This window comes from Strix uralensis, chromosome 2, assembly GCF_047716275.1.
Source record: "Strix uralensis isolate ZFMK-TIS-50842 chromosome 2, bStrUra1, whole genome shotgun sequence".
NCBI lineage: Eukaryota > Metazoa > Chordata > Aves > Strigiformes > Strigidae > Strix > Strix uralensis.
The window spans coordinates 70,878,450-71,166,807 of NC_133973.1; the positions used below are offsets into that span (position 1 = coordinate 70,878,450).

Sequence of the window (288,358 nt, forward strand, 5' to 3'; positions counted from 1 at the left end):
CTTCCAGGGCTACATGGATGTAGTATTTGACTTGATTTCTGCAAGTTTTTATTGATTTTTTTCTAAACTTCTGTTGGGTTTGAAAGCCACAACATTATTTTTTTCCTTCAGTACTCTACTTTGCTCTGGTTTTGGCTGTAGTCTCCAGCAAAGCCTGTTCAAACACAGCAACACCACACCTCTCTTAGTTTCAAACAGCTCCAGACAAAAAGCACTACCTAGTTTTTAAGAAATTGTAGCTATTTTGAAAAAGTTCCAGAAGTAATACACAACCAGCCTCTCATGTGAGGAGCCAAAGCAGTAACTGTTAAGTCTTCAACATATAATCATGTAATGAGTTTTGCCCGAGCAAAAGATACTTGCAACAATATACCCAAAGATTTCTCTGTTAACTTTACTTTGATCTCCATAACATCAGTCATCAATGAATTCCAAAATTTAATGATGTGCTGCATGAAAAAGTGCTTTTGTTTAAAGTACCTTCCTGAAATTTTTCTGGGTGCCCCAGTTTGCCTTTTGTGAAGCTGTGGAAAAAAAAAAAACAAACCACAAACCAGGAAATAAACACTCTATTCACCTCCCCAAGCCATTCATGACTATACAGACTTCTACTGTAGGTGATATTATGTCCCTTCCAATTCCCTTTTTTCCAGACAGAAAATTTCCTATACTAATTAGTTTCTGTTTGTACAAAAGCAACCCCATACCTCTGACTGCCTTCGCCATGCCTCTGCGTACCCTAATTCTACTCAAACAAAGCAAACAAAACTGGACATGGTACTCAAGAAGTAGGCACAGCAGAGATTACACAGTGACATAAGGATTTTGTTGTTCTCTGTTTCCCTCTCAGCAGTCTGTAATGCTCTGTTTGCCTTTCGGACCAACACTGAGTGCTGAGTGAGCTGCTGCTGTTTTCAGGGAACTACCCATAATCGGTCAAGATCTCTTACTGAGGGTAACAGCTAGCTTAGGGAACACTGCTGTCTTTTCTCACGTATCAATCTGTACAATTAATTTCACTTTCTCTACTGATTGTTTACTTATCATCACCAATAAATATATCCTTCAACTGTTTGCATTCAGCATTGAATTTTACTATTTTGAATAATTCCGCATATTTGCAAATTTTGTCTTTCCACGCTTCCTTTCCATTTCCAGCTCATTTAGAGGATTATGTTGAATAGCTGAAACTCCCATAGAAATCCCTTCTTTACTCCACCAGTAACTCTCCTCCACCCACAGAAAACTGACCACCTAAATTCATTAAAAAACACGAAACTGAGAGTTGCTTAACAATCCACAAGAGGGCTTCCATTTTAACCCATAGGAGCTTAGTTTCTCTAACAGTCTGAGAGTACCTGCAGTGGAAGAAATACTATTTATAGAATATAAAGTAGGACTACAAGAAATAAAAACACATACAGGTTTTCCTACCACTTTGCATAGGCCCTACCACATCACTTGCTGAGAAGGGAATGGACAGAGCATATGGACAGTTATGCCCGTGCAGCTGAATCCTCTATCAAACATCCCATATTGCTTTCCAGCGATCATGTGGTCAACATCAGGCAGGCAAGTCAGCCACACTCTCTTCTGGATGGTCCCAGCATCACATGCCACAAAAGTCTATAGACTGTGTAAACAATGAAGCTATAGGCATCCACGTCATCACCATTGCTCTAAGACACTGCAGACGTAGCCAGAAAGACTTACCTAAACTGTGCTCCTGCAGAGCGGGAAGAGACTCATGAAAGTCACCTTCAATAACCTAGGTCCTCACAGGTCCTACAAAAAACTTCTAAGTACACCCGCTGCACAAGAGCAATACTGATCCCCAGCCTTAAATAAAAGGGGAAAGAAAGGGGACACAGGACAGTTGATACGAAAGGTCCAAACAGAAAATGCATTTTTAACATTTCAACCTCCTCCTGGCACCAGTTCTTCCTTCATGAAGCAAAGGGATTTTTCCCTTTTATTTTTCTGAATGACTGAGTTCTCTTGGTAATCAGCCCAGTTAGGCTTTATTATGTAAAGCATCTGGGATTTGAAACTGGGATTCATAAGCAGAGATGGCAGTATTCTGTTTTTGGCAACACCTCACTCTTTCACAAGGAGAAAATTGTTCCTAGATTCACAATCTCAAGGAATACAAAGAACTTTGCATTGTACAAGTCATTACCCTGCAAATACATGCAGGAAGGAAAAAAAATAACAAACAGTAAAAGTATTTTCTTCTTAAAAACTTGACACTCAAACACTCATACAAAGCCAGAGTATGGGCAAGGTTCATGCAGGAACACAGACTAAAGAAGCCTTCAGATGTACAGGAGCATTTAATAGAGGAACTCCACCCAAACTATGCCTTGTTTACTAATCCATTAATTTACTGAATCTCTATCGAGCCCTCAGTGTCAGACCAACCTCAATAATATTTTCCTTTGAGAAACTAAGTGCCATCCAGAAAAAAGGCCTAGTAGCTGCTCTCCACACTCCCTTGTCTGGGATGTCTGTTGGCCACACACAGGGACTAGGCCGAGGTGGTACCCGGACCAAGTACTCAGCAGTAGGGGAAAAGCTTCACACTCACCCTCTTTCTACATAGGTGCTCCCCTTTCTTTCCGATATTGCTCAAGCCCATGGATGAGAAGTAGTAGAAGATGGATGAAATGCAACATACTCATTTCTATTTGGTGGTCTTTTCCCCAGTTCACCCCAATCTTGCTCCACTCCAGCTCCCAGTATTTTCAGTCTTCTTCCCTAAACATCTTTCTTTCCCCCTTATCAATTGCAATTTAGCCTCTCCTTTGAAAAAAAAAAAAAAAAAACCAACTAAAACTCAAAATTAGTTCTTAAAGCTTAGCTTAGCCACTAACTCTTCTATAATTTATTTCTTTCATATCCTGTATTTCAGTTTTGTACTAGAGCAGCAGTCCTCATAATTCTGTAAAGTGTTGTAGTTAGATTCTTCAGCCTGAATGAACTCAAAATGATTGACCAGATCAAGGGTTTCAGTACTTCCAAGCATAACAGGCAGGGTCGTCTTTTCCCCCAACCTCCCTTGCTTATATGAAGTAAATTAATGAAGCATCATCTGAATCTCTTTCACTGATCTTCTGTGTTCCTAAAGAGTGCCAAGTTTCCCAGTAACTGCTTCATTCAGTTTTCTTCTTTATTGTCCTCTTTTGCCACAGGGGATTAAGTAAACACTGTAGAGCCAACAGCCTTGAAACACCTCCAACTGTCCATGCTCAGCTAAGAGCTGCTCCAGCCCTGTATCCCTCTCCAGTCTGAGGAGCTAAACTACCCAGATGTGCCAGCAGCTGCACTCCTCTAAAAGCAGCCATGGCAATGAGTGAATGTTCCCTTTTCGCCAGTGCAGTGCCAAGTAAGACCCTACCTTTCCAAGTTTACTGAGATACCTTTCTTTATAGATGAAGGAAGCACTTTCTATGGGAAGTTAGGAAGACCAAAGATAGGAAGCATACAGGTGAGCAGGGAAAAAAAACTTGCTGCAAATAGAAGTAATATGGAAAAAAATGGAGTATCACTGTTATTTTCTTCCTTGAGGCATCTCCATGGGTATGTATAATTCAAGGAAAGGCCACACAAGGGAAACTACTCCAATCCCTAAAAAAGTGAAACCACTGTACTTTAAACATAGAAAAAGGTGGAAATTGGGGAGGTCTTGTTTTAGAAGAGCAGATATTGAAAAGTACCATGGTAATTAAATAGGTGGTAAAGTCTGGATGCAGAGATGTCATAGTCATATTCTCCCCCAGAGTTAGTATTCTGTATTTAAAGGCAGAAAATAAATTGATCCAGAAAACATGTATCTTTTGTCTTCGCTTGTCATGGTGGTTTTCATTTCAAAAGAATGTAGGATGAGGAGTTGTAAAGCTAGTTTCTCCCCCCCAAAAAAGTCTGTCCAGCATTTTTTAAAGCTCAAACATTTGAGGACTCCTGAAAAGTATTAAGACTAAATCAGTTCCTTTTTGTGTATGTTCAGATTTAGAGTATTAAAAGTCCAAATTTTATTACATGCCCCACTTTGTAAAAACCACTATTTCAAAAGAAGTGGCCATACACATAGAAGTTTAGCAGGTCTACCATTCAACAGTCAGAGCCGATTTAAAACATTGTCAGGAAAGCAGTCTGTAACAAAATGTGATATTTAACTGTCACTTGTAATTGTTAATTTTACGTACATTCAGCAATATAAAAAGTATTCAGAATAAAAAAAGTAGGGGACTTTCAGGACCATTCAGTTTGATTGCACAGAATAAAACTGAAGTGCTTACCCCCTGAGGAAGAGGCTGACAAGTTTTATCACAGACAAAGAACAGAGTAGAAGGATGTCAACTTTAATTCAGAACTTTTTTTTAACGGGATTTTTCTGTCCTTTTTCACTTGTACATGTTTTAAAATGTAGTATTTACTGGAGCTTTACAGTGACAAAAAGCTTTTTCCCTTTTCAAAAAAGAAAAGAGTGCAACACTCAGGGAACACGCTGAGGACATGGGAAAATGCAGTTTGTGATTGGTCTGGCTGACCTGCCCACCTCTGGCAGATGTGGGCCCCCCCCCCGGCTACTTACTATTCTGCCCTGGGTGCTGGCCTCCCTCCTGGACTGCACTGCAAGCACTGTTAAAGGACTTGGTTTTATCTTGATGCAGAACAGGAAAATTTAAGAAGTCTTAAGAAACATCCAGGGATACGAAAATCATTTCCAGCAACCACATGGGTATTTAGCCTGCAGCCAAAGAGGCCAAACCACGAACAAGACCTCAGTCTTGCTGCAGAACACTTGCCCTCACCGCAGGTCCTTCAATAGTGCCTTTGTGTCTTTCACAACAGAGCTTGAAAACTTCTTTGTGTATGTTTCTTTAACAGGCCAATTCCCCCATCTATTTTATGGCATACACTCCTCAGTAAATAAGATAGCATTATTTTCTTAGTCTGGTTATTTGTGTTGATGGATGCTTAATACAGGAGAGAAAGACCAGGGCAGATCTCATCAAAAGTGGCAGAAGGTTCCAGGTAGGGGAAAAAAAAAATGCCTCTGAAAAAAAAGGCTTTTGTAGACAATTACAACTTTTTCATTTCTTGACAAGCAAAAATCACAGTTCATGGTGATTTGGGATTTTTTTAATTAGAATATGAAATAGTGGATTTTCAGATCCCATAATTATTTTTTCATTTAATATTCTTCACAGAAGTTGCTACTTCCCAAACCAGACAAAATAAATTGATCTTTCCTGGGAGTTGATCTGCACAAAACCTCAGTATATAAGGGAAAACGACTGCACTTCAGCTTATAGTTTCTCTGCCTTCATTACAGTAAAGCTGTCAAAGAAAAATGCCATCTAGGCTTCTTTACATTGTAAGCCACATCCGAACCACCATTTCATGCTTTCTTGAAACAGAAAGACTGAATTTTTACTTTAATAGGCTTCTGACAGTATTGTTGTTGGTTTTCTTGAAGGACCACAGTCTGGAATAGTTACTGCTTTTGAAAGAAAAATGTAAGCATGCTTCTATACGTTTCCTTGTTATTTTGATTATGTACTGCTGTTGTTTTTTCTTATTTTCCCTACTTCACTCTTACAGCTATTTCCAATCCATAACATGGATTCTTTTGTCAGTGACAAGCTTAATGCAATGCTGTTTATTTTCACTTTCTTTGCCTTTAAAATGCAGTAAAAAGAAGTGCTTTTTGACAAACCATTTACACATTAGAGGTTGCACGGGCTTCAATCTCAAATAATTTTTTAAGCTTTATAACATCTGGATACTTTAAAAAACATCTTTTGAGTTGAGCTGATCGCAACAGCAACCAAGAGCTGGTTCCATAAATCCACAAAGATTAAAGGCTCACAGAGAGACTCATCTCCAGAGCATAGTACACCATTTCTTGTTCCAACTCACGAGACATGTTTGTTTCTAACCCTATTCAGTGCTGTCAGGTCAGTTGCAGAGTTATTTGTAACTAATAACCTCCCAGATGTACCAACTGATGCACCAAAATATCTTCAACACTGGTATTCTCAACAGTTGCTTTGTAATCATGCTGTTCTTGTACTGTATTCTGTGTCCACTGAATCATGTCATGTTTTATGACACCTAAACAAAGTTTGAACTGAGATTTCCACAAAATTCCAAGTTCTGTGTTATAGCCATTTCTCAAGTTCTTCAAGTTTCTTTTTGCAGTTTTGCTCTCAGAGTTCTTCTCTTTATGAGAACAGTTTCAACAGGCTGAAAATGACTCGCTCCTTCAGTTGCCAGCTCCCCCCAGGGACTCAGCAGAACATCAGTGCCATCCTGTACACTTACCCATCTGCATTTACTCATCAGATGTAACTACCACATCAAGCCTAAAGGGTGGCACAGTTTCCTCAAAAGCTCAGTAGCTGAATGCCTCCTGAAACACAGTTCTACAGCTTGGATGTGCTGATTCAAAGGACGTATCCACAATGCCACTTTTGGTTCAGTTCCAGTCAGATGTTATTTATGACTACATAGAAAAAATATTATGACTTAATAACAAAATCCAGAAGTACATAAAAGTTTCCAAGAAAATAAAGGAAAAATACATGAATGTGTCAGACAAAAAACACAGCATATCACACTATTTCATTGTATATGATCATATATTTGCCATAGCATACAACGCTTCTGCATGATTACTGTCAGGATGTTAGGCCTGGAAAGGACTTCAAGGAAAGAATTATGATACCATTTGTCCCTTTCCAGGACAGCAGGTCTATAATGGACCAGTCTCCAATCACATTCCTGTATACTTCATGGCAACACCTGGATCTCTGAAGGAGAACATTTTGATCCTCTTCAGCATTCCCATCTCTGATGTGAGTATTTTCAGAGACAAATACTGTTAATGTATCAGCAGAGCACAGAAAAACAGCAGGGAGAACAGGAAGGCTAGAATTATGAAAATAATATAAAAGCTGCGATTCCAAAGGGCAGCATATAGAGGAGGCTTGAGGATGTCAGATACCATGCACTGGAAGGCCTGACTTGAAACTTTAGCTATACCACACCAACACACACGAGAGAAAAAGTCTCTTTGGTCCTTAGAGACCAATCTGCATTAGCATCCCCGCTAAGATCCATTTACTTCCTTCAAGATCTGGACCAACCCTTTAGAGAAACAGACAGGCATTAAGGAAATGGTCTGCTTTGCATCTTTGGTTATTAGTACAGTTGGATCTGCCACTGCTAGGATCACCTGCTACAAAAGCAAAAATCACTAAGTCACTTTGGCTGGAAGGTTCTACTGGGTAAAAGCAAAGAAATGCATCAAAATAAAACAACCTAGCAAATAATGTTTGAAAATATGTTATCAAATACAGAAGTCAGATAGCCTTTATCCAAAAGCTTTCTATAACACAGTGTTACCTGTAAAAACTGAATGGCTTGGGTTGGAAGGGACCTTAAAGATCACCTAGTTCCAACCCCCCTGCAATGGGCAGGGACACCTTCCACTAGACCAGGTTGCTCAAAGCCTCATCCAACCTGGCCTTGAAATCCTACTTCATCTTTCTAAGTATCATATTTCTCTTCACTGTCACAGGTATGTGCGAATGGGATGCTTTGTAGAGTAATTAGCAGTGGTGTGGTAATAGATTGCAGGCAAACAGCTCTCAAATTAGTAGTAGTTATGTTATTAGATGGTTTAATTTTATTGCTTTCATGGGATTAGGCAGCATGCTGTTCAAGGAACTGCACTGTTTGCTTTACAATAGAATGAATATTTTTGTATTAATCTTCTAGGTTTTTAAATGTGTAGAGGCAACAAGGAGGGGTAGGATAGGATTCAGAAGATAGATGATGAGTAACAGCTGACATACAAATAATTCTTTCACACTACTTTTACCCCTTTCCTTCCTCTCCCCCTGATATTTGCAAGAGTATTTAAATTTAAAACTAAAGACTAGTTTCTCATGGAAAAGACAGTATCTGCCTGCTCTCCCCACCTCCTCAATCCCCAAATAGGCTCAGTTTGTACACACAGAGCACATGGACCATTCTAATGTAGTTCTAATGTAATAAACGCAGTAACTTAGAGCACCCAATAGTAATAACAGAAAGTCCATGAAAACTTCAAGTCCTTTCTATAGAGAGACCTCTTAAAAAGATATACTTCAGCAATGACAGGCAACATTATCCATGGGGGGAACACAGTAAGGTCTTAGATTCAAAGGTTGTTTAATACTCATGAATAAAACCCCAAATGCAAAGGGCCTAAGTGACTAAACTTATATATAAATTCATGTGAACAGCTGCCTCCTTTTAGAGAGAAAAAGGAGTTTATGAAACATTTTAAAGTTCATTTTAGCAATCCCACCATGGAATCACTGCCAGATGCCTCTATAATATCTGACAAGCTACAGTCAGTGTTTTGTCAACATGTGTTAAGTGTTTTTCTATACAGCATAGTCTTCTCAGTACTATATGTTATTTTTCCAACATATATGGGAAAAGGTTCTACTAACAGGACAGTCACAAATGTGTCTTCTACCTCATGTACTTGTGACCCAGGTACGTACATGAACCTATGTTAAACATACCTGCTGAAAATCTAATTCTTATGCAATACTTGCTTAACAGACCTTTTCTTTCTCAAAGTACAATAATGCAAGTAAGTTCTAAATTAATTCTTGCTGATATAATTACACAACCACGTTGTTGCACAGATTTGGTTTTGGCTTGAACAGCTGAAGCTAATCACGAGCATCACTAAAATCTTCTAACACAATATATGAAATCATACTCCTCTCACAGCCAGAACAAAAATACTAATCTGTGAGAACACATACATGTATCCCATATTGAATTACTTAAATAAACTACAAATAAAACCAATATCCTGCCAAAATCCTATTATGAGGCAAATGTACCAGCAATTCCTTTCAGAGCTCTCTGATCTCCAACTCCAAAAACCAGCTAAGACTGCAACAATATGCAAACAATAGCACTGAGCTTTAAAAGGCAAGACTTTAAAAATAAGAGTTCAGAAAACTAAATGCTGTAAGTAAATATATACACACACACACACACAGTGTCCACATTTAGGCTTGCAAATACCAACCTTTCTTGTTGTTCTGTCCAAAATCCAATGCATGTCGCACATCTCCTTTGATCAGGTGTTTTACGTGAGAACAGCATAAATGACACAGCATTTGAGAAATAAATGTAGTAAAAACGTCCAAGTGTGCACATTAAACTCTTCTCAAATACAGTAAAATTGACAGGCTCAGAGCAGTGTATTTAGCTTTTGCAGTGAATTTGTTTCCAAGGAAACCGAGAACTGCAGATGTTTTCCCATAAAACAGGGAAAGAAAATTCATCAGTGAGATTACTTGTTTACTCAATATTTAATTCACACAGTTTTTCTGATCAATAACGAACTATTCCTCAAACTCTGTTAGAAGACCGCACTGCATTAAAAAATAATCTAGAAAAAGCTTCCTCCCCACATAACCTTACTGAACAGGTGCTGCTAAAGGAAGCACCGCCACCTTTAAATGTCTTCCTCTTTATCCTTTTTCAGTCTCCTCTCCCAAAATGACCTGCCTCACCTGCTGTGTAGCCTTTAATAAAAGCACGTAAAACCCACCCTGCATCACGGGTTTTCATCCTAAAAGGTGTTCCAACGACTTGGCAAGGCCCCAGCTTCCAAGGAACTATGTTGACTTGGAGAGGCTACAGGAATGCCTATTCTTACCATATGGCATAGCTTTGCAAAATTGTATTGTGCTATAGAGCTATAACCATGACCGACATGATTTATGCTTCTTCGGATGAGAGAACAAAATATAAATATTTAGTAAAACCATAATGGGGATGCAAGGTAGAAAATACACCTTCCCTGCAGTTCTTCCCCAGGACATTAAACCTATAACTCAAAGTTACACACACAATGCCTACTTCTCATTTATGCTGCAGATTCTCAAGCCAATATATATAAATGGGCGCTGCATATTTTATTTTTTTTAATTAGACCTCCTTCCTTTGGATAAGATACTGGAACATTTACCATACCTTCTGAGCTCTGAAAGCTTTGTTTCACTTGTCCTCTTGCAGTGTTATTGATTCAACAGCATCATCTACTGGGCATGGAAGGGCAAGATTCAATTTCTTAAAAGAGATTAAAGGGCCAAGCACAGTAGCAGAAAATACTTACAGCATCTATCTCTGGATATTTTTGCATTCCAGTCACTGCAAAGCCAGAAGTGAAAGGAACAAAACTTTCAAATATGAATTTGCTCTCTACTCTTCCTCCAAAAGGAAAACAAACCCAACAATAAGATGGATAAAAGACTAGCAGTGACTTTCGGTTGCCATTTGGAGACAACATATTTATATCTTTTAGAAATATTGGGCTAAACTAAAACACTGAGCTTAAAGAACTAGTTGACTGGAATTCTGCCAGTAAAAGTATTCAACCAATCTTCAAGTTCATGCAATGAAGAGGTTTACTATATACCTTTTTTCTCGCTAAGTCTATTTTGTTAAACAATTATACAGATTAAAAACCCAAAAACAAACAAAAGCAGCCCCCAACAGCATTGACTAATAACCAGCCAGATCACACCAAGCAGAAGTTCTTCAAAACTTCACGAAGAGCAAGATGATCACATGTGGACCTATTAAATGCTAAGAACAAGGACCCCAAAGGACTTTGGTAAGATGACACCGAGCATTTGCCTTCCATGATAGAACCCACTGGGGTCTAAATTCCCTAAGTGGAGCACAAGAAGAATAGAGGCCTTGTGAGAGGGACACAGGACAATTCACATTTCTTGCAGGCTCAATCTAAGCAAGCCAAAGAAAATGACAGAGGGGCAGCTCAGCTTCATCCCTTTCTGCCCTTCTGCAGAAACTGGTGTTTCATCTGCCAGCTGAAAGACACACATCTTGATCAGGGGTCACAATCACAGCCCTTGCCCGGCTTTCAACATCTACGCGATTCCTTCTTTTAAAATGCAATCAGATGAGAACAGGATCCCTACTCCAAGTACTGCTTATGCACCATGTATCAAACGATTACTTATTAGAGGTATAAATGCTACTGGAAACCAAGTGCAAAACTCAAGACTCCCATTTTACAAGTTAGAGCCTCACTCAGTTGGCAGAGAACCAGGTTTCCCTTTACCACTGCCCGCTCTGGTGTAGTGAATCTTGACTCCTTCATGACAGCTTCTTAACCCAGGAGGAGCCCAGCAGCCAGTTAGCTGAGCATCAACCCAGCCCTCTAGGCTGAGGATGAAACTGAAGAGTGCTCTCTTTTTCTGGGCAAGTGCTCCAATCACTTCGCTATGACATATGTCAGGAATCCCAACACTTCTGCATCCAGCCTGCATGAAGCTGACCATCCTACCTTTTGAGAAGCTCAGCAAGGTGTATACTGGGCACACGTAGCAGCTCAAGAGCACGGCACACACCAAACTGCAGACAATCTTCTCAAGAAGGCAGCAGCTCTGGTCAAAGTCAAGGGGACCCACCAACCCCAGGTAGCTCAATCCTCACCAGAAAAACTACTGAAGGAATTACGAGGAGAATAAAGGACACCCTCTTGGACTTAAACACCTAAATACTACCAAAGTCCCACGAACACTGGCACTGTTCTCTCCTGCACACATGCTGCTGGTGAGTCTCTTCCTTTGCAGTGCAGTGAACAAAAGCAAGCCCAGCAGCCCCACTAGTTGGTAAAATGGGAAAACAACCCAGTTGCTCCCTTTGGGACTGGTCCTGGCTGCACAAATGTATGCCACTGTGATACCTTCTAGAATCTCATTTATAGCCCTCCTATGTAAACATGTTTTGCAACAGTGACAAGGGCAGGCACAGATGATTTCTGTGGAATGAAACATGCCAAGGTATGCAATACACCACATCGTACTATTGCTGAAAATTACACTGAAGTTATACAAAAGCACACTACAGCACACAGATGGAACAGCAAACTTCAATACACAGTTTGGTTCTAGAACATATATATATAGCATATGTTCTAAGATGAGAGATGTTTCACAAAATAAGCAATAGGGAGGGGAGAAAAAAGTGAAACAGCTTCCTTAACATGTGTAATGGGGCATTTTTGAAGTATTGCGCCCCCCCCCCCCCCCCTCGACTGCAAGTCCTGCCTCTGTGGAAAAAGAAACTTCTAGCATTTCTCCTGAAAAAACCCTCTCCTCAACAGAGTGCTAATGAAGAGGCCTGCTGGCAGCATTAAGAGAACTGACTCTTCTAGGCCCATGTCCTGGTTTCAGTTGGGACAGAGCTAATTGTTTGTTTCTTTTCCTTCCTTCTTAGCAGTTAGAATAGTGTTGTGTTTTGGATTCAGTATGGGATTTGACATGAGAAGAATGTTGATAATGTACTGATGTTTTTAGTTGTTGCTAAGAAAATAAAGGACTTTTCAACTTCCCATGTCCTGCTAGCGCACAGGTACAGAAGCAGCTGGATGGGGGCAGGGGGGTGGGGGGGTGGGGGTGGCATAGCACAGCCAAAGAAATGGACCCAAATTGGCCCATGGAACATTCTATATCATCTAATGTCATGCTCCATATACAGTTCATCAGGAGGCTCCACTTGGGTTTTTAGGATGGTGGTTTCAGGATTGTCTCTTCTCTGGGATCACTAGACTGGGCATCAGTCTGTGGGTAGGGAGCAATCACATTGTGCATTACCTGTTTGTATTTTCTATTATTGCTATTATTATCATTATTTTTTAATTTTATTTATATTATTAAATTGTTTTTATCTCAACCTACAAGTCTCCTTACCCTTATCCCTCCAACTCCATCCCCCAATCCCCAGGGGTGGGGGACTGTGACCAAGTGGCTGCGTGGTCTTTGGCTGCCAGCTGGGTTTAAACTGCAACAGCCCACCAGCCTTGTTCCGACTGGATTTTTTGGCGAGTCCTGACAGCATTACAGAGGCCCCCAATACCTTCTCTGCACATACACAACCTCATACATGTATCCATGCACCTTACTAGAAACAGAAGCTGCTGGCAAAACTGCTTGGTTTTTCAAGGACCTGCTCCCAACCTCACAATGTTGATGTGGTTTCCCTGGAACCTTCACCTTTTGGACAGGTCTTCTTGGCAGTAGTTAATCCCAGGCACCTTATTTTCCACTCAGTCCACCATTTCAGTGTAGCTGGTTTTCCCCAAGACGATTCTTGGATGGAAGTCACATGTGCCACAGGGATACCACAGAACCTTCCCACCCTCCATCCACACACTTAGTAATTAGCAAAAGTACATTTCCCCAGGTAAGCCTTTTCAAAACAGGTCACAGAAATTTGACAGCAGAAAGCTTAAACACAGACTCCAGATGCAGTATCACACTTATTTCTCTCCTCTAGTGTAGTAATGGTCAATAGAAAATATATTAATCTGTTCAATAATTAGATGACATTTTAAGACTACAAGCAATAATCTAATTATGTGCAACACAATTCTAAAGAATCACAATTTTTCTAATGTACCTTATGATCAACAAATAGGCTTAAGCAGATCTGATAAGCTGAGCTGAGAAAACAAAACTGCTCACTAAGTAACTTAAATTGCATGTCCAAATTAAATAAACTCTCTTTAGCCTCTAGCAATTAAAATAAACACAATATATTTAGCTGGAGGAAAAGGTTTTCCTTTGACAGCTGGCCATTTAACTAATTCTAGTCAACTCTAAAACAGCACAATTTTCAACAGCAAAGAAACCCAGCCATATCAGTATGCATCTAAGTCTGCAGTTTGTATCTGACAATAATGAACGAAAGGAGTTCCTAGATAGCTGTCTATTTTAAGTGGTAGGAAGATTTCTATGCATTTCCCTTGTGGACATGAACACTTGTAGCTACAGCAAAATGCAAAAATAGACTTAAAAAAACACTTAAATAATTTATTTTATTATTTTCCAATATTTGTTATCAAAACTCCCTCCTCCTATGTAGTGAAGTTTGACTTTCTAAACACTCAGAGTGCATTGATTAACTCCAGCAAATCTGTGCATTTCCATGAAACAGCCCTGAGTAATTCCTCAGTGCCAGAGGCAACAACTGAACACAACATCTAATCTGGGTATTGGCTAGAACAGAGGCAAAGTAATTCATTACCATGACAAATAGTCCAGTTGGAAGCCAGTGAGTCAATCTAACTCACCACTTTCTACCCTACAGATGTGTATGTGACACTGAAATGATACTAAGGCAGCATGTGAAAGAAACATTGTAGCTCAGATGGTTTCTGTTGCACCTATGCAAGACCTCATGTTCACATTCCCAACTTTTCCATGTTCACGGGTTTAGGAGCGAGTGCCTAATCCAGCAAGCAGTCTGCTGTTACAGAAGCAGAGGCAGCAACAAGCAAGGAGGAACTCCAAACTTGCCATGCAACTGCTTTTCATTACATGGGGGGGCACATCGGAGGCATGAGATATCTAAGGTCATGCACTACCCCGTCAGAAGAATAAGCCAGTATCTATAATAGAGCTTGTTTCTTCCTGTTTAGATATTATAATCAAGCAGATTTACAAAGATATCCACTGCCTACAGATGCAGAAGAATGGGATTTACAGAATGCCTGAACAGGTTAGACATGTAACCTCTGCTGAATTTCAATTATGCTGCTGCTTAGGCACTTTTCCAATTTCTTTGGAGCCACCTGAGGACCAAAAGCACAAAGGTACTCATGTCAGGAACTAAACAGAATTGACAAAGCTTTCCTACTTTAGTTTCAGCAAGTATCTAATGTTTCATACTGCATGGGGAATATCTGAAAAGTGAAGCATGATTTAAATCAGAAGAGAACAATTCTTTATATTCAGAGGTATCACAAAAGCTATCAATTGTCATAATAAATGGCATTGCTTTCTCTTCTGATTAAAAGGCTATATATTTCAAGTAGATTATAAACAAAAAGACATATATAACTACATAATATTAAAATACATACACCCAATAAAGTTGGGTTAAGTTTTACTAGCTTGATGTTGCTAGAGAATAATTTCATACCTCCCAACACAACATAAAAATGCCACTATTTGAGGAAACTCCAAATTTCAGTTTACATGCATCACATCTGACCATGAAAGTGTTCTGAACACCACGCAGAACAAGGCAGGTATACCTTCCCCCTAACTTAATCTTAAAAAGTCCTTGCTTCTTTGTACAGATTATGGGTGTTTGACTTTCCCTTGGCAAGGAGCTCTCCAAGCACAGAACAGGCAGCAAAATGAAGGCAGACAGGCTGGCAGAGCTCCAGCTATACCTCCCAGGTTCATGTGATCTCACAGCTAACAAGAAACCCCAGCCAAACTCTTTCTGAAAAGCAAAAGACTCTCTAGGAAATAGAAGAATTGAAAGGGGAAAGTAACTATGCTGTGGCTGGGCTGCCTATTACAACAGAAAACAACAGGGAAAAAGTAGAAGGAAATACTTCTGCTGCATTGCTGCGCTTCCAATACACTCAATACAGCATTAAAAGTTGCGATGGATCAGTATAAGCCATTCCAGCACACAGTGCTTTCCCAATTGGGTTCAGGGAACTTTGAAGAAAAACTAAAAATGCTTCCATGCTTTCACTATAGCTGCACATGGTACCATAGGTGCTTCAACTTTATCTTAGTGGCCAGGCCACTAAGATAAAAGAAAAAAAAGATGACTAACAGTTAGTAAAGGCTAAGAGTAATTTCAGGCAGCACCTTTTCCTGAAAATCTCTTTTTTTTTTTTTTTTAAAGCTGCGTTCCTCTCTGTTACTGTATGAAGTACCCACACAGGCAGGAAAGCAAACAGCAGTTGAGCTGAAAATTCATCAAGTGTGGCACCAAATTAGAGACATATATATGCACACGTACATACACACACACACTCTGAATTTTACTGTTGACATTGCTGAAATACCTCTCCATAGCTCATTTTTAGCTGGCAGTGCCTTTTTACATTAATGGAGCTTTTCTGCTCTAACTTCTTGAACAAGAAGTTATTTTTATATATTCCATATTTGCTGTAATTCCCTGGAAAGAAGGAATTAGAGTAAGATGTTTAATATTAATTTCATTTAAGAGGCTGGTTAACCTTCATAGCTTAAAAGTCTTAAGATGAAAATCCTGACAAGACTCCTACTGATTATAATCAGGTTTGGATTTCATTGCTCTATTACTTGAAAGAGCAACACAATACAGATGAGGTTTATCATGCAAAGGTTCTCCTTTATTTGTTGTTAGATAGATTATTCCAATTAGATTTAAAAATGTCTCATTTTGATGAGTTAAACTTGTAAGAATTTGCCAAATTCCTTCAGTAGAAATTCAGTTTTAATAAAAAGCAGCTCTTAACTGACACATAAAAACATTGGCTCATAAACACGTGCTGAGACTGATACCAGTCCTACACTCGCCAGTAAATGAGTAGGCCTGTAAAGACATTTATTTATAAAATTGAGTTCCACTGTAAGCAAATTGCCTCAAACACTAAGAAATGCTAGCTGTGCACCCATAATATCTGCTATATCTTGGACATGCACTTCAAATGAATCAAGCTACTAGTACCAAACAAAAAGTTCAGCATAGATACACTTAAAAGCTCCCACAGTAAAATCCAGCCAGTCCTTTAGGGACAACCCACTGTCACTAAGCAGACAAAGAGAAGCGTACAGCAAAACAAATACTTTTCTCTGCCAACAGTTATGGTGATCCCAGTTCTACGTACATAAAAAAGAAAATTAATCCCCTCCTTGAGCATTATGACAGATGCCACCAAGAACAGCAATAGGTCCCAGCTATGTGCTGGACTAGGTATCACTACGTGGATTGCTTAGGGACTCCTGCCCTAGTTGTTTTTTTTTTTAAAGGCCTTTTTTGGTCATGAGCTATTTAGCATCTACATGGACAGGCTGAAAAGTCTATAATGCCATTTTCATTCCACAGAAGATGTACCAACGTTAATCAGATGACAGCATGCTGTCATCTGAGTGACAATGTCACTCCCATGAAAAAAGCGGTCTTGCTGCATATGGAACTCTAACACAGAAGAAATCTCCAACTGCATCACAAATTTTGGTCTTAACTTGACATTTTAATCATTGTTTTTTTTCTGAGTATGCAAACCACCTCATCAAAAATACTTGGTATGATATTCATAGCCTCATTTTCTACATACATCTGCTAGCTGTATTAATCTAGTTTATAAGTAATCCCTTGAAAAAAAGCTTTTCATCAAGTTGTTACTTGAGATATGCTGTAATGTACACAGCTTTGTAAACTAAAATTAAAGTTCTAGTGAGATATTGAGTATGATAAATCTTCTCAAATATAAAAAAGCTCCAAGAATCAAGGAACTTTCCAAATATATTGCATACATGAAGGACTTCTCCCCAGAAACATACTGGCACTCTTTTAGCTACCAATAAAAGCAGCTTCTAAGGGATCACTAAGTTTCTTATTTTTTAGTTAAGATTTTTAAAAGGTTATATTTGTAGACATCAAGGAATAGAATGGACTTGATCCAAACAGCATTAGCTATCGTTTTTCTGAAAAGTCACTTAATTTGAAACAGTATAATTATTATAACAATGAATGCCTACAATGTTTCCCTCATACATTACTACTGGAATCTGTATTTATACAGTTGTGACTGGTGGAAGCAAGGGGCTAATGAGTATAACTGAAGTTATACTCTGGGTTCAGAGTATAACTGGAGTTACCAGGACATACAAGTGTTTAAGAGATAGCATGTTGTTGGTTTTTTTCTCCCTCTGATGCAGGTGACAAGTCATCAGTGGTCTTGATAATGTAACCTGACCACGCTGTTCTAGACACTAATGTTGTAGCAGGTATACAATTGAAAGCTGTCAGCTTCAGTAATGCCACTGAGTAGTGCCTAAAAGGGTTTATGTATGGAAACCAATGCAATTTAACATTTTGAGATGATACCAAGCACATTTCTCTCCAAGAGCACGTGAATGTAACAGATAAGCATTTCAAGCGCCTGCAAGTGCAACAGCTGATGAGAGTGTTCTGCAGCACTTACAAGTGTTAGAATTGGCACACCACAGTCACTCAGCTGCCTTTTAATTTCTCTTGCAAAAATCCTAACAATCATTTAAAATGGTAAAAAGACACCCATTTTATAATTTTAAATGGTTAAAAAAAAATTCTATTCCTGAAGTATGTCTTCTCAGGTAAGTTTGGACCAGGGAGACATCAGACTTCAGTCAGCAGTCACCTATATCCTTCTATTCCTCAAAACCTGAGCAGCCATGATAGTCCCCCTACTTTTGTAAAAGCTTTAACTGTAGCACCCTCATGGCTGTTTGCTGCATCACCAGCAATTACAGTTTCCAAGATGTCACACTAGCAAGCCTTGATACCAGAAAAGGTTACCTCTGCTTCCCTATCGCTTTAGCATCATGGCAGGAAGCTAAAAAATCAAACCTGTGTGAAAAGATCATATTCCAAACAGATCTGAACTGAAGAAATAAAATCAAACAAAGAAAAGGTGTCAACCGTTTGGAGAGGACTGTCTCCAGCACAGAAAAGCCCCATTCAAAAAGAAAACATTTGTAGACAGGCCTTCAAGCACAGCAATCCTGAAGTTCAACCCCAAACAGGTAGAACAACATAACAGGCACAGAGAAATTATAGAAATACTGGATTTTTAAAATGCTTTTAAAGACTCATGAATGTCTTTCACACCTCCATCCTTTCTCCACGATCCATCCATTTTCCAGCCTCTTTTGAAGACAAGAGGGGGAAGGATGTATTACACACACACGCTGGTAGGACGTTATCATGCTTCCATCTCAGTTGTGCTCTGCCTCAAGCTGAATTTTGCTTCCTTCTTCATCTGTCACTTTCAAGCTAGACTTTTAAACCTTCCAAGATGCAACATGTTCTCTTTGTGTGTACACTCAAACACAATGATGATCTGATCTTAATTATAACTTCTAGGAAAACACTGCAGTAAAAATACTGCTATTAATATAGTATCAATAGCATAGCAGATGAGTTCCTGGGGAGGGGGAGGGAACAGAGGCGTTAAAACTTCAGCAACATATGGTTTAACTAAGAAGAGCAGCAAGATGCTCTCCATCCTACAGTACTATTAGTCTGCATGAGAGACTAAGACCCTTCACATTTGCTTACAGAAGTCAAAAATAGAGAAAGGAAAAAGACTCCAACAACATTGCTGGAGTTTATTTTCCGCAGCAGCATTTCTCTTGCTGCCTTTTTCCACCAGAAAACAAGGTTTAGCTTCACAGAACAAGGCACTATGGTTTTCCTTACCAACCACAAAAATACTTGCTTCTTTTCCTTAAATAAGTATTTGAACAAGTATTAGAACTAGAGCGAAACAACTGCTCATTCCACCACATACCAAACATACAAATTGCCCATTTTAAATATTCACCATGTTATGATGCTGTAGTTTTAAGAGCAGATTCTTTTTAGCAGTCCCTTGATAAAGTCAGAAAATATTAACATGCAGATTGCATCAATTAAGAGCAATAATTTGTTAAAAAAATCAAAACCCAATAAAATGGCGACAAACACAATGATTCATTCAATCCCCAATACTAGCAACAGTATTAGTTATGACATGGAAATAATTTTCATATTGAATTTGGTCTTAAAGTTCAATAACTTTACCAGAAAGTTATCTGCAACTAAGTTTCTCATGCCTAGCTCTGGGAAAGCTCCTTTCCCAGTCTACATGCTGTTCTCCAAGTTGAAAGAAAACAAACATACATTTCTTTGAAAACTACGTCCCACTTTTTCCAGGCATAAAGAGTATGATCAGGTGCTTTTCAGTTTTGATTAATGGGTTGGAATTCAGCTGTCGAGTCAGGCATGGATATAATCCTCAGTGAAAAGTTTGCTACATCTCCAGCCAGGAAACTTTGTCTAGAACTTCTTTCACTAAACCTCATATTCCTCTCACATGCACTTCAGTGATAGAAGGACAGCAGCCACAGCTAGAAGGTGAAACTAGCATAGCCAAGTGCAGGTTATATAGGCAGTCCCATGTCTATGAAATATGTATATACACTCCGTTCCTGGTCCACCTTCACTGCTTTCATTCTGATCTGTGCAGCTTCCTAAGTCTCCTCTGTAGGTCAACCAGTCAACCATTGAGTCACTGTTACACCAACAAAGAATACACACGCACCTTAGTCTGAACCTAACACAACACTCTCCTGAAATTCTGGAGAGGAGGAGTAGCGATTTCCCATTTAAAATCCTCCAGATGACATAAGACAGAACCACTTTTCCCTCTCACTTCACACTCCAGGCCTGCCTTCCCAGGACTTGTTTGATTCTTCTTTCACCACAGAAGCACTGTACTAAAAAAAAAAATCTTCTTGGAATCTCTTAGCCTAGCTTAAAGGACTGAGATGGAATCAAGTACACCTAGCTCACCTCCAGCAGTGGTTTGTTTCACTAGAGATTTCATTAAGATCAGGCTAGAGACTGTGCAAACTCTTTAGTCTAACAACCCCCATAATTAGGTCTAAATCTTCTCTGCAGAAATCAAGTTCCCATTTTCTTGTTCTTATTTTATTAGATATGGATAACAAGAAAAATAAAACAAGCAGATGTCCACCTTCTTCTATAACTTAGAAAGATCTCCACTAGAAAGTCAGAATATGTGTGCTCTCCCTTCTGTTTTCTCTTGTAGTCTAGATACACCCTCCTTATTTCCACAGAAGTAATTTTTTTGTAACCCTCTGACCAATCCTGACATCCTCCTCTGGAATTTCTGCACAGTTTTTTTGCATCTTTCGTTGTTGCCCTCAAAAGAAATCTCATATTCTGGCTGAGACCTCACTAGTACACAAATAAAATTATTACTTTCTAATAACTACTTCCTGTTAAGCCAGAGCAGAATATGAATCATTCTGTAGTAGCACCAACATCTTTAGCTCATCCAGGCTGAAAGAATGAGCTTTTTTTCTTTTATGACAAAGGAATCATACCCTACCTTGTAATTGTACATTAAATGCAAAACTTCATTTTAGCAAATTTCACCATTCTAGTTTTGGGTTGTCTTTCCAGCTGAGAGACGTTTGCATGAATATGTGTAGATATTTTTTTAATTACCAAGAAGGTTTTTTTAAAAATGTATTTAGCAAAATGAAACGAAGATGTGATAATAAAGATCAGTTGCTATCAGATGCAACTGCTAATCAAATTATAGAATTATAGTCTATCTGCACTAGTACCAAGGCAAAGGTCACATATTTCATATATATGAATGCAACAACTTCCTGCACGGGTAAATATAAGATCAGATGGTACAGGTAAAAAATGCATTCTTAATTCCTGTAACTATAAACCAGCACTTACTACAGTTTTCTGGATATGGACCACAGCAACAAAAGCAATGTGATAAGGTGCAGAGGTATTTTGTACTTGCTTCTCAGCAGTTTCTCTAGAGTATGATTTTAAAACTGTAGGAAGGTAGGTCAGGTTTCTCCGGGATGACTATTTTTTGCTAATCAATTAATTTATGGAATTATATTAATTTCTTATAACAAGCATCAGTCCTCCTGAGTAAAGGTCTTCACTCTTCACTGGCTGCTACTAAACGTTTGTTTTTGTGGTGACATCACCCTCCTCCAACTCAGCTATTCCTTTAGCTGGGCTCTCTGCCCTACTCTCATTGCTAGTGATGAGACACCACTGCTAAAATTCTTAAAGCCATCAGTTCTCTCCTTAACAGTTTGGCAGCCAGTTGGACAATTTTCAAGATATACTATATTTTTCTCACCTGCTGTGCTTTCTGGCACCTCCTGCTTATCTCGCACAAGCTGCATGATATCTGACACCACAACCTGATGGTTTGTATCTTCTTCTTTCTCTTCATTAGACTGGCTGGCTGTTGCAAAACAGTTGCAGCTTCCAGTGTCTTTGCACGGGATCAACCTCCAATACCAGTAGTCAGACATGAAAATGCTGTAAGTTAATTTCTGAAATTGAAAAACAAAGAGAAAATCATTTTCTGCAAGAAGTAAGAAAAAAGCCTAGCTACTTGAAAGAAAAGGCTCAAATAATATTAAGACTGACAGTTACATACAGATTATCATATCTTTGATTTAAAGAAAAAATATGCAGTTTATAATAGCCATTTATTTATGCTATCATTGGCAGTTTATAATAACCATCCATGGTATTGTACCCGAAATAAAAATTTCAAGAGTCCCTTGTAGTTTCTCAAAATGCTTGTATCACATAGGCCAAGGAGCTAATCACAAAAAAACACCCAAACAATATACAAATATCAAATTACATATGATCTTAATAACAACTGTATAAAGTTTCAGCAGAACAAGTCAATATTTATCTTAAAAGTACCTTCAGAAATCCAGTTTAACTAGGTGAAAGAACACCCCAGAACATGGACTGTCAAAAAGTAAACTAACATAAGAATAGAATAATAATTATTAAAAAAAAAGATTGCGATACTATGCATCCCATGATATGGGGGACTGAAATTACAGTTCAAAATTTTCATAAACAGATTAGCTGAAGGAAACCTTTACATTGGAAACACGGCAGGAGAAGGGTGACACAATGCCCAGGTCCTTTGGGGCTGCCCTCTTCCTGAGTAGAAGAAAGGGGCAACAATTCCATTAGCCTAGACACAGCTAATTACCAGGCTGATTTGTGCTTACAGGTAGGAGAGCAAGCATGGACTTAAACACCTGCAGGTTTCTCAATTTACGTATACAAATGTTTTTACTCTTTTACATGAACAAAAATCACCCCTTTCTTGAAATTACAACTAAATCATCATTAACTGTAAAATACTTCTTCCACATGAGGAAACAGCTTGAGCTTTCCAAATACTTACAGTTGCTAAAAGGTATACGGAAATTCTGCAAAGAGCTAGCAAGGTGTCATTTCTTCAGGAAATTACACCACATTCAGGGATGGGTTTGTTCCCACTCTTCTCCAGAGGGCATGTGGGCAACAAAAAAAAAGCCCAAACCTTCAAGCACAAGGGACCTGAACAAGCTTTTCCAAGTCTATCTGGAAAACCTCAAAAGCAGGGAAGATGTGCATCTCTCAGGGTAAATTTAATGCTCTTTGGATAAGGAAGAGGTGTATGATCTCCATTAGTCCTACAAGCATCTAAACCTGAGTGTTCCTCTGTTTCTAGCTGGTGATTAGCTTGAGTAAAAGCTTCACTCCAGACAACAGGTATTAACAATGATACATGTAGGGATTCTCTACATTACATTTGAAGGTGGCAGTCTTACAGACCTGAAGAAAGTAAACTCCATTTAAAAAGCCTTCTTAATATAAAAGGGTTATCTGATTAAAAAGAAACAGGCAAAAAAAAAAAGATCCCTGCAATATTTAGTGCCAGATCTCCCAGGAATCACCCATGAAGGATAAAGTACTCTCTGTCACTTACTACATTACTTCAATAGAAGAGAGGATTTCCAGATAAAACACTCTTCTTCAAATATTACTGCAAGGTACATATTCTTCCCAGTTTAAAGACAGCAATTTTGTTTTATTTTAGCCAACACACTGCCAGTTTCCTCAGTTCTCCCTTTGCCTGTTTCCAGACTTTTAGGCTTTGCAACATCTGCCAGAGGATTGGTCACGCAGTTACAAGCAAATCACTCAACTTTTTCTAAAGCTGCCAAACCTGATGGGTTCAGTGCACACATCCTCCTTGTCACACGGATAGCGGCAAATAGTTACAGCTTTACTAAAGCACATGCTGCTTGTAAATAACGTGTGTAGTACATGGTAGGTACTTGTAAGCTGCACCTGCAACTGACACACCGTGTGCAACGACAGGCACAAGAGTGCACGTGCAGGTACTCAAGCAGCACATGCACGAGGGTTTTAATGAAAGAAGCATTTCATAGCATTTCAATGTTTTTTTACTTCTGTGGGAGCAGGGGGGGTTCTTTCAATTACCCTTACACTTGAGACGTTAAATAGATTTTACTTCTTAAAGCCACTTAGGAAAGTTTAAAGATTTTCCGTCCAGAACTTCTCCTTTTCATGCCAAGAATTGGGGCAGAGATGGAGAAGTCCCCTCTGAACGAGACAAAAATCCCAGAAACTTCCAGCAGTTTTTCCCCAATCTCATGCAAAGTGAACTGCAAAGCAGTTGGATCTATGCTTCAGTAGTCAGCAAAGTAGAAATAAATTTTTAATTTATTGCCTTTCCTTAAGAATGGAAACTCCTGAAGATAACCAGAAATAATTATATCCAAACATGCAGTTAGAGACACACATTTATGACCTTAATCCTACTTTAATTAGTTTTCTGACCCACTCAACATCTTTATTTTGATTTTAAGAGCAGTAACGTGAACTTAGTTTTTAAGCCAACAGCACAGGGACTCAGAGGACAAAGAAGTTGGTAAAAAAAAACATGGGAGGGCTGAGACATAATCATTACATATGTTTTTCATACTTTCATGGAGAAGCAGCTTGCAGAGATATACACAAAACTGACTTGACCAAGAAAGGAAAACATAAGAAAGGCAGGGGAAAAACTCACAAAACCCCAACTTACTCTTCTGTCTTAATAGCCAATGTAAAATGTTCCAAATAGTCACAGAATCCCTGACAGACATATGTCCACTTGGATCACTGCAATGATACTACAGACACAAGTAGTTTTTCTTATGATTTCAAAGCATTGTCCAAAAATAAACTAAGCATAAAACAACAAGCATAAAAACTAGGCTGATGTACCAAGAAAAAAAAAAAACAACAAACCCAAGAATGAAACCTCCGTTTGACATTTACAGGTCCAAACAACTGCTCCTGAATCTCAGTTTTGAATGCTAAAACCAATATTGCATGTAGGTTTGGGTTTTCCCAGTTTGTTTTAAACCAGATCGGATCCATTTCTCAGGGCCTGAAGGCACTGATAGACTTCACTGGTCCTGACCAGCCCCAGCCAGGACCTCTACCCATGGGCCCAAGACCTGCAATGTCAGCCCAAGGCCTTCAGTCCCTACTTAAGCTATGCCATTGGCACGCCCACCTACAGCCCCGTCCCCTGGGCAGGCCTGCATCGCAGCCCTGCTTTAAGTCCTGGCTCTGTACCCTTCCACTCCTGACTGGACTCCCTGGAGGGACCAGGTTCACAACTCGCTGGGTCAGGGTACGGCTGGTAGAGCCTGTTACCAGTGCCCAGTTGTGGCGTTCAGACCCTGCGAGCAGCGCCCTGGTCGGTGAGTCTGTGCTGTGGCCACCCACAGCTCCTGCCTCGGCCCTACTTGAGCAGCAGCCCTGCACTTCTTGATATGCAATATTAAGAATATGTAATATTATGTAGCACCCCACTTCTTAATTAAGGTGCAAAGACTTTCTGAACCATTGTTTATGAAATTCAGACAAAAGAGCAGGTTTTGAAAGCAAGAGTCCTTCTATTTCAATCACTCTGCACACACACTTGACTGAATTTACTTCCCATCCAAAATCCCCCTTTAAGTCGAGAGTAGCACTGCAAAGGAAGAAGTTAATAATTATCTTCAAGTGTAACCAGATTATATAAGGCATCCGGTTACCTCACAAACTTAAATCGATATTCTGCAACCACTTCGCCGTGGCAGTTAAGCCTGATTCTAGGGTCCCCATTGCTTTGAGTTGATACACTATTACTGGATCTCTGTTGCTGCCACACAGTGCAATTTCTTCAGCTGTTTCTCTGGTTATTTAGGCAGGGCATTATTTCTAGTCAAGTGTAACATGAACATTTAAAAGTATCTCACTTCTAAGACCATTTGTCTGGTATTTTCAGATTGTCCTGTGACTTACCTCACTCAGCATTTAATCATTGCAGTGTTTTACCACGCTTTCATCATTGCTCCATTTAAATCACCAGGAAAAAAATGTATTTATGTGAGGAAAACTGGTCCTAATTTAGCACCTAAGATTTCACACCCTTATTTTCCATATACACAATGACATTTTATTCCAATGTTCTTAAAGAAAACCTGTTTAGCATGTAATCTGGTCTGAACAGGCAGGCTTAAATTTAGTAATTTACCAAGCTCAATACACCCATATCAACACAGAGTCCAGCTGCCGAAGAGCTCCTCCGTGTACCTCACAGGTCTCTGCAGAAGAAATGGACTGAACTGGACACCAATGTCTGTACAGAACTAATTAACATTTCCTTATTTTAGAATGGATTAAAATACACTGAATTGTATTTAAACCCATCAATATTGTTCTGATGAGAATGTCATTTTAAGTGCATGTATCTGGGCTGCAGCACTCTTTCCAATTTTTATCCTTTGCAATACTGGCCCGTCATTCTTCCCATTGCACAGTACACCAGGAAAGTGCAAAATACGTTACTTTATAGCCCAGGTTCCTCCCACCTAAACTGAGACATTAAACTGAGAGGTCTAAGTTAAGAACCTACTTGACCCATGTGCCTTCAGCATTCACTGGACTAGAAGAGATGCACATCTCCTGAGGCTCACTGGCCCCTCACATTGACTCAAGAGAGCCCAAGGCAACTGTGGATGAACCTGAGTTTGTATGAAGAAAAGTCCCACTTTCGTACACATTACCAACAGAGAGCTACAAAGAATGAGTCATCTAATAAAAACAATAAAGCATTTTAGGATTTTAGTAAAGCCTATTAAACTACTCAAGTTCTGCCTATGGAGATATTGTATTTCTACTCTTGCCCCTCCCCCAGTCCTTCTACAATTTGTTCAGAAAGATGGAGGAAAAAAAGCCGCAACAAAGCCCCAGACATTCTCATCTCTCTAGGGCATGTAGAACACACTTACATGTTTTGAACCAAAATCAATTTGAAGACCAAGTTTTTTCTCATTTGAAGATTTACTGGGATCAACATTTAACCTGAGTACTAAGTAGTCCTTCTAGATAAATGGTCTCATTTTTTATTTAAAAGCCTTTCATAAAGCATTAGAAATCATCAACAGACCTACGTAGGAAATACTAATTTCAAAGAAATTGCAAGACTATTTAGCAAGAGCTAAACTGAGACCTCCTCAAAGGAAGCAAAATAAAAAATAAAAAAAAAAAAATCAAATGCGTTTCATATGAGAAATGCTTTCTCATTTATTCAACTTTTCATCTTATAGGTAGCCACTTTTATTTTGAGGAACACTTACAAGCTTAAATAAGTGCCTCAGCTGTGTTCCTTCCTCCTTCTGCCACACGAGAAAAGTTTATCTTTTGTTAGTTAACCCTGAATCATGCACCATATTTTAAAACATCTAACAAAAAGAATTAAAAGGTAAACATGCACACATCACAGAGGGCAGTCGAGTTCTCCCAAGACTGGAGCAACCTTCCCTACTGCCTGCCTACACCAGTCTGCATTACATGGCACAGGAATAGCTTCAAGCACACAGTCACATTCTCTCTCCCTTTTCAGAGCCACAGGCCCAGTGCACACCGAGCTGCCCACAGACCATTGTAGCAGAGCACAAGGGCAAGGGAACAGCTTCTTGGAGGTATGAAATGAAGTATGGACAAAGCCAGAAGTTCCTCCTCCTCCCCCACCAGTTGCAAGCATCCTAACCTGAGCTGCATCTCAAGTCCTTCAGAAATCTGGACCTTACACACACACTATTTCTACTCTGGATGCACCACAAGAAGAAACAGAGGCCCTCAACTTTAATATGGTGCTGGATTTGTAAAAAGGCTTGCTGTCCATTTTGTACAAACTTCACGTCTAATGGTGGGTGAAAGATCTTCCCTATCTTCAGTGAATATAACCAAAGAACATCAGAGTCTGAGGAGTGTTAATGTAAATGTGAGAAAAGCACCATATTATAGAAATCTAGTTGCCTTAGAGATCATTATTAGCAAAAGCATAATTTCCTTAGTCTTTAAAACTCCCACCAAACCACCTACATTCCTAAAAACTGAGCTTTTGGAATTAGGTATCTAAACTTCTCCTCCTGCCCCCTCATACTGCCCCCGCACACCAAAGTTTTCTTTCCCACTCATTTCTACTTCTATCCATGTGAAATCAAATAATCATACTGCCTTGAATGCGGTGTCCTCTAAAATGGCATGGAGAGCAGTTTACATACCTTTAAAACTGTTCACAGTCTGTATCTGTTTCCATTCAGATCACATTTCAGCAATTTTTCTCAAGACCCCAGAGAATGGCAAGCTAGGTTTCATTTTTAAATTAAGCCTGAAACCCAATAGAAGCTGATAGCGCTATGCAGCATTCTGTGGAGAATGAGGTGGTTATGTGCTTGATCCCTTATTTTAAAGGGCTGATAAATCTCCCCTTATTAAAGTTGCTCTCATGATAAACCCAAACTCCCTTCTCACCAATGCGTTACTATCACACACGCAAAGCCGTGACAAACACAAGACACTGCCACCAGCGTGAAGACACTATGCAAATACCATTTGTTTAACTCGGAGGTACCCGTGGCCAAGCATGCAAATCCTAACTCCTAGACTAATTCAGTTGAAAGAAGAAAAATATATGCTACTTTCTGAAGATCAGAAAACACACGGCATGTTCTGTTTATCTTTGATTTATTTGTCACAGAAACAAGCATTAGAATATTAGCAGTTTCTCTTGAAATCAGAACTTGGAATGTCAAAGACCTTTCTCTGGAGAAAGCTCCTAGGACAGCGTCTTTGTTCAGTGACCATATAACAGGAGTACATGCTTTCCCCAGCTTAGAGGACACAGGTCTCTCAGAGATCACTTGGGTCACTTCATCCCACCAATTTGCTGACAAACATATAATAGGTGTCCAGTTTCAAAGGGCTCACAGAACATCTACTCCGCAAGTCCCTTCTCCTCCTCCTCCCTCCTGATTCCAGCTTATTGCAGATCAAAAGCATTTTGCAATAACCCATAAAAAAATCCTCAAGACTTGTAGCTTCAGCATTCAGCCTTTTACCATAACACACACAGAGGGGGAATAAAAAAGGCATGGCTGAGGTTTCCTAAGGCTCAAGAAACCTTCCCTACTGCCTGTCTACAGAAATGGAGAGCACTGCCGATGTCCTGTGCCTGCAGAATTTGTTGAATAGAAGTACAAGGTAAATGAGATCCTTTAGGAAAGAAGATGCAAGTTCTCTTCTGATCTATTCGGGATTTAATTTTCTGTTAAGTAACCATTTCCTAATGAAGCTATTATAGATTTACTCAGCAGGGTAATTTTGTTAGAAATAGCAATTGACAACAACTTTCATCTTGAAACGAGAACTGTATTAGAAGTTTCAAGTAGATGTACCTTTTAAGATGATTAAACCTGGTATCTATTTTGAAGCTCCTGCAAAGCCTCAACAGTGCACACAGGTGATTGCCTTCAAGACTGATTTTACAGACATCTTTTGTCATTAAAAAAAAGCCTTTCCATGCAACTTGTGTAATTACTTTTGTATAGTGCAGTCCCGAATCAGAGAAGATTATCACTTCTGGAAGCCATCTGAAACACAAGAATTTCAAAGTTCAACAGAAAAAAATCACGTGGATGCAGCCCTAATCTCCCTGCAGAAGGGATGACAGAAAAGAGGGTTGTGTGGTAGCAGCCAGGCCCAAAACTCAAGAAATGGCAGACAACATGAAGTATGAAAACAATGTTCAATTCTCTACCCTACGACTGTGCCTTTATTAGTCATGTGCTCTAGCACCTTCTTGAATTAGGGTCCAAATCAAATTTTTTCCTCTCCCCTCCTACTTAAACGACAAGATGTGTACTTTTATTTAGAATGGTATTCTTTATTTTCCAATATGCTAACCAAACTTGCACTGGGTAAGTACATTTAATAAACACAGACCCTGCTACTGAACATTATTTCGACTGTTCCGCTCCCCAAGCCAGAAAGACTGTATGTGTACTAATAAACTCTGAAAAGCATTTGAAGATTGTCATAAAAAAAGCAACCCATAGGAGATCTTTTAGAAATGAAATTTGGGTTTCTTTTTATTTGTTTTCTGAGCCTTTACTATTCACACACTCAGTCATTCTGAGATCACTAAATCAGACTGGCTGTAAAAATGAAATAAAGGGTTTGCAAGAACGGATCTATTGCCAAGTCTATCAAGATAAAGTTTTACATTCTTTTTCAAGGTTTTCAGCTAAAAATATCTTGCTTTCTGGCTTTTAGATTGCAAACACTTAAGTCTCCTTCCTTTTGTAGATACAAAAAGAAACAGAAGTAAAAAAAACCCACAACAAAACTACAGACAACACAGCTGGCTAATTTATTTTAATAGTCCAGCCCCAGCGAAATACAAAAAGTAAATAAACACCACAAGCGGCAGAAACATCCTATTTTACGGTCCGTGTGATTAACTATTGCAGGTAACACCAGCCAACAAAACCCCACATCTAACACATCCTCTTCATACCCGGGGACCGCTTTGTTTCTGCAATTCCAGGATGCTTAATTAATCTACTACATACCCACCAGCACAAGCCCTGCTCACACCACCACAGCGGGCTGCGGCGGGGCAGCTCTAGCCCCCCACCCCCCCCGTGGAGAAGGGGGCATCCCGCGGCGCCCACCGCATTTGGTTTTTTTATTCGTTCGTTTTCAGGCAGGTTACCGTGCTTGCCTTTGTTTCGTCTCCTGCCCCAGCCCGGACCTATCGCCACCGAAACTGAGGGGGGCAAAAAAGAGAGAAAGAAAGAGAAACACACACACACACCCCTCGACAAAACCCCCACCCAGCAGTCCCGGTGACCAGCACTGAAGTCCCACGGCCGGTGCCCGGTGAGGGGAGCCCGGCGGCGCGGGGCGCGCCCCCACCCCCACGGCCCAGCCCAGCCCAGCCCGGCCCAGCCCGGCCGCTCCCCGTCCCGGGGGCTCCCCCAGCCTCTGCCCGCGGGGGAGCGCTGCCCCCGGGCAAGATGGTGGCGCTCCCCGGGGGGCGAGCGGAGGCCGGCCGGGCGGGCGGGCGGTGCGGTGCGGTGCTGCCCGCGGGCCATGAGGCGCCCGCCTCCACTCACCTCGGCGCCCTGCCCGGAGGACCAGGTGGCCGCCGCTGCCGCCGGCGCTCAGCAGCTCGCCCGGGCGAGTGGGGCAGCGCCTCCCCCCGGCGCCGGCGGGATGGCTGGCAGCGGCGGGGGAGGTGCCGCGGGGCCCCGCCCGCAGCCGGGGCGGGGGACAGGGGCTGCCTTTTGTCAGGGCCCCGCTCCTCTCCCCAGCACCGGCGCTCCCCGCTCCCCTCACCCCTCACCCCCCACCCCACCCCACCCCACCCCGTGCGTGCTCCTGGGGGAGGCGGCCAGAGGCCCTTTGTGTAGCGGGGCGGGGCAGCGGAGCGGAGCGGCGTGCTCCTCCCGGCCCGGGCCCGCCGGCCGCGCTGCCCTCGAGCACCTGTAACGCCTTCCCGCCACAACCCCGGCTGCCCAGGCAGGAGCGGGGCCACCCGCGAGGGCTCCCGCCTCACCGGGCCCCTGCTCGGGGCCCTCGCGGCCGTTGGGACCCCGCTGAGGCGGGGCCGGGCAGCGCCTCGCCTCGCGCCACACCCAGCCCCGGTCCGTTAACGGCTTTTTTTTTAGAGGGAGGGAGTAAACCTGAGGGCTGAATCGCGCTTGTTCTTCACGGGCACCGACAGGTACGTGAGGCGGCTGGGCGGGCTTTCCCGTGAGGAGCTGTAGGGCGCCCGTGGCAACTACCCGGCGGCAAAAGGCGAGTGAGGCACCGCCGCCGAGCAGCGACGAGCCCGGGTTGCAAAGGGCAGCTGTTCCCCAGGTGGGAAGAAGTGTTGGAGTTAGGGTCTTCGCGTGCCTCTTTCTAGGAAAGCGGCGATTTCCAGGAAAGCGGTTACTACCTGTAGGAGTATCGCCTCAGCTTTTGGGAAACTGCGGTAACGGCACAGAGGTGCGACCTGGCTGTGCCGCGCAAAGTGTTGCAGCCTTGATTCTGGTGTTTCCTGGTATTCCAGTGTTTGGCTTTCAGCAGTTTATTTTGCGTTTATCATAATGTGTCTATGAAGATAACAGCGCTTTTTGTGTTTATAACTTGGTCGTTCAATTGAACAGCTGGAAGTGGATTCGTTTTTCCATTATTAAAAAAAAAAAAAAAAAATAAAGGGCAACAAACCAACCAACAACACATACTTGCTTTCTTATTCAGGTATCCCCAAACAGTAAAAGCTTTGCCGATAAGCAAAGCAGTGCACAGCATGTGCTTTCGTGTGCTGGATGTATAAACACATGGAAAATGGGTGCTGCAGGGAAGGCGTGTGCCTCAGGGGAAGCACCCAAGATGTGTGCATAACTCCGACCACACAGACTTTTCCAATCCCTTCTCCTCACAGGCAGTCAGCAGTGTTTCACAGTGCTCTCTACATACCTCCTGCAACAGTGGTTGCATGATAACAGAACCACAGATTTCAGGAACTAAATTTTTCACGAAGAATATTCCAGGACCGCGGACAAAGTGGGGTTACCACATATTTCTTGCGCTTTCTCTTTCTTGAGTGAGAGGCATCTGATTTTTAGAAATGTATCAGATGTCAGAGATACGCTGTGTACACTTGTCTTCTTAATAACCTGAAATACTCTTAAAGCCTGGTGACCCAAGGTGGTGTCAGGAAATGGCTTACAGAAACAAGGTTTCTGTATCTAGCAGCTTCTTAAAGCAGCTTAACCCAAAAGGTGGATCAAACAGAACCCAAGATGCAAGTAGGTAATCAAGTGGCCTTAGCAGCAACCATGCTTTGATCTCCATGAGATACCCGTGCTGCAGGATGCCATGGGAAAGAGTGACCCTGCAACGCTTCACTGCAAAACAGGGAACTCTGCAGAGAGAAAGTGCAGATTCAGATAAATCACTGTTTTTAAAATATTTTCTTTTTCCCTACCTCACATTTTCAGCATTGGTTGAAGAGATCTGGTTGGCTGTCCAGGGAAAAGGGCCAATTAATGGTGACATGAAAGAGCACAGAGGACACCTTCATTTGGAGATACTGTCAAAAATAGCTTTGAAAGAAGAGTCTGTGAAGCACAAGGGAAACATTGATAAAACGTACAGTTTAGCTGTCAGTTCTGTGTTGTGTTGCAGTCACTGATCTCCATCCCTATAGCTACCCCTACAGCAGTAAACTAAACAGGGCTAGGGTTCAGGCTTAAACTGTGGCATGTGGTCATCCTCCGTACTGTTCCCTTGGTGGCGGTGTCCCCAGCATGGTTGTGTCCTAGCAAACTAGCAGGCTCTGAAGCAATTCCCAGCACAGCTGGTGGGTCAGTGTGGGCCAGGGGCCATTCCCAGCAGATCATCTGCATGCAGCTGACCTATTTCGGGAGATAGGAGAGTTTAGTTGTGCCAGCTGGTTCCCATGGCAAAGGACAGTTCCTGACCTGCTTTATTTGCTAGTAGAAACATGAGGTTTTTGATTTTTGCGATCCCCACTGTGTTCTGTGTCAAACCAGAACCTTAGGCACTGGCTGGTTTCAAGCAATGAGAAATCAGACAAGAAGATCTGAGCATTTTTTGATCGAGCAGGATTTCTGCATAGATCTTTGCTCAAAAGAAGATACAGTTGTGTTGGCTAGTAGTATCAGAATTTATGGAAGAAACCAGCCTTTTGTTTCCTCACAAATGTTATTTTTTCTGCATTAGATAAAATATATTCATGAATATAACATTGGCTTTGAGAAGAATGCTGTATTCTATGGAAAGTACTCTTTTGTTCTGAGTATGCCAACAAGCTGGGGTGAACTTCAGCAGGGAAGCAGTTAAGTTTCAAGCAAATATCAAGAACAGATGGCATTTAGAAGTTCTGAAGAAATTAATAAAGAAAGTAAGGAAGCCAATAAAGCAAATGAGTGCTTTTTTACGTTAAAACAGCTGAAGGTAAAAGTGGGTTGGAATGAGGTTGAGATATCTTAAGATACCCATCCTAAATAGGAGGAGTAGGGTGGGATTCCTAGGAGTTGTAAGCCAACAAAGTATTATGGCTCTGGCAAAAATTGTACTACGGAGCACCTCCTTCAAATGCATGTACGTTGTATTTCTGGTGCCCTGTCAGTGTGAAAGTGCTATAAATAAAAATGGGGGTAGTTTGGCTGATTTTTATGTTTTTTAAAAACTTTTCAGGTCAAACAAAACCTGGGATGAGAAAGCCCGGAAGGATCTAACAAATGCTGAGGTGCTGGACCTGCTCATCTATTGCACCAACATGGCAGACTATGAATGAACAAGCTCTGCAAGGTGTTTGAGACTTGCTGGCGTAGCTGTGCTGTGGCAGTCAGGTTGGGAGGACAGGCGACAGTATTTTCAGCGAAGGGCCTTTAGTTCAGGAGTTAACTTCTCCCGATCTAGTGCCCTGTGCCTGTTGCCAAATATTTTCCAGAAGAACACTCTAGAATACATGTTTACTTAAAATTGTAAGGAGTAGGAAGAGGTGTACAAAGGTATCTAAATAGGGAATCATTATTTTGTGTCCTCTGCAGTCTGGTGTGATTCTACATGCTAGTATTCCAAGCGAGAGCAGAACTAACTACGGTGCTATAGGAAGAAGTTATCTTAGTATGAGCTGTACCTGTTTCTGCCAGTTATGAAGTCTGGAGGGGCTACAAAATGACAACAGGTAGGCTTTCAGGCAGAGATTACATGAATTGCGTCAATCAAATATCTGAGACCTTTCTTTGTTGAGCAACTGATCTAAGCCATGTCTTGTACAGAATCAGAAACAGAAAATACGCAGAAAATTAAGCCTCAAAGCTGTTATTTGGAGAAGTTCTCCAGGGTATGTTAGGAAGATGTTTGAAACATTCTGAAAGTAAAATAGTAATGATTGTCCACAGGGAAGAGGAAATTCAAAATTATTATTTTTTTTGTAATAGACTGACAATGATTCCCTTTTTTATAATCATGGCAATAATTAGTGAATAATGTAAACCAATATTGATAAAAACAAAGGCGGTCTGAAAAAAAAACCAGAGCAATTGAGATATGTGTAATAAAGCACTGGGCTGAAAGATTTATTAGTGGCAAATAGAACAGAAATGTGATAAACTGGGAAAAGGAAGAGCCCCGACTTTAGAGAATCCCATTAGTAGGCTGCACAATTCCATGTTTTTGCAAGATGTGAGCAAAATATGTTACCAGAAAACCTAGCCTGGCTTATTACAGCATGAACATTAACAAACGTGACTCATAGGCTCAGGGGACACTGTGCAATCATACTCTGCTTTCTGATGGTATAAAGTATCTCCAGAAATTCTTCCTCCTCTGGTATGAAATATTTACCTTAATACAAATCCTGAGAACTCACTAAAAATAACAGCAGTGTCTCCATAAATAATAGAAAGACTCTTGATTTCAGGGTCATTCTATGGCTGAGAACTCAAGCTAAATGTGCTAGAAATATCACGTAGCCCATAGCAGTCCTTTTAGCCTATAGTAAGTTAGATCTTATCAAAAGGGTGCCGCTGAAGATTCAGCACGTTGTGGCTGGATGATCCTTTTGTGCCCACCAGAGTTCTTGATGAAGCACAGGACGATTACCATAACAAATGGGATTGCGTGGAAAGGAACTGGCTTGGGGAAGAATCAAATGGACAAGGCACTCAAGTATACGCATTGAGTAGGAAGAAAGATAATTAGCTACAAGGGAAAAGAAATGTGCACACCAACTGCTCTTTGATGCCCTTCCTGAACTCATTTTGATCAAAAAGCAGTGTACAGGCTTGGGCTTTAAAGACCAGATGGTAGAATGGGAGACTTCTTCAGCATTGTCACAAAGGGTTCTGGAGATGAAGTCACTCATTGTACGTCTTTACCATTTATTGCCGCAATTTCCTGAGCTACTCACTGGAATAAAAGTGAAGATACACCCCAGTCTTGTTAGAGGAATGAATAAACCAGAAAGAACATTATGTCCATGGATTCAGCTGATAAAGGGGAATCCTTTGGTGGGACCTTCCTGTTGGAAGGTGCTAGGAAATTGTAGCAACAGGAGCAGGGACTAAGGGAAACTGTAGCTAATGTGGAGGAAGACTCTTCATTTATATTGCTCTAAAAAGGCAGGTTAAAAACTGTGAACTCTTCTGAAATCCAGAAACGGTTTTTCTGCACTTTTTAATTCTAATTGAACTACCACCGTGTGGAAAGCACTAGCAGCAAAAGCAGGCAGTGTTTGTGCAGCTGATGCCTGCCATAGCTACCCTGCATAGCAGAGCTTCCAGAAAGGGCCTGGAAGAGCTGGGTACGGCTCTCCCTGAGCAGCGCAATCTCCAATGCCTGTCACAAGACAGAAGGCGCTTTGCTACAGGTGCGGGGAAATCACAGGGCAAGCATCTCCTTGTACGCTGATTTAGCAAATATGTGAGATTTCTAGCAAATTTGTGCTGGAAGTGGCCGTGGAAAATCTGTCCTGTTGTTTACCTCAGTGGTTGGCACAAAATCAGACTCTTCCAACTTCTGGTGCCTGTAAAGCATATGCAATGTGTGGAGCATATGATTCTCTTTCCTCTCCTCCCTTCCTTCCTTTCAGCATTGTAAGAGTCAGGCCAGGCCTCTCATTAGCCGTTAAAGGTGTTGGGAGGACTGGGAGATCTGCCTGTAACCCTGAGTGTGTAATACATCTAAATGGAAAGAGGAAGATTCCCTGGCTAGAGATCTGGAACTCTAAAGATGTTTGGGTCCTACAAAACCCCACAGCTTCAGGCTGCAAGGTCCAGACCTTGCCAGCTAAATAAGATTAGTTCTAATCTGTGTATTGGGGACACAGCCAGAAGCAACAAAAATCATGTGAGAGAACGAAGCTGTAAGTCCATCCTGCTAATGGCTTGTGCAAGAGCCCCAAATTCTACCTTCGCTATTCATGTTTCAAATTTTGTGTGTCTCTGTCTACGTTGTCATAGTGACAGAAGGCACTGAGAATATTTTCCCTTTTTTTTTCTTGGACATGGATGTGAAACATCCTTCACCATGTATGTTTTCTTTCCCTCCTAGTTAAGGGAGTTCATGATGCTTATATTCTGTATTGTTAGACAGTAAATACATTTTTGATGTCTGACAAAAAATACAATACATACTAAAGGACTTGGGCTGAATGTCATGATTAAAAGTATGTTGTAGGTACTATTTGTTCTTATTCTCGGTGAACCATCCAACAGAGAATCTTCTGCTGGCTGTAATGGGAGCTCAGACACCTGCATTGCACACACACAGCTGTCAGTGCCTGAACCTGACCCTCATGCTTGGCTTCTTGGATCATATTTTGATGTCGAGTTGTTCAAATACACAGTTCCTACTTAATTCCTGCCTTGGCTTATGCAGAGAAGAGGCAGAGAGGGAGAGGAGAGTGGAAAAGTTCCTGGGACTAGAAACATGGCGGTGTGCTTTGGTCTGCAGTGTGTAAGGAAGGGATTTCAAAGTCGTACATGCTGCTGTCTTGTTCTGCAGGAAAACAAACTGCAGATCAGAATTTTGGGCCATGCACCATGAAACAGCTGAAACATAATGAGACAGACTAATAGTTAAGGAAAGAAATTGTTTGGGACTGGACAAAAACATGGACTTTCTTTAAAAATATTAGTAAGGAAGAGTGTGTTAAGTTTTGACTACATCCAGTGTGGTGGTAGAGAATAAATGGATTTGCAACCCAGGAACCCTATTAGAAGAGTGGTGTAACGTGGCAGCAAGATTAAATGTCTATGAAACAGTCATGTAAAAGATGAGTTGCAGGCAAATGTTCAAAATGGACATTCATCAGACTGACAGGTCAATCCATGTGAGAGGATGCCTGAACTCTACTGTGGATCAGGGAGATTTATTTTTATGCTACTCCAATGCTTTCCTAACTCCTAAGCCAACATATTGTAATATAACATCTGTAGTGTCTGCATATAGATGAGAAGGCAGATCAGTGACAAGAATATTGTGGGATCTATAGTGCCTGGCAGCAGTAGTCTTGGTTTTTTGCACAACATGCACTTTCCTCCCTAAATCAATAGAATTCCAAACATACCTCTTGGCTCAATACCTGCATGTAAAATTAATGATGATAAATCAGAATTGGTAAGTTTACATTCCCTTTAGATTTTGCAACTGAAGTGGTTAAAAAAGTTAATAGAGTGGTTGTATATTAACCTTGTGAAAAACACAGGTACTTCCAGAACCCAATTATTTACTGTTCTAAAATAGCAACAGCTCTTAAACAATGAGTAAGGGTGGAGAGTTTTCAAATGAGCAGATTAGTTGCCAGTGAAATTAAGATGACCTCCCAACTTTCTGTATTTCAATGTTCATACTTATGTGGAAATAAAGAGTTGGCAGATGGTTCTCATGAACTACATCTGGAAATAGAAGATGCCGAAGTTGAGTGCATGAGTATTATTCAGATAGCTATGATGGAAAGATCCATGGGCTCAGGATAGTGGCATATTGCCCAAAGTTAGTTGAAGGATATAATCACGATTGATACAGAACCAGATCAGTATGAGGGAAATGTATCTTTCAGATATGGATAAGAATTTCCTTGGTGGGGGGAGGGGGTGTTAGAATTTAAATAGCCATTCCCTTTCTATGTTACCTTCAAATCTTTGGGTATATATGAAAATGGACCTTTTCTTTTGTTTAATAACTACTATCACTCAAAAAAATTCTCCCTGGAGACCCTCAAACATGTGAGTGGTCAGGTAATGTGTCACTCAAGCCAAAATTGTAGGATACTGGTAGTTTGCAATAAACTCAATGGGTTAAAAGTTCCTTTCTTCCAACACCTTCAAATCACAACTTTTATAAGAAAAAAAAAAAACCCAAACGGAAAAAGTCCCGTGAGCAACCAACATAAATGGACTCAATAAGGACGGGGTTAATTTCCAAAAGATGCACAATTTTAGTAGAGAAAAGAATGGAGGAGCTTATTTTGAGTCTTCATTTGTTTAGAAAGAGACCTGGGAAAAACAAGAGAGCTGTATGCAGGAGGAAGGTACCAGAGAGATTATCTCCCACACTGGGTGGAGGGGGGGGGGCGGGGGGGAAGTAGTTTGTGGTGTTTGTGTGCACATGTTCAAATACTTCTTGTCTAGAAGCCCCCGAAGCAGTAACCATTGTGGTGGTGACCATATTGCTTCAGAGCTGCTGGTTTGCCTGCTGAATGCTCCTGCACTGGCAATAGATCTCTCTTGTTACCACATATGGGACTATGTTTTGCTCAAGTGTGGAAGGATTGGTTTCTTTCTTTCAGAAAGAAGCATGGAGTGCTAAAATAGACTTCTGAGGGAAAGGAAGGTACCCCAGCATGTCAGGTACTAGGTAAGAGGCAAGAAAGGGGAGATGTGAACATCTTTATCCCAATTCCTATAGGGAGAGAAAGAGTTGAGCAAGCATTAAAGTTTGAAACCCTAGTCAAACTCTTTAGAGGGGCAATTCTCAACTTCATACAGCCTTTTTTTTTGCATGTGCACATTTTTTACTTACCCAAATACTTATCCTCTCAACCGTGTATTTTCACTTCCTGATGGCTGATTAAAGCAGTTGCTCTGCTCCAAATTTCCTCGCTGTTTGTTACCCTTCAGTCAGCACATCAGCCTGCATACAGTGCAGCACTGGTGTGCCTCCCCTCAAGTACTGCGTGCAGTTTTGGGCCTCACAATGTAAGATGTGAAAACATTAGAATGTGTCCAAAGGAGGGCAACAAAGATGGTGGGAGGACTAGACGACAGGACTTCTGAGGAGCATCTGGGGATACTTGGTTCTTCAGCTTAGAGGAGCCTGAGAAGTGGCCTCATTGCTGTCTACAACTACCTCATTGGGGGCAATGGAGAAGGAGGTGCTGAGCTCATCTCCTCGGTGTCTGGTGACAGAACAGCTTAAAGCTGCATCAGGGGAAGTTCAGATTGGACATCAGAAAAAGTTCTTCATGGAGAGGGTGGTCAAGCACTGGAACAAGCTCCGCAGGGAAGCGGTCATGGCTCCAGGCTTCTTGTCATTCAAGGAGAATTTGGACAATGCTCTTAGATACATGGTTTAACTTTTAAGTTACCCTGGCTGGAGTCAGGAGTCAGACTTGGTAATTCTTGTAGGTACATTCCAACTCAGGATATTCTATGATTCCATGAGTAGCTCATGTTTTACATGAGAAGGACTGGGAGTCACCTTTTATTTAGTTTTATGTCAAGGAAACAAGATCAGAGACCTCAAAAAAAAAAAAAAGACGACCTCAATATTCTTGAAATGGCTGTAGTGGGACTTACTAAATTTAGGTCAGCTGATTTAGCCAGCAGTGATACTATGATTTGCAGAATCTTTTTAATTGCTGCATATTAAAAGATCTTTGCTGCAATACCATGAATTCAGCTTTTCTGTGCAGATGGCAGCAAAAGACTGTAAATTGTATACAATTACAAAGATTTCAACTAAATAATCAGCTTTAGGAGTAAAATCTCATTTTAAGAAAAGTGTTCTCCAGAGGTTTACCTTATGGTTTTTCAGAGCATTTTAGCTGCTAATAAAAGTTCTTGATATGATGTGTAACTAGAAGACCAAGATAATTTTAAGACAATGAGCAATGTGGCAGGGGGTGAAGCTGATCAGCTTTACTCTCACTGTAGTGTAAAGTGGTAGTGCTGTAGATTTTTGTTTCCTTGTTTTGCTGTTTTCAGAATGGAAAACATAAGTAGCTGAAGAGAATACTTGTTTAGAAAAATAAAATCTCTTATTTCTAGGCTGGGAACAAATATGTAAACTTAGACATCACCCCACCCGAAAAAGTAGATTTTAAATGAAGTCCCAGAATTATCTGCAACAGCTAAGTGTTTGCAGTAAGCACCTGCTATATTATACATAGACCAGTACTACCCAGGAGTAAGATCATCTTGGACTCCAACCTGGTCCCTTCCAACCCAAACCATTCTATGATTCTATGAAACGTTGCTGTGGACATGCCCTGCAATGGATGAAGTACACTTTCTGTGCAGCTGCTCTAATAAACACCGAGCAAGATTAGAGGGTATTGGATAGGTGGGCAGTTCCTCTTAAGCATGCAGAGGTCCAGGGCCTCCAAGGAAGGTGGATTCCAAATCATCTGCTGGGGGCCTTATCCAAGAGGATGGAGAGAAGCCTGACTCGTGTTGCAGAGTCCACTACAGTGAAGGATCTGCAGCTTTTTTCCATCTGGACCAGTTCTTTTCAGCACAATGATGCACCAACACTACTTTTGAGCTAAACTAATACAGAATTTGGACCTTCTAAGAAGAGTCACTTAAAAGCCAAGTGAATCCCAAGTGTTACTAAGCTGTATCATGCATCAGTGTTAAGCTTTGTGGTCTTGTGCCTGAAATCCCTTAGGAAGTGAGGTCTTTCTGGACTATAATTTTATCAGAATAAAAGGGAACACAGTACCTCTTCATAGCTGGGAATAAACAATTAAGACTTCAACCCAATTAATATTGACAACTTTGTCTAGCTATGCAGTTTATAATCATCTTAGAAGCAAGCTGCTCAGCACTTCCTAGAAGAATACTCTTCTAGGCTAGCTACTTGGAAGTATTTTCTGAAATAAAAGTTGCCATACCACTTGATGGTCTTGAACCTTGGACCAGGATTTGTTTTCCTTCTTTTCTAAAAGTCAGTGTTTAATAGATTGCAAGATCAAGCTTTCAAATTTGGTTAACATTTCAGTGTGAAGTATCTTTACAAAATATGTTTAAAATCTCAAGATAAGTGTTTTTTGAACAACTATTAACATCGCTTTCCTTGTTAGGTACAAGAAGCACATCAGTTTTTCACACATTAAGTAGAGAGACTGGACATCAACAGTTTTTCCTGATACAATCTGAACAGGGAGCCTCTGAACCTAGCAGGACACTGCATCTTATGTATTTTTAAAAGCTTAATGCACCATGAGGTTTCTTAACCGAAATGAATAATAGAAAACAACAAACTTTTTTGTGGTTTAAAATTGAATACTACTCCTATGTGTCTCCTTTAAATGGAAAATAAACACTTAACTTATTAAGAGTCACCACTATTAATTTACTGCAGAGTCGCCAGTTAAAAAAGCACTTACTACACACTAATTTTTTTGATAAACACATCTAAACCTACATGGGGGACATTAGGCATCTGATAAACTCTTCGGTACAATGAAATGAATCAATGGCTGTATTTGTTTCTCTCCCTGTCCTATCACTTCACAGTAAAAACGAAACCTTTGAATGGCTATGATTTTTGCTTTAGCATTTGAATTAAATTAAAAGACCTGTAAGTATGCGTAATGGAAACACACAACAACAAAGCTTTATTAGAATGCTCAAATACTGGTTTTAAATTCCTGTAGAGTATCACCTCAGGAAATGGGAATATGCAGAAAACAAAACCCAAGAAACTTCAGTCTGTCTCCAACCTATCTCACTTCGTATCAAAATAACCTTCCGAAAAGATTTTATCCAGCAGTATTGCGTATATTGCAGAAAAAAATGTAGTCTCATTGTAGACTACTACACTACTACATTTTCCATTAATTCTACAATGTAACTTACTAACAGAGCATAATTTAAAGAGCTAAAGGAAAACATAAGGTCTTTCTTCAATTTAGAATACTGTTCAGAAACCACTTTCTATCCTTTTTTCCTTTAAACTAAACATATTTTTACATGCACAATAAGAAGTTGTCTACTTATGAAGTAATTTTTTCCTCTTGCTGTGTTCCTCCTGAAATCCAGATGTATCATCACCTTATTTTTTTCAAAAAGTTTCAATTTAATGTTTCTATCTAATTGCATTTTATGCATTTTTTTCCATTGCATGAATAAAGGGAAAAACATCTTCCATATTTACCTTTTCCCCTCAAACTACCTTCTCCAGAAGCTCATTCAGTAGCAACACAAAATTTCTTGATGTACAAAAGGGAGATGGGCACAATATGCTTGTATTGTTTGGATAAAAAGTTCATATACATACAAAACCATTACACTGCACTCTCTATTATGGGAAGTGCAAAATCAATATACAAAGTGCCTAAGCATTCTACATCGCCTCAGCGTGGAAGGGGCAGGCAGTAACCTGACGCTCTGAATTGCTGTGTGGAGGCTGTCTAGGGTCCCTTCCAGCTGACTGCTTCAATGCACTGTACGGGCTGGAATGGTTTTGAAACTACAGAAAGTCCCATAACATTGTAACACCAAATGAAAGAAAATGATGGTATTTCTGGGCACTCAGCCTCCTTTGTAAGAAGCTGTGAACACTGCTACCAGCTGAAATGGCAAAGCACATTGTTTTCGCCTTTAATTCAGTTTCTTTGAATTGCCAACACTGCAAAAGAAAGGAGAAATAGCTCTGGGTACCCCACAGAGCAGAACCATACAGAAACACAGATCTTCCCATGTGTAGCTTACAAGTTTAGTTTGGAAAGAACTTTAGCACTTACCCAGTTGTGTGCAGGAGGAACAAAGCTCTCCTGGACAGGTTCCCATTTCTACTAGCTTTGCAACAAACGCCACACACCACTCATGTTCCAGCTTTCTCTGAATTTCCCTTTTTGTTATCTTTTTTTAGCTGGCTAAATATACTGTCTGAAAATAAATCTGACTACAAGTGTATTCAATAACAGAATCAAACACTCACTACATTTTCCATTATCTACTTACATTTTATTACAGACTAATATGAAAACATCTCATATTCATACTAGAATTATTTTAATTACTCGTGAGTGAACTTAAACCAGTCTTGAATGTTTATATTTATTGCAAGCAGATTCATGTCTCCTGCTTATATATTCTACATAAGGATCCAAAATGTGACTGAATATAAACAAGTTATATTTGGTTATCTACAGAAATAAAAGTTAAAAATAGCACTGAAAATAAACTTTACAGTAATGTATTCACACACTGACTCTTCAAATCAAATAAACGAAGTGGTCTAGGATAATCTAAACATTAGATTTGAAGGCTGATTTATTTTCAAATAAATGCACCTATAATTGTACAATTAAAAATAAGTGTCAGTATTTGGTGCTGATGACTACAGACATCTTTAATGTTTAATGCACAGATAACTACCCCCACAGCCCCCATACAGCAACTTTCGCAGATTCTACTTTACATTAGATCGTGAAAGAACATTTAAAATGCAATGTGTACATAGCACAGAATTTGTGTCAGATACAATGCAGATTAAAATTCTGTAAATTTTCATAAGGTAAAAAATTAAAGCTATATAAACTGATTTTTAGACTATTTTGCAAAGTAGAATCATGTACTCTTTCACTTTCGTAATACTTTCACAAATTTCCATTAAAGCTTTTTTAACAGAGACAGTAGCATGAGCACAATGATCCCACTGGCTTCCAAAAGAAAAGTAGTGCAGTTGCTCAATTAAGCTATTTTTTCCTTTTATATTTGCAAGCCAGTTGGGTCAAGACAAACAGGCTAATGCAAGCAAGAAAGTAAACTGTAAGCTTTTACATTAAATGGCTGAACAAACAATTATTGTACATGGTAAAGCAAAAACGATCTTTTGCCACAAGCCACTGCAGGAATATATGAACTTCAGTGGCCAAAAAGCTTGAAATACTTTCTAAGTCTTCACATACATTTGGTTAGTGCTTACCAGTTTCAAGACATTTATAGAAGCAGTTATGGAGACACTATGCTGTTAAAGCTGCAACAATTTAAACAAGGCAAGTTAGGAAGTTATATAGATTTGTATACTTTTCCCCTTTAATTCTTGTCTTTTTTGATACATAAAAATCTGTCTCCTTTCAGTGTCCCATCCATAGTAAAACATTCTAATGCATTCTGATCTAACTTCTACTTCTTCATCTTTGTATCACCTGACCCATTTACAGTGAAACTCCGAGTTAACACCTGCTGCAGTGGACTAGGTTTGCATGGCAATAGTAACAGGGACTGAAGCAAAAGCACATCAAGTGAAACCAAGTTATGTTTTTTCCATTAAGCGGTCTACTTAAACAAACAAACAGTACCAACTTTTAAAGGTAAAAGTATTGCTAAATCAAACCAGAAACTTCCACTTAAATTCAAGCATTCTTTCTCCTCCAAAAAATGACATGTTTAACTAAAATTTCCCAAGCACTTGTTTCAGCCTGAATAATACTGTCAATAATTTTGAAGTGCAGGGCTACATGAAGTTTGCAATGAACTGCTGTGTTAGTAGGCAGAACAGGAATGCAGCATTTTCAAAAACATCAAGCAAAAATCTCCTTATTTAAGGCTAAAAGATGGAACTCAGAAAAGTAAAAAAGCAGGAGGCTTTATAGAGTAAAAAAGCTAGCAGAAATAGTATAGCACTGAAAGTACAGCGCTCTGAATTGCCGCTATCACAAATACCAACAAAACGTCAATAGTTTGGGTGAGACTAACAGAGCAATAGACCTATATTTCTAATTTGACATTCATTAGAATTTTAACATTCAGCCACAACTCCACTCTAAGCTAAATTTAAGTGGCCAAAACTCATAGGTATAAAAAAAGCCTTCAAAACATATACTTAAAAAAAATAGAAATGGTGTGTTAACAAATGTATGCGTAAAACAGATTTATAAATAGCTACAGTATGAAAAATATTTCAGTGCAAAGGCAATTTTAAGATTTCTAAAAAATACATTACAAATAATTTGTTAACTACACACAAGAAATTTGTCACTGCTACTGGTATAAAATTTATACCCATATTAACTTTTTAAAAAATATATACACCAGTGTTTTATGTAGGGGACGGTTCTAACTGACCAACATTCAAGTCTGCAATGGCAAGTTTATGTACACACACCCACACACACATGTATGTATTTCAGAATGTTACTGCTATGAGGACATTCTTTGAAACTTAAAAGTGCTACATGTTAAATGGTAAAAATACCTTCATCTGTGGTGCTCACCATTACACTTTTTAAAAATCTCTTATCTTTGGTATACTGAAAACTTCACAACTCACTTTACAATCTCTGCTTGTCCCAGAGCATTTTAATAATATTTCTGTTTAATGTGAAAATCACTCGAAATATTGTGAGGAACATTTCCTAGTAAGCTGATTTTTCTTTTATTAAAAAGTAAATTAGTAAGTAAACTATTTTTCCTCTCTCTTTTTTTTTTGTTTTTTTGGGTTTTTTTTAACACAAAAAGGGAAATAATTTTTCTCTGCCACTCTAGTCCATTCAAAAGACAAGAAACAATGTCTTGGCCAGGTCTTCCAATAAAGGCTGCAGCTCCAATTACAAATATTTTGGTTTCACACTGAAATAAATTTTTAGCTAATGTCCTCCCAGAGGTATTTAATGACTATGGTTAACCAGTTCTAACCACCAGGCTGAAATTGACTGAAATCAGATTATTCCTTCAGGTATTTTTGCACCCCAAAATAAAACACTGGACTAAAGAAATAAGACAAGGGCATAGCTAATAGTTGAATTAGTGCAAGGTAACATAAACGTAGCAGAGAAAACAGAAGTACAAGTTGGCTGTCATTCTTGAAGTAATTCAGACAGAATACCTGCAGTCAAACTAGTTTCTGTATCATAACTATAGTGCAACTGTTAGTAAACAGCCATGTGCCACCTCGTGGTTTGCTTGCAAAAGTCAACATTTGTGTTCTTTGTAAGACATCTACCAAGCCAATCAGCCAGTGTTTAACCATACCCACACACACACAATCAAAATTAAGAGGATGAATCTAGATAGTAAAAGATGCTTGTTTAGAAAAACAGCCTTTCACCTTTTAAGGAAAAAATGTCAAAAAAAGCTTAATGTATAATACTTTCTGCTATGCATATTCTACAATCATGGGAATAGGAAATGGGAACACCAGGTAATCTGCATCTTTGACAAATTCACAAAGATCTTTTAGGCAAAATACTCATATCCAGTTTTTGAATAGATATCAACACTGATGATATTTACCTTATTAACAGCCAACTTGACTTCATACAGTGTGTGCATCTCTACACAAGGATTGTTTTGGCTATCTTTCTACGGGAGAAAACTAACTGAAAACCAGACATAGCCCTGATTTGGCCACTTACAAGGAAGTGAACATTAGAGAGTGTTTCTTGAAAGCAGATTTGCACAGAGGAAACACCAGTTTGTTCTACAGAAAGAGCAAAGAAAGAAAAAGGACAGAGGAAAATCAGAAACAGCACTTGTTAAATATGCTTTAGGAGACTTTCATTGGAGATAACTGAGGTCATTGCTTCTGGCTGAAAATTAAAACTGTTGATCTCAAAATGTAGGTCACTGACTGAAACTATACACTTCAAGTAACAAAGAAAATGACTAAAGATGACAGAAGCAGTAAAAGCACAAAAGTCTTGACATAGGATGAAGAGAATTTCTAGTGCTACCAGTCTCACAGTACCAGACTGTGCAGATTGTTCATTGCTCCATAGTTCAAAACATAAAAAGAGGCCTATTGGCCTGGAAGGGTTCATACTTCTAGCTCTTGATCCTGTTTGTCTGAACACTACCTCAGACAGCAAAAGCCACATATAGTTTTTAATATATTTCTGTGACGTTTGTTTTCTGAAAAAAGAAATAAACAAAAATACAGTTTTTAAAGGCTTGACTTGGTGTTCTGTCATACAGACGTTTCCAAACCTGACCCACTGTAGCGGTAGCCTGCACTGGAACGGCAATGCTTATTTGAATAGCCAAAGACAGATGGAAGTACTGAATAATCAATGCCTCTCCAGTGCGTAAACATCATTTTTTTAGAATGAGAATTAGACCTTCTTGCTGGGGAATTGCTGCAGTCACTGCTCCTGTATCTTGGGCTTTTCAGACAGGCAAGAGGTGTGAATTCCGAGATGTGCTCCCGACAGTGCCTCGATGCGTTCTGTTAAAGGAAAAAAACCCCAAATACACAGTGAATAGATGATTTTGGAGCAAGTAGTCTACAATCCTTTCATAAGGCTGCTGTGTCCTTGGTATAACAATGCCTTTCACTAGATCACCACTCTGGCTATTTGTTTCATATAAAGGTATAACCCCTTATGTTGTTGAGCAATCAACCACTTTCAACAGGATTAGTTTTATATTAAGACCTACAGAACCAGGCATAATTTTACATGTAATCTCTAAACCTGAGGGCTCTTTATAAAGAACAGATGAAGACACAGAGGACTGCTTTCAAGTTGAATTGTTTTAAAGCAGGTTTATACTTCTTTTTGCAATCTCTCCTGCTACATCTTTTTGTCTCTGAACTTCTTTAGTCAGGACGTCTTACAGGGAATTTTAAGACAGAACAGATTCAAGTACTTTGCCCTGTACTTCCAAAGAAAGGGAATTCTTTAGAGTTAGTTTGGGCTAATGGGTAAAATTTGAGAAGTTTAATGCACTTGCTTTGTACTTCTAAGCCGTATCTGATCTTAGACTTGCTTAGGTTACAGGTAGCATCTATACAGGCAATTTATACTACACATCACAATACTATATTGGTCTAATTGTCCATTAAAATTTATCTGTACCACATAATCACTCCATAATCTGGCAGAATCGGCACTTCCACTCAGGAAATACTCAGGACTACAGTAACACCATGGCGGCATGACAAGATCCTGGAACATGTGCACAAACTAAAAGAAAATTAGCACAGCACTCTCCCCGTTGAGTTTATCCAATTCTTCCCACTAAATGCACCTATAATTTCCAGGTATAGGCATATGAAGGTTATGTGATGGTATTTAAGATATAAATGCATTATAAGCATTCCTCAAATCAGTGTTGTCAATCACACTCTCCATGAATACTATATAAGCCAGTTGATCCTCTATTCTTAATCATCCCCTTCCTCCTCCTCTGTTAACAGCAACACAGTAGCAAAAGTGACAAAATCACAAATAAATATTAAGGAAGTAGCTTACAGAAGTTTGGCTGAGATTTAATATTACAGTTTTAATGCCAGTCACAAGCTTGAACATTACTCTCACATAACCAGGAGCAATCAGAAAGCTGTCTTACAACAGTTATTCTTAGAACAGTCACCAAACTACACCAAACTGCTCATTAGCAGTGAAGCCTAGGTTCTTTTAAACACACATATAGACCAAATGCCAACATTAATCCAGAAAAACATAAATAATCAGGTAACAGATTAGCACACTTTGTTGTAGAAATGTCGGCAGGAGTAGTCATACACTGCATAGTAACTATTTTTCCTATTCTTCCAGCTAGGAAGTGAAGCATTTTAGTTACCATACGTATTTTTAAAAATAAAATGTTTTTCCTACACATAGCTCCAAGGCAATCGCTTTCAATCTGCCATGCCTGAAGCTACTCAAGAAAGCTGGGGTTTTCTACTACTACTTGTCTAGCAGTCATTAAGTAAATCAAAAGCACCCTTCAACTATCTTGAAGGCCTACAGCTCACACCAGCACATTACATTGCATTTGTCCTCTTCACATATTGGTACTTTGCACCTTCACTTAACTCCTCATGTGCTGCTTCTGGGGTCAGGAGAGCATGAACGGACTGGAACACATACAGCACCCAGATGGGAATGTCTCAGAGTAAAAAGTGTACCTTCTTACTTACACTTGTTTGTGTAATCAGTGGTGTGGCAAGGAGATGATGTAATCAGAGAACTTCATTCTGCTGCCCTAATGTTTGGAGGATTTAGGAGCTCACCACTCATGCTGCTGTCTCAGGTATTTGGCAAGACTGCCACGCTCCTCTCGATCCGAGGCAGCAACGCACTGGTCTATACAGAACACACTGCTGTGGTAGATACTGTCAGATATACAGCCCCAGTCTCCTGACCCAAGGTCCTATTCACAAGTAACTCACTTTTGTATGGTTATCTTCGTGGTTTACTATCTGCATTTGGTCTATATATGTATTCAAGAGTGTAAGAGGATGGATAAACTGCTCAGGTGTGAGAATTACTTCTGACTTTATGTATTCTACACCATGGTGTAATGTGAGTACACTCTGCAATAAAGACTGCAGTTCTTAGAGAAAAAATGTCACACAACACCTATACATAACACAATTTATTTATAGGAATTTAATATGGGTATATTGACTCATTGTTTTGCCTTAAGTGTCTGAGACAAAAAGATCTTACCTGTGGCATTGAACACCTCTTGCAAAAACTAGGCTCTCCATGTGAAACATAATGCTTTTGTATCAATATTGATAAAGTACATCAAAAACTCTGGAGGAAATAGTTGATTTGTAAATAGTACAGTTCACCCATAGAAATTAATCCGAACTGGCAACACGTACAGTGCTGTTACCTAGCTTTGATCTAATTATGGCTCGGAAGCTGAAAGATTTCCTTCAAGAAGTGGCCCATCGCTGTTCGCCAGTGCATTTAGGGCTGTTTTATGTCTCATACTCTTCTGCAAGGATGAGGAAAAACAGTGAGACTTGCTGAATACAAGAGGGAAACACGAATGAATTGTACCATCTGGTACAAATGTAACTACTGTAGCAAAGTCCTGTACAAGTGACAGATTTCAAAAGGAAAGGTTATCAGTGTAAAACAAGGTTTCTATTTCTTGATCCTGAGGTTAATCCTTTGAGCCACGCTGAGGATGTTTTTAGTTATATTTCAAACTCTATTAAAAGTACTTAATTACTCTCAAAAGCACTTAACTGTACCATGACTAAGTACTGTGGGCTGTGTGTCCTGCTGCTCTGACAACAACCTGTACTGAATGGAAGAGGTCCCTGTGATACAGTGAGGCCAAATTAATTCCAAATTAAGGAGCAGATGTCCCGCTTCACCACTCCCCAGAACAACTGGTACACTGATGGGAAGGCTACACATGGAGGTGACAGGGCCAGTGCTCATGAAGGCTGACTTACAGCTTAGCCACCATTACACCACTGGGAGAGAGGGCAGGGGAGTTACCAAAGTAACGTCTTCCACGGGATTCAAATTATTGCAACAGCAAGATCCATTTCTTTGTTCTCCACAGAAGAGCAGCCCAACACATGACAAAGACAACAGTTTGCTGGTGACCAGGTTTCTAAGAGTGCTGTGCAGTTGTTCAACAGCAGCTAAGCCCATTGAGGAACAGAATGATGAATCCCCTGAGAGGCTTCCCCAGGCAAAAGTACCACTTTGGGTTTCCCCAAGCACAGCAAAGGGCAGAGACCTCATAACGAGTCTCATGGGCCGATCTTGTGACTGAAGTGAAAGTGAAGTAAAAAAACATCAGTCAGAAGCAAAGAGAAAAAGAAAAATATGTCTTAAAGGCATGAAAGCACAGAAGTTATTTACAGCTCAGAATCAAAATACCTGGCATTTCAGCTACAGAATATTTGGGATTGCTGAAACATTGTCAATCAAAGTGACAATCATAAAAATGAAAAGAGGTTAAAGTTAATTTATATTTTCCATAACAGAGCTGCTGAGCTTCTGCTATTAATGAAAAGAAGAATAAAGAAAAAGGAAATATAATCAATTAATGTAGATTGGATATACTAAAAAAACCACCCTACTGCTTTTTAAAAGTAAAGGCTGAAAGAAATCTCACAGCTGCACAATTTCCAGTTAAAGCACGAAATTCAGCTTGTTTCATTGAGCCAAAGGAGTCACTGGAACATGTATGAGACATGAGCAGATTTTGACTGAAATTACCAAGACAACAGATTCCTCCAAAGCTTTTGCAGAATTAATGTTTTAGCCCAAGAAAGACAACAGTTCATATGTGTGTATATATATAAATATACATGCACATATACATACATATACACATACTTGTATGTACATATATGTATGCGTATACACACATATGTGTATGTCTGTGTGTGTACATATATCTCTCTCACTGGAAATCTCTCTCAGAAAAACCTAGAACTATATCTAGAATGTTTAAAAAACTCTGAATGATAATGATGGAAAACAATCACCCACCACACACTGGAGTGACTCAAATAATTGAAAAATTTAGAAGCTAAGTATTGCTTCAAAGGCTTTATGCAATCTTACTGCCTGAAAACTAATTTAGTAACCTGAGAGGTGGCTGCTAGTCCTATGTTGATCTTTTCAACTGTTCCAGAAGCCCGTTTATTACAAAGAAAGCAATGTAACTTATAGGAATGCAGTAAGTTTAAAAATAATTGTTTAGACATTCAGTTCAAACCAATCATAAGGCACTTAAAAGCCAATTTTAGCCGGAATTTTCAATAGTCAAAAAAACTTCATGTAATTACAGTCAATTTTATTGACTATGCATTTTTGAAGAGGGAAAGAAGGAGGAAATGTATTTTTTATCTTAACCAGTTCAGAAATAAAGATATAAGATCTGCAATGGAAACCAACAGTCTCCTAGTATTACGTCAAAAATAGTTTTCTTGCAGACTATAGGGCAACCAAGATTTACTAGCATTTCTTCTACTTTTATATTATATTAAATGTCATATACTTCTGGATCTTGAGCTGTTTTCTTTCTAGAAAGAGCACGGAATTTCATAAAATGGAATATAAGGAAAGCTCAGTTTCAAATGCATGTTGGAGATAACTTATTAATGAAAAATTTGTATTTTCTTCTATCACAGCAGAGCAGATATACTAATATATTCCAAAAATCGCTTAAATGGCTTCCAGTACATTTTCTGTATGACTCTAGTAACACCAGCATAATCAGAATTATCACTTCTTTGTGTGGCAACTATTCCATTTACTCAGGTACAATGCAAACATGACATGCATTCACCTACAGATAGACCAATGATTAAAATGGGGATCTAAGAATCCTAATTCTTGAGGCAGAAACATTATGTAAAATTCAGTAACAACAGTGACAAAAATGATCGTGACGGATTGTGACAATGATACATAGAATCTCTGAGATAAACAGGAGGAAAAAACTATACGAAAAAGTATTCTTCAAAATATAGTTGATGTGAATCAGAAATGGAGATAATGAGTACGGTAAATAACTTCTGATGACAAACTTTTTACTGTCCTTTGAATGAAATGGCCAAGCATGCAGAAAGGCAGAAAAAAGTCACCTTTTGTTCCATTAGAAACTTAGACTGCTTGAAGTCTGAGAAAGCATAAAGATGGTGGACTGCTCAACAGAAAGGCACTGATGTTTAGTCTGATTTCCCCAGAAGATTGTAGGAAGTAACCGTGCACATCATTTATGTTTAAAGCAAGGTAGCAGTTATTTAGACAAAGCGGATTGGAAGACAGGAAGACACAAAGAGAGGGAAGAAGAAACACAAGGGACATATCTGGTTAAAAGTCAAAGATTTTCAACTAAATAGTAAAAAATTAATATGGCCAGTGTTAAGCCCAAAGTCTGCTTTATAATTGATTCACTTTCCAGCACTAATATACAGTGTCTGTAAGAAATGCTGTAATACCTTTGTTTGGGGGTTTTGTTTGCTAGCTTGTTCCTCTGCATTAACCCATCCTTATTGTCCCTCTTTAGACTTTTAAATTAAACATGCAGAACCTATCCTGAGATCAACTTCTTCCACAAGTGGCATATACGGCAGAGACATCTATTAAAGATATCAAAATAGAAAAACACTAAATGCTGATCTGCCTGGGAAAGTTTTCAGCTATTCTTTATTCTTTCCTGTCCTCCTGAAGTGGGACATTTTCACAACTGTACATTCAAAGAATACAAAACAATGCAAGGGGTTTTACTTTGCAGATATGAGAGAAGATTTTTTTTTTTTAACCTTTGCCAAAGGGGAAATTTTACTTTCCTTGGAAGTAAAATTCCTTTATTCCTTTCCTCTTAATGCAAAGTATCTTCTCAAATATACATCAAAGTGCTAACTAATCCCTACACACACAGCTGCTGGTAACTCATTATTTTAACCTACCAGTGGCAGTTGAACGGCTGAAAAGGGCAAGGGCAGTAACATTACGTTTTAGGTTCAACACCTCTACTATCCTTTACCTTCTAACATATGAAAGTTTATTGGGGTCAAAAATACAGGTAATTTTCTATTGAGGTTGGTTTGATGGCACCAGAACAGCACCATGCTTCCCACAGAACCTGGCTTCCCTTTCAGCCTCAGCAGAGCAAGCCTGTATTTACAGAGTAGTTTCTACTTTGGGGCTGATCAGAAGAAAGGAGACAACAGATTTTAAAATAAGTCATCCCATTGGCACAGCAAGGTGTGTTTATGTAGGAAAAAAAATAATAAATGTATTGGAACAGGCAAAATGTAAGTTGAAATATAAAAGAGAAAAAATTAATAGAATAAGTTTTAATACACGTGTTTTTGTAACAGGCACAGCATCAGTATAAAATAGTTTGCTAAGAAAGTATTTATATTGCACAGATCATGCAATATGAATGTTGGCATGAGTTTACTACATATTCCTTACCAACATACTATATATTAATCACATTTATCTTAAGTGTATAAATTCTAGATTTGTTTGACATTAAACACACATGCAGGTGTGGAGTCCCTTGGTATAGAATTGCAACTGCTTGTGCAAATCCCCACTTCAAATGGGATTTCAATAAAATCACATGCTCCCTTCCTACCAGTTTTGAGCTTAGCTTATTTTATCTGGTTTTCCATTTTAGATAACTACACTCAGCTTGCATGGTAAATGCTAAAATGTCCACATTAGAGTTTCATTTATGCAGTAAAATGACTTGGTATGAAAGATAATTACTTCAATTCAGGGGTGTGGGCAGTGCCTCTGAACACTCCACAACAGCAGGAAGAACTGCTGTCCAGGCCCATGTAAGTGCCTCCTACCTACCCACACAGAGATCTCAATCCCCTGGGCCTTGTCTCCTCAAATCAGGAATCATGTTGAGCCATGTACCTGTCTCCCACCATCCTCATCAGCTGGTTTCCCTATGGTTACTGGTATGGAGACATAGAGGTTGCCCCAGGATTCAGGTAAATACCACCATGTAAATAACAGGCAGCGTCTTTCACCATATCGCTCAGAAGTGGTTGGTATATTCAGCCAGTGATATACACCACAGATGGGGAACCTCTGTTCTAATCTTGTCTCTAACTTTGAAAGAGGTCTAATTATTAGAGACTTGTGATACAAAAAACTAACTTCACAATAAAAAAATATTTTACCTGGATTCTTTCTGTTGCTGTAGGCCACAACTGTCTGCATAAGACCTTCTTGAGAACATCTGGAAGAAGGCTGACAGTTATGAGCAGAATTATACCCAGCCACGCAGGACCACTAGATAGCATTTGCATGAACACATAATACATCCTCTGATAATTGAGAAATGGCCTAGTAGGAAAAAGATTAAATACATATTACACTTCAATACACAAAAGAAAGACTGGCAATGTTAAATACAAAAATTATTACAGTGATTAAATACTTCAGGTTCAACTTCCCAGTTTGTGGAAGGTTCATCCATCCCAGTATTCTCAAAAGGAGATCTAAATATGCACTGACTAGAGATAACTACCCTCCTCTTGTCTTTCAGGCTGCAGGAAATACCATACTGTCCTCCCTCCCATGCTGCCTCTCCCTTGCAAAGATAAGTTACATTCTTATCCTGTTTATGCTCTTTCATCTACTTCTTATCTTGCCCCAGGTATCTTCTACCTTTCTTCTCAGTGTCCCACCCCTCACTTCCCTCCTCTTTCCCAACGCACGCTTGTTTGTATGTATCCTCAGAATAAGGCTCGTTGACCATACCTTTTTTCACACTTTTCAAGCTCCCCATAGCATCTCTGATGTTTCATGTTATGCTCCCTAACCTATTCACCACATTTTAGCTGTCCCTCACTTTCACTACCTTCACTTCTGTGTTTCCCTGTATCTCCATGGCAGTTGTGTGGTCATTAAAATGCCATCACTGTATGGTAATGGGAATCAGAGGCCATGTTTACTGAGAGAAAAGATCAACAGACAGTCTGTAGCAAGACTGCAGTGTAAAGCCCTCCTATCACCAGGGAAGCTTCCTGCTAGTTTCCAAATTTTGATAGAAGTCTTTGCATTTTGAAAAGATAATCAAGTTAAAATACATTGCTGCATGTAAATGGTCACATCTCTAATACACAGCAAGGATGGCTGGAAAACATTATCAGGGAAAATGTCACACTTCTGCAAACTCTTTTCATTTTGATGCTGAAGAAACTGAGATCTGATCTTACTGAAAAACAAAGAGGCTACTGAATATCCAAGGAGTTGACAGGTAGTTACTCATTTGCAAAGAATACGTTGAAATCTAAATCCTTACTCCAAATTAAATAGTACCTTAAACACCAGGCAACAGTTAGCCTCTGCTTTCTCTCTGGTTCCTCAAAATGTTTACTTATGTATACAAAGTAGAACAGCTCCAGCAGAAGAGGTTAGAAGAGATAACCTCATAACTGGGCACTCTACAGGTGAGAAACACAACTTCAAGTTCCTGATGGCAATCAGGCATAGCAAGAACTTGAACATGTTTCAACTTGATCTCCTTCCCAAAATTTTCAGTTTCAAGGACACAGAATTTTTTAATAGAAAAAACAAACCAAAACACTTTCAATCAACTATGTACAAAAGTTATACTAATTCTTAAAAAGCTTCTTACCAACAGTAGAACAAGTAGGTGCTCAGACATCTACAGTAAATCTACTTTGATAACTAAGGAGGCAAATAATGAGCTCAGACATAGGACTCCTAGTCATCCACAGAGCTTCAACGTGAATTCACTCCCTGGCTCTAGATTATATTGCTACAGCTAGTTCCCTCCAAGACAAGCCCAGTAGGTGGGTGGCTAACCGCAGGCTGCATAGACATGACCTATTCTGTGACACTTTGCCTCAGATAGGCAGCCTCAGCTCCTTGAACCAACCCTTGGACTGCTTTTGACTAACACTACTGAGATAGCCCCAGTGGCAGTCTGAGGTCTGGTATTCTTCTCATATTCTTCTTTAAGAATATTTTAACAGACATTCAGTGAAAAAAGAGCTGAGCATTCTCTAATTGCCACTTCTGATGTGTTTAAAATGTGATTGTTATGTGGAGTTCTGCAATATAGAAAAGCTAAATTTAATTCTGTTTGGGACAAAAAGGTGAAACATGTAACAACTTTGCGTTTCTCAAACAACTTTTGCAATGCAATTTATATTAGGGTTCATACCAAATAATTCCTCCCCAGAGCAGAGAAAAGATAATGTAGAATACCAGTGATCCCCAGATCATAAAGTGATTTATCCATGTCCAATAGTGTGTATCTAGTGCAAGCTGGAAAAAAAAAAACAAATGAGATTATATGGTGTTAATACTATCTAGAAGAAACAGAATAGTCAGCAGGAGATGAAATAAAATGACACCCTTTGAAAAAAGGGAAGGATTCTACACAAAATTAGCTAAAAAAAATTTGCAACTTTAAGCACAATAAGAAAGCACAGATAGCAAAATGTGTATTTAATTTAAGTCTGTATTTAAACTAATTTAAACTAATACGACAATGTATGGTTGTAGAGAGAAACTGATACAAGTAAGCAGGAATTCGAAAACAAGCTCTAAGAAAGTTTCAATGGATAAAATCCAGCATACCTTACCTTCAGTGTAACCGTGAATACAAGCACAGTAAACACCAGTGTTCCAAAGGTCCAGTTTCCAAACATCTATAAAAAATGGCCCAAAGCAGTTATAGGTCATATTGTCCACTACTCTCTAAATTGTCCAGAATAAACCTCTTAGTTATGTATTGCTTTGTGTCAGGAACTGACACTTAAGCAAAACCACTGAATGCTTACATGACCTAGCCAGTGCAAAGTGTTTTGGTTTCTTGTCCTGGTATGTACACACCTCAGATTTCATACAGACAGGAAAAAACACAATCAATGTACTCAACCTGAAGTTGATATCTTTCTTAATAAAAATCAAGTGTAGCACAGTTAACAAATCACTGAGATTTACAAACAAACTGCAGTAATTTCATCAGTCTTCTTGGACATCATCTTCTCTCCGATCTCCCTTCTCTGCTGTCCTTGGTATTCCACAATTTCTTGGAGGTTCAACAGCATGTTATACAGACAAGTAACAGTACAAGAAAGAATGTGATAGCCATCAAAGCCACATAAGTACATAAATGTTCTACATACATTTTAAGATAAAACACTTTTGAATTGTGGTTGATTTTCTCCCACCCTGCATAATGAAGTAAAAACACTTCAGCTTTCCAAGTGGGCAGAAATGATCATTAATGCCAACGGAGGGAAGAACTGGTGACGAATATGGTCACAGATGATTCTCTGGACTACAGCAGCTATGAGATGACAAGGTTCAGGATCCAGAGAAATGTTGGAAAAGTAAGCAACAGAGTTCGACACTGTATTTTAGGAGAAGAGACTTTAATTCAGGGTATTGCACCCATGAAAGAGAAGGCTGCCCAAGAGAGCTGAATGAGTTGGAAGTGACAGCTGCTGAGATCTCAGGAACTCTCTTCTGCAGGAAGACATGGAATTTCAGCAGAAGACCCAGTTGGCCAAGCAGGAAGTTTCCCAATGAACACAAAGACAAAATGGGAGAATACATGAGATGACAATATGGCCAGGCAGAAAACAGATAGCATAAACCATTACTTGGGTGCGGAGGAACAAAATCACAGATGAAGCCCAGCTCAAACTAAGATTAGTGAGGGGTGTTGAGGGTGACAAACAGGATATTTACAGCTATCCTTGTTTCAAAGGGAAAACATAAGTCCACTGATGGAGTAGTAAGACAACCTACTGGAAGGTGTTAAGAAAATGCTTAAGTATTCAACAGTCTGGATATTAGTCTTCACAAGCAAAGCTTGCTCCTTGCATTTAACAGCAAAGCTTGGGAAGGAAAGGAGCAGCCAACAGTGTAGGAGCAACAGGTTAAGGAGCTGTTAAGGAGGACGAGCAGTGAATGCAATCTATTTTGAATTTAAGAGAGGCATTTGACACTTGACTCAGCATTCTCATTTGGAAGATAAGGAAACAGGGGCTGGGTAAACAGACTACTACTTGAGTTGAAACCTGGCTAAACCACTGGACTCAAAAATGTCCTTGATGTTTGGCTGGCTGCTGGTAATGAGTGAACCACTCTAGGGACTGATATAGGGGCTGATATTGTTGAATATGTCAGTGGCCTGGATGGTGACACATGGAGCATCATGAGCAAATTACCAGGTGATACAAAAATAGAGAATAGCTGACATAACAAATGGCAGGGTGTCAGTCCAGAGGGACCTCCACTGATTTGAGAAGTACACTAACAGATATCTTATGAAATTAATAAGGAAAAGTGCAAAGTTTTACACCTATGGAGGAGTAACACCATATATTGGAACTGACTAGCTGAACCATGGCCCTGCTGAAAAGGAGACTGCAGTGGACTCCAGGTTGAATACAAGCCTATACTGTGCTGGGCCACTCAGTTCAGGAGGAATGTGAAAAAAATTAGGAAGGATCAAGTGGCAGGCAACCAAGCTGGTCAGCAGTCTATAGCTCTCCTGGGAAGGGAGGTTGCAGGACTTCTTTAGTCTGGTGGAGGGGATGTTAAGGAACAATCTAGTAGCTACCCACAAATATTTGAAGAACAACTATAAAGATGAAAAACTGGAACAGACCTCTCTTCAGCAACAAGAATTTAGGTATTAAGAGAAATTTTTTCACTGTGAAGGCAAAAAACATTGGAACAGGTTGCCCAGGAAGGTTATGGAATCTCCATCGTCAGGGATATTCAATACTTGAAAAAGACTAGACAAAGTCTTAAGCAACTTAGCCCTGCACAAAGCAGGGAGTTGAACTGGATCACCTCCAGGGTCCCTTCCCATCTACTTTATTTTATGTGAGCTCGCCCAATATTAGCTGACAGGGGACCCATGGGCAAGTGATCACACAAATGTGCAGCCACGGGAAAAACTCTGGAGACCACTGCCAGCCACAAGACAGAAATCTACAGGAAACAAGGCTGAGAGAATCTGATCAATTGGGAACAGAAAATAATTTAAAAAATAAACAACTGGCTGAAAGATTCATTATTCTGAGTAACCATTTCATTATTTTAGAATTACTCAATGTGTGACCAAGCGTACAGAACACCAGATGAAGTGCAAAAAAAGTTCAGCATTTTGACCTTTTACTTTGATATGTAATATAATAATTTTATAGAGTCATGTCATCGGCACAATATTTTGTGTGCCCTAAAAAAAAAAAAATCATTGCAATTAAAACTGGACAGGAATCTGGTTCAGGAACTTCAAATTCTTGCAGTTAAATTTTACAATACTCGTGTCATACCTGGCATCTCTCAGAGAGCCTAGTGTCAGTCAAAGTTTCTGCATACTGAACAGATGTGTTGGTATTTCCAATAAAAGCTGCTAGATTAAACAAAAAAGTTGAAAGAACCTTCCCCTGTCTCTGTTCGTCAGGCTAGGTAGAAAGCATCAGGCTGCAACCAAACCCTTCACCTACCCATCCTTTTGGCTCAGAAAACGAGGTCATAGCACCAGACTCCATAAGGCTGCTGATTTGGCACAGAGAAAGGCAAGCAGTGCAATATGGGATGGTGTGAGTTACAAAAACTCACAATGTATTTTCAGCACTGAATATCTCAAGATACTACTCATGTCTTCAGGATGTGAATCATTCTTTTGTAAGTCAGTTTGTTAACATCTAGTTTGTTAACAAATATTTTTCTGCTCTCTGCTCCCAGCTTATCCAAGACTTTCCCTCCTCCTTCTGTGACTGTATTTGTTATCCAATGTACCAATTCATCATTCTACTCATCTCTCTTCCTTCCTGCTGTTTTGTACTTCCAATTCTGTTATTCCTTTTAACTTAGTTTCTCCTACCTTTGTACCCAACTTAACAATTATATTTAATCCACTCTGTATCAAATGCTAAAATAAAAAAATCACACAGGAAATACATTTGGTTATATGAGTAAACTAAGATGACATTTACAATCTGCAATTTCTTCTACGGTGCCTTCTTTTCTTCTTACCTTCCTCATGTAGTTGGTCTCTGACTATATGTTTTTACAACACCAAACATGATGTCATATCCAAAGTGGAACACCATACACAAAGCAGTATCACAAAGTAATAACAATTAATAAGAGATAAATCTTCAGCATCTTAGTTTTACTTACCAGAGAACGACTAAAGTGGGCATTTATAAAGTAAATCTTAATGATTAAAGGTACACTTTTCCATTATTTTAGTAATATCACTCCACAGCATGCAAACAGTTTCAAACAAATTTCTAAATACTGAGAAACATCTTGGGGAGGATTATGTTTGGAAGCAAGCTTAATGGTATGCAAATTTTAGTTTGACACAGGTATCAAAGTGAAAGACATCAAATTTCTTCACTTTTTAATAGTTTTGCACAATGGTAATTAGTTCATTTCTGCAGGGAAAGAAGAACTCAAAATTTTTGTTTCAGCACCCGTTTTAAGAATTTGGAACCTAACTTGAATCATCTTACATTATTTATGGTGTTACCTTCAGCTGTTTTATTCCCTTTCCTGCTTTCTACTTTTTCCCTGCTCCATAATAACATACTGTTGCAGTAAACCTTTCAAATATTCAAACCTTTCATTGACTTTTTCCAGATGTGAGCATAATTGCATAATTTAAATACTTGGAAATAAACATCAACACCAACTAGCATTCATGTATGTATGAACTCCCATATGTGTATCTGATTATTCCTGAACACTAACATTTTTAAGTCTTTAAATCTAAAATTGCAACTCAATAGCCTCTAAGTTTTACACATACATGTGGGAGTGTCAGCTCTGTGCAGCTGTGGGAGATTCAATATGTTATGAGTCAAATCATGTGTTACTGGTAAATGATTAAGAGGCAAGTCGGCATTATCCTGTTAGCCCTGCACAGCTGTGGGAGATTCAATACTTAAGAGTCAAATAGACATTGGCCGGTCAGCTCAGTGAAGCTTCAGCTCTTGGGGAGCTCAGTCAGAGAGCTCAGCGAGAGAGGTCAGCTTCAGGGAGCTCGGTGAAGGTGGAGAGCTCTGCCTAGGGAAGCTCTGCTAAGGTGGAGAGATCTGCTCAGGAGCTCTGTCCTGTGCTGGCTTGGAGAAGCGCTAGCTCTGCATAGGCCGGGAGAGGCCTGGAGAAGCAGCAAGGCTTGGAGGAGAAACAGGCCTCTGAAGAGAGATACCAGGCTGTGCTAGTGTGGTGAAGAAAATGGCAGCACCGAGACTGCCTGTGTGGTATGGAACTGTTTGTGGGATAAGAGTATTGATGACTGTCTAGTTGCTGATTTGCTTAGTATGAGGTAAGAGCTTGGATGAGAGCAAAAGTATGTATTATTGTATGAGTATGTATTAATGTAAGAAGAGAGAATAAGAGATATTAAAGAAAATAAATAGCCCCTGCCCTGCAGAAAGAAAGAAGAACATTGTGATGTGTGAATTATTTTGGCCGCTACAACTTAATACAATTTAGTACAATTTTAAGCAACTTATTAAAATTTAATACACATACACACAGGCATGCATGCTGAATAATGATGAATTTTCTAACCCACTCTGACACTCAAGAGTCAGAGCGTCTCAAACAACACCGAATATTAACATGAGTATCTAGTTGTACATATAAACATTCAAAATTTGGAAATCAGGCACTAGTCTGGCTTTAGAGCTTTATGAAGAAGAATTTGATTGAATGTGTGCCAGAGAAGTAGACTAAAATTTCAAAAACGAACCCAGTCAGAATATTTGCAATACAAACCATTTACAAAATGCGTACAGGTATGAGAAGTCTAATTTTCAGGACTATAAATACAAGCTGATGCAGAACTTTGAACATCTAACAGAGAGCATAATGGTACCAGGAATAGACGTGCTGCAGTGTACAGTTATGTCTAATGGAAATTCATCCTGTCCTTAGAAAAGCTCTAACAAGTGTTCTCTCACACACAAAAAGTTCATTTCCCTGATAGATGTCACACAGATGGTATTTAATGATAACTGAGTATTGCATTTCTAGCAAACACGTACGTTACATATAGGCAACTAAATTGTGCACAGTTTATTTTCTCTCTTGCTTTTAAGGTCTTTTCTAAAGCTATTCAAGCACTTTACAGCATAAACTGTAATAAATTTTCCGTAGCAAAGAGAGTCAGCAACAAAATGTAGGTTACAGAAAAGCATAGAACAAAGTAACAAAATGCAAGAAAGCAAAAAGCCTAGTTGTTTTTTAAAGTTCATGGCACTTTACCACACCTCATATACCTTAATATACCTTATACTCTATAAAAGTTCTTATTTTTAAGTACTTATAAAGTAGCAATAAAGAACGTTTCTATCTATAGGTTTAAGTGATATTTTGAAATAATTATAGGAAATATTTAACTGCTCTTTAACAGTTTAATTAAAGAACAGTGAAAGATGAAATGGATATCATGACAAATCCACAATAGTCTTACCATGTGAGTGCTGGTTGTCATTAGCTGAGGATAGGAAGAGAAGCAAGTAGCAAAAAGAAAAAAAGCACACAAATAAAATAGACCAAAATATCAATGGGTAAAATAAATAAAATGCAAAAGTTCTTAAAATTTGCATTCATGTGACTGCAAAGCAAGTAGATAGATTATTTTAAGCTGCCATATGTCAAAAATAATTAAAATATTAAAAAGCTTGTTATATTTAAGCTCTTTTATGATCATTCATAACTACTCTAACAAGAGTCTTTTGATATGTTAATCAGATATTCACCAGATGCATGTTAAGCACAAAACAGAAAAGTTACTATGAAATTCTGAAGGGATACTTGGATTTTACAATATCTATTTCTCCTATATTGCATCTAATCCTATGCCTCTGTTTACTGATACACAGAATTCCTATTGCATAGTTCAGGCTTTGCTAAACAGATGACCCATCTATCTCACCATAACTCATAAAACAGTTATCATCTGTGCTGGAATTCTTGGAAAAAAACAAAACAAAACCACCCCACATTTAAAACTATGTTCACAGCACAATCAACATTAAAAAAATTACCTTTGATTGACTGATCAAATCCAATACTAACCTGTCCATTGCTGGTCACAATTGTGTTGTCAAACAAGAAATAGGCACCAAAGAAAAATACCACAGCATCAAACACTCCTAGGAATGTCCAATAAATAAATGCACGCCAGCGCAGCAAAGCATTCTTGGCAACATCTCTGTGTAAAGTAAGATATATGCACCCATTATCAGCATGTTCAAACATCTTAGACAAATGATGTCACGCATATTGTTTTTTGAAGGAAAAACAATTAAGAGATTGCATGCAAAACCACCACACTTCCATGTGACAACTGTCTATCACTACCTCCAAGTCCTTCCTGAATGTCTCCTCTTTACTCTTCTTCATTTAATTTTTACCAAACCCTTTTACCTGCTGTCTGTAATTCTACTTATTTCAACTGTATGATAAATTCCCCTGTGCTGCACCCATTGACTTTTCAATCCTTTTACAGAAGGTATCTGTTTTCCAGTATTTGCTCTGCATGTGATGATTCACTGTAGATTTTAAATGGTAACACTAGAGGTCTCTGGAGACTTTGCTTTATTTCCCATGGGGTACTTTTATACAGAATATTGTAACGAAACAGAATATTAATTTTACGTGGAACACGCGAAACAAGGATTTTGCAAGTGAGTTGAAGCTTCAGGTCAATTTGGATTTCTTGAATGTCTTCCCATGTAAAAAATACAGCGATTGGTCAAGGGTAGAACTGTTCACTAGCATGCATTTTCTTATTACAGAAAAATTTAAATATTACAACTTTAGTTCTTGCACACAGAATGAGTTTATATCAACTTGGCATATATCACAAAACACAGAGTACATCAGAACATTGTTAAATGAAAACCTCGAATTACAGAAACATTTACTACTAACCAATAATTTTACCACATGCACTTTAAAGACTGTCTGATGACCATATGAAGTAATTTCTCCCTGCAGATTACCAATATACAGTGCAAAACCATATGTCACTAACAATAGCTTCATCTGGCCCAGAACAGCTGCACTATTGTCCAAAACATCTCAGTGATCGACTCTGATATCAAAATGTAAATGTTTTTGACCAAACAACCTCTGCCTGCTTTCAAAACCCAAAAAGATCTTCTGAGTGACCATTTCTAAACTGAAAACATTTAAAATATAGAAGAAAAATTAAAAATGGGTGGGTGGGCATTTGGGTTTCAACAGTAATATTTTATATTTCTCTTCAATTTCATAGGTAAAAACAGCACTGCATTGATTAACCTTTGGACATCTAGTATTACCTCTCAGAAAATGTTTTCCCTCTGATTATCTACTGTTACCACTCTCTAAAGTGTACTGGTTTTGCAGCTACAAGAATCAGTCCTCTTTTCTTTCAGACTAAAACATATGTATAGAAGAAACACTATGTTTTCTCTTTCTAAAATATTTCTGTTCCCCATGGCTGGAGGAAATAGAGTGTACTAAAATATTTTGATTTGTAGAACAGTAATTTCTATTTTGTTCTCAACTCACTAATGTAGCAAATGAATAGCGTGGATTGCAGTAAGTAAACATACATGTAAAAATACATGTGTATCTATTGTAGTTTATAGACTGTGCATGTGGTCTTGCAGTGTATCTGATGTTCTACTGCAACCTTGTACAGAAATCCTGAGGACTTTGGTTATAAGAGATAGATTCCACAATTGAACAGTCAAATCTTGGAGCATAACATATTCATTTTACCTGTATAGGGAAGGCTCTCTCTTGAGTGTGTCTGCACTGACATGTTGTTCCATTAGACCATACAAGAGGATAGGAAGAGAAGTGAAGCTGATATTGTACAGTGTTAGATACGCAGTATCGTATAAAGTCTGTGGATGGAAAAGAATTACATCAGCTAGTTTTATTTTTAAAACACAATCCACTGCATGACACTTGATTTAAAATGAATGAGTCAACTTCTTTGGAAAAAACAAAACTATATCCCTTCAAAATGGAGGCAAATATCCTTGAACAGCTGCTAACTGATATAAGACACAACTCTGCCCTTGCACCCCATTCATCTGGAGGGCAAAAGGTCAACTAAAAGATCAGTTTAATAGTCTGGTCCGCATATCTGCCCCTCCTATTGTTTCAACTGTAAGACTAACTCCAAACTACCCAAACCGAATCACAGTAGATTCCTGTAGAGGCAGAAATTCCTCTCTGGTAGACCCACCCCCTCCTTTTATCTCCTTCATGCCTACACAACATGGACACATGCAGGGAGGAAGGGGGAGTACTGCAGAGGTTCTTCAGCTGTGCATGACTGCAATGCACTGTATGAACAAACACCCCGACATGCCTTCAGTTCTTCTTCCTGATGAACTACTTTTCCATGCATGTATCATCATTGTAACTAGCCCTCAAACTTACCACATCATCCTATAAAAAGAGTCGTTTATTTCCCAAAACCTATTTGGTGATCATATATACCATAAAAATTGCTGTCAAAATCCCCTTTTTGATTCATAATTATATTTAGCACTTAAAAAGAACAGGAAATTAAACTAAATTTTCATCAACACATACTTTCATATCTAAATCCTAATAAAGGAAGAAAGAAGAGGTAGATTTTTATGCACAAATTAGACAAGAGCAAAGGGGAAAAGCAAATAAACAAAAATTTAGAAAGGAGAATACTGGATCGTCTCCTGAATGATGTCACTTTTCTGTTGAGCAGCAGTTCACTTCTCCTCTATCTTTCCGTGTTTATTTTTCCTTTTCAACTAATTGAATGCTGCTATTTGTCAGAAGTTTGCAACTCATACCTGCACACCCCGGAGTAGACTAGTTTCTTCTCCCATTTTCATTCTGAATTCTAAAAATGAACAACTAGTTCAATTACTTATCTTTTGGGATTGCCTCTGGCCATGTTCAATAAGCTTAAACCTAACAGACATTTCACTTTGCACTGCCATTTCCAAATTCTGGCTTCTTGTATTCTTTGACTTTGAAAATAACATTACTTTTATGATAATTCATTTCTGTAACTTAAGTGCAATTGCCACCCCAAACCGTATGAACCAAAAATGATGCTGTTCTTTTTGCAATGTGTAAACTAACCTAGAAATTTTCTCAGCTGAACAGGTACAGTGTTAAGGGTTCAATTTTTTTAAAAATAACGCCAAGAGAAAATGTGGCAGTGAGGGAGAAAGAACAACTAACCTGTTGTGAAAACCCACAGAAGAACTGATATAAAAACTGAGGAAAAATGAAGCAGACATTCTGAAAGACAAAGTGACACACTCATCAAGTGAAATACAAGGACTAATTTATATGTACAATGCTATAGCTATGTATATCATAGTTTTATAACACTAGTAATGGTAAACATTGCAAGAACAGTAGAAAGAGCTGCATACATTAAACATCAACATTCTCATCTTACAGTAGCACTGTTACGAAAAATACTTTAAAATATTTTGAAAGCAAACTTATAAGGCTACAGTTTCAAAATTCAAGGGCAATGAAATTTGTGATCCAGGAGCACAGCTCAGTTAAGGCAAGGCAAATAAGGAGCAAACCACAGTAGGACGCAAAATGTGATAAGCAAGCATGGATACGCTGGTTAGCATGGTTCCCAGCAAAGTAATTTAAAGATGTTTCTAGCTGTGGCCCCAAACTCCATCCTCTCCTAACTAACTATACTTATAGTCAAACACTAAGACCTTGTGAAAAACACTAAGATCTTCTGAAGGTTCCTTTCTATATTCTTACATTACTTACTGAAAGAACTTTGATTGGATCCCAACATTTAGACATAACAAAACTGTCTAAAGAGGGAGATGCACATTATAAACTTTCTCCACCTACGCTATCCTAACGAATTTAGAAACTAATGTAAATTAAGTTATGATAAGTTCTCAAATACTATTTCCATCTTGATTTAAAAGGCCACTGGAGAAAGAACCCAGAAAGTACTGAAAATAAGTAGGACAGTTGTGTTGGAATTTGTAAGAGAAAAAACAAAGAGACAAGGCGAATTTTGCTTTCAAACATACCATAGATTACAGAATACATCTATATAAAAGCTATTTCACTTCACGGTCTGGATAAAAACAATAATCCCATTCCAGCTTTGCATCTGGCACTCAACAAAGTCTCTTTATAGAATTACTTCTTTTTTTTACCATTGACTGCACAAACTGTATATAGTTACCATGTAAGTTTTTGAGATTTATGTAATTAGAATAAGCATTCTCCTACCTTATAAAAGAAGTATTGCACAAGTTCAGATATCCTAACATAATAAAAATGCCCATGAACAAGCAACATTTTTTTCAAATGTTTAAATTTAGGTATTGCATAGTCACTGTTTCTTGCTGCTTGACGACCTTCTTTGCCAATGATTCCTTTAAAAAAAAAAAGTGGTGAAGCTGTTTAATAACTGAAGAACTATTTCAAAGATACAATTATTTGAAAAATTATATAATAATGCTATGAGATTGATCTAATAAGAGATCACCACTGTATCTCATAAAATTCCTGGGGTAAATTCACTAAAAGTTGACTATAAAACGTATAACCTGATTCTTTGAGACTGCCTGTTTTAAGGAAGTAAATGTTTATCATTTCACTTGAGTTAATGTTCTAAAAAGCACACTTACCTATACCAACATGTGCTTCTAGAATCATACTGACATCATTTGCTCCATCACCAATTGCTAATGTGATAGGATGCTCCTTTGATAACTTAATCAATTTTACAATCTGGAAAAAAATAGTGTTAAAAACTCTTCTTTGTAATGGTTTGCTTATTTTGCAGCAGTGTATGATTAATTAAAAATAACCAATATAGTTATGTAAGAAATTCTGTGAAGGGACACAAAACCAGTATTACCCAATGCAACTACTATGCATAATGATTACAGTAGTTTCTTCATATTAAAAGTATTTGTTCCAAATATAAAATAACATTTTTCAAATACATCCAAATTATTTTGAGAGACAGACAGGAGGAAGGAAGAGCAGAATAAAGGATGCTGTTGTTGAGATTGCTTAATACTGTATAAGTACACTAATAAATTAAAAGGGTTCCTGAGACAGAGCATACAATTTCAAAGAAAACTTGAAACCAAAGACTGAAAGATTCTGTTTTCTTAACTGTGCTGAAATTTTTTCTTACTATTCAAAAAAGATAATAGGGCTCTGTATATATCTAAACACTATTGACACAGAAACTGTCCAAAAACTTGACTTGAAATCTCTACATTTTAAATTAGCACCTCTGTAAATTTGGTACCGAGTCAGCTGCAACTAAAAACTTCTACAAACTTCCAGACAGTTAAAAAGGCTGGCTAAATAAGTATGTTAAAATGCATAAGAGCTACATACACTGTACCTGAGCACTAAGAAAAAGACATGACTGAAAAGAAAAAAGAAGTGTATATTCCAATGTTTGTTTCCTTTAAAAGGAAGCTATACCAGATGTTCCAGTAATGGAAGGATATGTTTTTATGTCATATAAACTAGTACACAACAGTCAAGAAGTACTTAAAAATGCTAATGCACACATTTTTCTGTCTGAATTCTTCTTTCTTGGCTTCCCACTTATGTTGAAAATAGAGAAGAAATATTACTCTACAGTAATAAATAATGCAGGTTCTTGTAGTATCAACAGATAGCAAACTATTCAAAGCTTGTTAGGTTAAAAAGGAAGCAATTAGTTCAGTTCATTAAATATGTTCATTTATCAGCATGTACCAACCATAAAATTTGCACAATATGTACATAAATCAAATTCAGGTGCACAGCTGGGTGCCATTTTAGCATACCATTATCTAAATTGCTTGACAGTAGAAATTCTCCCCCTTCCCTTTTTTTTTGCTTTTTCCATTGTAGAAGATACAAAAGTGAATGGTAATATTTTAAGTTATTATGATAAGTCATACAGAGTATTAACTTTCAGTATTTACATATATGCACAGCTAACAAGCAACTATGAAATTAAATACAAACCTGTGCTTTTTGCAGAGGTGCCATTCGACAGCATAACACTGCACTGCAGTTCCTACAAATTTCAAGAAAGAGCTCTCTGTAGTTACCAGAGCTCCCGTCTTGTCTTGGTTTCATTATTAATGACAACGCTGCTCCATCAATAATTAAACCGTAATCTTGCATATCAGTTGAAAGTCTGTTCAGGGATAAAACATAAACCAAGAGTCACTGTAAAATTCTTAGACATATTCTAAATTTGGCAATAGCTCTTTTGTGAAAATTAATTAATGAAAAAATAATGAGTATGGAATACTGCAAAATTAATATACTTCTAAAGGAAATTCCTTGTATAGGACTGCTATTTATGACATTTTAAAACTCTAGATTATGCTGAAAATATTCAATGCTTCACCAGTTCAAAGACAGAAATCTGATACCTCAATGACTTCCCCAGTGAGTATGAGTGTATAATTAATGACCTTTCAGTTTGGTTTAAAAGGGCTCCAAGAACTGCAGCAAGGTAAACTGAGTTGCAGGAATAAAGTTAATTTTGTGGCACATACCATAATATAGAGAAAAAAAGTTAAATGAAACACCTTTGGCACTCTGAAATCTACTTTGATAAGGAAAATAATCTTTTTTTTCCAAGGGTCTACATCTAAGGAAGTAAACCATGCTTTGAAATAAATGCTTAAAAGAGACTTACTGGCCTGGAGAGATAAGGCCACTGTCTACTTTTACAGTATGCATACTTTGTATTTAATGCGGTGGCTAAGTCTGATACAGGTATACCTGTAAGCATAATATTAAAATATAATAATTATATATGTTATCTATATTATCACAACATATTATTATACATATTAATCTATTAGCGGTATACCTCTAATAATTTGGGCATTGTTAGAAGTGTAACCATGGTTGCATGAAGCACAGTTTACCACAATAACGTATGCTGAACAATGGGGGAATATAGTCCGCACTACAAGAGCAGTTTTCTGTGGCATCCAAACTAGTTATTTCAGAGCATCCTTGCATTCACCTGCATTACACAGCAGCCTCAGGCTCCAGCTCAGCAATCAGTGTTGTATAAACATACATTGAGGTTTATCTGTGCTCTAGTTTCAGTGCTCCAAGGTTATACTACTGTGCATGGGTTTTCAACAAACATGGTTTCACCAGGACCAATGTTTGTGAGGAAAACACCATATTTATTAATGTATTTTAAGCATCTCCATCTTCACTACTAGAACTCAAGCTACTTTTGACAAATACTGTAAACTATATTTAATAACAGTTCACATATTTTCAGTACTTTATTACCACTGGCACAAACAGGGCAACACCATGAGTATACATTTATATCAACCAAAAATGTGTTATCACAAAGTTCAGGCAGTGTACTGAATGTTTGATGTATTACAGTGAAAGATTTTCAGTCCGAATTTGAACATCCAGGCAGAATCCTGCTATTACTATCTTAGCACATTCTCCAACTCTGGAGCCAAAGACAAAAAATTCTGATGAGTCTTTAATGTCTAGAAAATTGGCATTGCACAAAAAGTTAAAGAAACATGTTTAAACACACTTTGTAAGACCGGTGGGACTTAAGCTAAATGTGGTACAGATGACAGAGAAATATTATTTAACTGTATATACAAATGTTCTTGATTACACCAATGGGGTTTAAAGTGTAAGGAGAACTAAGAAAAATGCTCTGGCCCAGAGTTTCAAGCTGTAAGGCTAAGAGTTACAGAAACTCTCTGCTGAAATATCATCACAAGTGCTTGTTAGTTTGTTGTTCTTTTACTACAAACTTATTACAAATGCATATAAGATGTACTTGCTCCCTGGTTCCACATTAAGAAGAAAAACAAATCAGATATGCGCCATTATGTCCAGAATACCAGTAACTTCTTTCCTAAACATCTTAAGATGATAAAAATCTTTTAGAATCCAATTCTTAGGTTTTTACAGTGGAAGAAAAGAGCAAGTAATATGTACCAGCTACGATGCTTCAAACAAGTAGCCCAATTTATTACCTGTATGGGCATTATTTACATTATACCTGTTTTTTGCTTTTTAATGCCATTTTCTATCTTACTCCATGTTACGTTACACTTCTGTATACATGATACCTATCCTTCTATACAGATATTCAGAATACACTGCAGTCAATGATTTCTTTATAATTTAGGGCACTTTAAGTATTTTTTATGCACACCAGAAGATTTGGTATTACGCTGTTGCCTGTCACCTGTCTGTAAATGTAGCATAACATTCCCTAGAAAGAGGGCCTTGGTCTTACCAAACATCACATCCTAACTCTGATTAGAGGAATATATCATATCTGCTTCCTTTTTAAAAGTTAGAAACTGTATTTTGCTTTACAAACATTTTTTCCAATAATAAACATTTATGCAGTGAAAAATATGTAATTACAATGTCAGTTGTGATTCTTCTTTTAAGAGTTAAATAGTACCAAAAATGAGATAAAGAACCATGAGTGTGAAAATTTAAACTTATGTGGAACAAACTTACACTTAATTGTCATACAATAGCTCACACTTTAACAACAGAAACATAGTATGTTCCTGTTCTTAAGGTAATCTATCAATCATTTAATTGTTTATGAAATGCACAGAAGCCCATTCCTGGCTTGAAAGTTCAACTTTTTCCTTACCCTGAGAAAGTATCCCTGGTTAAGCTGCCATTGTGTCTTAGGACAGTTTTGCTTAGGTCAAAAAGCACATCATGTAAACTCTGTTCCTCTATTTTCTTTGTGGTTAGCTCAAGTATTTGTGTATTTCTCCGGAAGAGTTTGCAAGCATAGCAAGTAGCTGCAGCAGTCTCCATTTTGTCTCCTGTCAGAACCCAAACTTTAATTCCAGCTTTCTGGAGTGCTTCAATAGTGTCAGCAGCTTTTTCTTGTAGTCTGTGGAAGTCAATTGACAACATACATTGATAGATTGCTTGAACATGAGAAATTCAGAAGTCTTTATTGAAAGGTTTCCATAATCAAATAAAAAATTTCAGTAAAAGTTATCAGACCTAAGAATTTTCGCCAAGGTGTGAATCTAAAAATGTTTAGGGCAGTAGTACATTATAAATAATTAGTTTTGACACTTTCAAAGTGCTCAGTTTCACCTTTCATTTATATAGCCCAAGAGACCAGATGCTTCATTCCCCAGAGAAGTACTTCAGTTAAAACATTTTCAGTGCTTTCAGCTAATGACATCAAACAGTGAAGTACTACTGAGTTAAAGTTACTTCCCAGTTTTAACAGAAAGTTTTTGAATTTAAGACCTAAAAATTCTCCCTTCATTTCCTCAATACCCACTTTGTAGTTCTTTCCTCCAAAACTTTTCCTTACAATTTGTTTGATAAGGTACTACATGAACTGCATGCAAATGAATATACCGATTTTTGTACACTTAACTCTTGTTACTAGCTTACTAAACTATAAAGTTACCATGTGTAACTTTAGTAAGCTAAGGATATGGAATTGATTCAAATAAAGGGTTTTTCAAATAAATCTCTAATCCACAAAAAGAGTTACAAGAGTCTTCAACTACTTTGGTAACATCACAAAACATAAGAAAATAAGAAATCTACTAACCGATCTTCAACAGCTGTAGCACCAAGTAAAATAAAATCTCTTTCTATCTTCTCATACACTTCTGCCAATTTCTTTTCCCGGTCCTGGAGGGCCAACTTTGCATTCTGAAGCAGCTTCTGGGCATTGCTATATTCTTCTGCTGTGAGCTTTTTATACGCCACGCACAATGTTCGCAGTCCCTCCTAAAGAATGAAATCAAAAGAAACACAATGCCTCTTAGAAAACTCGTCTTAGACTTCTTGCTGGTGCATATGCTGGAATATTTGAAAAATTTGAATGATTTTACTATTAACATTAAAAGTCCCGCTACTCACTTTCATAGTGAAGTGAGTATAGTATAGACTAGTACAGTATAGTCTAGACTGGAATATGGGTCAGCTTGATTCTGTGCTGCCCTGCGAGCAGTTACAACCTGACGGATAAACCTCAGTCCTCCAGAAGAGAAAAGGCTCAGCCACCCAGCTGGATATGTAAGATTACAAGGGAAAGGAGAAACATGGCAAAGGTTTCCTTCCCTATGTGTATAATTAGGCAGGATGTCAGAATAAATAACAGTAATATAAACAGTAGCTCTGCACAGTCTGATTTTGATGCTGTGTTGCAGCAGACACAGGGGCAGGGAAAAAAACCTCACAGAGAATGTTGAAAGGGAAAAATCCAACTGTGCCATCTCACTCAAGTGAAAACTAGAATTTAGCTGTGGGTGTTTCAGACTGGATCAGACATTTGGACTGTGTGATGAGTAAGGGAGTATATAGACTGGGTAAGGCAGGAAAAAGTTGCTATCACACAGAAAGGAACTTTTGCCACCTCAAATATATTACCTCTCACAACACCATTTAACTGGAACATTATCTTCCTAAACTTTAATCCATCAGGTCTTTATATAGTTACTTATCACCAATCCAAGAAGAAGTATTAAAAAAATCTCCCTGACTCTTGCTATTGCTAAGGGCAGGTGCCAGGTGGTGGCTGCCTGTATATTCTTTCAGAAGTTTCTGTATGTAGGAGCCAGCCCTATTTCCAATTATCCAGGATGAAGAAATAGCTGTTGGTCTGGATTTCTCTCTTGACAGACACTGGATGGATATGATATCTAATCACTTCTTTCAGTTTCATTAGCCTCCTTCACTTGTAATTATCAAACAGCTGTTTCATATAGTAAATCTTAGCAAAGCACTTTGGCAGAGTTTTGAAGTTTCCCTTCAAAACAAAAGCAGGTAACACTGTAGGTATTTTTTTCACACACCTGTAATAATACTTTGTTTTCAGTTTGATTACTGGACACCAGCAAATTTTATCCTATTTATAAGACTGGCAGTCATATTCCATTGTAACAGGATCTGTGTATTTTTGGACACAGCGAAATTCAGTATTTTACAACTCCAAATACTACCTTTCGGTAAAGCCAAGTTCTGAATTTCTTTTAAAAGGTGATCAGGCAGTTCATAGCTCATTTTTAGCAAGCAAAATTATAAGGATGATTATAAGGATGTTTCCCCCATAAGAAGTGCATTTGTTGCTACACTGTGCTCTAATGGATTTTCTCTTTTAAGAGCTTGTAAAGCAATCAAAGGCAGCAAATCACAATTGCTAAGACTGGGGACTGAAAGCAGGAATGAAATTTTCAGTGACGTTTTTCACTTTTGTTTCATTCAAAAGTTAATTCAAACCACCACAGTGCCATACTAAAAAGCGAATTGATGACCTGTGGTATGACATACAGTTGTGCATACCTAATGCACTCAATCTCACCACAACTGCCATTTGGAAGATGAGATGGAGGACAGATTCAAATAAGGGACTAACACAGACTGCTACCCACGCAGTCTGTGTGTGCTTGGGCATACAATGATCTCAGTGTCTGGGAAGATAAATCCGTTACCAGATCAAGCAGCAAGTCAGAACACTTAATTTTTATTTTTTTTTTTTGACACTTATATTACATGAACAGATCAATAAAATGGAACCTTACCACTGCATTGCGTTCAACTCTGGATCGTATTTGGTCAATTTTGCCTTCTTTAACTCTAGGAAATATGGAAGAATCTGCCCCCTTACAAAACAGAAATATATCACCTAAAAGAAACAACATATGAAATTCAAAATGGCCAAATACATCTTTTTTCAAGAAAAAAAATATTAACATTACTAAGACTTCAAAAAGATTTCTTCCAACTTTTTGGTAACATTTGCACTCACACTATACCTGGTCCCCGTTTTAATAAAGGCAGGCACACAGACTATGATTAATGCTTAGCTCTTTGATAAACCTGAAATAATTCAAGTAAAACAAAAACATCTACGAAGAAACAGAATGTGGCAGCCCTACCTGTTGAAGATCTAACAATTACACTCATTCGCCGTCTTACAGAATCAAAACTCAAAACCTCTAATAATTCAAACCTGAAACAGAAACAGAGTATTGTTTAAACAACTTTGCTTTTCCAGATCTCTAAACTGGTTATTATGACTTCGAGTACATCAACTAAAACATGACTTCTAACATGAAAAATTATGTTGAGTACTATGGAATAGGAAACTAGTACAGAATGAAACAACAGGTTACAAATAATAAAGAGGCAACACCCTCAGCACCTAATTACTTGAAACAGAATTTGTCTGCATGATGTTCATAAGTATCTTCGGATGTATAGCCAATATAATTTAAACAAGCAGAACACTAGAAACCTTGCAGTAGAGCACTATATTGCTTATATAGTAAGTAAATTCCTACCTATAATACCAGGCATAGCCTTAGAACTCAGAACTTGAAATGCGTAGGTGTTTACAGAGAAGTCTTTATTAAATAGTTTTCTAATTTTGTCTATTCCCATCTCCCAGAAATGCCCACCTAACTTCATTAATCTTGCTCAAGTGTTGTCTGGCAAGTTATTCAAGTGAAAAAACATTTCTTTTTACTTTTTTTATATTTCCCATTGTTTTTATGATTTGATTTTATCCCATGTTCCTTTCCCTTTCTAGGGGAAAAAACGAACACAAGCTCCTGTTGTACTGTTTCTGTATAATTCATCAGTTTATATACTTTTATCATTTACTCCCACCTATTTCATTTTATCTAAGAGAGCCCCCCTTTTTTCCAGCACAAACATAAGCATCCCAGTCATTAATCCCAATCTCTTCAGGACACACCTCTGTTGATATTTTGCTTATACAATAGATCTGCTTATTTAATCAGATCATTCAGTTCTCAGTCCTTACAACAGCCTGGGATTCAAACCTGTGCAAGGTCACAGTGTTTACTTCATTAAAAGTAACAACAGAGTCTAACAAGGAGCTGGACCAGGCCTATGTCTATAAACTGTGATGCATTTTGAAGAAAATTCCTAATAATTATAGTACTTTCATAAATCACCAAATTATACTGACTCCAGTTCTTGAGTTGAGCCACAACAGTCTGAACTAACCTTTGGGAAAAATCCTCCATATTCCCCTAAGAAGGGGAAAAATAAGAGCAGAGTTCCTATATTTGTGTTCAAGAGTCCCCATGTAGTTAGCACAGTACACATACAGGAAGACACAGATACACAATAGCCTTAACCAGTAGACATCTACAGAAGTGTAAGGTAACATTTTCAAAAGTATGTACAATCTGTTGAACAGCTGTACTACTTAAATGTTACTGAAAATATTATTCATAGTATGACCTACAAGATTTATTCTACATGTCAAAGGAAAATGACAAAAAAACAGTACCCATTTTAAATTTTCTTTGAAACAGCTACAAAAATTTATTCTATACATATTACCATCCTGTAAATTACACAGATTATCTGTGAACAACAAATGGGGTACATACCATTTTCTATTAAGAAAATATTATTTACCATATAATAAAGGAAAAATCCCCATAGTTCAAAAACTATTAGGAACTATTAGATTAGGTCATGAACCCCACACCACATCTTTGCTGTCATATTAATATTTCTTATTGCATATACTGTCAAACTAACAGAGTAACTGAAAACATAGAACTACAGGGTCTATTAAAATTATAAATATTAGTAGATCATTTCTTTTTCTACTAAAATGTACCATTTTTTACTTTTCTGAATTAAAAATTAACATATAGGGAAAGAATGATTTCTTAACCACATCAGTAAAAATTCCTCATCCATCTATTTTGTTACATTTTTAACCACTCACTTCTCTATGTTATTTTCCCGATTTAAAATCTCCATGAAATTGTCCTTCAGTCTTAGATAGGTGTAACCAAGTCTGTAAAATGAAACACACATCGAGAATGAATACAACAAATATATAATTATCCAGTTCATGCACGTCGTAAGGATTTAAGACCGAGCTTATCTTCTGAAAAAAAACCAAACTATTTTTATTTCATAAATATGAATAATCATGACTGTATGTTAAGAAAATAATCACCTCTAGATGTTTGTTATTACGATTTTTGTGCTGAAAACTATTTTGAACTTCTATGATTAGATCTGTAGATTAAAAAAGTATAATACCTAATTACACACATACCTCTGTATTCCCTCAACTAAAGCAACTTCATCAGGTGATGATGAAATATATATACAAGATCTTCTTGAGAGCTGGTTTTTCTTCAATCCATCTACGCTGTCATCATCTTTTACCTGAACAGTGTGGCAAAGACAAAGAGCTCGGAAAAAGAGATCCTCTCTCTCCTAAAAAATAAAAGGAATGGCTGTCGTTATGTGTGATCACTTTCAAGCATTCCTTTGAAAACTTTTCTTTTGGAAGGTTAGCACTGTCACGGATTACTACTATTTATTATCAGATAAAGGCAGTGTCACAGGCCACCTGCTCTTTAGGGGGAGCCAACTCTTTCCTAGTGGTAGCCACACAACTGCTTAATAGCTGCTAGTGCTACTAGCACTGCCATACAAGCCAAGCTGCTGATGCCCCAAAAAAAGACAGTGTGCATCTTTTGCCTCCTCTGAGTGCCTAGATGTGGCTAAAGGTTTTTTTTCTTTACTTTTCCTTAAACTTTAACAACCTGTATTAAATGCTAGTCAAGTACAATTTTAGGAGTCCGAAGCCCAGACAGAGGGATGTAGCACCTGGAGTGCAAGTGTTAAGAGGGTTTACAGATTTCAACTTCTTATGCAGCTCAGAGCTATATAAAAATACAGAAGTGTGGACATTTTGGCAGCTGAAGCCAACAACTTCTATAAAGTTTCAGATGGTTCGGGTAATGACAGCTTCTGACACCAGAAAGAGATTTCTATTTCATGGATACCTGGCGGCGTTCTACCTGTATCTTTGTGCCCGAATCTTACTCTTCTGTGCTGTTCAGTACAAACTGTCTGTGTCATTGTAATTCAAAGATAAAAACACAGTGTACCTTGGGAACATATTCTGAGGGCCACAGGTGAGAGTCATAAGGCTGCTGAATTACACCAACATATTTTAAGAGGCTGTATTTTGCCACAATGATGGGTATGGCCAAAGTATGATTTGAGACTGTACTGATACATTTAAAAATACACTGTCCTTTGGCTACAATTATCCTGCCCATATACACCCTATTCATCAGTTGGCATGTGAAGTCTCCTCAATTTTCAACTAACTTTGCTTTACATAGCAAAAAAGCCACAGCACAAAAAATGCTGTGTGTAGCACATTTCAGATGTGGCTGTATTAAGTCACATTTAAAAGTAATTTATTTTGATCATAAACCATTCTCTGGCCACATCTTCACTCGATGATGTCTAAGTGTTTGCACAGAGCACTCATTTTCCCCCTTGAGTTCCTGCCTTGCTTTCCCAATTGTAGCTAATGTTAAATGGAAACCAGCTATTATGTTTCTTTAGTTATTAATCAAAGGAAGTTCTATGTTTTGGGGTTTTATTTAATTCAGTTTTACAGTTGCAGTAAGTTGGGAAACTTCCTATTAAGCTTTTAAATCTTACTCTAAACTAGGAAAGAAAAATGTCTATGCTGTGATGCCTTTCCAGCAGTTATCTATTTTGATTAGTGAAATTCAAGGATGTTATATTTCTAATATACCAGTCATCAGCACAGTTCAATTTTCATGTTTCATTGTAAAAAACAAGAACCTAGAAAGAGTCATCATACCTTTCCACTTCCTCCTGGAGAAGAATCAATCATATCAATGCCTGTACAATCGTGGAGAATTTGGCCATTGCAGATAACATGTGGTACATAAACGTGCCCTTCAATGCAACACTCTACGAATTCCATGTTGTTCTCAGTTAACGTTCCTGTTTTATCTGTGAAGACATACTCAATCTGCAAATGAGCACAAATTAAAAACAGCAGGAATATGAACAGAGATTTTCCAACATCTCTTAACAAAACTGAGATTATTACTAGGTTACACCTTCTTTTAAAGATCATCATTCAGGCTCTTTCAGAAAAGGAAGACAACAATTTCTTTTGGGAGTCATCTTCCACAGAAATGTGGAAGACTTTATCATACAAGTGTGTTGGCAAAGCTATCTTTTGCCTCATAACACACATAAATAATGTGTTTAACCTACTCTCACTCTTCCCTCAAGCTCCTTTTTGGTTTTTAATGTCTTTCTTGCTACAAGACTGATATTTATGGAAACAAAATGCACACAAATTCCATTTCCCAGGAATCATTATTTAATGTAAGTGCCTGGATTTGGATCAGTTACTGTGAGAACAGTCCTTAGGGTAGTATCAGAATTCCCCACTACAATTATGTTAGTTTAAATGAGGATTCTGGACTAGTGGTCACATACAGTTATACACATGGGCACTGTTATTGCCCTGGAAACTTTCGTTTTGTCTCAGTGTTGAATTTTTCATTAATTTTATCGTTTACAACATCAAAAACAAAACCAAAACCTGAACAAGATTGGCACAAGCTCAATTCTCGATATTAGATATAGGTATTGTATATAGACTACATGTATATATTTGATAAAACTGAGAGCGTTACATAAGATTAGGAATTGAACACTGGAAATAAGGCAATTATTTACTGTTCATCAGATTGTTTAACAAACTTCAACATTTATCAAGTGCATCAAACAAAATAAAAAACAAATTTTTGCTCTCAGTCATAAGAGAAGTTATTAAATACATGAACTCTCCTCCTAGACTGACTTTTCTAATATTCATTAATCTGAAAAGTCAAGTTTCCAATTTTTTTCAAAATGGACAGGATTTATATGGAGTTTTTTCATTTCAACTCCTATATCCAGTTTCACAATACACTTATACAAGATATCAAATGCTGTCAAGCAGAGATCTTTTATTCATTCAATGTGCTGCTTTGGGATCAACATGTGTTACATGAGAAAAAGGAACAAAGTGTGTTACCACTATGACAGTATGTACTACAACCACAAATAAGGATTTGCAATCAAAGCGTTCATTAGAATTATGATGCATAATATCTTTCAAAAACGTAGAAGCAAAATTTAGTTCATTGGATTAATACTAATTATGCTAAGCACTGATGAGGGTCCTATTCTAGGGACAACACTTAAATTTAGTAGTAGTAAGTTATTTTTTATAACAGAAACACAGAATGGTTGAGGTTGTAGAGCACCTCTGGAGGTCACCTGGTCCACCCACTCTGCTCAAGCTGGGCCACCAAGAGCTGGTTCCCAGGACCATATCCAGACAGGCTTTGGTTATCTCTAAGGATTGAGACTCCACAATCTGCCTGGGCAACTCAGTCACCATGACAGTAAAGCAGTGTTTCCTGATGTTCAGATGGACCCTTGTGTTTCAGGCTGTGCCCATTGCCTCTCGTCCTGTCACTGGGTATCACTGAAAAGAGCCTGTCTCCATCCTCTTTGCACCCTCCCTTCGAGTAGTTATATACATTGATAAGATCCTCCCTGAACCTTCCCTTCCCCAGGCTGGCCAGTCCCAGCTCTCACAGTCTGTCCTCACATGAGAGATGCTCCAGTCCCTTCAACATCTTTGTGGCCCTCCACTGGACTCCCTCCAGTATGTCGATGTCTCTTGTACTGGGGAGCCCAGAACTGGACACAGCACTCCAGGTGTGGCCTCACCAGTGCAGAGTGGAGGAGAAGGATCACCTCCCTCCACCTGCTGGCAATACTCTAATGCAGCCCAGGATACCATTTGCCACCTCTGCCATAAGGGCACATTGCTGGCTCATGTTCAACGTGGTGTCCAGCAGGGCCCCCAGGTCCTTTTCTGCTAAGCTGCTTCCCAGCTGGGTGGCCCCCCAGGGCACACTGTGCCCCATCGTTCAGATCACTAATGATCAGCACTGGACCCAGTATTGACCCCTGGTGTACATCACTAGTTACTGGCCTCCCACTAGACTGTGCTGCTGACCACCACCCTCTGGGCCTGGCCGTTCAGCCAGTTTTCAATCCACCTCACTGTCTGGTCATCCAGCCCATAATTCATCAGTTTCTCTATGAGGATCTTATGGGACACAGTGCCAACTGTCTTCCATAATAAATTACTTGGTACAACCTTCTATCTGTATAGATATGTGTCCCTAAAAGCTTAATTACTAGTTTGGCTGTACAAAAATAAGGAAATACACCATCTTATTTATTTATCTGAAAACCTATGAAAACATCTTTAATTAATAGAGACCCTAAATATTTTCTCAAAAATATCCATGCTTATCTGTGTTAAGGTGATGATTTTCTTAACACAGAATACTAAACATAGAATTTCTTTTGGAAAATGAGAGTGACAGTCAATCATTTTACTGAATGAAACTTGTGTCTGGAGATTTGGTGTCAGTCTAGCCAGACAAAAAGGGGGTCTTTTCCATCTGACTTTTACTCTAAGGAATTTAGATGCTTATACAATCTCCCTCTATAGTCAATGGAGAGAAATCATTACCTTCAAGTGTTTATCCTTTACTAATACAGTACTACCAACTGACCTCCAGTGACTGGCTGAGAAATCAGAATTTTTGATTCTGAAAATCAGAAGATTTCAAATTTTATTTTTAAAATTAATCAGCACTAAAGAAAATGCACACTAAGCTGAAAAAAAAAAACAAAGTGACAATTTTAAAATAAAAAATTATTGTAGAAACAGATGAAAAAATTTATCATTTGATGAAATTTACCTGTCCCAACTCTTCATTGAGGTCAGAAGTATTCACCAGTGGTCCTTCACCTGTGTCCTCATCAAACATTTCCTCATCCCATGTAAGGAAATAAGAACCAAGAAATTTCTGCATTTCCACAGTGACATACATGGATACAGGAATAATGTAGTTGAAAAGAACCATGAATGCAAGGAAGTCTGTAAAAGCTCGAAGAAACTGCCAAAGAAACAAGATGAAAATATTGATTTTTCATGTACCATCAAAAACCTAAAGATGACTACATACATTTGCAAATTTTTTTTCTAATAGCTCAAACAGTAAGCAACACCTTTCACATCTCAAAGTTCAGCACAGGATGTATACCTTCATGATTTATAACATCACAACTAATTTGGCATGAAGAAAAAAGCTTTCTTGTTTTGAATTTGTATTTTTCTTTACAGACATATAGGTGTAGAGTACAGTTACACTTCATTGTTGTAAAGTTCTAGAGCAACTAATGAGAGTGCTGAACACCTGTATGAGAACAAGGAAAACAACAAAATGTACTTCCACAAATTACCAGGAAAATACCATAAACTACGGTAACTCATTCAAGGATTACCAAATTACATAACTTTCAGGCAGCATTTCACAATAAATAAAGGGTTTCCTTTCCTTCTCTCAATACAAGTAGAATGTGTGCATATAACTTGGCTAGATTTTTTCAGTGGTGGAGGCTTGTTGGAAGTATAGTCAACCTGCTGAGCAGGTTGAGATCGTATTAGTGGTGGTAACGAGAAAACTACAACATGCCTGGCTAGCATGTGGTCATCATGCATTTAGGGTAAAGAAGGATATTTTCCCCTAGTCTGATTGGGAGGATTTAGTGAAATAATATTATGCTTTCTGCACTGCTGGGTTACTTTGGATCATCTGGGTATCCATTCTGGGCTATGTCCTTGCTCCCGTGAGGACATCAGACACTGTTGCTGGTCTCCAGTGCTCATGACAGAGTTACAAAGCTATATGAAATTAAGCTTTTGAGGGGTATTTTTACAGATTCCTACAGCAGATTCTTTTGAACACATCTATTATATGATTGCCAATAGTCATGGGATTCCTTTCAGTCCTGTATTTATCTGCGAGAGGTCAGTTCTTTAGTAATTCACATAAGTGACAGGAAACTCCAAAATACTTTCATGAGGCTTTTTATACTAAAACAGACATTTTCTCATCAGTTAAATTCAAAAAAACAACTTAAGTAAAAATTTAATATACAAGCTTTCTACAAATATAGTCACCATTGTTAGCAAAAAAAAGCAACAATTTATGATTGGTAACTGAGCAGGCTGTATATAATTTTCAGTAGGATTCTTATAAATTAGGGGTTTAGTGAAATTTTTTTTTGGTATTTTAATTTATTTCCATACCAAATTTCTTTTCCTTTCTGGCTCTGTTTTCTGATTATACCATGGCTCATCACGAAACGGTTCACTCTGCCAAACATACTTCAGGACGGTATTTATTAGTGCTTTACTGATGAGAATACAGAGGTATACAATAAGGAATACATTCATTGATCTAAAATAAAAAAAAAAGGCAAAAGAAGATTTCCATTAGCATATAAACAACAGAGTTTATTAAAATATGTTGTGTTTGTGCATTAGCCTAACATTTACTGCAAGTCTAACAACGCTATGATGTTAAATAACTTTTCTACAGTGTTTTCCCAAGGAAGAAAAATATTATTGAGGACCATTTTCTATTTAAAATGTTAACTGCTATTACTATTACAACTGCTCCCAAACACATTACCAAACCTAATATGTTAGGAAAAACAATCTCATAGATGGAATCGTTAACAGAATAACCGGGCTTGTATCTGCAGACCTTTTTATGGCATTTCTCTGAACCAATATAAAAACACTCACATAAGTACTTTTATAGAAATATAAATCTATTGAGAACATTTTGCTGTGTAGCTGTAAAGATTTAACTCTTTCTAGACAAATCTAAAAAAAAAAAGAAAGAGAAAGAACACTTCACATTTAAAATTATATTTTCATTAATGATTGGTATGAACTAAAAGCCATGGGTTATACATCAATAACAACAGAAAGAGACACAACATCACTGTTCAGTCACTGTCAGCTGGTCAGTACATCTTGCCTTAATCACAGAATCATCTAGGTTGGAAAAGACCTTGAAGATCATCCACTCCAACCGTTAACCTAGCACTGACAGTTCCCAACTACACCATGTCCCCAAGAACTATGTCAACCCGACTCTTAAACACCTCCAGGGATGGGGACTCCACCACTGCCCTGAGCAGCCCATTCCAACACCTAACAACCTGTTCTGTAAAGAAATACTTCCTAATATCCAGTCTAAACCTTCCCTGGTGCAACTTGAGGCCATTCCCTCTTGTCCTATCACTTATTACTTGGTTAAAGAGACTCATCCCCAGCTCTCTGCAACCTCCTTTCAGGTAGCTGTAGAGGGCGATGAGGTCTCCCCTCAGCCTCCTCTTCTCCAGACTAAACAGCCCCAGTTCCCTCAGCCGCTCCTCGTACGACATGTGCTCCAGACCCTTCACCAGCTTCGTTGCCCTTCTCTGGACACGCTCGAGTAATTCAATGTCCTTTTTGTAGTGAGGGGCCCAAAACTGAACACAGTAATCGAGGTGCGGCCTCACCAGTGCCAAGCACAGGGGTAAGATCACTCCCCTGTCCCTGCTGGCCACGCTATTTCTGATGCAAGCCAGGATGCCATTGGCCATCTTGCCCTCTCCTCAAAAGGTTGGACACCTTACTCAGAGCTGATGATTTCAAATAGCAGAGTAGAACTAGAAAATAATTTTGTTTTAAAAAAAGCAACCAACCAATGTCAGCTCATTCCTTGAGAATAGCAGTGTCTTCCTTTCCCATCATATATGCCTGTATGGAACTTTTAATTTTAGCCAAACCATGGAAAAACTGCCACGGACAGGGTTTGTGTTACTGCAGTTGATCCAACATGAAGTGCATCAAAAAAGCTATTTTTACTGAATTCAAGACTTAATTGAAATGAAAAGGAATGTCAGGATATTGAAACATATAATCTTGGGAAACTGTCAGTAGGTGTACCAGTGAAAGAAAAGTCTTCTAGAACAGCAAAACACATCATACCTTAAAAAGGTGAGCATTACATTAAGGTGGCTTTTTTTAATCACAATTCAGTATTGAGGACCTCATTTATATGGTGTTATACAACTGATTTTGTAAGTAAAAAATTATAAACAAAAACCCCCACATTGTAAGTCCCTCTACCTCTTGTGTAATTTAAATCAATGAAACACACACATTCAGAAAAAAAAAAAAATCCCTTTTTATTCACCATTCAAGCATGCAGTTTTCCACCCCCAAAATAAATATTAGAAATTTTACTTTTCTACAGCAGATCGCTTCTGTGATTTTGCCTGGTAATTTAATGCCATCTTAGTTTCCATGCCAGTGTAGATAGCAACACCTGGAATTAGACAATTTGTTTAACCAAAAATCGCACAGTACAATAACTTCATAAACCACAATTCACTAGATTATTATACTCTGTCATCTATTTAATTCTCTGTAGTCTGAAGAAAAGGAACAAAGATTTGGATGATACTCAAAAACTAGAAATGGCTTTAATATCTTGGTTCCGAGAGGGAAATATTAACCAGCATTTACATCCCATTCCAGAGTCACAGTTCCCAATTGCTAGCATGTTGCTATGTATCAAAAACCAAACGAAAGCTGGGTTTTGAATAAATCCCCTTGTGTTTTTAAGTTCTTTTTTTGGCTTTAATTTCAGAATCTAGAGTCTTACATTGTAAAAGAAAATCCAGACAGGGCTAAACTACAGAATACATCCAAGAAGAATAAAAGGCAGCCATTGATTTTGCTTGCTTCAGGAAAATGTAATAATTCATTAAGAGAGCGAACTTTTGACATTACCAATTTCCTGTTGATAACACAGATTGAGAGACTAAACTTCAGAAGACTAAATACAACTACTAAGAAAAGCTGTACACAAGAAGGTGGATTTAAAGTACTTATTAAACCAGCACATCTGTACATTATAAAATAAGATAATTTAGGATATGGATTGTGCTGAGGTAATGGCAAACACTGCATGTGTTAGACCAGAAACTACCACTCATATTAGGAGTATCTCTGCCTGATACACAAGTTAACAGAAATATTAAAACCATCTTTTGAAGTTTACAGAAATACTTACTACAAACTAATTATATTAGTTCATCTACTTTAGATTACAATTAAAAGCAAAGAGAGCAAGTTTAAATTAATATTTTTTGTTTTACACTCTTTCTGGAGAAAAAGTTGCAAGATTTTGGTATTTTAGGCTAAGTAGTTCATGGCTATCTATGATCTTCCTTCTTGGGAGTACAGAAGTTGTATATGATAGAAGATGACTTGGATCCTTGTCCCTTTCGTCACCAAAGAATGTTTTGTTACAATGGAAATACTAGTCCCAGTAATTCTTGAAGGATTTCCAAAAAACCTATCTCAGTTTGTGCTTCCTATTCCTGCTAAAATATTCAATGGAATGAATACAAAGTACACTGGTTAACAGAAAGTCCAATTTTGATCAGGAATTGTTTAAATGTTTTTTGGGGTGGTTTTTATTGATAAGACATATTTGTATCTGGTTGGGGTATCTGTCTGTTTTGACAAATGAGCAAAACATTTAAAATTTTTCAACAGGCTCATTAACTGCTTTGGGACAAAAACATTAATTCACAGTGCTCGTTCAAAAGCCATATATTTACATGAAGAAGTTGAGTCATCTCGTTGAGTCATTTTCTTTAATCCTTGAAGACTAAACTGTAAAATCCCCCCTCCCAAAAATCTCTATAGGCTCTATATTTACAAAAAGTTGTAAATCAAGCTATTCAATAGAAAGCATACGCCCAGTAGTAACTGAGTAACTGTAGGTTTGTAACCTTGTTTGATATTTGTTTATTACTTCAGGGTCCATTTAAATAATCAATAGAAATATTTACCAAATATTTTTTCGGTATTCTTTAAAGTGGCTCCTCTAAGAAGCAGATTTTCAGATCCTAATGGCCTGCAAAAGGTAAGTATTACAAAATATAAACACTTAGAGAGAAGTAGCAAACCTTAGTGGAAGCCATGTAAAACAGGAAATTAATATTAGTCAAATATTTTTATTCCATCTAACAAAATTACTAGGCATATTTAAAATTTTAAGTGAAAATAAAATATATATGTATGCACCTAAAATTAAGCTCACAATTTCACAATTCAAGTCTTAAACCAATGCATCTAAAACCCACATATGTAGGTCCCTAAATACACCTAGGATGATGAGTCTTTAAGGTGCTTATTTTTAAAAAAACTGATTCAAGTCTTTTTTAGGCTTACATAAAGTATAGTGTCTTGCACGTTAGAATTACTTATTAAAGACTATACACCCTTGCATTTTATTTTAAGCATAAATGGCATACAATAATTACTGTATACATTTCAAAGCATAAAGATGAATGTAGATAAAATCATTTATTGAGGAGTACGGGGTTTAATGCAAGGATCCCCATGTAGTTTAAAATAATGTTTAAAGTGAAAGAAGCAAAAAGACAGTTTTCATAGAAGACAGTGACAGAAAATCACGTATCTACAGACACATTGAGGTTAGGAAGGCACTAAGCCAGAACAGAGCAACTCCCCACATACTGGGGCCCAGAATATCACCTGAGCGAGCAGCTTTCCTTCCTATTGCTTTGCCTCTTTGTGGCAAGGACCTGAACAAAATCAGGTACAGCAAGTCTCTTCCTTGCTGGTAGACAGAACAATCCTAGTCAGAAAAACCAGGAAGGCTTGTGCCTCTTTTGTACTGCTTCATTTTTCTTCTCTATTTGCTGGACAAGAAACGTCCTGGGCTACACACTGCTCCTTGAGTAGAAAGCACCACACTCCCTTCAGGATGAAACCTATTTGCACTGAAGGCAGACCCTTCTAGGTGCCAGACCCAGGGTAAGAGATCACAGTCTCCTACACCACATACAAAATGCATTTCCCTGGGTGTTTCCTTCCTGAACACACACAAGATTGTGGACATTTTAGACAAATGTACAAACAGGCTTAGTAAAACTAAGCATGATATTTGGCATGTTCAAACTCTTCAATTTCTAAGAAGAAAAATGAGAGAAATACACAAGTGATACTATTCATATTGCTTAGTGCACTACCAAGATCCCATGCTAATGGCGCAGTACTGTACAAGTACTGTCAAAATCCTATCAACATTTACAAACGAAATACGTGTCAAATAAAAATTGAAGTTGAATAAAGACATAAAAATGTAAAGTAAGAGAAAACTATCTGGTGAAAAGATGGAATATTTATGACATATGAAATAACATTCCAGAAACTTCTAAGAAAAACACATTCTATCAGTAAGACAAGGCAGTACAATATTGGTGAACCAAAGGTAATTCTCATTATTGATACTTATTCAACCCTGAAAATGTTTAAATGTGTAGAAACTCTGGATTTTCCCTACCTTGCAGTAGGCTCATTCCTATCATGGTAAACATTTATTCGACCAACAAACCTGCAAGGGAAATATACAAATAATTTAACAGCACTGTTAATTTGTGTATTCTTATGCATGTATGCCCCAATGTTTCAGGTTTTTTAATGTACATTACAAGGACATATAATTCTCTGTATAGACAGATATATATACACCACATATACATATTTAAAAACAAAGCAAATCCCTCTCACTTTTTAAAATATATGTGAGAACAGATTATTTGAAAAATATTTTCTAGAAAGTATTTATTACAGTGAGCAGTTTCCAATAGAATGTGCTCTGATTATCCAGAAGATAAACAAGAACATAGAGATACATATGGATATATTTAAAACATGTAAATACAATACACAGAACAGTAAGTAAATGTAAAGTTTGCATATAAAAAGATATGAGATCATAAAATTAGTAATAAATCTTTTAAGTAGACCCATTATTCCCTAGACTACCCGAGGTAAGCCAGTGTAATTACTATCCTTTACAAAACCTAAAAACTACAACTGACTTAAAAACAAAACAAAAGCATGAAGCCAATAAGCAACTTTCCCTCTGAATATCTCTAAGTACATTTTATCTGTATGTGGTGGCTTGACCCTGGATAGCAACTAAGCACCCACTAGCCTCTCGCTCATTCCCTCCCCAGCAGGACAGGGGAGAGAATTGGAAGAGCAAAAGCGAGATAATGACAGTTTAGTAAGTGAAGGAAAAAAAACAAGTGATGCAAAGGCAACCACTCACCACCTCCCATAAGCAGATCAATGCCCAGCCAGTCTCCAAGCAACAGCTACTTTGGAAAGACTACCCCCAGTTTTACTGCCGAGCATGATATTATATGGCACAGAATATCCCTCTGGTCAACTGAGGTCAGCCATCCTGGCTGTGTTGGCTCCCAGCCTCTCGCCCACCCCCAGTCTACTTGCTGGAGGGGCAGAGTGAGAAACAGAGAACACTTTGACACTGTCCAAGCACTTTTCAGCAACAGCTAAGAACACTGGTGTGTTATTAACACTGTTTTAGTCACAAACCAAAAACACTACACCACATGGGCTGCCATGAAGAGAATATTCTCCATTCCAGACAGACCCAGTACACTCTATTTGCAATACCACTGTCCAAGTGGACAACCTCAAATCAAAGGGATTAAGCCAGACATTAGCATTCTGAATGGCAGAGGAAACTGGGAGCTGGTGGGTCTGTTACTTGAAGGCTCAGAAGAGCAGCGACCCATCCACTGAGAGAATATATGACATAGTAGAGCAACATCTAAAGACACTGTACAGTTTATGATGCATCATGATGTCAAGTAACTATGTGCCTTTGGAAAGAAAGACTCGCCACTGTGGTCTGTGGAGAAGTATAGTGTCAATTAAAAATTAGCAGAAATAGCAGCTGTCTACCAAAAAGTCTCCTCATTATTCATGTTTCAACAGCTGTCCCAGCAAATTCCACTATCTATAATGGTGTGAGCTTCAACCTGCAAATGTTCACTTTGTAAGACATGTATTTAAAAAAGGATCAAGTCATTCATAGAATTGGCTTTCTAAAGAATCTGTTCTCTTGCAGATTTCTAGACCAGTTCCTTGGTCACTGATATCAGGGAGAAGAGATACCTCCACACCTCAGAAATAAGCAGTGTTTTCTCTGCATCTTCCAACAGTATTTGCTGACAAAAGAGTGCATTTTAGTTTGTTGCCAAATTGTTGTCTGTGTATTATTTCACTTGTTTTTACTGTGGCAGGAACAACAAGTTTCCCCAATGGTATGTGGTTTTTTGTCTTTCACTATTAAGAAAGAAACCTCAAAAGAGGCTTCTAAAGATTTAACATTAAGTTCAGTGAAATTTTGTACAGTACTTTTGTAAAATATTGAGTATTACAAGACTTTAAACATTGCTAAAAAACTGTAGACATTTTTCTTCATGTTCTGGATGCTTAATTTTTAAATGTCTTGCTAATCATGATGGCTTCATATTAACATTATCTAGTATCTCAAAGCATGTTGGATGAGGTTCATTGTTAATGATAGCAGATGTAAATTCATATTTTATATAGCCTTGGCAATTTCAGTTTATTTTTTTACCCACTTTTTGTCAGATCTCATTAGATCGGCATTGTTTTTGTCTCGTAATGTGGCTTATGAAGAGCTCATACTCGGAGTGGAAGTGTTTGCCGTTTTCTTGTTCATTTGTGCTTGCATTTAGTATTATCTTCGATCTGCAGTTTCTTTGCAGAAATCTTTTTAAGCCAGTTGACCATTTTGTGAGGGTTACTTTAGTTAGAACTAGATAACATAAACCATAAATCCACTTCACCAGGCACACATGAACTGCAATTCTTCACAGTATGCTGAAAGCAAAGGAATGAACGGGGGTCCCAATGGAAACCTCTCTGCGTTGTAGAACACCCTCTCTTCCCCCGGAGACTCTTTGTGAACTGTATGTGACATGGAACTCTGACATACAGACTGAGTAAGGGTACCTGTGTCAATATTACATGCTAGCAAAGCTTGTTTTTTTAGATTAAAAAGATAAATAGAAGTTCCAAAATTTTTGTCAGGCACCCCAATGGATCATCTTGTGCACGGCCCTTTGGAGACCACTGCCCTAGAGCAGACCAGTGAACTAATTGCTGGAAAGGAGCATGGATAGAAGACTAACCTGACCTCAAGCTCACCCAGGGGCCCACTGTAGCCAAGCAGATGCATTCAGTATCTTTTCACTATCATATTCTTATAAGCTATTGGTAGGGTACCTTAAATGAAACAGGTAAGAATTATTTTCTTACTTATAGAGGTCAGGCTGAGGTTGTTCACATTCAATGGTAGCATGTAGTGCATCAATTTCTTGTTCATTGTGAAATGCCTTTGTATCTTGAACAGCATAGTGAGTCTGGAGTGAATAAAGGTGTAAATAAAATCAAAGAAGGACAGATATAAAAGACATTAACATGCACATATACTTCAGCACAAAATAGATTTACTAGCTTTTACGTAAGAGTTCATAGTTCAAATAAGATGCGCCTTTAAATGACCCTAACTGGGCATCGTCTCACATCATATGCAAGTACCTCCCAGTGTACTCACAAATCAGGTTACCATGAAAGCATTTAAGTACAAAAAAGTCTGTGCATTATCTCTGTAATCTGCATGCCTATACTGGACACAGACAAAATCACAAATAAATACAATTTAAAACAAAAAATAAGATACTTTAAGAGAAATGAAATCAACTGATACAAACGTTAAGTTGCACACGTTAGTGTACCTGCTCACACATATAAGCATGAAGTCAGATTGTGATCTGTGTAAAAAATGAAACGCAAACTTTGCCTTAAAAAGAAAATGTAGAACATTTTATTACTTTATGACTGGATTCACCATCCAAACTAGCTGTTGTAACAAAACACGTTCCATCTCCTCTACTACTTGATAGAAATATTAAGTCACATGGGAATGTTTCATCTTCTTTTACCATTACAATATCTCCAACCTATGAAAAAACACACAACAAAATAAAATGCATTTATCATTTATGTAGCAGCCCAAATTTCAGATTTCAAAACCAAAACCTAGGTTCATTCAAATACCTTGAAAATTCATCAATTTTTATTTACAGCAGGATTTTACCACAGGAGTAAATAACTAAAATATACCTGAAAAACTGAATTACACCTTGTGGAATGACTGAAGTCCACTGTGTACTACACCTTTCCTCTCAGAATAACCATTTTGCAAGTACTGTCTTATTCAGTTTTGAAACATTATTTGAGAGATAGAAGATACTATCCTTGTTTTAAGATTAAATACAACAAAACATTGTTTCAAAACCATATGGAGATGTGAGCTACTCTCACTGACTCTTGAGGATAAACATCTAGCTCTAAATATTATAATTAGAGATAGCTGAAAAAGTGAGGAATTCCAAGTCTGGCAATGAAAACAGGATACATTTTCAGCAGAATCTGTCACTAGAAGTCTATCCTATTTTTAGCCACATTTAAAGGTGAGCGAATTAATTTTTATTCATGTAAGCATAGGTAATATCTTACAGTGTGTTAAAGAGTGTCACAGAACAGCCAACCAATTACAAATTCAAAATACTACTGTAAACCATTAATTTGAGAAAAAACAGCAATTGATACACTTTTGGAGTTCATCTTTTACAACAGGATATAAAAAATGAACAAATGGCAAAGATATACTACATGTTTTAAGAATATCAAAGTTTCAATAAAAATCTCAAAATATGTAATTTTTGCAATTTTTCATGTAGCTTAACATCTATTCAGTATACTTTTATGTCATAATTCATTATCATATGGTTCAGCTTAACCCTTGTTCTTGTGATATACTTATAAAGCTAAATTCCAATATCCTTAGCAGCTGGCAGGAGTCAGTTAATTCTAGTTAAGCAAAATAGTCTGATAACAAACAGTAACATCTAAAAATAAAACTGTGACAGCTTAGATAGGATTTACTAAAGTGTACTAAAGAACTAGGATGCTGATAACAAATGAGATTTGACTTCTTGTAGATATAAAAAAGGCTTTTTTTTAACCAATGGCAATGAAAAAATGCAAATTATACATATGGCATAAGAGAACACAAGTTGCTAGGCATACCTGCAACAATCAGGTATGAAAATTAACAGAAACCTCAGTAAGAATTTTTCCATCTTTTGTGTAAACGATGATGTCTTTTTGAAAATCATGACTTTAGTGCAGCAGCAGAGCTGTACAGTTTACAGATTTTAAGTCTCTGAACAAAACTGAGAGACTTATTAAAACTGCATAATGTCAACTGGCTACTCCATTTCTAGGGAGGGAAAAACCCACAAATGCTGCACTTTTAACCAATGACAAAAAGTTTGGGGCTGTTCAGCTTTAGGGAGGGATTAATTTCCTCATGTATCTCCTTTTGATTAAGTGAATTCTCACTTATTCTGCAGACCCAGGGAAGTGAAGATACGTAGTGAGACAGTGAAGGGCAGGTTTGGAACTGGAGGCAGTGAATGCCTTGTCTTGAGCCAGCCTGAACAATACAGAGCCTTCATCCCAGCGAGCGGTGGAGCCTGACAGACCAGGCTATTGCTAAAGTTGCCTTACTCTTCCAAGATGTGTCTTCAAGAGAACTAGTCTTTCTGCCACAAAAACATTAATTATAAAAGATAGCAACATGATAAATAATAATAAAGCCCTCAAAGTGAGAGCTTAAACCAAAACCAGATAAAACACTGTTAGGGAATTATTTTGAATACACTATTAGGAGACAAGAGAATCCACCTATTCCTAGAACAAACTGTAAGAACACCAGGTAACTATTTTGATTTCACTAGCTCTCTTCACCACTGAAAACAGCATTAATTTAATTATCAGCTACCTCAAACACAGCAATACTACGGCAAATTTAGTCACCTCTACAGATGGCACGGAAAGAAAAATCAGAATTCTTCAGGATATTGAATCTGGCCAGAGAGAAAGTCAGTAAGCCAGTTTAGCAAACAAACCCGTCCTGACAGTGAGTGTCATCACAAGAACAAGCATGAGAAAAAATGCCCACCATGCCTGGAGTTTTTTAACTTGCCACTGAGAACATTTACACATCAGAAAGCAAGTTTTTAGGTGCAACTCAGACAAGAGTGTCCTCTTACTTTCAATTTTGACAGACCATACTGTTGAATGATCCTTATTCTTTACTAATTAATCTATCAAGATTCTCTCTGTAAGACACAGCATACAAGTCATCCTGCAAGCCAGGAGCAATCTATAATGCAACAGCCTATTAAAACAGTAGTTAATATTTGCAAAAGAAAAAATGACAGGAATAAGGAAAAAACCCAGAACAATTAAAAATACTAGCAAAGAGCATCTTCTTAATAAGATTTAAAAGGTGTCCTGACAACATTTGCCACCATGTCAGGTAAAGGTGCAAAGAGGACAGAGCCAGTGGTGCCCCGTGACAGGACCAGAGGCAGTGGCCACAACCTGAAACATGGGAGGGTCCATCTCATTTTCACTGTGATGGTGATCGAGCACTGGCACAGGTTGTCCAGGGAGGTTGTGGAGTCTCCCTCCTTGGGGATACTCAAAAGCTGTCTTGGCATGGTCCTGCCTGGGCAACCAGCTCTTGGTGGCCCTGACTGAGCTGGGGGATTGGACCAGAAGATCTCCAGAGATTCCTGCCAACCTCAACGAGTCTGTGATTCTGTGAAAAATAAATCTCATCTTTTAGCAATTCTCTTTTCCTTTCTTTAATCAAGTGTCCACAGGCCCTAGGTGCAGAAGGGTCTACCTTTATGTGATCTAGTCTGTTTTCTTCCATAATGCAGATCAGAAAATTTTACCCATTTACCCATACACAGAGATATCCCTTTCCATGCAAACATTTCCTATGCTTGTCTCTCCTATCATTTAGTTGCTCAAAATACAATCTCTGAAAGGCAAAGAAATTGAGAAAATATAGGCAATATATTAATTAATGGAATACAAATTGCAGTTACGTGGTACTTAATTATTTTTATTTGGAATATTTAACTGCTTAGTTATACATATGGAATACTCAGCATGTGATGTCTTAACTTTTTTTATTACCTGGAAGCCCTAGACAGAAGCTATCACACTCAAAGAGAAGGTCACAGCAGAAAGGCTGTGAACACTGTAGAGACAGTTATGCCCAAACAGGGCAGAGCATAAAAAGAAATCCCTAACAAAGTTATTAGAAATGAGGAAATTCCAAACAAATATTTATCAAATTTGCTGAGTTCTTAAGAGAATAATAATGAAAAGTTACTCTGCTCACAAAAAAAAAAAAGCAGAAATTGCTTTCTGAAAATAACCTTCAAAATACCAGGAAGGGCATGTAGCAGCACTCAGAAGGACACTGAAGAGGCTGTGATTTGATGGGTAATGAAGAAAATATTCTGAATGTGGTATATATGTATGTATGCATACGTATGTATTGCATACATAGAACAAATTGATAGTGCTGACTATCATAATCAGGCTTTAATAAGTTATTAAACATGCATACCCACAGAGGACCAAAACTGGGGAAAAGACAGAAGACAAATAGATGAAACTCCAAGTTCAAAAACAGAAAATGAAAGGAACAGTTATGAGAGGAGTTAACAAAGCAAATATAAAGCAGAATCATATCTAGCTTTTAAAAATACTTTATTCAGAGGCATTAAAATTCAGTATATTTTAGGTCTGATCTCCATTAAATGTAATAAATGCTATCATCATCTACACTACATTTCTGTATAATTTGGTTTTACTAGAAGTATGAAGTAAAGCCTGACTCCTAAAATCTGTTAAGTCATAGTTACTTACTCTTAATTTTCGGCTTTGCTTTCTAACCAGTTTACCATGTTGAATGAAATGAACAGGGCATTGGTTCATTGCATTGTCAGCTTTATGTCGAAGCCAATCTTCATAACCCTAGAAAACAATGGAAGGGAATGACGCAGTAATGCACATTTCGCTATAAAGACACAGAACAGCTCTAGCTTGCAACTAAAATTTCAAAAGTTATCCTGCATCAAGATAAGGAGAAAAAAAGAAAATATTCTTAGTAGAACAAATGAAATTGCAATACATATATCAAGTAATACAATCTTGTTGGACATATATGAAAAAGAGCATTCAGAGTTGTCAACAAAATTATATAATATTAATGAAGACATTTTGATGAATAGGGGCGTTTACAACGTGTAGAACAATTTCTGGTGTTTAAGTGATCATCTCTTGCTCATGCGCTACTGACTCTTGAGTAAGTACGAAGTACTTGCAGAAGCGGATGCAGATAACAGTGCAGAAAATATCTGGGAAGACTGGAACTCCATACTGAAAGTTGTTAGTGATGACATGACTGAAGGTGGCCACATTTCCTGATTGTCATACAAGTATGTCAAACTTTTAAATCCTATACACAATATAAATAGTCCTGAAGAATTTTCTTTCAAGAAACTTTGCAGAGTGACCTATTTTGATTGCTCAGTTATCCTATGAATTTGTGTTTTATACAAACAAAGTAAAGGACAGGGAATCTGCAACTTTCCATTCAAAAGGCCCTGCAGTGAGATAAAGATTGAGACTGACAAAGACACCAGTGGTTAAGAGGTTGAAAATACCACTTCTATTCCATAGCATTTTTACATCTAACTCTCTTGAGCACATTTGAAAACTCAATGTAGAACAAAAGGATCACTACCTTGGATGCTCTCAGAGATAATCTGGGACCTCATGGAGTCTGTATAAATACTTCCAGGGGCTGGTACAGCTCCTCAAGCAGGTCCCAAAGTATACACCAGTTGCCAGAAGAAAGACTCAAGGAGATAGAACTGCAGTACTGGGCACAACATGTCGTAATTCAGGCTTTGATAGAGCACTACCAAACCACAATAAGACTCTAACATTTAACATTTAAAATCTTAGGAGTGGGAAAGTCATATCTAAAATAGTAGCTATTGCATGTGTCACAACTTTTGCTCACCTGCAAAAGCTGAATTTTACTATAGAATATACTCAATTCTGTATAGTTAGCAGTGTAAGGAAATGGAAACACTGCTCTTGGAAGTTTCTTTGAAAACTAAGAAAGGAAAAGTCTGAACTTAGCATAAAGACTGTGAATGTAATCAGTTATCCTATTAAGGGACAATCAAAATTACCCTCTGTACTGGGTCTGGCTGGTATGGAGTTAACTTTCTTCACAGCATCCTATATGCTGCTGTGCATTGTACTTGGGGCTAAAACAGTGTTGGTTACACCCCAGTATTGTGGCTACTGCTGAACAGTGCTTGCCCAGCATTAAGGCTTTCTCTCCAACCTCCTCACACTCCAAAAAAATGTCAGTAGGCTGGGGGTGGGCAAGAGGCTGGGAGGGGACACGGCCTAGACAGCAGACCCAAACTGACCAAGGGGATATTCCACACCATATGATAATGTGCTCAGCAAGAAAATCTCAAGGGAAAGCAGCCAGAAGAGGGTTGTTTGTGGTGATGGGTCCTCCTAAGCAAATGTTACACGTGCTGAGGCCCTGGTTTCCACAAAGTAGCCAGGTGTTTGCCTGCTGATGGGAAGCAGTGAATGAACTCCTTATTTTGCTTGGCTTGTGTGCATAGCTGTTGCTTTCCCTATCAAAGTGTCACTAACATGACACATGCATCTTTTCACCTTCCCTCTATTTTCTCCCCATTCCTCAGAGGAAGGGAGTGAGAGAGAGGCTGGGTGCATGTTTGGCTGCTGGCCAGGATCAACCCACCACACCCTCATGTTTGTTAGTCACTGTTTTAATCATCATGATCATAGGTACATAAGAAATACAGATACCCCCCCTACAAGTTTTGAGCTAAAATGAGGAGCACTGTGATCTAGAAACTTTCTTTATGTTCAACTACCTCATTGAATGTTTTTTCCCAAAAGACAGAAAATTTTTTCTGAGGCATGTCATGAGAGATCTTTCTTATGCCATGAAAAGTGCTAACTCCCCTGAGTGGCCCAGCAAAAGATGCTGAACGTCAAGCTGCTTGCACAAACTTTCCTTTCACATCCCAGTTCACTGAAATGAAGGAAAGAAATGGCTGGTGTCTGGACGCAAAAATACAGTGAAGACTGAACCACGAAAGGGAACTCACTGTTCTTACACTGATAGCTGTCCTGCAGGAACAAATATCATTGAATTGGACTGAAGGCAAAAAAACCCAAACATATAACAGAACCACTGTAAAGACTATGTGACTATTACTTTAGGAGCCCAGATTTTTAGAAACTACTCTGTGGTTACAGTGAGAGGATACAGTAAATGCAGAAGAGTTTTGTAGGCACTGCATGCAAATTACTGCCTATAAACTCACTTGCTAGTTCAAATTTAGTGACATTTTTGATGAATTAACTTTGTACTAGCAAGGTTTATGCCAGATCAGGTATCCTCCGTCCTCCTGCAGCTGGCCTGAAACTCACAAAGTCAACAAATTTGGCTCTGGCTAAATTAACAGAAGGGCAATCACAAGCTCATTCCTGATACAGATCAAATTTGTAATATCAGAAGCTCTGGTAACACACAGATCTGACTGCAATATCCCCATATGAATGAAAACATTCTATATTAATCTGAGATTCCATAATTCCAATAAAATCCCATCTACATTTAAGTGCTCATGTCAACTGTAGCACTGCAGCATTGAGGTAGCAGGTGAAAAACTACCTTAATCTCTTCCTTTTAGTAATACTAACTTGAAAGTGAAATAGTAAACCTGTACAATTCCATACTTGTATTACGTAATTCTATTTTAACAGAAAAACTTTATTAGGATCTTTTATACTCAATGATGTGGCAAGAACTAATTTTAAAAAAATACTTCAATTTTATGGATTAATTTTCACATTAAAAAGGAGAGAATACAATAATTTGCAGAAAGCACTGCAGATATTGTTATGAACTTTAGATTATAATCAACACATACTGAAGACTTGAACCAAAGTTATTTCTACTATCTGTTCATACTGTAAAGGCTCAGGAAGGCTCAAAGGTAAGGGCAGATTTATCTTTTAAGTTTTTGTAATTATTACTAAACTCATTTTCAGTCATTATGGAAAAACACAATAGGATGCAAACAGCTGTTTAGAAACAAACAAAAGTCAAAGTGTGCTGAGTTAACACAAGAACATCAAAATTATATAATTCAGAAGATTGATAGCAACCCACTTCTACTTAAACTACAGAAACAGAAATAAAATCACTCTGTTAAAATTCATCACAATCGTTCTCTAGGCATTGCCCTAAGACAGTCTAACACAAAAAGGCAGGGAAAATTGAAATACAAAACAAATAAAATTGTTCTGTTTAGTTTTACTTTTGCTCACTAAATTACTCACCTGTTTAATAGCTGTCACAGTGATGACAAATAAAAGTGGAAGTCCACTTGTAACTGGACTAGTAGGTGTATCAATGATTAACTGCAACAAAAGGAACAAATATTTTCTGGTTACATTTTTGTGAATGTAAGCAATTTCTCAAGCAAAATGTTTCAAGTAATCATTTCATTAATATCTTACGAAGCACCAAGGAACTTTAATTAAAAAGAACAGTAATACAATTTTAAGAATATATGCTATACCAACAAAATTTAAAAAGTAACTATATGCTATAATAGGATACAATACTGTATTTAGATCACATTAACATTCAGGTGTTAACACCTACTAAAAATATCTGATTAAGTAAGCACCAGACTGGAAAGCTGCAGCTTCGGAGGCAAGATTACTGAGCAGTATCAGAAATCAACATGATGCTGTTTTTACATGTTATACAATACAGCTGTTCTTATGCATGCAAGGAATAAATCCTGAAATACTGAGTTGTGGCTTCTGCAATTATAAACAAAGAGGTAGGATCCAGACAGGGAGTTCAAATGATAAGAAAATATAAATTGTCCTGGGAATTGGCATAGCTTTTCTTTCCACACAATCTGGTGTGCAAATACAGCTTTTTCACTTAACTAAGATTGTTTAACACATTTAAATGGTTGTGAAAGGTTCAGAATAAAGACGCCTAGAAAGCAGCAAACTAGTTATCTGAGGTAATAATTACAAAACCAAATATTTATGTATCACCCTAAGCAAGCATCCTATAAGCATCTATATTTTGGTTTCTCTACAGGCTTTGATGACAGTGCAGTTGGAAAATTTCTGCCAAGGCATCATTCTGTTATAAAAAAATACGGTATTTACCAAAACTAACAAAAGTTTATCATCAACATAATTTATAAACAATGCTTTTACTTATCTGGATGTTTATTATAAAACAAAAATAAAAATTACATTCTTTTCAATTTTATCAAGGACATCTTGCCACCAAACCAGTGATACTTCCAGTCAATTTCTCTTTAGTTTAGATTCACAATTACAACCTGGAAATGAAATAAAACTCCTTTTGTCACATCATCACTGTAAAAGCCTGTCCAGGCTCAGACATTTACCTCCTCAGTCATCAAAACCAGTACATTTTTAAACCTTTTTCAACTCCTTGGTTTTTTTAGGAAGAGTCCAGAAATCTACTGAAAAATGGGGATAGCTTACCTGAACAAGGAAAATGATGAGAAAATAGAAGTTAGCTATTCTTCTAAACTGCTCAAACAGATTTTTCGGTACAAAGTTCCAAAATGTGTACTGAAAACAAATGCACAGAATATCAGCATTTGTGAGAGAAGTATTACTTGCATTCTATATTCTAAAAATCACTCAAATTCATAATTCACAAGTCAAGATTAAACAAGAAGAGGAGTATTTTTGTTACTCTAATAATTTACTGAAATTGAATCTTAAATTGGCAATCATGTATCCTTGGAATCATATCAATTTTCTGAACTGTGATAATCCTGGTACTAGGGTCTGAAATAATTTTTGACTAGCAACAATGCTCATTCAGAGATTTAGTTACAGAGCAGTTTACTTAGAGACATCAATGAATTCTAAAAACATCTTAAGTCACTTCAAACAGCACTTCTAATTCATTTCTATTTTGTACGCATGACTTGAGAAAGTAGGTGGCACTCAGAGTTAACTATGCAGTCATAGCAAATTGACCAAATAGAAGGTTTCAGCCCCTCTTCTGTTCCTTGGCTTAGACACAAACATACTCCTCAAAATAAACTAGAGCAGTGACTAAGAGTAAACAGCTGTGTGTATCTCTACTGATCATACAAATTATCTAAGATTTACAGTATATAAAAGTTGAAACAGAAAATGCAAAAACTTCAAAGGAAAAAAAAAATCACGTAAAAGTGAGCGAAATAAGGACCTTACGTCATCTAGCCCCTTCCCCTGCCCTGCAGCAGGTTCAACCATACTCTTTTTACGCAGCTCACTCTGTAGCTCTCAAAACAACTGCAAGGATTGCTTATTGGAACACGTGTCAAAATATCAGCTAAAACTGTGTGAAAAAGTATGAAAAACAGCTTGAGAAAACTAACACTGTATCATCTTATTATCCAAATTATCATTTGACACATAATAAAATGACAACTCCAACGTAACTTTCATTTCAAAGGAGACAGGCCAAGAAGCTTCTCCCAGTTTATTTTTCTGCCTTGTGCATCCTGTCTCTTCTTGGCAGATTGCACTGATACTTGCCAATAGGCAAATTATGCCATGAGTTAGACATCTTCCAAATTTGGCCCCGAAAGCAAAAACAGTCAGAGTTCTAGAAGGAAAATACCTCTATTACATCTGCAGGTGAAAAGGATCCTCAAGAAGCATGCGTTAGTTGTATGTGAAACCCCTTTCACGTAATCTTTTTACACATTGGGGATTAAAACCTGGACATATGTAAGACACAGGAATTGAAGGTTCTTTTTCTATTATGTACCAAAAATCAGTATCTATTCTAAATATGCCTTAAGTAAACACTGATCCTGCTTAATGATTACCTCAATATGAAACCACCTGTGAGCAAGCCAAAACTCAGGCAGGCAGGCATGCAACAGCTGGAAAGTCAAGTGCTCTCATCTTACAATGAGAATACTGTTCATGAGACTGGAATGCTGCTTGCACTGCCCACTACCCAGCTACTTATCTAGGAATTTTGAGAGAGACCTGGTTAGACTTGATTATTTTTCCTTGCACAACAGTCCTAATTATTCAGTGCTGCTGCTGTTGTGATATATGACAATATAGATTAGATTCTATGATGATAATTGTATATTTTCATCATTAACTTTAATTATCAGGAAAATGAGCTCTATTTTCTAATCTTGTGCATTTATTTTTTATGAATCTCTGCCTGCTGAGAAGGAAAAATGAATAGAGGTTTCAGTGAAAAACTTCTGTTTACATTTTTCTGTTTAACTCTTTTGATAGAAAAACTGTTTTTTCCATGTTACAGGGGTTTTTTGACCGTTAAAGTTTGATGTTTTATACAAGCTCCCCAAATCACCATTGATAAAATAAAAATGTAATCGCTTATGCAGTAACTTCCTGTTTAAATCTCCTAGAGGGTTATTTGGCTAAATGTGTGGTGATAGCACAGTGTGGTCAGACTAGATATTTAAAACATGTGATTGAGGAAGTCAAGTAAATTAGTTAAGACAACAATCTATGAAAAGACTGAATGTTCATCTTTACCTTTAGTATATGATCCTCCCCATATTCCAACCTTGGTTCACTGCTTTCCCCGTCAAGCAGTGGTCTTTCCCACTGATTCATATTTGGTCAGCAACTCTCTTTATCTGAATAAATGCAAATAACCTGGAAGCAGGTTACTTTTATGGTCTGAGAGGCACTACTTAAAACGGATGTTTCTTTAACACAGAGAACTTATTAAAACTTTATTTTCAAAAAACCTGACAGAATTTTAGCACTTTACTACACTGGGTTTCAGACATACAAAGTACATCTTTATTCTGTGTATTCTTCTTAAAAGGAGAAGTAACAATTTTTGAAGGCGTTCAGCCAAGAAAGACAGACCACTAAGATGTCTAGACAGACCTTTCCCTGCCCCAGCCATCAGTAGCTCAGAGCAGTACCTACAAATGGATGATTAATGTTTAACCACCATAATCACTCCCAGGGGAAACAACAGAGTGGCTGCCCCTCAGAACAAGATTTATCTCATGACTGCATTCAAGGCAGTTTTTCTACCCTAGTTAGGCAAGAACAAAATAAGAATCTTTGAAGAAAAGACATTAAAAATAAAGATATTAATATATCAGATTACTATGCCCAGATACAGAGTTAATAGCATTTCTTTTTCAGATAATTTCTAGTCATGCTCTTTGTAAAGTATGAAAAGCAGTTTATGTATATTTAACTACCTTTTTTCATTATAACTCAGTTGAAGAAAATAAGGTTATCCTAATAGTTATGCACTTGAAGCTTTTAAGTTGGGGAAGGCTTAACTTACCTTTTTCAATTGCTGCAAAAGACTTAAGAGGACAGAGCACATATATGCCTTTTGCATACAGGAGGTAACACATCAGACAGCAAGTAGTAGTTACGTATTCATTCAAAAGATAAACACATTGTGCAAACAGATGCATCTGAAGCACTGTGCAAGGAACTGTAAAATCAGTCTGTCTAGAGTCAAACCAGCATAATTCAAGTAGATTTTCTTCCTATTTATAATCATAATAGCACCTGCAGTGCTGGTCTATTTCTGTAATCATGTGTTTGGACTACTTATGCATACCTCTGCAGTATTCCCCCTCATGTCCCTGCTCCATCTCACTAATTCTTGTATCCTCTTTGCTAACCAGCTCCAACACCTCCTTGTTAGAGCCAGTCCCGTGAATTAAAAAATGTAAAATAGGATCTCCTTAACAATGGTTTAGTTTTTTTAAACACTGTATTTTGACCTTTTCATTTGATATCTGTATGCCAGAATTTTGGCTCACATTTCAAGCTTCTCTTTCCATCCTAAGAGGCAGATATTTTCTTAAGTAATCACTTGACATCAAAAGCTGGAGTTGTAAGAAAAAAGCACTCCATATTGCATTATTGAGTTCTGTCAACACCTCAGGTTTTTTTACAGCTTATTTGTTTTCAATAGTCACCATCTCTCTTCTAACCTGCTCTGATTTCACTGCTTTCCCTCAACCTTTTCAACTGTTTCTTCTAAATGCTTAAAACTATTCTGACAAAAATGTCTATGCTGCTTCAGCCCTCATTTGTAGACATCTTGCTATGCTGATTCTCATCCCTTCTGCAAAACAGATTCCATCCTGCAGATAATAAATTCAGAGAAGAATAAATAAAAGCTGAATAATAATCTTGCAGTCACTTCTTTATGTTTTTCTTTAACAGATCAAGACACATACACAAAACTTGAATATGTCCATAGTGACTTCAGTACTTTTAATACACAGATTTTTATAGTACCTACCAGTTACCAAGAGACAATATACTCTTAAAGCTGCCAGCTTAAAAATTGGACTGTACATGTGTATATATATGCATGCACATAACATTATATATAATACCTTATATATTATTATGCTGTAAAAACAACTTAAGTATTACATATATTACATACATAACTGATCAAAAGTTTGACAGTTTTCTTAATTAGTTTTATTTACAAAAGTGTTACTTTTTTGAAACACAATTTGTCTAAGAGTAGAGAACTGGCAGAGAAAAGTATAGTAAAGGGTGTGAAAAATGGACATTAATAATTAGCTGAAATCCTAAGAACTGAGTCAAAAGTATGGCTTGTCTATCTCAAGTGAGTTACTTATAGCCACATAGGAAGTTTCTAGCAGAACTGATCTATGTACTTTGATGCATTAAATCAGTTTCAACTCTTAACTTCTTCAAGCAAAAAACTCGAGACTTCTGTGCTTAAATGTGACTCAATAAAATTGGAATAGTAGTATCCATGAAAAGTTGAAAAGCACTTTGCAATGTTTAGGAAAATCTGGAATAAATATAGAAATATACAATTAATTATAGTTTAATGAGAGTATTAACATGCATACCACCTGCACAGTGTTTATCACTTCACTAAGGGAGAGACCCTTTTTTTCCACACCACATGATGTCCATATCACTGGGATCACTGTAAGCTCTGTTACATGTAGGGCTTTTGTATGAGACACTAAGAGCTACCTGTACACTCTGAGAAAGTGCAAAAGTGAAACAGATTTGCAGAAATTAGTTCAAATAGTATCTACATATTGGAATGAACAAGCATATACGTTTTGTCATACAGTTCCTTAAAAATAGTTGCTGGTGAAACAGGATTTCTACCACAAAGAAGCTTATCTTTAATAGTACTTGTTCAGCAACTGTCAATCTTATGAAATAGGAGCTATATCTCCAGGAATTCCTCTGACAAAGACAACTCCCAGCATCTGCAAGATTATCTAATTACATTTTTTAAAAAAACAACTTACAGCAAGGATGACAGAAGACAGAAGTCACAGAGAGCATGAGGAAAACAGAAGCAAGCATGACAGTGTGTGCAAGAGTGAGAGAGTTTCACTTTCCTATATGTAAATTGAGGAGAATTACACCTGTCCTCCCCAGTGCTGGGTTTGGACCTGCCTGCCTGCCTTCATTCCTTCCACTATATATACGCACACTCCATACTTATATGAAAAATTTAACTTAAAAGCCCTGTTAGGAGCAGTACCAGCAGAGAATAGAAGATGGCTGTTAACCCTGGGCTGAGTCAGAGGAAGGGTAGATGGCTTCTCCTGGGAACACGAGGGAGGTTGCAGACAGCCTTTGCCCTAGAAATCCCACCCCGAACAAGGTCATCAAGAACAGCTCTTACTTACTCTCTCCAGGCACTGGCAGTTGTCCACAGAAGGAAACTGTACTATCATACCTGGAAGGAGAATTGCATGCTCATGCGCTCCCATCCCATCACAGGTATTGCTATCCCTGAGCTGGCACCTTAAGACAGTCCAATTGATTCAGAAGCATTTGAGATTGACTGACCATCAAGCCCTTTTACTCCTCTTCATTGCTAACAGCTCTTGCCCCTTTGCCATGACTGGGCAAACCCTTGCAGCACTGGATCAGACCTTCTGTTTCAGCCAGTAATGGCTGTGAGTCAGTGGATTAACCTGCACACAAGCTGGGAGCTCTGTGTTACAGCAGCTTTTAGAGCCGATCAGTATGTCCACACTAAAATGCACACACAACATTGGCACCCATCCCATATGCATTTCTGTCTGTCCATCTTCTCTGTCCCTACATCAGAATCATCTAGGTTGGAAAAGACCTTGAAGATCATCCACTCCAACCATTAACCTAGCACTGACAGTTCCCAACTACACCATATCCCTAAGCGTTATGTCGACCCTACTCTTAAACACCTCCAGGGATGGGGACTCCACCACTGCCCTGGGCAGCCCATTCCAACGCCTAACAACCCGTTCTGTAAAGAAATGCTTCCTAATATCCAGTCTAAACCTTCCCTGGTGCAGCTTGAGGCCATTACCTCTTGTCCTATCACTTATTACTTGGTTAAAGAGACTCATCCCCAGCTCTCTGCAACCTCCTTTCAGGTAGCTGTAGAGGGCAATGAGGTCTCCCCTCAGCCTCCTCTTCTCCAGACTAAACAACCCCAGTTCCCTCAGCTGCTCCTCATAAGACCTGTGCTCCAGACCATTCACCAGCTTCGTTGCCCTTCTTTGGACACACTCGAGTAATTCAATGTCCTTTTTGTAGTGAGGGGCCCAAAACTGAACACAGTCATCGAGGTGCAGCCTCACCAGTGCCGAGTATAGGGGTAAGATCACTTCCCTGTCCCTGCTGGCCACGCTATTTCTGATACAAGCCAGGATGTCATTGGACTTCTTGGCCACCTGGGCACACTGCTGGCTCATGTTCAGCTGGCTGTCAAACACAAATATTTATCAGCTTCACAAACATGACCATACCAGTTCCCACTGGGGGCTTTGGATGCTTTTTTGACTTTCCAATGTCATTGCTTAAGGCTGTGTTTGAACTCCTCATCCTGAAACTGATGGGTCATGGCCCTAGAAAGGCCAGACAAATCCTTCCAGTTATGAAGCATCACCTTGGAGAGGTGTCTGACAGCCTAGGTCTCCTCTGGTTTCCAAGTAGCTCATCTTGGTGGAGACATTTTAATATTTCCTTAAGCTTCAGTATTAACATTTCTTATAAACATGTCAACAAAATGAGAAATCAGAGCCCCCCCCCCCAGTCTTTGTGTTTTTATAATGACACTAAGAGCGAGTGCTGCAGGGAAGAGGTATAGCACAAGGGCATGAATTTCTGCTTGAAGAAAGGAACATTTCAACAACATCCACAGAAACATGTCAGAATTACTTAACTTTATTTAACTATTAGTCACTGTGACTGACATGACTCACAATTAATCAGATTAGCACTGAAGGTAGTTTCCCTTGTAATTTACAGCATTCTCAATATGCAGCATTATTGTTTCAGGTCATTCTCATACAAATCAATATTTCGATCAGTATTTGATGAGAAGTCCCAAGGAAACATGCAAACAGAAGACAGTATTTGTGAAACAAAACTGGGAGCACTTCTGGTCCATGAATATAGTTGTACATTTCAAAGCAGAAGTTAATAATAGTACTGTTTTTCTATCTAAGTTCACCTTATTGCTGCTTTATAGTAAGAACAGGAAACAAAGCTGTAGTACAAGTCAGCATTTTATAACTTCACATCTTAAATTAATTTGAATTAAATCTTTTTAGGGCAAATTCTTCAAGTAACAGTTCTGTACCCACTGTAGATTCTATCTAGCATTTCGGAGTCATATCCCGCTACTCTTCAGTATCATCTTCTGGGAGCTTCAGCCCAACTGCATCCAGTTCCATTACTGACCCAGGCACAAGTGGGTTTTTTTGCTGTAAAAATGTCTCTTTATGAAACTGACAGCTGGACAGGATCATCAAGGCAAAATACTATGTGTTGATTACCCACAGACTGAAAAGAAGAAAACATCTTCTAAGTCTCTAACTCAGCTTTCTCTATGGTGGTATGGAAAAAACCAATCAGTCCTCCTGCAGAATGTTCCTGGGGTTTCTAAGTTTGTCAGCTGTCTGACACACGGGGAAGTCTCTGATCACTCATTCAACAGGCTATTCCTATCCTGACATCTCTGAAACTTCTGGTTCCTTCCTGTGGTTCATTCTTTAGGCTCTGTCAAAAGCAGTAAGCAGCTGTAATTAAACACATTCTTAGAGAACTCCATACTGTTCCCTCAAAAAAGTTTTTATTTTCTATACGACTTTCACCTCTGTTCAAGAGACAAATGTACACATCCACTTAGTCTTCAGTTCACAGATTCAGCTACAGATTCAGCTAGAACAGGAGATGCAAATCCCTACTTTATCTACAAATTAATGAGGTCCTTGAAGCATAGCAGTTCTATAAAGATATTGGATCAATGTCAGCAAAAGGAATTTGAATGTTAGGAATTATTAACAAATGAATAAAGAACTAAAAACATCATTATGTCACAGTATAAATCAATAGTTTGCCTATACATTGAATGCTCTGTGCACTTCACCTTAAAAACTCAGTGGCTGGCTTGGGAAAAGGTACAGACCAAATCTGAGCAAAGGTATGAACTATCTTCCACACAAGCAATTATTGAACAGACTAAAGTTATTCAGCCTGGAAAGGAATATGGTGGAAGATCACTACAGAGTTAAGATGATAAACAGGAGGTAATTGTTGTTCTCAGGTTCAAGGACTCGGAACATGAACTGAAATTAGCAAGTGAAAGCTTCAAAATGAAGGTTCATAGTTTCTTTTGGCAAAGATTTCTACAATTTAACTGTGCCTTAACTACATAGTCTGAAAATTTACATGGGCTCAAAAAGTATTGAAGAAATTCACAGAGGAGAAATCCATTACGGACTTATTAAATAAAAAATCATCACTTCTGACTCGCAAATGGCTAAGCCACAGATTAGCAAATACTAAGAGAATATTTGGGGGAAGTATCACTCCATGATTACTTGTTCATGTATTCTTCCCTAGGCAGCTACTGCTGGTGACAACCTGCTGTGTCAGATGGGTCTCTGGAAATTCTTAGCTGGTCAGGCACATCCATGTACTACTATGTATGTACAGATACTCTGTTTAGCAGACTGGGATACTCCCAGCACAAAAATATGAAGCTTGGACCTTAAGGAAGTTTCATATTAAAAAGTCGATTTGTAACTTATCAGTCTTTAAAAAAAACCAAAACCCTTTTGTTATCCTGTTTCAGAAGAAGGTAAAAAGTTGCTTCCCACCAAGTGTTGTTAACTGTTACTGCTGCATAGTTTAATTTACTTTCCTTTCGACATAGCAGTTCTACTAATCAGTAGATAATTTCAAAATGTGAATAATCTTTAAAGAAAAAAGCAACCTCTCTGCCAATTCAGTTACTTTTTCTTTCTTCTCATTTGAAACATTAGGATTTTCTACCAGCTGATATTTTGCCATGCTGCATCACTGTCATATGGTAAATTCAATTAAGGGCACACAACAGCTACTTTAAAGGCTAACACCCTAGGCAGCTGATGTAGCTAAAAGTTAGATCCACATAAGGATCCACCTTACAAAGGTCACTACCTCTAGAACATGGAGCAAACTGTAAGCACAATCCAAAAGCCATAAATTTCTGCCTTTTATTATTTCAACACAGCCTTTTTGTAATGTGTTGTTAAAATCATAATTGAATTAACACATCACACAGAAAGAGCATTTTTGTCTGGCCAAGGTCTGTCTAGATACCGTTTTTCATGACCAGCAATATGTCATTAAGCAGACAGACCATTAACCACATTCCACAGTGCCACTGCAATATACAAGAAATATCCCTCTGTACTGGAATCAAATTATTATCTTGCTGACACCAGGAAAGCTCTAGTGAAGCACAGTAAAGTTTACCTTTGGAAGGAAATAATATGAACCTTAGACTTTCACAGTTATTTCAAGCTGTCATCTTTTTTCAGGGCTTTATAATAGGACATTTGTTAGTATAGAGCATACAGATAGTCTAAGTGATGAGGTTTCCTCATGGTTTTAAACTATCCTTTTTAGAAATTCAGTTTGTCTTAAAGTGGTAAAATCTTACTTGGAAGTTCAGAGTTCCTCATCCTTGAAGAGTAATCATATCCTTTCTTATATAAGCATTAAAGACATAAAAGCACAGCTGAAAGTTACTGTCTTACTGAAGAAAGACAAAGGAAATATCCTTCATGGTTGAGGTAACATTATACAGCGTGCTTATGCGTATGTCTATTTTACTCTAAAAATTATGATTTTCCCATCTTAATTTTGTACATTTGATCATCTTTCACGAAGCTTATGTCTTTGCTCCTTAATCTGTGGCAGGTGTCCCTCCAGAGTGTTCATAAGGGAGAAAGTGACAAGGACAGAGTGAAAGGTTAAGAGCTAGCTAGCTTACAGAACCAGAATGAATGCAAGCCAAGTCATGCCCAGGCTGTTTGGGATAGAGCATGTGAATAATAGTCTACTTGAAAGGGGCAGTGCAGGCAAGACAGCGTGGTAAATTCTCATATAAAGACAACTGTCATTAAAACCGAGCTTTCAGCAGTCTCAGGAACTGTTCAATATTATAAAGCATTCATGTGAACTCTGTTCCCTGAAATATCATCACTGTATTTACTTTCACAAAGACAACTTGTATTTTATTTTTTAAGTGCGAGAAATTTAATCAATAAACAGAAAATTTGAGAAGCACTGTATATATAAAAAATTTATTTCCACTAATAATCTTTTGTTTATGGAAAACTGTTTACAGATACAGTTCACAACTAAAGAGTTTAACATTTACACCATTTAACTGAACATGCTTTATATCCAAATAAAAACACAGTGAAGTCTCTTTCCTGAACTAGTTGAAATCATACATATTTATTAATTGCTGGCAGGGATCCTCAGCTCAATCCAGGTTAAGTCATACTTAAAAGTCTCACTCTGCAAAGTACAGTAACTTGAAACTTCCACTAATTTTACCATCATAAAAAGATGTCAAGCATCTCACAGAGTTGAGGATGATGTTTTATTTCAGCAGTATCAGCAGTAACTTCAATGGCTTTATTTATGTACGTCCCAGATGAGAGGTACAAGATAAAAAATAAGAAAAGTGTCACAAGAGTAGAAAGATTTGCATAATGTATTTACTCTTCATCCAAAAGGCAATACGAATTAATGTGTATAGCACAGGATTTCCCACTGTACTAGTCTGACTGTATTCCATCTGGATTATTTACTATATTACCTTTCAAAGATTCTATCTAATTAAAGATCCCTAAATACTATGCTGTTTGTTATCATACTGTATTTGAATGAAGCACAGAAAGAAAGTAGTAAAATTAGTAGTGAAGGAAAGTAGTAAAATACAAAATTTCACATAAGAAATGAGACGGTTTGAGAAAAGAGTGGGGTTCATTATAGCTTTGCCATTATATTAATGGATGCCAAATGATCAGATCCACAAAGGTTCCTTGACATCACAGTGCTCTACTAAGGTTCTTAAAATGAGTCTGTGGATCTGAGCCACTGCTGAAAAAAGGTATTTTCCCAGTAGAGGAGCTATTCTTTTGAATTCATTATTTCATAATTGGTTGAGGGTGTGTGCTCATGAAGATCAAAAATCTAAGCACATTAAAAACTCGGAAGTTCTTGGGGTATTAGCCATGCAATAAGCTGTAAATGTTCAGTTTTCCATGCCACTGCAGTACAAACTATCAGCTAAAGCAAGCCAGCCTAAACAGGTGGAGACTCCCAACAACCTAACTGCTCACAGAAAGCTGCTAAAGATTATGGAAAGATTTACTAGTTAAAGTGAGGAACAACTGCAAAGTTTCTAAAGGGCACAAATGTATCACAATACCAAGAGTTTAAGAATGATTCACTTGTACATGCATAACAAAGGATATTATTTCTATGGGGTTATGTCAATATGAGCTTTTGAAGGGAAGGGCACCATTATTGTGGAGACAGCTTCATTTAGTGAGCACTTACATTGATCATACTATTTCTTGTACTTTGAGGTATTGCTTTAGATTACAAAGGACGTAATCTTTCCTGGGGAAGATATTTTTACTCCAGGGTTGCACCAATTAAAAATTGCTTTCTTACTCCTTTGTGGAAAAGCACAATATCACTCTAAGGCTTTACTATGTACTATAGTAAACACTGGAGAAGTCATTCTATTCCTGTTCATGTTAGAGGCAGTTTGGCAATTATTTTTTGTGGAAGAAACTCAAGATACCTTCATTTTAGCTTTGCCAGTCATGGTAAAGGAGAAATATATAGGAAGCATAGGAAGAAAGTCTTGAAGGAAATAAATGAACAGAGAATAACTTAAGCTGATTTATGTAAATGAATGAAATAAAATACTATTACCTTTGATGAGACTATTCGGTTATCTGGAAATCTCTGTGGAATGTACGCTTCGGTGCCTGGAGGTGGTTCACGATGCCCAACGTAAATTGTCCGACTGTCCACCCAATTCTCTTCTCCAGCACACTATGAGGGAAAAACAGTCATCGTGTCAGTTCACTCAGTATTTCTGCTGTAAGATGAGTCACACACTAAATTAATCATCAACACATAAACAGCCATCAGTGCATGACCCCTCACACTTCTCTGTATAATCTCAAAACCACTAACATACATAAAACTAAGTCAATTGTCAAAACTCTGCCTTAACTGCACTGCACTTTCCCTTAAGGCAATAAAGGGGAATCCATTAAAATTACTATTCTGACTTTTTAGTTTTATGACTGAAAAAAAAAGAATGTCTTAAGATTTTCTCAGTCAAATGAGATGTTTAGTAAGTGTTTACATGGCTGCTTCTCATTTTACCACTAATTTTTATCAGTGGAAATTAAATGTTTATATCTATGCCAAGTACATCTCATTTTTAAGATTAGCCAGCTATAAACTGGTATTTTATTTGCAGCAAAGTGAAACTCTGTGTTCTCTGAAATACTAATAATAACTATTTTCCATTAATAACATTAACAGGATTTCTCGTTAATAACGAACAAGCTTAGGGACCCTTAGATGGCCAGAAAAAGACCTCAGCTTGTCAACTCAGATCCCTTGCTCTTTAATGAAAGCTGTGTCTGCAGGTAGAAAAAAAAAGTAGGCGAGCCAAAGTAAAATGTTCATATATTTGCATCATAAAACTCCACCACACCTACAGCTTGTCCAAAATTGGCACCTCTATGCTTTCAATTCACTGTAAAAAAAAACGTACAAATCACTGTAGAAAAGTATTTACATCAAAACAAAATGACTGAATTTTTTTATTTAGAAATATTTAAGAGACTTTGATTACAAAATGTTCATCCCTTAGTCTTACTAATTTCCGTCTACCATATGAAAAATGCTTCTCAAGTACAGAATACATCCCTAATACTTCGTGATGTGCATGACAGTGTGGGGAAGGAACATCAAAAATATAGAAAGAACACCTACTGAACTCAGACTATTAACCACAGAATAGCTAAGTAGTCATGAAGTAAAATATAAAGTGAAGTAAGAGCCTTAAAGAAAAGCAAAAAACATCTATTCTAGAACTAGTTAAAAGTCCCTAAATCATTACTAATTCTTGCACAGTACAGAAAAATAAAGGCATTGTGTTCAGAAGGCACCAAAGGCCAAAATTACAAAACTAAGCATAAAACTAAAAAGAAAGGTAAAATCAAGTTCTTATTATGTTTTAATATTTTATTCAGTAATTTTAAAGAGTCACTTAAATATTATATGAAGACACGCTACTTGGAAGCGAAAGTGACAGCCATTCATACGACTCACCAATGGCCTAGTCACAGTTTATGCTAAAGTCCGTAAGTATCCCTCACCCAGTGAAAGTGCACATACAACATTTCTCACACATCAGATACCTTCAGTGTAGACCTGAAATTAGGATGTAGGTTAGTTTAAAAATTACACTGATTTTCCAGCGAGACAACTCCTCCCATATCACTGACTGGACTTGTCACAACTGAAAAAGCAAACTGGCATTGAGCCTACTTCTGAAGACCAGGTAGGATTCTTTCAGCAAGCCAAAATATTTTGGAAGGAAGTAAAGCAATGAAAATGTTTCCACATTTCACCTTCCCTCTATGCCAAGAACAAAATGTGGTATCTTTTATCATTTTATTGGAACACAATATATTTTACCTTGTCAGTGCACTAGAATGTACAATGCACACAAATGATTTATTGACACTTGTGCCAAGAAATACTCCTAGAAATGCAAGAGTGCGAGATATTCCCAAGTAGTAGATGAAATTGTACAATGTTTATTAATTTTTTGTTACGAAGGACATTCCAGACATAACTGTATCAGGAGTAGTCTTTGTATTGCTTTTAAGTGCCTGAATTCAGAGACGATTGCATAAAGGGCTAATGGGAATTCAACACATGAATCTTTGAACATCAAGAAAAAAATCCCATGGCTTCTCCTTCCCCCTACACAGGCCCAGACTGACAATTTATCTGTTATATTTATTATGGAGCCAACCTAAGACAGCTTGACAAGGATATTATTAGTTCAGAAAAGCATTTTTTTAAAAATTTCACAGTATAGACTGATCTGTATTATGTCTCAGTTAAAATAGTCCTCTGAAATTACCTATCAAGCTAGGAAGTACAAAAGACAGATCTAAATGGCATTCTCCTGTATTACTACCAGTTTTTAAAGGTCTGATGGCCCTGGAGTATAGTGTTAACACTAAGTAAACCCAACTTAATTTCACAACCTGGAATTTGTATCCCTGAAGAAAGGCTCTGTAAAATTTACTTTAAACGTGGACATAAAATCAAGACAATCTGTTAGCTTAATTGGATCTGGTTTTACCATGAATTGATAAAAGCATCACAAAAGTACAAAACCGTATCGAATTTAAAATACCTGCTAGTACAGAATGTTTTTAATTTTTGGTATGTTACTAAAGAATAGAAAATAAATGCATTTTACTAACCTAATTCAACAACTTCAAAACCCAAAATAATTTACAGTCCAAGTGTCAAAATTCAGCAGGGAAGAGTAAGGCTATGTTTTTCAGGGAGGTAGAAGTGCAATGCAAAAAGTAGCATGCATTATTCAGTATGACCACAAGGAAACTCACTTGCACGAAGCAGAAAAAGATGCTTTTAGAAAACAGCACTATAAATCAGGACGTATGCCACAGAGAAATCAAAACACACCAACTGAATGTCTGGTAATGCTAACCTACAAAGCCAAACACATCGAGACAATTCTTTTAATGTTTAGGTATTGCACATGAGAAATCATTTACAGAATAACAGTAGGGCAACTGAAAAAAAGCAATCTGATGCTGCTGCCAGAACAATGAACTATACTCACTATTTTTTTAAGTTCTATTACTTAAGCCCATTAAGGATATGTCCAAGAAACCATAAATAAACCTTAGCATTATCTGCTTCTATTTATAGTATAAAGCTCAATGTACCAAGACCTAGGCTCACTGGCACATCAATGAAAAAGCATTACTTAGCTTTTACTCTTTCAAGCAGGGTCAGCAATACAGAACGCAAAGACCAGCAAAAGACTCATCTTTATGTAAAACTAAAAAGAGCCAATTAACAGGATTATACCCTAATGTATGTATGAGTTCAAATATTTGTGCAGCTTATTCTACCAGTTTAAAAATCAAACTGAAACTAGCTTGAGATTCACCTTCATGCTACTCTGCTAATTTTTATCTAAATTTAATTTAAATAAAAACATATTATCTGAAAAGATAAGCGGTTTAGTATTCAACAGGTAACAGCAAAAGTATGATAGGAAGATGCTAGTGGTAGCTCCTGGGAAAGTAACTGACCTTGAAAGATTCTAAGCTTTTCCAAGTATTTTTTAGTAAAGAGATTTGAGTCACGGTTTGGAAATCAGTGGAAACACTGAATGACGTTTCCTGACTCTCCGCTTGAACTAGTAATTTGGGCATAATTAGCAAGTCTTTGGTTCAAAATTACATTCTCTCTCCAAATAATGTAAACACCAACACTACTAACATAAGTTAATATGCATTAAATACAGCTGAAAACTCAGCTAAAATCTGCCCTGGCCAGGCTGTAAGAACACCTCGTTGAAGAATATTCTCTCCTACTTTTGCTAACTGCTTTCTCAGAAAGAATCATAAGTGGACAGTACACTCTAACCACAGATTTGACAGTAATGAATTCTCAGCATCAGCTATAGCCTTGTTGACACAGGCTGTAACTCAAGTTCTTTCACATAAATACTTTACACACGTAGAGGCAGACTTTGGCAAGAGCCTGGTGTTTCAATAAAACACTACTATTTGATCTCAAGAAAGCAATTAGCACCATTGTTAAAACTGCACAGGGAACACACAGCTGCTCAATCACTTTGGAGTTTTAGGATAACAGATACTGACAAGCTATTATCACTCAAAATCTGCACGAAGAACTAATGGTGTGCAGTGTGAAAACCCTTTCTCATGTAAAATATTGTGCTCATATCTAATTAGATACAACAGCTCTGCACTACAAAATGCCATTTCTAATTTTTCATTCAGTGGGGAGAATCAACTTCAATACCTCAGGAAGATGTAATTCAGTAAAGTGGAAAAAAGGAACTAATTTTCCTTTCTAATATCTTAGGCAAACTGTCTTCTTTATTTATCATATGCTATTTAACAAACCATGAGATTATGTAATCTCATCTTTGTTTTCATTTGTCAAACGTACTGAGTACCTGCTCTTTTACATTTGACTCAGCACCATTCTGCAGGTAAATGCGCAAACATCTCCCTATGCAAACAATGGCCCAGTGTGCAAATTTTTACCTAACCTTTCCAAATCCAATCAAATCCACTGTCCTTTTAAAGGTACATCTGATCTATAAATGATAAAAAGCAGAATCCTTCTAAAGAAATAAAAAAAATAAAATAAAATCTACATTTCCTGTAATTGCTAGCCAGTAAAAGAGATTAAGAATTTAAATAGCCCACTTTGCAAAAAAATCTCATTAATTTACATGTATTTCTTTGTGGAGAGGAAGGGTGAAATTCTCATGCACTTCAAGAATCTTAGTAAGATTTTAAATGTTAGGCAAACTCACTAAGGCCTACATAGAGCACTTAAGATTTACATTTTCTTCACAGCATTATATCAGCCCTCCATATGAATGAGCAAAGCTTACAATAAAGAGTAAATATAAAAGCTGTTAAGATTGGTTTTGTATGTTTCATATGAATATAGAGTGGCACAGATAAAATAATTCAAACATAGTATTATTGGATAAATTCTCTATCAGGTTCTATAATCTGAAGAAGGACTACCTCAATATTAGGTACTGTAAACAAAGTAAATTATTTCATGCACCTATAAGCCATATGGACACATGCCATTAAATCACTAATTTAATGGAATACCAATATGCAACACTTCAAAAGGCAACCACAAAAAAACCAGAACAACTCTCTCCCCAAAACTCCTATGACTAATTAACTATGGGAGATGTCCTTGTCATGGGATCTATTGCCTTATACCATTGCTACAGAATATTTACTACTGCATTTCTTTTCAACAAACGCATTTTAAACCCTGGCATGGTGTTTTTCATCAGAAATAATATTTGAAAATAAAACTTTCCCAATACAATTGTCTACAAATCACATGGCCTTGGACATAAGTATATGCAGAGAGAGAAGAAAGAAAATAAATGTTCTTTGACTTCAAATAGGTTATTTTATTTATGAATCTCAAGTAACAGATGTGATTAGAAGAAAAGCCAGTTATATATTAACAACAGAAAATAGTGCTAGGTCCACAAGTAAGTTTCCTAACCAAGCCATACCTATACCATTTGGTGTATCCTGGTTTTCTGGTCCTTCTTTCCATCTCCTGCAAGGGTCTTGTGCATACAAGCAGAAGGGGAAATGGCTTCATAGCAATAGGCTGCATGAAGTGAAATTGCTTGAAGTTGGGAAGAGGAAATACAGAAATATGACAATGGAATCATGTGAAGTTCTGTAATTCACAGTGGTTAGAAGAAACATTCTGACAGAATAGCAAATATTCCAGTTTCTGTAAAATACCCAACATTTCTGTATGTGTACTTAATATAAATTTATCTCAGCCTTCCAGTGCATGTCTCCTTAAGCACTGTACTTAGAATAAAAGGTTTTTGGAGCTGTCTTAATACAGCTATATTCCAATCATGTCACATCAGTGACATTCTAATATAGCACTTTGCAGACAGTCCAATTCTCCTTTCTGATTTCCAGTTTAGAGCATCACCCTTAACTGAATTCCCTGTACTCTGCACTTGAGTAGCTAAATCATTTGACTTCATGGATGACAAGGCCAGTGATCTGTATTCCTCCTAAAAAGAGTTACAGGAATTCTTTGTTTCAAACACATAAAAACTAACCCAAATTATTCAGGCAAGATTAAGATCTTTCATAAGTGGTCAATTTAAACTCCAAATATTGCTGACATTCTGGCCAATTAGGTACAGTTATTTGTGATGCTTGTGCTTTCTCTTCAAGAGAAAGAATCTCGTTTAGTTTCCCTATTTCCATGAAGAGTATCAATAAAAGTGATGATACAGATAAGAGTTTCCTATTCCTTTCACATATGGTACCATCAATCATTTTCAAAGAATCACTGGGATGATGATAGAAAGGTAGAGCTGTGAAATACGTGAATTACTGGACAGCTGGAAAAATTCTTTTGCTTCATTTCTTTCCCTTCCTCCCACTGTACCAGTTCCAACACATTTTGCTCCTTGCTGCCAGTGGGAGAGGGAGACTGTGTGCCTCCTTGCGTGTCTCTCCAGCCCCAGTCAAAAACTGCTACATGGAAATCCTTTCAAGACTGTCTCACTTGCAATTAGAAAGGCAAATGTGAAACAAACGATACTGCAAATAGAAGCGATAAGAGAAGGTAGAAGGGAAAGTGTCACAGAAGACACATGATATTTGACAGCCGTAGCACTTCAATTAATTATAAATCAAGTTTAAGTAGCTCCAGGGTTTGTGGAGAAAGTTTATGGCTTCCTTCGGTGCTAACAGAAGCTGCAAAACAACAAGAGCAATTTTATTTCTTGCAAGGCAACTAAATGTCACTAAGATTTGCCTGCAGTGCCACTCGAACTCCGAGAGAATCTGTAAAAATACTTTTAAAGAAAAAGCTGTACAGATACTTCAGAATGTAGGGGGTTTTTACTCTTAGTTGCCAGGAAATACTTGTATTTGCAGTAATTCATTCAGAAACATTTTAAAGAGAAAAATTTTCAGGTCAGAAAATTAATTGAAAGTTTTAAAAATATTTTTATAGATTCTAAAGAAACAGGAGGATGGAGGGAGACAAGCAGCAGATTGTTTTCATTAGACAAAAATAGGTAATAAAACCACAGATACACCATACTATTTAGCATCTTCATATAAAAGAAAACAAATTATTAATAAAAATCAAGCAAAAATACCTGCTGTCAACCTTTTCAAAAGCACTAGTTAAATGCATATGGAGACAATGTGCATTGGCAAGATTGACAAGATCAGATGCAACTAAAAAGCATTCCTAAGTGGTATTCTTAGAGGAGCTTCAGGTTATTCAAAAGGGGACATATTCTAAAAATACACTTTAAATTTAGAGCAGTAAATTACTATACTGTCAGCCTTCACATGGACACAATTAGAACCGGTCAGTGTGAAAACACATTCTACATGGATTTTAGTAGACAATAAACCTAATATTCAATTTATTTGCCTATCTTCTGTTCACTCTCAGAAGTGCTGCTCTTCAAGCAAGCACTAAACAAAACTGTATTTCTGTACTATACCTACCCTACCTGCAACATGGTGGCAGTTCTGCCAGACCCTCAGGCCAAAATCATGCTATGACTACACCTAAATGAAAAAAGCAGGGGGAAGAGTCAAATTTCTGGCCTGGATTCCAGAACAAAGACAATTAAAAGAATGGGCTTTCATATGCTGCTTTACACTTAATACAAGGGCTGTCAAAATGTGTCAACTATATATTAGACACTTTCTAAATTGTTCAGGTGAGCTATGGACAAAAAAATTAATTAGTTAGTTATTGTGCTCTGCAGTTTACTGACACACAGCTGAGCAGGAGACCTCCCTATTCCTGCTTTCACTAGAGAAATAGAATGCAGTTTTCCCACCAAAAAAGCATCTTCCTTCTTCCTTGCTAACCCTTGTCATCACATTGAAATCTGTAACACAAGTTCACGACAAGTAGTGGCTACTCCTGTCCTGATGGTCAGTTCTTGTTAGATTTTAAAAGGACTGTCATTCTTAAGTGGATACAGAGCTAGTGAAACTATGATTCTGGCAGAGGAAAGGTGGGGCTACTTTGTGGTATCATCATATATTCTAACAAGGCTAACAATCTGTAGAATGCTGGTCTTGCAGGTCACTGAGTCAGTGGCCAAAGCATGTCCAAACATTGTTACATGAACTGTTTCCATCCACAATAATCTAAAGCTTCAGTACAAATACATAAGGACTGGAGATTTACCAAAATATTTATTGTAAACTCATTTGTATCTCTATATATCTTTACATATTTATCTATTTATACTTAGCCGATACTGAACTACAATTTCTTAACTAACAGTGACTTACTACTTAACACCTTTTGGGGTTTTTTGCTACACAAAGACTAATTAAAAAAATAAGCTTCCCAGTGTATGTCTGTAGCTATGCTACCATACATACTTGAGGTCAGGCTGCAAACTTATCAGAAGCAAGTACCCCAGGAAAAATGGGAGAAGGAAAAACTATCACACAGGTGCTGCAGAAAGCAGTACTACTACTGTAGTTACTACCTGTTAGTCTTCCACACCTATAAGGAGGAATGTAAATCCTCAGCAAAATTAGCAAGTGTCATGTTTTGACAAATTTTCAAATTATGATCTTGTTCACTTACTCCAGTCCCCAACTTAGTCAGGGGAATAAGGCCAGACTGTAATGGCCTGTGTAACTATCCACAGAAGTAAACAGGTAAGGTACAAATGACAAGCTTTCCCTGCATTACTAATAAATTTATCAACAGCCTGGAAGCCCTGGCAATTGTCAAAATGACAGTATTAATAGCCAAATTTTTACTAGGAGTAATTATGTTTTGCCATATTCCCTGCAGTGTAACCTGAAAATTATATATCTCACTTTCTTTTCTATGTAATTCATTTTGAGAGCTATTTAAAAAGTCACATCATGATCCCAGCATACCTATACTTGATCTTGAAGAAATATTGTATTTATAGTTCAAAAATAACTTGGCTGTTCAGATTATATATCATTAGAAGCTACCTAGCATTTTCCTTCATCTTCTTACTTTCTACTGCGCACCACCACCAAATCCCATGTTATGCAAATTCAGTTCTGTGAACACCAACACAGACACACACACTTTCATAAAAGAAAGGACCTTAACTACAAATGGTTATAAAGGTTAATGAAACATTTATTTGGAACTATTTGAAAAACTTACTTTCAACAAATTTCAAACTCTTACATAATTATACAATAGTATTCCAGTACAGCTCTCGCACACTAAAGGAATACAAAATATTAATCTATTACTTCTTCCAACACTACAAAGCAATGCCGTACGTTGAGGAAAAGGCCATGTGCCGATTAAAGTAAGAGTTCACAGCTTGTATTTTACAGTTCTACCTACTATCATAAAGGTGTTGCTGATGAAATACCACATTCAATCCCCATGCATAATACGGAAGATCGTTTAAATTTTCCAAAAGTAGCAGGCATCAGGATCGTAAGTCTGAGTTCAGATAGATTCTATACTGATGGAAAACAAGAGTTTTAAACTTACAAAATGGCATGAAGCACATTCATTACCTCTGAGTGTTCATGTCAGGAACATGAGTAAACCTACTCACAATACATAGAAAGCTTTATGACACCAATAACCACAGGATTTTAGAATCTCTTTTGTTTTCACTGCACTTGAGGAACGTGAATTCCATGAAGATTAAATATTACCTAACAAGTCCTTTGATGTGCTGAGCTTTTTAATATTTAATTTTACTCTCAAAGAACAGATTTAAGGATTTTCAACTGAACAATATGAAGTACAATAAATATTTCACAACTTCTTACTTTTACAAACATCAAAAGATTTATTTCAAAAACAAACACTTCTACAGTAACTAGTCAAATATTTGTAAGTATACTTATATAACAGTATTTGCTACGATTAGTTGTATTTTAAAAGTTAGATACTCATACAAAATGATTAGTTCACATTATGGCTATTTCCTTTGTCATATATAGTCTCAGAAAAATGTAAGCAACATTGCAAAAAACTAGTCACTATACAAAATATATAAATGAAATCAAGTTGACGAGTCAGAAGCTAGTGCCAGTTGCTATTCAAAAAAAATCTGAAGTCAAGAACATATTATATAAGTAATTAAACAGCAAACTTCAGAAATCAAAACAGCCAATGCTTAGTAGTCAAAACTGTGAAAAGGAAGTTCTGTAACTAAGCTCTCTGGTAACTAAATTAGAGAAACTTCAATACCTAATGAGATTCACTGAACAAGACAGGACACTGGGAAATCAAGGATAGACTTTTTGGTTTTACCATCTTAAATAGTTCAGTGAAGACTGAGTGAAGTTTAAACCAAAATATTATTAATAACTCAGAGGGAACTTCTGATATAACAAAGGTGAGGAACACTTAAATAAAACACTTTTTCCCAACAGATATTCAGTGACCTGTAAGGTACTAGAAGTCGATCCACAATGACTGGCCAACCTGAGTAGACATTCCATACTTGTAAAATACTATTAAATGAACGCATTAGTGATAGCCAGGGAACTCATAGTAAGGTCAACACAGTATGCCCAAGACATCTGAAGTCAAGTTCAGTATACTCAGTACAGTGTCAATGACCATCTCTTGATCAAAAGTAGAGAAGGTACCAATGATTCTAGTAAAAACTACAGCTACTTCCCACTTTAAAATGTAAATCTCACACTCCAAAATTTATCTATAGCTTAACAAGCAAAGTCCTAAATAATGCTATGAGACTGGTGGCAATGTAATTATAGAACATGGGGAACGTGCTTCTGAAAGCTTTCAATGCTTAATGTACCTCCTTTTGTTTATATGTGGAAGAAGAAACATCCGCATTCCACTTAATGTATCAAAGCTGTTCTGTGTCCATCATGCAAGAAAGCAAAGATATTTTTAAAGAAAGATTTTTCTGTCAAGTCTAGAACTGTACTGTACATTGAGATTAATACATTCTGAGTTGCAATTATTTTGATAATAAAGGCAAAGGAGGTTATGTCACTTTGTCTGGGATGACATGATAAGTGTAATCACAACCTCCACGCGCCTTCCATTCCATGATACAAAAAAGGTTAAACAACCTTTTGATGTTGCGGGTTTCTATTCAGCAGAAAAAGCATACATAAAAACACAAGACCAGGCACCTACTTCCAGGCTTTGATTTATTGCTGTGATTTCTTTGATGTGGGGAGGGATGGAGGTAAATAGTTACAATACATCACCTCCTAAAACCAGCTTGTGATGGGATAGTCTTTTTGTCATAAAACTCTCTTGGGACTCTAGTGATCTAAAGTAAATTCCCCTTTTTTCCATAGACAAACATACCCCACAGCATTAACTCACATTTTTAACAGGTTGAACTACTCCCTAAAGAAATGTTTCTCAGACTTCAAAGGCTGATCTGCCATCCCTTCCCTTTGTCAACAATAAGCAAGGAATAAATAAGAAAAAAATAAGAAAAAATCTAAACACTTTTTTTCCTCAATAGAAGACCACAATGGAAACCAACATTAGCCAAAAGTAGTGTACAGAAGGTTGACAGTCTCACATACGTGTGTATTGGGAACCCCTACTGTAAGTAAACTCCCGGTACAAAGTACAGGGAGGAAACCGGCAGGGAACACCTTTATTCAGTGAACTTGATAAAGCATGTATGTACTGGAGGACATCACAGGCCCTACAGGCCCTTCAAGAACCAAGTGGAGAGTATCAGGCTTGTGGATAGCCTCTATGACAGATTATTTTAGAAAAAAACCAATTCATCTCTAAATAGAAGGAGGATACCTGAGAGGTGTTACTTCAACTGAACAAGTATTACAAAAACCTTTAAACCAGAATCATTAGGAATATCTATTTTAATCTGCTGTGTATGACAGGGTAAAGAACCTATGAACTGAAATAGCTAAGTAATCATGAAAAGGGGAAAATATTTAATATTTGTTCCTTTTGCAATGTTTTGTTGTATTTAAAATGTATAGATATACTTCAGAAATAGTGTTATTACAACAGCCAAGAAAGTATTTTTAATAGCTTGTTTCCTTTCTTAGTGTTCTTTCTATTGGACTGTTTTCAAAGAAATATTTTCTTAAAGATTTAGCTTTTATGCTTAATAAAACTCATCTATTCCCAGAAAACAGTGTGGGCCCCCCATCTGTCTCTTCCTGACTAGAAATTCCTGGAACCAGTCCAAGAAAAAAAAAAAAAACTGTAAAACCCCAGTTGCTGCAAAATTGAGTTAGGAAAACAATGAGGAACTTTGAACTAGCTTGTCATCATGGTTTTTTTACATCCCTGCATCCAGGAAATAAATGAAGTTAAGTCTAAAGTGAATATCCAATACTCTTATTATACTGCAACATATATTCCAAATATTGCTTACTTAGAAGATACATGACCATAACGATTCTGTACTTTGATTCACACTTCCTTAATCATAGATCTTCTCAAATGATTACAGATTTACTGGGCAATATGATCTGACTTCAAAGTTCAATTAAACTGTAAAACTGTCCATACTCTGAGCAGATGTTTGGACCAAACAACTTCCAGAGGTGAGTTTAACTGGTTGCATAAACTGCCTGACAAATGCTTACAAGTCAGGAGAGATAGTTTTATCCTATGTCTAAAACCATACTGACTGCCCAGCCAGTTTCAGTAACAACTGTTTTTGTAAACAGAAGCCTGAGCATTCAGGACACTTATTCTATCAGGTAATTTTTTACCTTAAGCCTTTAAGAACACTGAAGGCCAAAGGCAAAAACCAAATCAAGTCAGAAATCATTGTCCCCTCTAAAATGCAGTAAAATAACAGAGGATTCTACAAATCCTACTTCAGCCATATCACACAAGGCAAGTTTGGCTCCTGCAGAAGAGTATACCAGTATTGTAAAAATCTGCATGTTTCCAAATGGTTTTGACTACATGCTGCACACTTCAGGACACATATCCTACATGCAGGATCAGCTGTCCTGCAGGCAGAGAAGATGGAGCAAGATACCAAAATTATAGTGCCAAAAATAAAACTTCAGGTGATAGCTCAAGGAGTATTACTACAGATGAGATACCTAATCTTTTTCAATGCCCTGGTCAGTAGTACAACATCTTGCTGGAGCTATTTCTGTCTGCTTAATACTTTCCTTTCTTCCTCCCCCCTCTAAATATAAGATTTAATTCATACATAAGAGCGGTAATTTCAGGAGGGGAAAGTCATTTACTTTTCCCTTCTAGAAACAATTACTCTTCTCTGGTTTTTGAAAGCATTCTATTGGACAATTCCTTAAAATAAAATACAACTACATTTAATAAATGCAGATGGAAATACCAGGCACAGATCCTGACTTTAATTGTCTTAGGAGGCAGAGTACAAACAAAAAAGGAAACTCAAATTTTGTCTTATAAATAAGCAGCTATGACTAAAACCAAAGAAAACAGAAAATATTTTCACACCTATTTTACCTTTTTAGAATATGACTGCAGCTGAGGTCTCGCCACAGCAGCAGTATCAGTTACCATATCCAACAGCCATGCCCCTGGCAGTGGATAGCCACTGTAAGTCCAGTGCAGAGACAGATCGTGAGTCTACCTGTTGTCCTGTTAATTTTTTTGTAGTATACATGCCTCCTAAGGGGTCAATTATACATTATAAGTTTATTTCAAATGGAGTAAGTATTCTGACTGTAAGAGATAATACTCACTTTGTTTCTTCATGTAAGTTGATTATGTTCTTATGCAAGAGGCTATCTGGTGGCAGCTGGAACGTTTTACTTCAGCTGAGCCACTGCCTCTACTCAATGGGGCACTGCAGATGGAAATGGCACTGAACTTTCCTTGTAATGGTAGATCAAGTCATGTTCACACCAGTTTGACAAATTCTGGCACATACAAGGAATAAGGATATTATGTGGCAAGTGAGTTAAATGTGCTATGGTTTTGAATAAAAACAAAGCTTATAACTCTTAAGGAGTTGTATTACAGACAATATTCAAAGAATTGAGAATATTGGTTTTAGTGGGTTTGGTTTTGACATTGGGTTTTTTTTTTTTTTCAGTGAAGATGTAACATTATAGAAGAAAGAAAACTGACTTCAGTTGCTAACTTCTGGGAACAAGACCTCCAGAGGCTTTTGTGAGGACACTGACAGAACTCTATTAAGCTGATAATGGGTTCAGCTGCAGGGCAATTTTTTACAAAAAGACAATTTCACAAAAAGACTAATAGTAAAGTATAGAAACTATGCCAAAATGTATTTGCATCCAACATAAACCCTTCTAAATCAAAAGTGTTAGAAACTCTTACAAAAAAGTCCTATCAGAGGACTCTAAATATACCTCTAAATAATCTTAATATGCTACATGAACACTTTCTGGAGGCAAGTCCAGGACAGATTTTGTTCGCAGGCACACACACCCCATATATATATACACAGCATCCTCTCTTGATTCATGGTACCTTTGAAATAGTTAAAATACCAACCATCAAAGAACACCTAGAATTTCACTTGTATGTATTAGTCAAGATCTTGAGTGAAAACAAAGCAAAAAACTATAACATGTATGATTTACTTGGGTTTTAAGTCATCTGTGTTAGAACCTATATCTTCCCCTCTCATATACTTGATAAAAAGACTATAAAATGAAGGCTTAGCCCTAGATAAAACCTTTTAAGGAGCAATGCTAACATTGGACTGGTAACAGGGAACAAATACAAAATAAACTGCATGTTTTCACTTATTTCATCGTGTCACATTTGAAAGACTTGGAGATACTGTGAAAAGAAAGGCTTGCTATGTCAGAAATACAAAAGTTACACTGACCTAGTGGCCCTGTAAACTGTAGTATTTTTCTTTGAAAGCTGCTCAGATTTCTATAGTAGTAATTATTCCTAAAAGTCACTTTGCTGCAAATCTGTAAATTTAGTATCAAAATTAGCCAGCTTAGAAAACACCTAAATTTTGAGTACTTATGAAATAACTGATGTTTCACTCAAGACCAGCAACAAAAAAAGAATTCTCTACAACAGTGTTATTTATATCCAACTGATGAAGCTGCTTGCTTCAGATCTATTCAAAGTACACAGAGATCACAACCATATTCTCTATTTTCTCTTTGGGTGCATGGCAGAAAAAAACCCCACAGTATCACCCTCAGAACTCTTCTGCATTTGCCCAGGGAGCTGAAATAGGATGAGCTTTAGAAGAAAGAGTTTTCTCTTCATGTGTGTGCACAAAGGGAAGCGGGCTAGGCAATGGAGACAGACGGGACAAGGTATCAATCACAAAGCAACTCATGCTGGAAAACCTGTATAACAGAAACTCATGCCTTCCAATTAATGCTCAAGTAATTTTCCCTCCCCTTATTATAATTTTACATTATATGCTGTTGACCATTTTAAGGGTCTCCATACTTCAATACTAGCAGATTTAATACCAAGTGACAATTACATTCTAAATTACTCTTTGAAGTAGGGGAAGTTGGTGATGAAAGCAAGAGGTTAAATAAAGCTGATGAACAAATTGTTATGGGAAACTTAAATTGTTAAACACAATTGTTAAAACACAAAATTCATTGCTAACTGATTTTCAGCGAAGTGGACAAATGGTCCAGAAAGTCCAAATTTGTACTTTATGGCAAGGCATCCATTCAAATTAACACTTCCTGCAAGACTCTCCCATCACTAGTTTTACTTTCAAGTTAATGAAAGCAGTATCAATATTGCCAACTCTAAAAAAACCACACTGTAAGGTTTGGTTTTTTGAAGAAAAATTAGTTACTCCATCACACAGAAAACAAACCAAGCGTACAGAAACAGAAGAAGAAGGAAATGTAAACTTGAATAGTTGACATAAACTAAAGTTTAGTGGCTTAGCAGACTGAAGTACTTTCAAGGACAAAATTATTTTATACCAAAGCTTGAAACTATTCACTGTTGAAAACATTGTGAATAGATGAATAGTAAGCATATAAACAGGTTACCATCTTAAAAAAGGAACACATATTATGAAGATTTACTTTAAGTTTCAAGGTATTTAAGTCTCATATCATAACACATTAACACAGAACATGTCTAAAACATACTCAGATCTGGATTTAAAGATAACATGTGAATTTTACTGGTGTCATAACTGTGATGCTGCCCGATTCAGGTTATCCATTATATGGGATGTACAGTGCCTCAGCAGCCTGTGACACAAAATACTAATTTCTATGTTTCTCTCAATTTAACCAGTGTAAGGTAATCCTTCTAATTCTCAGATGCTATCTTTGGCTTTTTATTGCACTCTCTCCAACATTTAAACAGATTTCTTACAATGTAGATACCAGAACAAGGAAGAAATAGCATACCAGTTTCATTCTTAATGGTATAGAAATCTGCTTACTCCTAATGTTCCCATTTTAATGTTACATACTTATTCGAGGCAAGTGGAAAGCTATTTATAAATCCTTTTGTGCTTTGTTTATACATCTGCAGATACGTAACCAGACAGATGGTAAAGGATTTTCCTCAGATCTGATGCTAGCTGGAAACCTTATGAGCAAAACACAAATCAAATCCAAATTCCATCTGTTAATAAGTATTTTGGTTTCAAGATGAAACTGAGCATTTTTCCCTTTTAATCCCTCACCTTATTGACATCTCCACTCAAAGTCTAGGCATTTCTAAATATTGTAAAGACTAATGCAGCATCTGATTTGCCAAATTTTCAATAGTTAGTAATACTCTCATGACAAATACATAGTTTTGTCTTGATGTCTTGTGAGATACAGTCTTGTTGTACCTCAGGTATATATACCTCAAAGAGGAAAGGAAACAGAGGGGACACCCATGCTGGTGAGCTTTGCAAGCTCTCCAGTTCAAAGAAAGGGAAATACCTACACTTCATACTTTTAAGTTATTCACAATGGGATTTTCTAAGCAAATTAAACCAAAGACTGACTGGTGAAAGAAATGAAGAGCAAGCAAGCAGAGGGCTATATATTGAAGAGGTTAAACCTACTTAATAGGGCATAGAAAAAAAATGCATGTCCCTGGGAAGAATCCTAAAGCTGATAAAAGCTTTGCTATCTGTAAAGATATTAAACTCCCCAATGTTCTCTCTTGTACTTACAATAGAAAACATAGTTTTAGGTGATAGGAGCTGTTAAAAAGGGAGAAGAAAAAAAAAAAGAGGGAAAATCCCATACAAGTCAAAGGGCCTTGGAGAACAAGTAACATGCTAAGGCACTGACCAAAGAAGGACATGCAGCAGGGTAAACCCACATCAGCATCAGTCTGCAGGGGCTGCAGCCACTCACCATGGCTGCCCTGGGCGGGCCACCCGATAGCCACCACCGGGCTGGGCAGGGGGCCCCTAAGAGCCTTCTGGAAGGCCCTGTCTGTTAGGCCCCAGTTTTAAGCACAAAAAACTAGCCAACACTTGGGTGGGAATTTAATGGCAGGAAAGGCACCAGGGGAAGGGGTGGAGAGGCAGCCAGATTAGCTATGCTGTAGGGAAGGAGGCAGGGAGTGCCCGGTTGCTGTCAGGCCCTGAACAGGGAGGGTCCCAAGAGACATGGCAGCACCCAAGAGCACATGCTCCCTGACAACCAAAGGTGCACTTAGACAAAGCTGATGTAGTTTGCTTAGATGATGTGGTCTGCTTTGCTGTAGTTTGCAAAGCCCCTGCTGTAACACAGAGAAAACAGAGTGAACAAGAAAGGTGAATTCCACCTCTAATCTTAGAAGGGACCATCTGCACACTTTTTTTTTTCCTAAGCATTCAGGTTTCACTGGCAGAAGTGTTTTTAAAGCATACACGTCTGCATGAAGGAATTGGGTTCATATGATGCTCAGTTTCCTGATGTTAAAAAAGGAAAACCAATGTATTTCTGAAGGTCTGGCAAAACCAGTGAGTTCCATCTCTGCTGTACCAACACAGCTGCCATCCTGTTTGATGGCGAGCACATGCTACTGAAAATCTGGCCTGACACACAAAATTTAACATCACTATGACCAGACTACAAATGATCACAGGAAACAGGTAAAACAGTTATTAATCTCTGGGGCCACAACAGCAGTCACTGCTGTAGCTTCAAAAAGCCATGACTTCCCAGAGTCTGCTGAGACTCTGGCCTCAACTCCGCTACAGGTGATCTCACCCTCATCTGGCAGTCCCGAGCACACAGAAGTAACACTGCCATCCAAGAAACAGTCACCACTGCCTCACACATGTGACAAATGCAGATGTACAGGGACACTCATTTTATAAAGCCTCCTTCTCTCAGGGAAGAAATGGACACAGTAAAGCAGCATCTGCAGTACAAAACTGCAGGCACATGATAAAATTCTGACCTGTGACAGTACATCAGCCACCTTAGTGGCTTTCTGTAGCAAATGGCCACACAGTAGTACCACCATCACCACCAAAAGGTCGAGGAACACACAAAACGATCTGCTTATTCCACACCTTGTAAGATGAAGATTAGTACCAGCTAAGAAAGCTTCTTAGCCAAATCTCCGTAAGATGCTGTGAAAGCAAACAAAGAATTTCTACAAAAATATAGCACCGAAGAGATTAATGAATTTCAAACTTAATTTACAGGCATAGAGACAGGATAGTCATCTACCTGACAAGGTCCCATCTAGTGAAGTACAAAATCAAGGAGACAACCTTCACAAAAAATACTGACTTGCACTAAGGATGCAGTTCTGTAGAACAATAGTTGCAACAACCCCTTGCTGCTGAAAGATATTACAAGGGTTCTTATCTTTTTTGCTCTTCCGGGCTTCTGAAGACACAGATATATATTTTTACTTGCTGTAGAGAATGTATTTTTCCCCTTCCACCTTGTATACAAGTGTGTTATTTGAAAAACTATTAAAAAATTTAGAAAAAAAAAAAAATCACACATCTTAGCAGCAACAATTATTTCAAAATTACAAAAGTGATGTTGAGCAAAAGTCATACAATGTTTGAAATCACTAAGCAGCTAGTGAAAAGTAATCATTAATCTTTTCCAAGGCAGCCTTAAATTAGCTGAAATGAGTATTTCTAGTCCCTGGTAAGACTTGCATCTATGGGACCAAATTTTGCTCCAAATGGCATATTCTGTTAAAACTGAGTTAGTATAGTTATACAGAAGAGCCAAAACACATCATCTAGCCCCTTATTGCTACCCTGTTAATCTCACAAAATTCTGTCCATATTTTCAGTTCTAAGCTTTCTAAATACTGCAGATCAGTTCACACCACTGAATCAGTTAGGCTATCAATACTGTAATGGATAACATGAAACAATGTAGTTCCTCTCAGCATCTGAAAAAGGCAATGCCAATACTAAATGCTGCACTGATTTAATCACTTTCTATTTGACAAAGTAAACCTGGGGGGGGAAAAAAAAATCAGTAACTACTACTCTTGGAAAGACCTCTCCTTTAAGCAGAACCACAGTTAAGTCAACTGTCAATTGGACAATTTGTTTCTGTTTTTTAAAACACTGCATTTAACCTGCATTCATGAGCTTTAATAACTTGTTTACACTGTTCTTACTATTACCTTTGTCTTTTGTATTGGTACTCAAATTGCAACAGGCTAATAATGAACTAGCTAAATTAAAGTCTGAACATGTTCTGATATTGTATTTCACTTTAAAGTACTATACAACTAACTGCAAATAGCGTCTTTGATCACCTTAGAAAAGCTTACATCTCACACATTTCATATAGAGCCAACATTTAGCCAGCTTTCTGTTTTGGTCTCTTCAACATCAGTTAAGCAGTCACAGTGTCTCTGAAATGATCACATCCCAAAAGATCTAAGAACACTCTTATTCTTTTGAAATCTCTCCAAAAAGGCTATTCCTTTTATTGCTAGCTTGCCATTATTGGTTGATGCCATTCCCTTCAAAACTAAGTAGCACTAAAACCTATTGATTTGACAAGTTCCGCTCCGGGGAGCTCACATTAAATTCAGACAAATGAAGAAATTTATTGGATTCTCCCATCACCCTAGCTCAAAAATTCTCTAGGTTACAGAACAAGGCTAGGCTAAGAAAAGAAATCACCTTGGTGATTCCTTAGAATTAATAAATAAATGAGAAGGCCTGTATTAAGCACTCTTCCTTCAAATCACAGCAACTAATAGGAATCAATATACATCAAATGTATTACTTTCATTATTTTCCCCATTCTCCAGTATTGAAATAAGAGAACGGATGACAGGTTTTGCAAGATAGCTCTAATTATAACAATTACTTCCAATGATGCAAACAAGATCAGTTTAAAGTTATGTGAGGCTGGTTTAAAGAGATTATTACTACTTGTCCAAGCCCCAAAATTGAAAAATTGACTAACAGATGTCCATTGTGGGACATTTTGAAACTCATGCCCTGTCCAGGCATTTTCCTTTCCCTGCTCAAGCTCTCTAGAAACTTTCAAGCTTTCTCTTCAAACATCCCTAGAAGGACATTCAATACCAACACACCGAAATTACAGATCAGCACAGTATTTTATAGGCCAAATATGGTAACATAAAAGTGATTCCATACACAAGCTCTCTGTTGCTGCTTCTGCCCTGCAGAGAAATGGAACAGAAAAAAAAAGCACTAAAAGGTACTTCTGTTTGCTTAGAATTACACCAATACCAGAGGTAAGTTTTTACAGGTGTTTTCTACAGATCATTTAAATACCAGCACTATTTCTAAGTTTAGTAGTTACTGTGACTGGGGCAAACATACAATACCTTTTTGTCCTAAGAAAAAACTCAATTTCATCATCACTAACATTTGGCTAAAAGGTACTTGCCTCTGTTTCTCCCACTACTAGACATCGCCAAGAACCAACACTGCATACCTAGTTTCTGTTAAAGAGTGACTATAATAACCACATCAGCCTGGCATTTAAAACAAAAAATAACTCCGTCAGCTCAGCCCGTTATGTACATTTCTTTAGCTACACCCAATATAAAACCAAACAACCAACTAAAGAGAAATGAAGTCAAAAGAAAACAAAACAGAAAAAGAACTATACACCCTGAGCAAGTAAACCTCAGAGCAGGATCTAAAGGTTCCTTAGCTCAGGCTCTAGATAATTCAAGTGGATCAATTTCCAAGATCAGAGGACCAACCTTCAAGCATAAACAGGAGAGAAGTCCATCAGAAAACAGGAAAAAAGATAGTGTCTGGGGGAAGGCTGTTTGGCCAGATTTTTTACAAAGACACAGCTAAACTTGTAAAATCAGCAGGTTGTCAGACTTTGCTAAACTAAGTACTATGCTGTCACGCAAATCCTGTCTGCTCAGTGACTCTATTTCTACCTAAGATTTTGAAGGTTCTGAAGCATGTTAGGCATGATAACAAACATATTTGAAGTTGACAAAATGTGGGTAACTTTTGCTATGTGACACATCAGCAGTAAAGACCTACTATACACAGATGGAAGGATGTGTTAGTTCACACTTCCATAAGGTCCTTGTATTTGGCATGTTACCATAAACCTAGAAAAAAACAACAAAAAAAAGCCCAAAACACAAGTAGCCTCAAGCACAGATAAAGCACTTGAACCTTCTGAAGGTCCTCACACTTATCAGCACCACTTCTGTCTTCTACTAGGGATCTGTATACCACTGGATAAAATTAATTCTGATATCATCTTTCACTGATAATTACTGTAAAGTCAGCCAATGACACAGATTAATTCTCATTCCTTACTGGACCAGAGGTCATCAGAACAACTTATCTATATAATGCTATTTCCACAAATCAAATCAGCATAGACAGCTTACCACTGCACATCACTACATAAACCAAGGAATGTAACTGATAATTTTCATGCCATGTCATATCTAAGCCTGTAAGCTAGAGAGACAGAAATCAAGTAATTTTAGGATGAACAGTGACTTGGCAACCACTTTACCAAAATCTTCCATCCATGTAAGACACATACCAATTAGCAAAAATATTTCACTCCTGAGGTTGCTTATTTAAGAACTTAGAAATCTTACATATCTCAATTCATTTATACAGAATAAAAAAGACCACATCAATTATTTTTTTTCCCATAATTACTTTTCTCGCCATAAGACGATTACTCCTAACTTTAACAATCTTAATTTAAACATGGCATGAACAAACAAAAATTCTGGAAAAGTAAATGATGCTCTCAGTGTGCCTAACCTCACCCATACTGATGGAAAGCAACTTGCATGTCAGATTTCTGGTTTTAAACTCGTTATGTATATGAATAGATTCCTCCCTCCCTCAACAATTAAACTACAACTAAGACTGAAGCAGCAAAGGGGAAGATTTAATTCATAACCAAAAATTTTTACAGCACAGTAACTGATTTTCATATATATGATGATACCATAGAAAAAGCCATGTTCTTTCTCTGACAGGCTTTGTCACCATCCCATGCAAATCAATCTTTCACTCATAAGACTTCTTGTCCACATGACACTTCAGTAGGTTGCCTCAGTTAAAAAGGCACAAGCCCACATCCTCTCTATTTTAAGATACATGCAGTGTTAATTTATTGTGTAGATTATTTCCTAAATATTGTTCCATTTAGAAATTTAAAAGAATTTTTGTACCACTTCACTCTATGTTGACACATACAAGATAAAAACACTTTGTTACAGGACTAGGCTGGCTTTTTTATTCCTGGGAAAGCAAAACACTTGGAATTTCAAACTTCAATTTCTGTGCTCTGTTAGTAATCACATAATATGAGATTAGAAGTTAACAATGCACCCACTGTTACAGATAAGACTGACTTGTTGGAACAGACAAGGTATCCACTAATATTAATGTGTAAATCTATAACAAACATTTGCAAAGGGAGAAAAAGCAATCTATTTCTTTGCAAAAACAAATCACACATTCTTCAGGTTTTAGTGCAAACATCAGAAATGAAAATTTTTGAATCAGATCACCATATTAAATGTGTCAACTTAAAAAACATAATAAGGGTCTTAAGTCTCCTGTACAGCTTCATTCCTAATTGTGTTCAAAGCAACATGATCTAAGCAGCTGTGGTGGGAATTATTCAGGATTATTCTAGAAGAAAAATCTTTTATTAATAAAAATGGTTCATCTTTCACAAAGGAAAAATAAGCCAAAGCATAAGCTGTTAAGTCACCCATACATAATACAATAAGCAGCATCCTCTTATGCAGTGTGTCACTTGCTCAATCTTTAGTATCGTTTAAATTGCCATAACCTAGATACACGGAAAGGGAAATAAAGCACACAACACAACCTGAACAGAAAAAACAGTTTCTTTTGTAAGCCATATGAAAAGACCTCTAAACACTACTTGCAGTTTCATCTCTACGTTTTGTGTTCTCTCAAGGCTGCCACACATGAGGCCTCTCTCTTTCCCTAAAGAATACCAGCATTGTAATAAAATCTTTCTCTGCTCTTCCACTGTTTAAATTACTCATTTCAGTTATTAAAAGTCTCTTTCTATTGTCTTCCTCTTGTGAAAGCATTTTTCGGCATTCATCAAAAAGTCAGTCTCACACTGTGTTCTTGCAACTAAGTGGACTCATCCTGTTCTTTTGCTGATACGCAACTCCAACAAAAGACCCAAAAAATCTGACCGTAAGACCTTGAGAATCTTCCCACTAGTGATTACAGCAAGTCAATACAAGAAAGCAGCCCTTAGGATGTTATTTAATAAAGAGTAACAGAATCGTGAGCTAGGTCCAAGATCAGACCAGCAGCAGGACCACACACTGCAGTGTAGCACAACATATTATTTTTGTATCAGTCCCAGAGGGCTGCATCAACTCTTTTCTGTGTGTGTTTTTTTCCTACTCCACAAATAGAGAAGCTCAAGTCTTACTTTTTCTTCTGAACCAGAAGAAGAAGAAAAATACAGCCCCATGATCCTGCATTTTACACCAAACCAAATGAAATTCAGAGAACAAGTATGTTTTTTTGTGGAGAACTGCCTGATAATGAAAGCCTGGAAGCTGCAACGTGTCCAGTAGACACTCAGCATGGCAACCACGCACACTGGCCAGCAAAACAAAGGCTACATCTATAGCAGTGGATGAAACAGGGTTAGGACCTGAGCAAAATCAGGATCATCCACATGATTATTCACAAATAAGTACGGAACTGTTTTACAAAGTAGTGGTAAATTTTCATGACAACACAAAGTCGGGCACCAAAAGAGGACTGGGATATTGCACTAGAACACCTTGAAAACTATAGTAAAAAAAAGCAGTAAAATTTAATCATACAGAGTACAAGCTGAAGCCCTTCTAAGGACTAACAGCAAGAGCTGTGGCTATAAAGTGGCAGTTCATTAGTTGGGAGAGAGCCAGAGGATGAGATGCTGCCTGTAGAGAAAGTACCGTACTGATGTCATTATACAAGGCATGGGTGAGATCTAACAGACATTTATGATTCTGGTTCTCCTTATTCAAAAAAAATACCAACCGAAACTAAACCAGGCAGACAGCAGGGCTATATCAATAATTATCAGAGTACCCTGCGATGAGAAGAAGCTAACCCATCTTGGTCTAGGAAAAAAAAAAGTCGAGGAAACCTAGGAATCTAGGAAATTTAAGTGTGGAAAAAAAGGTGTGGTTGTCTGCTCAAACACATCGGAAGAAGGAATCAATACTACGGTAACAGTAAAAGTTTGATTTATGAATAGAGGTGTATAAATTGTCTGTAAAGTTCGATTGGAAATTAAAAAAAGGCTCCCAAACAAAGTGACTTTTGGGTTGTTTGTGGGTTGTTTGGTTTTTTTTGTGTGGTTTGAGGGTTTGTTGGGAGTTGGGGGGGGGGGGGGAAATCAAGTAAAAAAACTCTCTCCAGCAAGGGAAAAAAGTTCTAACAGTTCTTAAGCTTGAACTTGATAAATTGATGACAAAAAAATGTATGGAAGATTCACAAATGAATGCTGGCTGTCTGAAATATGAAACTTGTTCTGAAAGAATAAAAGCTAAAAGGCATCTAAGGAGGGGGAAAAAATAGTACTGCTAATCATTCACTTGGACACATGCCCTCTCACTGAGAATTTTTTAAGTGTGGCTTTTTTCACTGGAAAAATGTTAATCTCCTGAAGTATTTTTCATTACAGAAACATCTTAACTAGAAATAATGACAGTTTATGAGAGTCTATAGAGAGTATTTCAGAACATAGCTTAGAAAAAAAATCACCTGACACATCTATTTTACTAGAAACTTTCTACCAAACCTAACACCCTAAATTGTTCATCTAGTCTATAAAGTGTTCTTCCATCCCAGAAGACTTTTTGCTGACAAACATGAGTAGACAGATGACTACACCTATACATCTGTATTTACTGGATATACCTACTGTGCAGCCAACAGAACTGGCAATAAGTCAGAACTGAAAACTAATGCACTCAAACAAATGGAAGAAGCTCAGACTTTACTTATTTTGATTATCTAAGCCTAGCAGGCTGTAGCCTCAAAGCTGAAGAGAGGTAGTAACACATTCTCAAAACCATCTCAACACTAAGTAGTACAGTCTTTTCTAATTGCTACGGAATGGCTTTGAATACCAAGAAAAACAGCAAAATGCATTAAGAGAGTAGCACAAACCCAGAATTTTCAAGTTTTCAAGCTGCAGAACAGTAACTACAATTCTTAAAATATCACTGGCTGCCAATGAGGATACTCCACTGTGGTGAAGGCTACTACAGCTAAATTTCACCTTTTTATAGAAATGATTTTTTAGTTCCTGGACAAGTGGCAATATTCAACTGAACAACAAAGCCTAGAGTTAAAAAAAAATAAAAATGCAAGCGACATGGCCTTTATTTGTGTAAATAAAAGCCTATCCATAAGGTACCACTGGATTCCTGCCCAAGAAAAGAGTGCCTGAGAGTAGGAGTATCCCCATAGTATCATACAGGGATGACGTATGATGTCAGAAGTCTCAAACATCTTCCTGTAATTACACTTACATTGTAATTACATTAGTTTTGCAATAGGATTTCTACAGAACATTTTCAGGGCTAAAAGAGGCGACGAACTAGAAGCACCCTGCAAACAGTCATCATTACGTAAGGCAATCTGTCAATCCCTCCTGATTCCCTGTTAGAGCATTCCTACCCTGCACCACAGATAAATGCAGCAACTTCTGTTCTTGCTCCTGTATGAACAAGTCAACATTGTGTCATGGAGTCAGTACAAAGTGCTCCTGCTTATGACTACACAGCTGCTGCCCCAAGATACAGATAACGAATGAGAGGCCAAGGGCAATGACACAGAAGCTTCTTCTGCCTCAGAAGGTGATGGTGTCTCTTGGAGGAGACATTCTGTGTGTGCTGTAGTCACTGCATTTTCTAAACATAAAAGGTTATTCTGGTGAAGGTAACAAGACCTAAAAATGACACACCTGTGGCTAATAGAAAGCTACCTACTTCAGCCTTGAAAAGATCTACAGGTAACATTTTGGAGGGTTGTCATATCAAGATTAACACATTCAGTCTCCCACCAGCTTCCACTATAATAATGGCCTACCTGTAAGTGAGAGGTCTAACCACTGTGCTTGAAATAAATAGCTGGCTTCTAACAGTACTCGATTCAAAGGCCACCAAACCCTGGTTATCTAGTGGCTGCAGGCAACAATAGCTAAAGTTTTAGTGTTCCCTAAACTTTTAGCAATTACTGAGCATGATACTAACAGTATTACAGCTAGGAATCCTTGAGGGCTCCCTAGGTATAGTGAGCCACATATTGCAAAAATTGAACCGTGTTCAACACTGAAAGGCAGGTAACTCTTGAGTCATAGGAAATGAGTGGACAAAAGGGCCAGAAGATTAAGAAACATGGGTTTACACTGAAGGATTACTTAACATGAGGTGGACTGCACACCCTCTCTGCAAAGTGGCTGGGTCAGAACTTGCCCTGAAGTGTAAAAAAGGCTTTAAACTATATTTTAACTGCACACACAAACATACGCACATAAAGCACCAAAAACCCAGGTATAATACCAGCATGTATGACAAAGGGAATTGGGAAGACAGTAGGAACAGATGGAAAGTTTACTATGAGAACCGGGCAATAAATATAAAAATTACCTTAAAAAACTTCCACAAAAGCTTAGAGAGACAAAGTTTACAAAATGCTGCCTAATTTTATTAGCACTGTTAAGCACTCTTCAGACATGACTATTCAGAGATAGCCAGAGAGAAGTATTCCATTCTTCTGAAACAAGAAATAGATGTGACATTCAAATCAACCTTCTACAAAATATATTCTGAACAAAAAACATAGGTTAGCATGGGCATAGGAACAAAAACACATCATGCATAGAATGAGACAAAAGAATTCATGTCGAGGAAGGGAAACATCAAGAGGTAAAGCACGCTCTGAGCATATGAACATCAGTAGGCCCAGTATTCTCACTTTCCATGCAATTCCTGAGCCCTTCCAGGCAACAGTAATATCTGAGACAGCATGTTACTGAATACCAGAAGCAAAAGAGGCTGGAGTGAGAATTGCTAAAGGAAGGGAGGCATCATGAAAGGGAAAATGGAAATAGATAGAAGTCCTTTAAGAAATGGTGTTTCTTCCGATTTAAATCTGGCATATTTAGATGTAACTGAAATATAGTTCTTGCTAAATATGATGCCATATTATAAAGGGAATTGACACACAACACAAAAAGAGAAGCTATTCTATTCCTGATGAAAACCATTTAAGAAAGATGTACTCTACTAGCAAATTGCTAAGTGGCACTGATGCTCAATACGCAGGTAAGGTATTTACTTCATACTCCATAAGCATCTATAAAATTATCTATGATTTTCCAAGGACTTCTTTTATTTTGTGGCAGTAAACAGACAGCAACATTTCTGCCACAACTGAAGAGATCTTCCCTTTATAAGTACTGCTACAAATACTGCAATCCACTTGCACTGATGTTTCCGTACCTTGATTTTAAAAAGGGGCCCTAGACATTGTCTCAAAATAATATGAGTCCACACTCTTTCCACACATTAAATGAGAACAGCGATGACTTCAGTTCTGAGGGGACATTCTCTAACTGTGAAATGCTAATCATCCTGTGAACCACACAATTCTCCAGATAATTTCCACTGCACTGGCATGAGTACAAAGTTACACAAACCTACTTTCTCCAATAGTAATATAGCTACGTAACAGAGAATCACCAAGACTTATTCTGAGTTGAAAAAAAAAAGAGAACAGTCCAAATGCTGCCCTTACAGGAAAGTCAACTGTTCAATGCATCAAATGCCTTAAGGTAAGGAAAAAATCCTAAGCATGAAAAAAGCAAAGCCTGTTGAAATCCTGCTTTTCAGAAAGTGTAACAATCTTCCCCTCTTCTACATCGTTCCTTCTGTTCAGATAGTTATTAAATTGTATACATCATTTTAGCCAGTGACCCAAATTACATAGCATTAGCCTTTTTAACTATACTTAAGTAGGAAAAGGGATTAAGCAGTTTACTGTGTAAATGATAAAACACAAAACAAAAGACAAAAGGAACACCAACAATTCAGTGGTCATGTTTTAGTATAGTGTCAGACTTGGCAAACAGAACAAATAATAGGATTTCTAATTATTTAAATAGACACATGTTGCCATTTCAAACAAATGAGGAATTGTCAGGCGTTGATTTCATGAAACCTTTCACCTAGAGATAAGACTGGCACACATACAAGCTGCAAATGAAGCCAAACATTTTTACCTTTAAATAGTTTTCAGTCATAGTCCCTAAAGGCAAACCTGTTCCAGCCCTCTGCAATCTTAATCCTGTCATATCAGATTTCCACACAAAGTCTTGCACAAACTAACAAAATCTTCATGAAAGGAAGAATTTTTTGAAGTTGTAATAGCAGAACAGCAACAAATAGCAATGAAAGAGGGACTTGGGGGTGCTGATTGATAGCCGGCTGAACATGAGCCAGCAGTGTGCCCAGGTGGCCAAGGCGGCCAATGGCATCCTGGCTTGTATCAGAAATAGTGTAGCCAGCAGGGACAGGGAAGTGATCTTACCCCTGTACTCGGCACTGGTGAGGTCGCACCTCGATGACTGTGTTCAGTTTTGGGCCCCTCACTACAAAAAGGACATTGAATTACTCGAGCGTGTCCAGAGAAGGGCAACTAAGTTGGTGAAGCGTCTGGAGCACATGTCATACGAGGAACAGCTGAGGGAACTGGGGTTGTTTAGCCTGGAGAAGAGGAGGCTGAGGGGAGACCTCATCGCCCTCTACAACTACCTGAAAGGAGGTTGCAGAGAGCTGGGAATGAGTCTCTTCAACTAAGTAATAAGCGATAGGACAAAGGGAACAGCCTCAAGTTGCGCCAGGGAAGGTTTAGACTGGATATTAGGAAGTATTTCTTTACAGAACAGGTTGTTAGGTGTTGGAATGGGCTACCCAGGGCAGTGGTGGAGTCCCCATCCCTGGAGGTGTTTAAGAGTCGGGTTGACATAGCGCTGAGGGATATGGTGTAATTGAGAACAGTCAGTGTTAGGTTAACGGTTGGACTGGATGATCTTCAAGGTCTTTTCCAACCTAGATGATTCTGTGATTCTACGAATATTTGAACTTAAACTCAGAAACATTAGTAAATCGTCACTTCTGCAGAAAACACAACCAGTACAGACTACAAAACCTCATTTTCATTCAAAAAATCTGGACCTGGTATGGATTAGGCTATGTTCTAAATTGGAGTTTAACTCATCTCTAATAGAAAGCCTTAAAGAAACTGTACATATTCAAAGGCTTAACAGCAGTGCTGTATCAGTACTGTTCTTCCAACTGCTCTGAAAGTCCAACCATGATTACTGACAGAAGGAACATTTGATAGGCTTCTGTAAGAGCTGAGTTTTCTTTAAATAGATAAAAATAGAATAATCTTCATAAGATCTCACAAAAATTTTAACTTGAGATACCTGTACCTAGCTTTCTTCATATTTAGGTGACTTTTCAACTATTAAGGTATAAAGGCCAGTGTATCGGTCATTAAAAGGGGAGGGTGGTAAATTCTCATCTCCGTATTAAAAAAATGACTTGCCTCAGTTCAACTAAAATTAAAGTGAAAAAAATAAGTTTACAACATTAAATAGGCATCCAATTCAACAAAGATGGATCAGGAAATTATACCAAGACTAAAAAATGCAAAATAAAAAACAGATTGAATAATTACATTTTATTGCCAAGTAATTTACTCCATATGGAAAAAAGCTAGTATTTCATAGAATTGCAGATTATCCTCAGTTGTAACAGATTCAAGCATACCAGAAGTCTCAACTGTAACTTTAATTTCTTTTCAGATTTTAATTTGAGGGAGAAAAAAACCATCATCTTTCAGAAGCAGTTCTCTTTGTATACAATTTATAATGCAGTAAATAAAAATCTTCAATTTGTATCAGCTTCCCTTTCTGAGTTTGTAGTATGTGGCTCTAAATACAGCATTGTTTTAACGAGACTATCCCTGATTATGTCAAAATTAGTTTAGAGCTCTTTTCCCCCAAAAAAGTGACCTCCATTTTATCTCCCTTCATAGATTTCACTAAAGACTGTGTTCACACATCTCTTCCATTAGATTAACTATTTAAGTGCATCTCCTTACAGAAGCACTGAAAATAAGACATCTTCCACACATTTTCACACCATTAAGGTTATACCATTTCAAAATATAACTGTCTTCATTCTTTGCTGCCCTTTCTGTTCCTCTTCTCTCCTAAAAGCAGGCCCTAAAAAACAGATTTTGAAAGATTGCATTTTTTTAAAAAAACAGAAGATTTACTATGAACATAACTTTATACCCTGCAAAAAGGAGCACTAAATTCATGTTAAATAAGAAACAACCCTAAAGAGCTCCCTCAAAAAAAAGACATAAAGGTGAAAACAAAGAGGAGATAACCCCAAGCCATAGCATCTAAATGCAGGTGTGTCCAGCTGTCTCTCTATACTGGCTTACAGTGTGGTATTTATCAGTTTTCACTCAGTGTCCATATTGTTTTGATGTTTATGTACTGCAGCTACTAGATAACTTATCTTTTGTTTGTATTCGTCACTAACTCTGGCCTTGTGCTTTACAAGGTATTCCCCCCTTCTGCTTGTCAGTCTCAAACTTTAGGATTTAGGACTCTTTCAATCCTAAATCAATTTGAAGGTAGTGAGAAAGATGCAGTGGAAATATCTATTTATATACTTACTGTTATCAAGTTGTCTTATTTACCAGAAACAGTTACTCACTATCAGCAAACTATATAGTCAAGTAAAATGCATGTCAGTAGAAAGCCTGTTCTTATGCTAACAAGTGTGCCCACATACTACTTTTCATATTATCTGCAAAAAAAAAGTATCCTCCTTCCCACCGTTAGTACCTACATTGCAAGTTATTTTAGAACTTGCATCTTCACTTTAGACCCCATCTGAGGTTGCAAAAGAAGGTGACAAACAGAACCGCTCAGGTACATGACAAGGAAGAACAGGTCAGGCAAAGGAAGAGGAAGGGCTCAGTTAAATTACATCTGAAATGGAGACAAGTTACATCAGAGGGGGAATTGCAAAATAGAGATTAGCTGATAAAAATGTAAGCAGACAAAATTGACAATTTCAGAGCTCGTTTTGAAATTTGAGAAAACTAACCAACCCCGTTTGAAAACTCACAGTATCTTGTTAAGATTATGGAATTTAGTACTGTTAGTGGGCTTCCTATTCTGCTCAGAAAAGTCTGAATATACAAGTAAAGAAAAAAGCTTAATGCAGATACTTACACAACTCAGTACAGAAAAAATATAGTTTCCAACAGTTTGACTTTACCCAAGATACTGATGTGTTTAAAAAAAATAATTTTTTTCTTTAAATTGAATCATCTTGGGATAGAAAAGACTTTTGAGAACTTTGTTAGTACCTTGTCATAAGCAATCAAGCAAATGTTACAAGATGATCTATTTTACCTTTTTTGTTTGGAAGAATACAAAAAAAATTGGGAGGTCTATTTGCCCCCTTTTTGTAATGCATAAGCTACAATTTATTCTATATTGCATGGCACTTAAATGCAACAAACAGCAACAAACAGAAAATCCAGAACTTTTTCTTTAAAGTTAGGGAACTCTTCTTGCATAGACTGGATAGATCTGGAAAGGAGTTCTGGCTTACTCAGGTTGCAGAGGTGGAAAAAAAACAAACCACATTATCCAGAAAGTTGTGGTAGGTTTCTGCTAGTGTTTTGGAGAAATGAAAGGAAGGATTAATACCCTCACTTCCTTACATCAAATTTAAAATGAAAATTAGTTTCTGGCAGCTTACATTAGATGATCAGTTTTCTCTTCTACCACCAATAAATACCTGACAGCAATCTATGGTAGGTGCTCATCAATCACCACAACCTACAGGAAGGAGACTGTTCAGCTTGTCCATTTGACAAGTCTTTCAAGGTGACACACAGAAAGAAAAATTTCTGTAACTGGAATTGTAACACCTGTGTTTCTCTTCAGAAAAGCAACAGTACTTAGCCGTAAATCTGACCCAGAAACACTCACCAAGGTCTCTGACTGGGAAAAAATCCTCCCCTTTGTGAAAGTTATGGCCAAAGTTGCCACTTCAGGCCTGAAGGAAGGTGACTAAAGCTGCTCTGGTTTTAAAGACTTTTCACTACAGCTTCTCCTGGTGTAGATAGTCAGGGCTATAGGAGATCAATACCTCTATTAAGAATGTTGTTTTTCAATGTTCACATGTCCAGGTTAGCCCACATTTGTATTCCTATATGTAGATAATGGAAACTAAAATTTTCAAAGTTTTAAGGAGGCAATCTTTCATAGATAACAGAATTACCGATACTTTACATGACAGCCATGAAAAGCTAGCTATTTTTGCAGTGCTTTATTTTCTTATATTTAGCATCAATTCTTAAACTGATTGGGACTTTTCTCCAAAATATTCTGTAACTTCCTCCATAAAATCCACTCTGTAAAGTATCTTTCCATACTCATACAGTAATCCATGCAATGGAAATTCCCTTGCAATAAAGTGGTGGGGAAAAAAAAAAAATGTATGGCAGCACACCTTTCGGGTCCCTTTTCCAGAAGAACCTCCTGCTTAAATTTTACCCACAAACTTTCCTCTCACTGCTCAATCCTGTTTAGCTTTCCCTCAAATGAAGTCATGCCATAGTGATTATCCCAGTCACCATTACTAGATTTACTCATGGTCTGAGGCACTGACCAAAGACGCATTCAGTATCCAGTAACCAAGGAGCAACAGTAATGATGTCTTATTTTCCATCTCCTACTCCTTTCCTAAACACTTCTGCCTTTGTTTCCACTTTTTACAGCTACTGAGTACAAAGCTTATGCCTTCAAAGAATTACCCACAATAACAAAGTTTCTTGAAAAGGATCACAACAAACCAGGACTCCACTAGGGCAGCCATATAAGTAGAACTGTTTTCCTTCTCTTCCTGCAGTACGCATTACTTTGCATTTAGCAATACCAGCAGCTACTTATTGTCCAGTTTCTCTGTATTTTGAAATTCTTCTTTAATGTCGCACAATTAATTTTGGATTGTGTGATTCTGTACTCCTAGCTGAATGTCAGCATACTTTGTTCCTATGTCTAGAACATGAATTTGCTGAGGGCACATATCCTTGAAGATTCCACTGGAAAGACCTCTGTGGAAGCTGATCATTTTGTCTTACCTTTTCCTCACCTTCTGGCCAGTTATTAATCCAAAAGGAGACAGTTCCTCTTAATCCACAACAGCTGACTTCCTTCAAAAGCCTTTGGCAGGAGGTCTTGTCAAATGCTTTTTATAAATCGAAGTGCATTATATCAGCCATATACTTGTTCCCTCCTTCAAAGGATTCTAACTGCTTTGTGAAACATGACTTCTAGCTAAAAAAAGCCATAATCTCTTTGCTTTATTTATGTGTTTACAGGATTTTTACAATACTTTACTTCCTTGAAACTCCCAGTTCTCTTCTAGGCCCCTATGGTATCAAACCTGTATCTTCCACTCAGCTAGATGTAATGTATGGATTACAGACTTATAACAAAAATCTGACACTTCCATATCTGAGGTATTTTACAACTTGAACAAATATCATCTGGTCTGCATGATGTCCTCTTATTCATTTTACCAAATCACTCTCAACACATTAATTAAAAGACAGTTCCTCTTGTCCACACCTTCAAGAAACAATTCAGTCTGAGATTCTCTACAGCCCCCCCCACAGTGAAGACTACTGCAAAGAACTCCTGTGGCATCTGCTGCAGCAGCACCTTTCTTGAGAATTCCCCCCATGCTGGTCACTTAACAGACTACAGCCTTCCTTGCATGCTTCCCACTGCCAGGAATAGGGATATTACCTCAGGATTTTAAATTTGCCACTCTCTTCCTCCTCCTGTTTTCTTAGGTAGGAGTTCTGCTCTCTGAAGGATTACTATCATCAACTTCATTCTATTTAACCAATAGATTCTTTCATTTTTGTCAAGCCTTTTTTTGATACATGTTACTTCTAAGCCTCCAATTTGCTGTCTTTGTCTGATCTGCATGACATATGCAAGACACCTTCACAGCTACACGTCTTTGTTGCTCCCTATTCGGCTTCACTAAGTCTATGATGCTTGCTTAAGTTTTTGGGAAGGGGAGGATAAGTCTTATTAAAAAAATTTGGGGATTTTTTTTTTCATACAGGAATGCCAAATAACAGTACAACACAGGTAATGTCTTGAACCAGACCTCCTTCATTGCTTCAGATTAAAATTTCTTCTTTGCACATTAAGGCAGATGATCAAAGAACATCCTTCACAGCTGAAAAAACATAGTCTCTTCATCATATTCAGTTGTGAGATTTATTCCTCCTCCTCCCACTTGAGAGCAATGAAGTCTACTGCTATTACCATAACTTCTTCCTTATGTTCTTTCATGTCTTCAGGCATTTTACAAAATTGTCAGTATTCTGATTATGTGGTCAACAGCATAGCTACAATATTAAACCCCTCCATCTCCTTTTAAGGGATATTTCAATCCACATCAATTAACACATCTTACTTTATCCCATTCTCCTTAATCATACAGCACCTTTCTACTAAAGCAATTCATCTGCAGTTGCAAATATACAATTCGTACATATTTGCACCTAGATACTGTGGTCTCATTGATTAAATTCCTTCCATCAACTTTCTCAAAACACTTATAGCACCAGTGTGCTCATTTTGAAACAGGTATTTCAGTCTAATACCTTTTTGAAAAGGCACATAGCATTCTAATAAAAGCACACAAGACTAAGCTTAATCAGTCTGTTTATTTTTATATGCTCCACTTAAGAGGCCTTAATTTGCTGACACATTAAAATTCAGGAAAGAGGCATCAAGAAAAAAAGGGAAAAAAGTTTTTTCCTTGGGCTTTCATCACCCAGCAAAATATTATCCAAAGAAACTTTTCTTCTACAGCTTTCTGTTTTCTGTTTAAGGAATTATACGAATTTATTACAACAAAGCTAGTATTCTTTTACATTTTACTAAAGCAGATTTTGACAACAGGTAGAGTGCATCTCCAATCCCCAAGACTAAAAAGGAATCCTTGCATTTTTCATTCACCTGCCCATTCACTGCCCTCTCCTCATTTCCCAGTACTTCTCCACTGAAAAACCATTCAGTCCAGAGAAAACTAGACTGGGTTGAAACAAAACAGCAGACAAATAACTAGCTAATCCCTAAGAAGGAGCAAGAATATGACAAACAACAATCCTTGCCTGAACTAATTTCAGCTCAGATTCTCTCTGGGTGGGGTATGATTTCTACATGTTTAGATGTATGCTTCCACAAAAAACGTTAGCATACAATGAAATACTGTCACTCCATTTAATATCACATCTAACTGAACTACAGTGCAACCTTTCAATTCTGTTAGGCACTTCGGATGTAGTTCACCAGCTGTCAAAGTCTCTTGATGCCTTTTGTTGCATCCTCTTGAAATATCCAAGTTTTATAACCTGCAGCTACTCTGTCACTTCATCTGACTTTGTATATGAAATAACGTAGTAGGCATCAGATCACTGAATCTGGCCTGCTTGAAGGGTGAAAAATTTAAGTCACAGTTCAGAAACTAAGTAATATAGTGTGGCAGCCTTTCATTAACAGCATGAAAGCAAGTAGAGCATAGAATAGCTTTCTTATTACACTAATAATGACAGATTACAGTATGCTCATTTTTGGTCAGATTATATAGTCATTGCTTCTAGAAGGACAGAGAATCAGAATCTTTGTTTAGCTTTTCAAGCATGATAAATTTTTCCAAGACTTGGGAGGCTTCTTGGTTTTGTTGTTTTAAGAACTACCTTGAGTAGCAAACTACCTCCAATAAATATGCTGCTAAACAAAATTTGAATTGTTTAATCATAATTTTTCATTCCTGTTCTATTTCAACTTTCTATTGTGACTAGAAGAGATATTTGAGCATTAAAAGGTTTAGGTAGCAATCAAACGGAAACCTCAAATTCATAATTAGACGACCTTCACTGTTCTTGTGATGCTGCTGAATCCTGCCAGTTTCTGCTTTACTCAGAGTACTGTCTTTCCTCCCCCCTCCTATGGAAAAAAAACAACTTTGCAAGCATAGATGGTGACATACACACATCAGCATGTCCCAACATACAAAACCTGCACCTGAGCCTGTGAAATCATGAACAGTCACAAGAAAAAAGGTGAAGTCCCAATACCACTACGTAGCAGGTGAGTAAAGTTGGAGAATGCTCACCAACTCTGCACGGTGCCTGTAGCAGAGAGGAAGTGGAGGACTGCTCCCCCATCCATCACAGGCTCCTCTATCGTAGATAGCAAAATCAAAACAAATTCGATGAACCTCAGGTGCTCACCCAGCACAGAGGTCTCTTAAAGAGAGCCATAAACCCAAATATATGCCCGCTCCCCCAAAGAAAAACACAGCTAAAACAAATAGCTTGAAATTGTTTTAATTTATTTAAATCAACTACTTGATTTTGGAGAAGGGAAAACTTATTTATTTTCTGTATAAGCATTCACTGCTCTTTGCAGTTTCTTTTTCTGCATAAAGCTACAGTTTAGCTGCTGAGAGTAAATGCTCAACACCTGTTAAAATGAAATACCTTACCCTGTGCATTACCATACCACCAAACATAATAGGTGTAACACTGCAGATAACTTGAGTACAGTTTAAGTAGATTGACAGATCAGGAAGATGTCTAAGGTCCTTGGTGTACATCTTACCAGCATATCTTCTTGCCTTTTAGTTAACATAACCCACTTTTGTTTTGCTGTTCTAATAACATGTTAGTCATTAGCATGAATATGAACAAAAATGTAAAGACAGCAAAGTGCCAGGCAAATGCTAAAAGGTGTTTAGGAAAAGTGGACTTAGAGTAACATATCCATCAGGTAGCAGACCAAACCTGAACAGTCTTTAAGGTACTTGAAGTATATAGTCTTGCATGGTGACACTTTGGGTTTCACTCCTTGCTCAGTGTTACTCAGCTACACTACAAAAGTCAGTTTCTTGAAAGGGCAGATATGATATATTATCTCTTGCTATTCAAGTTACTAAAACAATACTATAGGGGTCTTGGCAAAATTATCATTACGGGCACCTCTCTCTGCAACAGCGAGATAAAAAACTAAGGTTACAAAAGAAATTTGGAAGGGACTTTTCCAAGAGACTCTTCAGACAAAAACAACCTCAGAATAAAGGCCAACTTGTCTGATGTTAGCTTACCTCCTTAAGTAACATCTCATTTCAACTCAGTACATAAATTTTCAGTGTAGATGCAATGTTCCTTTCAGAAGGATTGCAGTTAGTTTTAGTTCATAGGACTACATTCATACACTTGACTGGACATAACTTTACCATGAAAACGCAAAATTCTAGGCATGACACTTTCCACTACCTAGTTTTCAAGAATAGCCTTACATTTTAAGACAAACAGATGCTATATAGCATTATACTTTCCTTCTCTGTATTAGCAAGGGGGTTGAATCCAGCAGCCCAATAGAGGGGAGGCTGCTGCAGCTCCAGATCCCCAGGTTCAACCAGGAGTAAGGCTCAGCATGCACTCCCTATTGGCACACACCCGTGTATACTTATATACCATAGTCAGCCACAGAGTTCAATACACTGAGTGCTCAAACACACACAGGTAGCACCACAGCCTCATCCTGCTCCCCTCTCCAGTCTGAGCAGGATGGAGGTCTGCTAATGAAGGTATATCTATATATATATGTATAATGCAGATCCTTCCAGCAGTCTACCCAGCAGCTGGTCCCAGGATCCCAGACTCTCCAGTTGCTGCCACCTGGATATAAGAGCCCCCAAGGCCATAGTCCTGCTCCAGTTGCTGCTACAGACTGTCTCTCATGTGCCCATGCACACAGCTGGCTGGAACACCCCTGATCCCCCAGTAACCAAACCCCCACTGTCTCACCCTTAGAGCAAACCACACGAAGGTCTCGCTCTTAGAGACACTCAGACCCCACTGACTCTCTGGAAGCTGGTGCGACTCCTCTGGTCCCACCGGCAGCAAGCTCCTCCCACGGTATCACCCTTAGATGTGTGTGCACACACACACCCCCCCCGTCTTCCAGGCTTGACCTTTGCTAGTGCTCCCACATTCACTGGCACACCCACACTCTCTGCAGCTACTGGCACCACGGACACAGGGTCCCTCGTGACCTGAGGTCCCACTCCAGTTGCTGGCACTTACATACTCTCATCGCAGTGTCTGCAGTTGCTGGCATCACAGGCACACAGGCCCTTCCACCCATGATCCCACTCCAGTCACTGTACTCAAACCCCCATCACACGCACCCAGAAAAAGAAAGTAATTTAACAAAGGCACAGGACAGGTTCCACTGATCAGGTGAAGGGCATAGAGAGATAACCATACAAACAAGCACCCTATTTACGTGCAACTGGCCTTTCTTTATCCCCTAATCCCTCTATTTTCCCCACACCTGTTCTTCCACAAATGACCTAGATCCCTCTCTTCATCTTTGGTTTATCCCCTAAATATCCCACAGCAAGTCCTGTGCTACCCTGAAATGCTCTTTTCCCACTCAGTCCAAAAGGTGCTCGGGCAGTGAGCCATGTTGCTTGGTTTCACTCCTGGACAATGTGGCTAAGGGTCTCCTGGGACAGTCCCAAGAGGGGCCTGGACGGGGTTTTCCTTTCCTCCAAGTCCCTAACTGGGGTTCTCCCATTTTGCCTCTGTGTTCCTCCACTAGCTTGCAGAGACCGGCCTTTGATGGACTGATGCCTCCCAGGATGGGCCTCTGAATATAGCCAGGCAAGGTACTATTCAGGCACCTCCAACTGTCTGGGTGCACAGACAGTTTTATCATATAAACTAACACTTTGTTCACCTCTGAACACTTAATTTGAAAGCTCCAGGAACATGTGGGACTAGAATGGTGTAGTAGTTTTGATACATTGATGCAAGTGCAATAAGCAATTAGAGTATCATGTCATTTATCTTTTCAAACCTTGCGATTCAAAGCTTGAGCTGTATAATTCACCTGCCCCTTTTAGGGTAAGCAACAGTGGTAAACAGTAAAAATTAACTTGCAGCTGATCTGAAATCTCAGCTTGAACACAGGTTAAGAGTTATTTTAAAACATAGGCAGATGTATGCTCTCTCTTGTCTTCAAAGTATGGACTTCTCAGTGCTAATGCCTGGCTAATGGTTAAATGGAAGTCAGGAAGGGAGAAAGTGATAGCAGGCAAGTAACTCTACAGTGCTTTCACTGCCACCACTGCCTTACCTGCCCTGAAGCACACTGGGGCCACTTCTGCCAGTCCTGTCAATGGACAGACAGCTGGTGCCCTGCAGAACAGATGGTGCTGGAAGATTAAAACCATCATTTTTGTTGACCAGTTTTATCAGAAAGCCCAGACTACCAAGAGCATTCTCTTGGTGAATTCTACTTTTCTGTTGACACTATGTTTTGAGGGACCCTAGCCAAGTTGCTTTCAGTGTCTAGAACTCAGCATTCACACTGCATATGAAATAACTAGGTCCAGCTCACCCAGATTTGGAAATAGAGAGAGCAATTTGCTAGCACTTAATTCCTTGGTAAGTCTTCCAAGCATGCTCAGTACTGACCTAACTAATCTCCCAAAGTCAAAATTACAAGAATTCTTGAATGTATTAAATGATTAACTGTATTAAATTGTATTACATACTGGACTGTATTTGGGGGGTGAGGTGTCTGTTTCTAAAAAGCTTTAAGTCATCTGACAGTAATTGTATATATGATGGCTTATCCTCCTGAGAACCGGGCATATGAATAGCTACCTTCTCACAATTCAGTCCATAAACTGTGACACAATCAGAACACCAAACCGAAGAAGATTAATAATCTTGTTTTACAACAAAACTACTTGCTTCATGCTAACAGTTTGTTCTTTTAGTCATCCTATTCACCAGGTTTTCTTGGGAATATAAAACTATCACCTGTATACCATTTTCAGCTTCAAGATGCTCAGATGACCTGATGCGATACCTCAATCTTTGCTTTTGCATTTACTTAAGAGCTTAAACCAGTACAAATATGTTCTTGAGAAGTCTGAACTGCATGCCAGACAGACTCCACTGAGTGCCCGCCATTCATTGTTGGTGGCTTTGACTTGTCTTAGCTAAAAAGAAATACAACAATTCAGATACAGAACCAAAAATTTCAGTGAACATCGGTTTACTTGCCAGAGACACTTGTCAAGTTCCACTTTCTCAGTAACAGGCCTGATGACTGGAGAGATGAAAGCAACACTTTTCCCTTGAAGTATATAGTAGACAGTATATAGCGGACAGTATATAGTATTAGTTGGAAGGCTTCACGGTAGATAACACGCGTTAGTTAGATGCTTCACGGACAGCACCACTGCCGGAGAACAGGTAAGGCCATTCCATAAGACGTGAGAAAACTGTGCCAGTAATGGAGAGAATGAAGTTACTTATCCACAATGCCTAACAGCCACATACAGGCTGCATTACAAAAAAGCTTCCAACATGCACACACAAGAGTAGAAATTACATTAGAGGCACATCCTGATCTCTACAGTAAAAAGGGATTTTTTCCCTTTTTTTTTTTTAAACACATAGCCGTAGGGTAACATCTATATGTACCATCACAATATACTGAGGGCTTTATCCTCCAAGATTAAAATACAACTTTTTGAAGAATGTAATACCGAATAAAGGGGAGTAACTGCCAAGAAAATTAACAAAGCTTCATTTTAATTGCAAGCAATTTACTTAAGCATACTTGAATGAATTTACCTTTTACTAAATGGATGGCATGGTAGGAGGCAACACCACCAGTTTCAGAAAATACAAAGAGGAGCAAACCTTATGTCAATTTTAGAAAATATTTTCTAATTCTTTACGCAGGCAACCCCTTCTTCCTTCTCCATTTATTTCTACCTCTACTGCAGCAATATCAGACCAAGAGTCACATTACTCTACGTCATCAATGTTATAAATATGGCACTGCAGGAAAGAGTCATTACTATCTGAGCAATTGCCTCTACCGATTAGGCTGTTATCAATATCTCTGTAGTAGTAGCTGAGTCTAATGTTAGCACTGCAGTACACAGTAATATTGCTAATCAAGAGAACAAAACATACTTTACAGTGTATTCATGAGGGAGGTGTCTTTCAAATACACTGTGCTGCAATAGAAGCCTTCAGAGACTTCTGCAGAAACAAACAGGAAAACAATACTTCTCAGTTTCTCACACTTCTTGACTCCTGATACCTTCCAGGTTTCTACATATCAGAAAGTTCTCTTCATGCAGGGAACAGCATCTTTCAACACGTGCCCTAACAAACAACCTGTGGAACTGGATCTAAACATTCTCTTCAGTTTAATTTTTAAGTTTACACTTAAACTGATTAATACTGACAAGTGTTTAGTTCTTCAAACATTTTAAATAGTTGAAGTATGAAATTAAAGTCCCAGTCCACAACATATGTTCTGATAAACAACTGTTTTATATCACTTTTAAAGTTTCATTCTCTCCCTGCTTCTCCTCCGCACCAAATTGCAGCTCTTACAGCACCTGCCTACCACTTTTCCATGAGAATTTTTTATTATATCAGAATTGAAAAAGTGCATGACCCACATCCACATTAGACCACTGAAAGCACAGAGAAAGTTCAAGGACAACACAGAAGTCTGCCTGCGCCTGCAAGTCATCAACTAAAAATATCCAGGAGTATTAAGACCTTCTACAAGGAAAGCATTTGCTTGATGGACAACCTGTTTCTAGATTGTCTTCCTACTGAAAGCACCGCTTGCTGATCATTAACCATTTTGGAAGAATCTGCTTCATCACCCTTTCTCTAGGACACCTTTCTAATCAGAAAGCTATCTAAACTAGTAATTTTCCCCTCTTATTTTTCTCTCTCCTTATTTCAAGGAGTTAAACATAGCAGGAATAGTACTTTATTTCAGTGTTGCTTTCTCACATCAGTCTCCTTACAAAAAAAAAATGGAAGGCTTCATTAAGAAGAGCATATTCTCAAGTTATTCCACATATAAACAGAATAAGACCGCTAGAATTTATGTTTGGCTCATTCTTAAAGGAGAGTTTCAACGCTCCATTCCCTACAAGCAACCCCATCTTAGCACTTCAAACAGTCACAAGTATACTCAAGGTTAAAACTCAAAACTTGACAGAGTGGAGACCCCTTAAGAGCTGAAGTCAGATCAATTCTGCTGTTAGTTTACCAAGTGGTAAATAGACTTTGAAACCAGTCCTGGACGGGAAGGCTCCTACATAAGATACAGGATTTTCCTCCAACTTGGAAGTAATAATGGGCCTTCCTACAAAAAAGCAAGCTAATAGCAGAGCATGCTCAAAGAACTTTTTGGCAGAGGTCTCAAAATGCAGACAGGAAAGGACAGCAGAAAACTGCAAACATTTGCTTCTAAAAGGCTCTTGAGTGTGAAACCCAGGAAAGAAAGGTTTCTCAGAAGCTCAGACACAGAGGAGGAAAGCCCAAGTGGATTCAACCAGACATGAGTCAGAAACTGGCCGTTTTGTTAAGCCATCTACTTTTTCTGCAGTAGACACGGGAGGTAGGATTAAAAAGAAAACACACAAAAACCAAACACATTATTTGGCAAAAGAACAAATTATTTCAGAAGCACAAGAATTGGTGCGTTCAAATAAAGGAGACAGGAAGAGCTACTCAGAGGAAAAATAGGAAGTCTTAGAACAGTGATGGATCTCCCTTTTGATCACACTTCATTTCCTTCTCTTAACATCCATATCCTTGGTATCCACAGCATGCAATCTGCTTCCACAAAAATAGTTTTATAAGTATGTGTGTATACACATACATACACACCCAGTATACAGTTATGTCTTTATTCCCCCCAAAAGAGACAGCTTAAAATAAAGTGTCAAGTCTATTCCACGGGATGTTTCAGAACACAAAAAAATTAAGTCCTGTAACTTTTTCCAGGTCCAGCAATATTAACACGTACCTATCTGCTATCATGCCTTTTGTTAAGAATATGGTATGCACAACAACTGTTAGAAAGTTAACTAGCAGGCTCTATTTCAGTCCCCCAAGAGACATCAAGAGCTGGCAGAAAGATTGCATACCACTGGCAGAGCTGCTTTCATGCCTCTTCTATTGAAGGATTATCACCATGAAAAAGGTGAGTTCTATTTCATCATATTTCTTGCATCCAATAATGTCCACCACTTAAATTCATCTCACCACCACATTCTAAAGCAAACCACAGTAGATTTAAACCAAACCTAATGACCAACTGAAAAAAGAAATCATTAAAAATTTTTTAATGTTGTTGTAACATATTTCATAGTATTCATGTGTATTTACTAAGATCAGGTTATATTCTAAAATGTAAAAAACCCACAATCTCAATACCAAGGATTTTATCTTCCTGTCTTACCCAAAACAGAAATATAACAGGCTCGTAAAATGGAGTAATTATCAGCATTTTCAGAGGTGGTATTACTTTAAGACCAATATAATGTCTGTGCCTTGAACTGTTTTGAAAGCTCACTTCTACAACAAAGTGAAAAACAGACAGCCAGATCTATACACACACTGTAATGGGTTTATTTTAAAGGAAAACAAAGGAAGGCAGTACTGCAATCCCACTGAGATGCAATATAAAGCAGGAACTTCATTTTATGGAGCTTAACTTCCATGAGTGTAACTCTGCATCTTTCTCCATTTGCAAAAAAGTGAATTTGGATAATTACGTTAAAAGTTGCTGGACACATTCACGTATTTTTAAAGATAGTATATGCTTTTTCTCCAGATACACTCAAACTTACAAAAGGGAACTTATATTCTTGTTTGGAACATAATAAGCAAGAAAGAAATTCACACTAGTGCCTAGAAGTAAATCCCAACATAAAAAGTAAACTGCAGAGTTGAGGGAAGAAAGCATGTTTGAGCTTTTTACTTATAAAAGGATTATTCCTAGGCACAGCCTTTCTTTGTTTGCCTGGCAGTTTTGCTCATTCTCTTTTTTAAATGCTCTAAAAACTACACTGGCTTCTCACTAGACCGGGATTACATTTATAAGCGTACTGTGAGCTGGGTAAAGGCCATCTCAGTACATGTCTCCCATCACTAACACAGACTCCGTTTTGAAATAAAGATTTATCATCCCTGAAAAGAGCTGTGGTCCCCAGGAGAAACAAGAAAAACCACCACCTATTAAAATGGTAATGCTGAAAGGAAGCACATTGTCAGCAGACAGCTACCACCTCAAACGGCTAGCCCTTGCTGGAAGAAGTAGGTAAACTCCTACCTTCTTCAGAAGTCTTCACACATTTCTCCTCATTTTTATCACTCTTCATCGCATGCAATGGAACAGTAATAGTGAAGGGGAGAGGAGTCAGGTACAGGGTGTCTCAATCCATTAAGCATCCAAGGGCTTATGCTTCAAGCTTTAAGTCTCAGGACAGAGGTACCCACACTGTTTTCTTCTTCTGTAACAGTTTTGGTCTCCTTTACCTTATACACCTCACTACTTCTGTTCACTTCTTTCCTAGTCTCAACCAGTTTGAATACTTTTCTTTTGCATTTGAACAAGGAAGAAAGAGTACTTTTCGCATGTTCAGTTACATGCTCAAAGCATCAGTCACACCTGCTTCACATGCTTTCACCTTACACTGAAGTTGTAGCTATACCAACAATCATTGTCATTTTTAAATACTAGTAAATCACAAGGGAAATTCATGTTCCCATGAGAGTCAATAAGCCATGTCTAGCATCTTAAAAATTAAATTTGTTAGAAAAGTGACAGTTACATTGTTAAAACTTTCAAGCAAACAACTCATGCTTTTCAGAAAAAGGATTAAGAAGCAAGCTCTCCTAAAATTGGGTCAGCTGAAGGATGGAGCAACAGAAGAATTTCCAACATCCAACTTGTGCTACAGCTACCACATTTGATGAAGATATATCACCCACAGCCAGAAAAATGGGATTACTTAGATTTTTATCATGCTTAAAATCTACCATTTATCTCTTAACTAAACTGAGACCATTACTCCTTCCATCTATGTATCATAAACCAAACAAACCCAATCTCCTCATGCACAGCATTTCATAAATAATTTAGAATGGCAATTTCATTTCCTTTAGATCAGGATTTTAGCCCGTTGAGAACAAGAAATCTTTACTACTCTTATTAAATATTTACTATATGGCTGTTCTGGCATCATCACAAGAAACACTGCATACAAACATTATGCATTAGAAAAAATACAAAAGCTACATTTAAAACATTTAAAAGATGCTGGCAAGCGGACAATAGTTAGGAAATGAAAATAAAGCTGACAGCCTAACTTTCACTGCTGATTCTTTCCAGGACAAAAAGCAGCCTCACAAGACAGCTTAACCCTTTGCTTTAAGGTCAACATTCGTCAAGTAGTTTTCCATAAAATGGACATTTGTCACTACCTGAAAAAATTTAAGTAAGCATTTTTAGTGAAGCAAAAAGACAACCAACTTGGTTTCCCCATACAGCTTTCCATCAGTGTATGTTACAAACCTACAAAGGTCACAAGCATTTACCAACTTCATGTATGCTTTATCAGCCTTATGTATGCAATGAAAGTATATCTATCCATCCATCCCCTCTGTCAGCAACATTTCTACCTTCAGAATAGCAAAACTAACGAATCTAACTAGGAGTTTAACATCCACAAGACAACCCATAATATGACACTGAATGCAGGGGCCTTAAAGTGACACACTATCTTCAGTACCTCATCCCCTGTCACTGAAGGAAAGTTTCAACCTTACGTTAAAGCTATTGTTTCACCAAGCTTTTACATAGCTGTCCTGGCAGTAGTCCTATAACCGTATCTCAAAGCAACAGGCACACAGCACAATGATGAGACCTAGCAATCCCACTGCAACTTTCAGATTTAAAAGCACAACTGCCTATCCCAATCGACAGAGCTCCAGCTTGTGCTGCAGCAGTAATCACTGTAACAGCTGGCTTCTGGCAGGACTCGGCACACACTGAGACGCAACGATTTTTCTCAGCAAGTCTCCAGTAAGAGGCCAAAGGAACACACTTCCTTCAGTCACTCGCTCTCTCTACAAAAGCGTTAGAAGACAGTATTAAGTATCCCAATCTCCTGCAAACCATGTGCCTGTATAACAAGCTTCCAGATTTTAAGTTTTGTTTGAAGTGAAGCAGTAGCAACCACTGCCCTCACAAAAACTTCCCAGCCTAAGCATGAGATCATTATTTAGATAAACAAAAATCTTCCAAAACAGACCTGGACAAGACTAAAATAATGCTGGCTGGGAATGTTTTTAGGTGATTCTCCCAGGTACAAAGCTTGCTTTCTAGGTAGTAGGCCAGGCCAAAGTTTCAAGGCCTTCAGTCTCAGGCCATCAAGGCACCTATTTCAAAAGATGCCTTTATTTTCTAACTCCCTTCCTAGCAACAAGCAACCAGGCTGCAACACTGACCATTCTGCAATCCACTTCTCTGAAAGCAGAGGGCAAACACACTAACATTTCCCCATTGTAAAGAATGAAGTAGCCCTGAGCTACCCCAAGCTAATCACTACTGTGCTCGGTACCAGCTTTCAATCCTCTTTTGCTGCCAGTCTTGAATTGCCACTTCCAAATGCATCAATTAGACAGATACCCACACTAAATTAGGAACTGCTCTTCCTAGCACAGCCTGCCAAGACAGCTGCACTGTTTTCTGTACTAATGACTTGAGAAGGTACTAAAATAAAGTTTTGGCACTGATGTCCACCAAGAGAAGGTACTCCCATCATTACTGGAGATGGCTATCATTGTGTTGTTCTTTTTAGTATAAGCAAGTCATGCAAAAATATATTTAGCAACCTAGTATGGCATAATCTTTTCAATCATATGCTTCAGCTCAGTTTGAGGAAGATAACAAAAGCACATTTTGCTGGCTGCAGTTTTCCAAGCAAAAGCAGTTGGATCTTGAAAGGAAGCGAGGGTCAATTTATCCCTCCTGAATAAGGCCCACCACACAGCAACAGATGATAAGGTCAGCTGGGGATCAGATGATCCAGATCAGACCGTGGAAAGGAGGGAGGCAATTTCTCTGTTAGGCCTGGAGACCTCACTTGGAGTTCACTATGTCATTTCCTGTAACCTCTCAGAAAGGATGCATATGAGAAGATAGACAAGCTAGGGCAAAGAACCACAGAGAAATCCTACTGGCATAAGAATACAGACTCAAAGAGGATAACTGCAGAAAAATAAACAGGGACCTGAGCAGAAGAGACCTGTAAGAATAGGTTTTCAGAAGAGACAGGAAACACAGTAAGATTAGCTGAGGCAGCACTAAAGGGAAACTGAGGCACTGGAATAGGTTACATCTGGTTTTAAAGATCAGTGTATTATTCTGATATAGTGAACAGAAGAACAGAGCATCCTGAACCACCTGCAGAAGAAGCAAAGCTGGACAAACAGTGCTTCAGCCACCCATGTGAGGCTGTTAGATACCATCCAGAGCAAGGGTTGTATACTTTCTGGTATCGATTACAACTAGAGCCCGGGCTCAGAATTTAAGCCTTTTCAGCAATGTCTCCAGTGTTTTAAAGGCTGCTGCAAACAGACTGCACACTGATGAACTGTGCAAGGTGAGACCAGATGTTTTAACACATTTACTAATGAAAAGTATTTTTAGTGAAGAACAAGAACTCACTTGTTTCATGTAGATGTATGGAAAGGCTGAGCCCATTGTAGAAGAAATATCATTCATCCTTCAGAAATCTTCTTCAAAGAGATGAAGAAAAAGTCTTCCTCCTGGAACAGTTTGTCAGAGCTTCCAGATCTTTTAGAATATGCCTCTTAAGAGTGTATCTCACAATTTAAACCACTTAAGCTGGTAGATTCACTTTCCTTTTTTTTTTAGAGCAATCTCCAATGGAAGCAAGAAAGCTGGCCTAATTTGCCAATTGAGTGGTCAAGTTCTAAACAGAAGTTCCAGCCAGCCTCAAATTGACCACATAAGTGGAGAACAGAGAAGTATTTATAGCTTGTTCTCCCTCAGCCACCAGCTCAGAAACCACAGAAGGACACATCACAACACATGACTTCAAGCATATGATATGAAGTGTTCAAGCTTCTCTTTCAGCCAAGGACTCCCTCTCTTCTGTGAAATATTCTTTCACCTTCCTTCCCTCTTTGATATTTTAAAAGAGAGATAGGAACCCATTGCATTAACATGCCCCAAACTATTTTAAGAAAACAATAAGTCAGGTACACTGAGATCAAGGGAATTTTACTTCCATACTTTCCTTCCAAACAGTCAAATAATCTTCATTACTTTTTACTCAACTTAAGGCCTCAGAATCTTTCCAGAACTCTTGTCAGCTCTTAACCCAGTAAGAAGCCTTTCAAAGACAGCTTACAGACCGTTATCATGATCCAGATTTTTTTTTTTTATGGTAATGGCATTGAATAAGTAAGTCTGTTTACACAGTCATCTAGAGTTGATGCTATTTTATATCTTCTTGCTACCATTCCCACATCCTCAAACAGAACACACATACAGTTTCAACATCTAAATGCAGCTCCAGAATAACTTCTCAGAGCATGTGCATCGACAGTCTGTGCTCCATGGTGACACAACTATCTTGTCATGAAAGCTGAGACCAGCCAGCTTAAGTCTCAAGGGCACAAGCATTTTCACACTATTTGTTACTAATTAAAGTCTAGAAGCTCTTCTCTTCCAGCCTCTCAGGTCACACTTACCCATCAGAGCTTCCAAATTAAGTTATAGGCATGTAGCCTCTTTAGGCTCCAGAAGAGTTTCCCATCCACAGCTCCCTCCCCACCTAGCTACTCACCACCATCCTCTTTCACAAAGGCTAGGGTTTCCTCGGATATTATGAATATCTGAATTAAGGAACATGAACCACTCAACAAATTACTGAGTACTTTGAGAGAAATTAACTTTTTAATGAAAAATTTTTCAGAATAGCCACATGAACAATTAAAGCCAGTAGGAAGTGATGACAATAACTGGGTATAGGCTGACTGCAATAGTTTTTCTTTAACTAGAAAGGAAACAGGAACCAGGACAAATACTTTAACCTGGTCAGATCCACAGCTATTAAAGCCTCAGCTCCACCTACAGTAGTTTTTACTGAGCAGATGAACACAGGGAAGTTGTTGTGACCCTCTATTAATGCAATGTCAATGCATGAATGAACAAACGCACCAAGTGGTATAACTACTGCTCTGAATAACAATCTGTGAAGTCTGTAGGTTATCACTAAGATGTTATGCAGCTTTATCCACAGAGCCTGTTTTAAACTAGGAGGTCTTACTATTACCATCTGTTCAGAGATGAAAACCAAGATGGCTGCAAGAGGCAAGACAATATTTTCTCCTTTAAATTAACGTTAAGCAGAAGTCAATGGTTCTTATTTTAGAATCAGAGTGATGCAGGTTAGAAGGGATTTCTCCGGATCATCTAGTTGCTTTTTACAGAAAGAGCTAAAAACATGAAGCATTTTCAGACTAGTCTGACATTAGATGTTTTTTGCTGCCTGTTTCAGAAATATCAAGTTTAAATAATTATTTTCAGGATGAATTAATTCCAAATATCCTTAGTGAAACAGATCATGTACACCTTGTCTTCGTGAAGAGAAAAATCTTTATTTTCAAGCATTTGACACTGGCCTTCACACTAAACCAAAGAAACCTTCCTTTACCAGTCTCCTACAGTCGCCTGTGAAAGGGTTAAGGGTGCTATAGGCTTTCACAATCTTAATATAGGATTCCTGTGCTGACTAGCATCCTGATTTCAATAAAACATGTTCTAATAGACACATGGGAGGAAATGCTAAACATATAATGGCTGTTCCATTCTAAGTCATTATGCTTTGATTGCACTTAGAACTCTGGGAAGGTCGAGCCACATGACACAGGAGTGCTACAAGGGAGTGCATGACAGGGTTAGTTTGGGGAGGAAAGGCTGGAGTTATTTCCTGGTTGGTTGGTTTTTAAGCAACATTCCCTCCAGTATGTAGTCCCCCAAATGCTTCTCATTTGATAAACTGTAAAGTGTCTTGACATTTATATGAAGTGTTAACTCCCATCCCTCTCCCAATTACTCCTTTTCTGATGCCAGATGCTACCTACAAAACAAGCCAGTGTTCCATGGATGTCAGCAAGTTGTCAAATCAGCCCTGACTCAGTCATCACTCTGGGATGTCATTGCATCCCAGTTAGAAGCACTATTAGAAGCCCAGCACTTGGCAGCATTCTTTCTCACAGCGAAACTTGCTACTACTTCACCCATTTCAGCTTCAAACCCAGAGCAACAGTTACCTTTTTAGGAATTCACCCACATATACTCACTCATTGCCCAATGGTTTGTCACTCAGAAAAGTAAAACAGATGTCTCTATCAACAAGCCAGCAGCACATCCAAAATAGAAGGGAAAAGAAAGAGCAAATCTGTCTCTACTTGCCAGAGTCCCTCTGACAGCTCTTACCAGATTACAAAAGCTATAAGCCACTGCATCAGCCCACTTAACATTTCTGCTTTGGTCTTTTCTACATACTACCAGAAACTGAAGAAAAGTCCAGATCACACCTTTAATCAGTTTAAGGAAGAAGTGACAAGATGCAGCTGCCTGCAGCCAGCAGCAGCGCCACAAACACCCTTTTCCACTCCTGTGCTGATCCAACCAACCAGCACCAAGCAGGAAGCTCCCTATGCTCGAGTCCAGGGCTATAAAGACCACATTTCTGCTCCTCCCCTGTGCATCTCCAAGACAGAGATATGAATTTGACACTTGAGTGCAGTGGCATTTTTTCCCCTCATCATAACACTCTTCAAAGATCAGCTAAAAGCCACATAACCAAGCAGCTGCTATTCTGCATCCACAAGAATTCATTATAAGCAGAATTAAGTGGTCTGACTGGGGGCAGAGGGAGAAGGCAAAAAAAGCCAGTGCTACAGTCTTACTAGCCTTAAACATTTGCAAGTATTTGCAGTTGTCTCAATGACTCAACTACAACCATGACTCAATCAAACTTCGTTTGGCTTTTGTCCTCATTTTCAACATGCAAAAAAGCCAATGCATGTGTAAAAGTACAAGGTATTTTAAACTGAAAATAATAATAATTTCTTGGATAATATGCCAGAAAATAGCAAAGGAATACTGGTATTTTAATTCTACATGCCAAGCAGAAATCTAGCTTCAAGTTATTTCTTCAGTATTTTTTTTTTTTTTAAAACTTTACATATATATGCTGACATAAAAGCTCTTTGAACAAGTTACAGCAGATACCATTAACAGAGTAAAAAGAGTAATCTATTAAGTTCTAAAGAAAGAAGTCAGGGGCTTAAGAACTTTCCTTTAAGAAAAAAAGATAAGCCTTTCAAATTTGAGACCTCCTGGGCTGAAAGAGACAGGAGATGCAAAAGCACAATCCAGATTGACCCTTTAAACCTGCCTGCGTTCACTGTGCACTGCTTCACAAAAGCATCTGAAGCTTTCCTATTGCTTCTGTGTCATTACAGCCATTAAGTATAGAAGTTTAACTTTCTTATGTCAGACAAAAACTTACAGCATCAAGAAGTCAATATATTCATGAATCATCTTAAAGTGATCACGCAGTTCAGGGCTGAGGACAGAGGTTTTTTCATTTTCCCTTCATTTCCCCTCTCAGTGCCAACACACAGGCACCTCCTACGAAATTAGGCCATCTGGTCACCTGACAACCGTAAATACTAAGCAGTCAGTTAACATTGTTTGAGAGATTCACAATACTACAGCATTCACAGGTGAAGTTATGATAACCCTGTGGGCTAGCTTTGGTTTTGTCTTGTTTGGGTTTTTTTATTCTTAGAAGGTGAAAGAATTTTTTTACTTTTGCTCAATGACCATCATTAAACAAAATTCTTATCTCAGCTTTAACCCACCTGCCCCCATACCCCACCACTGATATTGAAGACCAGCCATATATTTAAGTGGCTATACATCTGTTGTACAGAAGATACGCACTCTTGCAAAGAGCTTGAAGTCAACAAGAAAGAGTGGATTTGTTTAGAACTCCTAGAACTGCTTTACTTTAAGGTAGTCAGGAATTGAAAATCTGGTACAAAAGTATAAAAATACTGAACATCCTTAAAAATGAGACCATATAAGACATTTTAAAACCTATATATTGGATTTTAAAGATTAACTTGACAATGTTGGTAATACTTGAGGTTACCCAAGAAATTTGTTGGGTTTTTTTTTTTTAAGCCTAAATGAACAGGAGGTTTTTATTAGAGTCAGGCTTTCCAAAGTTCATACTGGTAGTCAGGAGGCTAGAATGTGAAAGATTTTAAGATAATTCTTAAGATCTCACTTACTGTTAAAGTAATTCCACTGATAGATCAAAGGAAACTATACATGATTTACTAGAAAGGAGTTGTAGCTATTCTGTAACAAACAGAAAACACCAATGTATAACAGCATTTCAGTACATTCCACGTTTACAGAGAAAATGCTGAGCATTAAACTAAAGAAAAGCACTAACATTAATCAATCAAAATCTGCTTATAGTGTAAGGAGTCTTTCTGACCAAAGCAAAATGTCTAGCCTAAACTTACTTACATTATATTTCTGCTAACATCAGCATAGAAGTTAACTGTTCTTTTAGGTATGACTTGGTCAGTAAAGTTTTGAGCCTACCTTTGCAGTATCCACTCTCATACATATCGTATTTCAAAGAATGAAAGAGTCTATTTCTACATAGGCACATTTCATAGTAAGATTAAATGTCAGCCTAGTTTTAAGAACTTTCATGGCAGTAAAATTTTAAATGTCTTCTCCCTCTGGGAAAAAAAAAAGAGTATTTTTTAAAAAATGCAGAATAAGCAGGACATCAACTTTCCCAACAATATTTCCTCGATATTTGTTGCACTCTACCCAAAACGCATCCAGTGATTAGTATGCCATTTCTGTTACTCATCCGTACAGCTTGATACTAGGCCCATCTACACAGCTAAAGTCATAATGATAGCCTAAGAGGTACCAGGATAAAAACGTCTGAAGATAGAAGTCATGCAGAGGCATAGTGTCAAACCAAAGCCATAGGCAAAGACAGTAGATGTATTTTAATAGAAGACCACACCTCTCCTTGAAGTCAGCTTTGGGACCTCAGAGCCAAACACTCCACTTCTTCAGGAACCACCGTTTATGCCAGTCTGAGAAATTACAGTTTATTTGATTCCAAGTCACCTCATCAATAAGATGAAATAGACTTCAGCTTTTTCTAGACCAGTCTTCTTCAGATGTATTATCCAAAGATAAGATTAGATTGAACTTTCACGACTAGTGTTCTGCAGGAAACAAAACTAAATAAACTATGATTATCAGTAACCTACCTACAACTGCTAGTAATAAACTTATGATTGCAAGAGCAGCTTCTCAGAGGCAAGTGTCATTCAACTGTCTTCTTTGTAGCTTCACAGTGTACTATCCACACTTCACAGAATTCAGCCAGTTGTATCATTTACAGGATGGATTTGGTAGCAAAACCTTCTCCAAAATACAGACATTTTTTTCCCCTCCTCACATTAATCATTATACTGTCTTATGTACATCATATATGTTCCAATAACAGTAGTATTTGTCATGGTTTTCTTTTGTAATGACTTCCCGACAAGTACAGCAGTTTAACATTAGCTATCAAATGCCACTGCTGATTCAGGTCAGCTCAAGAGATGCCACTTATATGCATCATGAGTGGCATAAAATAGTTACACAAGCACAGATAATGGATACTAGTGTTTGTTATAATCATTTGTGCAAACAACTCATTAATAGTACTTTAAAAATGTTAAGGGCTATGTAAAATGCTGAGCATCAACTGCAAGTTGCTAATGCAATTCAGATAACAAGAAATCCATTTCAGTTCATCTACGTGTCTACCTCACAATGTAAATCAGAACCCCTAGAGAAAAAAACTACTGGGTGAACAGTTCAATTCCCTCCCTCTCCCTAGTTCATCCACACAATTCTCTCCAGACAAGTACTTCATACAAAGTTTCTTTTTCTGCATGTAAGTATTTTGATTAACATTAGTTTTGCAAAACTTTACTGGTACATCAGCAGATGAGGGGATTTCACAACATCCTATCTTAGTGGCAAAGTAGAGGAAGAGCCTAATTGTCCTTAATCCTCTATTTAAAATAGGTTAGGTGAAATCCTCTTTTGACTGAAGCAAAGAGATTAGTCAGTGTGACCAGGAAAAAGAAACACTATTCCACCCTCACCCTGCCCCATATCTAGACAAGTTTAATGATTAATGAAGGAAACAAATTAAACAGTCTCCTATTTCAAAAAGGGAAATTAAGTCTACAGGGAAGAGCAGAATAAATGGATGTATCCCTAAGAAATCTCCAAATCCTTAAGCTTTCGTGTTTGTAGTAACTACCATGATAAGTAAGAACAAGCATCTCAGAACACAGTTTCACAGTAAACCTCAGCAACCAGACAGAAGAGCTGGTATGAAGCCCTGAAGCCCCCCCCTCCTCTTTTTTTTTTAAATACCAATACACATCTGGATCCCTGGTAAGTCTCAGCATAATTCTTGACATTGCCAAATGAACTGCATACAATTTCAGGAAGTACATGTGCACACATCTGCATGTAAATGCATGTGCATGTATGCAGATAAAGGAATAAAGGGGGAAATCCAGGGTAGCAGAAGCAGTGTAGAACACTTAAGTAACAGGAAAAACACAACTCTAAAACAGTCATTACAGGCTTATAATGACACCCACTTTTCTTCCTGTGACATAGTGATTTTATTACTTGGAAGCATTAAACTACCCTTACAACTTCTCTTTATGGAAGAGCTGGCTAATACTCTCATCCCTGTCCTAAGAAAAGATGAATTCACAGAGAAATTGAAGTCAGATCCACAAAGACATTTAGGTGCTTCAGCAGCCTGTGGTCTTCTATGATGTTCCAAATAAACTCCCCAGCCACTGGCTGATCTCGTCAGCCTCCTAGAACAATCCAGGATAGACTGGCAGTTTCTTCGTAGAAAGAGTGCATTTTTAATATAGTATCACAAATACCCAAGACTTACAAAATTGAAATCAAAGTTAAATTGGGGAAAAAAAAAAACCAAACACAAAACACCAAAACACTTTTCATAATGACTCAGAGCATCTTTGTGCCACAGGCTTCTCAGAGTTGTTACTGAGAGAAGAAAAAAAAAACAACAACTAGTGTCTGTATGATATAGAGAAAAGAATTCTTGGTTTGCCTTGTCTACCTGCAGCTGTTGCCATGGCAATTATAGCAGAGAAGATAATAGCATTCCAGTGTCATTCTGCCTCATAGCTCAGGATGAACTTCAACTGAAATGTCCCTTGACAATTACACAAATAGAAAGACTACATTATCCTGTGTAATGGTAAACCAGTAGAATAAGAAGCATTATGCAGGAAAAATATAATCTGACTAAAAGACTTACATGAGGAGAGGCAGGCTATTTTGCTGAAAAAAAAAAGTTGAATCCAGTTGCATAACAGATAAACTAAACATGTTGCTAAAACATCTGTACAGTCTTTACTGTGGCACAGGTCTCCTTTGGTTTTCTCTCCCTGCCACACCTGCACATGACAGAGGAGGCATCTCACCATCCATCCTCAAAAAACACAACTGTTTTCTAGTTGCACTTAAACCTAGTTAGGTTAAACAAGTTTATTATCCCCATCACGACAGCACAAACAGTAGCCAGCTATGATATTTGTGGATATTTTACTTGTCAGCCCAGTTAGTGTTTTCTAAGTGTTTTGGGTTTAAAAAGCAGACTCAGAAAAATCCCATTCCACCTTGTCACTTCTCTTGTTTCAATTACTATTATATGACAGGAGCAAAGAATGAATGAGAAACGGTGATGTTAAGCTATAAGTGTGCTATGCTGTATCCTCCCCTCTTCCATTCCCAAAAATGATTTTGAAAAATTGGTATTCTGTGGTGCTTTAGAAAAAGCATAAAAGCACAACTATATTAAATTTTTTTTTAAATAAAAAAATAATCAAGAAGCATGCTATCAAAAGACAAAAGCAACTATGCAGTTCTCATCCAAGACAAGTATTTTTGATGCTAAAAATGGCAAGATCAAAAGTTCTTGATCTATTTTAAGTCACTGAAATACTTCTTACAATTTAGATGCTCCATAAGCAATGTTTTTTACTATCAGGGAGCATCTGATGAGTGCGGATGAGCAATATTTTGTAGTCAATAGCAACCAGCTTGTAATATGTACTCTGGCTTCCGTTAAGTGAGCTGTTTTACATACACAATGTCCTATTTTCATTTGTTTATTCTCAAAAGAAAAAGGAAATCATGTTTCTTAGTGTAAATTAGCTAATTGATGGGGAGGGGGGAAAAAAAAGCCCATGCAATTCTCCGTGTTTATTGCCCCTCAGCAATAAATAATTGATGGCGAAAGTAAGAGCGTCTGGGCTTTTTTTGAGCCTCGGATTATACTGAAACATCTTAAGCATACATTTCAAGATCAGAATGAACACAACAAGAATCACTACCAGTACACCACAGCTAGTTAGATTTGCAGAAGTGCCAAATCCTGTCAGCCACACTCAGTGTTCACCAAAATTAACTTCTGAGGTAAGCAAAGCTTTCAAACTTTGCCTTTTTTAAATGACAGGCTGAAAAGTATGCAGGCAGCACTCCATACAGACTCTTCCCACACACACACAAAAAAGGCAATTAGGAGAATAACAAAGCAATGGTGCTTGGGGAAACAGGAATTCAGAAGTTACTCATGCTGTCAGACACACTCTATCACACCTTCCACACCAGGAAGAACTGGTACCCACAGCGAAGCAGAGATGTGAGATGGGAAGCATCTCAGGTTTCAAGAAAACATCGTGACACACTGACTTGCACAAGAGGTAACAAAAATGCATTACATACCATGGATAGACACAAACACTTAAGAAATACAAGTCACTAAGTGCTGACCTGTGAATACACACATAGCTCCTACTGAGAACATTTTTTGTAAAATCAGCACAGTTTGCTGACAAAGAGTCTATATATAAACACATTGATATGACATTTAAACCAGTTTAAGATTTTGTCAAATTATATCCCTGGAATTAAAATAAAACAAAAACAACAAACCCAAACAACTTTTGACTTTTTCTAAGTGACAGCTAGGAAAAAAAAAAACCACCTGTGTTAACAGGCACCCTGGCTGAGAAACACCTAGACAGCATACTAGTTTGATACCAGTCTGCAAGGGCGTAGAGAAAGCTGCATAACTACAAGCAAAAGCAAGACCTGGAATACAAGGATACCCTCATATGTACTAACTGAGCTTAGATTCAAAACAGTAGCTTATCTGAAACACTTGAGAAATGGACTGCCCTTTTAGACATAAATAATTACAGAGCACCGAGCCTTACGATTTCACCAAAATTCAGGACAAAGCAGTTATCAACCTTTGCTGTATCAAAGCTAGATAAATGGAAAAACACCCTGAAGCTCAATATTCATTTATGTCTACTAAGACTACATACACAAGTAAAATACCTAGGAAATCTAGTTAGAAAACAGTGTAAGAATTATACTGCCAATAAGAAGAACAAAATTGTCTAAACCAATGACCAAAAGCTATGAAGTTTAGTAGAAAACTTGCTAAAAACCCCTAACTTGACTTCCTGGTCAATCATCTTCTCAAACTATGATTAAAGTTGACCCACTTCTATAAAAGTGAAAAATAAAGCATTCATTTGTAAAGTCATTTATTCCACCTCCCCAAAACAGATTTTTCAGAAATATATGCAGAACTAATAGGCCAGCAGGTTCCCAGAGGCCAGAGCTGTAATAAAATCACTGTTCCTTCCAGAAGCAAATCTTATCTGCTACTATACACATTTAGCAATATTTACACAGGCAACAAATTCTTCAACATCCAGATTTGTAATCCTGAATTAATAGGAGAACATGAAAGAGGAGACGCAATAAAGTGGCAGGATCTCTAAATATACTACGTAATACAGGCAAAACTGTTCAGTAATACAGACCTCTGACCCAGTAGTATTTATGCTACAACCCAAAGCCATCAACCTGGGCAGGAGCATTTACTGATGAGGGCCAGCTGTCTTACAAATACAGAACAGACTGTCACCATAGGCTGCAAGATGTTTAGCAACCATTCAGTGTCCAAACAAACATATGCTAGAGTGACATTTTTCCAGATTGCCCAGATACATTCAAATCCACAATATTCCGGAATATCCAAATCCACATTCAGCCATAAACAGTTATTGTGAATATACAAAAGACATATGCACATTTTATTAAGGAAAGATAATATGTCATCAAAACTTGTTTTAAGATTATAGCCATCTCTTGACTATAAAGAGGAAGAACTTCAGAAGCCCCAAGATCAGCAAGAAAACTAATGCAACCGCAGTTAAATGGGCAGAACACATTGGTTAATGATATCCACAGTGTCGCAAATAATCTAACTACGAAACAGAAGCTAATCTTGTATGGACACAGTTTTAACTATCATTGTATGCTTGTTTTTTACCTAAATAGTGTACTGCTTAATATTAAGGTAACAAGTTCCTCTGATTACTGAGCACACAGCAGGCTCCGCATGACACTTACAGGACAGTACACACTAATTCTGTATTCTCAGGCTGTGAGGCTGCCCTCCCCGGGGTAGGACACATCCTCTGGGAAATGCACAAACAATCCAAGGAGAAGACAGATAAGCATGTTGTCTGATGCAGAAGCAACAGCCAGAAAAAGAGGTTATATTTTTATAGAGTATGTGACAAACAGTACACCCCCCCAAGGTGGTTCTCATACTACCCCCACAAAGCCATTATTTCCATTATGTGGAAAAGTAAATTAAACAATAGAGTTGTCAAAATTTATCTTATTTATCTTACTGTAGAAGGCTTATTCACATTCTGTGGTTCCACACAGTGGAAAAGCTGTATATAAAGATGTTTCTATTTTGTTAATTAAAGATGCTGCTACTATAGCTCATACAGTCTGAAGCAGTAAAATATACAGAATAATCTCCTTAGACTAGGAGTAACTATAGCTACATTGCTGTATTTCAGCTTGCAGGATCACAAAGCATTCTGAAAACTACATCAAACTCCATGTCAGCTGCACTGCAGTGAAACAAACACCTTTTTTATAGAAAGTTATTCTTCACCAACAGTCCTATAAATTGTGTATGACTACAATAATGTTAAGGGGAAATAAGAGCTGAAGTAAACAAAAAAAAATCTGCAGGATGAATATAAAGAAGCAGATCAATAGAATGTCAGATTAGAAATTTAGTAAGAGAAAGACATCACTGCCTCTGTCCTTCTAACAGTCTACGCCGTCACTTGGTGAAGAGATATGAACTACAGTATGACTAGCATGCTGAACATGTATCTTATTCCACTCACGTCACTGAACTTCTCCAGTGCCTGGAAGACATAAAGACAACACTCAGCACAGGTAAAACAGCAAATATTTGAAAATGCTAACCAGGAAACTAGCTTCACTTGAAGTGACAGCACCCAGTCATCATCAGGCTTCCATAGGGCCTTGGAGATATGCGCTATTTTGTATCGCTTCAGGACAGTGGCTGCAACAACAGTAATGGAAAGGGGAACGGGGCGGGGGGACCTTCACAATCAAGAACCCTGGCATTTAACCTCTGTCTTTATGTCCTACAACATGCAGTATGGAGAAGGAAAAGGAATTACGCAGAACTCTTAGAAACCATCCTATTAGAAGTCTCCATCAGTACATCACATAGCATCTTTGTTATCCCAAGATCATACCATGAGAGCTCCCAGCTACCTCAACATCTCCAGCCTGCATCAGCCAGGGTTCTCAGGATAATCCAGAGACCAGCCTGCTCTGCTCTGGGAAGGACCTACAGCTGAACAAGTCCAGGACACAACTCACAGAACAAAAACATATAACTGTAGGACCTCGATCATTTAATAGTTTATGTATAAATTTTAACTAAACCCAAGCTTGAGCCTACTTTGATATAAGCACAAATGTACCCATCTTCTCCAGCTCTCCTGCAGAAGTGTCACTGCATTGTCTCCCTTATTAAAAAGCAGCTTGGAAAGAGACAAGCACATCCACACTTGTGAGGCCTGGCTGGGGAACAACTATAGAGTGATACTGCTGACATGCGCATCTGCTACTCATGTACAGCAGTCAGTTTCAGGCCCAGCATTCAAACTATTAATTTTCATTTTCACTGCTGTAGCTGTACAAAAATAGTTGAACCATGGAGATGAAAAAACATAAAGAAAACACACAACACAGGCATCAGCTTGCCAGATCTTAATGGCCTTACTGAAATCATGAACTCAAACTTACTTACAGCAGCTTTTTTCAAAGTGATCTTTCCTTAGAAGAAAGGATTCAAAACTAAGAAACTGAAGGAATACAAAAGGACAAGAAGCAACAGGTGAAAATATACAAGGCAGCCTAGAACAGCTAGGCAATTATCTAGACACAGCTTATCAGCATACATGCAATACAGAAAGTAGTGTGATCTAGGAAATAGGAACACTTCCTCACAGAGGATATAATAATGTTTCATTTAGCTTTTAGACTGCTGAATTACTCTCATAAGCAGTGCAGGAGGGTGATGACAGCCCACAACTCAAGCTTTTAAGTGCCTTATTGTCCTGGTTTTGGCTGGGATAGAGTTAATTTTCTTCCTAGTAGCTAGTATAGTGTTGTGGTTTAGATTTAGGATGAGAATAATGTTAGTAACACACTGATGCTTTTAGCTGTTGTTAAGTAGTGTTTATACTAAGTCAAGCACTTTTCAGCTTCTCATGCCCTGCCAGTGAGAAGGTTGGAGGTGCCCAAGAAGCTGGGAGGGGGACAGCCAGGACAGCTGACCAACATGGCCAAAGGGATATTCCATACCATATGATGTCATGCTCAGTACATAAACTGGGGGGAAAGCTGGCCAGGGGCTGCTGCTCAGGTACGGGCTGGGCATTGGTCGGTGAGTGGTGAGCAACTGCACTGTGCATCACTTGTTTTGTGTATTCTAATTCTTTATTATCATTATTATTATTTTCTTCCTTTTCTGTCCTATTAAACTGTCTTTATCTCAATGCACAAGTTTTAATTTTTTCCCCCGATTCTCTCCCCATCCCACTGGGGGACAGGGGAGTGAACAAGGAGGTTTGTGGTGCTTAGTTGCCAGCGGGGTTAAACCACAACACTTATTTTCAACATACTGTCTTCTCATGTACATCTTCATCTTTTAAAATAACTAGTGTAGCTATTTTCAAGCCCTTTTCTTTCATATCTGACGCTTAAGCCTACTTTGAAAGAGAGGTTAGCAACAATGTTATGCAGAAGAGATTTAGAGAGCTCTGTATGCTCTGTGCACAATGAATGCCCTATTTGTACAGGCTCCAGATGTGAGCACACACACACAAAAAAAAAATCTTAAACTGAATACAACAGTTAGATTAGCACTGACAGATCACTACACCCAAATTGATCCTGCCTGCTTCCAAACAGACCTCAGCACAGTTCACCTGAGCTTTGCATATCCATAGAGACTCCTGTTTCTCTTACACCTCATTATATTTTTAGTATTTTCCTCCTTCCCCCAGGGCCACTTTCTAAGGTTCCATATACACACAGCTCCTTTCAGTACTCACCTCTCCACTCTCTCCTCACCCCATATAATTGTAAACAGGAAAAAAAATAATCCAGCCGTTTTTCATCTCTGCTATTTTATTTTGTTCGTACTTAAAAGAAGAAACACTTCGCCCTGTATGATGTGGAGATAGTTCCTGACATGCACAAAACTGACTGTATTTACTGTTTTTGCTTGGTCAGAGCATTAAAGTTTTCTCCTTTACAGTACTTCCTCCATGGGAGAAAAAAGCTGTATGTATTTGGAAATCAGCAGTTATCTCTCCCCATTCTTTTTAAATTTCTTCTACACTCAAAACTAGAAACTTGCAGTTTCCCGGTGCTCGTGGTTCCCAAACCTTGCATTGTGTAAACCCGCACTTACTGGCATTCCGCCAATTTGCTACAGCCATTATCCTGAACATTTGTTAGGGGTTCAATGAAACCGGATTCACACTCACCGACACACCTCAACCTACCCTTGGATCCGCTCTAACGCACTGCTGATCTGCTCTTTCAGACGGTATGGGTGGGGGGAAACATGCTGACCAACAAGCAAGATGAACTCTCTTTGCCCAAAGTACACCAAGTTTGGTGTGTTTCAATCTTACCACGCACATCTACGAAAACTTGAGACTATTCCTACCACTCGTCAGTGTATTTAAATTGGACAATTCCACAAAACGCTGCTTGACTGAAACAACACAACAAGGAAAAAGAAAAAGAAAAACGACCTAGGGTTTTTAGCTGCCCTGATAGCTGCATATCTCAGCACATTGTAAATTAGGCTGCTTCGAACTTAGGTCAACCCGTTCTGGTTTAGCGAAGGAGAGCCGCTCAGCCAACTACCCGGGGAGAGGGCTGCAGGGAGCCCACGAACAACCGCTGCATCCTCCGTTTACAGAGAAAACCACGCGCAGCGGCCCCCGAGGCTGCCCCGGCCGCCGTGCGAGCCCTGGGACCGCCGAACTCCGGACCGAGCCCCTGCTGCGAGCCCGGGGCCACGGCGCGATGCAGCTGCCCCGCGGAGATTCGCACGACCGTCCGCTGTTCGCAGCCCCGCCGCTTCCCCCCCCGCCTCAGCGGGCGACGGGGGTTCCCCCCACCCCTGCTGGGGTACGAGCTGCATCGTGAGGGGAAGCCCCCGAGAGATCTTCCTCAGAGGCAGCTCCGGGGCCCCACCGGGACGGGCCCAGCCGGCGGTACTCACGTATCGGCTCACGAGGGTCCGGAGGAGGCTGCAATCCATGGCGGGCGGGCGGCCGCCGCTGCCCAGGCACTCAGGACCGCGCCGCCAGGTGCTCGCCGGTGCCGCCGGGCTCCCTGGCTCGCCTCACTTTCCACATGCAGAGAGCCGCGCTCGCCCCGCCAGACCGCTGTTACCCCGGCCCGGCGCTCGCCGCCGTCCCCGGCAGCTATACCCTGCGCTCGCCGCCGCCGCTACGGCGCGGCGCCCCGCGGCCCCTCATGCTCCCCGCTGCCGCCACAACACTTTCGCGGAAGGAAGCTGCTGCTGCCCCCACCAGCCGCTGCCGAGCCGACCGGCTCCCGGGAAGGGCTGGCCTGCTGCCCGGGCCGCCCGGGAATTTATCTGGGGGGTGGGGTGAGGGGGCCGCCCCCACGCCGCTCCCCCTCACGCGCGCGGACCCGCCCGGTACCGGCCCGGCCCCGGCCCCAGCCCGGCTCGCGCCGCTCCCGCTTTGATCTCGTCGGGCGGCCCCGGCAGCGCGCGTCACGCGGGGCGGGCGGGCATGCGCGCGCCGGCACACACACACATATACACACACACACACTCACACACAGCGCCCCGCTTTTTCCACACGGGGCGCCGCGCCCGCGCGCCCGCACGAGCGGTGGGCTCCGACGCCCGCCGCCGTTAACAGCCGTTCACGGCTCCCCGGCTGGGGGCCTGGCCTGGGGGCCAGCGGAGCGGAGCGGGATAAAACCTGCCTGAGAGGAGAGAAGCCTTTAAAAAACCTCCTTTTCCCCGCCTTCCCTTGCCCCCGGTGCTCCCCTGCTGTCTGCCGCGGGGTGGGAGAAGCGAGGCGGGCGCCCCACGCGAGGGGCAGGGAGGTGAGGAGGCAGAAGGCAAGCGGGAGCGGCCGCCGCGCCCTTCTGGGGTGCTCCGGCGCGGGGGGGTTGGCGTCCCGCCGGCGCCGAGCCCGCAGCCGGGGCGGGAGGTGGCCTCCCGTCGGTGCCCGGAGCGAGGGGACGCTCGCCCACCCACCTGCGGCGGCCCGCCCGAGCACGGCGCGCCTCTTACCGTGTGTACACAAATACGTTTAAATAACTGTTACCGGTACCACGCGGCAGGTCTAAGTGGTGTTAAAAGCAAAATCTCCTCCGCACAGCCCCTGCGCCTGTTGCCGTAGGCCCGAGGAAGGGCAGTGTTCAGGATACACGGCGGCCAGACACACCACCGCTGTGAACCGGGGGGAGCTTCACCGTTTGTCAAGCGCAGCAGAAACAGTTAAATCTTTCCAGTGACTGCAGCCCAAACGTTACAGCCCTCATAAGCCTGCAAACACTAGAAATGGCTTGTCCTAGGTGAAGCGGTAAGCAGAAGTCGGCAAAAATGTGCACAACGGGAAGTAGGAGTGTGTCTTTATTCCATGTTTTTTTAAGGTACCTGAAAGAACACCTTTAAGGCCTTTGTTTTCCTCAGCTGTTGTGTTTTCATGCCATTCATACCAAAGGACTCGCTCAAGTTTGCAGGAATCTTGTAGGTAGTCTCAGTTAATTTGTGTATTATTCTGTACAACTTAATATCAAACTGAGACTTTAAACTAAAAATTTTCTCCAAAATTAATTTGAATTTATTAATTTTATAAAATTCAATATTTTACTAAAAAGCTTAATTTTGACAAAAGCAAACAAAATCAAAAGCATTTTATACTTCTGAAAATCCATTCCCTTCTTTAGCAGTGATCATGTCAGCTGCCCTTTATTGCCTAGCTCGTGGCCAAAACTGGGCAATTTTTGCTCGTCTGATTTTTGTGTTGTCACAGTTCAGTTCTCTGGACACCATAAAATCTTCTAACCCAAAGAGTATCTGAATTTCTAATACAACTAACATATATGGAAAAAATAGAGATTACACTATTTGAGATCATCACATAGATACTAAGAGAAAGAACATATGACTGATCCTTTACAGGTCACCTTTAATTTAGATGCATTATATATGTTCAGCATTTTTTATTACTGGTTAGATTGCAAAATGTATAATTTAGTGCGCAGTAAGTGCAGTGTGGTCAAGCTAATGTTGCTATTCAAACTCTAAAGTGATGTTGGTCTAAAACCCAGTTTTCTTAATCTTAGTTACTACTAATAATTTATATTAATTTTGCAGCACTTCCCATTTTCATGATCCTATTTACAGACCTAACGCTTCTGCAACATAGGTTTTTGTACTTACATTTCACTTTCAAGAAATTATCACTGAAACTGAAAGGGAAAAGAATTAAAGGATCTATGAAATGACAGGAATTTTCCTCAGAATTAGCAATTCTGCATGAGTTAACGCAAAACTACTTTCCCATCTATTTACATGAACAATTACATATTAAAATAATATTATGTGTGCATATCATCAGTCTTTAGGAAACTGGTTTATACAAAAAACATAGAAGAACCTAATTCATGAACATAAAGTGATCATGTCAAATACACAGATTGTGAAGCTGAAATGTTTCAGTTGATTTTTAGGATACTTCTCTGCCTAGTCATTCCCTTTTCCAAGAATCTATGAAATATTTGTATTTTATAGTATTTTTAGGAGTTATTCCACTTTTAGACAAACCATGCCTACCATCAATCTAGCGTCTTTAATAACATTGCTTCTTACCCAGATTCTGAATGAAAGCAAATTTTCAAATTATGCATAAAATTCCTTTTTAAGGTTTTCTTTCTTTTAATACTTCCAGTAGTTTCTTTCATCCAAATACCACCATATATTTTCTACATAAATAAGTGTCATTTCTTCATAGAAGCAGGTAATTATTTGCGGGGGTTAAAACCTGCACTAGCCATACCCTGTTTCCACTGGAGAACCGGCTACTTGGTGCGCCACCCAGAGACTTTCTGAGGGGAAGGAAATTCACCTGATGAGCCCCTAACAGTTAACAGCAGCTCAGTGCAGAGCACAATCATCACGGGGATATTTCTGAGCTCCTCAACTTAGGCAAGCAAGACAGAGCCGCAAGAAACATATTCCACGGGTCCAGAGCCTGGAGCCCACTCATGGGTGTAGGTCTCATGTGGATGCAAAGGCTGGCTGTATTCTCTAAGGTGAAAGGGGACCATGGCTCCTGTTCTCACTGACTCCTTCAGCCAAGGGCAGGGGGAAGGGACACGGGCTCGGATACGTGTTTGCCGTTTCCAGGCTACTGCTCAAGCTGAGCTGAACCATTTTTCTGCCCTTCCCCTTGAACCTGTGGCACTATGTTGCCAAGAAAAAGAGAGCAAAAGAGTACAGCTGGGTTCTGGGCACGTATTGAGGTGAAATCCCAGCCTGTGTTAGTTGTCCTTTGTGCCTGTATTTCCACAAAAAGGAAACCCAAACATGCTGCCCAGAAAAGAGCACTGGTAGGCCGCTGAAAGTTGACATGGTGCACCCTTGCCGACTGAGTGGCGTTTGTGCAGAGAACTGAACAGCAGAGAGATATATATACCTTTCTGGAGTGACAAGCTCCTCCAGGGTTAGTATGCAACTGAGCAGGTTGTTTAGGTCATACTTTTAGACTTAGGTACCTCAAATCCACCCAAGTCAGGCTTAAGGTGCTTGAGTCCTTTATTGGATCTAGCCTGAAGTGACTTGCTAAAGGTCACATTGTGACTTAACTGTCAGGCCAAAGGAGGAACCTTGATCATATCGGTCATGGATCTGTTCTGCCTATTATGCAATGTTTCACTTTTAAGCAATTTATTAAACTAATCACCTTTGTCTTTGAATATGACATCACATTTATTTCACTCTTCATTTCTTTTTTAAAAAATAAATTCCTGAAATTACCTGTATGCTGTCTCTAGCTTGTGTGACCTAGCTGTCATTTCTAAATTTCTTGCTTCTTTTCTGACTGCAGATTAGACCTCCTGTTCTATCACTCTCCATTTCTCCTTCCTGTTCTTGCTTAATGATTTGTTCTGATCCATTACTGGCCTCTCAGCCTACTCCTACCTGCCCAGCTGAATTACCAAATGCTCTAGAGCTTATTACTTACCACAGAATCTCACATCCCTTCTGATTTACTTACCATATCAGTACAGCTCTGTTTAAAACATCCCACCCATTGTTTAAATAGCATTAGACATCAAGGTTAATATGTTAACGTGCAAAAGGTTTACTCTTTGGACGTACAGCTGTACTGTCTGCTACTTTGCAATCCTTATTGAGTTATCCTGTTTCATAACTGCAGTGAAAATGTTGAGAGACTGATCCAAGGGCAGCAGCTCACTACATGCTGAATTCTCTTCTTGAGGCAGTGATACTCTGCAGTTTAGTCCACCTCAGCTTTGAAAGGTGGGAAGGCAGGATTTAAAGCTGGGCCCCAGTAAAGTTCCACAGTTACCACAGGCACAATGCTGATATAGTATACATTAACAATATGGTAGACATCAGAGGCACTAGAGTCCTAGATTCTAGGATTTTTAACACCTGTTTAGATTGCTGCTTCCTATTACGTTAGTGACTATGTACTTCTAGTAGTTCTGGATAAAGTGATTAGATACCTCTAGTAGTTCTGGACAAAGTGATTAAATACTTCTTGAAAAAACTGTAAGTGGTAAGACTTGACTTGGGCATATGTGAGAACAGTGTGAGGAGAAGAAAATGAAAGAGATTGGAAAAACATTAATTGTAAGCAGCTCATCTGCTTGAGAAACTGGTGTATGCTTTGAGTGAAATCGCTTATCTTGCAGTGTTCCTGGCTTTTCCCCTACAAATATATCACTTCTTAATTGTGTCTCTCCCTCTATTATATTTCTGAAAAGCTAATCAAAAGAACAACTTCTTCTCTTTCTTGTGTCTACACCATATATTTAAACTAGTTAATTTGTATTAACAAGGGAAATTATTCCCTCAGTGGAACAGATGTTTGTGCTTTGATCTATTGCAAATAGTATTTTCTCAGATCCTTCTGAATATTGTTTGTGAAAAGAGATACCAACACTAATTTTGAAGTCTTTGTTTTATGTTAAAAACATTTCACTGCCTGGTGTTTATGCTAGATGTACTTCATTTGAAGAAGAATGTAATTAACGGTTATTGTGGTACTCTGAGGACTTACCTGCCCAGGACAGTTAACAAACTGAAGGGAAGCTGAAGCATGAAGCCAAAGCAAGTAAAATGGCCAGCATCAAACCACTGTGATGATGATTTTATTAAAAGTAAAGTGGCCTGAAGGACAGAGAATTAAGCACTGGAGATTGAAGATCACTTCATTCTTGCTTGATATCCTTTGTCTAGATCTGTTTTTTCCAGAAAGTACATGTGAAAATGAGACATATTTCTCACTCTTTGACCTCTCTGTTTCTAACCTCTGGCAATAACGCATAATGTCTGCCATACTCAAAAGCTAAATGCACTGTCATTATGACAAAATGTAATTCCCACATCCTTGCTAACAAAGGTGACCTTTGTTACATAGTTTCTTAACAAAAGCCCTCTAAAAGAACAGTTTGGCTTCTAAGTATCCGACACCATCGAATAAATGTACATCAGTTAAAATAATTTGGCTGCAATCTTCTGCCAGCTCAGGCAGTTCTCTGCAATTACAACGAAGATTTGTTAATCTGCATTACCTGTGTATGTGTATCTTAATGAATCGCAGGGAAATTTTGGTCATTAGCAAATAAATCTCTGCAAGAGACCCAGTCCCTAGCTACTGCAAAGTAATCCTTTTCATCAGGAAAGGCACAGCATTCAGGAAGGTCTTACTAGTGACACAAAACAGTAGAAAGTCCCATCACGTGGACCATTTGGAAGACTTGTCCCATCCCTATGAAAGTGTTATTAAACTCATTAAAAGGAAGCCCAGCCTCCACCAGAGGAGGCTTCTCCTGGGATGAAATGCTGTTGGCTGCTATGGTTACTAATGTGATCTTCCCTTTCCTTCCTTGTTCACTCACCTGCTTTCCCATTCAAACACCACACACAAGTACCTTCAGAGATATTTGTTGTTGGAATAGTGACAAACCTCATTAGTGGCAGGCACGCATAACCAAAAAGGAAAAAAAGGAAAACAAATGAGCAGCAAATAAACAGAAGAAAGGAAAGTGCTGGAATCTATAGGTATTGTGAATAATATTCTGTCCTTGCTGCTCTGTGAACTTTGTGTTCTCTTCACTTTGGATTTGCATTAATGTTAGTCTTGCCTTATGTCTCTATTTTACACTTCAGTGCCTCGATCCGGCAATGAACTCCCCACAGTCAGACTCCTGTGACTGTAGAGCTGAGTGCAGTATCAGGATCTAGATGAGGAAAGTACTGTGGTTTATTTTTAGTATCTTAAAGGGACAGAACATTATTTTGTTATTTCATCTTAATTTTGATAGCACTTCACGGTCTACTTCCCACCTTTACATACATTTTTTCCACCTTTTTCATTGTACTGATCAGCCTGTCTAACTGTGTAATAGTTCTACACTGTGAAAATGTCAGATTCCAAATAAACTGCATGTCTTGGGGCTGCTTTTCTTCCCCCAAATATCAAGAAAAAAAAGATTACTTTTTTTAAAAATGAAAATTCTTGCCATATTCCATGATAATAACCAGATGGACTGGTTAGTTCAACTAGTATTCGTCATAACATACTGCCAGGTTAGGAAACACTTCTTGACAATAATTTCTAAGTTAGTACAACTAGTGTTTATCATAACATACTTCCAGGTTAGGAAATACTTTTTGACAATATTTTCTAGCATAAAAGCAAGCAGCTGATCCTCCAAAAGGATAGTAAATAAAGAGAGTATCACTTTCTGGCTACTTTAATGTCATCTGAAAAATTATTTTTGTTCTGATGTAGCATTCAATCGAAGCTGGAAGAAATCTTTTAGTGGTTTGTTCTTTCCCACCAAATAAGGCACTAAATATAGCAGTATCAGCATTCTGGACTTCAAAAAAGCTGTGGTTCAGGTTTCTCAACAATATCTGCTTTTTCTCCTGACTGTGTTCAATTTGTTTTATAACTGTTTATTTAGGAAGCATGAGTAGTTACAAATCAATACATAAAGTACCCGAAATATTAAACACTACAAAAATGAACCTTTTGCTTAGATAAAGATGATGCAGTGATACAGTCATCAGATTTTCCAGTTTCAAAGTTACAACCAGCTGGAGGACAAATTCCTGAGGAAGAGACACAGCACTGCAGTCTAGGGCAACCTGACTTGTCCCATGGAGAATGGCCGCTCTTCTCTCTGCTCTTCCCTCCCCCCCCGAGTGTGCCTCGCAGCTGCATTCTCACCAGCGGGGAGTGGGCACAGCAGGGGTGGAGAGGTAGTGGGAGGAGGGTGTCCAGGATGAAGTCCTTTCATCACCCCTTCAGGCCTCCTGATGGCCCCCCACAGGCAGTAGGGATGGGAGCAGCATAGATACGGTCCATGTTCTCTTCTGTCCTGTAGGTAAATCCCAGATGACTGTGACACAGACTGTACCTCTTTCATTTCCTTTGTGCAAAAGGCATCAGCATTTTCTCTCAGATTAGCAAAACTAACAGTATTCCAAGAAATGTTTTCAAAATATTTTTGGTGATGATTTTGATATTAATGCTCTATACACGGCTCTTTCGTCTGCAGGTAGCAAGTATGAAAACCTGCTTCTATGGCCACAATTTATTCAACTGAGAAGTGGTTGTTTAGGATGCTACTATGTTTTCCCTTACTGCAGCTATGTCTGGCTCATCTTCTTGAGCATTGCAGAGGCTTGGCATGATGAGCATTGTGTGAACTGGGAATCTTGCTGTGAGGGAACATGGTGAAACTTAGCATTTTGTAGACAGACTCAATGAAGTGTATGAAATCCCTGGAGCTTTCAACCATGACAACATTCAATTCCATCATGTCACTTGCTGTGAAATGTGTAATGGCCACAGCCATTGCTTTTTTTTCCTGCAGGAGTTTGCTTGTAATTTCAGTAAAGTTGTGGTTACAAGTTTATTCCAACTTATCATTTGTATATTACTAGAAATTATTTTAGTTAAGTAGGCAATAATTCTAGGAAAAACAGAGATGCACTAACCCAAACCTTTGCATCCTTATGAAAAGTCTTATAAAAATAAAAACCAGAGTTGCATAAAAAGCCAAAACTAAATATTATATTAGCATTTTCATTGTCTTATCTTTCCTCTCCAGAGTACAGTCTGTTGACTTGTAAAATATCTCTGTATTATATATAATTACAGAAGTCTGAATTCCGTATTCTCCTGTAACATTCTGCTCATTTAAATCCTGTAGAGGAGGGCAGAAAGGGGAGCCAGACTGGTATAGAGGCTGGTAGTCTCTGTGGACAGAAGTATTAATTGGAAGTATTAATTGGCAAACCTAAGAAGCGACAGAGATTTTCTGGTCTCTTCACAAATTTTATAAGCAAGAGGAAATTTGTGTACATTGCTGAGAGTGCAAAGGTAGATTTGTATGACTATGAAAGTGGCTTGCTCCCACATAGATATATATGTGCTTTTGTTGTACTGGAAGTTTGTTTTTTCTGTGCCTTGCTTTATATCATGTAATGGGAGTATGGACTCCATGCTAATTAGAAAAGGATTAATAAACCATGGTGACAACATCCATGCCTTGTCATGATACTTCCCAAAACTGCCAGTTCTGAAAGCAGGAAACCCACCTGACTTACAGCTGAGGAGAAGGAGACAGTCAACAACGTCTACACAGTGCAAAAAGGCTGGAGAGGGACAGGTTTTATCAAGAGGCTGTGATTTGCAAAGCACCAGTTTCTTCTGAGTTGTTAAGTCTGTGCAGACTAAGATGACTTGTTCTGAGAAAGCACATGTTTCTGTGTAACTGGGCTTAAGTTCTAGTTCGGCAAACCAAAGTTTTTCCTGACTTCGTGTTTACACTGATTCTAACCTGAGACGTCTGTTTGCTGGAGTCGGCTGTGCTGGCAAGGGAAGTCAGTTACCACCCTGTCAGCGTGTGAAAGTCTCTGCTGGACCCAGGCAGAGGCTGTTGAAAGAGGGGATGTGACCTTCTAGTGTCCAGAAATGTGGGACAGAATAAAGTATCCTTAGCTGGGAATTATTCCAGGGGAACTGATGCTTAATAGTAGTGAACTTACAGTGCAGGTGGATAATACTGCCAGAAACCATTTAAGAGGGATATATCTGGTAGTAAGCTAAATACTATGATTAAATTCCAGCAACAGTATTTGATGCTCTATAAATAGACACATATATTAGGGCAGTCCTGCAGCAGCCATTCAGTGCTGACTGATTTTAAGACAGTCAAGGCTACTGTTGCTTTGCCCCATTTTGATGCTACCACTTCTGCAAAGCTGGCTGGTGCTGGAAAGGAAGGGTGACAAGTGCATGATTTATATCCTCCACAACTAGTGCTTTAACATCCCCAGGTGAAAGGAGAGAATACAAACTATGTTACTTCTTGAGTATGCCTCTTTCTTTTGCTTGCTAAAATAATTGTTTACTGGCAGTTTACTGCCTCAAATTAGGCCACCATTACAAATGATCTTCAGAGTTACCACAGAAAGATGAATGTAGCTGAATTTTCCTATACACAGAGATATAGCATGATTTGAAGCCACGTGAAGTATGAATGCTGTCCTGAATCGCACAGGCCTGCCCTGATGCATCTGAGCTGGGAAGTGTATGTGCATGTGTGACATTTCTAGAACTAATCATCCTGGCAGAGCGAATCGTATAATTGGTATTGATTTATAACTGGGTGCTTTCATACTGCTGTTGAAGTAGTATTCTATCAATTAGCAACCACTTTGCCTACTCTATACTGAGAAGTATATGAGCAAAGAGCAATTTCAAATTTTTTCCTTATTCTTCCATATTGCTTAGAGAAGGGAGTTAGGGAAATGTCAGCTTGTTCCACTCTTCCCTGCTGTGCCCTTCCTCCCCCATTGGAAAGAGGAGGTGGCTCAGGCTACTCATCAAAGGCAAGCTATTAAGGGAAGAATCCAGTAGTGGGGAAAGTGATTTATGAAGGCTTTCATGCTTTAAGGTCATGAGTCAGGGATTCCTTCCTTGAAATACTTAGCTCTTAGGTCCTCTTCCCATCTTTGCTTGCTGCTGTATAGCCCCATTGATGTCAGTGGGCTGGCATGGCTGTAACCGAAATGAATTTGCTCCTAACGTTCAGCACATGTTATCAATCTGAATGGCTTCTTGGATTTCTGAGGAACTGCTTCGAGAGTGAAGGGTGATGATGGTAGAGACAGAAACAAAGCCTTATGAAAAAATTTGACCAAGACTTGGGTAACTGCTAGCCAGAGAGGAGAGAGATGAGGATAAGGGAGGAGATGGAACAGAGGAGGGATGGGTATTTGATAGCTCTTTATTTTATCAATTAATTCCTGACCTAATTATTTATAAATGTCTACACAGCCACATGCATACAAACTTCTTTTTTCCATTTAACATTTTGATTACAGTGAGGCTCTTTTGTACTAGTCACTGTATAGACACACACATGGTGATACAAAATCATCTCACCTTTCTAATAATGCGTAACCCAATGGCTAATATATATATAGCATATATATAGCATATATACAACACAATGCAATGCATATACATATGCATTACACTACTCATAAAGAACTTGCTGCTAAAAAGAATTGGAATACAGTAGCTGAAACTGTATTACTACATTACATTACATATCCCTTAAGTGTTAGTGTTATGGGTCATATAACCTAATTTTAGCAAGAAGCAGAATGTGTTGTCTGAGTTCCATGACTAGACTGCTGCCAGTACCCAAGCTAGTAAGTGTAAAGAGAATTTGGATGGCCCCATTACAGCTCTGTAGTTTTTAGACAAGCCCTTAATGGCACTGAAATCCTGGATAATAAAAGCATTTGTTAAGTCATAGTACTTTCTATTCAGTCTCATACTCTGTAAAAAGGCTGTGGGAATACTATGTTACACTCAGAAAATTTTAAAAAGCAAACAAACAAAATTTTATCTCAGCTGTGCGTCTACTGGTATCAGCAGGACATATTTAGCTCTGTACAGAAAGTAAACAGGTAATTGGACTTCAACAAGAATCAGTGAAGTACTCTGATGGGATTTGTTTTTTAAAGAAAGATTTTATTTTACAGTGAAAGCATGGTTGGGCATTTTTACTGCATGAAATTAGAAACTGCTAGAAATATGAGTATTGAGTTGGTTTATTCTTGTGTTCATCACATAAACAAAATACTGTAAAAATAGCTTTACTGAATAATGCAAGAAAATAACATTTAGTAATAAAACTGTAGTCATGTTCAAAGGCCTAAAGAAGTATTGAGGTATTGTATATGCCTATAATATTATACAAAGACACTAGAAAGCCTGGTCTAGAAGCCTAGATTTTTATTTTATATTAATTAGTGGACAAATAATAACAAAGAGCAGATAGCATGAGACCACCCTGCTTTTATTACACTTCTAAAGATGCTCTTATTCCAAATACACAAGCATTATTACTTGAAATAGATACTACTTATTGCTTCTTTTACTTAAGTATTATTTTCACTGAGAAAAGCATAACTGTGCTTCCTTTTTGCCTAGCAATTTTCCTCCTTTTGTGATACAGTAATATGGTTCTCCATAACATCCTGCACTATATAGTTTCCAGGTGTACCAGCCACTACTGACAAAACCTAACATGTCATCTCTTTTGTATGTAGCCTCCTAAGTTTGCCAGGAAAAGATGAAGTCAATGAACTTTCCTCCATGACTAAGGTAAAAAAAATGCTTTCTGAGGAAATATCCTTTCCTTTTTCAATAAGCTTGCATGTTATTCTTCCTGTACTGATAGGCTGCCAAGGCTTTTTATTAAAAGCTAGAAAATTTGGCATGGCTTCCTCTCAGATCTGAGTGGATTGTTCATACATCTGATGTAGGCACATATGAGGCAACTGATTTACCATGCTTGAGTTTTGTGTCCTTGACATTTATATCATAAAATCAAAACAGCCTGGAATTGCACAGCACTTCATTGAATACAGGGAGGTGCGTCCCTGCAGACGTCAACTACTTAGTGTGGGTTTAATGGTAAGGGGCAAATAGCTGTGAAGTGGCATAATAGCACTCTTCTCACTTATATGTCATATTTAAAACTCTACAGATGTATTGCTTCTTATAGGTAGGTATCAACAATATCATAATTTGATGTCAGTCACACTCGGATTACTTTTTTTATGATCTGTTTCAGGTCAGGATTCAGCATCAGCCTGACAGGGGGGAGGCAGGGGACTCCAGTTGTAGCAGCTGCAGAGTATGTCAAATACCATGCTACAGGTGAAGAAAGTCTTAGTCTGTCCTAGTTTACAGTGGTAATGTGAAATGGGAGGGGAAGGGAAAGTAGGGGCAATCAGATATCTCAAAATGGCTTCACTTACTTAAATCTGTCCGGTAAAACTCATCTTTTGTATTAGTAAAATCATCTGAATTGTTAGGTAACAAGAAAGAAGACTCCAGAAATGCTTCAAAAGACCATTTTGGTCCTATTTGTGAAAAAGGATTATAAACAAAAATCTGTCTCCACAGTAGACAAAGGAATGGAGTGACTTTCTAGGATGCTCTTAGTTTGAGATCACAGCCCTGAGAAGCATATTGCCAGGAATACAAGCTCAACAAAACTTTAAAGGACTTGGCCAGATTTACAGAATCACTTACTAAAAGTAAATCTCTGATGGAAGGAAGCATTAAGAAGGCAAAAAGAGTCTCCTGGCATCTACTAGGTACTACAGTCCCTGGAAAAATTGTTCTTTGTGCTAATGTGATTTATAGGATGTCATCAGGATTGATATTGCATGCTAGAAAATCTGATGCTAAAGTTGTGACAATTCTCATATGGTAGGAAGAGGCCAAATGCAGATTAAAAACTGCATCTATATATTGGGGCCAATAAAAAGGGAAAGAGTCAGTTCTATAATAATATTCTAGGAATACAAATGGAACGTTATTAATCATGCATGATGTTACTGGTGCAAAAAGATCACTGGAAAATGCTACCATGCTTTGACCAGAAGGAATATGCTAGTCCTGTTTAGAAGAGACAGGTGTAACAATAAGCAGTTAAATAGCATACTGGCTGTCAGATAAGGATATTATAGCATACAGTTAGGAGACAAACAAAATTTCCTTGTTTTTACAAGATTTTACCTTGCTTCCATATGTGATGCTACCAAGGTTTTGCCAGTGATTGGAGCTAGAGATACAAAGAGCTCAAAGTAACTTGTTCTCTGAAGAGTGGAGGTGGCCAGTCTTCCTGAAGACAGGAGAATCAGGAATATACATGTTTTTTCAACCTCTGAACTCACTTTCATTAGGGCGAGTTTTTGTCTGCCATCTTATTTCAGGTCCTTTATGAAAATCTCTGGATCAAAGAAGATTTCAAAGATTAGAGAAGGCAATCATAAAAACAATTATTTTCCAGAAGAAATACATTTTAAAAGTGATTTTTCTACATAAGAACATAGCAAATGTATAAATGTAAAGGACAGTTCTTTTCCTTTCTCTGCAACTTTAGAAAACATGCCTATTTCTGCTCATCTTAGATTTTCAGTGATTCTGTTGTTCTAGAAATATTTGTATTCAGTTTTGCTTCTACTGTTTCTAAAGATTTCAGACTAAGTATATAGCTGCAACTTTCACATATTCTGTATTCTCTAATACTCTAGATATTAAGGTTCAAGAAAGGGTTAAAAACTGGCTTAAAAACTGGCTGGATGGCCGGGCCCAAAGAGTTGTGGTGAATGGAGTTAAATCCAGTTGGCAGCCAGTCACAAGTGGTGTCCCCCAGGGCTCAGTATTGGGGCCAGTTCTGTTTAATATCTTTATCAGTGATCTGGACGAGGGGATCGAGTGCACCCTCAGTAAGTTTGCAGATGACACCAAGTTGGGTGGGAGTGTTGATCTGCTCGAGGGTAGGGAGGCTCTGCAGAGAGATCTGGACAGGCTGGAGCGATGGGCTGAGGCCAATTGTATGAGGTTCAACAAGGCTCAGTGCCAAGTCCTGCACTTGGGTCAGAACAACCCCATGCAACACTACAGGCTTAGGGAAGAGTGGCTGGAAAGCTGCCCGGCGGAAAAGGACCTGGGGGTGTTGGTCGACAGCTGGCTGAATAAGAGCTGACAGTGTGCCCAGGTGGCCAAGAAGGCCAATGGTATCCTGGCTTGTATCAGAAATAGTGTGGCCAGCAGGAATAGGGAAGTGGTCTTACCCCTGTACTTGGCACTGGTGAGGCTGCACCTCGATTACTGTGTTCAGTTTTGGGCCCTTCACTACAAAAACAACATTGAATTACTCAAGCGTGTCCAAAGAAGGGAAACGAAGCTGGTGAAGGGTCTGGAGCACATGTTGTACGAGGAGCGGCTGAGGGAACTGGGGTTGTTTAGCCTGGAGAAGAGGAGGCTGAGGGGAGACCTTATTGCTCTCTACAACTCTTGAAAGGAGCTTGTAGCAAGGTGGCTGTCAGTCTCTTCTCCCAAGTAAAAAGTGGTCGGATGAGAGGAAATGGCCTCAAGATGTGGCAGAGGAGGCTTAGATTGGATATTAGGAAAAATTTCTTCATCAAAAGGGTTGTCAGGCATTGGAACAGGCCGCCCAAGGAAGTGATGGAGTCACCATCCTGGAGGTATTTAAAAGACGTGTAGACGTGGTGCTTAGGGCCATGGTTTAGTGGTGGACTTGGCAGTGTTAGGTTAATGGTGAGACTTGATCATCTTAAGGGTCTTTTCCAACCAAAATGATTCTATGATTATTAGGGGACCATTTCCTTCAAGGTAACCTATTTCGTAGTGTCTCATGTTGAATCCATGAGTCCAGATGTACCAAACGCACAAATTTTTGTTATGCTTCATGTATATGGCTTAATTTCAACCATGTTTGACTAAAATGAGATTGTTGAATTCAGTTCAGAAATTTCTGCTTGTTCAGCCAAACTACAGCTTAGTGAAAGTGATTTAAAAATACACTGGTACTGCCAGCAAACTGAGAGTATCTTCACTGCTCGTCATACTATTGAGGCTTTTCCTTTCATTTTTTTTGGCTGTAATTTAGACTTTTGTGACTTTTTTTCTTTTGTGACTTTTGTGACTTTTCCACATCTTTCCTCTCTCTGTTGGGTATGATTTTGTATGTTTACCAGGTTTAAATTGACGTCATACAGGACAGAGACATTTAAAGAAACTCAGGGTAACAATCCTCACTTGTAACAATTTATCAAAGTAACAATTTAACAAGTATTCTTCACCATAACTAAATATGCCTAGTTTTAATAAAGAAAAACAAAAGAGCTAGTAATGCAATTACTAATTTTGTTGTGGGATAATGCTCATCCAGTGCCCTGTTGGTCTACACTGATAGGGAGGTAATTGGCTTATGTGCTAAGAAAGCTAATTATGTTGCCCAAACCCTTAGGGGTCTGAGTGGGGGGGGGCTCTGAAAGATATAGAAAAGATGTAGACCAGAAGGATCCCCGTGTGGGAAGATACCTATGACCTGTGCAAAATCTTCATTAGTTTAAAATCTACTTTTCTCTTACATACTTCCTTTCCCACCATGCTTCATTACTTATAAATGCTAAAGTTGATGTGTGCTGCTGTCTTATCTTCCAGAGAACAGCAAACTGGAGGAACCAAATACATATTAGAAAGGCTGAAGTCACTGGGGTTGACCATGGGACACAGCAGCCTGGAGCCCAGACAGAGAGGGGGACAATCATGAACTGTAGCCAGTGAAGGCTACAGGAAATCAGGAGAGGTCAGGGTTGTAATTAGCCTAGTATTTGCGAGACCCAGAGTCTCACGTTTTCTTGAGCTCTGTCCTCTCACACAGAGAATTTGGAAAAGAGTAATTCTGTAAATGATTGCCTGAAAAAGTAGGACCAGGAACTGCTATTCCCAGCCAAACTCCAGCATAACACAGAAGGAAGTCAGGCACACCTCTGCGTGCTAATTCAGGTAAGGCCCTGCTGGAAGGAATTCTTACAGCCAATCAGGCCAGACACTCCAAGCACAAATAAGAGGACGTCTAATACCTTTATATCCTAACCATTGCCCTGCTGTGACAGATAAGACTTTGGTCTGTCAGTTCATATCTGGTTAAATTATGAAAAAAATTCAAATCCTGTTGCTTCAAAGGCAGAATGAACTTGATACTGTCTGATATGTCATTCTGGAATAGCTGACATGCAAATCTGGATCCAAAACGTTTGCTCTTTTATGCTCAGCCAGGTGCAGACAAAATCAAAGAGGGCCCTAAAACCTTTGATTTATTGAGGGGAAATTGGGAAATTTGTCTAGAGCAAGTAGAAGGGCAGAGAGGACCCTGAGTAGAGAGATGGGCAAGAGTGCAAAAGACACAGTGATAAAAAAAATCTGGACACCTTTTTCCTCACCCAAATGATATTTCTTAGTCAACATTGCATTAGCGAAATTCTGAAGAATCTCTGATTGATGTCTTTGATATGGTGATGAGGTCTCTCACAGCTTCATCTTCAACATTATTCACAGAGTATGAAAGACTGGGATATGAGGGTCCTTGGATACCATAGGATCTTTCTTTTGGTTGATACTAGATGTCCTACGGGATCAGAATACTAAGTCTGAAAGTTGCCTAAAAGACTGGGTTTTTAATTGATAGACCACCAAGAGAAAGACACAGGGAAGTAAGATAAATGTTTTTGTGTTATAAATTATCCAAATTTTTCACTGTCTACACAATTGTTATGGAGCTCAGAATAGGTATATTTTGCTTACTGTTTCTTCTAAACTAGCAAGATTTTCAGTCTTTTAATAAACATTCTCTTGAGCAAATCATTTGAATCATAGTCTTGTATTTTGGATTTAAAAGTAGAACAGTTTCAGGGGTGAAACAGCACTCAATTTCTAACAGGGTTAGCCCTTAAAACATTATATCTTAAATCTTTAGATGCTAAACCTTGGTGTGTCCCACTTGGCATTAGACAATAAAGCAACAGACAAAAAAGTGCTCTCTCTTCAGTATCTTGTTACAAGAGCATGGGCTAAAGGACATAAATAAGGGTTTAACTAGCACTTACACAGGATATTATACTAAAAATACTTTCAAGAATACATCAAAATTTGCTAGACTGCTAGCTTTGTCTCTCCAAGCAGTGACAAGCAAGAACACCATCATATTAGGTTCTATGGTAGCTGCCTAAGAATAGGCTTTTAATGGAAAAATTGATAAATCGTAACCAATAGTGTTCATCCAAATCTGCATTATATGAGCTTTTATTTAACATGGAAAGACTAAGAAAATACACAACTTCCTAAAATATTTGTCCCTTTTATCTATAAAGAGGTACTTTAATGGTCCACAATATTTTAATTTATTGTATCATTGCCTGGAATTTATTTTGTCTTTGAAAAGCACTGTGAGGCAGAGAAAGTACTTTTCTCCTCACTTGTCAAAGGAAACTGAGAACAACCATCCACAGTGCATTTCATGTGTTGTTCTATGTCTTGATTTTACCTCAGACTTTCCATATTATTTAAATGCAAGTGTACACCATGGCATGAAATATAGGAGTGCAATTTGACTTGCTCTAAGTTTAAGTGTGCACTGTAAGAATCTTCACTTGAACAAAGTGTCTGAACTCCTACTCTAGTCAATGGAGAGCTAGTCAGTTCAGGCAGGGAACGCAAAGGAGGCTCTCAGTTGGCCAAATATGTTTCCTTTAGGATGAAATTAATTCTCCTCTGCATGCATTTGACCATACTGGCTTGTTGATTTAACTGAACTGTAGACACCTGTCTATATGCAGACATTTCTACTGTAGACACCTAAAGGTTGAGAGATTTTGAAAGTGACTTGTGTTATTTTACATGATCTGTGTTCCCTACTGTTGCACAGTGCCTTAGGTGCCTTACCTTTCCTATTGCCAAGGGTCTCCTATTGGTCCTTCTGGACCCTGCCTCTCCCTCCCAGCTGTGTGCTCCTGACCCCAAGCTGCCCCACAGCCTCTGTCCTCCCCCCTTGGTGCCCCCCATGGTTGTTCTCATGCTGTTATTCCCACAGCCTCACCCCAGCAAACCTGCTGCTGTGGTGGTGGTGGGTTCTTCTGGGGAGTGACCAGCACAGGCCAAGACTGACCCCTTCATGCCCCTGTCTCCCACCCCTTGGTTGTAGCGGCTGGCTGACCCGAGGAGACCCATGATTGACTGCACAAAGCTTACCAACCAGTCAGCACACAGCACTAGATGCCGCCCTAATCAGTGCTGAGACGACATCATACACAGAAACAACCGGCAGGGCCTGGGGCAGGTCCTGACATCACCTGGAGCATTACTGCAGGGAAAGCGGGATGCTGGGAGGTACCAGCTGTCCAGAGCAGGGATGCTCATCAGAGGATATGCCATCCTTTCTTTTCCCAGCTGGCCACTGGGAACTATTTTTCTCTCTCTCCTCCACTCTCCCGTTCCCAAAAAGCAACATTCAACATGAGAGCTACCGTATAGCATCTGCTGTGGATAACTGTCCCTGCTAATAACACTTAGTGCATGTGAACCTGTCTCAGCATCCTCTGTGCAATGAACTTAATCTTTGTCAGTTTAAGGACATTTTAGGTCAACATTCTTACAGTCTTTGTCTTTGGTAAATATATTTCATGATATATCAATGTACTCATTATCGAGAGGGAAAAGTATTGCTTTTAAACCTCTATTTGTTCCTCCTGCACCTTTACCTAAATGCATCCCTACTCTCAGAATCAAGTTAACTGATTTCTATGTAGGACTGATTTTTGTCCAGGAGGAAATATTGTCTTCACTTAGCACTAGGAACATGGAGTTCCCTGTCTTCAGTTATGGAAGAAAGGGATGTAAAAACTATTATTTCCTGAGTTGCTTGCATGGCTGGGATTAGAAGACCAAGTCTATCATATTTTCCCTGGCATTGCCTCAGAAGAAGCTAAATCCCAAAGAGGCATAAACCTGCAGGGTAAGTACAGGTTAAATCCATTTTCAGAGAAACTTCATGCTGTCAGCACTGATTTTTCTATTTACTTCAGAAGTCAATAGATATTTAGATCACTGGAGATTGGATTTAAAATCAGTTTTGTTTGATAGAAGCTCTATAATATGCATAACAGGGTATTGCTATACAGTCTTGGACCAAAGCATCTTGATTTTATCTGCTATATTAATCATGAATCTTTTTTTATAGAGAACATTTATATTGTTCCTATAGGAATGTGTAAGCTGGGCCATTGTAAAGGCTGAGACCAACCATGTTTCAGATGGATAAGCTTATTTTCCTAATATTTGAAATGGATTGTGTTTGAAAAGCTATGATAGCTAATAGAGTAGGAAATAATCACATCTATTGTTATGTAATGTGCAATTTGTTTTGTATCTAACATCAAACAATTTTTCATTAAATTCACGTCAGTCCTGTACTATCAACTATAAACACATTTGAGAGAGTAGTGGGGTTTTTAAGGACAAATATGGCTATTTGGAATATTGTTTTTAACAGGATAAAAAGATTGAAGTCCTCATCCATGAGAGAAAGCTGGTATTATTTTTCTTTTATTGGATATGTTTTTTAAAACTGGTCATACCCATTAAAAAGACTTGAAATCCAACTCAATGGCAAATGGAACAAAATTAATTAGTTTTAATAATTTTGCTTTAATACAGTAAAATTATTTAGGCTTTTGTCCTGTCCACTACAGCTGATACACAGCTGCCTAGCATGAATAATATTCTATACACATCTGTAGCAGTTAAAAAAAATCTAGGAATTATGAAAGCTATGCCAAAATAGTGTCAATAGTGTCAATTATGAAAGCTATGCCAAAATAGTGACAATTTGGCCATGCATTTTAACTGAGTACTTATTTTTACTTGTAATTTCATAAGAATATCCATTCAAGTGTTTAAAGGAGAGTTATATAGAGAGCAGCCTTTAAAATATTTGCTCTGCTGTAACTATATTTTAAGGAGTTTTTTTATCTTGCATTTTAATTCATGCTAAACTTAGTCTATTACATGATGTTTTAGCTGATATTTGCCACTTAGCCTTTTTCCTCATATACATTTTCCTGTGTATCATAAAGATATATGTTCTATATCACTGAGCTGCATGTGATCATACAGATTTATGATCTAGATATTTGTATGTCACATATATAAAAGTTGTTTTACAGATCAAACAGCTTCAAGTTATTGCCCTGATTTAAGGCGTTCTACTTGTGATACAATTCTGCCCAAGTTAGTGCTCCTTCATGACATCCCAGGTCAACTTTTATTTCTGTGCACTAAGAAACTCTTCACATCTTGGTTAGCTTAAACAGCACACAATCTAAGAAAATGACTGTAAATCTTTGTAACTCCTAGAGGTAAGGCTGAGCCATCTTGGAATGCTGCTAGCTGTAATCAACTCATAGAACCACAGAATCATTTAGGTTGAAAATGACGCTTAAAATCAGGTCCAGCCATTAACCTAACACTACCAAGTCCACCACTAAACCATGTCCCTAAACACCACGTCTACACATCTTTTAAATACAAGTCATTTAAATCTTGATTAAAAGTGGAATACAAATAACATTAGAGTTGCAATAGCATACCTGTTTTATACACATCATGTCAAAGAAGCATCTCAGCTGACCCTTGCAATGCCTTTGTGTAAAGGTAATTAGGAAATCATAAATGTAATATAGAGGAGGAATTAAGTGTTCAAGACATAGCTCTGCTTATAATTATTTAACACATACTACTAGTGACAGCCGTCACTAACATAACAGATGACTCTTGATATTAATTTCATATTAACATGATATGGTTCTCTTTTCCCCTCTTACACATTTTTCCTGTTTAGTACATGAATAAATCCGATTAATATAATTTTAGCACTCAGATAGCACTTGCAAGAAATGTTGACTTTCTGTGGCAATGGGGCCAAAAAGGGGTTCCCCCTCCTTGCTAGAACCTTTAGGCACAACAGTTAGCATAATAACAGTTATGGTCATTTTCATTTGACTTCAATAAATTCAGTGATGTGCATTCAATTTGCTGGTGTGGAACTGTTGAGCTACTAGGAGTATAAAATAATCCTGTATATTGAATTTGTGGATTTTCTTCTTTGAAATATGGATACTTTGCTACTGATTTATTGGCAATTATATCAATATAAAGAACTGAATCTCAAGATACTGTGAAGGAATAACTGGACAGGAATTGCATTAAGTAACTAAATCTAGTTTTTCAAAGTCCAAATTAACTCCTTCAATTGATCTGTATTTGGCAAAAATTTTTGTCACGGGAATATGGTTTCAGAGGAGAAAAAGAATGTGTCTCACCCTGTTCCTGGCACACAGTGGAGAATGGTCCAGAAAATTACCATATGCTGCATTTTTCTCCTTTGATACTTTTTCCATACTGGGAACTTTTAAAAGGCATGTAGTTTTGCAGATATCTATAGTGGATAGCTGGTACTTTTAACTGTGTTTCTAGGTAGGAGTAGAAGAGCAACAGGAAGGCTTATAGCTCTTATAAAAGTGCAGAACCTCCATGAGGTTTCACAGACTCCTGTTCTTGTGTTCCTATCTGCAGTACTGCTATGCCTTCAGAAAAGGGTATAAAGTATTTAACCTGGGGAAACTCTTGCAGGTACTGGCTCCCATGACAGAATTTTTCCTTTAGTGGAAAAGAACAACATGGTCCTTTGGGGAATTTCCATCTTGTCTTGCAAGTCATCTGTGCTGAGTTGACAACTTGTTTCACCACATTTACAGTGATGTTAAATAAGGTCATTCAGAAAATGTAATTGTACCAGTGCTAAGGTAAGTTAACCTTCATGTATCACAGTATTAAAATATTCTGTATTTAAGAATTGTTGTTACTTGTATTTTTACATTTAAGGATGGAAGACTAAAATCTCTACTAGGTCATCACAGGAAGAACTTTGTAAGACACATTACATTTTTCTTCTAGATTTTAATCATAAAATACGGTTATTCTCACTGATAGGTTTTGTTCTGTGTATTTTCAGACCGAGGTAAGTATTTCTGAGTAATGTAACTGCCCTAGAGTAGTGTGGGTGTGTGAGTGCATGTGGCCAGGGCAGGAAGGAATACATATTTCAGAAGAGTATTTAACATGTCTTCTTTCAAAATATATAAAATAGTTACATGTTCTTTCAAAATCCTATCATCATAGTCATGGGAAGATGTTCAGAATTAATTTAACACAAAATCTTCCTTATTACTTTCAGACTTGTAGCAGCTGGAGCAGGACATTTTCATTTTATATGAGCAATTCTCATTCTAAATGAATGGAATGTGGATCAGTGTTTCCATATTAAGAGATGGTTCTGCCACAGCTCATCTTTTCCATCAATAATAGATGCCTGTCACCCTTGGCAGTTAAGAAATCCTAGCTGGTACTGACTGTTTTCAGATGTGTTTCAAAATGAGACTTAAGCAAAAGTTCTTCTCTTGGCAGTCTGAATAATTATTTGAATTTACTCAGTTTGCAGATACAAGCAGGGCATGTCATAAATACACAATTAATTATTAAATACACAATTATTAAATACACAATTAATTATTAAATACACATTTGCTAATTCTTTAAGTTAGAGATTGTCTGTTCATCATCTGTCAGAGGCAGATTTATTGGGGTGGGCTAAAGGACTTCTAAGTCCTTTCTTCTCTCCTCACAACCTACCCCATTACACTGTCAGCCTTCATCACGATGTTGAAAAAAAAATATCTGTACAACAATGTTTCTCCCATAGCCACATCATGACAGTTAAAGCTTATCCATAACAATGTCTTGATTTACTCAAAACAATTTAATTTTCAATTAAAGCCTAATGATACTTCTCGCAATCTTTTCTTAGCTCTGACAAGACAAAAGCATGACTATAGTTTAGCAGCTAAGCAGTTTGTAGGAATCCCAAAAATACACTGTCTTATATTTCATTGACATTGTGTGATGCTGCTTTCATGCTGGGGGGGATGGGAGTGTTTTTCTGACCACTCTAAGGTTGTTTTCCAAAGGATTCCCAGCAAATACAAGCATGCATATAATTCAGAATCAGTTTTGCAAGCATTTTCACTGTCCTTGGAGTAACCACGGTGGTGTTCTACCAGTGACTGGTCCCTAATCAGTACCATCAAGGAGCAGCAAGGGCCAAACTGTAGAAGAGAAACATCTGTAGGGGCCAGAATGGAAGTGGAGACTCCAGGGCTCATGTATATCTTCAGAGGTGTTCCTTACAGGAGGACTAGGTCACAGCAGAATTTTAATCAAACAGAATGACCCATATCTGTCCTTTGCATAAGTGAGAAAAACTCTGCTGAAGTCCATGGAGTTGATTTAGGATTAAATGTAGACTGTGAAACAAAATGAGGTAGAGTCCCAGTGCCATAAAAAGTTAAAATAGACTTGTGTGGTATGTACCTGGAGTCTTCATGGCAGCAGCAGTACATTCCCAGGAAAATGGCCAAGGACTTTATAAGGATGACTCTCAGCTATGGAAAACAGATGAGGACCTCTTCCTAGCAGTAAATAAACTTGCTCATCTTGTGTCTGAGTCATCAAAACTTGTCTGTCAGTGACCTTTAATTAAAGGTCTTTTTACTCTTTGTCCTTATTCTTGCCTACTTTTCCTATCAGTGAAACATACCTAGTATATATAAATAATTAAAGCAATAAAATAATACATATCTAGGAAAACTTATTCCTATTTTTACAGGGAGGATCTGACAAAATAATTCCTGCCTGAGCTTTTATCTGCAATGGTATTGTTATTGGTCGGCTTTTTTGCTTTTTCTCATGTGTGCACACAACTGCTCTTCAGAACGTGATCATTTCAGATCTTAAAATAAAATTTCACCTGTGTCATTCAGCACAGCAGTCTGAAAATTTACATGAGAAGTACATTTCTAGTGATGCTGAATACTGAGATATTTATGCTATGCATTAGCATGCATGTCAAAAGAATAGTTTGGAAGAGACAAAAGGCTACTTTTTAACCAATTTTTAACCAATCCACCATTTTTAGATACCGATGTACATAAAAGGTTAACACTACTTCAACTGTAGAGATTAAAGGGAAAGACCATAAATCTTGGGATGGAGAAGCTGATGATGGTCTGAAAGGACATATTCTCCAACTACTTTGCAGATCTCAAGACTAATACAAGGATACATTACATTACAAAAGGGAACTAAAATGTTCCTCTCCTTCCTGCCTGCTTCTCCAACCAGGAGCCAGGAATGTTTTTCAGCCAGAAAGTGTTTTCCTGCAGGGGAACGTAAGATTATGAATCTGTTTTGTCATGAAAAGCCTATGGGAAAACATGTCTTTGCTAAAAGTTCTGAAAATAGTAATGGGTTATTGTAACTGTTCATTTAAACTTGTTTTGTCTTGATCACGTCATGAACAACAGAATGTTGCAGCAGAAACATATACAAGGCAGACTGTCCATATCTATAGCAGGCTCACTGAATGTAAAGGAAGTTTGCTGTCAGAGTCCTCAACTGTATCAGCAGTTTGGGATGTGACCACCACCTAGTCTGTGGGAAGCATGAGTGTTGCTTCTGAAGCTCACTGTGATAATGCCTGTGCTGTCTAGATACAGACCAGCTACACATGTTTCTGTAGTCTCTACTGAGATCCACGTGGCTCTTTCTCAATGCATACAATGCATACTCTGCCTTGCACAATTCTCTTAGCACGGAGCTAAACCTGGCATGATTGCTACAGACGCTTCTCTGGCCAGAATTCCTGGCAAGAATTTTAAGGAAGGGTTTGCTTGCAATTAGCTGATAGAAGGGTATAATCAATGATTACTTGCAGCAGAGAGCACAGTAATCCATTGTTAAACTATAATGGGAAAACAAAATGCTATTTGTGAAGAGAAACTAAGAATTATATTGTGATTGTTCTTTATTCTCAAACATTTACAAAAGTACAAATGCTGTGGTTGGTGGTGTTGCCCTTGACTGTTTTTTCAGTTAGCATTAAGCTATGTCTTTTAAGAAAAGTATAGGAAATATAGTTAAAATGTTGTTTAAAACTATCATAGATTTAATTTTGTGCATCACTCTGGTGAAAGTCTGGGTCTATCTCTCCTAATAGGCAGTTTGTTGGTAAAGACTCATGGTGTGAAAATAATTGCTTCCAGATGCATCATTTTTTAAAAGTACTTGGCAAACCAGATATCCCAGAGTGTTAGATAACAAGTACCTACTGGGGCCTCTCTGTAGTATGGTCTGGGCTGTATCAGAAGCATGTGCCCACACTCTGGAGCTCTGAGTTCAGATACCATTGAATGTGGGCAGATTATGGTAAGATAGCTAAATAGTTTCCTCTCCTATCTGTCTGTTCTACTCCTTTTCTGAAAGTTTATATTTCTGTGATAAGGGGATGTAAAGAGCCTAAAAGTGCCATTAAAATTGTATGCGCTGAAGGTGGAGAAGGTGGCTGAGGTGTCTATATTCCTTTGTGAAATGCGTGTCACGAGACAAAAGGGAGGAAGCAACTGAAAACCAAACGATGTCTGGAGTTCTGTACAGCCTTCGTTTCCCCTCTGGTACAGGCCAGATAGATCCTATTTCATTTACTATTAAAACTCCTGCAGAACTTCTGGAAATTGATATCAGAGAAGAACATATTTTGCATGGAAAAGGGCTGTAGAATACCCGTGAGGTGAATGTGACTGCAAATGACAGTGGAAGTGTTTTTATTTCATCTAAGTTTGAAATAGGAGAACAGGATAGACTGCTGAAAGCCACTCTAGCAATGCAATATCCAGTATCGGGCGAACAAAATCCTTTTGTTTCCTGACCTCGGCCTCATCAAACAAACCAAGAGAAAAGTGTTATTGAGCTGGAGGAATCTGTTTACTGGAAAGAATACTGAGGCTCTACGATGGCATCTTACAGCCCAAAGGATGTTGGAACAGAACAGACCTATTCTGGAAAAGAGAAGCAGCAACGATGCACAGATGACAGCAAAGTCAATGGAAAATGAACTTGCATGAACTACAAAGTAAACCTTGTCAATAATTTTGATTCCTTTATTTAGCTGACAGCTGTACCTAAAATTGAACTCAGTTATACTGGCGTAAGATGTTTTAAGGACTGTTTAATTGACATGTGCATTTAATTCTGCGTGAAATGTCCGGTTAAATATGCTTGTGCCTTCAAAAATGCATGATGTGGTTGAGTGAATAATGGTGAAAAATACCTATCAAAAATTAATGTTAATTTGCTATATTGTAGAGTTAATGAAGCTAACTGTTTCTTAGTGCTTTACTGAAATGAGCTCTGGAAGCTCCTGATCATCTTGCTGTAATATCAGAGACTTTCTTCAGTATTTGTGCTTTATTTTCACTACCAAACAGGCTTCAGTATATGAGTATTCTTATACTATATATCTTGATGTCCATTCTTTGGTATACGTAGTTAATCATCTAAGCTAAGTACTTTGCCTCTTGATTAGATGGCACACTTTGAAAATAGAAAAAATATAGTGTATCATAAATAATGCGTTTTCACATTAGATTCTTGTATTAATTTCCTTATTTGTATTAACTTTTATGATTTTTCTGGAATTTATGACCACTTTTGAATACTTATAGATTAGTGTAAGTAATAGCAGCCAACTGAATTCTCTGCTTTTATTCAAAATCACTTCTATTATTAGTAAAAATATATTAAGTATGATCCTACAAATTCTATTCTAATATATTATCAAGACTTTTCCACAATTTTATTCATGTTTCTAAGAAGTATGTACAAAAAGACATAAAACAAAAAGAAAATTTTGAATAATAGCCCAAAAGTTATAAAATGCACTTCTGGTTTATATCTTTGGCAAAAAAAATAATTCCCATAAATTACGAGATGGAATTCATCGTCTGAAAGCAATTACATACTTTGATTTTTCATAGACCCATTTCATCCTGTGGGTGAGCTACACACACCAAAAAAATTACCAACTTCAACAAAACATATACAATAAATCATACGACCCTTCCTCACACCTGCAGAAAAGAGTTGGGTAAGCAGCTGAATCTTGCAGGGTGTCCTGAAGGTTATCATCTCAACCTCAGGCTCTCGTGCACCAGAGAAGTGAAAGCAGGTGTCCTGCATACCTCATCTTGTTCACCCTAATGCAACATTGTGCCTTTTTTATTTGACATAGTTCCTTTGGCATGCCTGACAGTGTCATGTCTTTTCATGCACTTGAGGAATTTGTTTATCTAGGATTAAAAAAAAAAGATCCATTAACTGTAGCTCCCCTGCAGATCCCCAAAGGGCTGGGACATGATGCGTTGATAGACTCGAGGGATCAACCCAGTCTAAGAAGCATGTCATTTTATCAGGCATCTAAGAAAACAGATGTAGGAGGTGTACAGTTTTATATTTTCTATAGTTAGATCTGACTTCTGCAAACCTTTTCTTAGCATCTGAAACTGAACATCCTCTTGATATTTAAATCCTGAATGTTATTATCTCTCCTGACCAGCACTGATGTCACAAGCTGAAATCTTGGATACCTGCTGAAACAACATTGACAATTTGTTGGATTCTGAAGAAATTTTAATACATCAAATTTTATTTTTGTGCTTGTTCTCTTTTCACAAGCTGTTCTCCTCCCCCACTGCTACAGAGTCCTGTTATTCTGGATTATATGTGGCAAAAGAACAGAACGGCAGATGGGACTGCTCCACATTCAATGCCTTTGGGGAGAAGAACACAAAGGCATGCAGAGCACATGTGTGGTCCCACTGCAGTCCGTCAAGTCAAACCCTCAGAAATGTGGGAAGCTAGTGCCTGAAGACTGAGAGGCATGTAGACAGAACAGCTCAAAGAGCCACACTTCTGGTGCAAGAAAACTCACTATTCTCTCATGAATTTATGAAGCATTCAATCTGATATTTCGTAAATCAGAGGTTTTGCTCAGAAGACTGGGGAAGATTTGGAAGAGAAGGCATGTGAAGAGGGATACCATCACCTCCCTGTTTCCCCCATGCTGGGAGGTGATACAGTGGATGGGCACTAACAATATAAAAACTAGATCACAACTATATTGAATCTTTGAAGCTGTACTTTAGTGTGCTCTATGTACTCATTTACAAAGACACCGAGTAACACACTTTGTATCATGACCTGCTTTATGGTGTTCATATATCCTTTGTCCCTGTGTGTTGTTGCATTGTTTAGTGATCAGCACAAAATCTGTCATTTGCCTTAAAAGCAGTGATTTGGCTGGTGAGACAAGGTAATGCAAAACTCTGAGAGAGCTGTACAGATGGAAGACCTTTTCCCCTTCCACTATACTCTTCTCCAACTTTTGAAGCAGTCTCACCGTAAACAGAACTTTTCCTGGTCTTCAGTCTGCTCTCTCTGGCTAGCTTCCCTTGCTGGAAGAAAGGGAGTTAGATTCTGGGCCAGTCATGAGGGGATGACACGTATTCCTCTGTTAGATGAACAATAGTAGAAAGGAAAGAAAGGTATCCATCTGCTGCACCACACTTTTTTTTTTTTTTTTTTTTCTCTTTTAACAGCTGAGTTGATTAAGTATGAGCCTGTAGAGCTAAGCTGCTGCTGTGGTGTTTTCCTGAGCAGAAGCAGAAAAGCTTTGGGAAGAGTCCATGCCCTGGGGTGTGCGTAGGGAGGTTAGTTTGGTGTCTGGACAAGTCTGAGCTGTCTCTAGAGTACGCACAAACAGCAGCAGTCTCAGACAGTGGGCAGAAACCAGCAATATGTGGTGAACAGTTAATGCATCCTGTAACAGCACAGCAAAACTGAGCAGCCCTCTTCTTCCAAGGGAGAGATGCAGTCTGCATTCAAAAAACTTTATCATACAGGCCCTTTATTAACTAGGTGATACATGCTCTTCTCTTCATCTCTGCTGATCTGCAACCGTCACTTCAGATAAATGATAACGTAACTGATGATGGCCACCAAGCTACTGCCCCTGAATTTGGCAGAGGATCCCGGTGTGCAGACACCGGTTGCCTGAGTGAGCACCAGTCTTTTTAACGCCTGCTAAATTTTCTTTGCCTTCTGTAGTGCCACCTGGCGTCGGTTCCTTGAATGGGGATGAATTGCAAACACCTTTTTACAAGGTCCTCTGATCTTTTGCATGTAATCTTTTGAAGGCCCAAAAGATCGGCCCTGCCCGAGCTTTTGCATGGATGCAGGCATCATTTCCCTCTGTTGTTGCAGACAGACAGTTAGTGATCTCCAGTATCTGGGGGAAAAGCACATGGTCCTGCTAACTGAAGCTCTCGTCCTTTCTGCCAGCCAGATAACTTCAGGGAATATTCCAAATAAACCTGCTTTCACATTCTTATGCATTCTCCTTTTAACAAAACTAATATTAACATTACCAATTTTACTATTTCATGCTGATAAGTAGTAGCAGGTTTGTAATGCAGCTTACTGATAAGTTGCCATGTCAGAGAAAAAGTCTCTGTGCAATCAGGCATGAGCTCTGACCTGTTTTACTGTTCTGTTTTCTACAGCAGAATATTAGATTCAGACCCTGGTGCTTGTTTTACCAGATGTCATGTCTCAGTGTTTGTGTTTTACTCGTCCCATTTCTCTCTCTGCTCTGGTACTCTCATGTTCTCAGGTTGCAGTTGTTCAGCTGCATCTTCTGAAGCTAGCCTGGATAGAAATATAATCTGGAGAGCTCATGAGGCACAATCTCTCCCAACAGTCTATAACTGGTTCTTATCATGCAGCCAAATGGCTTCATGTTTTTATTAAATTACATTATAGAAGACCAACTTGGTTTTAGATATCAGAAATCCAGAGTTTGCTGATTATTTGCTCTGCCTGTCATTTCCAGCTGAAAGTCGTATTTTTAAAAATGTTAGCTTTCTCTGGACAACTTTGCCCATTTCCAAACAATGATTAATTATCCTTAAAATGTAATAGGTTATTAAAATGAGAGAAAATTTATGATTAGCAGATGCGCACAGTATGTTAGTTGAGCCAGTACTCATTAACATAAGTTCCCCATTACATTAACTTTTTTCGAACAGCCTCCTCAGAACTTTTTTCTATCCCTGTCCATGAAGGTATGTGGAGTCTGTCATCTGGTAGTATAACTACATTGACATATAACACCCAGAGTCACTTCTCACAAGTATAAGCTTCCAAGTTCCCAACCCCATACTGGAACAAGCCTTGGGCACCCAGTAGTCTCCTCCCTATGCGCTGCTCTCCATGTGGAAGTAGGGAACGTGTGGGGCCCAGATGTGAGCCACGCTGCACTCCCAAGTCACCAGCACCCCTTGGTCCACTGGTGGTAGGCTCTACAGCTGTGCTGCAGCAAATGTCAGTGGATAAGCACAGGTAAGGCTGTAATACCGTGGTACATCATGAGGAAACATACATTTTCTCCTACCTACCTAACCTTTTAAAGAGTCAACACCAGTGCAATGCAGGAAATAAGTAAATGCAGTGGTGGTATTGTCTTTGTTAAAGAATTGCTATAGCTCCCTATAACACAGGGCCTTACACAGTAACAGTAAATGGAAATTGAGAACCCTGAGCTAAGGTTGAATGTGTGGCAGTACTCCTGCCTCACATATGCAGGGTAGTCTATAATTACACAGCCAAAGACTTTCTTTTTTTCCCAACAACTTCAGATACTGTGAAGGCCTCCCACAATAAACATGACTACCTTTCTCTTAGGCAAACATAACTAGGCACCTGGAATCCTAAGATGACCACAACAGAATTTAGATGTCTCACTTTATATTAGATGATTCGGGAAAATTTCTGATTTTCAGCTAACACTGATTTTTCAAGTATTAGTTCATGTAAGGTTTGCTGTTGAAATTCTTTCTTCAATCAGTAAATCATACTCTGTTGGAATTACTCAGAGTAATGTTTTCCATCTTAACTGTTTGATAAACAGTTCTGTCTGGTTTCTGTTGTGTTTCTGTCCAGCAGAGAAAACGACTGGGAAATTAAACGAACCTGCACAGTATCCTGGACTGGACTCTGCTTTGTCTGATCACATATTTAGTTGTCTCATAGTGTCTGTATAAGGCAGGACAATAATCCTTGCTATTCAGTTCTGTAAGAAATCAACTGAAGGCAAACCTCATTTCTTCAAATTACCAGCAACTCATTTTGGACAAAAGATATTCCTAAACAAGGTTATTAGAAGACTTTTACACAAAGATTATGCCACTGTTTTTATCCTCTCTCCCTCATAAAGCAACAGTAATAACTGTAGTCATAATCCAGTGAATTCCAACCTTCATGAGAAAAACTATTCTTTCTAAATTATTTGGAATATAGTGTTCACTATTTTTTCTTACATTGAGGATAAGAGGGTTTTCTGACTTTTAAAATGCTTTTGGTATTAGAAAGATAATAATGAGTTCTTTCTTCAGGTGTAGGAAACCTGAACAGTCTGTTCGTAACAACTGTATGCTGATGGTGTGCCTTCTAGAGATGTGCTGAGTACATATCCCTGTCTTTAAATAGAAAGCAGTCAAAGGATAATTGCAGCATTTAAACACACTGAAAGCATTCTAAGTAGGAAGGAAAGATGGTTCTGTGGTTAAAGAAAAAGAGACTATCTGGGTTATATTCCTGGGCTGGGCAGATATTTCCTTTATAACCTTGTTCAAAATGCTTCATCTGTGCCTGTCCACATTTCCATTGGTTTTTTGGTTTGGTGTGGGTTTTTTTTTTTTTTTTTTTTTTTTGTATAAAATGGGATTTCTAACCCTTTTCTGCCTCAGAGAGTACTAAAAATGTTTGTGCAGGGACAGACATCCTGAGATGGAAGGTGTTATCTGACTGTTATTATAAATGGAAACACAGGATATGTCTACATAGGCTCTCAGTTAAGAGCTGATCTAATCACACAGAGGAAACCCAAGAAATAGAGTCAACAAACCTCATTCTCAAAGGCTCCAGTTACTATCTGATTGTATCTCTCGTGTATTTATGTCTGTCTCTGGGAGCCTGACTCTCCTAGAATATGTTTTTAACTGCCACAGATTTTCAGGAGGGAGGAAGTGTTGAGATCAGTTTCTAATCCACCAGCGACTATATTTAAGAAATCTTTGAACAGTGTAACACAAACCTGCAACAGGACAAAGAAACGTTCCTGCAGTTAGGAACGAAACATGGTTCCCCTGCTAAATCACACACCTAAGAACTGGCTAATCTTTGTAACTCCATTGCTGCTCTTTTTGTCTATAGCAGCTCTATTGCTACTAGTTCAACAGTGGTAATAAGAAGCTGTACTTTGAAATTCTATAGCGTCCTCTAATCTGAGCATCTGGGAGCATGTAATGTAGGCTTGAATGCACAAAGACATTTACAAGCCTAAAACCCACCAATGTTTTAGCAGCCATGGGGACGCGTATTCCTACATCCCTTTGTAAATTCAGGCCTTAAAAGTCACTTTGTTAGACCAATTTGTTGCACCTCTTAATAGAATATCGTAGCTTTTTAACCAGGCATAGCAAAATGATTCAATAGTTTAATGCAGGAAGCAGAGAAAAATACTGTATTCACTGATTTAGATACACAGGATATTAATCATCAGGCTAGAATGTGGCAGGCAGGAACACTAGGAATTGTTCTTATTCTCTTAAGAAGGCTATGGATTGAAGTTTGTTTGTCTTTCCTTACAAATATATAGTAATATACACAGATTCCTCCTAATACTGTGAATGAAATAAGTAATCTTCAAGAATTGTAATGGAAAAAAGCTCAGGTTTGTATGAAGTGGACTTTAGGAGATGGATGATCAGCTCCATGAATATGATGCTTCACTAAAGTGAATAGCAATTTTTCTTCCAATATTTGTAGGAAGATGAAGCTCAAGATGTATTCTGCAGGGAATACTGTTACCTTGACAGTAATTTTTGTCTGGAAGTATGGTACATATTGTTACAAAGTGACTAATTGCTATACTCAAAATAAACCTACAGGAAAGAAAATGAAAATGTTTTCCTCTATTTTTAAAATTGTTTACCCTATACATTTAACACAGCTAGAGATATAGCTAGTTTCATCATTTTCTTGACTAGTTCATTGGAAAGGAAAAAACGAGTATCAGAAAAACTCTCCAAACACTGAGAGGAGAGCAGAAAAATCAATAAACACTTTAAAAAGCATTACAGAGTGAAATCTGCAGACTGACCCCTTAAAGAGTACACTGTCAGAAAACTGCCTAAATACAGCTAGTTCAAATACAATCACAAGATGACATCTGCTTATCAGATTATGAATATTTTTGACATTTAAAACAAAAGCACGGGAAGAATTGGTTCCTCCTTTGACAACTGGTTGCTGTCTCTTCTTCCCTGTGATATAAGGAAAAACCCAAACCTTGACCTTGAGGCTTTCAGCTCACACAGATGTGAAAGTTGCTATCAGCATGAAAAATATGCAGCTGGGGAAATGAGTAAAGAAAGTAAGGGTAATAAAATAAAATTAAAAGAAAAAAAATTGCTGACCTTATTGCTTTATAGTAAAATTAGCTAAAACACCACCACCAAAAAAAAAAAAAAATTGATCCAAAAACTCCAATTACCTTGTTATTTCTGTTTGCACAGTACTGCAATGCTTTGTAGACCTTTGTTATGGACTATGCTATATTTAAAGAGTTACTTCTGCCTAGTGATATTATCACATTTATAGAAATAATCTCCTTATAAATACATTAGTACATATTTTTTGATTGGTCTGCTACATACCATTGTTGTATTCAGTGTCTTATTTTGATAGTTTCCCCCCCACTTCTTTGTCTAAGGCTAAGAAAGATCAAAAGCCTTTGGTCTAAAATACTGAAGTCTGATATGGTCAAAACTCCTGTTGAAAAGCTGATGTATACAAAATGAAACATACATTTGGAAATATTAACTCAGTTTTATTACAGAGCTTCATTCTCCAGGCTGCCTTCCAAAATTATTGCTCTGCTTTTTACAGTGAAATAATTGTCACAAAGTGGCTTTAACTTTGAAAAATATTTTGACAGCATTTTGGGGGATTTTGACAAAATGGAAGCATTCTTGCAAACTATTTTCACCAAATCACTTTCTGGTAGAAGATGATTTGATGTGATTTCTCATCTGCAGCTCCATATATGTAACCTGAATGTGATACTATGTGCAGCACAGGAACTTGGAAAATGTTGGGTAGTTTTACCAAGCTTGTGGGAATGCCTGTTTGCTGGCTGCAGCTATGCTATTCATTAGAAAGATATATAATGCTGTCTACTCCCGTGTGATCAATAACATTTAATATTGAGTGGGCTTCAATGTGTGTGTGTCTGTATATCTTCATGTTAGAAAGGAATTTTGTTTATGGCTAAGAAGTACTGGACTGATAAAAATGAAACTTAGCAGGTAGTGGAGGCACCACCAGAAGACGACTGTTCTGAGAAGCAAAGCATTAGTACTACTTCCAGTTTATAGGATAGCTAGTATTATTCATCTAAAATTGTTATTTTACTGTAAATACTGAAAAAAAATCCAAAATAAAAAATGGAAACGTCCTTAGTTTTGCCCTTATATAGCTCAAGTCATAGCTTCTGGCATCTCTTAAGTATTTCAAAACACTGGTTTCTTTTTTGATATATAAGCCAATTCCGTGGACTTTCTGTAGGTATATGGCATTATGGAACACACTTCAGGCTCCTCAGTCAACAGAAGAACAGCTGAAGTGAAGGGTTTTGAAAACAGAGAGGTGGTAGTAATATTGTGAATGTCACAAGTAGGCTGCAATGCAGAACTAACACACTCAGGAGTGTTAAACTGTTTGGATCAAACTCTCTTCACCCAAGCCCTACTTGTGCGCAGGGAAAACATCTATCTGCAATCAAGTCACAGCACCTCATCCTAAAACACATGGCCTTTCAAAACAGATCTGTGGGCACCTTTAGTAGCCTGTTAATACTGCAGACTCAGCATAGCAGGCCTCTAGGCCATTATAGGGTTGCCTGTGTGGAAAATATGTGCTTAGGTACAGAAGCCAAATGGTGCTGGAGCCAGAAGTGACCCAGCTGCTGCTCCTCCAGGGCTGCCATATGCTAACTAAGGCACAGACAGTATCCTCTACTGTCTCCAGCCACTATTTTTCTTGACATCAGTTATATGACACAAAAAAATATGTCTATCTGGCACAGTGAAATGCTGGAGATGTCAGCATGATGCTCTACTGATTTTGGTGTGTCCCACCAACAGTTAGAGCTATCTAAGGTATTGTGCCCTTTAGACATAACTATAAAGGAGTTAAGAAAAACAGAGCAATTAACGCTCAGGTTTTTTATAAGGGTAAGAATCTTTTCTTAGCATTATTGCTTAGATTTAGAAAGCTTAAAACCAAAAGGGACTATGATGTTCTCCAGTCTGATTTTGTCCACAAAATACACACCACTCAGTAGCTTCTGTGTCAGTTTGTATCTGGTCACTAAGCCTGTAACAGAAGGCTTATTTAAAATGTTTGCGATACGGAGAAAATGCCATGCTCTTAAACATATCTCTCTACCGATTGAATATCCTTATTGAATTAAACCAATAATTTTTTCTAGCCTTAAATTGCTAAGCTTCAGCTTCTATCTCCTGCTGGATCTCACTGTACATTGTTCTGTTATAAAGCTATTTACTATTAGAAATATATTCTTTATGCAGCAGCTCTGAATGCAAGGCTCTCTAAGCTTCTGTGGATAAACTAAATTCCTTGTAAGTCACTGTCATACTTTCAAAAGCATGCATTCATCTATGCTAACTGATGGATTTTCTGCACTACAAAAAATCTGAATAGCACTTAATTTTTTTATTTTTGAATGCTCAGAGGCCAAGCAGAAAGGTGAACTGAGCTTATACGGTAAAAAAACCCACAAAGTTTCTATCTTTTTCTTCTTGCTTTTCAAAAATGAAATAAATTAAGACATGATTCTGCATGTCCACAAAAATGCTGGGGGATATCTTAAGCTGATTTACGTGATCGCAGCTGTACTGGAGTTGGTAGAACCACAATAACCTGCATACGCTAGCAACCTGCCTTATGAGAATTAGCATTTCTAAGAGAGGATTGCAGGATTAATTATCTTTGTTAAGAAAAAAGGAAGGAGTTCTGTGAGCAGCAAAACTAATGAAGTTTAGTTTCCTCTATTTCTCAGAAATTTGCATTCCTCCTGCCTCTTTCTGACTACTTCCCACATTACTTTCAGAGCTTTCAGTCCCTTACACCTTCAGTTCCCGCATCCTACATTCCTCAGGCCGGGCAAGAAGTAGCTGGTGCTGTAGCTGGTTCAGAGCTAGGCATAGCATGTTACCCAGGGTGTGTATACCAATTAGCTGGTTTGCTAATACCAAACACTACCTTTCTTTTCAAGGGGACACTAACATGGACCTTAGGACTCTCAGCCACTGAATTCCATAAATTTTTTATTAAGTTAATATCTTTAACAACTGTATCCCTCTACTAAATTTGGTTGAAATTGGTCAAGAGATCCAACAGTTATGAGGAGACACTGACACACAGAATAACTGCATAAGCCTCATTTCCTTAGGAAGAGGCTAGAAATGAAAGAATACATTCCCAGTAATGTAACAGAACTGTCGGCTATTACAGTACTTCAGAAGCATAACGCAGGATGTGGTTTTGCTGAAGCTGAAAAGCTTAGATTAGTAATTGTACTTTTGCTTGCAGGCACACATGAGTGAGCCCATTTTAATGACATGTTCTTATTGTGCTGCTCCATAATGTGTTCTGATTTCAGAACAGTGACTCAATTGCCATAGGTAAAATGACCAGCATGACCAGAAAGAATTATTAATACCCACTTAAAAGCAGTAACAGGGTATTTGTGAGTGACTGGATTCCCTTGGAATGTAAAGATTTTGTAAGGGAACACAATTTCCTGATATTACTGCCAAAGTTTATTTTTCCCCATGTGAGCAACCATATTTGCTGCTTGATAGATTAACACCTTCCATGATGGAATCTGAATCTGAAGTTACCATCAGCAGCAGTGAATCACCAGCTCTTTGTAGGACAAACAACTGTGTGTGCTTCAGGTGGAGAATGGAACAGAGATTCTTCTGCTTCTTGGTACAAAAAAAAGTTACACCATCTTGAAGTCTTTCCTTCAGAATGAGATGCAGCTTACAACACATGGGATAAAGTCCTGATAACTCTATTAATTTTGGCTTCTACCTTACTTCTCAAAAGAGTCTAAAGTATCACTAAGATTTGAAGAGTTATAATGTGAGTGGTGAGACTACGATCATTCCACCACAATATTCCAAGTAACAAAAAACCATACATCCTCAATGAATTTCAGTTCTTGGCTTGCCATAATGATTAGTTTCTACTAGTGATGCTGGTGATGAGCCATCGTTTACATCTACAATGTTCCCATCATGAAAGGCCTGCATGTATGTGTCCCTAGAAGGCATACACACAACATTGTGACTACACAGAGATAATGAAGTCAACAGGGACTGCCAGAACGCAGTGTGTTGCACTGCAGGAACATACTTGTTTACAGCCAGCGGTGCAAGTCCACCCAGCTGCTGCCATGTTTCAAAGCACCTCTTATGGGACAGAGCAGAGGTGGGTTAGACAGGGCTCCAGTAGCACAGGGAGAACAATTATTCCCTAATTATGTATTTTGGGCTGGACCCAGCATGAATTTACTGAGTAAAAGAAATGGAAAACAGACATCTTGGGAAGTCAGCATCTGTGTTGGTGGGTGATGGGCCTGAGGAGCGGGTCACTGAGAGCACTGCAGGCCAGCCACGAGCGTGCTGCCCCACACCCCGCTCTCCCTGGCCAGCTGTGGGCTGGGACCTCCTCAGGGGACCAGGGCTGCCTAGCCACAAGGCCAAGCAGTGCAGGGAAGATGTGGGTCAAGGATCTTCACACATTTTTCCAGATTTGCATTAATTTGTAACTACTTTGTGTGGAAAAGTTACCGACTCGCCTTGACGTCCCAAGACAGCGAGTGCAGCCACCCCATGGCTGCACATGGCTTGTTCTTCTCTGAGTGTTACCTGAAATAGATTCTCAAAACCAGAAATTAGTTTAGAGAGGAGATATTGCTTTATCCTGTGCAGGGTGCTAGGTGGAAAGCATCCACAAATCAAGAACACCATATCAAAGAACTTAAAAGTATTTACACACTCCAAACTACATGATTACGTATTTTCTATAATGATTATTAGTTAGTTGCTTATTGCTTCTATCCCTTATTGGTTAGTAACATACAGTGGGTTTGTCAGCCAGCTCAAAGGGTAAGGGTCTGTATCTGGGCAGGGGTCTTAAGCTTATTTATGTAAAACAATTTTAACAAGCTTCCATGTTCCAGGATGTTTCTCTTCTTCAAGGATGGTAGCTCCTGATTAGAAGTTCCTCACTAATTATTGTTGACAGTCTGAAGAACAGGTTGACCTATCTGGTGCGTCCAATTTGTCCTTGTATTTGATGAGAAACACTTGTATGGATAACAATACGTACTAAGTGGCCTTGCGTGTGATGAGAAGCATTTGTGTGATGTGTGATTGTGTGATCCAATGTGTGATGAGAAACGGTTTCATGGCCTACGATTCCAGATAAACAATACATTCTTTCCCATGGGTAACAAGCACGTGTAGTTTAAGCAACTCTTGAACAAGGCCTCTTGTTCAAGCATCAAGCACATGCAGTTTGAGCAACTCTGAACGAGGCCTCTTTTTCAGAGTAACATGAGGAGGAATGAGCGAGCCTGTTGTCCCCGAGTTTTTGAGGGATGGGTGAGAGGCTGTTTTCCAAAAACAGAAAGCTGTGCAGAATGCAAATTTTCCATTTCCATTTTTGTGAATCTGGGGGCTATTTTTGGCCAGGGCTGGCGCACATAGCAGGCCTCGCAGCAGTGGCCTAGGCCTGGTCACCACCGCACTGCTTCAGAACGGCCGGGCTTCCCTGAGGCCCTTGTGTGCCCTCTCCCCCGGGTGTGCCAGGCCCGGCAGCAGCTCAGCCACCAACACGAGGCGGCGGCGGCGGCGGCGGCGGCGAGGAGGAGCAGGAGGAGCAGGAAAGGGGGTGTGGCGCCGGCCCCGGAACCTCCGGGCGGGGGCGGCGGCGGCGCGGCGGAGCGTGTTCGTGGCGGCGCGCTCCGATGCCGCCCCACGCGCAGGGGCATTGTGGGTGCGGGGCGGCCGCCGCTGCGGCTTTCGGCGGGTTCTGTTAAAATGGCGCCCTAGGCGGCGGGCAGCGGCGGCCGGGGTGGGAGGTGTTGCCGGGTCCTTGCGCTGCTTGAGCGGGGGGGCGCGTCCTCCTCTCCCTTCTGCTGTCATCCCGCCGTGCCCCTGGCTCTGCCCTCCGTTTCCCCCACCCACCACCTTCTGCCTCCCGGCCGGCGATGGCGACTCCGGACCAAAAATCCCCCAACGTTTTGCTGCAGAACCTCTGCTGCCGCATCCTGGGCAAAAGCGAAGGTAACGGCTTGCTCCCGCCATTCCCCCCGTCGACAGCCGTTGAAGCCCTTGACCGGGGAGGGGAGGGGGGGGACAGGAGCAGGAGGGGGCGAGGAGGACGTGTGAGTCTTGGGGGGCTGCCCCGGCGGGGCGAGGGGGTGCCGGGGGTGTTCGCCCCGGCACCGGGGCTTGCCGGGGGAGGGGGGGACGGGCAACCCGGACAGTCCGCCCTGGGCCTCCGGGCCTGCCTGCCCGTCGTGGCAGCGGACTCGTGAGCCGGAGCTGCGGGCGGCCGGGGGGCCTTTGGCGGGAGCGTGTCCTCCGCCCCCAGAGCGCCTCGGTGGCCGCTCCTCTTGTCGGGTGTTTGGGGCCAGAGGGGGCTCGTGTACACGTTCAGGCATCTCTGCCTCCCTCCGGCGTCTGCTCGAGTCGAGCACTGACGTCTGTCAGGTCCTTTACGTCTTGATGCTGCTGTGATCCTCCAGCAAGGGAGTGAATCTCTTGCTTGTCTGCGTAAGTTTCTATCTGTTGCAATCAAGGCAAAGACTGTTTTTAGTAAGCAGTTGGAGGGTGGAGAGGAAGACGTGCATCTGCTAAGTCTTTTTAAATTGCTCTGTTTATAAGCATTACTCATTAGACAAATTCATGCCATAGCTTTTGCTGTGTCTTATTTTCTCGTATGAGGGATGGCTTTCTTCCTTGGTAGCACTGGATGTAAAGTCTTCTATGTGTTCTTTTCTCCCTCCTTGCCCCTCTCTTCTGACAAGTCACTCCTGGTTACCTTTAGGTATTTCCGTGAGAGTAACTAATAATTTTGAGTATTGATGTTTTGTAAAGAATTGAGTTCAAATGTACTAAAACATGGCCTATATGTGAATTACAAGTTGCAAATGTACTTGTCTGTCTCTACGTTTCTGTCTGTTTGAGACAGCACCTCATGGTCTCGCACACCATCTTTGTCTCTAAGTTGGAAAGATACAGGTTTAACGGATGAACTATTTGATGGAGAAGGAACCGGCTGGATGGCCACATCCAAAGAGTTGCGGTCAATGTCTCAATGTTGAAATGGAGTTCAGTAACAAGTGGTGTCCATCAGGGGTCTGTGTTGGGACTGATGCTGGTCAATACCTTTATTAATGACATAGAGAGTGGGATTGAGTACACCCTCAGCAGGTTTGCAGATGACACCAAGCCGAGTGGTGCAGTTGATATATTTGAGGGAAGGAATGCCAGCCAGAGGGACCTTGATGGGCTTGAGGAGTGGGCCCCTGTGAACCTCATGAAATTCAGCAAGGCCAAGTGTGAGGTCCTGCACTGGGTCAATCCCCAGTATCAGTACACGCTGGAGGACTTGGGGATACTGTTGGATGAAAAATTGGACATGAACTGTCAATGTGTGCTTGCAGCCCAGAAAGCCAGATGTATCCTGAGCTCCATAAAGAGAAGTGTGACCAGCAGGTTGAGGGAGGTGATTCTCCCCCTCTGCTCTGCTCTTGTGAGACCCCACCTGGAGTACTGCATCCAACTCTGTGTCCCCAGTACAAGAAAGACATGGACCTGTTAGAGCAGGTGCAGAGGAGGGCCATGAAAATGGTCAGAGGGCTCGAACACCCCTGATCTGAAGAAAGATGAGAGAGTTGGGGTGGTTCAGCCTGGAGAAGAGGAGACTCTGCAGACACCTCACTGTGGCCTTTCAGTACTTAAAGAGGGCTTATAAGAATGACTATTTATCAAGGCCTGAAGTGACAGGACAAGGGACAACGGTTTTAAACTAAAAGAGGGTAGGTTTAGATTGGACATAAGGAAGAATTTTTTAGAATGAGGGTGGTGAGACACTGAACAGGTTGCCCAGAGAAGCTGTGGCTGCCCCCTCCCTGAAATTGTTCAAGGCCAGGTTGGACGGGGCTTTGAGCAACCTTGTCTAGTGGAAGGTGTCCCTGCCCATGGCAGGGGCGGTTGGAACTAGATGGTCTTTAAGATCCCTTCCAACCCAAACCATTTTTTGATTCTGTGATTCGTTTGAGGAGCTTGGAAGAGTTGGTAAAAAGTTGGAATCTCTTTGTATTTATTGAAATGTTGAGTAGGGACTCCTTCACAGAAACATTTTGTTGATTGGTTGATCTTGGTCCTTAAGAGTCTTTTCCAGCCGAAATGATTCTATGATCAACAGCTGTTGATTGCTATGTTTTGGGTTTTTTTCAAAATCCTTTCCCTCTCCATTGCACATTTAAGTCTTCTGCAAGGCTATAAACTTTCCATTTCCAGAATTGTGAATCTGTAATAATTCTGTGACAGGAATTCCTGATGTGAGATACTATCAGGATGTGCCAAGTTTCTACTCTTCCCTTATCTCTGCCAAATCAAAGGTAGTTTCTAAACTGTTTAATACCTCTTGTGTTTTTATGTAACCATGTATGTTTTAGCAACTGGGTTAAAGGGTATTTCACATCAGCCTACAGTTCTAAGGTGCCATTAAGCTCTACTTTTAAAAGCTGTTTCTTGCTTTTAACATCCCTTGGAAACTTTTTTTTAATACAGTTGGTGTGCATTGTTGTTTAAGAGCACTTCAGACTTTTTGCTACCAGAAATCTCAAATTACTGTGCTAGTTCTCTTCCAAAAAGAAAAAAAAAAAAAGGAAAATTAAAAAAGATTGTCTTGCTTTATTGGAGTAGTGGAGGCCTCTGTGAGGACATTATTTCTATACTGCCTAATCCTGTTTTCTTCATGACTTTTTTTCTTAGGTTTGAAAGGGACTGCAGTCTAAACTCAGTCTAAGCTTGTTTCTCGGTATTAAGTATCTTACCTAGGTCTGTGATGCTTATAAAACTTAAACAGAACATGAGAATAGAAACAGAAACCTCCATATTTATCAATCAAGGTATGAGTATTGAAGAGAGGTGGCTGACTTCTACCAACTTTGGATCTAGCCTTCTTTTTGAAGCCATTGTTTTTATACATCTTGTCTCTTCTGACTGGAATACTAAGTTTATTTGCATGCAGTACGTGTGAAAATATGCAAGAGAACTCTGATTTTTGAAATAGGTGTTGAACCTATTCCTGTACTCTGGGATTCTACTAATGTAACTAAAATCTTTTGTATGTGTGACTAATGAAAGGGGAGATTTTGCCCAAAATCATGGTAAGCTGTTGTGTGCAACCTGTAGCCTGCTATGTCTGTTCACTTGTGGGTTATCTGAGGACTTCTTTGAAGTAACAGCATTAAAAAAAAAAATAGTGTGGGTTGTCTGCCATGTTTACCATCACCCATATTTTTATGCATGTAACAGATAGGAAGCCCATCCTTACCTGCTCTTTATTCCTGTGTTACGAGGGACTCTAGCACTGAAAGCTCACCCTTCTAACGTAAGACTTGTCTTGAAACAGTCAACTGTAGTACATGTGTTAGTTTGTCATCAGCTCAGCTATTGATTTAAAGTGTATAGAGACTGATAAATCAAAAAGTCTGTGAAAGAAGTCTCAGTCATGAAAGGTGTTTATGGTTGTTCCCCGCCTCCCCGCCGTTTCTATGTCCAAGGAACAAATAAAGGCAATGAGGGAATTTTGTTAGTACCAGCATCCTCTGGGTTGCGGTAGATGCGTGTATCCCTACATGGTAAGGAAAGCACCAGAGAAGTTATTTAGCATCTTACTGTTTCCTTTCAGCACAGGGTAAGTTTGAAGTACGGTATTTGTGCGTGGTTAGTGGTCTACATGCAGCTTCTCCCCTCCTTATGTACTGATGAAGTTAGGCTGCTTTGTATATGCACGTTCGCTTTTTTGAAGCAAACTTTACGAGTATAATCAGTTTAGTCTTTGGTAAGTAATTTATGATGTTCAATTCCTTTAGGTATTTTACCTTAAGGTAAAAAGTTTAGATACTTAAGAGATCTTCAAATTTATTAGAGAAACTTCTAGTAAAAATTAGTAACAAGAAGCTGAAGCTAGATACAAACAGCCATCTTTAACTATTTGTGTAGTTAGCCTGCTGTGAATTCCTTGAAATCCTAGCTTTTCATACCTTCCTGTAATAAGTGCTCTAGTAAAATACAAGGTACTGAAGTAATTGGGTGAAATGTAATGGGTAAATAATGGAAAGGAGTTGAGATTTGACAATCTAATGATTCTTCCCTGCCTGTATGTTCCCTGAGTTTGTACTTCAGAATGTTTGTTCTACTTGGCTATGTTCCTGCTCAGCACTTGTGTTCTGTTATGTTTCTGAGGAAGCTATGGCTTCAGAAGGATCTGAAGGATTCCATTTATATAATGTCTGTATCATAATAGTGCCGTTACAGCTAATGTGGGATGAGTGGTCTTACTCTGCATCCGTGTCTACTTTATGCAATCCCATGCTTGAAGTCCTTCATAAACCCAGCAGACAAGAACCTCCATCAAGGCTTGTTTTGCTTCTACCTGTGATGGCCTTAAGCTTCCACCTTTCCCATTTGTTAAAGATTTATGTTGAAATGAATTTGTGCCTTGATGGAATCTGACTGCAGAGGCACCCAGTGGTGGAAGTATTGTCCTGCTCTACCCCCTTTTTGAGGCTGTCCAGTAAGTAGATGGCTTGCTTTGTTTCCAGAATGAGTCAGCTGCACGGGCCTACTTGCTGTGTTTTTGCAAACAGCTCTTCCTCTGAGAAATTCATTACAAGGTCTGCAGAGTTATGTGGAAGAACTCTATTTAAAATTTAAAAAAAAAATCTACCTCATCAGTTGTTTTTTGGTAGAACTAAGGTTTGAAAGCTCTGTGCTCCTGTGCTTTAGCCAGTTCTCAAGTAAGGCCTTAAAAGCTAGCTTCCCATGGCGCTGTGTGTCTGCAGTCACCCGCTGTGGTTAGCTGGGGATCTCTGCACTCTGCAGTTGGAGCCATTGCTGACCTCTTTCTTCCTCATGTCCTCACAGTGTCTAAGAACTAGTGTACTGGGTTTGTATTCTCAATCTTTCTGTGTTTATCCAGGCTATCCACCACACTTTCATACTGATACCTGATCTTGCAGAAAGCTTGCCTGCCTGTGCAGTAATTTCTATGGGTTTTTTTTCCTTTATTTGTTAACTCCAACAGTTATGCATGCCTCTCTTTGGACAGTGAATTTAATCCTTCTGAAAAAAAGCTTCTTGTTCTTAGCTGTCTTTCAGAAACCTCTTGGTCTTAGTGACTTTGTAGACTGCCATACAAGCTTGTCAGTTGTAAGAACTCTTAGTGCCTCCAATGGAATCAAATGGTATTGCTGTAAATATGCAAGCTACATCTATCTGGTTTTGAATCCTAAAAAGATTGTTGTGCCGAGTACTTCTGGAGGTGTGCATGCTCTATCTAGGAAGTAGTATTTCAGTCTTCAGAGAGCAGTTTTGCTACCTGAAGTCCATACTATGGCCTTAATTTAATCTCTGTAATGTCAGTGGCAGTTTTGTTATTGCTGTTTGTTTTGGGTCTTTTTTTAAGCTCTGAGCCATTGGAACAGATGTTAAAATTTCGTGGTGGGGGGAAAGTATAGAGTTCATTCAACTATGGGGAGAGGGTTTTACCTATGCTAATAACAGAAGAAAATGCATGTTGGCAAGTTAGGCAAAAATTCAGTGAGGGAAGGTTCTGAGAAAATTGTGTGACCGAGTTGCTGATAGTCCAGTGGGACATTCCTCAAATCTGTTTACTGACAGATACTGTTTACAACAAGAGCCAGCAAGCAATATTATCAGAATTAAAGAGTAGTTCTGTTTCCTATGCTGTGCTTCAGAGTTTGTGGACAATTTCAAAGTAAGGAAAGACATGGGAGTGTGTGTGGTTTGAGTTTTATTTTGTGGGTTTGTTGGGTTTTTTTCCTTTGTAGGAGAGGAGTGTGGAGACTAGAAGGACTGTTAATTAAGAATAAACTTAACATGCTTCAAATAAAAACTTGCATGAACAGAATATTTTTATGCTTAATTTTATAATTTGCTCTTACTGTTATTTTTCTTTCTGAAAGAAATGAACTTACAACAGAGAAGTTTAAGATAGTTGACTAAAGCAGAAGATGGTTGCAAAACTAAATTTTTTCAGGAATACTTCATAACTGGGCTGGTCCTAAAATTGCATTTTTCGAACTGTTTTCTACAGGAGCTAGCAGTTTTGCTTACAATGTGTGTAGATTCTCTTCAAAAACAAAATAGTACACTAATGGCATTCTAGACTAGTATTTTAGTTCATCAGTAAATGACATCATATTAATGCAATTGCTTTTTTTTCCCCCGCTAATAATTCATACTGATGTAGAACTTCTGATATAGTTAAAACAGAGAAGACAGCAGCATTACTGTTGACAAACACAGTATCTGCTTATGGTATATTCAAGAATCTTCTCAAGTTCCACGGCTTTTCTTCCAGGCTTAGTTTTGAAACAGGAGCACTTTAGGTATTTAGCAAACACTCCTTAACAGGAAAGATGCTTGGTTTTTTTCTTCAGCATGTGTTAGATGTCAGCATCTGTATCTGAGTAGTTTGCTGCAGTAGTTGTTAGATGGTCAGTGCCACCCCTAGAGCATTGAATGGGGTTTAGAGTGTAATTGGTTTCCAGTAATTTTGCATCTGCATTTAAGCAAAACTGTCATGTGGGATGGCAGACAGCTGACTGGAAGAAGAGATAGTGAAGAGAGTTTGCTGATCTCCGAAGTCTTTCAAGAAAGAAAGTGATTACTGTTTAGTTTAGTTGAGCTTTCTTTAGAATTGCCCTATAGTTTAGAAATTATGCTTACAAAGTAACCAAATGTCTTATTTCCAGGAAACAAGGTTTCTCACAATCCTGATACATTAATGTTTGAAAACATGATTTCAATTGCTACTTAGGTTTTCAGGATTTCTTCCCTGCCTCCCCCCCCCTTCTGGAAACTTCAATGGACCTGTAGCCAGCGGTGTTTAAAGAAATGTTTAAGACTGTAAAGTGAATTTCAGTTCGCTTCCTAAAATTATAGGTAATATTAGAAGCTTCTTTTTAGCAAAAGACTTGCTGAATTTCAGCATTTCCTCCGAAACACTGGCTTCCTGGTAGTATGTTGGCCAATTGTCTCTTTGTCTCTTGAACTTTTCCTTTGAACTTCATCTTTTGTCCTATTTCTCCTTACTTTCTTTACAACCAAACTTTTCCTGTGCATTGCTTCTATTTTTTCCATATGCTACACTTGTACTTTCTGCAGCTTTAAGATGCTGTTATCTGCCTCTTGAAGTAGTTCCATTTTAGTACAGCATTGTTTGTAGGAAAGTTTGAATGGCTGGGTGGAGTATAGATCTTTGGATCATTGATAGATTGCTGTACTCAAAGGAGAGAGTTTCAAATTTTTTTTTTTGTTTCTTTGGTGATACACAAGTGCTATTTCTTTGTTCAGCTGTATGACTGCTTACCAGTATCATTAGTTGTGTAGGTATGTGTGTATTACTTAAATCTGAGAGGGAGTGGCTGTCTCTATATGCATTCACTGCTCTGATCAGACCTCTAGAAAACAAGTGAGAATCAGTGATGTTTTGCCCCCTTTGCCCCCAAACAGCTGCATCAATTTCACGCATCAGATACATTGACCTTGCTGTTACATAATAGTCATGCCGTAATCACTTTTTGATGAAGAAGGATATGCACATGCATAGATAGCCAGCTGTGTGTTTTAAGCCTGTCTGCTGTCATAGTGGTTTCTCTTTGAGGAGGGAAGCAATTAAATGTGTCTATTAGTTATAAACTATGTGAATCTTTATTTTACTGACCTGTATTATGTTTAATCACTTCAGGTACTGAAGTTCTTTTATAGACTTGTAAGAAATAATCTGCTGAAGAAACTCCCACAGCAGGGAGTTTTGTTTGTAAAAGAGAAGCTGGAATTTTTATGAATAAACCATGAAAATCTGAATAAAATATAATATAAAACCAGTCTTGCTACGATGCTGTTGAATTGCCAGTGCAAATCTGTATGTGTAAAGAGCAGATCATTTTGTTCCATATTGTTAGTAGTGTAACAGGTTTAATGATCAGAATTTTTTGGATGGAATTGTCTTTCAACTAGAGATCTTTCTCGGATGCCTTGTTAGGGCAGTATGTAAAAGACTATACTAAGTTTCTGTGCTTTTGCTATGGTTGGTGTTGAAATAGAAGGTTATTATAGAGGGTTATGTATCTTTCTTAAAACTTCCCCATTACAGGAAAAAACCTTGCTGCTTACTGTTAATAATGTATCTGTTGTGGTTTTTATTAAATTGAGGATTTATGTTAAATCTTCAAGGTTTCTGTCTAGAAACTTTCACATGTGTTTCTTTGTGTCTCAGTCTTAACATCAATATTCCCTTGTACAACAGGACTAGAATAATAGGTAGTCTTTTAAAAGCCGTAATATCAGAGGCAGATTGAAAAACACACAAATGGCAAAGTCCATGATTTTCTTCTGTTATTTTGAGGTGAATTCCTATTCCAATATAATCAACCAGAAAAACCCCACTGAAGCTTGTGGCAATGTATAGCTGTCTGAGTCAATTCTTCTGGAGAATTGAAATTCCAGAGACCTTAGAGACTTTGTACACATCTTTGCTGGATTTTGTAATTATCTCATCAGGTGACTAAAGACAATAAACCTACTTGATTTTTCATTGTGTGGATCTTAGTTTACTTGAATTTAATCTAAACCCCCAAAACCACAGGGAACAACAGAGAGGAAACAGCACTTAAATCTTTCTGAAACACTGATAGGACACATTTTGTTCTGAAGACAAAGAATTTAAAAAAAATGAATAACCACAGTAAATACAGCATTGCTTACATGGAAAAAGTGTACGTTGTCATTCAGTGTAAATAAATAAAATGTAAATTTTTAGAATTTTCTCCAAGCATTAAGCTTACTGATAGTCAGAGTATAAATCATAGCACATACTGAAAAATTAGCAGAAGCAGCTGAATGAATAATGCTCAATTGTCCAGACATAGCAGATTTTTTTTAAATCAACTACATGTTTTCTTATTCAACACTGTTATTAAGATAAACATACTGTGATATACTGCAAGATAGATCATAAATGTATAGGAAACAAGTTCATTCCGTAAAGTTAAATATGTCTTTATTTCATGTGTATTTGTGTTGCAAGTCTCTTCAGTAAACCCCCAGCATTCCTCAGCTGCAGTACTGCCAGCTTGTACTTTCATTCCCTGTAGCTCTCTTCAGAAATGCCTCTTCCCTCATCCTCCAGGCCTCGGTTCCTTTGTTCTTGCTGTCTCTGGTCTGGGGCAGGAGGCAGTACCTGGTATTGCTCATTCTGTGCAGGCAGATGAGAGGAAGTACTTAACCACTGAGCTTTAGTTTCAATCTCTCCCCCAGGGAGAGTTGTTTGGATGTTTGTTCTACCAGTCCCCCGTTTCTATGAAACCTCTTTAACTTGATATCCCTGAGACCTCTACCGAATTTGTTTAAAGAAAAAATTAAAGGGCAATCCCTTAGGAATAAGGTGGTGCAGGTGGACATGGAAGTTAATTTCAGAGCATAATTTTCCTTAGAAAACTGGGGTAATGCATCTGATGAACAAGGAGCAACTGTAGGGGGAAGTTCTTGTGACTTTGTTGTGGTTGGGGTGTGTGTGTCTGTTTGTTGGGGTTTTTTTTAAGAGACATCTATGTTTTTCTTTCTTAAATGCTTCATTTTATATTTTTCTATAACTTGTATTGAACTAGTTTACTGGAGATCTATTCTCTCCTGGTGTGGGGAAGGGCAGAGCCGGTTGAAGTGTGCTAATGTTCTCCAGTAACTGGGTGGCTAATAGATGAGCGAGTTTATTTAATCTAGATACATGTCATAACTGATAAAGTACTTTGGTATCAACACTTGATCCTTCTCCTGACTTTAGTTCATCCTAGGTGCTTGTCCTGAAACTCTTTTAGCAATTTTATTTTTAATCTGTAGCCCATGTTAAGTCACTATAACAACATGCCAAAAAATATGACTAAGAATTACTGGAAAAGCCTAGCTCTTGCCTAGCTGCTGCTAGGTACACAGTTGAGGAATTAATGAAAGACAAAACTCTTACTATTGTTTGGGATAACTTAGTGCCAGTATTTGACTTCAATTGGCCTTGCAGAATATTTTTGGAAATCTTGAGGTTTTCTGTAATGACGTGCATTATACTTAAGAATTACTCAGAAACACTTCCTCACACTTAACTCTTCCCACCTGGTTCATCAGTTCAGTTTATCAATAGCTGAACTATTAAATTATTTTACATTTGTATTTTCAAGTCCTTATTGCAAATGAAAGGTTGCTTAGTCCAACAGTAGAACTATTCTTTCTGGGAGGCATTTAAGTCATGCAGATTTGCAACCTTACAGTAGTCTGGATATTGGCATTTTCTTCCCTGAAAGTCAAACTGTACCTTTGTTCCTTTTGTAGGCCAATATTGTCAAACACTGTTAAATATGAATGATTCTGTCTGAGCAGACTTTTTGCCTGATTGTGTGAACTGATGAATGTTTGCTGGTCTACAGTTGTGTTCTTGTAGATTAGGACCAGTGGGTGACATTATATTGTAAGACAGTAAAAAATGGACGTTCAAAAAGAGTGTAGCAAACTGATTTCAGATTTTTCCTTTCAATACATTTCTGGAGATTTTAATGCATATAATCAATAATTGACTCCCAGTGTCTCCCAGGTGATTTTTTTCAGTTGTAGATATTAGTTAATTTAAGAGATGTTTCAATGCTTAAAATATTTCTGCTTCTAGTGGACCTCTACCCTTTTTCTTTTCCTTTTGTACGTATTTGTCTAGGCCAGCATCCTTGCTTTTTCCTTGGCTGAACCATTGCTGCATTGCTCTATAATTTTCTCTGAAAGTTGATTGCTTAACTGACTAAATAAAACACGAGGAGTCTGATGCATTTGCACACGTAATTGTTATATACAAAACAGACTTAATATGCAGAATTGTTTAGATTTTTTTTTTCTTTGAAGTCAGGAAGTGTAAGGATTCAAGTAGCTGACACAACACATTCACACTTACTTTTTCTTACATACCTTTCCCCTCATGTTATTATAGTTATTCCTATATGAGGAGTAGAAATTTATCTGACATTTGGTAAGGGCATGTCTGTAGGGTTGTTGTTTGATTGCTTTTTCAGGTCAGTAAACGGGAACATGACTATGCTGTAGAGGCATTAATACTGAGCGTTACCAGACTGTTAATCTTCCCAGACAGCAGAGGTACTCGCACTAAACCAGTACTATTCAGCAACAGTATTAAAAATAGAATTGCATGAGGAAGGAGTAGTGGAGGGAGGTTGCTGGCTTGTGACCTCTACATTAGTAGATTACCAGTACATTATGCGCTGGGATATGATGCTGATATCTCTGAGCTAGCTTTGCACCTAAGTGGTGAAACCATGTAAACTGTTTCAAACACAAAACAAAAACAAACCTAAAGCCAACATGCAAACTGCTAAAACCACTGTTCTGGATATCTGAGTAAGATCCATGGGTAGGGTAATGCAATTCGGGTGGGTGGTGAGAGAGTGTGCCTGCTGAACGTGGCTGTATTATTGTTAAGTGTGAGCTGAATTGTGTGACTTTTTGCCAAGTCCCACAGCATTTCAGTTTGTGGGGAAGGGCAGAGCCAGCTGAAGTGTGCTAATGCTCTCCAGTAACTGGGTAGGCCCAAGTGTCTCTTCCATCAGCACAGAATAGGAAAGGCTTATTTAAAAAGTAAGTGCAGTTATTTTGCAGAGTGTATACAGGTGAGTATGTTTGAAGTATAGCATTGATAGCTCATGGGTAAACTGGACTTTACTGCCCTCTGGTTAGAAATATGTCTAAGTATTATAGTATAACATCTGATCTAAGCCAGGTACATTTACACCAGATTCAGCCATAGCAATGTAATCTCATGTCTGACTTTTTTAGATTTTATTTTAATAGAACTTTAACAATCTGCTTAACTGAGAGAGTGTTCCTTTTTTATTTCAGCTGATGCAGCCCAACAGTTTCAGTATGCAGTGAGAGTTATTGGAAGCAACTTTGCTCCCACTGTTGAACGGGATGAATTTCTTGTAGCTGAGAAAATCAAGAAGGAACGTAAGTACATCTTTGTTTCTTCTTAGAAATGGGAATGGAGGTTCTTCAAGAAGTTATTTGATTGGTTTATTCCTCTGAAAATGGGTCAACTCTGCCTCACGGATAGTTATCTAATCTGTTATTAATGCTCACACCCTGAAAATCCCGTGATGGAATTTCCATTAATTCCCTAGTTAGTTTTCCTGAGTGGCTATTTGTATTCACAGCTCAGATTTTTCTGAATGCTCGGCTTAGACTTCCCTTGCTGCCATTTACTTTGTATCTTAGACACCATGAAGATAAAGAACATTTAATATTGCACTTCTTTCAATTTAATAGTACTCAGACTTTATGAATTCATAGTTCTTTTTAGAAGACTGATATTTCTGTGATGTTACAGTTTGGCACAATTAACTTCATGAGCACCTCTGTGAAACTTGCTGAATGAGCATCCTGGGAATTGATGGAATTGTTTATGTGACTTACCTGATATTTCTTGCCTTCAGTTTCTCTATAAGTTTTCTGCAACAGGATTTCAAAACCAAAACACTAGACTGTGACAGTGTAAGTTATGTTGGAGTTACATTCCACTGTGCTCCATGCTGCTCCGAGTCAGGTGTTGCACTGTGTGAATGCAATGGGGATGTGATGCATTCTTCTTGAAAAGCCAAATACTGCTTTCAGCAGATTATCTGCTCTACAGTAGAATGTCCAGAAACAATTACTTGAAGTGTGCTAATTAAATTAAAGCTTCAAATTTGAGCTTTGACTATTCAGTCAGGGAGATTGAATTAGGGTAACAGAAGTTAGTGGTTGTAACTGTTTTAAAGTACATGTGTATTATTTGCTAATGCAGAGCTTCCATGACTTGCTGATAGGCAAATAAGCCCATGAGAATTTCTCGAGATACAACTCCAAAACACTGCAATCTCCTGTATACGCTTTCTGCATGATGAGTTTCTACATGCTTTGGCTAGTACCACAGAGAACAACGTATATTCTTTGGGCCTATTGCCAGGAGTTTTGAAGAGGGCTGTCTCCTTATCTTCCTTCTTCCCAACTTCAGCTTGTAGGCTGATGTTAGTTGTCATGTAACAAGTGACAAACTTCTACCTTTACATTTATTTTGGAGTTACTGTGCAAGAAGTGGCTTATTTGGTAAAGTTTTTTTGATGCTAATTAACATAATATTAACAGCAATTTTTTTATTATTAAGATTTCTTCAGATGTCTTTGTTTTATCTTTTTTGTTGAAACATGGTTCTTTCTGATATAACATGGCTTTTCTGAAGACATCTTAAAGCTGGAAGATGTTTTTCCTCTGAGCAAAGACTTTTTTTATGTAACTGGCAGTGATTGAGACTGTTACTTTTCTTAATACATAAAAGTTGGTGGCCTTGAAATTCTGCTTGGCTTTGAGCAAGTGGCATTACTACTTTTGTTTCTTGCTTTTATTGCCTAAAATAGGAACAGTTGCACTTAGTTTTGTGAAGGGCTTTATAGCATTCTTTAACCCCTGTCTGCTTTCAGTTATGTTTTAATTCCCTAAACCTACAGAATGCCAGACTAGTCTTCAAAAGGGCACTTTTTTAGAATGTATATATTTTGATTGCTCTAAGCAAAACAGCTACTTACATTGCATTGCTTCTGATGCAAGAATTTTCAAGGCTGGAATGCAGATAACATGAAAAGAGGCAAAACTGTATTAGTAAATAGAGTGAAACAGTTAAGCATCATTAGGCTTTCTTGGATACATTTTCCAGTATATCACAAGTATACAATTTCAGACATGTCTATTGTACTTTTCAAATTTTTAATCTATATTTCTTTTTTTTTATAGTTGTGCGACAAAGAAGGGAGGCGGATGCTGCTTTGTTTTCAGAACTCTACAGAAAACTCAGTTCACAGGTAGTGTAATAAATGCATAAAGAGTAAAGAAACTGAAAGCACACATATGTATCCTTCTGATATTATAGCGTTTTTCTGGAGAGTACTTGGGTCATTAACAATATTTTTACTGAGAGGAGGGTTGAATATTGGTACAGATTGCCTGGGAAATTTGTGGAGTCTCCATCCTTGGAGACAGTCAAAACCTGACTGGACACAGTCATGGGTAACCTGCTCTAGACGACCCTGCTTTGAGCAGAGGGATTACTCTAAATGATCTTCAGAGATGTCTTCCAACCTCAACTATTTTGTAATTTTTGTGAAAAAGTTTACAAGTTGTGGTTTGGTTTTTTTTTTTTACTATGAGGTGCTTGCTATTAATTAGAAATTAATTTGGATTTAATTGTAAATCAGAGTAGAATAAAGGATACGTTTGTAGTTTGAGTCCAGTTACACGAAGGGGCACTGCACATGAAGGAAGGAACTGTGGAAAAATAGAAGTGTTCATTTTATATGTTAAACTGATGAATCTTCTCATTGTCACTTATTTTACAGCAATGCCTTGCAAATATACTGATTTTTATTTGGTTTCAAAGAGTCCTTATGCTTCTGAATTTTTAAGTGCTCCAAGTCTTTAATGTTGAAGGTTAAGGGTTTGCTGACTTTGATGGTTCTGCTAACATCAGTGTTAATCAAAGAATACTGCATGTTGATATTCTGACAAAAGATGTTGGTGTATAGAAAGCCCGTGATGCAGGAACATGGATCAGGTGAAAGGGGGGAAAGATGTGAGGATAGAAATTTAGCTGAGGTAGGTAAAAAATGACTGCTGCTAATCTGTTCTGGATTCTCCATAAAATTGAGTATTTTAGCAAGGCAGAATATGGTGGACAGTAATAAAATAAGATTCCCAGTTGTCATTTGCACATATCTGATTTTTGACACCAAAAATTAGTTAAAGGTGACATTTTCTGTATAACAGAAAATTTGTCTGTATTTTGCTCTTTGTGTTTAGGATAAATATTTTAATCTGTTCTGCTTTTTATTCATTATGTGTAGATCATTGCTGAGATTTATAGGATAATAGTAAGATTTTAAGATTACAAAAAAGTGATTCTGTGGAGAGTATGACTAGTTAGAACCCAGTTCTGTCCCTCCCCTCATCCATACTTAACTTACCCATTAGTTTGTTAGTGCTTGGAGCTAAAGTTACTGTGCAACTCTTCCTGTTTTCCTTATCCTGTGGGTTTGCATATTATTTGCATTGGTTTGTACAGTGAAGGAAGTGTCACTGTTTTGCAGGCATCTGTTCCGATAACCTCAGCCATTGGTTTGAAACTCTTCTTGCATGCTTTACACTATGTGATCTTGCTCTTTTAATATAGTTTCTCTGTAATGTGTCTCTGTAGCTTACATACTGTGTTGCCATATCATTGCATTTGGCAAGCAATACAGCTGCAGAGCATGATGGCTGTAAACTCTGAAACAAAATGCCTTGTCTGTGTTCATATCAGTTTGGTTGTTCTTCCAAATGGTAGTACAAGCTTACGTCAGCTATCTCCTCATATTTTGCTGCCTGCTCAAATGTTTGAGGATCTTTTAACCTTCTCTTTTTTTTTCTGTTTTTTTTTTTTGGTGCTAGCATCTTGTGTACATGAAATGGTATCATCTGAACACTGCCTTCATTAAAATTCACTCTACCAATTATTATTCAGTCTGCTGTGAGGTTTATTACTAATGGTGGACAATAATTTCTTTTCCTCATGAGCTTAGGGGAGGGCACACAATCAGTGTGTGTTTTCTGAATCAATGAGGCTTTTTCTTCCTCCAGCAATTCTCTTGAAAGCGACAAGGAAAAAGAGGAAAAAAGCTTGTGTGAATCTGTTTTAAATTCATTTCATCCATTACTCTAAAGAGAAAAGGAGGTCAACGCTTGTTTTAGTGGCAGTTTGCCAGTTGAGCAAACCATGCTTGAGACACTTAGACTTACTCTATCCTGGCCAGTAGAAGAAGCAGTGGTGTTGCTGTGCCTTCTTCACCAGTTGTTAATGAGTTGCTGGATTAGTTATTTGCAATAGATGCAATACCTCTATTTTAGATCAAAGTGGAAGGTAATAGACTTCTGCTCTACATAATAATATAGAATGTCTCCTTCTACTCTTATATAACAATGTAGAGCTTTGGTAGTTTTGGTTAGTGGACTCTGTCCTGAAGAAAGAAATGTTCTGTGGCCAAAATTCTTCTACCATGTAACATATACACACAAAATACATAATTTGCAGAGAAATAGAAAAAGATGAGAATGTGTTTAAAAAAGAGAATTTCAAACTGACCTTGAAAGTGCTTTTTGCAAGACTAATAGCACTGAATTAGATTGCTTCATAAGGTATGGAATCTTTGTTAAATCTTGGTATGACTGAAGTTTCCTTTATATTCAACATTGCTTAGTATTCCAGACCATAGCCTGATCAGTATTGTGAGGGAACTTGCAAGAATTTCTTTGACTTACTCCACTACTTAATGTCCATTGTAAGGGTATGTGTCCCTGATCAATTGAGGTGCAATTGTTAGCATCACAGAACTACAGAGTAACATCTAGAAACATATGCGTATCTAAAATAAAACATTTTAATATTTGCCATAACTCTTCTCTTCAAAGTGTTCTTGTAGCTTGGGCTTTTGCATTGTTCTGTCTTCTGCTGGTAAGCCTTCTGCTGAGATCTAAAGCTGCTAAGAGTGTTATTCTAACAGTCTGTATGTCTCTGTCTTTTTGTCTCTTTGCTGGAGACTATACTGCATATTCCTCAAGTTTCATGTTAACAGTGTCTATATCTTAAGCTGTGAAAATGTTGGTAGCACTCTTAAATGGCATATAAAGTAATAGAAACTGAAACCCTCAAACTTTTGAAGCATCCCTATAAAGGAGAGTGAAGGCATAAGTGGAGAAAAGAGTACTTTGCTTAAAATCGTACCAAGAGTTTTCCTTCACTTTTAGGTTAGAATAGCATCTCCATCTGAGATGTTTTAAATGGTGAGAGTGTGTGGGAATGTTGGTAAAAGTTCAGCTCTGTATAAACCTCTTCCTTAGTAGCTATGAATTTTAAATTGAGTGTCCTTGCTGATCTCAGAGCAGGTGAGAAGTTCATGATTTGATCACAGTGGAGAAAATTCATAAAATTAGCAGTACAGAGGCTGCACTGCTCATTCCCAGTTTACTCAAGAATGTGGATCTGAGTTGGTCTTATTTGTGTAGAAAGTTGATTTATATGTGTACATGTTACTAGGCTGGATATTTTTTTTAAAAAAAAAATCTATTATTATCAAGAGTTAAACTAATTTCTGTTTGTCTTCATCTTTTTTTAAAGGGCATTTTGAAAAACAAATGGTCAATACTCTACCTCCTGCTTAGCCTTAGTGAAGATCCACGTAAGCAGTCTAACAAGGTAGGTGAGGAGACCTTGTGTTACTTCTGAGAAACAGTAAATGTGTATCACCTAGTTCAGATGTCATCAAGAATCACTATCCAGACTTAGCCAACACCTCAGGTTGTATTTGTGGTGTTTGTGTGTGAGGCTGAAAGGAAGAACACACTTGACACAAGTATCTGCAATTTTTTTTGGTGTAATTTTTGTATCCTAAATAAATATAAAAATATGAGCTGTCCAGCATCTGTAGCTGAAGATGTGACTTTGTTAGATGGGTGGGGGTTTTTGTTTGCTTTCTGCTTGGTGGTGTAATGTCTGCTCATGTGCTAATGAGTTTGAAATGGAGTAGGGAAAGCAAAATTCCTCCTTTAGTTGCAGCTCTGCTAGCACCAAAGTGCTTTTTGCAGCTATTGCTAATGAAAATTTGCAGGCAAAAATAAGCTGTATTGCTAACAGTACTTCTGCTCACTGTAAGGGACTTGCTTTTTTGTCATTAATTGTAACAACAAATTTTTCCTTGCATAAACATGGTCTTCAGTTATTTTTTGTGTTCTTGAATAATACGCTCCTGTTAACTAAAGACATGACTTAAAGCAACTCAGAAATCTTTTCTTTCTATTCCTCCCTTTTCAAATCCTTTCCTTTTCAGGTATCAAGTTACGCCACGCTTTTTGCTCAAGCATTGCCACGGGATGCTCACTCAACTCCTTATTACTATGCCAGGCCTCAAAGCCTTCCACTGAATTACCAAGACCGCAGTGCTCAGTCTGCCCAGAGTTCTGGCAGCATGGGGAGCAGTGGGATCAGCAGCATCAGCCTGTATGCCCTGAATGGGCCAACGCCAACTCCACAATCACTCTTGCCAGGGTAAGTGAAACTGTTTTACCTTACAAATAGGTTTGGAGAAGACTAAACATGATCTGCTTTTTTCTTCTTTCCCCCATCATCCCCATTTGTATGCCACTGGAAATTTCACTGTAGGTGCGTAGAAACTGAGTACCTTAGCTGAACAGTTCTGAATATCAGGTGCTGTCGTATGACCATATGAAGCCATAAATGTCTGGCCAAGTGTATCCGTTCTTAAACTTAGCTATCTGCTGAACAGCTGGTATTTTACTGGATTCACTCCTTTGGATTCTAGTGCCAAGGTTTTTTTCCGGATTTCTCAGTTCTCTGAAACCCTTTAACATAGTCTTTATCTTTCTTCCATAAACACCTTGGATTTAGAGTCCTCACTCAAGTTCCTTTTACAAAGCATTCCTCAGCCAGTGTCAAATGAATAGACTTATGTCACCCATTTGAAAATGGAGGATGTTTTCTTACGTGGTCTGACTTTTCTTCTAAGCCTGTTCACAGCAGGTTGGCTGTTGTACCAGAGCAGTCTTGCATCTTGTGTGGACAGGGGTTTTTTGGGAAGAAAAAAAAAAAAAAATCTGTATGAGAGTTGATTAAAATTTACCTATTAGAAGAAAAGATCTGAAAACACCTACTGTTCAGAATGGTTTAATTGTATGTTCATACCAAGGTGAGTCTACATTTGGAACCAAAACATTCAAATACCAAATTAGTTCAAATTTGATGAGTAAAAGCTGGCCACTGTAAGCCATAAGATGATTACCTGAGTATTGACTATGTTACATAAGCTAACACAGAAAGTAACATGCTTAAAATCTGAACCCTTCTTGTGCCATTGAATATCATGTTGTATTACCTGTGCAGCTCTACAAAGCCTGACAGAGATGCAGCGCACAGAGTCTATGTTCTATGGAGGGAAAATGAACATAGGTTTGTAATCTGTGAGAGGGATTGGTTCAACAGTGACTCTTTACCTTGTGCCTGGAAATACATTGCTTCGCAGTGGTTGAGCATGGAAAAGTGAACAGAATGTGATGAAACTTGTAAAAGTGAGGACTGTACTTATTTGCATAGCTGTTTCAAACTTGAATGAAAAGATATGGAAATAAAGCCTTCATCCAAAAGTGATGGGGATGTCACTTTTCAAGAAACTGCAGTTACTATCAGAAAGATACACAAGAACATAATAAAAGGGAAAAAATCATCTTAAGGGATGCAGAAATGAGCAAAGCGCTATTATTTTGTCCTTATAGGAGCTTCATGGGTTATGATTTGACCAAATTCCTAATATAAGGCAAAATTATGGAAATTTTTAATTATTTTCTTTCTCGTAATTGAAAAAGAGAAAGAAGCCATCTTTTTGTCTCTTAATTTTCCTTCCTACCCCCAACAGTTGTGAAACAAACGCAAAATTGAAATAGATGCATTTTCAGAAAGTACCACAACCTTATTTAGAGTTAAAGTTGTTTGGGTTTTTTTTTAAATGCAGTGTATATTGAATTCATATTATGGAAATAATGACTAGTGCTGACACAACTGGATTTTATTGTTATTAATATGCTTTAAAATACAAATACTTGTTTGACTTTGTCAGTACTAGGTTTGTATGGTGGATCTTGGATACATAAACAGAGGACACCTTTAAACTAAGAATAGCAGGGGAGGACTGTGCCCCACAACTGAGTGAGCAAGTGGTAGACCAGGTTAGTAAGCAAAAGGTGCAGGGTGATGTGGTCAAGAGAGATCTTGAAACCAACAGAGCAGGGCAGCAGGGGGTCCACCCAAGTGTGTGCACACAGAGGAATGTGGAGATGACAGCCTTATGGGGGAAGTTCTCATACCTTTTCTGGAGCATCAGCACAGCTTTGCTGGAGTGCCTACACACTAACACATACAGCATGGGGAACAGACAGGAGGATTTAAGAGGTATGTGTGCAGTACTAGGACTGTGATCTCATTTGGATCACAAAAACATGGTGGGATAATTCGTACTAGTGGAATGTTGCAGCCAGTGGATACAGGCTCTTTGGAAAGGACAGGCTAGGATGGCAAGGAGGAAAAATTGCTGTTTACATGAGAGAACAGCAAGAATGTATGGAGTTTTGCCTAGGGACAGTTTTGCCTTAATACCAGCTAAGACTCTATGGGTTAAGATTAAAGGGCAGAGCAACATGGGTGATACTGTAGTAGGCATCTGCTGTAGACTGCTTCATCAGGAAGAAGTAGACGACATCTTTAGACAACTAGAAGAAGCTTTACATTTGCAGGCCCTGGTGTTCATTGGGAGCTCTAATCACTGCAATATCTGCTGGAGGGAGAGTGCTGCAGAGCACAAGCAATTCAGAAAGTTTCTGAAGTGCACTGATGATAACTCTTTGACACAGGTGATTGAGGAGCTGATGAGGAGAGGTGCTTTGCTGGGCCTGGCTTTTCTACAGACAAGAATTGGTTGGGGAGGCAAAGATTGGGGGCAGCCTCAGCTGCAGTGATCATGAGATGGTGCAGTTCAGGATTCTGAAAGGAGGAAGCAGGGCAAAAAGCAGGATCCCATCGGTGGATTTCAGGAGAGGAGATTTGGGCCTCTTCTGGGATCTGCTTGAAAGAATCTCATGAACGACTGCCCTGGAGAAAAGAGGGGTTCAGGAGAGAATAGAATAATTCAGTTTGAAGGGATGTACAGCAATCATCTGTCCAACTGCGTAACCTGAGAGCTGGTTGATATTCAAGGATCATGTCCTTTAAGCTTAAGAATGGTTCACCTTAACAGACAGAAATTCAAACAAAGGTGGGAGAAGGCCTTCATGGATGAACAGATTGCTCCTGACAGAACTCAGATGTAAAAAAGCATACAAAAGCTGGAAGCAGGGACAGGTGCAGAGGGACATCCAGGGTGCCTCAGGGGCAGAGACACTGAGTGTACAGGGAAAGCCCAAACTCACCTAGAGTTGAGTCCATCAAGAGACATGAAGGGCAACAAGAAAAAATTCTACAAGTACATAAGCAGTAAAGGAAGGCTAGAGAAAACATGGGCCTGCTGCACAAGGGACAGGGGCTGTGGTGGCAGAAGATGTGGAAAAGGCTGAGGTACTTGGTGCTTTCTTTGCCTTGGTCTGTGCTGGTAACACCAGCCCAGGACCCTGAGACTCTTGAGAAAATCTTCATTGCTCCCAGTTTACCCCTGGCAGAGGATGATCAAGGCCTATGGGACCTGATGGGGTGCATCCACAAGTGCTGAGGGAGCTGGCCAGTGTCATTGTGAGGCCATTCTTGGTAATATTTGAAATGTGGCAATTGGAGGGACGGGGGGGGGGGGGGGGGAAGGGGAAGGGAGGGGTTCCTGAGGACTGAAAGAAATCAAATATCACTCCTTTGTTCAAGGAGGAGGATCCAGGGAACTACAGGCTGGTTAGCCTCACCTCAACCCCTGGAAGGCAATGGAGCAACTAATCCTGGAAAGCATGTCCAGACATGTGAAGGACAAGAAGGGGGGACTAGAAGTCATCAGCACAGACTTAAGAAAGGGAAGACGTGCTTGACCAATCTCATAGCTTTCTGTGATGAGATGACTGACTTGGTGGACAAGGGAAGAGCAGCAAATGGTGTTTATGTCAACTTTAGTAACATTTTTTACACTGTCTACCTGTAACATCCTTATTGACAGACTTAATAAAATAGGGTCTAGATAAGGTGACAGTGAGGTGGACTGAAAACTGGCTGACGTACTAAATTCGAAAGGATTATGATCAGTGACACAAAGTCCAGTTGGAGCCCAATCACTAATGGTGTAGCCCAGGGGCTGGTTCCTTCATTCCACCTAATGACACAGGGTGCACCCTCAGCAACTTTGCAGATGATACAAAACTGGGAGGAGTGATTGATAAAGAACTGTCATAAGCTGTTGCTCAGAGGGACCTCAGTAGGCTCCAGAAATGGGCTGACAGGAGCCTTCTGAAGTTCAGTGAACCTGGGGAGCAATAACTCTGTGCATACTGGGGGATGACTGACTGCAGAGCAGCTTTCCAGAAAGGGCCCTGGCATTCCTGGTAGACACCAAGTTGAACATGCATGTGGAATGTGTGGTAAAGAAGACCAACAGCCTCCTGGGCTGCGTTAGAAAGAGCACCAGGAGGTTGAGGGAGGTAAACCTTCCTCTCTGCTCAGTACTGGTGAGGACATGTCTGAAACGCTGGGTCCAGTTATGGTACAAAAAAACCACAGACAGACTGGAGAGAGTCTGGAGAAGGAACTCAAACTGATTAAGGGGTTGGAGCATCTGAGAAATGAGGGGAGGCTGTGAGAGCTGGGACTGTTCAGCCTGGAGAAGAAAAGGCTTGAGGGATCTTAACCATGTGATTATACCTGACCAGGGGAGTAGAGAAGACTGAGCCAGACTTCTCTCAACAGTGCCCAGGGAAAGGACAAGAGGTAACTGGCAAAACCTCTAAGACTGGGAATCACTGTTAAACGTAAGGGGAAAAAATTTCTTTTGCAGTGAGGTGGGGTGTGTGTTTGAAGGCGGGGGGATGTTGTGAAACACGGAAACGGCTTGCCCAGAGAGGTTGTGTGGCCTCCATGCTTGAAAACATTCAAAACGTGACTGGACAATGCACCAGGTAACCTTCTCTAGTTCATGCTTTGAGCAGAACGGTTGGAGCAGATGATCTCCAGAGGTCCCTTCCAACCTCAACCATTATATAATGTAGAAACGTATGCCAATGAGATTATTTTGTGTATCTGCTAGCTTAAAACTATCAGCAGAACCTACCCTGTCCCTGACATACTCTTGGTCTGACCTGTTCAGACTGAAATTGCTATAAAATGGAACACTGCTTTCTGTTTAGTCCTGTAGTCTGTCAGCTGGTAGATCTGTGAGCTTCATTCCTCCTGAACTTCTCTTTATACGTGTTTTCCTTTGTTTCTAGAGTACATTCTTCTTGAAGGGTAACAGCCTGAATTCAGTGTTGTACTCTAGCTGAGGCGTTACAAATGCTAAGCACAACAGTTGCTCTGTCTGGGGGGCTGTGTTCTTGTTCACTAGCTACAATCATATAAGTACCATGTGTGACTATCGCACGAGTTATGTGGCAGTTGAGAGGAAAGGCATTCCTCAACTTTTTTTACATGGACATTTGTGTTGTAGTTTTATTCCATCTCTCCCTGCAACTATTTTCACAGCTTTGTGGAATTAGTTGGTGGGGGTTTTTTAATATGTGTATATTTCGGGGGGGGTTTTTAATATGTGTATATTTCAAAATGTTTACTTTCAGTTATGGGAGGGGAGAGGAATGGTCAGCAGCAAAAATCCCTTGCAAATATTTTCAACTTTATTTTTCACCATCATGATATAGAAATAATCAGCAAGTTAACTTCTAGTCTTAACATTTTTCATGTTTAAGACTCTTTTTTTTGAGACAAATTGACAAGTTTTAGAAGAAGTGAAATTGGAGCTGGTCTAGATGCTCCCTCCTGATCACACCTTCAGGGACTTGATACAAACTATCCTAAACAGTAAAGTAGCAGGAAAGTGAACTTTCTCCTCTTTCTCTATTTTCCTTTAGTTCTTTGGCATGTAACTACAGTTTCAAGTAAGTAATAACAAAGCTTAAATATTTGTTGTGTATTATGACTGTTTATTATTATGATAGTTGACTTCACGTTAATCCATTTCAGCATATCTACACAGTTCAGTGTGAACTAAGTCAATCTTCAATATGAAATTGTATTTGTACCTCCTTTTCTACAGGTTTTTTTGTTTGTTTTTTGAAAGTGTAGTCTTATAGGAAACAATAAATTGCTTGTATGATCTGCACCCTTTTTAAAGGTTCCTTTATTTTAAAAAAAGAAACCACAAACAAAAGATCCACAAAAAACACACTCAAGCTTGGGGCATTTTTCAAAATTTGCATACCCCAAACCAGGTGATGTGTATAGAATCAAAGTTTTTAAAGATGTTTCTTCCTTTTGCCCTTTTAGACAATCCTATCAAGCTCCAGGCGTTGGAGATTGCCTCCGTCAGCAGTTAGGGTCACGTCTCGCATGGACTCTAACTGCAAGCCAGCCTTCTTTACAAAGCACTACCTCAAAAGGCTTTTCAAATGCTGTCTCCCGTGGTGTGCCAAGGTCAAGGCGAGAAGGGGATACAAGTGGTGAGCAAAGATGTATTTGTTAAAGATAACTTTTTACAATTGTTATCTGTATCTTCCATTATTTTTTAATGATGTTGAAATAGTTTTATAGCATGCTGAATTTTTTGAGGAGTGTTTTGCTAGAATGGATTTGATAGAAGGATAGAAGCAAATATACAAGACTAGTGTATTTGGCCACAATCTCTTTGGCTGGTAATGTGTTCTGATCCTCTGAAAAGACTGACTTCATTGCAGTGTTTGTCAGGATTAACTGATTGTTATTTGTGAGTAATGATCACTCTTGATCAGAAGATGCTACTCCTTTTAGAAAGTCAGAAAGAGCTCAATGAATAGAACTTATTGGAATAGACTCATCCATTTGTGGTTCTCTCTTTTAAAACTATGTTTTCTTTTAATTAGCACACTGTTTACAGTGGTTGTAGTTAGAGCAATTGACATAAAATACTGTCAGTAAAAAAATAGATAAATATTACTAATTTATTTCCTTGATTAAATGGCTGTAGACTGGAAACTGATGCCTAGAGAATCTATTCTGAATTTACACAAGTGTAATTAGGGAGAAATTGTTTACAGATGATCTCTGTGGCAATTTTGTGAGCTTCAACCCACTTTACTTTTACTGTAAAAGTGGGAGACTTTTCTGAATAAGAGCTAACAACAGATGTTGTCATCCTACAGTGCTGTTACTCTCTGGCAAAAAAAGATAAGAGATGTGGGGTTTTATGTTTGGGGTTGTTTTTTAATACTTCTGTATAAAGAAGTGTGGATATAGTCTGTCTGCTAGCCCCTGCACCCTTAAGTGACAGTGCACAGAGCAACCACTAATAGACCAAACAGTGTATCTGAGGGTAGCATTTGTCATTTGTAACCTAATTAACAATGCTGTTGATGTGCATGAGGATGCATGTATATATCTCTTAAAAATATATAAAAATATATAATTTTTATATATGATAGATTTTATATATATGAATATAGGAAAAATATAAAAAATCTAGAACAGCTGTTATTTTTGTTGTACTAATTACCATAAAGAGCAGTACAAACTTGTTTCAGCCAGCCAGCAGCTGTGACTCTTAATTCTTGTGTGAGATGAGTGTAAGGACTGACAGTTGTCTTAAATGTAGGCACTTGTTGATGTAGAAATAGAAGTAGGACTGTGTTCAGAATATAAAAGGCTATTGTCAAGAAGATATATTTCTATGAATATGAATTTTTTTCTAGCTAATTAGAAGGGGGGTGGTGGGTTTTTTTCTTCCAAAGTTGGTTGATGTTAATTGTTCTTATTGCTACACCTACACAGACAGTATAATCAGGAGCATTGTATGGTTGATACTAATACCTGGTGCATTATTTACCAATTAAAGAAACATGCACTTGAACCTTTTACCATTTCACTAAGAGTTCCTAAAAGGGACCAGTTAGTCTTGTGCACATCTTAGTATTATGGGGGAGTCTGAGTTTTAAACTGTATCTTGAGATGATGATGGCTACTTTTGCCAAAATAAGAACAGAATTTATTTTCTGTTGTTTTTATTCTGGGAAAGTGGATTGTTTGGGAGGCAAACTGATGAGAGTATGAGTGCTGTCAAATTTGGGAGAAGCATGTTGTGACATCTCAGTTCCTGAATAGTTGTTGAAATTGTTTCATTGTTGATATCTTAAAATGAAGTTACAAAAGCTGTTTTGCTCAGGAAAGGTGGGGGTAGTTGCAGTGTCCTGCACAGCACCTTTTTCAATCTTCTGTTTCCTTTAAATCAATAAATATCCTAAATCTTAAACATAATCTAATCTCCAACTAGAGATACAACCCGGAAGCAAACTGGATGCTGCAGCAGCAAAAGCTTTACTAAGGTATATCTACCTTCAGAAACAGTATTTACACTTTTCTGTTTGCCAGCTCTATAGCTGTTATGCAGCTGGCAGTCTGGTTTCGATCGATCTTTTCACGGAGCAGTGGCATATATGATTAAAAGCTGGTATTAAACAAGCACCTCTTTCTTCTGGATTAACTCTGTTTTCCTAGCTGAATGTAGAAGAAATTATTCTGTAAGTCATGTTTAACAACTTCAGCTGTTTGTTCAAAGAAGGGTAAAGTAGTTATGATGCTTGCCTCAGAACTTGCACTGGTGATTGAATCGGAAAAGATAACAAGTTTAAGAACTGGCTGAAATGTTGGTTAAAATATAAGATGCCTTGTGTCATACAAGCCAACCTACTCTGAGACAATTCCAGGTATCAGTTAGAGGCAGGTAAAGGGAATTCTTGGCTTTCCTGTCAGGTTGTAAGAGGACTTAAAACATTTATTTACAGGTGTTAAAACACAGGCTTTCTGTCTTTTTTTTTTTTTTTGTCTAGGCTTCTAATAGCTTGGTGAAGTTGTAATAAAAACTAATTGTCTCAACAAATCTAAATACTAGTTGTTTTTTTCTTTCTAGGCTCTGTTGAAATAACCGAAGCAAACCTCGTAAGAGACGTTCTGTATGTCTTCCAGGGAATAGATGGCAAAAACATCAAAATGTGCAATTCTGAAAATTGCTATAAAGTGGAGGGAAAGGTACTGTATGGTGACTTGTCTTTCATATGTGAGCAGAGAGGTATATAGGGAAAAAATATGTTTAAAAAGTTAAAAATTATCACAAGTCTTTACTCCTTCCCCCAGCTTTTTTTTTTTAATAGTACAACAGAGTAGTTTCAACAGTGCTAGTTTGAAATTGATTGTGTAGGTTAGGTCCCAGAAAGAAACTGTAGCATTTCACAAGATGTGAATAGACTCCCAACTACTAAGCCAGTACAAAGACTCCTAAGTTATGGCTTAATTTGAGGATTTTTTCTCATCATTTCCCCTCCCCAGTGTACCAGTGTATAAAAAGGAATATAAACCAGATGCAGGCTTTTGACCACATTATTATTGGATTAAATTTAACAGCCTGATAGGTGGAATGGATGCTAGCCACTTGATGTTATGGTCTTGATTACGAGTTATAAATGATCAGATGGGATAATGCAGATCACCCAAGAAAGGACTGGTGGTAGAACTGAAGAAAGTACTTTCAGCTTCTGTTGTTGATAGAAAATCCAGCTGATGTGAATTGGAAGGAAGGTGTCAAATAGGGAAGAAGCTTGGGAGACACAAGATCTTGCTTTAAGCTGGTGAGATGTTAAGCATATTTACAGTGTGGAAAAAAAACAAGGGTGAGATTTGGTCAGCTGAGGAAGGAATGAAAAACTGTGCTAGTCGCTTTAGCACCTTCTCCTTATTCAGTATTTAGACAGTACTGCATCACAGTTCAGTTTCAGCGTGTTAATTGGTTTTCATGTTCTTGTTCAAGTAAAAAGACAGTGCTTCCAATTGTCACTTATATTAAGAAATTTATACTATGACAATATGACACAGTCCTAAAATGGTGGGGGATTGATTTTGGGCCGTTTCATGTGTCAAGAGTACAGTAGACTTATCTTAATGTTGATGATAACTGAACTAATTTCCTTTTTCTCCTTCGTAATAATAGCAAAAAGTGAAATGTGTAGTTGTTCCCTGTTACTTTACAATGACATTTAGGGCTGCTGATGGAAAGCTTAAATCTTGTTAAATCAATTAAATCTTGTTAATAAACAGATTCTTAAGAATGTCATCTTCTGTACCTGTAGATGCTGCAAAGTTTGTAATTCCTCAACACCTGCACTGAGTTAGTTATGTTTCATATGCAAGTTAAATTATATGTGGCAAAGGAAAGGTAGCATGATAGATTTTTCTAGAGGAATGTGGAGAAAACAGATTGTGAAATTGTCACTGTGGGTTTCATTAGTTTTCTGTGTAGCTTGCATATCAAATAGGCTGGTTTGAGGTGAAAAACTTTTGGTTTGAGTTCGTGATTCTCTTAATACAGGGAGTTTGATTATTCAGATGATTTGTGGTCAGTAATGCTCTTTCTTGAGAACTTTGTGTCTTCAGTTATTTTGGTGAGGTCAGTATTCCATCCTTCTTCCTTTTCGGTGCTTGTACTGAGCTATTGGACCCAGTGAGGATGAAATTATTTGACTGCCTAGAGCTGCAGCTGGAGCTTTTTCTGATGAACACGGAGGACCAAGATAGTATCTCCTCTAGCTGTGTTGACTGCATGTTAGGCAAAATAGTAGTCAAAGCATGTAGTTTTCCCTCAGCTGCACAGAGAGAATATCATTGTACACAGTCTGTTTTTCCAGAAAGAAACACACTTTCCAAGCTGTTATTGTTGCCTGAATGCTTTCTAATGTCAGTGTTAATATTAGGTCTGTTGGTGACGTTCAGCGCTGAACAAGCTAGCAGCTTCTCATTTGATCTAACAGATATAAATGTAATAACACTAAGTCAATTCTGCTTGTTCCTCATTAGATTCCAGAGGATGTGTGTTGCACGTAATGCTTGCCAAGTACTCTATAGTTCCAGAATTCTAAATACTTCTTAGGTCATCTCTTCAGTTTTAGCTTCAGGCAGAGTTTTTAACTGTCCAATTATACTTGTTTGGGCTAGAATTTATCCTATAGAAGTTGTTTGAGAAGTTAAAGCTGTACCTCTATAGCTAAACAAGAGGGCCAGGGACTGAACTCTGGTCTTACAACCAAATTCTGCTGCCTGGTTCAAGTTCACACTGCTGTGGCTAATACACTCTGTAGCTGATCTTTATCTTGGAGAATGCCTGTACTGTTAACTAAAAGGCTTAATGAATGAGTTTAATTCCTAGTTCTTTGGCAATCCGTTCAGCTTGTAAGTGCACTTTCTTGCTTCGGTTTGGACTGTTCCAGCTGGCTCTCCATGTTAAAATTGTCTGTAGAGGTGCGACAGGCCCAGTCACTGTGGGCAAAAGTCAATCCCTGTCTCTTGGCCTAATGTATCAGTCAGATTGTTTGGGGTTTTTTGTCCAATAAAATTTTGAAAACTTGATGGTAGTGCTTTTGGGTAATGTGACAAAATGTGGTAGAAGCAAATCTCAAGTAGGAATAAGAGGAACAGTGTCTTATGTGTTGGCAATTTAAAGGAAGAAATGTGCTAATTCAGATGAAAATAGTAGTAGCAGTTAAATAGGATGTTGGGACTAAGGCAGGCTTGCACGGCAAAGTGAGGTACTTTGTATAAGTAGAAACAGACTAGAAGAGCTCAGAGGGACACGTGATTAAATAGCTTATAAAAGCTGTTACTAGTGGATTGAACTTAAACTTGGAATTTGGATTCCAGAAGTTTTGGTTGATGATACCTAGTCTGGCATTTGTCTTCTGTTAAAGGTTTGTTCCACATGTAGTAGTAACTAATTATTTTCTCTTAAGTTTCTTCATTAGTTTCAGTCATTGACTCCTCTTTTAGAGCTCTAGTATTTTCAGTCTTGCTGATTATCAGGATAAAATGAAGTGTGATTCAACATCCTAAATTTTGGATTTCTTCCTCTTTTCTGAAGACCTTTGTGTTACTGCCATAACAGCCTAATGTAAAAACAGTGTATGAATACTGTCACATTCAGATTTCCGCAAGGGAAGGTCACAAAGTTGTCAGCAGTTTGTTGCTGCTGCATTTCAATACTTAGATGTATAAATTTAATGCTAATTACATGGTTGTCTGCTTTTTTGGCCCTATCTCTGCTGTAGAATATAAAATGATTGTTTCCTGAACTGGCTTGTTTTATGAGAGAGGCTTTTGTGAAGAAACAAGTATTGGCATGGTAGATTTGACTTATTTGCAAGTTACTGTTTCTGTTAACTTTGTAGGTGAGCTTGTCCAAATCTCTCAGAGATACTACAAGTAGACTTGCAGAGTTGGGCTGGCTACATAATAAAATAAGAAAATACACAGACCAGAGGAGTTTGGATCGTGCGTTTGGACTTGTGGGACAGGTAGGTCAGCTAAAAAATTGATTTTGCTACAGTATTTTGGTCTTGTTTCCCTTAGAAACTACTGAGTAAATGCGGTACTAGAATGATGTGTAAACTTTGGAGCTTGGATCATTCATCCTTTGATTTACTCTTTTTATGGACTGCCACTTTTGGTATGGGTCATAGTCTGAAGGCAAGGGAAAGGCATTTGCTCTTGCTGGGTGTAAGGAGTTGCACCTGTCATTTGTAGCTGGAAAGTCTCATGCATAGATTCCTTTTCTTAATCTCGTTTTTTTTATTTCATATTTTTTGAAGTACTCATGCATGTTTATAAACAAAAACATTGCTTAAATGGGATGGTGACATCCCTGAGCTAATTAATCACCAATTCACTTGTTAGTGACCTATGCAGGAGACACATGCCAGCTAATGATGTTTGTGTGTTAATACTGCACTAACTTACATAAAATGCAAGTACCCCATTATCTTCTGCCATTTCTTTTGAATACAGCATCAAAAGAATATTAATTTTTGTTTTTATAGGTTTCATCATCATGATTTGTAGTCTACAGTAACTTCACAGCTGCTGTAATACCCAAAACCACATTTACTGCTAAGGCATTCCCGTTTCCTCTCACTTGCTCCCTCTGTAAAACTGGATATTATCCCTTCTGAATCGACAGAAATGTTATCCTTGCCTCTAGCCATAACATCCTACCTAATCTGCCAAGAAATTGAAGTTCTTCTCCCTTCAATCTAATTTTTCTTAAGAGGTCAGTAGAGACACTGTAGTGCTTCCTGCTTTTCTAATGTTTTATTCTGTTCCCTTCTGTCTCTTATTCTAAGTAACCCTTTTAGTTACATATAAATAATTATTTTTCTAGTAATCCAATGCTGATTTCCATGTTTTATATGGTAGTGCTACTGTATATGCATTTTCTTCAGACTCTCCCCCTTATATCTGGTTGAAATATCTTATTTATCTAGTAGCTTCCTGCTTACGCTTATTTTTACTGTCTCTGGCTTTAATTTTCAAGTTTACAGCAAGGGGAGAACATTAATTCTTCAGTGAATTTAAATGTGTGATATCTTAGCTACCATATGCAGATTTCCGATCCTGTGCAGAAGGCTGTGCAGTTAGCTAGCTGAATCTGCGTAGCTCTGATGCTGTTTATTTTGCTTGAGGCAAGCACTTACATTTATTTCTAGGACATAAGTGTGCAAATAAAAACATATATTCTACTCCTGCTGACAGTATCTGTGCATAAAGAGTATATACCATTGATCTTCATGGCTTTTATAGCTGACAGTTTCAGGTGCCGCACACTGTGTATTAAGAACTTAGCACAAGAATATATTGTGTATTCTAAAGCATCTTTTGCTTAAAGTTTTGAAAGAATGCGTGTGTAAACCCCCTGTTTAAACTACATGTAGGATAAGGTGTCTGTCACCGCTTTTATTATGATTCTGGTGACTGTTTTTACCATGCAAAATGCCAGGTATTGACAATTATTAGGAGTAGAGATATAACCATATACACACTTCAACATTGTAGTCTTCTGCCTTTGCTGTTTAGTACCTAAGTTCGACTTTGTCCTCAGAAAGCCAAAAGAATAATCAGCCATGAAATATAACTTGCCTTATATTTTGACCTTTTGCCCATTTAGATCCAGTTGAGGTAGTGGGCATTTTAATTTTTCACTCTTTAACAAGCATTCTGTTTCCTTCCTGAATTCTTTTTTGCTGTAGACCAAATCAGAATTCTAGGATAATGTCCAGTTTTCCGTAACAGTTTGGGAAACAAAAATCTGTAGTTTGTGATGCAGGAATTGGCACTGGATGTAAATTTTAACTTCTGAAGCTCCTCTGAAAAGTTGATGGCCAGTTAGATCCTAACTCCTTTTGGCTACTGAAGTCTGTGATTACTGTTCTCACATTTTGAGTAGATGTGTAGTGCCTTTGAATGTCTTCTTGGAGGCTCTACTTTGCCCTCTGTCTTGGCAAGTGCTACTGTAATAGGTTCAAAAATGTACTGAAGAAGCAAGTGAGAAGAAATGAAAAGTTACACATAAGGGGATTTCTTTTTGCCCTCTGGAATAAAATGAATTTCAAATTTCTTTCTAATTTATAATGTTGAGTTGAAGAAAGGAACCCTCTTTACTTATAAAGGATACAATGGCAAGAGTAATGATTTTTTTTTCTAGGCTTCTTAGCCTCTTAGCAGAAAAGAAGATTTATTTTCTCCTTGTGCTTGTAGTACTGATTTCTCCCTTGTACATACTGTAGGGAATAAATATTTTCCTTTAAGCTCTTGGGTTCTTTTTGTAAGGTTTTCCTTATTTTTTCCAAATTACTTTGACTGTGATGATTTTAAAAAGGGTTCAGGGGGAAGTCCTGGGGAATTTCCTATTAAAAAAAAAAAAATTCATTAAAATAGATACCAAAATCATTAGCTGAGAATTGGTTAAGAAATCCGTTCTGAAGAATTTGTGTGTGCACATGGAAGGACTCTTCAAAAAAACAAACAATTAAAAACTCTAAAAAGTGTTTAAAGTCCCAAATTTTCAACTCGGTCCAAAATCAATAAGCCATATTTTTAATTCTGTTTTAAAAAATGTGTTGCAGGAATTTTTTTTTTAGTCTGTATGTTAGGTTAAGAACATTGCAAAAACAAAGCAAAAGTCCAGGACCCCAAACTGTGGAAACTATCCATTACTAAACAAGTATTCTTTCAGGAATTGTTTTTAAAATCTACCTTCATTTATTTTTTAACAAACACGAAGTAGCTGTGATTAGAATTGTTTTACAAAGAAGAATCTTTGCTTTAGTTCAGGTCTGTTAATTTCTGCACATTTTACAGATTTCTTAGGTACTTACTGTTATTCATTTCTTCCATGTCAAGTGAAGAGCCACATACGACTGTCAATTGATAAGACTCCAAACATTTAAAGTACTTGATCCAGCAAGCACTTACTGGGAGTACTCTTTTATGAGCGTTGTGTTTTCTTGTTCATGTCATAAAGTCTATACTGTAAATACAATGATGGTTGCCTAACTTCTGTGTTCTGTTATTAGAGGCCTTCCTGAAATTGAAACTCTATTACTACTACATAGTGTATCTTACATAATTATTAAAGAAAATTTCTTCTGAGTCATGTTATGATTTGCACATTCCTATGGTAATTATTAATGTATTTTTTGAGGTGATGTATCTATTTGGAGAGTTATGGTTATCATAATTTAATCTTATAATAGAATTAAGACAGCAAGAAACAAAGTCTTTGACAAGGTGTATATATTCTTGGAAAGGTCTGTGCATCTCTTAGGGAAGCACTTACATATTGGCCAGTTTTCTAAGAGATGGCTTTTGTGCTGAAACTTGTAGCTTGATTCCTTTTAGGAAATTTCTAAGTACCTTCACAGTGTGGTAATAGGAGAAAGATTTTTCCTGATTTTTTTTTTTTCTTTTTTTCTCTTCTTTCTCTTACAGAGTTTTTGTGCAGCCTTACATCAGGAACTTAAAGAATACTACCGACTTCTGTCTGTTTTACATTCTCAGGTAATTTAAGTTGTTCTTATTTAACTTTTTTATTTTGCTTTACATTATCTGAATATCTCCTAAAAGGTATACCTAGGTATCCCGTTAAAAAGGGAAGTATGTACAGCAGTTTCTATTGATAATGGACACAATTCTCAAACTTATACATTTGTTACTCTTTGGATGTATGTACCAATGAATATTTTTCTCTTAGAAATTCACTGTTATTTGATGTATTACATAAGGAAGGAATATAGTGTGTATTTCTAAGCCTCTGTCCCTTTTTTGCATCCTTTTTTGTCAGTTTCACCTTGTATGATACCTTTATCATTCAAATCCCAAACAATGTGACACGTCTTTGAAGGGAGAAAAAAAATCTTTCTGTATTTCAAGTAATGCATGGTTCAGCAGCTAGTAACAATAGTTCCAACTTTTTGTTCTGTCTGGGGCAGTTGTGCGTTTTCCTCGTCCCTTCTGTTGTACTGAGAGAGTAAGATGTTTCAGTGTTACTATTTTTCTGTGATGTATAGACCAACTCAATGCTTGATAATGTTGCAGTTTGTCCGCAAATACTTACAGGTATGTGCACTTAGATGCTAGCTCTAAAACAAAAATTAGATTTTTTTTGCTTCTGCTTACTATTTTTTTTTATATGGGACTTTTAAGAAGTTCATTATTTGTAACTGAGAAAAATTTATTCTGAGAATTGACCTAAAGTTAAATTAAAATGCCATTTAAAATTCCAACTTCAGAAAAAATCTGTCATTTAAGTCATAGGCTTCTGTGACCGTTTTCAAAGCATCTGTTCCTTTTGATCACTTGCAGTTCTTTAACATTTTTGACTTTTGGAATGCATGTCATACATACTTTTTGCTTGGTTTTCCTAGCTACTATCCAGTTACTCTTTTTGTAATTATTTCCTGCTCTGCCCAGAATATGTTTCCTCTCTTGGTTTGCTGGAGCTTTGATTTATTCTAACTTCTAAAACTTGACCATGAAAATGTTTATGACTTCTTTGAAATGGAACCTCCTCTACCTTTACTGCTGTACTAAACCTTTCAAAAGAGTAGATGAGTCTGGTGGGAGAGGAAGCATGTAAGGGGAAAATGAAAGGAAAGTTCTGGCATTACTTATTTTCAAATTGCATTTGCCTTTGTGGTGGGTTGACCTTGGCCAGCAGCCAAACACCCACCCAGCCTCTCACTCACCCCTGTCTCTTGAGGAATGGGAAGAAAATAGGATGAAGGCAAAAAGGCAAGTAGTCAAGTTAGTGACAGTTTAACAGGGAAAGCAAAGTAAGGCGTTCATTCACCACTTCCCATGAGCAGGCAGATATCTAGCCACTTCCTGGCAAGCAGAGCCTCAGCACACTTAACACTTGCTTGCAAAGGCAAACTCCATCACCACAAATGTCCCCCCTTCCTCTTCCTTTCCCTGAACTTTACTTCCTGGGAAAAACTTTTTGTCCTTCATATGTTTGGAAATGGTTTCCAGGATTAGTTGCTCTGTCAGCATCCCAGGAAATGAGATGAGTCTCACTGCTGTGTAGTTATGTAGATCCTCCTTCTTGGAGAGGAGTGCCATTTGCTTTCTCCCAGTCATCAGAAACCTCCTCTGATTACTATGATGTTGCAAAGATAATTGTGAGCGGCCTTGCAGTGACATTGGCCAGCTCCCTCAGCACACGTGAGTGCATCCCATCAGGTCTCATAGACTTAGGTACATCCAGTTTGTTTAATGTTCCCTAACCTGATCCTTCTCCGCTCAGAATAAGTCTTCCTTGTTCCAGACTTCCCCTCTGATCTCAGGTGACGTCTGGTATTGCCAATGGCAAATCCTACCAAAAAAACAAGGCACAGAAGGCATTAAGTACCTCAGCCTTTTCCATTTTTCCTGTCACCACTTTCCCAGCACCATTCAATAGCTGCACCCACATTTTTCCCAGTCTTACTGCTTTTCTTGTTGCTCTTCATGTTCCTTGCCAGATTTATCTCCAGTGTTAGAGTTCATGAATGTATTGAGCACACTGATTAAATGCATTCTGATAGGAAACAGTCAATACAGTGTCTGTAATGTAAAGTTTTGCTGCACTAGCAGACTGGAGTTCCTGGGGATGACCCTCCGCACCTGACTGAAGGGGATCCCAGGAGGCATGTTATGTTTGGATTTTCAAGAAGCCCCCAGCAAGATTCCTCCCCAAAGTCTGTGAAAGAAAGGAAGGAGATGCAGCAGTGGAGGAGAGATTCTCTTGTGACTTGAAGGCTGGAAAGCACAAGATCACACTGCAGGATGGAGAAGGGTCAGTAGTGTGATCCAAAGATAGGTGCTGGCACTGGTTTTAGTTGATGTTGATGGTCTGGACAGGGTAAGGCAGAGTGAAATCTCCCAGTCTGTCAGTGAAAGTTTGCTAACGTTGGTACTCTGGATGCTCTGTCCATGGCAAGGAGCAGCATGAAACAGTGGGTGAGCAAATAGGTGCTGGGGAGCCACAGTGGGAGGTACAAGGGTTTTTTTATCAGGAGGAAAGCTAACCTAATGCATGCTTCCTCAGTGCCGGACTTGGCATCAGCAGGCCCGATCTGGGAAGAACCTTGGTGTCCTCGCAGGTGGTTGTCTGCACTGCTGGACTTGGTGTGCATTTGGGCCCTGAGAAGAAGGCAGCAGGTGTCAGTGTGTGCAGTCCTGATGGCAGCCTCTCAGACACTGGGGAGGTAGACAATGAGGAGGGAGAAAGTAAGCTGAAATCCTCAGGAGCGTGGAACAATTGCTCTGTGTTGGGAGACGGGCTGAGTCTCTTGAGACTGAAAAGACCCAGGGGGGCTGTGGCTGAGGCTTCCAAACTAATGAAGGATAAACGAAACATGAAGCTCTGGGATTTGGTGAATGGCTACGAGAGTTGAGGAGACACTGTGAAATTAGCAGGAGGTTGGTATAACAGCTAACTTGCAAATTTGTTTCCCTGGGATGTCATGGCAAAAGACAGTACTAACAGGTTGAAGAAGGGATTGTACAAATTTGTGGAAGGCAGATATGTAAACTGCTATTAGAAGGGCTGAGCAAGGATGCATCCTCTGATATCCTGAATGCTGTGGCTGGGCTGCAAGGAGCGTAAGGGTGACAGGCTGCAGAGAGGGGTCAACTTTGCATGCTCTTCTTGTACAGCACTTCCTTTTGTTGTTATTGGAGATGGAGCAGTAGTTCACTAGCCAGAGTTCTAACAGAGGATGGCATTTCTTATGTACCTAATTGATGGAGCAGAAATCTTTAAGTCAGGATTCTCAAGACTTGTCCCAGATTACCCTCAGCCAGAGGTGAGCTTGGTGACTTCTCAATTTTATTTTAAAAAGTGATAGAAAAACTCTACTTTTTTTGGAAGACACTTTCTTTACAAAACATTACATTTCAGTTACTTGAAAACATGTAGAAAACAGTGTCTTGGAGTTGAGTACATCCTGCATTCTTGTATTCAGGAGATCATACAGGCTGCCAGTTTAGGAGTTGTTAGCTGCAGTTCCAGTCAGCAGTTCAGACTTAGTAGTACATAACAAGAATCTCATCAAAGGGTTCTGTACTGTCTTTCTCTCTATAACTCTGTATTATGTCTTCAGAGCTTCTCCCAAACATGTTTCTGCCTCTGAAAGAGTCGTCCCGAGTACTGTGTACTAGTCCATAAGATTTTCAGGTCCTTTCCTTGCAGACTGTTTCACATTGTCAGCCCATTTAAAAATGCACTTCCATGATGAAGATGTAAGTGTATCATCTCTTCCTTAAAGACAAAGGGTCATATGTCTTTTATCATTGCCAATTTCCAAATAAAACAAAATGAAGAAAAAGGACCCAGGAACATCCAGAAGCTAATGAATTTAACTGGCTTTAAGGCTGAGCTTAATGTGGATGACACTAATCTTAATTTTAAGTGATACGTTGTATTTGGCAAAAAATGTGTTGGATGTGGAAACACAGGGTGGACTGGTTGTCACATATAGGAAACAGCATCTTTTCTAAGAGTTTGTCTGTTTGGACTGCTATAGGAAGTTGCTTCTGTATTCTTAGGTTGTGTCCTTGTCATGCTTACCCTATCTCTACTTGTATGAGATGTACATTTGCATATCAGATGCAAATATTTGGATTTCATTTTCCATGGTGTTGGAAGATTCATGGTAGTTACATTGTGACAGATTTTTCTTATCATAGCTGTTAATGTTTTGTGGTTTTTTTTTTTATGGTAGTAATTCCTTAATCTCACTATATAGCTAATTTAAGTTCTGATAGCTTCTGGAGGAAGACATTGAACAGAATTTGTTCCATGTTGAACTAAAATAAGCTGGCTGTGCAGTAATAAAAATTTTACTTCCTACACCCTTACTTTCCTTCAGATGTTTTTCTTTCCTCTTTTCTGAGCATCTCTTTGGCCGGTATTTACTGTCTTTCAGGATCTCTGTTCACTTTTCCTTTGTTCTTCTCTCCTTTTGTTACTATCTATCACCTTGCTTTCTTTAACTTTATTTGCCTTAGTGCTCTGTCAGCCCTATTACACCTCTACTTGTCTCTGTCCTTTCACCTGTGCTCGACTCTCTGTTTCCACTTGTGTGGCTCTTAGGTTTTGGCCCAGTGATTTAATGAGAGAGCATATAATAGTGGGTATTTCGAGTGTGTTAATTAAAAAGCTAACTTCAGAGCAAAAACTAAGAAACATCCGTTCTGTTTCAGTTTTGCCAGTTTTGTTCCTTGATATATCTTTCTGTTTCTAATTTTAGTTGCAATTGGAAGATGATCAGGGCGTGAATTTGGGACTTGAGAGCAGTTTAACACTTCGCCGTCTTCTAGTCTGGACATACGATCCTAAAATAAGGTTAAAGACCCTTGCAGCACTTGTTGATCACTGTCAAGGTCTGTTTGACATTAAATTACTGTTTCTGGGGAAGTTATGTAACTGAGTGGTTGTGCATGCCAAAGGTGGATATCAATAATACTACTGTTAGAAAATTAAGTAGCTAATTCAAAGGATTCTCTTTGAGTTTTAGCAAAAAACTGACAAATTATGGTGCTGTTTTGATACACTTAGACTTTTTCTGGCTTTTTTTAAACTTGAGAAATCCTTCAAATTTTAAGCACGGATTTTTCATGCTGTTTTCAATTACTCAATTTTAGTCATCTTTCAAAGAATGTTATACTGTTTAAAAAAACCCCTAATACATCATGAAATGGTTGGCTTAGTCTTTTCACTATATATCAGTATTATGCTATTCCTCTATATATAATGGCATATAGGAGTCATTTGCAACTTGTCTGCAGATTCATGTGAAACAATAAAATTTTACAAATCTGCAAATAGTGTGAGGCTGTGTGGGCAATCCACAAGAAAATTTTGAGGAGTGGTGTTGGAATTGACCAAAACTTTGGCTGGTAACTGACCCCGTAGGCTGTGCTTCTCCCTGAGGGTACTTCAGCTTTGTTGTCTTTGAAAATAAATGGAGATTGTGGCCCTTTGGAAAGAGCATCTTAACTGAAAAAGCTTACAACATCTGTTTTACCTTGATTATTGAAATTGGGGAGAATTTTTAAAATAGTGGGCTTTACTTTTAAGACATTCATAAAAATTTTGAATGCTACAGCCTGTGCTGCAGGAAATCTTCAAGCTGTGCAGCATAACAGCAAAACAAGTACTAGTTCGTTCGCGTTTGTTTTTTTTTTTTTTTAACAGCCTCTTACCCTTGAATTGCAAGAAGCCAGGAGATATTATCTAAAGGAGCTATGGGGGGAACTATAACCAAGAATCAGAAAAGATATGTTTGTGTGCACACAGAACATCTGAGAGAGAGTCAAGTACATGAGAGAAGGAAAACATACTAAGGCTCCTTTAATGCTGTTCTGGTGTGGGCAGTGGGGAAGAAAAGAATCATAAAATCAATCTTTATGTGTGATCTGATGCCTTGAAATTTGCATTCCTCCAAGCTACCATAAAGTAGACACAATACCGTGTCAGAGAACTGTGCTTAATGCTTCAGTGAGATTAATGATTCATACCTCAAAACCTAGGAATTCCCTGTCAACATTAAAAACTGTACTTTTGTTACATTTTAGAATTGCTGTTCAGCAAGCTCTGAGTGACATATGACTAGCTAAAATCACTGGCTGTTGAAGTATGGTGTGTATATTTTTTCCTTCATACGTTTCTGTTCCTCTCTCCTATGACCTTACAGGGAGAAAAGGTGGTGAACTAGCCTCAGCAGTTCATGCCTATACTAAAACAGGAGATCCCTACATGAGATCTCTGGTTCAGCACATTCTTGGCCTAGTATCCCATCCTGTACTGAATTTCCTTTATCGCTGGATTTATGATGGAGAGCTAGAGGATACATACCATGAGGTAGTGTATGTGATAGAATAAATATTTTATCTCTGTTGGTTTGCTTTGTGGGAGTATAATCCATGGAAAGCTTAGAAGAGAATTTGGAAAGTAGATTGTGATGGAAACGTATAACATGAGTAAGTAATATATACAGTAACAGCATGAAATGTGACTCTCTTCATGGATTCAGTCAGTGTGATACCTGGAGGTTGCAATGATGCAGTATGTTGTCTTCAGTGAATCATACCCTGGGTCTGTTTATTAGAGACAGAACAGCAGGCTAACAATAGATGCTTGCTTCTGAAGAGAGTCAAAGTCATCTCTATCTTTTCTTGCTTAGTGTAACAGTAGTAATATATGCAGAGTTCTTTGTTTAGAATGCAAGCCTTGTATTTGGAGTAAAGTTCAGAATATTCCATTCTGACTACCTACTGTTATCCTCAACTTCATAAATAACTTCTGTTTGTCAAATTGGGTAGAAGAGGTTTATGGTTCCAGAGTTCCTCTAGAAATTTTACAGTGTTATTTGTTCTGACTTCTGTAACAGCAGTTCTAGTAACTGTCCTTTTTCTTCTTAGAAATGTTTTTATGCATTTTTAAGCTCTTCCAACTCTTTTTCCTGTCTCCAATCAGTACAGTCTTGTTAAAGAGACATTTTTTTTTTGTTCTAAGATGCCAAAAAATCATTTTTAAAAATGAATTGAGTACTTCTGAGACACATCTGAGTAATTTTACTTGAGTGTGAAATATGCTGTCTGATTTCTGAAATTGTCCATCTAGGTCAAAATTAACATGAGTACAAATATCACCCACAGTTGATCTTTAAGGTCAACATTAGGAGACTTGTGTGAAATGTCTATGAATCTTTATGGCTAGAAGTGTAAAATAGATTTTACTTTTTTCCCAGTTACTCCTCAGACATTTCCTCAGTTGTCTTTTTTTTGTTTTTATATCATCCATTAGCTTTCACCTCTTTGTTTAAAAATTCACATGTGCACTGTAAGAGTGTTCGTAATACTGAAAATCACTGTTGGATGTGGTATGCTGAAAGCTACAATTTTCATACCTTAGACACAGTTTTTGAACAAAGACAATTGGCTGTTCTTGGTGGAAATGGTATTTGGAAGCAGTGAAGAAAGTTCTTGTCCAAAAAAAGGGTATCTTGTTTGGCAGGATGAGGACAGAATCCATCCACAAGTCATTTTGACAAAACTAACTATGTAGTTTTAGTTTCTTACAAATGAAAGTATTCTCTTGTGTGGAGTTGAGAGACCTTAGCATTTGATCACTAGTTCAGTTGCAGGATTTCTTGGGGGGGTTTTGTTGTTGTTTTTGTCTTTTTTCTGCAATTCTGCATCTATTAAAATAGGAGAAAATCCAGAGGGGATTGAGTAAAAATAGAACCAGTAAAATAAAAGCATATTATATTTTGAACTTTATCTCCTACCCTAACTGTATAACTAATTGGCAGAAAATGGTATACACTTCTGTATTTAATAGTGAAGGATTTACAGATAGTACACTTTGCCCTAAGGTAGTCAAGGTTTCATAACGTACAGAGGAGACTAAATTATGTGAGCTGTTCTTTAACTTTATTCTTCAGAGTTCATATTTGTCAACATAAAACTTACATACCAATTGTCAGGACAGCGCTCCATGTTAGCTATGAAAAAAATATTTTTTGCTTTTTTAGTTAAAAGAACAACTCAGAATATTTTTACCATTTTCTGAATGCAGAAATGGAAGAGTAGGGGAGAGTGTTTACGTTCATCTTTTGTTTTTTACATTTATTTCAATCTACAGTTTTTTGTGGCTTCAGATCCTACAGTTAAAACTGATCGCTTGTGGCATGACAAATACACTTTGAGGAAATCAATGATCCCTTCTTTTATTACAATGGAGCAATCAAAAAAGGTATGAATTCAAAAGTTAATCTTCTTACGATTTGTTTGCCCTATGCTGCTGTTTAGATTTCCATTAAGAAAACAGAGACTAAATTTAAGATTAAATAATCGTCTTAAGAATTTTGGAATTGTTTGCTGAAGAAGACTCTAAGACTGTTTCTCCTTTCCATTCACTAACTGATAAATTTTGTTTCAGGAGATCTCAAAGGGGGAAAAGAAGTTTGTGTTAAAACCTTTTTGTGTTAGCATTGAAGTTCTGGATTCTTTTGATGGGGATTGTGAAACTAAGAGCACAGAAAGATGACAAAATATCCTATTGTTCTGGTGATTGTGGGTGGCTTTTTTGTTTGGTCAGGTGGGGTTTTTTCCTCATATGCAAATCACTTTAAAAAAAAATCCTTTTTTATTCAGGTCCTGCTAATAGGAAAATCCATAAACTTCTTGCATCAAGTTTGTCATGATCAAACTCCATCCACAAAGATGATTACTGTGGCAAAATCTGCAGAGTCTTCAAAAGATGGTAGAGTATCAGTGTTGGTCAGCTTCTTCCCTTCGAACTGAGCTCTGTGCAATATGTGGTTTAGACTGTAAACTGACATTTTGGATAGTGGGGTGGAAAGGAGTACAAAAGTCCCATCTGCCCTAAAATACAGGTATTTCAACGGATGCTTGCATTTTACAAAATATGCATGAAGATGCATATGTGTAATTTTCTTTTCTTAATTTGATAGTTTGCTGGATGGTTGTTAATGTACCGGGTTTCAGAATGAAACCATTCAGAAACCAGCCTGCCTTCAGCTGACCTTTGTTGAGAGGGCTGGGTTGGGGGTGAGGATATTCTAAATTCTTACTGCAGCATTCAAGTACTTGTGACTTCTTATCAAATACACTGCATCATATGATTCTATAATAATACTGAATTAATTCTGTGATTAAAAAATAATAAATAATCAATCAATTGTAAATAAGAGAATGAGCAGTAAAAACAGGCAGGACAAAAGCCTTTCTGTAAATGCACTCTATCACTATAGTATGTCCAAAGAAAATTGAGTATGTGGAAAGTTAGTAAAATCCTTTTTGAAGATTTCTTAAAATTGGGGTTGCTAGCTGTTGAAAGTTAAACCAAAACTTAACTATCAGAATTCCTTCAGGTTATTTCTTTCTATTTAGAAGAGATTTCCGTTTTAATGAATGAGAATTTATACCGTATTTGTGATTATTCTTTGGTGGCATAGTCTCTGCAGGGAAATTAACATTGTTGTGATGAAAGGTAGCAACTAATAAACATCTAAACCAGGAGACTTTATGTATAAATACTAAGCAGAGAAGGTAAGGTAATGTGTAAGATGCTCCTACACCTGGGAGAAAGGACAACTTGCTTTCTTCTGGTGAAGGTGATATTTTTACTGCCATAACTTCTTTTTATAACACATTTAATATATCAAAGAGAGTGTAACTGTTAAGATGTAGATCACTAGGATAATTTCTCTGCTGCGATTTTGTACGTAGTTTCTAGAAATATAATGATGTCCTACTCCTACTAGTATATCTGGCTTCTGCCAAGAGAAGAGTTATCTAAACATTAGTTTTTCTGTCAAATTCTTTACCTAGTTTTCTAAGAACATGCTTCTTCGCAGTTTTTTTTGACATCTTGTACAATGTTTCTATTGTACATATTGTACTATAATTTTCTATTATTCTTGTAGTCAAATGACTTTATTATATATAACTTTGAAGCTTGGTTTTGTCGGATTGTCTCCCCCCATCCCCAATGACCTTTGGATTAGTTTTCATATTAACTCTTCACAGCATGGACTTTTAGCAGGAGAACCTCCATGAAAGACATTCTTATAATAATATCCCATTCATGTCTGCAAGAATATTTAATCTAATAATGTGGTTTTTGTACCATGCGCAGTGCTTGCCTAGGGAAAGATGTGCTTGAAGTGTAGAGAGGGGTTGGGGTTAAGTGAATAACAGCTGTAAATGCATTTGAACCATCATGCTGCCAGTTACTCCTGAAAAAGGCGAAAACATTCTTTGGCTATACTACTTTCACCACTTTACACAGCATTTATGACCATGCTTTTCCAATATTTTTTTTTAATTTGCACTTGTTTCTCTCTCCTTCATTGAATGGAAGATCTGCACAAATACTGGTTCGCTAGTATGTAGAGGGTGAGAGCTTCTAAGCAAGTACATTATCTTAAGTGCTGAGAATACCTGTTTCAGACAGAAGTGTAGTTTTAGAAATGGATGTTATCCACTATATCTGCAGCGTGTTGAAGGTGTGCTGAGCTTATGGACTGCAGCCTGAATACCTCATAGTATTGCACTGCCTTAATTCTGCATGAAACTGCATTTGTATTGGGGGCATTTTACCCATTCAATCCAGAAAGAACATTCTGTGTCAGTGATGTTGAAAATGCATCCTGTTGTCCTGGTTTGTGCCATCTGATAATATCCTGAGAGTCCTTTCAGATAATTACTTATAATAAGACAATGGAAAGCTAGGATGCCAGCCTGAATTCTGGATGTTTTTTCTCATTTTAAAACTGACTGTTTCATGGGTCTGGCTGTATTTTTTATTTCTTTAATTTAGTTTGGAACCTTAGCTCTCATGTTTCCCCAGGTTCCATTTGTTGCTGAAGTCATCATGATGTAAAAAAATGAACATGTATTAAAACAGGAAGTCAGAGATGAAGAACTGTGTAGAAGTTGATCATCTTGCTTGACAGGGGATTGTAGTAGGCACTTGGGGAAGAAGGACAGTTAAAAAAGCAGATAAAATGATCCCAGCTCCAACCTCTAGCTGTCCAAAGTTTGGGAACTTCTGAACCAGGAGTGACATGAGACCAGTATGTTCAATAGCAACTCATGGACCTGTCTGTCAGTGATTTTTGCCAGACCCTTTCTCGACCCATTTCTGGCTTTTCACAGTGTCCTGAGATAACTTTGTACAACTTTAAAAACTTGTGCTTAGGCCTCTTGTTTGTTGATGTAGGCAACCTTTTTGCTAGTTTTGCATGTCAAACAGGGATGTTGCATCACCTATGCTGGAATGCGTGTATGCAGAGATGGTGTTACAGCTACACATGTAAACTTGATTTTTCCGGTCTCAGAGATGAAGGGCTGTGGCCAGGTCACTTCCCTCAAGGCAAGCTGGCAAGAGTACTAAGGAGAGGGGAAAGGCTTTTTTTTTCTGCTTGGAATAACAAGAAGTTGAGACTGGTTCATGTGTCCTCAGCCATAGTTACTGACTTATACATGCTCACCCCTACTTGAATGGAGGCAGGACCAGCATGTGTGACTTGGTAGGCTTGCCATAGGCAAACTGGGCAATTGCCTGCTGCCTATTGGTTTTGCCTGTGCCTTGAGCCAGTCCTAGGCCCAATCCCTGTGTCCAGTAGCTGAGGGTATTAGCTCATAACTCTTTCTGGGTTGGCTTGTTCCCTCTTTTGCTTTACCCGTTAGGCTCGCAGCATCTTGTGGAAGGACACTTGCAGGAACAAATAATTGGGGTATCATAACTTACTGTGTTATGTCTGTGAAACTCCTCTTTTAGCATTTTTTTCCCCTTCCAGAAGTTCCTTCTTCTGAAGCCAGCAGTGAAGCCATGTGGCAGATCAGATGGCTGGTACCGCTGTGCATGCAAGCAGCCACTCTTGAACCCATCTTTGGAAGACAGCAGTTGAGGACAGGATCTGCTGATGGGGAAAAATTAGATGAAAGTCAGAATTGATTGGACTTTCTTGTGCTGTACCAGTGAGACAAATACAAACAGATCTTTTTCCCAGCATGGGAACACTGCTGCATGCTTCCTTACCTGAGCAATGCAAGAACTGCTTTGTTAAATTACACCAGATCTCTGCTTGGATCAGAGTGAGCAGAGACCTTGGTGAGCTCTCTCGCTGTCCTGGTTTGTTGTCAGTGACTGGAAAGGGGAATTTGAGGATTCCCTTACTGCAGGCTGTATTAATTCTCACATCTCCTAAGCTTGATGTATGTTACTTGACTAAGTAATATTCTAGTGTAGGGATTTTGAGCACAGCAGTGTGTTACGCAAGTGTCATCTCTTTGCCATCTCTGCATATGCTTGCACTTTTGGTGTCTTATGGAGAGCTTCACAGGTTACTGAATGAGAGTTTGGAAACCTCAGAGAATGTCATTGAACCAGACACTGTGAGGTTTCCCTCATTAAAGAGTGACTTCTTCATTTGAACCAATGTTTATTTCTTCAGTTTAAAAGCATTTTATTAATTGAAGCTGAATCTCATCAGAACAACATGAAACTGGTTTTAATTTTTCCTGTCTGCAGTACAGGTTGGAACTAATCCTGGAGAAGGCAGTGCACTATCTTATACTAATTTGCTACCTGAATCTTCATTTTTTACCTTTAGAGCAATAGTTGTGTAATTAAAAATTGTTGGAAGTGCGAGTATATCCTTTAATGCTGAATCTTAACAGAAGTTGGCAGTCCAGTGTTTGGAGTTTTGCTCCATGTTGCCTGAAGAGGCCAGATTTCTTGATATCTCGTTACAGCCTTATTGCAGTCACTTTCTTAATAAGCTTGTTGTAGAAAACAGTGAAATATGCTTCCTACTAAAGGGCAGTGTCCTACTTTCTGCCCCGTAATTGCCATGCATTAAAGGTGGAGAAGAAAACATCGGGTTGCTGAATGTCCCTCAGATAGCACAAGCATGTTCCTTCACTCATTCTGGCTTATATGTGGGAGCTCTCTTCTGTTGAATATTCTGACCAATTCTTTTATTTCTTCCCCCCACCCTTAGAAGTGACTTCTGATTTAGATTGCCCCCAGCAAAGCTTATCCCTAACTCTGAGCTTTTAGATCTCTTTCAAATTAATTTATTCTGTAAATTGTAGTATTTCAGCAAGCTAAAAAAGAATCACTTTCTGTGTGAAAGTGATTAAATAATGAGCCGTTATTGGAAAGTTCAGTCTGGGCACAAATTAAAAGTAATAATGTTGAAGTATGGGCTGCTTTAGATTTGCTTTCACTTTGCCTATGCCAAATGTATAATATAGCAGAGCAGACTAAATAGCAATTTCTCTGCTTGTATGTTTCAATTCCAAAGCTTGTTTGCCTCAGTTTTGGAAAAATACTAATTTAATTTTCACTTTTGTTTTTTAGCTGGTGATTTGTTCACAGATCTGGAAAATGCATTTCAAGAGAAAATTGATGCAGCTTATTTTGAGACCAGCAAATACCTGCTGGATGTTCTCAATAAGAAGTACAATTTACTGGAACACATGCAGGCCATGAGGCGCTACTTACTACTTGGTCAAGGAGACTTTATCAGGCATTTAATGGACTTGCTCAAGTAAGAGAGTAGGAAGGGTAATTATGCTGAATTTCTGATGCTTGCAAATGTGCATGATCAGCACAGAAACTGTTTTGCTTTTGGAAGAGGACCCTTTAAGTATCTTATTACTCAAAGGTTTAATTGAACAACTTTTAAATTCTATTTTGGGTTTAATTTCTTCGACCCTGAGGCTTAAATTTTGTTCTTCCTTTTGGTATGAAGTGTATACAGTACCACTTCAGAATGTCTTGAAAAGTTGCACTAATATAGATATCTTTACGCTGACCCTGTGACAGCCTTGAGGATGTCAGCACTTCTCTCGCTCCTGTCAGCAAGTTTAAGCAGAAAAGTTCTGTTGCTCTTGATGCCACTAGTTAGCATTGCTGTGAATGTTGGGCTTCTATATTTTGGAGGTGTTTGGTCCAAAACATTTTGTCAACACCCCTCTGCATTTTTTAAAAATGTAATTGATGCCTCACCCGCCTCTATATTAAGCACTCAGGTGCACCCAGAAGTATCGGTTTCAGTTCTTGAAGTGTATTTGCAAGCTCACTGTTTTTACATGCTGGTGCTACTGATGAAACTTAGTCTATCAAAAATGTCCTTTACAAAGCTTTCCTTTGGCCTAGAAGGGAGGCTTTGTAATAGAGCTTCCACTACCTTGTTTGTGAGTCAAAATCAACATTGTTTGGTGATGAATCGTACATGACCATGCTTTTTTAACTGAAAATTAGTGCGAAGCAGAATAAGGTTGATTTGTGGAGTCAGTATTGCATTTGAGGCAGTAGTAGTGAGGGGCTTTCCAGTACTGATCATGGGGGAGAGGAGTAGTGCAAGGTGGTTGTTACTGGCATGTTGCAACTCTTTGGAAAGTTAAAGCTGCATGGATGTGGTGAATTTGTGTGCTTCTGCCAGCACTTCTAAGCCCATGAGATGGATATCAGTAAGTCTCTCAAAACTGAAATGAAATTATGGTTTAATGTGTTAATCACATAATGTGCCTCATTTTAGATATGAATGCAACTCAAATTACAGAATAGTTATGCTAGAAATCCTGGTAACTTCAAATCCCTGGCGTTAACTGAGGATGAAGTTACTCCTCATGCTGATGGTCAGGTGTATAGCTGCATATGAATAGACATGTTCTGCTCAAATATTTTGCCTATTGGTTTTCTTCATGGTTAAGACTGAAAGAGTTAATACGAGAGGTTTTGAAAGTCTGTCAGAAAAGTGTTTTACTGTGTGCTGCAGTTACTACCAAACTGCTGCTGCAGAATACCTCAGTAATATGCCATGACTGTTTGTTTCATAACCATCAGGCCAGAGCTTGCGCGACCAGCTACAACCTTATATCAGCATAATCTCACTGGAATCCTTGAAACAGCGGTGAGGGCAACTAATGCCCAGTTTGATAATCCTGAGATTCTCAAACGACTGGATGTTCGACTTCTGGAGGTCTGTTGCATCATGGTGACTATGACCTGAAACATACCCTTTTTTGTGTGTGTGTATACATGCAGACATATATGTGAAACAAAATTATCATGTGTATAAGTAAATACATTCACACACCTTTCCATTGAAGTCTACTTTGAATTATGTAAACCTCATTTAATAAGTCTTCTCTTCTTTTCCCATTTCCTGCCTATTGTCTATTTGTATATCAAGCTGTGGGTGTACAGCTGTTTCATTGACAATACGAAGTTGGGTATTTGGGGGTCTAACAGTAACTATTTGTATATCAAGCTGTGGGTTTACAACCATTTCATTGACAATACGGAGTATTTGGGGTCTAACAGTAATTGATGCTGGTGGCCCTGATTTGAGGTTCTGCAAACAGCTCCTCCTGCTGTTGCTCTTACAAGCATCTGGGGGGTGATTTTTTTGTCACCAGTAGTTACAAAGAGTGAAGCAATGAAAGTGCATTTCATGAAGGAGACCTCTGCTAAGAAACTTGAGTTAATGAGAAAGCTCCAGTCCCAGACGCGGGAGTTATCTGATGAACTGTAACATCTGAATTAAGTCTATATCTTAGACTGAGTCTAAGAAGTTTTTCCTTCCCTTCCTTTACTAGCTCCAATGGAAAAACTTTGACAAACATGAACATTTGGGTGAGATGAATCGCACCCTTGTGTCAAACTTTGATTTGTTTTTGCTTGATCTACTACTTTCGACAAGGAACTCCCTGTGTCTCAAATTGATGTGGATGCTTGTTTTTTCATAGGCTGTCGAGAATGGAAGAGTATGCAAGAGTTGGTCTTCAGCACTAGTATGCTCTGATTATACACTGAAAGTAGCATATTTTTTTAATACAGGTATCTCCTGGGGACACTGGATGGGATGTCTTCAGCTTGGACTATCACGTTGATGGGCCAATAGCAACGGTAATGTCATATACTGCTGGCTGTGAACATGTCACAGACACTGAATTGAATTGCTAAATATTTTTTTATTGAGATAACTTTTTTTTTTTGTTTTATTCTGGAGTGTAAGATCAGAGAGACCTCTTTTTTTGGCATCTAAGATGCACCCACTGTATAAACAGTAGAGCAAAAATCTCAATTCTTATAAATTAATTGAGAGTGATGAAAAGCTACATTTAAAACAATCATTACTGAAAATCAGTAACTCATTTGTTCCAGCAGACCTTTTAGCAAGTATTTAATAAATAGAATGCTCCTCTTCTATTATTATTAGTCTGTGGCTGCTAATTTGGGATAATTTGCAAGGAACTGAAGAAGGTATTTGAGGAGAACCTATTTGTACCGTCTAAATGAAATTTGATAGCTAGTGTTCATTAGCACTACTGAGAAAATAGCTGCAGTATTGATCAGAATGCATTTAGACTCTATAAAGAACTTGTAAATAACTTTTTTTAAACAGTGTGTCAAGATATGAGTCTGACTGGCAGAAGGAATTTTTATATGTAGTCTGAAAAGAGTGAAATGCATCATGTTCACCCCTTCTCTTACTTCCTGCAGTGTCTTGTGCCTACTTGAATGTTAGGTAACAGTTCAGCTTTTGAAGGATCTTTCCAAAAGCTCTGGGGTTTCCGGGAATTTTGTTTTGATGATATTTAACAATAAACTGTATGGGTCAGATAGGATGGACTGTGAAGAGGTCCTTGGTCCTTCAGAACACATGGTATGTCTATTAATTTATACGGATATTTTGTTTGTTTTGTAGGTATTTACACGTGAGTGCATGAGCCACTATCTAAGAGTATTTAATTTCCTTTGGAGAGCAAAGCGAATGGAGTATATTCTTACTGATATATGGAAAGGGCACATGTGCAATGCAAAGCTGCTGAAAAGCATACCAGGTGAGAGAGGCCCAAATGGATGACATATTTGTAAACTGAATTTAGAGAACTGCATCTTATTTTCAGCTGGAGGGGGGAGTTTGTTGGGACAGATGAATTTTATATTTTGTGGCTCCTCTTGATTAATGGTACATGATGATGAAGATAAAATAACGTTATTGTAAATGGAAGTTTCCTGCTTCTTGTTTTACTTAATCCTTGGTTGTGAGTTTTTGTAGCAGTGAGCAAATGAAACATCCCATGTCTCTGGAAAAAGACTGTTACTTTTCTATCCCCTCTTATTCATTTTCCTTGATGCCTTACTATCTGTATCCTGTGTCTCCCTCTTTCTTGTGCTGGAAGTAGTAAGTCTCACACATAGACACTTCTGAATTTATTAGTTTTACCTTCACTCATTCCCTGTGCTTTTGTTTAGCAAAGAACGGAAGAGGGTGAGAAGAGAAACAGATGTTTGAGAAGAAATAGGAAAGCTCTTAATTGTAGTGGCTCTGGTGTATGTTTAATAGACTGAGACTTTTCGATCCTGCTTCTCGGCTGAGAATATACTCATACTTGTGAGCATCTGTACTGGCTCACTCTTGACTTTTTTAACCTATCTATTTTCTCTCAGTAAAAAATAGCTATTGAGGGTTACGCTTCTTTGTGGCACAGTAATATTTACAAAGATAGATTTGTGTTTTTATAATTAGGAACTCTTTGGTGTGTGGGAGTAGACACCTTGGCCTCAGAAGGTTACTGGGAAAGAAGCTCTTGTGAAGTCTGCTCTAGTGTACAAGGCTGATCTCTGGAACTGCACAGGATGACTAGGTTTTCTTTATGCTTCTGTGAGATAGGATTTGGTCTGCTGTCATTTCCCTGTCCCAGATAAGTGCTTGTTTGATTCAAAACCAGTGGTCTATTGCGTTCTTGCTTTCCGTTCCCTTTGAGAGTAGGGTGCAGTTAACAGATTTTATTCTCATCACCTGAGGGTCTTCAGGCTGGAACTGCCTCCATTGCTAGGGTTTTATTTGTTGTTTTGTTCTCCAGAGGAAGTTTGGGGTTTTTCTTCCTTTCTTCCCCCCTGCCCCTGCACACCACGCCCCCTACCCCTTTGGGAGGCCTTTCTTATGCTTTGCCACGGTGCAGTCTTCTGTAGGTAAAAGCCCAGTTGCTTGTTGCCATTAGGTTTTGCTGTGTTTTAAGTAATTCAGACATTTAAAATGCTGACCAAACTGTTACAACTGTTGGCCGAAGGAGCCAAGCGTTGCATTTCCCAGTTTGTGCCTCTGTCAAAGGAGAGTATGTTTACAAAGACCTGTACTGCCTTCTGCCCAGAGGGACAGGAGTCTGTCTTTCTCACTGGCATGTCTAGGTTGGAAGCCACCAATACAATTTTTTCTGAAATACATGGATAGTTTACCCCAGCTCTGATTCATGAAGTAGTAGAACTTGCTTTTATTTTCTCTCTCTCTCCCCCCAAAACAGTGTCTTGCCCTTCCAGTCACAGAGCACCAAATGGAAGACAGTAACTGATAGGAGGAAGCAGCTGCAGGATCTTTTGTTTTTCAGCCACAAAGAGGTAGCATTAACTTTCAAGGATAGCTTCATTTGCAATTCCCAAAAAGTCTTAACAGCCAGGGATTTTAATGTTTTAAAGGAGTACTCCTAGACAGTAGTGTCAAGCTCGCTCTTTTCCTGTCAGTAGTTGGAAGAAAAAACACAGATGTCTCCAACTCACCAGTACTGAAGAACTTCTGTTGTTTAGCCAGCCCTGGAGGTTTGTTTTTTTTTTTTTTCATTGATCTATTTAAAGTAAATGCAAGATAATGTGTTAGGGATAGCCTTTCTGCAAAGGCATAAGAAATGAAGAACAGAGTAGCACAGAGTAGCTTGTTGTAATATCTTTCAGATCATTGGATGGTCCTGTAACGTCCCAAGATAAGAAAATTTTATAATAGTCTCATGGCTTGTCTGCAGTGGCAAATTACTTTGGCAGCTTCTTAGAAATTACTTTCTCTGTCTGGATATCTGCCTGATTCCAGAAGGCTGAGTATCTTCATTTCAGAGAATTTTTGCAGTTGATGGTAATCTTGATATTCCCCTTCTGCAACAGAGGTACCTTCTCCTACAGGTGGGCAGCTGAGGTCATTAGTGACTTGCCTGTGGACTCTATCATGGATCAGGGAATTGAGCCTGGACTGCATCAGCCACAACTTCCCTACCCCTGTCACAACCACCCTCTCTTTTGGTCTTGGTGTAGCTAAGTAATGCAAAAATACGCTGTCTGGTTTGAAGGCTAATGGTAAGAGTTGTGAGAGGCTTCAGAAGCAACTGCAAATCTGTGGCCTCAGGTTTTTGACCAAAAGAATGCATGGGACATTAACTGTATTTTGGCCTCTTGGGACTGAGGGGGCCTTTTTCACTTGTGATACTCATCAAGTTTCCAGCACTGTCTGAGAACAGTCAGTGTCATCTTTGGCTCACGTTTTCTAGGAGTTAATTGTGCAATGTTCTTTGCTTATCTGTTACCAGCCAGTGTTGCTGCTACCATCCAAGATTAGTGGCTATTTTCTAAAGTATTCAATTTGGTAGAAAAAAGTTTACCAAGCTGGTTTGATGGCTGTGCGTGTCCTTGCAGTCTTTAACATGCCATCTCTTTGGATTTTTTTTACAGAGCTTTCTGGGGTGCTGCATCAGTGTCACGTTCTGGCATCAGAAATGGTCCATTTCATTCATCAAATGCAGTATTACATTACATTTGAGGTATACTCTATCCACCCAATTAGTTGCTTAAAAATGAAGTACTTTTAATATTCTGTGTGTGTTGTGTGTCTTAAATTTCAAAGAGCTTGTCATCTAGCAAATCAAAACAGCCCAATCCTGAATCATTGCTCCAGGTGCTTGAGTGTTCGTGGGATGAACTCTGGAACAAGGTCCAACAAGCACAGGACTTGGATCACATCATTGCAGCTCATGAAGTTTTTCTAGACACAATCATAGCTCGGTGCTTGCTGGATAGCGATTCCAGGGTAAGTCTTCTCCTTCGCATTAAATTGTAGCTTTGTGACCTTGGCTTACACATTAGGAACCACCTTCTCTTATGTTGTAGGAGCAAGGGGAAATGTCATTTTTCTTCCTTTGATATAAGACCTTATTATGATAGGCTCTGTACGTACTCCTCAGACACAGTTGACAGATGCTCGTTATAAAACTTGTTACAATGTGGGCCAGTTGGTTTTGGTCCTAAGAAGCTGTATGATTATGCAACAGCGGACTTGGGGCTTTGCTAAACAGTCTCTCCAGCTGTGTGTTTAAAAAAAAAAAAAAAAAAAATATTCCATTTACTCATGTTCTGAAGAATGGTAATAACTTAAAACTCTTCTGCTGTACAACTGTTTCATTGTTTTGTTGCTTAACTGTCTCACAGGTGCTTCTCAACCAGCTTCGAGCTGTTTTTGATCAGATCATTGAGCTCCAGAATGCCCAAGACACAATGTACAGAGCTGCTTTGGAGGAGTTGCAGCTGAGGTTGCAATTTGAAGAGAGGAAAAAACAGCGTGAACTGGAGGTACAGTAAGAATATTACTAGACTGTGAAAACTAAGGCAGATATACTTGTCTTCTGATACATGGAGGATTTTAGATATCATGTAAAGGTACAGGAAAAATGAAAAATGTAGTTGGGACAAATGTAAAAGTCGTCAGCAGTGGCTAGTGAATTCGAACAAAACTGCTGAATGGTGTTTTTCGTTTATCTTGCCCAAAACCTCTAGGTGAGTAGATCTAGTGGGCTTTGGAGGATGAGAAATCTAGGGTAGTTTTAGGTGAAGGAAGTGGAAGAGGTTTTAATATTCTGAACCCTTTTGCAAAAACTGCCATAACTCCATGCCTGCCTTCCTACTGTCAGTCTGTGGGACACACAGTGCTGATGTGAGACTCACCTGCTTTGCTAACCTCAGATTTCTTTCATGTGCTGTACAGCCACCAAGGTGACTGGTAGTTTCAATATTAGAGGCTCCATGTTTGGCTTTCTATGGCAATGGTTGGTTTGTATAAACATGGTGGTTTAGCTGGGCAGAAGGTGGCCCAATTAGCAACTTTCATCATGTGATGCTTGACCTCTTAATTCATTTGGTCTCTGTGTAGGGCAAGTGGGGTGTAACTGCGTCAGAAGATGAAGAAGAGAGCAGGAGGATGAAAGAATTTCAAGACTCAATACCCAAAATGTGCTCACAGCTGCGAATACTCACTCACTTTTACCAGGTGCCCCTTAGATTATATTTTTTATTAAAATATGGATGCTGAACTTTGATATGTAGAAATCAATTTCAAATACTGAGTAGGTGTAACTTCTGTATCTGTGTGTGAAGTTTGTGGATCTAGGTCTTCATTTTTTGCTTCTCTACTTAGAAGCCTTATTCACTGTTCCTCAGCAGACGGTAGGTTTTCTGATTATGTATGTTCCCCTGACAAAGGAGAATAGTCTCTTCATGTAAGTCTTCTCCTTCCTCCAGCAGTGGAAGCAATAGCTATCTTCTGGTGTAATCTGAAAAAAAAAAAAAAAAAATTCCTTCTTCATTCCACTTTTTCTCACTATCTTTGCAAGTCATTGCTATTAAAGACTGCAGAATGGGTCCTTATTAAGAGCCTAACACTTTGATTTTAAGCGCACTGAGATGGACAGTGGATAAGCTGTTTGGGGGAATGTGCACAGGCTGTTGTCTTTAATGGTAATTATTCTGGCTTTGTCTTAATTTGTTATATCTGATTCTAAAGCTCCCATTTCCCAGAAAAATCAGCTGTTAGATTTCAGGGAAAGCATCCATGAAAGCGATGAAAGGGAGGGACACAGCACTGTGTGCCACAGCAGCCTTTCAGGATTAGACCCCAGGTCAACTGAAAACCAAAATCCTATCCTAACTCATCCCTTGACTTTGACACACGACATGCTCTTGGTGTAGTATAATATACCTTTTAACTTCTCTTGCTACCTTTGGCCTGCCTGGTTAGGATTTTTGAATAATGTTGATACGGAGTTTGACTTAAAGCTGTAGGGCCTGCTTTCTTCCTTCTTACTATTGATATTTCTTACATCTTTCTTATTTTAATATCCATAAATACACATTCAGACAAATACTAAACATGTAAGCATGCATTGTTCCCCTAGGTAAACGAATGAGGTTGAAATGGTTTTATTGGGTTGTTACCCATGCGTTCGTTTTACATTGTAAGAGTACAATTAGTTCTTTATAGCAGTTACAGTTGTGACTTACTACCTGTACAGCACGTGCAGAGCACTTCCCAGTCCTTCTCTCTGGTGGTTTGCATCAGATCAGTTTCTGTATTGCCTATAGCTTTGCCAAGCTATAGGTAACCTGGATGAAGTGCTGCATTGTCAAAAGCGTTCAGTTCACATGGAAGTTTGGGGGAAAACAGTAGTAGTACACCCAGGCTATAAAATACTGGTGGCTTTTGTTGAGGGCTGTAGAGATCCTGAGCTTTGATGAGAAGACTTCAAATCTGGGAGGAATTTGCTCCTGCGTCTAAATGTTGCAGTTCTCCCAGGGGAAAATGGAGCCAAATTCTTTAAGTGTAGGGTGTCAAGAGATTGTAGTTTATGTGCTCTGCAATGTTGCTTTAAGTTGGCAACATAGCTTTTTCCTGCTTGGACTGTATTCCTGCTGAGCCCTTCTATGGATTTTCCATGCAGGACTCCCCTGGCCAGCCTTGGTCATCTTTGGAAGTGATGGAGGGGCTCTGTGGGCATGTCCATGTTAGTATTTAGCAGAGATCAGGAATGAGTTCTTCAAGTGAGTCTTCCCATCCTCCCAAAGCCCTCTCCTTTTCTGCATGCTGTAGAGCTCCTGCAGCCTCTTGGCTAGAGCTGAACAGGAGGATGGGTTCAAGAAGCGTGCTTCCTGCATGCTGAGTGCAAGTCCCACATAAAAACTGTTCCAAATTTGTGGAGTCTAGCTGTTGGGTCTGTAGCACCGACTGCGCTATGGGGCAGATGCTCTGCTCTGCTGGCGTGCCACTTGCTGCTGGATAACCTACATCAAATACATAGTTTTGAAGCAAGCAGTGGTCTAATGCTGGCCTGGCCTGCGCTGTACGTATAACATGGAAACATGGTGAGGTCTCCTGTTGGCCTGGGTTGGGTCCTGAAGGTGTCCCAGGGGTGGTGGGGCTGCCCTGGGAGGGCTGGGCCAGGGGCAGAGGGGCAGCTCCCCTGCAGCCTGAGAGCCTTCAGACAGATGGAGGGTGTCAGCAGGGCATGGATGCCAGCAGTTTAAAAGACTGAGCTGTTTACATTAGAGACTGATGTCCATGGCAGACATTTGAAGATAAAATAAAGCTCTGGGTTTTTGCAGAAAGAATGAATCCAGCTGATAACTGATTTGCTGACAATTGGTATAAATGCTTGTGCTTGCCTTTTCCCAGATTCCCTCTCCCTCCTTGCCAGGCCTGGGCACTACCTGCCATCCCTGTGCAAAACACACGAGTGATGTCTTCTTAGCTGTCTCTTGGGTTTTTCTTTCTCCTTTAGGGAATCGTCCAGCAGTTCTTGGTCTTGCTGACAACCAGTTCTGATGAAAGCCTTCGGTTTCTTAGCTTTAGATTGGACTTCAATGAACATTATAAAGCAAGAGAGCCAAGGCTTCGTGTATCATTGGGCACGAGAGGCAGACGAAGCTCACATATGTGAAACAGCTGCTAAGGACAGCACCTCGGTATCCGAAGGATGTTGAACCTCTTGTTGGACAAGGCAATCAGTGTTGACATCATACAACCAAATCGTGCGTGATCGGTGTCTACCATTTCTGCAGGCAATATGTTTCCAGTCATGTGATTGTGACACTGTATAGCAGAAAGCAAAAAAAAAGTAGGGTTTTTTACACTGACATTTCTAGAGTTACCAGACTAAATGGGCTGATTGAACCTCTTTCAATCAACTTCTTAAATCATCCTTTTAAACAGATGGTAATTTTATTTGAAGCTTTCTGAGCTCTCTCCACTGTAACTTATATCTGTGTCAAGGAAACTGCATCTTTTGTTTATAGAAAGCACCATTTCCTTTTTTAACAAGAAAATAAGAAGGTTATTTTTTCTATATGTACTTGTTCTATTTGAAGAGAGCTTTTGTTAAAGCCAACAGATTAGGACCCAGACCTAATGTTCTTGTTAAGAAGCTATACAGCATTTCATTATGCTGATTTTCAGTGTTGTGATGTGTTTGATTGTGTGAGAAACTTTGTATCAGGAGACATAAACTTATATTTAATTTTTTTGTTGTTTTCAAAGTTAACAAACTGAAATAAAAAGTTCAGTAGGGAAATTCTATGGTTACTGTACAGGAGAAAACTATAGAAGCAGAGCAGGAGCGTATCTGTTGCACCTAACATCTAAAAAATGAATTTAAAGCCTCAGTACTGTGAAAGGAAAGCATTGGTTAAGATTGAATTGAAGGAAATAATTGTTCAAAATCAGATGTGTAGAGACAAACTGACTTGGCTAATGTTGACTTCATTCTCTTCCCTTCCCTATTTTTTCACTGTAAATATTTATATATTGCTGTCCAGATGTTGGGGAGAGGGGGACTCTTCTTCTGCAAAGTTGTCATTATATCAGGTCATTTATTATGTTCCACAAGTGCAAGCTTAGAAAAATAAAACCACAATTATCTTTCAAACAAGTGTTTTGCTTTTTGTAATTGAACAATTATAATTTTTCCATGGGGTAAGAAAGGAGAAGTGTCCAGTTAGGAGTGCATTGATTTACAGTTCCCTACCCATTACAGGATTTTGGTACTAGTCTTGTCTATACTTAGAGTTGTGTGTGATTATTTAATTAACTAGTTAATTACCCTCAGATCAACCATGTCTGTGGCCTATTTTGCCCTTTGCCATTACTCTGCTTGAACCCCTGGGAAGCAGAGGCACCTCCCAGGCCACACAGGCGAGGCTGCTGTGAGTCATGGTGGAGGTGAACTCTGGTGGGGACAGTGCACCGACTTGCAGCTCTGGACTAGCAAAGTTTACCCTCCAGACACCAGGATTCCTGTTACTGTGCAGGTCTTGGAGTCCTTGCTTTTGTTAAATAAAACACGTAAGGCTTTTAACCCTGTGCCCTTAAAGGGCCTGCTGGTGCAGCTACCCTCATGGGGGCAGTACTTGCAGGCAGCATTTCAGCTGTTAGAAAATATGGCCTCTGAAGCCAGTGATATTCTGTGTGCCAAAGGAAAGCTGAAGGATGCTGAGCTTGGCTTCACAAGGCTGCAAATCACTTCACAGGCAGGAGTACTCTGGTTTTGTGGGAGTGTATTGTTCTTGTAAAGTCTGAAAGAACTACAAAGCTTTTGTGATTGTGTTTTGGCTAAAACAGTTGGGGGAAAAAAATTAGCTGCATGGGCACTCTTTTAGCCATTGCCTTGAGAAGCATGTTTCATGATCCCACATGTCAGTAGACAGTCCACAAGCCAGAGAGGCAGCATCGGTGTCAGAATGAGAGGACAAGTTCCAGAGGAAGGTTTAGTTCCCTTTGCTGCTAAAGTGAATCCAGCAAGATGCAGGAAACCTGCAGTAGTGGCCATGGTAGGAACGACCATTTTGTGATGATTCCACAGAATCTGTCCATCAGGGAAGAGTCCTTCACTGCTGGAGGTTTTGCTCTGACTGCCAGGCTGAGGGGGACACTTTGAACACAAGGCACAAATTAACTGGGTGGGTGGGGACCTGCCATTGTCCTTGGGGCTCCTTTGTGGGTAGAGAACAGTCTTTTATCCCCTAACACAGCAGCTGTCATCTATGTTTCAATCTACATGTTTTTTGTAGCTTCCAATCCTACAATTAAAACTGGTCAGTTGTGGTGTAACAAGTAAAGCTTCTGGAAGCCAGTGACACCTTTTCAAGTAAGATGGAGTAATGAAAAAAATGTATGGACAAAAAGATGGATCTTTGTCATCATCTGTTGCCCCTATACTGTTAGGGCCAAATTCTCAGCAGGAGAGTGGATCAGAAGTTCAGCAATAAATACTTCAAATCTTCCTTTGGGCTTGGAAATAACTATGTTAACAACACTGTCATAATAAATTAGTTGGGAGTGCCAACACTTCCAACCAGAGCAGCAAATTATGACTTGATGCATTGGTAAATATTTGACAGGTGAGGCATAGAATAACCTGTCCAGCACTGCTGGAAAATTCCCTGGAAGTGGACGGGAACTGTTCCTGAGATCTTCAGTTTCTCAGGCAATGGGATCTGTTCCTCTCTCTTCCCCAGAGATTGCTTTGCCTGCGCCTGTACCTGGGGAAGAGCCATCACCTCTCTCGGACCCTCTGACTGCCAGGCTAGGGGGAGGGATCTGAATCCCTGGCCTGGAGTAACCAGACCAGCTCTGCTGTAATATCACCTGGAAGTGGATGGGAGCTAGTGATGTCATCTTTGATTTTTGTGGCAATTTCAGCCATTTTTTTTCCTTTTGCTGATTTATGCTTTGCCTTCACCTGCAGCTGGGACTTCCCTGTTTGGGGCACTGTCAGCATTACCTAGTGCTGCTTCAGAATGCCTTTTGTGAAAGAATCTTCATATGGATGAAGGAGGAGCCTGATTTTTATAAAGCTCTCGCAACAGACATGCTAACAGCACTGCCCACGGCTAACTGTGCTCCAGGTTGCTGTCCCTAGAAATGCTTCACTGTGCAGAGCGGCCATCTAACCAAGAATGCTGGGAAAACCAACTCACCCTTTCCTCTTCTTCAACAGCGAATTACAGAGGTGATCCAAAGGTGACTTTGGAAGGAGAAAGTATGGGAAAATAGTGGCATAGCAGACAAAAAGGGATGGTTGTGTCTAAAGAGGATGCTGGTCAGTATGTTTTCCTACCCTTGCCCTTCACCTGATCGGTGCAGCCTTTCCCTTTTCCTGGGTGTGTGTGATGGGGGTCTGAGTACAGCAGCTGGAGTGGGATTGCGAGTGGGAGGTTACCTGTGGTGCCAGCAACTGCAGACACAGTAGTGAGAGGATGTATGTATCTGGAGGTGAGAGGGTCCCAGGGTGCACTGCTGGTAGGACTGTGTGTAACCCCAGCTGCTGGAGAGATCTGCATTGGTACTGCAAGCCTTGCAGAAGGTGTCGTATTCAAGGAGTTAGTGATGTTGAACAAATGTGTCTGATCTACTGGGGCTTGAGCAGCCTGAATGTCAGCATGAACAGTCACTGTACAGGAACCTGCTCCAGGACATGGGGAGAAGGAAATCCTCCACGGATGGGAACTGTGCAGTACACCACGGAAAAATCCATCCAGGTTCCGCCCAGTGGTGCACAAAGTCAGGGTGTCCAGCAACTGAAGGGGTATAGGTTTTACTTGCTACCTGTATTCCTCTTTTTATCCTATTTATAGGCCTGTTTTTATTCTGTTGTATTAAAACAGCTATTTTGTTAAGCCATTTGTTGTCAGGCCTTTCTTACTGAGATCCAGAAAGAACCTTGCACCCTCTCTCTCTCACTGGCCTTCTGGTGCAGAACAACATTGTACTCGTAAAAATAAGTTTTATATATATATATACACACTATATATAGATCTCCCACTAATACATATCTGTATCTCCCACTAATGGACCTCCATGTAGCTCAGCCAGAGAGGGGAGCAGGGTGAGGCTGTTGGTGCTGCCTGTGTCTGTCTGGGTTGATCTTTGTGGCTGGCCATGTACATATATACATATGTGGTGTGTACATGTGCTCTGTGTGCATGTGCCTATAAGGGATGTATCCTGAGCCTTGCTTAGGGTGCACCTGTGGCAGCCTTGCCTCTGTCAGGCTGCTGGATTTAGCAGTTCCTAAAAAAAGTGAGAGACAGGTGATCTGACATTTCATTTGTGCCTGGAGACCAATATTGAATTCTACATAAATGTGTGTAGTTAGTATAAAAGTTGACAACCTCTTGTTGGGACTGGACAGCTGACTTACCTTGCAGTGGGTGGCAGCAGCACTGTTCAGGTAGATTTCTAAAGAGAAACATATGAGTTTTACCTTTTCACTTTATTTTTTAACACTGAACTGCTTATCAGCGTTACAATTAATGTTAAAGATTATCATTCTTAACAACACATTTACTATACAAGGTTATTCTTTTTTTTGTAAGTCATGTAATGCAGGCTTCTGGCTGGTAATTTACGTTTTGCTGTTGGAGCTACAGTGTCTGAAAACACAAATACAGCTGAGGGCTTAAGCAGCCATGTCTCCAGGCTGAAACAGGCCCAGCCCCTCCTGCTCTCTATGTCCTATCCTGGGGCCATCACGTGCTTGGCTCCTTCCTTTTCAGAGTTGCCAAGGTCTAAAGAAATTTCTGAGAAACTGCAGTAAAATGCATAAATGCAGAAACTGAGAATAAAATTATCACTCACCTTAGGATGTCATACAATATGCGAAACTCTTCTGGGGTGAAGGGCTATCCATGCGGTGCTACCAATATTATAGATATATTAAAAGGAAAAGAACTGGAAAGTATTTATGTCTTATTCTTTTAAACTATAAGGGTATTTGTTCTGGTAACTGACATGGAAATTTTGTCTTGACCAATATGAATTTTGAAGAAGAAAAAGTTAAAAAACAGCTGCTGAAAATTTAATCTTCCTCTGTAAGTTACAACAGCTCGTCTGCCTCAGCGTACAGTACTGTCCTGGTTTCAGCTGGGATAGAGTTCATTCTCTCCCTAGTAGCTGTTACAGTGTGTTTGAGATTTAGGATGAGAATAATGTTGATGACACACTGATGTTTTAGTTGTTGCTAAGTCGAGCTTATTCAGTTGCCTGTGCTCTGCCAGCAAGGAGGTGCACAAGAAGCTGGGAGGGTGCATGGCCAGGACAGCTGACCCGAACTAGCCAAAGGGATATTCCATATGATAGAGCATCATGCTCTGTATATAAACTGGATGGAGTTGGGTGGGAGGGGTGGATTGATGCTTGGGCATCGGTCAGCAGGTGGTGAGCAACTGCATTGTGCATCACTTGTCTGTCTTGGGTTTTATTTCTCTCTCTTTTTGTTGTCTTCCTTTTCATTATTATTATTATTATTGTTATTATTGTTGTTATTATATTTTGTCTTATTTCAATTATTAATCTGTTTTTAACCCACAAGTTTTATTTTTTTTCCAATTATCCCCCATCCCACTGGGTGGGGGAGAAGTGAGTGAGCAGCTGTGTGGTGTTTTGTTGCCAGCTGGGGTTAAATCACAAGGATGATCCAATTTACTATCTTAGAAACACCCGCTAGGAAATGCAGAAGCCCATGATATAATGTATTTGTCAGTGAATTAGTTATAGGTTTAGGGTAGGAGATCAAGGACAGAGTATAATCATAATCCAGTTATATTTTAGTGATTCTATTTTTCACTCAAGGCCCTGTAGATTTTCTCCTCTTATACCAGATGCAGTGAACAAATGCCAAGGTCTCTCAACTCTACATAGGAGGATACTTTTCTTTATAAAAACTCCTAAATCTACATGATAAATTTTATTAAAATTAGTGGTGGAAGGATTTGGCCTTCCTCCTATCACATATGTAAGATGTACATTTCTTGGACAAAAACTTTTTTCAACCCTTTAAATTAGAATTTCTATTAAGAATGGCCAATTATCTCTGATCAATATGAAACTGTAACTTCCAGTATGCCGCATCTAACAATGATTTTCAGTATTAAGGACAGTCTTCAAGTGCACATGTAAATTTTTAAACACACTAAGAGTTGAAAGGTAATGAATGAAAAAAGAGAGGTATCTGGACAGAAAATTGAAGTTATTTTAAAATCCTAAACTTAAAGATTGGAGTCCTCTGTGACGTTTCATGCATGTTTCCTAATGCTGACCTTAGAAACCAGCTGTGGTTGTACACATTTGTACTCATTTCAATTTTCACTCAAACGAGCAGCCTCAGAAATGACAGAACATATTTCACAGACACGTAAAGGCGCTCAGAGACATCTCAGAAGTGCCTAATTAATTTTGAAAATCATCTTTTGGCTACTTGAAACCTAAAATACCACTTTAATATCTAATAAGATTCTACTAATTGGAGAGAGGAAAAAAAAGAGTTGAGAGAGCTGCAAGAGATGTGCAAACATTTGTAAGTAGAGTGGGGACAGATACAAGAACTTGCTGTTTCAGAAGTCAGAGGAAATAATTCTGTATGGTTTCTAGAAGGGCATTGTAACCATCACCTGCTCTACCCGATTTAACAACCCAAAATTACTTCCAGTGCCAAAGGTAACAATAAACAGTCACAAGTAAGATACTCTCTTTCTTAGTCTGCAGTTGTTCTGAGTGAGTGAAAAGTTTCTGCAGCCATTGATTTAACTAGTCATATATCACTGTGGGGGCTTGCTGAACCACAGTTTTAAAATATAGTGAAAATAGTTAGTTTTACGTTGACAAGGAATACTACAAATTTAACTTATGAACCACTTGGTCTCTCTAAATTATTAAGCCAGGCTCCCTGATGTAGTATTTTAACTACTTTATGTTAGTTTGGAGCAATGCAGTCTTTAAGGCATCAGAATCCCCCCTAAGGGTTAACTTGATACTTAACTCTGTTTCACCAGAAGAGCAGCAAAGGTGCCTCAGTCAGTATCTTCCTTCTTTTTTTCCAAAGTTAATTTTTTGCTTATACACTTTGACTACCTAATATTGTACATCCTGTCATAAAATCATTGGGCCAAAACCTGAGTGCCACATAAGTGGAAATAGAGACTCAACTGCGGGTGAAAGTACAAAGATGAACAGAGGTTTACAGGGTCAGAGAGAAAACAGAGATCAGGAAAGTTAAAGAAACTGAGGTGATGGATAGTCACTCCCAACAGGAGAGAAGGGCAGAGGAGAAGAGAGCAGGGATCCTTAAGGACAGCAAATGGTGACCAAAAAGATGCTCAGAAAAGAGTAGAGAAAGAAAAACATAACAAGAAAAGACTGAGGAGTGTAGGAGGTGAAATTTCTATCACTGTGCAGTTAATTTACTTTAGCTCTTTGTGGAACAAATTCTGTTAAATTTTTTCCTCCAGAGGTCATCAGAACAGCAATTAAGTTAGCTAAACATCAGAGTATGGAAAATGCAATTGGCATGATTGTTACCATCAGTCTGAATATTAAAAGGTATGATAGGAAAAAGCTGTGGCAAGGTGATTACCCTGTATATGAAATCTTCCAGTGCCGTGAAGAATGAAAAACAATTATTTGCATTTGAGATACATGCCATAAGAACAAGGTAGTTAGGCATCTAGGATCCCTCTCACTTCTACAATGGGAACATTCACAAAACTAGTCAAGGCCACTTCAACGCCCTTTAAAGTTTTTCCAAAAATTGCCAAGAGAGAGGCAAAGAACATAGTCTTCTGCTTTGCTTTCTAACAAGGCACTGCATTCACTGCTTAAAAGAGGGTATTTGTACTGAGTCTTGTTTCTAATGGACGGGGCTGAAGAGTGTAAAGAAACAGAGGGAAATTACAGACAAGCTTACCACAGCAACTAAAAAGGCAAATGGGAACTTTCCTTTAACAACCTGGTGTATAAAAATAAGAATTAAAGCATATTATAAGAGGCAGAAAATTAAGAAAAAATTCTCTAGAAAACAAGCAATTGAACCATCAGATAGAGAGGAGTAAAATTGCACCATTTAGTGGAGAACACAAAGCATAAAGAGAACATAAAATGTGGGGTGAAAATGGTATGGACTAAATACGAAAAGCAGAGTTCCCACTCATTGTGAATTTATTAACAGAACCAAAGAATGTATTTTTGACAGCTGTGATCCAGGTTATTAAAACATCCATTAATAAACTGAAATACTTTGTTTATTATCCTGTAAAAGAGACTAACGCAGCATAAATTTATACTCTTTGTGTACATATATATGTGTGTACATAATACATGCACATAAAAGTGCTAGTAGACCAATAGGAATATAATTATTATGTCATTTTATTTGCTAAGGAAAAAGATGTGATACAGATTTCTCAGCTACAACAGAATGGATGAGCCAACACTATTTTCCTCCAAAGTACCAGATAGGGGGTTAGATGCTACAGAAAATGGGTTTCATAAGCTCTGCAGACAAAACAAGCGCTGTGCTTCTGCTAGAGCCATTTGCAACCTAGCTGCAAGAACAATTGGAGATCAACGTTTCCCAAAACAACTGAAGAGAAAGCATGTAGTGACTTTACTTCCTAAACCTCTCATCATTCTTGTTTTCAAAGAAGACTGAGAAATGAAGAAGACAGATACATTCTGAAAATAAGTTGTGTCACAACTTGCCTTTCACCTTGGTTTCCCTCCCTCCCAGCCTCATTTCTCCCTTTCAAAACTCTAGGGGATTTCTGGGATCCTTGATAAAATTAGGAAGGAGAGTTTATTATAAATGCAGCTCTTGACAGATGAAGTTAGGCAAGAGTTGCAGGAAAGGTGTATCCTTTAGAAAGCCTTAAATGAACAAATAATAATAACCGCAGCATTACACAAACATCCCCTCTGAATTTCCCAGAACAGCCTCCTAATAGCTTTCAGAAGCTGAAGAGTCCTGTGCTCAGATTGCCTTTGTACTCCAGCATTATATGGTACAGTCTTTACAAGCAACATACTCCAGGTCTTTCATATTTCCATCAACCAGGTTACCTCATTGCCCACAGGAGCCATTAGTTGATTAGATTTACTCTGTAAGCCCTTGTGGGCAAAAGAAACAGACATGTATTTTCAAAAAGCCTTCAGAGGACACCAAAGAAATAGGCAAAAAATAGTTTTGGTGTTATGAAGAGACACTTTCACTGACAAGATGTCCCATCTTCTCGGAGAAAAGCAGCAAAGCAGTTGTAAGAGGTGCAGCAGCAGAGGAATGGTACCTGTCAGATCCAGACTTATCCTAGAGTTAGAACATGTGCACAGGTTCCAATATTTCATAGGTGAAAAGTTTTGGAAACTAAAATAAATCAAAGCTCCTGCAAACCAAAGGAGCAAACCAGACATTAATAACAGAATAGGAAATAATTGCAAAAAGAATAATTGGATGGTAGCCAGGAAGTATAAGAAAAGAATAAATGTTACCGTTTCCATAATTAAGATCGTTAAAGAGCAATTCTGGAAGTGACTCAGAAGAAATAGCTGTGTAGAAGAAGTTTACAGGCGCTTGTGACTTAAACTGTAGGGTTTCTTAATGGGCAATTATATAATTGTAGGCTTATTTTAAGGCTTGACCTTTCTCCATTATAAATAAAGAACTCCTCAAGAGCACGTATAAAGGCGTAGGTAGGTACCAAACAAGATCAAATTTTTAAGTTCATCCTGGAAAGCTGATTTGGATGCACATTCCTATTCGCAGCAGGTGCCAGGACATGCTAAGGACTTCCAAGCCTCATCAGCAGAGCAAACCATATGGGGATGCAGAATAATAGAAATTCTGCTGGTCCCATCCCTTGCCAGAGACAGTGATGCTGCCAGTGCAGTGTCACACACCTTACGGACGTGGTCTCTCTGTGTCTCTGGTCAGACCCATCTCTTGTAGTGGCTTGCAGAGCTCCTGCTGAGTCTCTGCATAAACCTCCCACTTTCTTCGAGCTGCTGGCCTGTGCTCTAGTACGTGGACACAGAGCAGAAGCGATTTGCTGTTCAAACTCCCAGGCTGAAATTCCTGAAACAGCCTTTAGAGGACAGCGGAGAATTGCAAATGACACATTTTCCACTCTGGCCTCCTAGTCTGGGATCCTTCAGGGTTTTTATATGACTTATGAGTTCTGGTTCAAAGTGCAGATGAAGTGTAACTTCTGTATTCATGTGTGCTGTTTATGTACTATGGCTTTCTAAAATAAGGTTGGGGCTCATAACAGCCATGTATTTTTAATTATATTGTAGCCTTTTCTATTACTAAGAATTCCAACTTCCACCTGGCTAGGCTATAGACTCACTGAACAAACTGCTGCATTGTCAAAAGGAACTCGCTGCTTCATGTTCAGGTCTATTGGAAAAGAGAACAGCGTCCCCAAATAAAAAATACTGCTGACCCTTGCTGGATGCTGTAGTGATCCTGGACTTTGACATGGGGACTTTAAACCTGTGAGAAATTTGCCACCTGAGTCCAAATATTGCCCTTCTCCTTCCCTGGGAAAAGTTGGGCCAAATTTTTTAAGAGCTATTAGCAAAACTTAGACTATAGTTGGGTTTTGCTCTAAATTGATAGAATCTGTCTGGGCCAGCAGCACCGACTGCGCTATTGGGCAGATGCTCTGCTCTGCTGGCGTGCCACTTGCTGCTGGATAACCTACATCAAATACATAGTTTTGAAGCAAGCAGTGGTCTAATGCTGGCCTGGCCTGCGCTGTACGTATAACGTGGAAACATGGTGAGGTCTCCTGTTGGCCTGGGTTGGGTCCTGAAGGTGTCCCAGGGGTGGTGGGGCTGCCCTGGGAGGGCTGGGCCAGGGGCACAGGGGCAGCTTCCCTGCAGCCTGAGAGCCTTCAGACAGATGGAGGGTGTTAGCAGGGCACGGATGCCAGCAGGGTGGGAGCAGTTTAAAAGACCAAGCTGTTGGCACTGGACACTCTGACGTGCATGGCAGACATTTGGAGATAAAACCGCTGACAGCCAGTTCTGACGAAAGCCTTCAGTTTCTTAGCTTTAGATTAGACTTCAGTGAACATTATAAAGCAAGAGAGCCAAGGCTTCGTGTATCATTGGGCACTAGAGGCAGGCGAAGCTCACGTATGTGAAACAGCTGCTAAGGACAGCACCTCGGTATCCGAAGGATGTTGAACCTCTTGTTGGACAAGGCAATCAGTGTTGACATCATACAACCAAATCGTGCGTGATCGGTGTCTACCATTTCTGCAGGCAATATGTTTTCAGTCATGTGATTGTGACACTGTATAGCAGAAAGCAAAAAAAAAGTAGGGTTTTTTACATTGACAGTTCTAGAATTACTGGACTAAATGGGCTGATTGAACCTCTTTCAATCAACTTCTTAAATCATCCTTAATGAATGCAATATTTAATTTGGAGCTTTCTGAGCTCTCCCACTGTAACTTGGGTCTGTGTCCAGGAAATCACATGTTCTTTTGTTTAAGAAAGCACCCTTTCCTTTTTTAACAAGAAAATAAGATTGTTTTTCTATATATACTTGTTCTATTTGAAATCACTTTGGTTAAAGCCAAGAGTTTTGGACTCAGACCTAGTGTTCTTGTTAAAAAGCTATATAAATCATGTAATTATGCTCATTTTCAACACTGTGATATATTTATGACAAACTTGCATACTTTAAGGTTTTTTCCTGTGGTTGTTTTCAAGGTTAATATTACAAATAAAAGTAATTTACTAGGGAAATTCTACAGTTACTGTACAGGAGCAAACTGTAGAAGCAGAGCAGGAGTAACTTTAGTGCATATGAAATATCCTAAGAACTGAAGTTAAAACATCAATACTGTCAAAGGAAAGTGTAGTTTATTTTCAAAATCTGATGTTTTAGAAAGGAAATGTCTTGCGTAATCGAGACTACTTTATTTCTCTTTCCTTGCATATTTTACTTTTGTAAATATTTATATATTGCATTCTAGGTATTGGGGGACGGAATCTCTTTTTTTTGTTTACAAGGATTCATTGCATCATGTAATTGAGGTTTCTATATATTATGTTCCACAAGAACAAAGTTAGAAAAACACAGTTATCTTTCAAACACTTGTTTTCCCTTTTGCAAGTGAAAGACACTAATTTTTGAGCAAGGTAAGCAAGGAGAAGCCTCCAGTTTGGAGTGCAGTTGGTTTACAGATCTCTCTAGCAAACAAACCCCATTACAAGGCTTTGGTACTAGTATTAACCATAGTTACAGTTATATGAAATTCGTTAATTAAAAATTGCCCTCAAATAAACCATGTCTGTGGCCTTTTTTCCCCTTTGCCCTTACTCTGCTTGAACACCTGGGAAGCAGAGGCACCTCCCAGGCCACGCAGGCAAGGCTGCTGTGAGTCATAAAGGAGGTGAACTCTCTTGAGGATGATGCTTAAAACTTAAAGGTCCAGACTAAGAGATATGACCTCTGGACATCCAGACACTTCTGATAGTGTAAGCAGTGTTCCTCAGTAGGTTATCCTGCAGGATAACTTGCCTTTCCCAGGTGGGATGTGGTGTAAGAGGGATGGGCCCTGGAGAGAAGAGCTAAAGTTCAGGTGGTGAACAAGTCCTGGGAATGGGGGTGGCAGAGGGTGAGGGAGGTGGGGATTCTGCTGTGATGTCATTTTCTTTCTGGACAATTAGACATATCACTCTCAAGAGGAAGCCTTTTCAATCGAATCAAAAGAGACAGATTAACTTCTTAGCAGCCTGCAATCCTTTGAAAGAAATCCGCTGACCAAGACTGCAGATTCTGTAGCTGAGGCAAAGACTGTTTTGCCTCCTCCCAGGTCCAATATAATGTCCCCTGTATTTTTCACCAGAATAATCTGGGTGATACGACCTGCAATTTACACTGACAGTCTGTTTGATTTGTCTGTCATTTTGCTGTCTCACAGAGGAGGGTAATCTCAGCAGCCAGTCACTTAACTTAGGCCAGAGAGGATCACATCCCTGATGATGCAAAGGTCTGGCGTAGTATAAACTTAGACTAAATTTTCATTAGGCTTGTGAAGCAGTCAAAGGTCAACCTCTAAGGTTAAGTAAGCTGTTTTAATACCAGGAGAGAAGCCTGCCCTACATCAGCTTCTTCCTCACCTGTACTACGGGATGGCTGAGCTCTGCCCTGACCTAGGTGAGCTAGGCTGAGATTCTGATCTTTGCTCAGAAGCAGTTACTTTTAGCAAGATGAAATTTAATTCTCCAAGTCTTGCAACAGAAACATCCATTATGGCAATGTATTTGACAAAAGTAGTTGTGACCTATGTAGAGTATGAAAACCTGTAATACCAAACTGTCATGTCTTTCAGTGTGACTTGCAGCTCGTGTGCTTGTTTGAAGCGAGTTTGTCTCATCTTTCCTCCCACTCCCTTCTTTCTGTTTTGCCCCTTCTTCACTTCACCAAGCTAGCTTTAATTGAATTCTTGCCGTATCCTTCCTCCTGCAGCTGCACAGCCCTCCGCTCTTCCCCTGCTCCTCGGAGATCCTGGGACTTGCTTGGTGCCTCCCTGAGCTTTTTAGCTGAGACTTGGGGATGGGCTTCCAAAAGTCTTACTTCCCCTTCTCTTCTGGGGTTTATTTTTGTTCCTTTTAGCTATATTTAGAGCTATGTTTCTTCTTTAACCCAGAAGTCAGGCTTTTTGCCCCTTCTTCTCACTCTTGTCTCCCAGCTAAACTCTGCATTTTTATTAAGTCATTTCAGCAACTCTCTGGTTTCACCAGCTACAGTTATGAGTTCAGACATGTTTTAGGAAATGAATTCTTCACTCCTGTGAAATAAAACATGTAAAGTTTTTATTTCTGTTCCACTTAAGGGACCTGCCAATGCAGCTTCATGGGAGCACTTGCAGGCAACATTTCAGCCAAAAGAAAATTTGGCCCATGAGGCAAGGGTTGTTTTGTGTGCAAAGGGAAAGCTGAAGGATTCAGAGGAATCTGGTTTAAAGAATTGCCAAGTTAAGTTGCCTCTGGAAATCCAAGTGCATTTACAGACCTCTGGCAAATATCCTGAGTGGTTGGTGATTGGTTCACTCTCCAGTATAGGCACTTTCTGTGTGTCACCATTACAGTCAATGTGTTGCCACATCAGCTCTGGCCATTTGTAAAATCTCAATATTCATTTTCAGGCATGTTTAATTACTTTAATGGTCTCTGTATGTGCTACTGTAACTGTTACAGAAGTGTCTCTGAAGCCCCAAATATTTATCCTCTGCCCACTGATCTCATATAGCCAATGCTTGCAACAAGTTCTATGTTGGTGGACCCAAATACCCAGACAGAAATCACTGCAGCCACCAAGAATGTGCTCCATTTTAGCCAGACATGTTTATTTTGGAGAGGAAAAAGCAGATTTGGTGAGTTCATTTCTCACTGCTACTTAAGACGCTCTTAATATGCAATTAGTTCCAATATCAGCAAGTACCCAAGCCTAACAGAAAAGCTGTTTTTTTTTCATTAGTTTGGTTGCAAAAGAAAACTTGACTTTCAGCACTTGTAGGACCAAGCCACAATCACACCAGGAAAAATCACAGATGCCAAGCTCTAATGGTACAAAATGACTGGTACTGAAATGATCAAGTGGGATTGCAACTTCTCCAGTGTTGTGAGGCAGGCACTATGGTTCTTGCAAGTTTTCATTTCAGAACAGCAGTTGTGGTATTTGTGAAAGCTGCTCATGGTTTTGTGGTACAGTAGAATTTCAGAAATGCTGGTCTTCTCATCATCTGATTCTGATGCTGAGTTAGTGTAGGATGTCTCATGAGCAGGCTGCTCTTCTGAAGCTGCTGAGTCCATACCATTGCCCTAGGATTCCTCTGCTGGCACAGATAGTTGACTGCAGTTATTGTTGAGATTCACATTTTGTATGGCAATCACGTCCTCTTTTTGCTTATATTCCTGAGTTTTGTCTGTGTTCTACTTTTTATTCTTTTCTTTTACAGGCAGTGTTAGCAATGTTCGTTCTCTGCTGTAATAAAAGTGTTTCAGAAAAAGACACTCACTGGTACGAACTAAGAGGCCAATTGAAAAAAACACCTTACAGCAAAGATCTCAGTATTGTTAACAGCTAACATCGCACTCCAGAGTTCAGTGGTGAATACTACATCTATAAACACTTAATTGCTAATATCAAGCATCTAATAAGGAATTATGTGTGGGGAGCGGGGGATGACAGATGGATGGGAATCGACTGTTTTCTCCATCACTGAAGTAACTACTGAAGTCAACACTGTCCCAACCGATAGGAAACTAGAGACTGCCGCAGAGACTAGTATATGGTGTTTTCACACATCTTTATGATCTCAGCCTTTGTGTTCCTCCTATCTGGAAGGAAACATGCAATCCATATGTTAGAGGGGGAGATCTTGCATTGCTGATAAACTCACAGAGTGTTTGACATTCTTGTGTAATCT

At 38.6% G+C, this 288,358-nt stretch overlaps 2 protein-coding genes across 13 annotated transcripts; one reads left to right on the forward strand and one right to left on the reverse strand.

Annotated features, from left to right (window-relative positions):
- Positions 1-43,567: 43,567 nt before the first annotated feature.
- On the reverse strand, positions 43,568-176,756 carry ATP11A (ATPase phospholipid transporting 11A). 10 transcript variants are annotated; one of them, XM_074859244.1, is made up of 32 exons: positions 176,286-176,755; positions 112,956-113,078; positions 101,166-101,255; positions 99,963-100,043; positions 96,420-96,527; positions 92,450-92,578; positions 91,875-91,978; positions 89,056-89,106; positions 87,536-87,600; positions 85,917-85,998; positions 83,922-84,072; positions 82,528-82,725; positions 79,539-79,712; positions 77,961-78,124; positions 77,622-77,693; positions 75,787-75,860; positions 75,430-75,533; positions 73,455-73,636; positions 72,519-72,770; positions 69,857-70,031; positions 68,506-68,608; positions 68,105-68,250; positions 67,064-67,123; positions 65,600-65,727; positions 63,905-64,040; positions 63,297-63,320; positions 57,427-57,492; positions 57,003-57,106; positions 54,988-55,153; positions 47,687-47,793; positions 46,985-47,049; positions 43,568-44,604 (listed from the first exon to the last, which is right to left on the reverse strand). In XM_074859244.1, exons 1-31 carry the CDS (start codon positions 176,322-176,324, stop codon positions 46,998-47,000), a joined length of 3,510 nt encoding a protein of 1,169 aa, XP_074715345.1. In that variant the 5' UTR covers positions 176,325-176,755; the 3' UTR covers positions 43,568-44,604; positions 46,985-46,997. The 10 variants fall into 10 exon arrangements, 9 of the variants coding, with proteins under 9 accessions (XP_074715345.1, XP_074715342.1, XP_074715344.1 ...); XR_012627593.1 differs by having other exon boundaries at positions 46,985-47,793; XM_074859247.1 differs by lacking the exons at positions 43,568-44,604; positions 46,985-47,049 and adding an exon at positions 52,924-53,012 and having other exon boundaries at positions 47,630-47,793.
- A 38,655-nt stretch (positions 176,757-215,411) lies between these two features.
- On the forward strand, positions 215,412-274,011 carry TUBGCP3 (tubulin gamma complex component 3). Of its 3 annotated transcripts, none has more exons than XM_074859251.1 (23): positions 215,412-215,729; positions 227,658-227,765; positions 229,584-229,651; positions 232,996-233,073; positions 233,705-233,922; positions 239,469-239,495; positions 239,884-240,056; positions 242,495-242,613; positions 245,796-245,921; positions 249,391-249,459; positions 254,196-254,328; positions 255,642-255,808; positions 257,594-257,704; positions 258,106-258,214; positions 262,847-263,036; positions 264,338-264,473; positions 265,334-265,402; positions 266,205-266,340; positions 268,994-269,082; positions 269,217-269,348; positions 269,747-269,887; positions 270,465-270,581; positions 272,866-274,011. In XM_074859251.1, exons 1-23 carry the CDS (start codon positions 215,654-215,656, stop codon positions 273,022-273,024), a joined length of 2,751 nt encoding a protein of 916 aa, XP_074715352.1. In that variant the 5' UTR covers positions 215,412-215,653; the 3' UTR covers positions 273,025-274,011. The 3 variants fall into 3 exon arrangements, with proteins under 3 accessions (XP_074715352.1, XP_074715354.1, XP_074715353.1); XM_074859253.1 differs by having other exon boundaries at positions 272,931-274,011; XM_074859252.1 differs by lacking the exon at positions 239,469-239,495.
- Positions 274,012-288,358: the final 14,347 nt, after the last annotated feature.

Coding starts and splice junctions, on each gene's coding strand:
- ATP11A (XM_074859241.1), bottom strand. CDS start 176,324: ATGGATTGCAGCCTCCTCCGGACCCTCGTGAGCCGATAC. Junction 70,032..72,518: donor ACCAGGGATACTTTCTCAGG/GTAAGGAAAAAG, acceptor ATCCCTGAACAG/ACTTTCAACTGATATGCAAG. Junction 64,041..65,599: donor AGAGAGCCTTCCCTATACAG/GTAAAATGAATA, acceptor TACTTTACACAG/AGATGTTGCCAAGAATGCTT.
- TUBGCP3 (XM_074859251.1), top strand. CDS start 215,654: ATGGCGACTCCGGACCAAAAATCCCCCAACGTTTTGCTGCAGAACCTC. Junction 229,652..232,995: donor ACAGAAAACTCAGTTCACAG/GTAGTGTAATAA, acceptor CTTTTTTTAAAG/GGCATTTTGAAAAACAAATG. Junction 233,074..233,704: donor CACGTAAGCAGTCTAACAAG/GTAGGTGAGGAG, acceptor TTTCCTTTTCAG/GTATCAAGTTACGCCACGCT.